We start from the raw sequence: 238041 nt of genomic DNA on the forward strand, positions 1-238041 counted from the left end.
CACAGGGTCTCCGTCCTTCTCTGACTTGCACACGGCCGGAGTCTTGCTGTCGTTGTCATCGCTGAGTCCCGAGTCCGAGTCGTAACTTTTCTGGTCCGTCGGCTCACAAGACTCCCCATCATCTCTCCCAGACCCGCCGTTCATCTCCCCAAATATTTTCCAGCAAGCCGTCTTGGAGAAGCACATGTCCAAATCTGGCAAGTGTCGGCTGTCGTCTTTTTTGTTCAGGATGGCTTGGATTGAGAAAGGCATCAGCGAGTTGCCACGAACGGCCATTTTCAGAAAAGCGAAGTTTGCTCGGTCTTCAAGCTGTGTAATTAACCGGCCCAAGTAGTGGAGCATATGTCAGTTCATCCACATTTTAGGCTACTCCCTCCGTGGAGCACTGCTGTCGCTTAACTTTTCCCCCCAGCAGTTGGTTTCTGGTCGCATCCCAGCGGGAGAAGCCGTGGAAAGTTTCTCCTACATCCACAGGCACGATGCTGCTCCTCCGCATAGCTCTGCCATCAGCCCGGGCTCGCTCCAGTCTCCGGCCCTTTTCACTAAGTTTTTTTTAACCATCCACCCTCACCTGTGACTGACAGGCACTCCTAGTCGCCTCCTATTGGTCGAGAGAGAAGGGAACCCGTCTCAGGATTGGCAACTGTAAACGACGTCATGCTGCTTTCAACCGGGTGGGAAAAAGTTTAAGGGTGAAAGAAAAGTTTGGTGGAAGCTTTTCACAGGAGGTGAAACTGACATTCACGTTGCAACCACACACATTGACTCCAGCAGCAACTCCAGATCCATTTTTGTGCCTTTCTGTTTTTGTGAAATCAAAATTGATGGTTTATTTTGTTTAATTAATTTAGAGGGGATGTATTCTTATCATTATTAAAGTGTAGATGTCTCTGAACTCGTGGTGATCGGAATTTGGGAAGTCAAAATCACGAGGTTCCCGTGCGTAAAACTCTGATATGACAAGAAAAGCTGTAACAACAATACCACTAGAAAATAGAACTGAAGCCTCCTGTGTCCCATTTTCTCCACATGACCTGAATGCAGCATCAGGACAATACATTTGTAGTGTAAGACATTATTTTTAAAGCTTAACCCTTCATCATCCAGGTCTTTTTGGAAGTCCGGTGCGTAAAGTGACTATTTTTTCTTGGGTAATATTTTGGGCACTGAGCACAGTGTGTCAGGATGTTGCCGACGCACACTGTCTTCTTTTTATTACACCTTGAAGCCTCTGAGATTCTCGTTTTTGTCATTTCCTTGGCAGGCCTGCATCATGAATCGCCATGACCAGGTAGGCCTCGAACCAAAAATCTTGCATTCAGAAACATAAAGCAAAAATTAGTAGTTGACCCACTGTTGGCTTTAAAACTGTCTCCTTAAAAAGAGACAAAATATCTGATAACAGGACAATTGTGATGCTTTTATACGATGGTGCTCTTATTTTTTAGCTTTTTATAAATGTGGTGTATTTTGTGACAGTGATGTATACTTCTATAAATACTTAAGTGACACCTAAAACAATTGAAATGATTGCCTGAATATTTCACTCGTTAAAAAAGCAGATTTTTATTTATGGATTCTCAGACTGCCAGTTTTTGCAGCGTAAAAAGGAAATGTTTATTTTCTTCTACTTGCGGCGGATTTCTTTAATACCGTACATCAGCAAAACTCGTAGAAATGACTGACTGGAGGATTATTAAGTGTGAGCAGAATGAAGACACATGAATGTGGCTCTCAGCTGCAGTCTTGTGACTGTAAATCGACAAACATCTGTCGCTGCAGATCCGGATCTTGACCTCTGCCGTTCTTCAGGTCGCCTGCTGCTGCTTTCATTCACCAGCCAGTAAAAATTCACATCATCTCTCACAAAATAATATTTTGTTCAAAGGCGTGAATATATATATTTTTTTAGATATGTTTTATGAAGCGGTACAATGAACTCATAATAAGCCTTTATATATATATAAAAAAAGAAAAAAGATACAAAGCCACAACTGAAACACGCAGAGTTCAAGGGTGATACTGTACATGTATCCTTAAAGCAATACGCTTAATAAAGGCTCATTAACTTTAATATTTTATTCTTTAAATTTAGATTTATTTGGAGTTATAGCTGATTTATTTAACTTTATTAATTCAACCAGCCTTAATAAAAAACTGAAATCATAAACCTGTAATTAACCAGCCTGTAATAATTTATATGAATTAAAATGGCCTGATGACTCCAGTTCTGCATTAATACACTGTAAATATTGGTTTTTTTTTAAAAACTATATATAATTAACAGCCTAATTTGTTGCTATTATTTTTTGTTTAAATCTTAAAAAGATTAACAAGATTTGTGTGGGGATAACACATGTTCTTATTTTTATGTAGCCTACATCAAAAAGTCAAAAAATGAAAGACTAGCTTTTGTCAGGAAAGAATGAAACAGGTTTTTATTTGGTTATTTTGTTAATTTGCTGCTTTGGTTTTTGTGTATTTTCTGATATCAAAGCTTCAGGCTAATGCGCGCAGAAACAGATTATTTCCAGAGTCTGATGAGAAAATTTCCGCTGACCTGAAATTCGTTTGGAAACAAACCTCTGAAACTTTGTCATTAATCTTTGCTCCCAGAGGTCTCATTAAAACTGCGTCTGCTGGTAAAAGCCTGTGGAGAGGCGAAGTTTATCATTGTGCGTTTTGGATAAATGACACCTTTTCTCCTGCGTGTCTTTGGATGCGCATTAAAGCAACAGAAACAGCTGCATTAAACTTTAATCTCTGCATTAGATTCCGTCATAATCATGAGATTAATAAAGAAAAATTTGGCTGCAAGTAGAGTTATAATATTCATAAATGGAGCTGACTTCACAGCATGGATTGGTCAGGGCTGCAGTCACCTTGTGCAGACCAGTTGCATGCATATATTATACCATCTAGTGGCCACTGAAAATAAGTCCTGACCTTGACTTTTTGGCATCTCGTCCCTTTTGGGGGTTAATTACATATGAGGGGATTTTTATTCTAAATATATTTAAATTCACTTTTTCAGATCTCTAACACTAACTTTCACGTTTCAGGCTGCAAGACTGATAACTAACAGGGTTCATAACAGCATGATTTATGTCCTGTTCTGGAAAAGTCAAGTGAATGTTGGTGAGTAAAATTATGTGGCATTGTCTCAGGCTTGGATGTGACCTTGAGGATAAAAGTCTGCATCACCGCAAGCAAAGAAAACACAACTGGAAAAGGGGAAAAGCAAAAAGAACACTGACACCGTCTGGATATTTTCACACACCCTGCCCTTGTTCTTTTAGAAACTGCTCATTTCACACAAGGCCAATACACAAGTGGTACATCACATCTTTTTTTTTTTACTCTCTTCTATTGTAAAAAAGACCTATTTTTCTTCTCTGCGTCCTTCATGCATTCTTTAAACTGTTGTCTTTTGTCCTAAAACCAGCCTAAGTGACCCCTACGCAGGGTTTTACCCTGGAAAAATGGAAAATAAATACCGTCTGCCAATTCTCCAACAAAGTGAGTCAGTGTGCGCCTATCAATGTGATGTCAAGCAGAGCTCCAGGGGTTACTCTGTGTTTTGGTAACCACACTGGGAGGAAGAGTAATAAGCAGTAAGTAGCTGTAAGTGGCAGGAAATGTAAACAGCAGCAGCAACAGCAGCTTGGTTTTCATTCAGACAACTGTAAAAATACACAGCTGCTTTGTTGTGATTCATATTTACAGTCAAGATGATCATCTGGGCAGCTGAAGATGCATTCAGAACATTAAATATGGCTGTGAAAGTCATCTTAAAATATTTGTCAAGGAAACAAATTCTGATCATATGTAAACTTCTATATAACAACTCTAAATGAAGAATCTAGAATGTCTTTGTACCCAATGTTTCACATATTGTGTGGCATTTGGTTCAGTCTTTCAGGCAGTCATCACTGATGGGAAACATTTTAAAACGTAAAGATTAGCGTCACATTTAACTTCTGTAATAAAGTCAATTCAGATGTGATGAGTTCATATCACATGAGCCTGAAAAGTAAAATCTATTCAAGGAGTCACTGCTGACTTTGGTGAATTGGAGAAATATAATAACAGCTGCAGCAGTCTGGATATAGCACATTCATTATTATTATAAGAAGTAGTATTATTGTTGTTGTTAGTCATAGTAGTGGTAGTATTTTAAAAGTAGGAAATGGTTATGGTTGCTGCAAAACTCCAATTTTTAGTCCTGTGATCTATGATTTCTGGGTGTCTCTGTGAAATCACATTTAGTTCAAATTAAACAATATACTGTACATGTATATCTATATATATACATCAATGGAACATTCATAAAGTCTAGGGCTGCGAGTACATATTATTTTCATTATTAATTAATCTGTTGAACATTTTTGTGATTTAACTCTTTAAAATCTAATTTAGTCTTTCAAAACACTTGTAATAGATTATAGAAATATTTATATATATATTTCTATTTCTTCTGGCTAGTTTTGCCTGATCAACAATTTAAAATCCCAGTGATACAATACATTTTCAGTCAACATTTTGATAAACTTGAATGAGAAAACGTTTGGCATTTTTGTTTGATAAATGACTTAATTAATACCAAAAATCAGATAAATGGTTTCAATCAACATGAACAAATAAACTTTGCTGTTAATTTAAAACGTTTGTGCTCTGAATCTGAGGCTGGTTCTTCTGGACAGGAGGGCTCCATCTGCTGGTGTGAAAAAAAACCTGCTGTTACAGAAAAAAAAGGAGTGATATTGAAAGATGAGACGTTCACTACATAATGTCTGTGCCGGGAAAAGGTGTATTTGGTCTTCTTCTACAACAACACGATTCCCTAATATCTCCAGACTCTTTGTCTGCTCTCCTGCGTGCACATTCCCCTCTGTGTAACACGAGGGTGAAATCCCCACCACCACCTTTCCAGTAAAGAAATAAACTTTAATGGCACAGCCCCCCACCACCACCTTTTTTTTCCTCCCCTGCCTCTTCTTGTAACTTTAATCTCGCATTTTAAACAGAAATCTCGCCTGATGCAGTAACATGCCGGTTGCCATGGTAACCGGCGTCTCTGTTTCCCCTCCTCTCCAGGGTGTGTGTTTATGACAGGTCTTGAATTTTTTCTCTTGCGTGCTGGTATGAAGAAGGAGGCTCACAGCATGCCATACCCTCCCCTCTTAACCCACCCAGCCCACCCCACCATCACCCCTCACACACACACACACACACACACACACACACACACACACACACACACACACACACACACACACACACACACACACACACACACACACACACACACACACACACACACACACACACAAACACACTTCTTATGTGAGAATAGCTGCCAAATTGTGTTCAGATGGAGCAATACGTAAGAGGGCACTGCCAAGAGTCATTTGCAATAAATGCTCCTAAAAACGTCCTCCAAATTTCTCACCAAATATCAGCTCTGCAGTGATAGCACCCTTAATCAACCTCAACATTGGAAAGTGGAAGGTGGTGTGTGTGTGTGTGTGTGTGTGTGGGGGGGGGTTACTGCCAGCTTTAAGTGTGCTTTTAGTGGCCCAAGTTACAATTGAACCCTCCAGTTCTTTTTTTTTTCTTTCCAAAAGCCTTGCATGCGATGGAGCACTAAATGTAAGAGCCCTTGGGACTGAACACTTAATACAGTAAATGGAACCAAGAGACAAGCAGAGAGCAGTCATCCTGAGTTCCTCCTTCTCTTGGAAGCTATTCAAAACATCTCGGCAATGGCTACATTACTGGAGACACAGGAGCAGGAGCACTTTCAGTGGGGGGATAACCCACTGTTACAGTCCAATTAATGTGTGTAGATAGTGCAGGCGTGATTTATAGTTTATTTTCAGGTCTGCTGTGCTGACAAACGAGCTTCTATCCGCCTCTGGCACGCTAAAGATAATGCATTCAGCTCAAGCACATCATGAAAGGCTTCTCGAGTCTGAAGGGCCTGGCTGTGACCGACTCTTTCTCCTTTGCTCACGCCTAAATAAAGACGTCCTTCAAAAGCAGCAGACGTCCTTTCACTGGTCTCATGTCAAATGTAAAATACCACTTTTGAGCATGAGAGTTGATGTAGTTATAAAAACTTCAAGGACCATTTAGAAATTCTTGACATATGGGCCATTTCTTTTCAGACAGTGAAGTGGACGTCTGGACTGCAGCTGCACATAATTTACCTGTCCGACAGGTGCAGCCTATCATCTTAGAGTGCAGAAGACTTAAAGGATGAGCCTGGCATCATTCTATATTCTTATCAACAAATGCTATGAAATCATGAAAAAACAACAATGTGTTAGTCCGTCTCTGAACACTTTCTGACTTCTCTGCCTTGTCTGTGGCCCATTTGCATCTAGTAAAGACATAAAACCTTAAAAACTTGATTTTCTCAAACTGTTGGGCACTGTAGTTTTTAGCATAAAGTTACTATAGCCAGACAGATATGCTATTAAGTTTCCTTATACATCCCATAAAATTAATATATGAAGAACAAGGAATGGGGACATATGATTGTTTGCTTTGTTTGTACATGTGTGTTTGAATTCAGTGACCGAAATAAACTAAACTAAACAAAAAAATTCAATAAATGTAATTAAATATTTTTGATAAGATTCCACTGAATTAGATTTCTTAACAAGCGTGGGGCCAGACATCTTATAGGTGAAAAATAAACTTGCTCTCTAATGCAGAAAGAATAGGATGGTCACACTGCGTCAAAACAAATTGTTGGCATTTCTGATAATGATGATTTATCTTCAATGAGCTAATATCAGCAGATATATTGGGGCCTTGCCGGCTCTAAATGTTACAGAAATTGGAGAAACTTGCCTATTTGTTGGGGTTTATTTTCAACTGTGGATTAATACACATTTAATGCAATTGTGAAGGTTTATAGCAACACAATAGTGTAATAAAATACAGTGTGCGTTAGTGTTCATGGTAATGATGGAACAACGATGGACGTCTACAGCACAGAATAATAAGCTATATAAAGTTTTAGATACAGAGACAATACTTGTTAGCTGGGTCACTTCATTCTTGTTTTTGGTCTTTTCATGGGATTTGTTGACAATAAAATTAATATAGAAAATGAGCAGATTTATCCTTTAAATTACACATTGTGACAATGTAGCATCTGCCCTGAAAATAATGTCCAGTGTCAAAAACTTTGCTGACAGAGCTGCAGTATTTGTTATAAGTCTGTTTGTTATGCTGAGTAATGCTGTGTAATGTGGCATTTTAAAAGCTAACTAGGTAATACTAGTAAAAGGCAGTGTTGAGGAAAGTACTTTCAAACTGTAGTTTACCAAACTAATAGCTACTTCATAATGAAAAATAGTTCAACAACATCTTCTCAAAACTACATCACAACATATTATCATAGTCTGAGTCTGGATCTCATATTGTTACACAGAGCTGACACTGAGGAAAGTGTAGATGTGTTTGATTTAGGGATGAGGGCAGGCCATTGGGAGGATATGTTGTAAGGAGAGGAGGTGGAACCTAAATTTCTAAGAAAATTCATAGTATTCGATCTCAGACATCTTGCTCACAAACCACAGGTGATTTTAATCAAATAGCAGGTGATTGTTATTAAATGACTGTGGTCACTGTGGTCAATGAGCTGTGGCATTGTGCCATATTGTATGGCAAAAAACATCACAAGAATACTATGAATATGTAGTTTGTAATGAACCACATACACTGCATCACTCAAAGTATAACTATTGAAAAAGCTACTGAGATTTTGATGTAATTAAACTACGACTCACCTACTGCAAATTGTAGTTAAACTAGTAATTGAACTACATGTAATTAACTACTCCCCAACACTGGTTATAGATGATTGTAATTCCATACAAAGCTGAATGCTACAGTAAGTACAAAATGAAATAACCTACATGCTGTGTGTACTTTACATACTCTAAAGCTGAAAATCAAGGTTGAAAAGATTATATAAAATTTTGTATTTCGCAAGAACAGCACTATTTTTTTTTATTTTTATAGAATGTTGAAATATAACCAACCAATCAGTTTTGTTGGTCAGCACACACAGTATTGCTGCACTCTGGTGTATTTGTTGCAGCTTCAGATGCCAGAAGTTGATCCAGATCTCGACTGAACTGCCGAAGTATTTCAATACTGCAAAAGTCAAAAAAAAAAAACAGCTTAAAGACTGTAAGCCATCACCCCTCCCTGCTGCCTGTCACTGGCTATTTCTATGACTCTTATATGAAACGCTTCTGACGTTAAACACCTGTTAACTTTTATGTCTTGTGAGAGGAGTGGCTGAATGGGAGAGCATTATATTCAGTGCCATTCGGCCCTGCCAAATCCCCAGAAGAGGAAAGACCACTCCCAGTGCAGAGAGGCAGCAGCAGGGGGGAGTGAGCCCCCTTATCCCCGCAGCCTGCAAGGATCCCCTCCGCTCAAAGACAACAGTTAACTCTATTCCAGCTGACAGCTGTGTGAAACCACCATCTTTCCACAGCTCTCTGCGGGATAAACTTACACAACTACTAACCAGCAGACATGCTAAAAGATGTGTGTAAAATACTCTGCCACAAAAATGGTTAAATGATCTTGTTAAAATCCCTAAAATTACATTTACTCCTCCTCCTTCATTAAAAACTCCTGAATCTGTAAATATACAAATATTTTTCATCTCATACTTTTAACTGCTGGACACAAGATGTCTCTTACTTCACTGTTAAGTCAATTATCAGTGTTTGTGAACTGGAGGCTTCAAGTTTCCACATCACAAACCTTCCTCATCCACATCCAAACCAGTTGTGATGTCACAAAACCAGCTTGTTGACCGACCCCTTAAAATTGAAAGTGTCAAACTCTGCACGTACCTCAATCTGCACAGTGAAGCTCAAACATCCAACTGTGGGAACAAGAAGAAAAACATACTTTTGAGTGGAGGGAGACTTTAAAAGGGACAGGAGGCAGATCTGAGGCAGTTTACATTGTTGGTCTCTTGTATCACTTCTAGATGTCAAAGCTGAATATAGAGCACCAAACTGAAGTTTAAGATCAATAATGCAAATGTATCATCTTTGTACTTCATCAAGTTGTAACAAGAATGAAGTCAAAATAAATATAAATGACTGTAAATATAAAAATGTGGCATCTTACAATCAACTTTAAGAAATATTCTTCACCAAAATGTTCAATCTTAACATATCATTTGGTAAAAAGGTTAAATGTCCACCTTTCAATACTGAGTGGCAAATTCAGCACTTTTCAACCTAATTTTCAATATTTTCCAAACTTCAAAACAATTTACTACATTTCTTTATTATCATTATTGTGTCAGTCGATATCCATTACTGGATCAGCAAAGTTAAGCTTCCTGCACGTCTGTATCAGATTTCATAGCAATCCATCCAATAGCTGTGAAGACGTTTTAACTCAGAACCACCGATATCGACCTTGGGGTGGCGCTAGAGAAGTCGGGGGATCTGCAAACATTAGGATTCATCCTCTGAAGATCATGAGCGTCTGCACAACATTTCATGGCAGTCCATCCAATAGCTGCTGAGTAACTAAGGAAGGCTGCTGAGGAACTAAGGATTGAGGAACTAAGGATTAAGATGATTAAGATTAAGATTGTATTTGGTAAAAAAAAAAATAGAATAGAAAAGTTGTAAGTAAGTTGTAAAAATTGTAATTTGTTTTGTTTTTATGGTCATACGTTATTTCTCTTAAAAACCTTTGTATCAAGTAAAAACTATTGAAGAAAATTGTGATAATATGTTTTGTAAAGTACGGAGTCTGAGGCGAGACAGCTGAAACCATCTGGAGTGAAACCTGGTGCACAGGAGCAGAGTTTTATTTTTGATGGACTCAGTCTGGTCTGCATGCCACTGTTTGTCTTCTCGAGGCATGAAGTGTCTCTGTCACATTTTAGTAAGAAATTAGGGAATAGTGTGAAATCTTGACTCCTTTTCCAACAATAGGAGTAAAATAGTTCCAGGTAGACCAGAAAGTACCTAAAGCAAGTCAGTATTTTCCGAGATTTTTGCAGTATAAGTCATTTTTAGATCATCTGCTTTCTCTACCTTTTCAAAGTCTTGTTCCTGATGTGAAGTCCCTGCTGAGCTGAGTGCAGTTCACCAAGTGGGCCCTCCTCCACCTCATACATAAAACCTGCTGCCTATAAATCAGTCTAATGTGCCTCATACTGCTGATGCTCAGCAGTAGAAACCTGCTTGGCAAAATTCAAAAAATCATTTTAGGACTACAATGCAAACGACTATAATAAAATGACGACTCAAGTCCCTCCAATGGCATCAGAGACTGAAAGGAGTGCTGTTAGTCTGCCAGGCCTGGTGCCTAAATGAGGGCCGCTTCAAACCTTTAAATTAGAGTTGTTGGGCTAATATTTTAAGACTTGGATTCCAGCACCAGGAAATACCTGAGAGTTACACCTTTAAAGGATTCAAATTTAGAAATCCACAGGAATGGTTGGAAAACTTCAACCAGCCCCTTTTAGAAAACTCGGGCTCTCTGTAAGCTCTCCATGCTTTTTTGGATCCTGTAAGTTCAGGTGCAGCGATTAAGGCCTCCTAACGTGTTAATGATGGAGGAATATTTCATTCTGAGTTTGTCAGTTTTATCCCCCATTAGCAGACAGGAATGTCCTCTCCTCTTCTCCGAGGTGATTGGTTAATGTCTTTGGCTATTTACACATTACAGACAGCACATCCATTTAGAAAGTGGAGATAACGTTTGAGACATAATGAGGCTGAATTAATACTCTTTATCATAAAGAAAACAGTTCAGCTTCTCAAAGTTTTGAAAAACAAGCAACATGAGCTAGGTTTCCTTCAGCAGTTGCACAGCTGGTAAAAATATTTTAAACTAGTCATTTCTGGTCATAAACATTTTTATGTTTTAATCTCTCTTCTGGATTGCAATTAGAAATGAGAGGAATAAGTGAAATCTGCTTCTAGTGCTGTGACTACATTTGTGTAAAAATAGAAATGATTATTTTTGGCCACAACTTATGATTTATACTTGCCTGAAACGATGAAAAAAAAGAAGCAATATTCAGTAATTTTACATTTATGAAACAAACATCTTTACATTGAGAAGTATGCAAGATATCTAACACCATTCAATTTATATACTGTAAAGCAATACAAATAACTACATTACCTCCATTTTAATAAAACATTACTACAGTAAACAGCAGCAGGCATTGTTGCAAATACATCATGAGGAAGATTCAGTTTATAGAGACAAACTATCATGTTTTCCCTGTCAGTGACTAATACTGCTCTGCTGTTTTAACAGACGCATTACAAAACTTCCCTTAACTTTTAAGTATTTTGTATAAAAAAAACCTTTAAAAAGTGGGGAGGAAAACTCCTCCTGTCATTCACAGAATGAATATTCAATAATAAAAATTCACAGTGAAAGGCACTTCACTGGGATTTCTATGTACAAGTGTGTAGATTTAAATCCAGTCAGATAACATTTCATGTGTTACAGTGACGTCTGTGGAGGTGCAACAGTCTCTGCACACACCGAGACACAATCAGGTTTCTTGACTGACAGCTCATTTCAATTCACCCTCTTTATCTCAAAGCACGACTCGACTACAACATTAGGCCTTTGATTGGCCTGAAACACTCTGGTTCAGTGGGCATTACTAAATAAACGAAGGAATGATGAAGTCTGATCCAAACCATATGGGCGTAGTGCAGTAGAAGGTATTCTGAGGGATTCCTGCACAGATCCTCAGGTTTAGACTCAACCACGAGAGGAAAGTGTATAATACTATCCAGAGCTTTTCAATATCTCCAGCCTATGAAGCAGAAACAGATCTATGTGCTAACTTGACTGCAGAGACTCTCTGACCCTCGACAACAAAACTGCGGTGTTCTCACTTGAATATGGAGTGAATAAAAAAAACACTGTTGGGGCGAACTCTCAAAGATTTTAGCGTTTGGCTCTCTTGGAAGGGGGCTCCTCTGATTTCTGTCCTCCCCGCGTTCGCACCGCAGGGGGGCTGGCCTCCCGTTTACGGCCCCCCTTCGCTGCCGCTGCCTGGCCCCTCGACCCGCTGCAAGAGGGAAACAGGGAGCAAGTGTCAGTCCATTTGTAAGAGTGTCATGTTTGCATGCTGCATACATTTGTCTTTGTTAATGTGAGAGTTAGTCACAAAAATGATGTTTGATAATCACGACTCCTGAATCACATTTAAAAACAGGAAGTGAAACTGATTTAGGACTTTAGTAACTAGAATTTAATTTGAGACCAGTTCATGGTGGCCAAAACATGCTGAAATTACCAATAAGCAGAAATATGGGATAAATAAGGCAGAAAAATAAGACTGCTCTTATTAATGTGGTAAATCAAGATTATTTACTTTAATTTTATGTATTTGACTCTTTCAGACCATTAAAAATGACCCAATGTCTACCCTGAATTTGCATGGAAATTGCAATGTTTAGCTTCTGTCAATAATGTGTATTTTTGTACATAATAAAGATTCTTTCCAGACCTCCCAAGATAAATAACAATTATTCTATCATAAAATCAAATTATTCATAAGACTCAACTAATATTTACTGATAGTAGTCCTGTACCTGTAGTGTTATTCCACAAGTTACTACTTTCATTTCAAACCATTTAGACGACGTTAAGATTTTATTTTTTTTAAATTAATAACTCAAAAACATTTCGAAATTCCGGGAAACTTTGGTAAAATGTTCTCTTTGACAGAACAGGGACCTAGAAGTCAGTTTTGGTTGAATTCCCCTTTAAGCTCGTTGGTTCTGTTGAACTCACCGCGTGCCAGCTGCGGTCTCCTCTTTACCGTTCTGTCGACTTGCCCGGGTGGAGGGTTTGCTTGGCTTGTTTCTGAGGACCAATAAAAACAAATATGAAACAACAGTTGTTGCTTTAGTGCTGAATCTGCCCTGCCTCAGGTTAATAGGATGTGACAGCGATGATGCCTGCTGGGTACTTTAGAGCGTAAACATTCAGCACTAAAACCATCAGGGGCTCATTGGTCATCGCTGCGTTTCAATGAGGGTGAAGCAGAGTCTCAAAACTGTTTATTGTGCTGTGAGTGAGTTAGATTTGACTGCTCAATATCAAATATGAAACTGCTGTCTTATCTGCAGATGTTCCAGCAGTTTGTTGTATTTCCCATCATGTTTTTGAGATTTCATTTGCGTTATTAGCGTAATATTATGGCAATTTTTAAATTAAAATTCTTTCATAAACAAGCCTGAAACTGCAGCCATGACACCAGCAGCTTATTACTGTTGTTGATTCATTTTTGTCCACCGTGAGCTGCTAAATTACCTTTCAGCCTCCAGGCGAGAAGCTGACCGCGTGGTAGCTCTGGGCGCAGGTCCTTTTCCTTCCTCATCGTCATCTTCCTCCTCTTCCTCATTCTGCTCGCCTTCTTTTTCTTCTGGCTTCTTGTCATTTTTATCTGTGTGAAAGACGAAACAACAAATAAGATACATTTGATATAAAAGAGTATGACACGTAATTCAATCTCAAAATGATTATATCTATGTATCTATCTAGCTATGGAACATTTTGCCAACATTTAGATAAACTTTTAAATTTCCTTACCTAAATCATCTGCGGGCACTGCTGCCTTTGAGGGCCGTCCCCTTCGAGCAGGTCTCTTTGGAGTTGTCTCTTGGTCCTCTTGCTGTTGCTCCTCCTCATCCTGGAGAAATAACAATAACTGTGTTTATTCCACTCAAGTCAAACTAGAGATTAAAAAAAGGTGAGAAATGCAAATAACATAGCAGTGAGTAAAAGAAGGAAGTAAAGATTTAAAAAATGTTTGAAGTTCTTCACACAGAGAGTAAAGATGACAAAGAAAAGGGATGAGTGCACAAAATGTATACCTTACAGAACCACATTTGTACATAAAAATATGAAAATTGTTAATTTTACTGCTAACATACATCATTCGGTTTCTTCTCACTGCAACTCTCCTCTTTCACCTCTTCTAGTCCATCTGACTGGCTCACTGACGGGGAAGAACCTGGGAAAAGATACCTGTCAGACTACAGAAGGCTTGTCTCCACAATAATAAGTATCCAGATTACCCAAGGTTAAATACTTGACATATACAAGAACTTCTGTGGTAACTGCACATTTTCATACATAATCATTTATTATGTACAAGTGTTTCTAGTGTGTGGTTTTCCTCACCGCTGTCTTTGTCAGGTTGTTGCTCGCTTTGTTCTTGCTCACTGGTGTCTTTCTTCGCCTCCTCTTCAGACTGGGTTTCCTAAAGAATACATTTGGACCAGACATCAAGACATATTAATAACGCTTTAGATAAAAGAAATGTGGTAATCTTCCTCCACAGAGGGATGAAGAAAAGTGGACACAGTCAAGAGAGATACAGAGAACACAAGATGACAAATCTCACCTCCATAGATTCCGCCACTTCCTCTGACCTCGTCTTCTTCATCACTGGTTCACCTGAAAGTAAAATATTATAGGTCAAAACTGATGGAAAATATGCAACATCATTTATTATATATAATAATGAACAACCAGAAAATGTTAAGTAAAGTTTTAACTCAAAGCAAAGCTGACAGCCTTCCTATAATTTCTTAATAAGTTATTCATACTATTATTCAGTAAAGACAGCAAAATGAAACTTGCCTAACTCAACTTTATACAATGAAATGCACAAATTAGCTGCTGAGATTTGGCTCACTCATTTTTTCTTTCACTAAAAGGTGCTCTAACTGACACGTGTCCCTGCCTGACCAAATTTGTGTTTAATTTGTGTATGTGCACGAGCTTTCTCTTTGCAGTCGGAGCTTCCAGCACCTTCTCTGTCCTCTGCAGCTGGAGACGGCAGACTGGTCTGACTTCCTCGCCGACCACTTTTCTTTGGCCCACTTTCCTCTTCAGTTCCCTGCAGATTTTGGAAAAATAAAATGATAAAAAGCAAAATACAGTCACAGTGAAATGAACTCAATGCAAGTGCTACACAAAATATTATTGTCTGCCGAAATGTTTCAATCAACGTGTGACTGAAGTAAAAAACTTGACAATTAGCCAACAATGTCACATGAACAGAAACATGCACTGTGCTTATAAAAATAAACTGATAATGTTAAACGTATAATATTTGTTTCTTAACATACCTCTTCTTTCTCAGACAAGGATTTGGCCTTCTCCTCGTCTTTATTCTCATCTTTCTTATGATCATCTGAGGTAAAAATAAATTAGCACATCAAATTAAACACTCAAGGTTCTTGTAGGAAGTTTACACTCTACAGCACTGGCAACAGGTTCAACTCTGTGTTCAATATAATGTAATATAAAGCTGAGTTCAATAGAAAAGATCCACCACTTCTACATTAGATGGTTAGTCACAAATATTTAGGACTGCTAGCTCTTCAGATTATTACTATTTCAGGCCACGGCATGAGCTGTGTTTCCAATCTAAAGTGACCGTCTTTTACCAGCAGGGTTTTCTTTTGCTGTTGCTCCTGAACGTCTTCCTCTGCGGCTCGGAGTCTCCTCCAGCTTCTCAGGTTGTTGAGGTTGGTCCTTCTCCACCTCTTCTGTGCATCTGGATGATCGTCCTCTGCGCGGCGTTTTGACTTCTGCAACCTGCTCTTGATCGGTTTCCTGAAAACAAATTATCCATTTATCAAAACAATGTGAAGCCAAAATATGTCAAATAAAACATATAGTACTATATGTTTCTAGTATGGATGGTTCTACTATATGTTAAACAGGTTTCTAAAAACACTTCACATTCAAACATACATGGTAAATGGTTCACACAGAAACATCATGAAAATGCCTTATTTACCTCAGTAGATGGTTGATCTTGACTTTCCTTTTCATCTTTATCTTCACCTGATAAAGTAAATGATTGTATTATTTTAATAGAATTGCTACAAACATCTGTCAAAACACAGGTGACTACAGTAACTCTTTAGTTGCTGAACAGGTAAATGACCACTAATCAAAATTTTATAAGTCTAGGCGTCAAACCTGGACAAATCAAATTCTTATGATCCCTGAATCTTTGTACTGGTAGTGAAAATAAATCTCAGCTGTAATACCAGATTCTTTCACTGCTGCAACTTTCTGACTGGACAGTTTTCGTTTACGTCCTCCTCTTCCCTCCGTCTTCTCTTCCTGCAAAAGTTTTAATAGAGACGGTAACACATCAGTACCTAATACACTGCTTATGTAAAAGCTGAATTTCAAAACAGGCCATTTGACAGACAGTATACAGTTACCTTTTCTGACACATCTGATCCCATCTCATCTTCCTGGCTGTCTGCGCTGGACACGTAACCTGAAAAATACAAACAAACAGCAATAAGACAGAGATTGATTTGAAAAATGATCAATTCGTATAGTGGAAGAATAAGAAAAAACATCAATGTTCAGTTCCTGTATCCGTTTCCTAAAGGTGGAGACAAATTAATACAAATACAATACATACACACACTTGTGTCCTCCAAGACAGGTTCACACTTTTCAACCTTTCACTCTTTAGACTTTCAGACGGGAACAATCCACGTAGCAGCAGAGGAACAAATAAAATGACTCACTGATTTGTTTAACCAGTTTGGACTCAGTCTGTGGCTCTTTTTCTCTGACCTCCTCTGTCTTCTCTGGAGTGCTGGCTTCCATCTAAACATCATTGATAAAGGATACACAGATCAACAAAGGAAGATAAAAAAAACGTACACAGCAGACGGGTTAAAGGACAGCAGGTGTCAGTGCTACATGTCGCTTACATGTGAACAAAGTATCAGCATATACCTAAATGTAAACACTTACAGTTTGTGGATCACTCTTCTCCTCTGCAACATTTTCTACCTCCTGAGCTTTAATCTCAACTTCACCTGGTGATGAAAAGAAAGTAGGGGTTCAAATATACCTAAAATATCCGACTCATACAATTATTTACAAATGTTATACAGAAAAATAATGATTTTTAATGTTCAAAATAGAAATCAGAAGAAGACGTACTGTTGTCTATGTCTGTCTTGGCCTGGTTGTCCTCAGCTGCTGCCTCGTCTGCCTGTTGTTGAAGAGACTTTTCATTTTATTCATACATGAAAATGTAATAAACAATTAAAATTTGCAACGTTTTGACTGGTATCTCACCTTGGGACACGTCTTTGCGTCTGAAACATCTGGCTCAGTTTGCTCTAAAATAATAACAAGATGTTGTGTTAATACTCCAGAAAAAAAAGTTTGTTCTGTTCAACAAGAGTGTTTTCAAATCCTGACCTTGTTTACTGGATGTTTCTGAAATTTGTTCAGCATCATGTGCGTTAGAAGCAACAATCTCTGTGCTTTCCTCTGTGTTTCCATCGAAAACAGCGTCAGCGACTGAAACATTGTAGAAAGAAAAACAGAAAATGAGCGCTATGAGGTTGATGTTTGTTGCTGAATTACACTCTGGAAATCATACACAAAAAAAATCTCAACACAAGAAATAAGACCAGTTTACCATCTTTGTCAGCAGGTGGTGCCAACGCCTCATCTGGCTGTGTTTCAGGAGTGATCTCTGCTCCTTTAGCTTCTTCCTCATGTGAAGGAGATTGTTGTTCATTTGAGGTAGTGTCAGCCTCCTGCGAGGAACATAGAACAATGATTTTCCCCTGCAGAATATCAGGTTAGAAGATGGTATTTGCAATAAATGTGATTGATGATTTTGAATTTGTTTTCTCTACAAGAAGCTTTTATGGAGTGGTGATGGCCATTTCCTTTAACAGGACAAAGGCATTATTAATTTTACCTGTGGAGCAAGCACACCAGAGGTCTCCACCTTTGACTCATCCATTTCTCTCTTCATGGTTTCAGAATTGTCTATAAAGAAATCCAAAGTTATTATTTAATTTATGGAAACATTATGACACTTTATGTAGCAAATAAAACATACATTTGTTTTTCCATTTACCTGCAGTGTTTTGTTTTTCATCAGCAAGCTCAACAGTTTCTTGAGGCACAGTGGGCGACGGCTGAGCGGCTGTCTGCACATTCGTGGGAGGATTCTGCTCCTTCTCTTCAGCTGTAGAGGTTTCCAGCGGTTGTGGAGCAGGTGGAGTTACCTCTGGTTCTTCCTTTGTGTCTTGCCCGATAAAGCTGGAAGACACTGCGCTGTCAGGGTCCATGGAGAGCAGAGTCAGAGCTGCTTCTTTCATCTTCATATCAGCCTCCTGAAGCGTCATCTCGGGAGGTGCGTCCGGTGGAAGTCTAGCGTCCGCCGATGTGCAAACGTCCATTAGAGTCAGCAGAGCATCAGCCTCGACCGGCACAGCTGGCAGCTCTCGCGATTCTGTCTCGCCTTCAGATGGTTCAGGCGTGATGTCACTCAGTGCATCGCAGGTATCGTCAGAAAACGAGGTGGTGACAGTGGTGGTGACAGGTTCAGAGTCTGTGCTAGTGTCTTGGATTAGAGATGGTTTCTTTGGCTGCTCCTCAGTTTCGAGACTCGGAGAGGAAACCGAAGACTTGGAAGACTTATCAGACTTTTCCACTTTGTCTTCTCTGGATGCTTTCTTCTCCTCTTGGGTGTCATCTTTCTTTTCTGGGACTTTATCCTTCTTGTCCAGTTTTTTCTTTGCACTCTTACTCTCAGATTTCTCTTGGAGAGCTTCTTCAGAGACTTTTTGCTGTTCCTTCACAGTTCCCTCTTTTTTCTTCTCCTTCGCTGTCTCAGGTTTGCTGACAGGTGCTCCTCCTGTACTTTTGACTTCTAAACTCTGAACTTTCTTGTCTGTCTTTGATAACAGTGGAGTCTTTGTCTCTTCTTTAGATTTGGATTTGGATTTTTCCACGATTTTTCCTTTTTCTGTTGGCTTGACTTTCTTTGGATCTTTGTCAGTTTCAGAGCTGGATTTACTCGTTTTCTGGCTATCCTGGTCAGCTTTAGTCTTCTCTTTCTCAATGTCTTTACTTTCTTGTTTGGATTTGGGTTTGTCTCCTTGCCTGTCTTCAGTGTGGCTCTTTGACCTCTTCAGGACTTCCTTGGCGTGTTTATCTTTCTTCTTGCTGCCGTCTGAGCCGGGCTCCATGTCAGAACGATCCTCAGAGGAGCCAGCTGAATCAGGGCGGAGCAGCTGCTTGAAATCACTTTTGGCTGAAGTTTTCTCTCCCTTGGCCTTTTCCTTTTCTTTGACCTTATCTTTCTCTTTGTCCTTCTCTCTAATTTTGTCTTTTTCTTTCTCCTTGTCCTTCTCTGCTTTGGCAGCCTCCACTGACGGAGCTTTCATCTTCTTGGCTGTAACATCTTTAGGACCCTCTTCAACAACACCTTCAGACACAGATGGTTTTCCTTCTCTTGAACTTCCTGTCATTTTCTTCTCACTTTTGACCTTAGGCTTCTTCTCACCTTTCTCTTCAGAGGACACTTTACCTGTGGCACTTTCCTTCTGCTGAGATTCGTCTGCCTGATGTTCAGATTTTTTCTCCGGCTTTAGTTTGAGTTTGGCACGTTCATCTGACAAACTGCGCTCTTTCTCTTTTCTTTCTTTAGAATGAAGTTCTTTGCGGGATGACCGGTCGAATTTTCCAACCGAACGTTGCCTGAGAGCTTCTTGGGAACCTTGCTCCAACTCCAAGATGAAGGAGTGTGTCCGACCTTTGTCAGACAGCTTTTTGGTGTCACTGGAATCCTCTGAGACGCCGCCGCTCATCCTTCGATGCCTTTCGTCAGACGATACTGATTCTGACAGATTTCTCATCAGCTTCTGTTGGGGGTTCTTCGATGCTGTGGATTTCACTTCCTAGTGTTGAAAAAGCAAAACAATTGTAAACCAGTGACCTTTGATAAAATCAGTTTCCCTCATAATTAATTGTACTTACTGCCTTTCTATATCCTTCTCCTGTATCTCCTTTCTTCTTGCTTGAAACATCTCCCTCTTTCCTGAAGGATGAAAATGGTTCATGCATTTACACAGCATACATCGCAAAAGCGCCAAAGTATCACATTATTATTCTGCCGCATCTACATGCATCTTAACTTTTGTTGACATACCTTGAGTAAAGCTTCCTCTTCCTGTTGAGAGCCATTTTCTTCTCCAGAACTTTCTTTTCCTTGCGAGCCTCTTTGGCCCTGGGACCCTCCAGCCCAGTGGAGTCTCCACTCCTTTGTTTTTTCTGATCTGTGTGGGAAATTATGACCTTTAACTTATGTAACAAAGTGTACAAAAAGATATTTTCAGGACATGATCCATGTTTATGCTGCGGACAAGCAGAGTGACAAAACAAACTAGACATCAAACACTAACTAACTAACTTTTTTATGAACAGAGAAGTTTTAGACACAATTACATAAATAGAGTTATCACATAATGCTTTATGTCTTCTACATTCTATGTAACATAACATTGAAATGTTATGGAAACTCCAGATCTCAGTACATTACATACAATCAAACATAAAAGGTGGAACAACTTGCAGCCTATTTTTTAACTTTTTATTTCTGTTCACACACAGCATGTCGAAATTACAAGAACCAGAGGCCTCAAGTCAAATTCAAACCTGCAACAGTATTGGGGACAGGTTACGGTGTATGTCTGCTGAGTCATCGGGATGACCACTAGTTTATCTTCAAATATATAAGAGAAGGAAAAGTAGAGGAAACAAAGTTGTGCTTCTCTCTCTTATGCTTCCTCTCTCTCCTCTCTACCCCAACCGGTCGAGGCAGATGGCCGCCCACTTCGAGGTTTCTTCCCGTTAAAAGGGAGTTTCTTCTTGCCAATGTCGCCAAGTGCTTGCTCATGTGGAAATGTTGGGTCTCTTTAAAATTAAACTTGAAGAGTATGGTTTAGACCTGTTCTATGTGTAAATTGCCTTGAGATGACTTTTGTTGTGATTTGGCACTATATAAATAAAGATTGATTGATTGATAGACAAAGTGGCAAACACATGACAGACAGGAATACCTTGTTCTTCAGCCTGTGCTGCTTTCTGCTTGCGCTTCTCTTCCATTCGTTCTCTGTTCTGCTGTCTCTTGTGCAGCCTTTCCTCTTTGTCCTTTGCCTAAAAAGCACAAATGAGGTGAGTGACATCATGAATCAACATATGTGTTCACAATCTGTACCATTTCAAAATGCAAGATAAACATATTTGCTATGTAAAACCTGACAACCAGATTTAAAGTATGCATCTATAAAACTCACAGCAGATCTACGACGCTCCTCCACAGTGATTTCATCATCTGAGTCACTATAGTAACGGGAGTAGAGGAAGGGCTTGTGAACGTAGGCCTTGCGCCGGGGTTTACGCTCTTTGTCTTCTTCTCCTTGGTCTCCGCTGGCTTCTCTCTGTTCTGATCCCTCACCTTGATGTAGAGAAAGAAAACATAGACACAAAGAAAAACATCAGAATCCAATTCTGTTGTAGTTACCTTGTTTAATATTTTATTGTAAAAAATGCGCTTAAAAATCGCGCAGGAATTAAAAGGTGAGACCGTCTGGTGGAAGCTCTCCCTCTTCAGAAGAATCAGACAGCAGCTCGTCATCTTCACTTTCCTCCTCAAATGACGACAGGTCGCTGGTGTGGACAGAGCTCACTGTAATGTCACTCAGGCCTTCCAGGTCAGAGTCCTCCAGAGAGTATTCTGCAGAGAAATGACACCTCGATGATGAAAATTTATTTTCTCTATTCAAAATTCACTGTTATTAAAAAAAGGAACAAGCATCTGAAAGACAGCTTAAAAAAATGTCACATATTCTCAGAAAAATATTCATATAATAATAAGCTAAGAGGAGGACTGAGGAAAACCTGGACATGCATTAAATGTTTTTCTTATTAATCACTTAATTATTTAATCAATAAAATCCTGAAAAATGCCACTCACCAACTCCCAGAGCCTGAGGTTACATATTGATATCACTTGTTTAGTCCAAAACACAAGCTACAATTTAGCACTTTTGCTTAATAAATGACTTAAATCATGAGTGACAGCAATTTGCTGGTGATCACATGACAATTATCATTTCAGCACAAAATATTAGGCATAGTTTTTGTCAAAAAATAGTTTTACATGTATATTACCTGCTCTAAACCTGAAAACACAGACAAAAGTACAGCAGCTCACCTTCCTTTATCCTCTCTCTGGCTTTCTGCTTGGCCTGAGTGGTAGATTTGAGTAAATCATCATCCTGCTTCTCCTCTGACGGTTTCCCAGTTGTTTTGTTGGCAGCTTTGTCTTTCTCCTCCTCTGTGCGTTCTTGAGCTCCTGACTCTTCCTCTTCCGTCTTTACATCCTCTGTGAATCTATCTTTTCCCACTTCCATCTGATCCTGCGTGTCTTCGGTCTTCACATCTAATGCCTGGACCTCTGATGCCAGCTTTGCTTCCTCTGCCTCTTCCATTGACCTCCCGTCATGGTGGTTGTCTCCTTCCTCATCAAGACTCATGTCCTGCTCGCCGTCCTCAACTAGCTGCATGGGCTCGTCTGAAGCTTGGCCTCTGCGTCCTTTCTCTGTGCCTGAGCTTGCTCTGACGCTAGCCTCCTGGTTGAGAGAGGTTATGGTGTCAAGGATGGACATGGCGTCGTTGGCTGAGGTGGTCGCTGGAGCAGACGACGAGGCTGTGAAAATATGAATATGTAATTAACTACGTTCATGAAAGCCATTCTGTTAATCTTAACATTTTGGAGAAATGTAGCATTCTGTTTGTACCTCCTTCACAAGAAACCCATGGTGGAAGGATACAGATACAGAGCAGCTCATGGTTAGTTCAGCAAGGCAGAACAAGTTTCACGTACTTTATAAACTGCAGGAGCTGCAAGCTGCCCTAGATTCTCTTGTTGTGCTTGGAGAGTTTAAATTTGTATTATTTGATGTTTGAAATGACACATGTAAATGTTTTTCTTTTGCCACTTTAGTTTTATCTCTATTGTTCTTGTATGCTCGTTCTGTGGTTATTTGTCTGTGAATGATAAAGAGATTCTGATCTAAATGAGACTAACTTCATTAAATACAGCTGCTACATGCTTACTGCTAAGTATGATTTCAGCAGTGTATGAATATGAAACCTTATTGCCTTTTGAGAGGCAGCCTCCATGTGATATGTAATGTACATCATAAGAAGGGAAAATAGGAATGAGCTCTATGATGCACGCCAACTTGATTTTAGGTAGTAATTCAGGAAATCCAAAATGGATGATACCAGCCATCAGTGGACACCTCTGTGCTGATCACCCCATGAAAGATGCCAAAAAGGGAAATAATTCTCCTCTAAAGCAAACAACCACACATAAATCATGCTGTGTACCTTGCTCTGGAATGCTGCTGTCTGGTTTGGTCTCTATTAAAGGCTTCGGGGCCGGTGGCTCTTCAGCACAGCTGCCAGGTGACAGAAATTCACGGACCACCCTCTCCACCTGTGGCCTGAAGATGTGGTTGATTTTGGGATCCACCACCTGGGCCACGATCCTGTCCACTCCCTGCTCCAGCATCCCAGATCTATGAAAGACAGTTTGCTTTAACTTTACGGAACTTGCACATAAAATTAAGTATAAAAAAGAGGGGATGAGAAGACTTACTGCAGCACAAGCTGTCTGATGTTGTTTCTTAGCTGGTTTTTGTTCAGATGAGGGCTCCATGTGTGGTTAGAAAGGTGATTAGAGACGAAGTTGTCCACTCTTTGTTTCAGGTTCAAGTAAGCTGGCTGCAAGAGATGTTGAACAATTAACAGTTAAAGTACATTATGAATAACCAAACACAACAAAACAATCCTACACATGTGACGTAACCCTCAGTGCTAAAAACAACATGTTAAAAGGACTGTGCTGTTGTAAGGGCAACAACTAACAATCACAAACACCCTACAATTTTTGGGGTTTGATAACTATTTGTTATTACACTTGTGACAAAGATATGTAATGGAAACATACTATAACTATAAATAACAAAACAGAACAAATACATATGTATGTATATATTGCACTCGATTTAAGAAAAATGATCAAATATACATAGAATGCTGTTTATATAACTTTAATTTTTTTATCAGCACATATCAGATAACATGTATACATCAATACCTGTGTATCTGTGATAGGCCAATATTAGCCAATACAGTACAGGGGTGTCAAACTCATTTTAGTTCAAGGGCCACATACAGTCCAATTTGATCACATGTGGGCCACACCATTAAAACCATCTCATCTGTTTACTTGTATTTATTCATTGTTTTGTTTTATTTTATGTTTCCTAATATTTTATTTTATTTATTTATTTTATTTTTATTTATTTTACCTAATATTGTTTTGCACTTTGTGTGGTGTTGTGTTGCTGTTGTTGTTTCTCGTCACCATTGTAAATGAGGATTCCTCCTCAATGGTCTTTCCAGGTAAAATAAAGGTTAATAAATGTTCAGTGTGATGGATTATTCTGACATGCCATTCATTAGCCACACTGTTTAACACTTTTAACAGACGTGAACTGAAAAATAAGGCAGAATATCATATAAATGAGGCTTATATATTCATCCAAAGTGTGTGAAGGAGCGATATTGCAGGTCCTTCCTCCCTGCAGCTGTGAGACTTTACAATCAACACTGCTCCCAGTAAACCTCAAACCCCCAACCTGGACAATTTGACACATTGCACATCTATTATGTCCCACACTTTGCAATATTAGTATTTCATGTATACCACAAATTATACATTATACTACTAATTTCAATTGTGTGCAATATACATATATATTTATTTCACTTTAATCTGTGCAATAACAATATCATCTCTGGTATATTACCACTCAATACCAATATTACTCTAGTAAATAATGTAAATAATATAAATAATGTCACAATCATTTTTATTATATATTTTACCATTATTGTTCTTATTCCTTTCCGTACTTATTATTTATTGTTCTTTATTCTTTTCTTTTTGCTGCTCTTCTTTCCTGCTGCTGTAATAATGCAAATTTCCCAACTGTGGGACTAATAAAGGAATGTCTTATTAACCATAATTTCCCCACAAAAAATATGTGTAAAACCTGTGGTAACAGGTTGTAATGAAGTTGGCTAAAAAGGTCTAATAATTTATACCTTATGCTTTATAGTCAAACCAGTTAGTTTGCACAGTCGACAGGAAGACAACAGGAGGGTTACAAATGAATGGAAATGAATGAGAACCACTGGTTGTATAAGTAAGGTAGGATAATACGGACTCTTTCATTTAAAAAAATACAAATATTACATATTTCCTCCTCACAAATGGAGCTTAGTTTAAAGACAAATTATAAAATAATGATAATAACTGCATTAACTTAGGCTGACTGATGTATTTCCAGTTGGGTTATAGCTAACTTTGGCAGCCTAATACTTTAAACAATATAATATACATCTAATGTGGACTCTTAGCTATTCTATAAATGTTAAATTAGCAGCTATGTGAACAACCATGAAACCTCAGCCTTTAGTTACCTTCGTGTCGACGTCTGCCAGACAGTCCCTCCTGAACTGGTCGAAGAGACCCTGAGTCTTTAAATGGTTGACGATCATGGACACCAGCTGAGGGTCTCCCGGAGGTAACCCAGCCATGTCTGCACCTAGTACACCTGGATTCAATGAGGTTAACAAAGAAGAGACATCAGAATATATCCGACTCAGTGTATCTCCCTTTCTGTTGTGTTTGGTGAAGTTGGAGGCGGGTTAGAGCCGGAAGTACACCAAAAAAAGTCCTCCGCTGAACCGGAAGAGCTCTACTCAAAGACAGTGGTTCCCCTTCTGCTGGGGACCTCCTGGGAATTATTTATTTTTACTATAATATGACTGTTTTGCACATGAGTTTCATACACTTTCTGTAATAAAACATCTAAAAGCAAAAATCTTGTGGTCAGTTAATGGTCCTTAATTGACATGAAAAAGTTTAAGAACCACTGTTTTAATTAAATTATCCTGTTAAAATCCTTAAAATTACATCTGCTTCTTCTCTCTTATTAACAAATCCAGGAAGATGTGCAAATATAGTTAATCTCTAAAGTTTCTGGACACAGGACGTCTCCTCCTTCACTGAAAGGTCTCAGTGTTTGTGCACCGCACGATCAACAATCCTGTTGTCCTCTGGTCAAATTTGACCCGTTTTAAAAATGTTTTCATATCAGAAATATGGATTTATTCCAGATTACATTATTTGCAAGTATAATCATCACTACTTTTATTGAACTGGGTGATCATTTGTACAATATGCTTTATAAATCAGTCAAACCAGACTGGGGTCAATTTTTACCCCCGAGGACAATAGGTGTGATTAAGTACAGTCATTCAAATATTTGAAATGGTTTTAAAACTGTATCCTGACTAAACTTTGGAATATGAAAGTTTGTGATAATCAATCAGCATATTTTGCTCTGATCTTACATTTATTTAAAATCATTAATAATTCCTGCTTTTTAACTCAAAAATGAGCTACAATTTCATTTAAATGAGGCCTATTGACCATAATTTCCGAAAACAGGTGTAAAATGTGTGGTAATTAGTTGGAATGAAGTTGGATAAAAAGGTCTAACAAATTGGGTGATAACTTACGCTTAGACTTTATTAGCAGTCAAACCAGTCAAAATTGACCTGGGAGGATAAAAGTTGCATGGTCGACAGGAAGATTAAAGTTTCCACATCACACGTGTACAAGTTAAATATTGGACCAGGATTGGCCTCTAAACTAGTTGTGATGTCACAAATCTTGCTCACAGGACCACCTCTTAAAATAAAGTTTTCAATGAGCTCAGAGAAACTTTCCATCAGCAGATAAATGTGAAAACAGCGTTGAGTGTCAAACTCTGCAAATTTGTCATCCGGCATAGTGAATCTCAAACATCCAACTGAGGGAACAAGAAGCAAGACACATGTTTAAATGGAGGCAGCCTTAAATAATCAACCATTTAACACATGTATTGTATGTCAGAAAATCATCAACAGTGAACACCACAACGTCACAAATTCATGTTGTTATATCTTATAGTTCAGCTGGACTAAAATCTCCCATCCCTCTTTTAATCCCCATGCTAGTAACTTTCATATGTTCCATAAAACTTTAGCATTCAACCCCCACAGGTACAGGATTTCATTATTTTTTGCATTATGTCACATTTAATTTTTGACCTTGTCACCATTTCTAGCACAGTCCATATTTCCTTTGTACAAGTCAATATCTATTTTCAAGTTTCTTATCCCTTTTCAGAACTAGTATTGCACATTCTGTAAATAAATTGTATTTTTTAAATTTGATTTTATTACTACTTCGTTTATTTTATTATTTCAACATTATCATTATTAACTTATTCTTGGCAAGGTAATACTTGGCAAATAAACTGATTTTGATCAAAAGTGTTGTAAATATGGATGACGCTCAAAGATTGAGTTGGCTGTCCATATATGAAACATGTAAATCAGCGAGTTATTTGGAGAAAGCTGGAGAGAAAAGGGGGAAAAAAAGGTTATCAGGAGATATGTTACATTACATTTCATTTGGGATTTTCGTTTTGTTTCTTTTTTTCCCCCAAATGCTTCCATACATGCTTCGTATATGTATTACCAGAAAAGATGTGCTTTGTAAAATATTGGTCTTTTAATCACATGTGGGCTAAATGTTTTGCAGGATACAGAAATAAAAAAAAAAAAATAAAATAAAACCACTGACTGACACAACATAACACTGTCACAGAAAGACACTGGGAGCAAGAAATATTCACATATAAATAAGCTCTTTAACAGGCCCAAAGAATACAGCTATTTTACTTTAAACAAGTAAGTAAGAAGTGGTGGAAGGTAGTACTTAGGTACAATTTTGGGGCACTTGTACCTGAATGTGTCTTTCCATGTGATGCTACTTTATACCTCCACTCACTACATTTCAATGGAAATAGTGTACTTTCTGCTCCACTACATTTATTTAACAGTGTTAATGAAGATTTGACATAATGGATAATATAATAAGCATTCATGCATCATATTGTTAAAAATGAAACCAGTGATTTCCAACCTCTTTGTATTTGATGTCCTACAAAAAGCAGTGTGTAGTCAGGATCACATTGAAGAGGTTTGAGTTGTTAACAGCTCGACCAAATAGTGATTTTTTCCCTCTAAACTTCTCACATGTGATATTTCACCAAAAATCAAAGATTAGAGAAACAGTCCAAAAACTGTAAACAGATTAATGTATCAGAACTTTGTTTTTCCTTCTTTCCTCTCCCGTTAATCATCTCACAGCACCTCAGATTTATTTGGTGACCCTTTGGAGGAGCCTGACCCCTAGGTTGGGAACCACTGGACTAATAGCTAACTGTATATAACGTATTGTAAACTAGCTCAACCTTCGGCAGCTACAACAGTAACATGCTGCTCTAACACTGATGCTTCACTATTAATAATAGATTATGTCATATATAATAATATATCAGTCAGAGGGACCAAACCACTACTTTTACTGTAATACTTTAACTACAGTTTGATGCCCATACTTATTACTTTTACCTGTAATCGAGTATTTTAACATTGCTGTATTGGTACTTATATTAATGTAAAGGCTCTGAATACTTCTTTCAACACTAGGTTACATCTAGCTATAAGTATTTTTCATGCAGGCTGTAGTGGTGTAAAATATCTAACAGGCAACCAGGTTAGTCGTTAATTTGGCGACCTCTAGCGGTGCATGTGCAGCAAGGAGAAACATCCACATTTCATTGACTTTTCAGTATATTATTCGGTGTAATTCGTGTTTTTTATTGACTAGAATGCTTAGATACATTTACATAGTTGTAAATGGTTAAAATACAACATTACTTATGGTTTCCTTGCAGTGACTGTGTTATGCCATTTTTTCTCCTAGGAAGGCGAAGTCATGACCCGCCCTATTCTGGGTAATGACTTCGCAATCCTGGAAAAAAATACATACACGTATTTCAATGTTGAAAGTTTCACGGGCAACGGAAACTTTCATTTTGCCTTTGACGGCAAACACGTTTTAATAGGAAATGTTTTGAATCTTACAAAAAGTGATGGCAGCGGTGGGATTCGAACCCACGCCCCCGAAGAGACTGGAGCCTTAATCCAGCGCCTTAGACCGCTCGGCCACGCTACCGTGCTCACCCATGAACGTCAAATAGCTTTCTGAAGATGAGACTAGTCTTTAACTTGTTAACTCAACAATTACACCAATACATTTATCAGTAGCTGCACTTTATGTTATACTGGATATAAACTCATATATGAGTAAATTGATGGTCATAACTCATGAAAAGACTTCAATCTGATGTGACAATCCTGCAATAAATCCATACTTCATGAATGTTGGAATGGAAACTTCTGGTTGAATCAACATATTTAGTCCGGTCATGGCCGGGTCTACCATACAGGCAATCCTGGCAAGTTCCCAGGGGCTCTTGTGCAGAAAGGGGCCCTCCAGGATGGGAGAAAATAAGTGCTCCACAGAAATATGACACAGGGCGTTATTCTTTTGATAAGTATCGTTGCTTTTGGAAACCTAATATGTCCAAAACAAAATACTGTATGGAGTTACAAGGTTTCCACAGCGTTATTCAATTGTAATAAACTCATTTGTATTGAGTGTATGGCAAGGATTATCAATCAGGTGCCCCTGGGGATATTAATCCAGTTTTGAGTCTAGTTACCCTCATTAATCTATAAATGACATGGTGGATAACACATTAGCAAAATCTCACACAGATAGGCTGTACATTTAAACAACTAAATCTTTAGACTGCACTCCAAAGATCTCCTAAAACACAGGGCCATGTTGGGATAAAGTTGTTTGCATGTTCATGAAATTCAGTGACATCATCATTCAGTCAGTCAAGTAGACCATTTTGGATCTTTTGTGTCAATGTTCATCTTACAAACACATGTTTGAGGCCTTCAAGATGCATAAAACTCATAAAACTTTGCACCCATGTTCGATCTGATAATTATTTTGCTTCATATCATGGCACAAGGGCTCTGTAGCGCCCCCTGATTTATTCTGAAAATGTCTTTGGTGCTGATGTGCATGAAACCCAACGAAACAGTGCACATGCAGTGGCAAAACTTGATATCTCATATGATCTTGTAGATATCATAGTTATATCCTACATGAAATATCCAACATTAATGAAAATGTACATCCATGTCAGTTGTTGCATTAATATTTCACTTATAGTATTTCCTACAGGCAACAGGAAGTGAAGCCTAGATGACACATAATTCATTTAAAATGTATACACAATTGACAATTCAGAGCCGTGTCACTCGACCTCTAGTAGCGGTAAAACTGTTGCTGCTCCTTCTGACTCGCATGAGGGTCTGTTCATTGCTGCTTAATCTTATTTCCTAAATTTTTCTTGGTTTTGTTTTATCATAAATCCTGATTCTCTTCTTTTATATCAAGCTATTTATGTTGTATTCTATGCATGACTTGTGCTATATAAATAAAGTTTACCATTATTTGCAGAACTGCAAACTATAGCCTCCAAATTAGGGATGTTGTATTACACTGTTGTACCTAATCTGAACCTTGGTTGAATTTATTATTCAATTTGACATCAACAAAATTATTTTATAGTATTTATTAGAATTTAAAGTGTAGCTCGAGAGAAAATAAAACATGCTTTCCAAACCCAACCCTCAAAAACCTCATCTTAAGCTATTTCAGAATATACGTAGCCTGAGTAACTCTAACAGTAGTACTTTGGTGTCAACACCGGCAGATACAGAAATCAAAAAGAGCTGTGTACATTTTTTTTTAAAAAGAAAAGGTTTCAGAAAAGAAATTACAATAAAAAAAAACACACAAAGACGTATAGGTAAGATTCTGGACACGGATAATGACATCACACTGTACAATATAAAAAGTGGGCACATCATACCCAACATAAAATGTGCCAGAATAATGGCAGTGAAACCGGAATATGCTGGCCCTGGAGTCTCTTGGAGGACAGATAAAACACCTTTTAGAAGGAGATACGCAAAATGGGCAACTGGACTCAGGATTTCTTGGTGGGGCAGATGGGAGGTAAGACTCGGCGGGAGTTGGCTTTCACCCATGGGTGATCAATGACGCTCTGTAGTGACAGACGATCGGTGGGGTTGTGACGAAGCAGCTTGGAGATCAGGTCCCGAGCGCCCTCTGAGATGTTCTTGGGGAACTTCAAATCCACCTGAAAACAGCAAGTTAATTTAATGTTTAATGTTATAACCATACATAGTCCAAAGTACAGTGATGTTACTACAGAGGGTATGCACGCTCCAAGATGTCCTCAGAATCAACACAAATCAGTGAATAACAGGAGAGCTCTTGTATTATCACAACTAACTCACTATGGATACATAACCCGGATGTTTCTAATCAGACTTTACTTCAGTATTTGTGGGTTGCTTGATTGATGTTATACATATATCATGTCCCAAATACTGACGCTATATTTCTAAAGCATTATTGCACACCACTAGTGGCAGGATGACACAGGCACTTCATGGTTTGTCTGAACACAATGAGGATACAACAGAAGAGTAAAAACTACAAATCCAAAGTTATCATTAAGGTAAAGGGCAAATGTCTGTACTTGTGCTCTCAGGATAGATATTTGTTATGTTTGTTACCACTGGTGCAGAACAGAAATAATCTCTCTATGGTGACCCTGATGAAAGCCCTGAACCAAAACACATTAGTCTCTTAATGAAGTTGTTCTTCATGCTATAAGTGTTGCTAGACTTTGAGATCTTTGAATTTGGAATCTGGAAACAGCTAAACACTCAAAATAGGGCTGTTAATCTAACACCACCTGACCACCTACGCTAACCTATTTCCAGGAGGAAACCTGACCATTATACTAACTGTTGAGATCTGGGAACACAGCAAGATCTTTCAGGACAGGTAACACAAACAATTTTGCAAAGTTGTAAACAGGTAAACAGTTTGGACATTTTTATCTAAAACAATTTATTAAGACTGAGGTAAAGCACTACAGTAAGTAAGGTTGGACAAAGTTGAGACAGACATGTGTTGTGTGTTCAGTATATTATGTTGATGTTTAAAGCAGTCTCAACTTTTTTTATCTCCCAAATTAGTTAGCTAACCCTGAGTTGTTAAAGGCCAGTTTCACAATTTTTCAAGTTTATCTCATAACTACTGATATGGCCATATGAAGATGGATGTTCTTTTTGTTCAATTGTTCCTCCTGTTTAACTTGGCTGTGATGGGATCCCTTATTAAAACAAGTTCAGTGTAAGTGATGATGAGGGACAAAATCCACAATCCTGAGTCCGTGCAAAACTACACTCTAAAAGCACATCTGAAGCTGCACCCTCCAGTAATCTGAATGAGCAGACATTCAGACTGAAATCAGCCCCCTGGCAGTAACTATTTTATATTTCCAAGTGCCGATCACCAGGTGGAAGTCTCACGCCAGGCTAGACCCGGTCTGAGCACGGCCATTTTGGAAAAGTCAGGTGTGTATTTTCCAAAGCTACTCTTTTTAAAAACAGATTTCCCCCTTGATACTTCTTCGGTGTGATGCTGGAGAATTAAATTGACTTCATATTTCTAACTAAGACTGTGGAAGCCTCACATCATCTTCAGCTCAACTTTAGGAGGCATTTTCCCCAACGTCTCTCATACTTGATCACTTTACGGCCAGTATGGACAGGAGGGACAATCATAGCGACTAATAATCATTTCACTATATACAGATTATGGGCATGTACGTATTTCAAGGCAGACCTCCAGCGCTGGTAAAGCCCATCTTTAACTATCCCAATTGTTGTAAAAGATTTAAGCAACCTGAAATGTTCCTCTCACACACTGCAGACTGAAAAGTGGGTACAGTCACTTAAGATAACATACATTTGTCCAATTAGCTGGACTAGACGTCCATAAAAAAACCACCAACCTTCATAATTCTTTTGTATGTGTCTGAATGGCTGGCAGTTTCAAAAGGTGGGTTGCCGATCAAACATTCGTAGCAGAGGACCCCGATGCACCACAGGTCCACCTTCTCACTGTGTGTGTGGCCCTCAATCATCTCTGGGGGAAGGTAATCCAGTGTCCCGCACATTGTACGACGCCTGGAAAGGTTTAAAAACAAGAGGTTTGACTTGTGTGGCAGGATATAGCAGTCAAGAGCAGTTTTGACCATGGTGGCTTAACGACATTATGGAACCATAATGGCACTTCTCACCTCAGAGACGGAGCATGGACAGACCAACCGAAATCAGCAATTTTCAGCTCTCCGCGATAGCCGAGAAGCAGATTCTCTGGCTTGATGTCACGATGAATCACTTTCCTCTCGTGGCAATACAGTAGTGCATCAGATATCTCCTCCATGTACTGGAAATTTAAAGAGGTTAGCATTAGATCACAACATCAGGGTTTCTATACTGTAAAAGCAGAGCTATTTTGATAATTGTTTCAGTGGTTTTTCCGACAAAAATACAGAACATTTATTCCAGTTTCTCAAGTTTGCTCATTCTCACTCAATTATAGTAAACTTTGGGCAGATAAAACAAGGCATTTGAAGATGTCACTGTGACAATTGTGATGAATGTTTACTAGCTAAACAGTTAATTGAGAAAATAATGAACTCGTACTGTTGCAGTGCGTTGGTCATCAAATCTCCCACATCTCTGTAGCTCCTTGTACATTTCACCACGTGGGGCGTACTCAAGCACCAAGAACACTCTCTTTCGGTCATGGAAGTAATTGTAGAAGCGCAAGATGTTGGGGTGCCTGAGGAGAAAACAGTACATTTTTATAACAATGCATTGCCCACTGTCAAATTAAATTAAACCAGCTTTTATTTAATAGCCTTAATATTAGGTAGATACATAAGAACAGTTGATTTATGTTCCTGTATAAGTCAGCGGGTGGTAGCAAACATCCTGCTAGAAAATATTTGTACTGAGGGACATTTTGCTCTGAATTAAGCCAATCAGGCCAGCTTTACTCCTGGTCAGCCTTTATATTGTTGATGGGTTAGGGACGATCTGAGTTAGAAAATGAGTTACTCCATATCATGGTTGGTTAGATTTACCATCACTCTTACAATATAAAGATTTTCACAAAAATTGAGAGAAATGGACAAGACTGCAAAGTATCACAATTAATGTGGGTATAAGTTTAATTTTTGTCAGTCACTATGATCATTGGATACTGGAAAGACTGCTCATGGAGCATATCTGAAATAAAGTAGAGCATTTGTGACAATTATAGCTCAATATCAATACACAAGTGATGACGAAACATGTTTGCAGTATACTAACTTGAGATGGGCCTGAATCTCAATCTCTCTCCTGAGCTGATGCTCCACACCCTCCTTCTCCATCTGTGACTTGAACAGCACCTTCAGCGCCACGATGGCCTGCAGCTTCTTCACCCTCGCAAGGTAGACGTTACCAAACTTGCCTTTTCCAAGCGGTCGACCAATATCAAAGTCATCAATAGTGACTTTACTGAGGAAAAGTGGAAGGATGGACATTCTCATGATCATTGTGAAAACAAATTTATAAACTATAACGCAACTGGGGACACTGTAGTGAATATACTTACTTTGAAACTGCGCTGGAGGATGAGCCAACACACTCTCTTCCAGGGCCTAAAAGTGACAAAACAATCAATACATGCACATCCCCTGTGGTCTCTGAATGACATCTGTATGTGAGGATGGTGGCATTACCTGTGACGGCACTTTTGTCTGTCTTCACCTGAACACGCTGTGGGCCTGCAGCCATGCTGGCGGGTGTAAACTGAAATTCAGAAGCAAACACAAAAATGCATTAAATACTTTATCGGTAATCGATTGACAACACCACGATACAATGTTACAAAAGATAAGAACTACACATATCGTTTTCATTTAGTTAACACTAGTTTCCAGTATTTTCACATATGGGCATTTATATTAGTGCAGCTTGTTTGTTACAGTAAAATAGCTGATAATAAAATGCTGACTGAACACAGTGGCCTGAGTTACACATAATTTTACAAGTATTACATCTTACCAGTCTTTGATAACTTTTGGGCTCATAGTTTTCCTTATTCTGTAAAGAAATATAGACATACAGATCATATTATATTTTTGCTACCATGTTCTTTGATTTTTCAAAACACAGCCACTTTAAACCATTAAGACGATATAAAATATAGTCAGTGGTATTTATGTTCATCTGGCTTCTTGTGATTTTCACCTAAATGTGTAACTGCTTGTAATGACATGATGTTTTTCAATAAAGCCATTTTGGATTTCTTTGAATTTTCCCCACATATTTCTTTCTTAAATATATGTTGCCCATTGCATAGAAAAATATATATGACATGGACTAAATTATGTGTACCAAACAGCTGATTGATTAATTCAGAAAATAACACACAGATGACCTAACAATGAAAGTAATGACTTAGTTGCAGCCCTTATCTGGACTGTTGTGTTGTGGAGTGTAAAAGTGTTTCTTCTGGTCTGGTACATTTTCAACATCATACTATAAAAGGATATGCTATGTGTGGCATTAATTATACAGACAGGGTACACTTTAACGTTAGAACCTTGTTTTATTACCTTATAATACGATACTGAAAGTTCATTTATATCTTGAATAAAAGAATAAGGTGCATGTGTTTCTGTACGTGCAGTAAGCAGAATCTGCTAAAGGCCTGTTGCATGTTTAAACTAATAACTCATTTTAAACAATGATGAAGGAGCAGTAGGCCTCATTTTACGGACCATTTAACGATACAGCCTCATGGGATAATTAACTTTAGGTAAAACATGATAAAGTGTATCTTTGCAGTGTTCTTACAGGACATATTGCCTATTGTTATTACAGTAAATATATATACATGGTGTCGTTATGATATTTTAGCTCAGGAGAATAGCCAACCCAACGTTAGCCGGCTAGCTCAAGTCTATTTCAACCTTAGCAACACTTTTTAAGCAGACAGACGTTGTTTTGTGTTATCAACTGTTGCCCAGTCCAACCTCGCCATCTAAACATAAAGAAAATAAAAACCTTACCTGCATCGTCGTGAAGTAATGTAGCGAGTATTGACGGTAAAGCAGTCTTTCTATATTTTGAACTTCCTCGGCCGCCAACGTTTTCAAAAGCCCCTCTCCTCGAACCTGATTGGTCGGCAGGCTACAGATAATGGGCTCTCATTGGTTGGAAATGTTGCGAGAGGAGGCGCATGATTGGAGGATAACGACGCCACTCAGACGTCGACCCGCCCTCCTCCCCCTCTCATTAAAAAGTGTGTTCAAACTGTGGTTTTAGTTCATTACATTACTCGTTCATTACTTTTGTCACATTAAATTGAAAGTGTATTTATGGCCGTGATGTCCTTTACAAATCTTTCTTAAATATCAATTCCTGCTGACTGTATGCCCAACAGACTCTTAAACCCTGTTGTTGTATCATGTTTTATATATTTGTTGCACTAGTACTTAACAGGGGTATCATGCAGTATTATTTGTTATAGAGCAGTTTTTATAATAAGAGGGTTGTACATTGGTCAATCCCAAGTGGAAAGTTTCCGACTTTAACTGAGTTATGCTCTTATAACTACACAACTGAATTTTTGTAATGTGTGTCTCTTGTGCTTTCCTCATTTATTGTGGCCCAATTTAGCAGGATTGAGGGGGTATGTGTAACATAGTTGAAAGAGTTCAGGTAAAGTCCAGTCAAATAGGACAACTATGCCACCTGCTGTTGTAAATTTATATATCTGCATTGATTAGTAATATTTTATGGGTAAACCTCGAAGCAAAGGAGGTTTTCCCACTGAGTAACTTGTTGTGTGAATGTTAGTGGACAAAATAATGTTAACTAACTTGAAAAGCACATACAAGTTGATCTGGCTTCATTTGGTAGGATTATTTGTCTTAGATTAAATTTGCCATTGTTTTAAGTAAACAATTATTTTTTTATGTTTTATTGCCAGTAAAAATCTGTACAGTATAGCCATGGGTGTATTATAAGCTCTTATAATAATCCATGATTTATAAAGCGTGATGCCCTCTGTCCATACAGAGAATGCACTGTTGTCCCCAACAGATGACCATGCTACTCTATTGTTCTCTGTCATAAATGCAAATGTGGAATAAACCCGCTGTTACCACAAGCCTAATGTGTTTTTGTTTTTGGGGTGTGATGTTTCCAGTGGTAGAGGAACTATTGTCAAACATTCAATTTCTGAAAGTAAACCAAAAAACATTTTAAATCATCATAAAGCCTGACACTTGAAAAGCTGAAACAAGAGAATATTTGATGTTTCTGCTTAAATACTTAAATATTTAATCCATTATCCAAAGTGATAGCAATAGATTTTCTACTAATCAACTAATCTATTCGTAAATTAATTGTTTCAGCGTTACTTACGTCCTGATTATTACACAAAACAAGTACCATATATCTGTATTCCCCATACAGAAGCAGCATGTACTGTTTTCAAGGTTTTTCACAGTGTTTTTGTTGGGATGCTATATGAACACTTGATTATCAATCATTGAATTCAATGACAATTCATTCAGTTAAAACACAAATCTTTAATGTCTTTAAATATCTATCAATCAAATTAAGTTACAAGAAAAACAATACTTGAGGATTTATTCATCAAGATGTATTCAAAACTGTTTAATATCCCACCTTCTCAATTTTCTTAACACACTTTATGTCAAAGACACTATCTCCTATATTTTCCCTCATGTATACAATAAACAAACAATAACAAGTAACATTTCTTATTTCACAATTTCTAAAAAATTCACATATGGAAAAAGAAGACAGAATTTGGACTTGATAAAGATGAATTCAAATGTGTTGCGTTGTTCTTCTGTAACACAAAAAACAAAAATCACACACCTGCTTCTAACAGATCATTTTGTTAATGTACACATTGTTGAAAAGCGGTGAAGAAACAGGAAACAGGTGCATCATTTCAAACAGTGCGCTTCATTTTTCTGCCTTTGCAGGCTACACCTCCTGTCGCACAGTCAGTGACAGTGACATACATTTTATATTGCAACTGAGTTAAAAGAGTATGATAAAAAACTTCTAAATCATTTTTTATGATGTTTGCATTGATGTTATGAAGTACTTTGATTTGTCAGCTATTTCGTGTGCTGGATTAGCCAACAACTGGTTACTTTATCCATAAAAAGTTTCTTATTGATTACCCGGAAAAAGTACCACATCACAATATACTGGATGACTCCATTAAAAATCAAGTTTCTATGAAGATTGTGAAATTGAGAATCAGTTTTCTTTACTTTTAGGTTTTTCGTAGTACAGTTTGAACATGTATATGCAGCATTGTGGCTTCTATTAAAGTATGGTGTCTTGTGAGCATGACACGATAAAAAACATAATTCATTCATTGATTATAACGCTATCACTATATAAAATTACATGTCTTTGTAATAGAGGATCCATATCGGCCACTCATTCACAGCAGCAGTGGGTACTTTGTTTTATTTAATCTGAATTTATCTGAACAGAGCAGTTGGTGAAAACTAGTGAGCAGCGTGGCAGCAGGACAGCCAGTGAGCGGCGCAGACTTGGAATAGGATCGTTTGTGTCGAGTTTGTTCTCATCATTGTTGTTGTCTCCACCTACAGCTTCCTCACTGTCCTGCTCTTCTTCACCATCACCCTCTCCCTCCACCACTGGTGGACACTGCCGAGGCTGGAAGATCACGTCCAAAAACTCCAGTCTTCGGAGCCCACGGAGCGTCCTGCAACTCCGTACTATCTGCATCTCGCTGAGCGTGCAGGACCAAAGGCACAGACACTTCAGATCCTTCGGACGGCTGGCACAGAGCAAGCCTGGCCCCACCTCTTTACCACCCAGACTCAGCTCCTCTAGTCCAAGCCATCCTGCCCCTAGCCCCAGGGAGGCCATCTGTAACTGGTAGCCCTGCCGCCCGGTGATGCCTATTTCCAGAAACTTGAGCCTGAATAGCCCTTCCACACCGCAGACGCCATCCTTTGCAGCACAGCTCCTGAGCCCATTAGCTGTAACACGAAAGGTGTCACGTAGCTCCAGTCGACTGAGCCTCTCCCATGATGTCAGACTTTGCAGGTGCTGGTCCGTGAAAGACGGAACGTTGTTAAGGACTAACCTCTCAATAGAAATCCCTGATGGAGAGCTATGCCCTTTTCCTTTCTGATCCCGTCCTTTCTGTTGAGCACCAACACTGGATGTGGCTTCTGCTCTTTCTTGGGGACCAGCAGGGGAAGTGGGAAGGCTCTGATCAAAAAAGCCCTGAGGCAGCTCACAGCCACGCAGCTCTAGCACCTGCAAAGATTTAGGCAGGAGCTGGCAACTGGGGAGGCTTCTCAGGTCTGCATGCAGCAGGTAGAGCTTACTCAGGCGAGGACACTTTGTGGACAAAGCTTTGAGCCAAGACTCAGAGAGAAAGGTGCCCCCTCGGGCAGAAAGCAGCAAACCACGCAACCGTAGGCACCGTAGTCCACAACCCAGGAACTGACGCAGCAGAACCCAAAGTATGCGGGATGTCACCTAACACACAAAGGACAGTCCATATTTAATGGACTGCCAATATTTGCAAAGACACAACCGATGTATAATAGCATTTATGTCAACGGAGGCTTAAGGCAAGGCAGGTTTATTTGTAGAGCACAAAGGCAATTAAAGGTATTTTACATAAAGCATGGAAAACTTTAAAAGGAAGGACAGCATCAAACATTAAAAATACATTTAAAACAATAGAAAACATTTAGAAAAGAAGATAAGTAAATACTAGAGATGTAAAAGCATAGCTGAGAGGGGGATGATTGCGAGTGCTTAAGGTTCAGTGAAATGTGATGGTTTTTAAATTGGATTTATCAGTAGTTCAAGTCAGAGTATGTCATATTTCTTTGCAGGTTTGCTCCAGCTCGATAGGACACCGTAACTACTTTACAAACTGCATCTGCATGTGTGAGAGGAACGAGATGTTCATTCAGATTAACAGGAACATTTCACCTTACTATGTAAATCCCAGGAACATTGCACACGTTTATAATCTCAGGAATTTATTGTACATGTATGTATGTATGTATGTATGTATGTATGTATGTATGTATGTATGTATGTATGTATGTATGTATGTATGTATTGCAGATTTATTTACACAGAGATTATTTTATTTTATTTATTTTGTAATTTTAATTACACCACTACATTGTTTCCACTATCCTGCTGTGTCAATTTGAATTTCTCCCGAGGGGGATCAATAAAGATACATCTTATCTTATTTTAGACTCTCTTCAGTCCAGTGAGGAGACCTGTGAGCTGGCATGATGTGTTTAGTTTTCTTCATCTTTAATAAGGAGTCAGCAGCATTTGAATCAGAAAAGTTACCAAAGCCCTAACCTGCTTTAAGTGGCACTTTTTTTGTCTGTTTCTTGACATGTTTTTAAGATGTAAGCATTGATTTGATGTGGCTATTGAATCCAGGATTTCTGCCATGATAGTTATTGTTATTGGTGCATTTATAATCAGATCTGCATGCATTAGTAAATTAAATGTGGTACGGCTACATTACCAGTCAGCACCACTGTGTCCTTTATGTGCTGTCGTCTGATGAAATGAAGACTACATTGATTTAAAGAGAAAAAAACAGGTGAAGCCATGTTATTAAACGCTTCCTCACCCCTTTCCATGCTGTCAGGTCGACAACTCTCCACAATCTTTGGTCTTTCACAAGGCGTCTCCACCTCCTACAGACTCTGAAACCACAACCGTGAAACACAACAGATAATCATGTGACAACAAAAAAACACAGGTAACAAAAACAACAAAAAAACACTGACAGCAAAGTTTAAAGTAGCTTACCTTCCGGCTCGCACTAGCTCTCGTACGCTCAGATATGACAGCACGTCAATTAAAATGTTTTCTGGAAAGTAGTCTAGATTACAGGATTTAAATTCATCCATTTTTGTAAACAAAACTGTTAAAACCTCGTAGACGGACTGATATTCAGACGCACATTGGTTGCGCCCAAATCAGGAATCCGCAGGAAAAAGCAGCCCGGTGACTGTAGGACCTAGCAGCAGATAAAATATCTTTAAAATAATCACACATACTCCTTCATAGACAACACATCGTGTGTCAGAGGAAACCCATCCTTGCTTTATCGTAATGTTTGGCAAATATCTGAGCCTAAATGAGCAGTAAAAAGCACGTTTTAAAGCGTTTGTAATACAGCCACATCGCCACCTAAAGCCCGCTATGTGAACGCCCAGTGCGCATGCGCGGTTCACCGGAGAAGATGGCGACCAGCAATGGTGGAGGAATGGAAGTGGACGGGGCAGGCGAGTATTTCTCTTTTATGTATTAATATCTGTGTTATATCAGCGTTGGAGCTATGTGTAGTCGGTAGCAAGTGTTTTATATTGGTGTTAGTAGAGGCTTCAGGGTGGTGGATATGTGGGTTTTAGAGCCAGCTTGTTGACATGAGCGGGTTTAAGTGAACGTAACATTACACGGCAACAAATGAGCACATATTCTCATCTGAGGTTTCACATAAACGTGTCTGTGTCAGCACATGTATGCACAGGACTAACTTATAATAACAAATATGGGCTGGGGTTGTCCTGGGCGCCCACTGGCCATGATATGTGAGACATGCCGGCCTAAAGCTGTCTGTTTCTGCTCTTTTCTTATGCTGGAAATGAGCTTTGTGCTCAGTTTCTTTTACCAATCAATCAAACTGTATTTGTAAAGCAGCTTTCATACAGCTTAGGGCTAATTAAAAGTGCTTCACAGATGACTGACAAGCCGATAATATCACAGAACAAGTGTGAACATTAATACTATTTGAGACTAATGCACATGAGAAATACAAACATATGAAAATGTAACAGTAAGAATAAATGTAGAAGCTGTAGCTTTAGTAATCATGCTAATAGTCATAAGTATATAATCATACTGATAATTTGTGAAATAAAAATAGATAGATTTGTTTTTATAAAACAAATACAGATAAACTTTATCTACTGTCTAAATTATCTACAAACCAGAGTATACTGATGGGGAAATGAAGCTTTCTGAAGCCCTGAATTAATATGAAGTGTTGAAAATGCTTCACTGTTTGGAAACATTTGATACAGTCGACACTGTGACATCTGCTGGACAAGTATTAGTATTACTTGTATGGCTGAATAAATCAGTTTTTACTACTTTTTTTTATTGTTATTTTGTTCAATCAAGTCTATACAAGGGCAGGACATTTTGCAGTTGAAATATAAACTTGTCAGCGTGTCTCCTGGACAAGCTATGATACTGTTTTAAAAAATACTCCAATATATTTTTCACCATTCACTTTAATTATTTGCCCAGATATATATGCTGATATTTAAATGACATGTTCACAATTTTTAAGTCTGTTTTAAAACAATAGGTGCCCAAATGAACACTGAAACAGGTTTTCCTTGCTGTAATTATTCCTGCTGTTCATACTGACATAATGTAAGTGATTGGAGACAAAATCCACAGTGCTCCTTCTGTGCAAAATGTTTAAAGGCTTATCTGAAGCTAATATGAAGCTTCGGCCATCAAATTAGTCAAATCAAGTAGATATCTTTCAACATTACAGTCTTTTTATGGCCAAAGTCCCTCTTTTTGTTACTTTACCTCTACAGCTCAGCTGGGAAACACAAAGAGGGAATTTGATGCTAAAGAGACTGTAAATGTGGTGGATATCCATTTAATTTGACTAACTCAGACTGCTAAAGCCTCATAAGCTTCAGATAAACCTTTAAATGACTGTGTGGACACTGTGGATTTTGAACAGGAGGAATGATTATAGCGAGGAAAACGTCTTCCATTGTTGATACGATGACCTGACTGTTGTTTTAGACAATATTGAAAGATTTGTGAACATAATCCTTTAAGCTAATGTGGTCTGGTTTATATGTCTGTCTAAATTATTTCTCCAGTTTTACTTTTCATATGGAAAAATGTTTGTGATTCAGGGCAGCAAGTAACTATTTATTTTGCAATTTCCCCAAAGTCACATTTTTAAATAGATTTTTTTTCCCCGACTCACTTTCTCAAAACACAAATTTGTTGAATTTACAACTGCATAAAACAGAAAAGCAGCAAATCCTCACACCTGAGACGTTAAGGTTGCTGATCAATGTTCTGTTGATCAACTAATTATTATTATAGTAGTTAAAGCATGACTTGTTTGTGTCTCTCTGTGACTGCAGCCAGCCCCAGTGTCATGGCCTCGGGCGTCACCGGGAGCGTTTCTGTGGCCTTACACCCTCTGGTTATCCTCAACATATCTGACCACTGGATACGCATCCGCTCACAGGAAGGAAGACCAATGCAGGGTACGTATGATAATCCTATACCAGAAAGATGGCATGTAAGCATTAAAGTAATGTTCAACTCGTCTTATGTTAATTACAGTAGATGTGATTCATTGTGTTTGTTCTGCTGCTCAGTGATTGGAGCTCTGATCGGGAAGCAGGAGGGTCGAAACATCGAGGTGATGAACTCCTTTGAACTAATGTCTCATACCATCGATGACAGAGTACATATTGACAAGGAGTACTACTACACCAAGGAGGAGCAATGTAAGTGATGTTTATGGATGAGAATACGCCTCTAATTCAATTCCATATTGTTTTAGGACTCATTATTAGGGCTGCAGCTACTGATTATTGTCATTATTGATTAATCGATTAGTTGTTTGGTCTATAAAATGTCAGAAAAATGTTGATTACTATTTCCCAAAGGCCCAGATGACATTCTCAAATTCTTGTTTTGTCCGGACCAACTATCATAGAAAAATCTGAAAATATCCACATTTGAGAAAGTGGAATTAGAAAATTTGGATATTTTTTCTTAAAAAATTATCTTAAGCAAAAGATAGTTGTCGGGGGGGCTGAAGCAATGTCCAAGCATGAACATGTTTAAACAGCGGTATAAGCACATGGTTTACACTAGGTACAGGGAGGAAGGAGGGTGGGACGAGCACTAGGGTTTGCACATATTATTCTCTTTATTTATTTGTTTATCTGTTTTATTTATTTTATTTCTTTTGAGTCTGTATCAGACAAATATGTTTGATTATTTAGATATGGTAATAAGTAAATATAAATAACAATTAGGATTAAAATACATACATAAATAAGATATAAACACACAGGAAATAAATAAATAATAAATAGTTGAATTATAAATTGGAGAAGGGGTAGGATTCAATAAGCGAATGCTTCTTCCTACTCCTTTTCAAACATGTTTAATCAATTTTGTTTTCCTTGTTTTGTGCGTTTGACTGTTGTTTTTTGTTATGTAAGATACATATATTTATATTTTTTCTGTGTTTTTGTTTTTCTACATGTTTGAAATAAAGCCTTCATTCATTCATTCATTCATTCATTCATTCATAGTTCTGCATTTTGGGTTCATCTCACGCTGGGCCCAGGTGGCTGTGGGGGCTCGGGGGTCCTGACTCTTTTCTCTCTTCTCTTTCCTCCCCTCTGCTCTCTTTGCTCCGTATTCCTTGCACACAAACACACCAAACGCCTACCCACACACACACACACACACCATGTGCATCTAGTATTAAGCCAAAATTGTATTTATTTGTTTAAATTATTTGTTATTTTCTTGGGGTTACTGTCGGTTATACTGTCCTGTGTCATATGTGTTTTCATGCCAGCCACTTATACTGCATTAGATCACTGTGTACAATCACATATCTTACACTAAATTAAAGGGAAAAAAATCAGGTTGATCTGCTCCTTACTACTGAATTTGTTTTAGATTGTATCACAAAGGAATAATGGCATTAGATCCAGTTATTGATTCGTTATGATCCATAAGTTTGGCAGTTTTTAGAGGTTCTGTGTGAAAGCTGGTTGCTGAACAAAGCCAGGTCCTTGCTGTAGATCTTCTCTAATATTTCCTGTCGTCTCTCAGTCAAACAGGTCTTCAAAGAAATGGAGTTCTTGGGTTGGTACACCACGGGCGGCCCTCCTGATCAATCAGATATCCACATTCACAAGCAGGTAGGCACAAAGTGAAAGATGCATAATGTTAAGTAAGTTTTATTGAAAGCAAAAGATGCAACATTAGCTTCCTCGTCCCTCGCCCACTTAGGTCAGTGGTAACAGCGCACGTCTCCTTTATTGTTCAGATTACTGATCTACAATATTTATTTTGATAGCAAAGAGCCTGACATGTTTTGTTAATCATTCATAGAATTCAGAGATCATTTTTTGTGACTTTCGACAAATGTCATCTTAAAAAATATCGTACGGTGGCAACTTTGACATTACAAGGGAATAGTTAAGACATGTTTACCATGTGAGGCAGCTGGATTTGCAAAAACGCAGAGAGATCACAATATCACAGGAGAATCCATCTTGTCAGGCTTCAAGTTATGCACTTGTGTTCCAACCAATCAGCATAGTGAATCAAGCTGACTCGCAACGTAAGACGGTGACAGACAGATGGTTCATCCAGTCACCTGCCAAGTATTTGTCCGGTGACGGTGCCGGGCCTTTTCTAAACAGTTTCCATGGACGACATTTAAATGGTTCTGTGTAAGAAACCATCTGGCTTATCAGACTTTAATTTGTTGTGGGCTTTAAAAGTAAAATTAGCTCATAGTCTGATAGTTATTTTAGACTGTGGTCAGTTCATAACTGTCATTTCTCTTTCCTGCTAGGTGTGTGAGATCATTGAGAGTCCTCTCTTCCTCAAGTTGAACCCAATGACCAAACATACTGATGTGAGTACTTCTGATTCTTTTATTTTATTTCTCTTATTTCCAGAATTAGATATTAGCAGTAGATTAGACATTTGTTCTAAACAATGTGTCCTCTTCTCCTTCAGCTTCCTGTTAGCGTATATGAATCTGTGATTGACATCATCAGTGGCGAGGTAATATTAATGTGAAACATACACATAACATTTACAATCAAAGAGTCTGCTGCTTTTTAATCAGTTAATATTTCAGATTTGTTGTTGATTGTTCATGTTTTGTCTGTTCCAGGCTACCATGTTGTTTGCTGAGCTGACATACACTCTGGCCACAGAGGAAGCAGAGAGAATTGGCGTTGATCACGTAGCTCGAATGACCGCCACCGGAACTGGAGAAAACTCAACAGGTAAGATGAACCATTTCCACTCAAATGTTGTTTTTACGAACACTGTTTTTTTTGTTTTTGTTTTTTTACAGCAACCTATAAAAGCTCTTATCTCAGGAATTATCTTTGACTATGATAACCTCCAATAAAATGCCTTTCCCAGCTAGCACTGCCCAGGTTACTGCTGTTGTTTCTAGTTTTAATAAACTCAGTTTCAAGAGTAATGCTCTGAGCATTTTGTATGAATATGAAAATATGCAGCAACACATCAGTCCTAAAACAGCAGCTTTGGACTGTAATGGATCTGGTTTTCAAAGAGTTCTTCCTTACACAGAAGGGATTCATCTCTGCAGAGTGTTTAAGATACAGATGTTATTGAATTTCTGTCTGTAGGAGTCATACAGGAGATTCTGGTGTCTTTTATATGTGGTTATCTGAAAATTTTGCCAGCATGCTGTGACTTATTTTACATTGTAAATTTACTTGGTAGACCTACACCCAAATCAGCAGGCAGGTTGTCCTATGCTTTAGATGTTTACTGAATGCTTTAGTGCACGATTTTGAAACTTTTAACCGGACTAATATAAGACTGTCATCAAAAATGAATGAAGTTTCAACTCTGATACTTTCTGTGTTTCGGACAGTTGCTGAACACCTTATAGCCCAGCACAGTGCGATAAAGATGCTCCACAGCCGGGTGAAGATCATTTTAGAGTACGTCAAAGCCGTGGAAACAGGTGAGTGGACCAGCGGGCCATTAACAGGGCAGTGAGTGCAAAGAATGTGAAAATAAGTCTGGAAAACAGCTGTTCATAAATTAGATGTCTCCTTTCCTCACTTCTACACCATTAAGAGAGGCCCTCAGACACACCTCCATGATTACAAGCCTTGTTTTATGGTTTCTGGTTAGGATTCTTCCTTTTTACTTCACAATTTTAATATACTGTGATGTACTTTTTTGTTTTTCTCTTTCTCATCTGACTTCGTGCACCGCAGGAGAGGTGCCGTTTAACCACGAGATCCTTCGAGAAGCGAACGCCCTCTGCCACAGACTGCCTGTCCTCAGCACCATAAAATTCAAAACCGACTTCTATGATGTAAGCAAGCTTTATTTAGTTTCACACCCAAAATGGTTTATGTCCCTAATACATGATGCAGTTCTCTCTCTGTCATGTCAGTTATGGAAAGGATCAAGGCTGGCATCGTTCTACATTTTTCTTTATTATCAACAATCCCATGGCAAAGCCAACGAATGAGGCTTTGTATAAAGAAGCAATACGGATCAATTCATTGTCATTCCTGGTCTTTTCATGGGATTTGTTGACATTAAGAAAAATATATGATGTCTCTTTTAAGTCTGAGTTTTCCTTTGTTCACAATGTTGCCTTTTGTTGGTTTACTGACTAGCTTAATACATCTAGTTAAAGTCTAGCTAAAGTGAATTCAAATTTCAACCAATGAAACCTTCATGAATCTTTGAACGTCCTCTCCCGTCCACCTATCCTTTAAAGTCAAATTGTGTTTCTCTCCAAAACTGATATCTTATTGGTTTACACTTGTGAATGATCCCTCCCTGAACTATGTCCCGCCCCAACATCCTGTTTCAAAAGGGAAATACATAAAATCAAGGAAGTACAAGTGTCCGTTCATGAGGCCTTTTAAATAGGAAATAAATAAACTTAGTCTGCAGTTTTTCACCCAGGATTTTTAGCAAAGCTCAGACAGTATCACTCTGTGTTGCACTTCCAAGCTTTCTGAACCTGTGTCTGTTTCCCTGCAGCAATGTAATGATGTGGGCCTCATGGCCTACTTAGGCACCATCACCAAGACCTGCAACAGTATGAACCAGTTCATCAACAAGTTCAACGTCCTGTACGACAGACAGGGCATCGGCCGGAGGATGAGAGGACTCTTCTTTTGAGCTGGTAGTTGTTATTATTGTTATTATTAGCTGAAGTAGAGAGACAAACGAGCACTGCAGTTTCTTCTTTCTTCTATCTTTTTGTTTTGTTTTGTTTGTATTTTGGTCAGCTGAGAAACATCCTTAAACCAACAGTAGCTTTTCAAACCAGTTTCAGTTTCAACCACAAGTGTGTCCAGAAGCACTTAATTTACACCGATTGGTTATATAAACAGAAAAAAAAGAGGTGTACAAATTTAGGCTCTTTCTTGCGTATGCAGAGCAACAAATCCACTGTACATGAACGTTATATTATTTTACCAGTTTGTTTTATTGTTTGATGTTTCTGTATGTAATAAATGATCTGCTGATTTTTTTTCATGGGACTTTGAATTGTCTTCTTTCTAAAGCCTGAACGATTATAAGTGTAAATTATAACAGGATAGACATCATCAGTTTGTTTTTTTCTACAACACAAAACTCATAAAAATCTTAGACCTGAACTTTTTAAATGAGCCCATGAAAGTCAGCTATGTGACACTGGTGTACCTGCAGGTTTATTGTTTGGAGCTGAGAGTGTTGTCTTTTGAAGTCGTGTTCCTGCTGTTTGAGAGCCTCTGGAGGTTTGGACAAACAGGCGCACACAGCAGGAGAAAAGGGGGCGCAGAGCGACTTATAGGTATATACGTATTGTTTGGATTACCTTCAGTTGTGGAGACAGTTTATGAACTAGCCCCAGAAAAAAGATTTTGAATGAAATAACGGAGCACCCAATAAATAATATCTTGAAAGCAATATCTACAAGAAATATTCTTTGTTACAAATTCAGATTAAATATTACATTTGACACTTTTACTCAATACAAGAACTATACGACGGAAACTGTGGAAGTCATTAAAGTGGTTGGGAAGTACTACTAGATTCAAAATCAAATTGTACAATTTAAGCCTCAACATTAATGGTCAAGTCTCATCAGACAGAAAAGAGGTTGCTGACAGTCTGAATAATTATTTTCATTATTGTCAGGACCCTGGTTAATAAACTTCCTGTCCACTTGTGCAGCAGTTTTATTTCCACAAGGGGGTCAAACCAAATTCCTTCTCATTTAAGAAAGTCCAAAACAAGATATGTGGGCTTGGTTATTCCAAAGCAAAAAGTTTGGACAATGTTGCATCAAGATTTTTGTAGGATGCTGCTGAATTTGTAACACCATATCTCACAAACATCATCAGCCTATCTCTGGTACATTTCCAAATGAAATGAAGACTGCTGGGGTCAAGAAACACAATACATTATATCACAATGACTGCAAACCCATTTCCATTTTTATGTTTGAGAAAACTGATCTACATCTCCTTCACTATGAGTTTCAGTCTGGATTTAGGAAATCTTTACTGATTCCTGTTTGCTCTATCTGACTGATTACATTAAAGGAAAAAGAAACAATGTAGGCAAACTGGATGCTGATGTTAGACCTTCAAAAGGCATTTGACACTGTTGATCTGTCTTTATTACTGATGAAAATGAAATAATTGGGGTTTAGTGAGTTAAATGGGTAGGTTATTATTTCAAAGACAGTTAAAATGGTGTATGGTGGATTACTATCCAGTCCCATAAGACTACAGCGTGGAATGCTATAAGGAAGTTTAACTATTTTTGCTGGGGTTGGGACACTCATAGTTTTGCCACTAGGAGGAGCTCAACTAACTTTGTTCCCTACAGATTTAAAGCAGTTGCTAGCAAAACAACCTTTTTATACAGAACGTGCAGTATGAAGTCACTCTGAACCACTAACAGCTGTAAAGTGATAGAAGTAAAAATTAACTCAGAATTTGAGATGCAGGTAAAAGCTGATTATGTGTGTCCATCTTCCACCACCGCCCTGATAAGACATCACAACATAGTGTTCATGTGAATACAAGACTGCAGCTTGCTTCTTAAAGATGCAGTGATATTTAAAGCTCATTTATCAGCAGCCAAATTCATCAGTAACTTTACAGTGCTACCCGCCACAGTACATTTTTTACCACATTTGGCTGGTTGGTGGGTGTTAATTTCAAGCCCTGGTGATCAGCTGTCATGGTTATCTGCTCTAAGCTCAATACACACTGTGCACTAAAATACCCAAAGTGAGTTTCAAGATCAAGAAGATACCAAACAAGCAATGTGCCGCTCGCACTCCACGAAAACAACGCCCATATTAAATTTAATCACCTGTTAAAATGGTGAATGCTCTGTGCTTGTGCTGAACTGACAAGTGTGACATTTCTGGGGATGCATGAGCTAAATTCTTTTCCATTTCAATACCGCAAATCATGATATCCAAGTTATCTTCTTTTCGTCTTTTTCCCTAATTCAGAATCTGTATGTATAGCTTGAGTCAAATCCCTTCTACTTCTTTTCTAACTCCAAAAGTGACATATGAAAGAGGGTCCTCAGTGTGTATTATGCTAATTGAAAAATTTGTAGGAGTTTGTTGACCAATTTAAAAGTGATCATATGCCTGAAAGTAAGATTAAAACTAATCTGCCTACACGTGTTGCCTATGGTAGTTTTGAATATTGTTTCTATGCACTCATAAATGTTCGAGTCAAGTCAGTTTTATTTATATCGCACTAAATAACAGCAGACACACACTTAGACATACTCTTTATGACTACTAAGTTCTTACACTGGAGCCTGCGCACAGGTTATGTTGTAGTTGTTCAATTTAGGACCCAAATGCAAACACAGACCAGGAGATAAAGGAATGATTAAAAGGGAAGTTTATTGTAGCTTGAATTGTGGAAAGATGGCTTAGCTGAGTTCTTGGATTTGGACATGGCAAAAGGGGGCTGGGAGCAGGCAGGGCTTAGGGGCTTCATACAGGGCAGAGCAAACAGGAGATCCACGATCCAAACTGGCAGACGAGGACAAGGCTCACATGGCGGGTATATTGGAAGCTGGGGTGGTGAACCTGAGGCACAGACAGAGATCAGGATTAGCAAAGATCAGAGAAACGAATTAATGGGTTATAAGTAACGTGGTGGTAGTGACTTGCAGAGTTTGAAGAGATTACCTGGATTTTAACCTGGATTTTATACTGCTGTGGCTTGTAGAGTTGATAAGTACACCAGCTGCAGGTCCTCAGGGTTGAATGATGGGAGAGGAAAACCAGGAGGCCACACACACACACACACACACACACAGACACACACACACACACACACACACACACACACACACACACACACACACACACACACACACACACACACACACACACACACACACACACACACGCACAGGAGACAAACATAAAACACTAGGAAGGGGAAACAACGAGAAGAAAACACAGGGAAGAGGGGAAGTATAGCTAACTTCCTTACAGTACAAGGATGAATGTGTCACCAGTATCTCTGCAAATGGAGACAGAGATATGGGAGATATGTAAAGTGAACTAGGGGGACTGTAGGTGGGGACCGGGACTGGATCAGTGAAACAATCTCAGCCTTCAGTTGTACATTTATCTTTTACGCAGTGATCTGTAGCATTGCAGCAGGCCTGACTGACAGACCATGATAACATAATGAATCTGAAATGATCTCTGATAACAGAAGTTCATAAAGGCTGAAAGACAATGAGTGTACTCTGTAATAAAGACTGCTGTAGTTTTGGTTATTTAGTGGAGGAGTGCTATAGATGAAAAGCAATGGGGTCACCAAAGGTAGCTGGATTCCCCCCAGTGGGACAATGAACACCTGGACCAAGTTTCATGGCGATCCTTCTAAGTCTAAGTAGTTATCGAGCTATTTCACTGAAAGCGTCTTTGAGCACCGCATAAAGCGCTATATAAATGTGATTTATTATTATTATTATATGTGAAAACTTGACTGACAAACTGCTATCCATAGAGCCGCTAGCATGGTTTAATATATTGAAACACGAGTTAGTCTTCAATTTTCTAATTGTATGTCATGGAGGATGTGGTGTAAGTTTCTTTTTTTCACCTCAGTGTGAGTGACATGGAGTTTGAAATTAAACTTTTTTAATAACTACATTGTATTTGAATTTAAAGTAAGGAGTAATAGTTATATAAATGACTGAACATGAATTATACAAAGAGAAGGATGAGAAGACAAAAAGTCCCAACAATGTAATGCATCTTCACAGTTTATTTGACACATTCACAGGTGCTAAAATGCAGATAATGATGATAAATTGTGGGGAAATTCCCTTTCTTCTGTTGACTAAAGGATGTTCCAAACCAGCTTGAAGAAATCTGAAAAAATCTGCTAAACTGCAACGCTACCACATGCCTTTTGTTTGTCCCTCTCACAAGGCCAATACTTCACAGCACAAACCTGCGAAGCAAGCTGTACTCATTCAGTGGTCTTTCATGAAATGTGATTATATTTAAGATTGTGTTGCTGTTGCTGCAAACATTATGGTTGGATAAAAGCTGCTGTTGCCATTTAACGCCTAAAAGACTAGAAAGGGAAAAGATGCCCTAAAGTTGGTAGTGTTACTTTATGCTGACACCATCAATACTGCTATCGAGGCAAAGACTCAACATACACATATTCCTGAACCTAGAAAGTTTGCAGTTGAAACACAAATTGCACATTTCACCATATATTCTACTTCCTGATTAATTACACCACAACCAGGTAGAAAAAGGGTTAGGGTATATTTGTCTGATGTTTCCGAATAATTTTGTATGATTGCTGTTTAACTGAACAAAACTGGGATTTTGTGTTTTGCCTATTCAGAACAATAATTTAACAAATTGAGGGCTCAAAGCAGGACCTCTGCCATTTTCTACAACAATAGAAGCATTTTTCTATTAACAAGAGTGTATACCATCAGGGAACCCCATCTCCTTAAAAATATGTTTATAAACTAATAAAAATTCTTTGTCAAATATGCTTTGAGGCAAATCGGAGATCTAAGAGGTGTTACATCCTCAAAATGTTCAGAAATCAGGTAGGTTCAGACAGTTAAAACAGCTGGATGAAGGTGTGAAATTGTGGTTTATGTACATGCATGTATGTTCAGTATGTTCAAAATAAAGGCAGCTATTAAAGATGACCTCATAAAACAGAAACGGAAGCCTGTTAAAAGGCAAAAACGCTGACAAATGTTTGATCAAGTCCATTGGAAAAAGCCTGAGATGAAAACATCGCCAACTAAACAAAATAAAACCCCAGCCTTACACATTACATGTGATTAAATTTTAGGAAAATATAAACCTACAATTAAGAGCACAAATCAAAATTATACCAACATTAAACTTGAGGATACTGATTGGGCAATCCTGGGATATGTGGAGCAAATTCAGCATATAGCAATCACATGCATTACCGATGAAAATCTGCACAAAGTAATAACAATAAATCTAATACAAATTTACATTATTTCTTGTGTGTGCAGACCAACAAATCCACTGCACATAAATCTTGGGACTTTGAATCTTTTTTCTAAGCCTGAACGATTATAGTGTAAATTATAACAGGATAGACATTATAGTACTTTACACAACACACAGCTCATAAAAATCTCAGACCTGCACTTTTAAATGAGCCCATGAAAGTCAGCTATGTGGAGCTGGTGTAGTTACAGGTTTATTGTTTGGAGCCGTGAGTGTTTGCGGTTAACTCGTCTTTTGAAGTCGTGTTCCTGCTGTTCAAGAACCTCTGGAGGTTTTGAGAGACAGGCACACACAGCAGGAGAAACGAGGGAAGGATGACGGCTTACAGGTCTCGAGGTGGAGGTCTAACAGGAATCAGCATTTATATGGGTATTAAATATATAGCAGAACTCAGACATAATGACCCTCAGCCCACATGCTGGCACTTCTGCTTTACTAGTCTGCCTTTACCTGCCATGTGGCACTGTTCTTTTCTGTCTTCTTGCACCTTTTCAAACAGAATATTCAAAGCCAAAATACAACTTATTCACTGGTGGAAAATTGTTTTGTGACATTTTTTTATTCCATTATTCAAAATCATTTGCATTACATGCTTGTGTTAACTGAAACCTGCCTTTTTACACGCTGAAAGGAAACTGCACAGTGATTAAAATACATTTACAGTCAATTTATTAAGATTCAAACAAACTCTGCAGCTTGTTCATGCTTTAGTACAGGCGGTACAATTGATCAATGACTCCCCAAAATATGCAATTGTGCAACTTGGATGTTTTCAATCAAAGTCTGTTTGGTTTAAAGAGAAACTCTTTCCCTCCCACACGTCCTCAATGTCCTACTGATCGTCCTGTGCAGGCTCATCGGCAGCAGCGTCAGGCTGAGGGTACTGGAAGCGGATGGGGTCGTACAGATCATCCCTGGGGTTGTAGGGGACAGGGTAGTAGTAAGGGTAGGGGAGGACTTTCTTCTCGATAGGAGCAGGGGGTGCTGGCTCCTCCACAGGTTCCTCCTCTTCCTCCACAGGAGCAGGAGGAGGTGGTGCGACGGCTACAACCTTCCCCTTGATTGCCCTGGGTGGGTGGTCAATCAGGCAGTCGGGGTCCCAGTAAGGGTCACAGTCATACTCCATGGCCTTGAAGGTGCGGATGGGGGCTGGGGGAGACTTCTTGATGAGGACCATTGGAGGTGGAGGTGGGGCTGACTTCTTTGGTGGAGGTGGAGGAGGTTGGGGCACTGCAACAGGGGCTGGGGGCATCTTCTGGGGGCTGCAGTGGGGGTGGTAGCGGGGATCGCAGAGGACGGGCACGGCGCCACTGGGTAGGTAGACGATGTGGGGCTTGCAGAGGGGGTCCTTCTTGTTGCACAGGTAGAGCACATCAGCCTGGGAGATACCTGGACCCAGAGGGAGAAGAGGGAGAGGTGCAGGGGTCGCTTCAGGCTCTTTGGGCTTTGGGACACCTTTCATAGGAGGTGGAGGAGGAGGACGAGGAGGAGGAGCCACTTTGCATTTCTTGTCTGTGGCCGGGTCGCACATGATCATCGGCACTCCCAGTTTGCTCTGGAAATAAGCAGCATCGGGACCATAGGTTTGCTCCAGGTACCTCATCTGCTGGTAGAGCATCCGCAGCTTGTCGATCTCGTACAGCTGAGAGAAGGAACACACGAAGAACAGCTTGAGACAGACTTACAAAAAACACAATGAATATCAATCCAAAAAAACCTTTAATAAAGAGAAATAAGTGAAGAATTACATGTTATTTCTATATTTTACAGATCAGAATCCATAAAACCAGAAGCACGCTACATGATTTAAAGACAAACTGTATTCCCAGTTTGATAACTGAAGCTCAACATCAGTGTTGCCGACCTTTTGGACTTGTGACTGTTTAAAATAAAGCTACGTGTACTTGCATCTGGTTGCAATGTTTTCAGACCAGTTTAACCAGTGATCTTTTTTCTTTGAATTCATTTTAAAAATACAACTATCCAGTTATTCAAAATGGGGAGGAAACAGAGATTAAACTAACATGTAAAAAACTACACATCATTTAGTTTCAGTTCCCCTGTAGAGGTAATTGTTTTGTGGCAGCATGGAGTAATCTCATGACTCCTTGTTTTAGACAGTGGGGTCTCCACCAGACAGAGTAAAATCACATAATCCCATAATCTGTGACATTTCAAAAACCCTTTAGGGTATATATGAATATGAATAGACACAGTTTGTGTGTACTATATGTTGGCTTTACAATCTAATATCACTGGATTCATGTGTAAATCCTGTTTTTGGATCAAATTCTCCTTTTTACATTAATTATGGCAGTTATGCAACCAGAGTAAAAAGTTTGAGTCATCCAGAATAAGAATATGTGTACTTGCACTAAGCATGTTGTCTTGGCATGAAACAGATTATTACAGGAGACCAGAGTCTGCATCTCACCCCCTCAGTGTGTCCAATGCTGCTGTAGTATCGGTAATAAGACTGGAAGTCTGGGTTGCCTCTGTACCATCTGGGATCCACAGCATTTCGCTTTGGTCTGGAGTGAGTCAGAAAGCCATTTGCCCTCTCAGAGTCAATATTCACCTCACTGACAGGGACCATCTCTGTTAAACCAGTGAGGAAGAAGATGCTCATTCCCTTGAAAAATATTAACTGCTGGTCATGTTTTAAATTTTTGTTCTGAAAAGTGATTTAATATCTGCTCTTACCTTCCTGCTTGATGGTGTTCAATAATGATTTGGCGTCCAGAAAGCCTGAAAGAGGATACAGATTATTTGTTGGATGTTAATCTAGCATACACGTGAGAAGTTTGTCTTTTAGAAGTTGTACATCAAAGGATCAGAGCTGACCTGGGAGCCACGTCAAACAGCACAGCGTCCCTGCCAACCATAATGTAGAAGTCATCTTGAAACCCTGCAGACCAGAGAGGTAGTATTTTGAGAAGAAAGAAAAGAAAGAAAGAAAGTCAGTTATCATAAAATAATACAATCATCCCTGATTGATCACTTCTACTGTTCTCTACCCACAAAGGAACACAATATATTTAAAGGTATGCAGGTAACTTTCTGGTCATATGTTCGGACTTTTCTTAAGGATATGAACATGTAACAGATTTACAAACAAATGTGTCAAAGGCAGTAAAGTAAACTTTTCTCCAGGTGAATTTATTCTCCTATTACAGTTTTAAATCCACTTTGATCACTATGAAACTCAAGAGACGAGTTTACACCAGTTAACTGCATAAAAAGCTGTTTGCAGATAATCGTGTTGTGAGCACCTCATCACAGAAATCCTCACACCACATTTTACTCACCTGTCTCTGGACGCTGTCTTCACTGCACTAACAGGGCCAAGTGGGTTAAATACAGATGTGTGCATCAGTCACCCCGAAACATTATCTCCTGTCCAATAGGAGCTCTACAACTTTGAGACCGATTCTTGTTTCTCCACCTCCCTTTTAATACCGTTTAATATGGGGCCTTTGGCGCCAATTAGGAATAATAAAGCCCCCGGACTTCAGCAGCAAAGCCATAAAGAGCACAGACTTCAAATGGAAACTCCCCATTAAGTCTGGGAGGAAAGCATCACCTGCTGAGACAACTGGAGAAAATGCTGCCTACTAACAAAATATCTCAGCTAAAAAAAACTGTAAAAATCAAAGATGACAACTTGCGTTGCTTTTTATGATGACTAGTTAGAGATTCGTGCTCCAAAAGGTGATTATTTTTACCCAGAAAACACCTGCTTTTTTTAACAGTTGTGTGACTGGGAGATGACTATCTACTCTGAGCATTAAAGAAGCTGCTGTCTTTCGTCTTGGCATGTTCACTTTTAAGTGTTAAAAATGAGTCTAAAGCTGCATTCTTATAGGATGCTGTCACACGAAACACACTACATGTCATAAACTTAATGCATGTTTGAGAGTTGACTATTCAGATGTTTCGGTGCTGTAGCTCCTAACTTCTAACACTTTTTTTCATCATGGTTATCACACGTTATAAATTAAGTGGCTGATGAAAATGAAGCCAGTTGATCCTCAGAAAATTAATCAAAGTTCAATTTCTCCCAGAACAAACTTTTCATCAGGTTGTGTTAAATGTGAGATTTTCCAGTTGACAGTAAACTAAATGTTATAAAAAGACAGAAGTCACAGCTGTTTGAAGATGTGACCTCGAGCTTTTAGATAGCTGTGATGAGCATTTTCCAGACTCCAAAAGATAGTGGAAATAATCATTAGTTGCAACCCTATATGTTGGCATGTTTTACAACGGAGACATTTACAAGGTTTTACCCAAAGCAGCAATTATGTCAACAAGGCTGCTGCTCCAGTGGCAAACCAGCGTTGATGGATGACTTTTTTCATCCTTTTTGTGTTTTACTGGGCGTCTTTCTTAGGAGGGAGGTGGACAGACTGTTTTTATTTGCCTGAAGTAACATGAGATTAGAACAATAAAGAAATAAATGGAGCATACTAATATCTGCACATACAGGTACAGATATTACATTAAAACTGCATGAAATAAGTTTGCTTTAGACTACATCCAGATTTAATAAATAGATACTGGTAAAAGTTACCATTTTCTTCATTATTTTGGTGTCCACAACTTGGCTTACTAGCAGTCAGGCACTCTGCTACTGTCTGGTCAGATCAACTTATTTTACCATGTCCATACACAACTTCTCACAAATTGTATTGATAGCCATCGTTTGTTAGAGAGTAAATTAGTTTTCCATCTACAGACTCATTTTTTCAGATATAATACAAGATAATTGAATTTGCTTCTTGGCATGGGGCACTTAAGCAATGAATCATCATTTTACAACAGGATGTCTGGAGAAGGGAAATGCATATAAAAATCTAACTTTTTTCATCTTATCCAACATGCACACGAGTCAAAAAGGAAACCAACACAGCACAGTATTGAACCATCAATTTATTATAACTATCTGTCACAATACAAGGCTCAAAGTTTCTGCCCTGCTTTGCATTACAATTTATAAAATGTACAGAAATGCTCAGTATCAAAGAGACTGCAAGCTTTAAGTTCTAAACTGCAGATAGCACTACAACACAACATCTGACATACATATTTACAAAACAATTGGTGAACATCTTAAACATAAAAAAAGCATAGCTGTGAAATCTCCAACTGCAGGAATTCTTGCAAAAATGGTTATGCTTGAAAAATGTCCGGGTTCTGCTCGACCTGTGTTACAAAATGCTGGCGGAGGAAAAATAAAGAGCCCCAATATAAGTCTGTAGAAAGCCTACAATAAAGAGTTTTCCCTCAGGTGGCTGAGACGCAGTGTGCATCAAGGGCGTCCGGTTGTTCACACAAACGTGACGCGGGTGCGCGCCTGGTTGACCTGCCACACGTTTAGCTCCTCGTACTCCTCCAAGGCCTCCTGGAACTGGGCGGGGGTGAAACCACGCGAGACGCAGCGCTGCTCCGCCTCAGACATGCGAACCACTCCGCCGGCTCCACCGCGGCCTGCCACGCCCTCTGTGGCGAGCTCACGCACCAGAGAGAAGATGACGTCTGAGGGCCGCTGAGTCCTGTACGGAAGGAAGAGAAGTGATTAGTTATAGATGCTAGAAAATGTCTAGTTTATCTTTTGTTGTACAGATTACAAGATGAAGGGTCAAACAAATGCCTAACATAGAGCAAACATGAAGAGTGTAAATGAAACATTACTGGCTTCATATTTTAAAGTTACCGGTATGCCAATTCGAAACACTTGATGTAGGAAAATGGCTCCTCCTTGCCTCCCATTGTTATAAAGAAGCATCCGATTTACTGTAAAGCACCGAGTAGATGAAAAAAAAAGAGTTCACACTTCACCAGCTCTAATACTGCTGAAGTGAACATGCTGCCGTGTGAACAGAGCTCTATAAAACCCCTGAAGTTTTACAGCTTCCTCCAGGATATGCAGCCACTGTTACGGGCATAAGAGAAGCTCATAAAGGGGATTTAGGTCACAAAAGACATCCGGTCACTCATGTTGTGTGGAGTGTGAGCTCACCAACTCCTCTCATTAAAAACAAGTTTGAGTTTAAAAGGTGCTAACACCAACCTTGTGGTGCCGGACTTGTCAGCTTGTAGCGAATCCTTTGACATCTCCATCAGTCTCATCCCCTCGTTGACGTCTTCCTTCTCCACAGAGTCCATCATGCGAAGGCGAGCCTGCAGGAGGGAAACATAACAGCGGGTACAGATTGTGAGTTGGACGGAAGAAATATCAAGTTAATTATATTAGTAAAATGTAGCTTCACAGGAGATCTGTCTTGATTATGTAGGCTGCGCTGTGCCGGCACTGTCAGACCGAGACAAGTGCAATGCCCTCTGGGATGGCCGGCAATTGCCCAAGTCTCCGCCTCTCAACACCAGCTAGTCTCTCTACAGGTTGAAATCAGAACACTGGACAAAGAAAAATGCTATCAATAAAAAGAAAGTTAGAAACTGGAGGCTTTACACATCAAGTTGCTACAGAACACACACTGTTGACTTTTCTGGCCATGGTCAGTTTTGCATGGGTTTGCACAGCTGCGCTTAACGCACACAGGCTGACTGCCCACCCTGCAAAGCTGGCCAGGACCAGACAAACCTTTCACTGCATCTCAACTTGACTGGCTGTGAAGATGAAACAACTCAAATCATCAGAAATGCAGAGTTCACAGCTGATGGGCAGCTGTGGAACACATTCTTGATGCAGCCTCAACAACTCCAGCAGGCCCCCCCCCTCCCCCCCAGGCTTTGTTGTGGCAGCCATTTGCCCTCTTGTGGACATCTGTGTGCAGCACATTGCCTACCTGTCTGCCTGAAGTGCTGGTTTTGCAGTAGGTGGATGACTGCTACCTGCACAAACAGCACTTTTGACACCCAGAGGCCGAGACGATGCCAGACCATAAAACTCTCATTCAAGATATATTAACTTTTTCAATTAAGCTGTAATACAAAATACATTTTCCCTTCATTATTTGCTACTGCTGAGTCACTGAAATTGATGACCACATCCTCGGAGTTTGCAGACTGGAGATCTTTTGTCCAGCGTGGGAAAGAAGTGCTCACATTGCAGTAGGCCAGGTTATCATCACTACCTGCACTGTAAGCACTTTAGCTCACACTGGACTAATAATGACCATGCTCATGGATAAAAACAATTTAATATTGATTTAGAGACTCCACCAAAACTACAACCCATCATAAACACATTTTGGTACCTTCAAATGTGGTGGTATCAGTAAGAGCTCAAAATGAATCACTTGAAATTGTGTATAATTAATGCAAATGCAAGAAAATCAATTTGATGTAATCACTTATAAAAACGTATCTGAAAGGTTTTTCGAGCTGCTGTTCAAAGTGGCCTCTAAATGTTTCCAGTTTAAACCTCACAGCTGAACAGGGATGAAGTGTTATTCTCACCAGTGCTGTGGACAGACGGAGGATGGAGAGGAGGGTACGAGCGGAGGTGAAGGTGGTGTCCTTGCTGACTCGTGCCTCTTTCCTCATCTCCACGTAAGCGGCGGTGATGTAATCAGCCAGCGACTCTGGGACCACGGGCTGCTTTTTCTTACACACAGCGATGTAACGCCTGGAGGGAATAATATTACATAACAGTTAAGTACAGACAGTACTTGAATGTCTAATATTATATAAGCAGCGCTCAATAATAACCTGAACTCTGTCTGGAACAATATGAGCTCTCCAGGCTAAAAATGTGTTAAGAGTTAGCAGTAAATCTGCTACATGTTTACACAAGCTTTTCTGCTACACACCTCATCAGCTTCATGTCAATAGGGGTGAAGTGAGTGGGTGGCTGGCGGCAGTGCTGGTGGACGTAGGTGATGTGTTGGGCCAGACGCAGGTCAGCATCAGCATCCGGCTTGTCCTGGATCAGCCACAGTACGTCGAAACGGGAGAGCAGAGCAGCCGGCAGCTGGATGTTCTGCTCAATGCTCTTCCGGGGATTGTAGCGGCCGTAGGCAGGGTTGGCCGCTGCTAGAATGGAGCAACGGGCGTTGAGGGAGGTCATGATGCCGGCCTGGGGAGATTAAAATTATGTTGGTTTGGATGTTTACCACCAGTATTAAATTAGAACTGCAACAAACTTTCCTTGTGGTTGTTAATGATCAATGCTAATTACCTTTGCAATGGAGATGGTTTGCTGTTCCATCACCTCATGGATTGCTGTGCGGTCAGCATCAGCCATCTTGTCAAACTCATCAATGCAGCAGATGCCCTGGTCAGCCAGCACCAAGGCTCCACCTTCCAGGGTCATCTCTCCAGTCAGGGGGTCACGCATCACTGCTGCTGTCAGACCAACGCCAGATGACCCACGACCTGTTGTATACTGGCCTGAAGGCGAGATACGGGATAGAAGAAAATGATTAAATTAAACCTGCATGAAATAGAAGTTTGCACAGACTCTGCTTTAAACTACGTCCAGACTTATTGAACAAAGTCTATCAGAATCTGGTAGAAGTTATTATCCCTATTTTCCCATGATAGCGTCCACAACTTGGTTTACAAGCAGGTAGGAACTCTGCGAATGACTAGTCAGATCAAAAGTTAATATTTGACCACAGATGCCCTAATGGAAAGAAAATGCCTCACTGGATAAAAGATTAAACCAGATACGGGACTTTTCCTCCTACAAACAGGACAGTACTCACTTCGAGGAGCCAGACGGTCAATGTAGGACAACAGCTGGGACTTGGCGACTCCAGGGTCTCCCATCAGGCAGATGTTTATGTTGCCTTAAGGGAGGAGAGCCAAAACAGGAAGAGTGTAGCAGTTATTAAAAGCTTTCATAAGAGCAGATAATACAGTTTGAGATATACTGAAATGATTAAAAAACAAACTTAATTTGCTTCTGTTACAACTTTTATTTCCCTTCTAGATAAACAGATATTTGATAGTCTGTTCAGTGAAAGGCTAAGGGGCTCATGTCAGTGCTTACCTCTGATTTTCATGCCTTTGGGAGCCTGTTCGACTCCTCCAACCAGCAGCAGCAGCAGAGCCTTCTTTACATCTTCATGTCCGTAGATCTCTGGTGCTATCGAGCCAGCTAGTTTCTCATAAAATCCTTCATCTGCAATAGAGAATAATATCAGTACAGCTTGCAGTTCGGTATCCATGTGAGTTAATGGCAACTCATTTTGTTCAAATCTAGCCGTCATCCACACAGACTCCTACCCGTGATGCTGCGCAGCTCCTCTTCGGTCAGCTCCTCGTTGCCAAGCTCGTCGTCCTCCGTCTTGTTCATCAGTGTGATGCTGTGAGCTTCCATGTAAGTTTCTGACAGAAGACCCTAAAAGTACAAAAAACAAAATCAAAACATGTGATGGGGTAAAACTACAGTAAAGTCTTCATAGTGAGATATAGCTCAGCATCCTAAAAATATCAAGTCGCTGTCACTTACCTGAGTCGCCTGTTTGAAACCTGTGCGCAGAAGAGGGAGGAAGACTCCTGTGATGGCGACATGGTCTCCCGGTTGGGCGAGACGTGTGTTTTCACCTCGTGCAAACACAGACATACTCCTTGGAATATTACCGACAGGCACCTGGTCGCTCTGTGGGATGACAGAAGTTTGTTAATGATACAACGGAAACTTGCTCTCTCACAACAGTTCAGTAAAATATCTGGAACGGTGTGTGAGTGAGTTATTGTGAAGCTCCTCACATGTTCCTGAATACGCAGCTCCTGGAATTTGACAAATTTGGAGCCTCTGGTCTGCAGGTAGAGGCGACCTCCGGATTTGTTGGTGACGCACTCTTGGCTGGGACACATGATGATGGGCATGAAGGAGGGAGACTGGATCTGAAAGACAGGATGAAGACATTATGAAGGATGCCCAACATACAACCACTGTCACAGGAATCAAATGATAACAAGACTGAATCCAGTCTTACTGGTTGGTAGGTCTCCGCTCCGCACTGGTCACATGTGTACGTAGCTACGACCATCATGGGTTTGACCTCAGTGGCACGGGTCACGATGCCTCGAACGTTCACGAGATGCCCGATGCTGTCAGCTCGCACGTCACGCACCACTTTGGGTTTCGAAGTGCTGGGACATTTGAAGTATATCTCACTGTGGATGGAAGATAAAATTCATAACAATCAGTATTCAATTACACGAATCAGATTTACGACGGCTAAACAATTTTATGAAACCCTTTAAAAATAGTCTAAATTTAATTTGATAGAGATTTGATTTACTACTATTAACAAAAGGTTTACAGTTATTGTGGAATAGTAGCAGCATCAAGTTTTAAAAAAGAGAAATTTGATTAACTCTTTAAATCTTGTTTAAAACTTACAATCGCCGCATGAGTTCAGGCGGGTATTGGTTACGTGGGTCACGCGTGTCTGCAGGGTCACGACCCCTCTGTTCCATCATCAGCCTGTGTTCAATGTACACGTCCAGAGAATCCTTGGCAACGATCTGATACGGAAACAACCGTTTTTCATTAATGCAGGGAAATCTGAAAAATCTTAATTTCAATAATATGGGGACCTTTATTACGTATTATTGGAAAACTGACAAAAGACAAAAGTGAAACTGATAATTAGTGATGAAATGACTATAGTTGTACAGTTTATTCACAACAGTTGATGTTCTAAAAACGCTTTGACTTTTACTTCTCTACGTACATCTCTTTCTTTGTACTCTGGCAGCAGCTCCTGCACTGCGTCAGCAAACAGGCCCGTGTAGCGCTTGGCATTCTCACAGATGCTCTCAACCAGCTCAGGGTCCTCCTCTGCCACGTCGTCCAGGTCCACAAAGACAGACACCTGCTCCCTGTGGGCCAGCGCCACCTGTGCACACAGGCGAGTGATTAGATGAGCCACTTAACAATTACACGACCTTGTCTGCACAGATGTTGCATGATAATATGACGGTGACGCCGCTACACTCTCACAAAATTAGGCAAGATGTAAAAGTGCATTTTCCATTTTACTGAAGGGAAATTCTTTCTTAGTAATTACTTTTAAGCATGTAGAGCTACAACAATTTGGATTAATTACCAATATCAAATTGTTTAATAATCCATTTATTAGCTGGAGTCACTCTTAAGGAGGAAATAAAAGAAATAAGGTCCAAACTCTGATTCCAGCGTCTCAAATTACAATATTTTCTGGTTTCTTTTTTTTGTCTATGATAACAAACTCAATATCTTTGGGTTATGGGCTGTTGGTTAGCACAAAACAAGACATGTAATTAATAACTATTTTATGGACCAAACAACTAATCGAATCATCAAGAAAATAGCAAATCGATCAATTGATTATGAAAATAATCTTAAATTGCTATTCTAAAGTACTTTTGAGTTACAATAATATTAACAAATCTAAATGACATACCTGAAGTCTCAATCAATAATGTTACTGCTGATGGTTTTTTTTATTTAACAAAGGATTATTTTATCTTAAAAAGGTGAGCAGTTAACACTTGGTGTTCAACCGCTTTGTTTTTAGCAACAATTAGCTGAAATTTCATAACAATATCCAAAAGAACAATGAGCAAATGAATTAATTTAGCATAAAAAGGGAGTAGATTAGACAATAGATTTGTCTATTTTAGAGGACCATCTGAAATTTGCTTTCATCAGCAGTTCATTTTTTTTTAATCGTATGTATTTGCGTCAGAGTGATAGTCAAAACAATATTTCATCAACAAACATCCTCATCAGGCCTACAACAAAACAGTCAACTCTAGAAAGACAAGATCACTAAATATTTGTTTCCTATACTTACAAGTTGAGCTCCATATTTGAACACCTTCTTCCCATTGTCATCCTCTGAGTAAAACTCCTGCAGGAACCTTTTGCATTTGTCTGTTAAATAAAAAAACAAAAAACAAACATTCAGCCTCATTTTCAGAAGAGAAAAACACAGGCCTAGCAGACACTAGGTGGGGATTGTTTATTAGCTCCATATAACACAAAGAAATCATTGTGCACTGATGTTACCTTTTCATTTGTTGAAATTACAGTCAAGCTGCTTCCTCTCAAGTTTAAAAGCTATTGAAATGGTGATTAACAAGTGGGCCTACGAGACTGGGAGCTAATTTGTTGTCCTGCGACGACCCCCTTTGTTGAGTAACATGGCATCCTGTAATCTCGATGAGTCACTATTACCTACTGTACGGCACACACTGCCACTGCCGCTCTCCAACAACCAAATACCGCTCCAATTTTGCCTACTATTACGTTTTTTTTTGGGAGTGAAATTACTGACGCTACGCAGCAAAATAGCTCCAGGTTGAGAATGTAAATACAACAACAGGCGCGCTCAGCTCAGTGTCCATTTTTTTTTAAGGGAAAAATATCCCCCACTTCTCGAAAGAGCTGCAACTACAAACAATATTTAATTCCGCGCTATAAGAAATGAAACTAAACCGAGCACGGTAATCAAAGTACTCCACTTACTTTGACGACGTAGCTGATAATCCGCAGCTCTGCTTTATTATTTCACTGTTCGAGGATGTTATTGTAAACAAAGCAGCACATGGCTTTTTGTGCCGCCTCACTTCGAGATCCCTCCGCGATGCCTGCGCTCTTTAAGAAATAGTCCATGGCTGTTGTTTTCACAAACCCACAGCCAGCCATCTTCTAACATTAGCTTGGGTTAGTTAGCCGAGAAATGTTAGAGACAGTAGCACCAAAACGATAGATTCGTTTTAAAAAGATAACCACTAAGCGGTAAGAGGGGCTGAGGTTGGGTTTTTTGGGGTGTTTAAGCTTAAGGTTGATGCACTTAGTTTGATTCTATTAAATTCACGGACAATGACACAGGTCGTTGTAAAGTTTAGGTTTTAAGTGGGAAGCAAAATAATAAACATAAATTGTTACACAGAGCCTTTTTAGTGGTGGTAATTGAACTTAGAGGCTAATGTGTGGCCACCCATGGTTACCAGTTACAGATATGAAATTTAACATCAAATTAAAAGGTTACAGATTACTAGTTACCCTATTTAAAATATAAGTAATGCAACTATTTCAATTACTTAATCAAAATAATGTAACTTATTATATACGATTACTCTTCAATTACTTTTCTAACTAATGTCTTCAGCTGTTAGTGTACCAATTAAACCCACCAAGATCTACATTGAGGTGTTTAATGGATACTGACATTATATGTAAAGGATATCATTTCTTATGAAACAAGATTATCCTTCATTTGAAACTGTATTTATTATTTAATGTAGATTTTGTAATATAAAAATATATTTTATGAAAAAACTCCAAAGTGTGGCATGGGCTTAATTGGTACTGTGACATAATTTAAACCAACGTTAAGATTTATTTACAGAATATAAAAAAATATTGATTTCAAAGAATTAAAAACAGCAATATATGTATTCAGTAACATGTTAAATATTACCACAATATATGTGAAGGTATGACTTTAGACCAAAAAACCGTGTTCATCTTGACTTGATCTTGAAATTAGTTTTAATCCATATAAAAAATGACTATGAATTATCTTTAATGTCCCTTTTCTCAACAGTAACGTTTGATGATAGTCAGACTTTGAACGATTATATTTCAATTAATATGTGGTGTAGAAAAATTATATTGGTATTGGCATAAAGATGATACTCTGATCATTATCGTTACAGATATAAATGTGTTTCTGGGTCAAAGTGACTCTAAATGATGAGTAGAAGAAGAAAGAAAATGAGGAAGACAAAACCCTCCTCCTCCTGAGCCATATCTTAAAAACAGGTCTGACTTCAGGTGTAAGCCCCTTTGTAATCAACATTTTCGTCAGTAACTTTAATTTAATTACACAGTTACATTTATGTAACTAGTTATTGCCCAACACTAGTGACCAAACCATAATCCAGCCTATCGGAGTGCCATTGAGCAAGATACAAGTCGACTTACCTGCTGTTATTTTATTAAAAAACAGTCTGAAAGTTACATTTTAAAGCGCCACTAAATGTTAACCTGTGTCACTGAGCCTGTTAGCTACGATGCTAACGTTACGTTCACTTTGTATGGGGGCAGCTAGTAGCAGCGTCCCTTAGGTAGCTGATGGCAGAGAGATAGTTTAGTGGAAGAAAGTGAAATGTTTTCAGGACTTTTAAAGCGCCTGTACCTCTCCAGAAGTTTACATATAGCACTGAACATCATAGGTTATAATGTTTTGACGTTGTATGTGTTTAACACACAGGAGCATTTTAATGCATAATGTTAGTATTAAAGCTATTCTCAGACAACGATGAAGTTACATGCATCGTGTCGGTGTAACTAACTAACTAACATATCAATGGTTAACATTATCTAAGTGACTTATGGTGAACATACATAACGTTACAAGTACTGTTCTACTTCTACTCTAAATGCTTGTTGCATGACTTGAAATATTGTACCCAAATATTAAAAAGGAACAAAAACGATCATCAGCTTTCTAGAGAGGTACTATCGTGTTACTAGACAAGTCTGTTCACTCTTCTGTAACTTACTAAAGATAATGTTGGACATGTGCTTTCATAGAGGCGCCTGCTCCTTTGTTTAAGCTGATCCATCCGGGTCACCGTGTAGTCACACAGCCTCACACACAATGCGGACTTACTTTAAAGAGTTAACTTAACGCTCAAGAAAACTTTGAGCAACTCAAGGGTGAACACCAATCCAATCTGATTTATTGATCCGTACATTAATCTTTACACATGCACGCTCATATGCAGGATTTCCCGGGTTGTGGTTTAAGGAGAGTAAGCTAAGAAGAAAAAACGAGGCAACTTTATCAGATGAGTGACTGGATTGCACTATTTACTCATTCATTAAGATTGTTTAGACAGGCTGATATATATCAATGCATTCCATGTTATACACTTAATACGTTTCCAGAGAGCACTTTAAGGTGCATATTTAGTTGTAAGTTTAGTACTTTAGGCCAACCTGTTGCTGCCATGCCGTTATTATGTAAGTTAACGCGTTACCTTTCTCTGCCGCGTAATCCTTACGAGCCATGGCTGCAGACGTTGACCCTCAGGTGAGAAAACTTGATCACAAAAAGCTGCGGAGCAAACTGACCGAAAAAAATCCGTTTAAGTTCCCAGTTTAGTCACTTCACTATCACCGGAGAGCAGCGTTTCATTCACTCGCAGTTTGTTCTCCCCGGTCACGGTGCAAGAAGTGGCGCGAGTCTGACGTCGCCTGCAGCCAATCAGGACGCTCCTTTCAGCGCGGGGGGGGCGGGCCTTCGTGGTGGCGCGAAAGCTGCGGGCGATTGCGAGTCATGTGACTCGACTAACTTCCGCCCTGTTTGTCAGTAATGGCGCGAAAGGCGATGATTGGATTTCATACGACTGATTGACCCTGTAGTGAACTCAGGTACTGCAGCACACACTGTATAAACACATAGATACTGCAGTACAGATTGTACCAGGAGCATTGCACACATGTATGTAATCTCTGTATATATTTTATTTTATTAATTTTGAACACTTTCACCCTTACACTGCTACTCCCCCCCACCCCCCACTATACTGCTTGTGTTTCAATTTGAATTTCTCCCAAGGGGGATCAATGAAGATATGTCTTATCTTATCTCATAAACATCAGATATGAAACATGGCCCAAAATAATCAACCCATTAAACTCTCAGCTATTAAAGTGTGACTAAAAATACTTTATGAAAATATACAATATTTTTTTGACTGGAAGGCGCTTTACTCCTCTTAAATATATATATATTTTTGTGGCTCTTTTATGTGTGTTTTTTAAAATTAGTTTTTAGACAACAATGTATCTTTTTAACACAGAAGAATAAGATATATCAGACTTTGATAAACAGACCATACTTGCTGAATATTCATTCTTGGTTTAGACCTTTTATATACAGTCTATGGTTTAGACCTTTTTCATGGAATGATATGTAAAAAAAGAAAAAAGAAAAAAGAAAGGTAATCAGACAATAAGATACAGAAATACGGAGTATTTACCACAAATCAGACATTACTTGTTAATTGATAATACTATATTTATAGGCTACTGGGATTCTCAATTTTAAGCACCAATATAATATTTCAACTAAATAACAGTAAAAATGAATAATGAACTATTTGAGTTACATGGTGTATAATGATCTTCTGTTGTCATTGAAACACAACCAGCTGAAAACAATCTTTAGTACTTATAAACACAATTCTTACACTAAAATTAGGCAGTTTTGCAGATTAGCCAAATTTCTGAATGTCAAATGTCTCTCTTAACAACAACAAGACAACACAATTACACAATGTGTTTTAAATTAAAGAGAGGTGACCAGTTCACTTCTGGTTGTTCATGTCATGTGACTCCCGCCCTCTTTGCTGCAGTCAGACTCCCTTTGGCCTACTCTTCTTAAATACATCATTACAGATAAGAGGTGTAATAATAATGATGATGATAATAATAATAACAATAACAACAACAATAGTAATAATAATAATAATAATATTACATACATACCCCTTTGCATTGCACTTCCATAAGCTGTTAAATCTTTTTGGTACTGTGACTATAGTAAAAGCTTCCGGCAAGATGTTTTTTTTTAACTTATTACTGGTGATTTAATAGCTGACTTAACTTTATTATTTTTGAATGTACATGACGGTGAAATATTAGTATTTCAGGTATACTACTACTTCAGTTCAACTGTGCAATATGTATATATATATAATTTTTTCACTTTAAATCTGTGCAATTACAATATAAAACTCATAATATTACCTTACTATATTTTTACTACTATTGTTTTATTGCTTTTGTACTTATTTACTCTTCTTTATTGACACTCTTCTATTGTGCAGTAATGTAAATTTCCCCACCGTGAGACTATTAAAGGAATATCTTATCTTAATATGGTGAGGATCTTTAATCATAACAAAAATGTATATACCAGTATATTTAGTATTTATTTTTATTTTAACATTATTTTCCTTATCTCTTAAACTTTGTCCTCAATACATTTCATTTAATAGTGTTGGAGGAGGGAAAATGTGTGGTTATGTCCTCCAGTCATGAGACTACAATGTATGCACTAGAGAAGTAAAACACTATTAGTGATGATCTGAAGATGGATGTGTACAAGTTAAACCCCAGATTCATTTATAGTTGTGTTATGTGATATATGTCTTGACAAATAAGTCCCTAAAGTGCCCGTCCCGATGATATTGTCATGTCTTTTCTTGAATCTGCACTGCTGTTACGTTTCTGTGTTTATTTTAGTTCATGTCCATCAGACTTTGAGACACTTTCAGACTTACTTCGCACAATTAAGCATCTTTTATTCAAAATGAAATGAACAAGTCCTTCAAAAACAACATGGAACACAACAAGGAACACCGGAAGAGACACTCGGCTTACATCCAGACCACAAGGATCTAACTAACTAAACGTTGACGCATTTCTTTTGAACTTTTGGCATTTTTAACATTCCTCCAAAAACTTGTAACAACTTTTGTCTCCAGACTTCATGAACATTATTTTGTCTTTCTCTCTACCTCTCCAACAAAATGAATAACTGAAATAGATCTAGTAGGGTGGAGTCGATAAGGGGTCAACAGACGGCCCTGATATTTATTCCTCTCAAATAAACTGAAAACAGTGAATAACGCAGCAGTGTTGAAGAGATGTACTCGAGCCTGTAATCTGGTTCCCAGGACAGTCCGGGTCTCTGTGTCCTCAGTCAAAGAGCTCATCAAGGACACTCGCTGAGGTGTGACGTGTGGACGGCTGTGAAGCAAAAACAGGACAAAGAAAGTCTGAGCTGTGCAGGAATGTAGTCGTTAATTTGTTGATGTCATGCCAAGCAAAAAAAAAGCTAAAAATCCTCCAGTCATTTATTTACTACTCGTAGCTTTGGCTCAATCTCATCTGTCACATTAGAAACAGGGGCCGCCTCCGAAAAATCTCAATGATTTAAAATATCATTCTCTAGTGCTGCATTTAGATATAAAAGTCAACTCTACAAATTAAAAGTATAATGAATCATCACAGGCAGCTGAGATGAAGTTGGCCTGATACAAAATAGTGGAATAGAAATTCAAGTATACTGATTTTTATTATAAATGGTTATTTTTACATTTTTAATAATTTCCTTCATACAAATATAAAATCTAAAGCACAAATTGTTTATTAATTGTAAGTACAGTAAACCTGATGGTTAATTTCTGCTTTTAACTACATTATATATTATCTTATTTTAACGTTTGACTAAGACTGTTTTACTCACCAGTGTGTACGCAGATTCGTTGTCAGAACCACTTTCATAATTCTCAATCTCAGCTTCCTCTCTCTCTTCGATCTCGTCCTCAATCAGAGAAAGTCTGAAAAGCAAACGCAGATCATTCACATTGTAATTAATCAGCCGTCACTTAATGAGAATTTTTAAATGTTATAAATATTAAAAAAGTAATCTGTGATGACACGGTTTGTGTCCTCGTCTTACAGGGTGAGGTGGGAGTTCAGGTCCGAGGTGGGGAAATGCTGGCTGGAGGAGGAGTGGCGATGTCTGGTGGGTTTCACCTTTCGCATCTGAAACCTGGAGAGAAGCAGCAGGTAGTAAACACTGGTAGCCCTGGAAACGTTTTTTGGGTCGGCATTGTCGAACAGGTTGTCCTCCACTTCGGTCCAGACTGAAATATCTCAACAATTATTGGATGGATTGACATGAAATGCTGACTTGACTTTTGCCTGAGTGCCATTGGCAGGTAGAAGTTTTCGGTTATCCTGTGTTAAATCTCAACAACTACTGATTGAGTCCCAGACGATGAATCGTCATGACTTTGCGTTTTCTCTTGACACGTTGGCATGTGGAAACGTCTCAATTTCATCTGAAACTAACAATTATATTCACTCTCAATCAATCTGTTGCTTGTCTTCTCAATCGATCAGTTTTTTGTTCAACAAAATGTCATAAAGTGGGGAAAAATGTTGATCACTGCTCCTCAAAATGTTTTATTTGTCCCGACCAAAATTCAAAAGACACTCAGTTCACTGTCACAGAAGACTAAAGAAACCAGAAAATATTCACATTTGAGAAGTTTGAATCAGAGACCTTTAGATAAAAAAAACTGCTTCAGAAAGTGATCATCCCTTAACTCGGTGATGGACTGAAACCACTTTGTCTATTTCAAACCTCTGATGTGTAGATAGTCGATACTGCAGACACACTGATGATAAAATGCAGCGTACCCTGAGGAAAACTCCTCCTCAGACTCCGGCTCAGTTAAGCCACTGCCCACATCAGACTCTTTGGCTCTTGGTTTCCTGGAGGTCTTCTGCTCTGCCGTCTGTTTCAGCATGGTGGAGGTGAGGGCTGGGGTTGGCAGGCTGCTATGGACACTACTGCTGTCCAACCAGGATCCTCTGGACACCGAACCTGGAGACAGAGGAGAGGAGGAGGTAGAAGTCACTACAGAAGGTCTCTGTGACATTTTGTGTTTTACTAATTATGCCAACAGAAGAAATTGTCATAATTTCAAATGTTCTTGCACAGTTCAGTGGATTTTAAAAGATTTTCACATTGACAAGGATTTCCATACCGAGCATGTGCTGAAAACAGACTCAGGCAACATGCGTTCTGAAACAACTAGCTGTGAGTAATCATCAATTAGTTGACAAAAGATTAGAGAGTCTAAGTTAACAAAGCAAAACACTAATTATCTCCTGTTTCAGCCACTTAAATGTGAGGATTTGCTGCTTTTCTGTTTATATAATTGTAAATTAATCATTTTTGAATTTGGACTGTTAGGTGAGAAAAACAAGCAATTTGATTAATATTAAAAATGATCATTAGTTGCAGCCTAGTTTGGGAAAACCTTCCTTCTTTAACATATTCGTAATTCCAACAGCACTGTTCTTTAGTCAACCCTCATCTCTGATCCTCCCACAAAATCCCTTTCCTGTACTGAGTGTATTCATACACACTGCTGTGTCCCCCTCACCCGGAGTGGTGGTCCTCTTGCGTTTAGCTACAGGAGTATCGAGTGAGGAGGTGGCGTCTCCTCCCACCTCATGGTCTTTGGCTTTGGAAGCAGAGCGTCCCTCCAAAGAACGCTGATAATGTCTCACAGCCGTCCAGGAGAGGGCAGTGCTGGGACACACTGATTTAAGGAACGCTGCACTGGGAGGGGATGAGAGAGTGACAGAGGGATGAGGACAAAGACCCTGCAAACCTTTGTTAACGTGCAGCAGTTCAGCTTCAGGTTTCACTAAATTATAATGAATCAAATCCAATCCAGGACCGTAATTAATACACAATCTAAAGTAACATTTCAGGAACGAGTACATAAGCATTAATGTCTGTGTTTAGTTTTTGTTTGTGTGGATGTGGTTTTTGTTCTTGTGGCTCACAGTTGGGTGCGGTCCTGCTGCAGCAGCTTGAAACTGAACTCGCTGAGGATCTCCAAGAAGGCCAAGTTTGGGTGCTGCTCTTCTCCCTCATAAGGGTCCAGGAAAGCAAAGCGTATCCCGTCTCTGAGAGGAAAAACAACAATACAAACACATCAAAGACAGATTTACATCATGGATTGAGCAAAATACTTTAATGTTTAACTTAATTTGTTATATTTTATCACCAATTCTGAGATGATTTTCAGGTAAGAGGATTTTCTTTTTTTAACATTCAGGCTGCCTGCACCTGAGAGCTGAAAACTGCCCTCACAGCCATGACGTCAAATTTGAATAAACAGAGTGTGAACCAGACAGCTCTGGTCTGTTTGTGTTTGTCAGTGACTTGTGTGTTACTGACGTGTGCAGGGCCACCAGTGGTTTGCGAACTCGATGAAGATCGATGCCAAAGCTCATGGCAAGCTTCTTGGCCAGATCTCTAATCTCACCGAGATCCTGCATGCTGAGGTCCTCTGTAAGCATCTCTGAGAACAGCTGAACACACACAAACATGTTGTGTAAAAGTCAAGCTATTCACACACCACTATAGATATGGAAAGATTGTTCCACTTGCTGGCTTGTCAGATGCGGTTAAAACTTTCTGTCAAACACTTAAAAGCAGAGGTTGTAGTTAGCTTGGAAAATCAAATAATTGCCAGAAGTTAGAAATAAAGCAACACAACACAATAATTCACATTCATGTTTTGTTACATTTATTATTGAGTGCACACCTGCTTCAGAGTCAGACAAACAGTCTTGGCGCTGTGTACGGGATTGATGAGCTTGCTCTTGCTTAAGGTCTCTTTAATGATGTCACCAAAGTCTTTAAAGAACTGGAGAAACCCAAAAAGAAAAAAACAACACTTTAGTTATGATCATTACTTGATTTAATTAGCATTGATTTAATTAGCGTTGCTGACTAAATGTCTAAAGGTAAAAATAATCCACTCTGTAGTCATCTGTGCTTCTTTTAACCATCTGTGACTCATTCTTAGCACATCGCTGCTACTAAAAAGATTTTATCACACTCCTCCGCTCTCTTGCGCATCTTCTACATTCATTTCTTCCTCTTGACAAATTGTTTCCAGTAATTCACCTGATGAACTTTCCCACTCAACCAAGTGTTCATTTAAACATTTTAATTAACACTTTTTGCTTTGACAGAGATCCAGCAGGTGAATATATGTTCCCTTTGATGTATAAAATGAAATATGTTTAAATTTAACAGCAATCCTGAACTGTGTTAAATTGAGCACACAGACACAATTAGATGGGTATCATTGTAAAGTAAGTTGTAGTAATACTACTATTAGTACTTATAAGTAGTAATAGTATTATAAAATGAACTAGACTGGAAGTAAACTATCCCCTAAAGCTTGTATCTCCATCGCTACCTTGTTGTAGTGTTTGAGGATGTCCGTGGCGGCAGCGAGGTCCAGCACTCCGTAGATGACCAACTTACAGTAGCCAGCCAGCTGGTTGCGCTTCTTCTGGAGAACAGTTATCTTCAACTCCTCATCTTCACCTGGAGAGGTCAGAGCCGCAGGTGAGGAGTGAGGACGGAAAGGAGAAGAGGAGACGGGGAAGTAACAGACTAACAAGTAACATAAGAGTTAGAGTGGCAGGCACAACGCTTTGAGATGTTGATAAAACAGAAGCAGAACAAAACGTGATGAAAGATGTAAAGCTTCTGAGAGAAATGGTATTTGGCAGCACTAAGAAAAAAAAGATTTGTTACAGAAGCAGATTCGCAAAACAGGACATCAAAAAGTGTGTCTGCAGGCATAAATGAGAGTAAAGTCCGCTGGGAGAGCTTTGGCAGAGTTAAAAATGAGCATTTCATTTCCAAAACACTACATACCACTACACATCATCACATGAAAATAAATCAGTAATTCAAAAATGTCACTTCTGCCGTCATTTAGGGGTTATTTATTCATTTTGATACCATCGAGCTCGACATCCTCGGGATCAGTGAAGACGTAGTCCAGGAGGAAAGTAGCCAGCTCAGCACGCAGGGAGTCAGAGGGCAGGTGGATGAGAGTTTTGAGAGCGGGCTCAGAGCGGACCGAATTCTCATTGTACAACACCATCAAATCGCACAAAAGCTCAAATGCCTGAAGATGAGAGGAAACACAAACTTCAGTGGAATCTCTACAATCAAAATTCAGATTTCAGATCTGTAATCTTGTAAGTTTTTGAGCATGAATAGGCTGACAGTAGATTGGTCAGTTTGTCTGAGACATATTTTCTATACACTCAGATAAAAAAGTTAACAGGTCTCAAGGATAACATTTCTCACTGTTATTCAATGAATGTGGTAAAAAATAAACTTTTACAAACTAAAAATAACCTTTTCATTTGTAATAAACCACTAACATACTCAAATCATGCCTGTTAATTCACATATGAGATGATGCTAATTGTAATAAGGCTCTTACCTTATCTCTGATCTCAGTCTGGTTCAGAGACAAACATCTTTGACAGACTCTGCAGAACGACTGGACCTCCTTCTTCAGACGCTTCAGCTCCGCCTGGAACAGATGATGATGATGAAGGAACAAAGACCAGAGGGAGACAGATATGTCACCTCATTAGTGTGTACACACGTGGACAAAATTGTTGGTACCCCTCTGTTAATGAAAGAAAAACCCACAATGGTCACTGAAATAACTTGAAACTGACAAAAGTAATAATAAATAAAGATTTACTGAAAATTAACCAATGAAAATCAGACATTGCTTTTGAATTGTGATTGAACAGAATAATAATAAAAAAAAACTAATTAAACAGGCCTGGACAAAAATGATGGTACCCTTAACTTAATATTTTGTTGCACAACCTTTTGAGGCAATCACTGCAATCAAACGATTTCTGTAACTGTCAATGAGACTTCTGCACATGTCAACAGGTATTTTGGCCCACTCCTCATGAGCAAACTGCTCCAGTTGTCTCAGGTTTGAAGGGTGCCTTCTCCAGACGGCATGTTTCAGCTCCTTCCACAGATGTGGGACCGAGGATTTAGATCAGGGCTCATAGGCCACTTCAGAATAGTCCAATGTCTTGCTCTTAGCCATTCTTGGGTGTTTTTAGCTGTGTGTTTTGGGTCATTATCCTGTTGGAAGACCCATGACCTGCGACTGAGACCAAGCTTTCTGACACTAGGCAGCACATTTCTCTCCAAAATGCCTTGATAGTCTTGAGATTTCATTGTATCCTGCACAGATTCAAGACACCCTGTGCCAGATGCAGCAAAGCAGCCCCAGAACATAACCGAGCCTCCTCCATGTTTCAAAGTAGGGACAAAGTAGTGTTCTTTTCTTGGTATGCTTCATTTTTGCGTCTGTGAACATAGAGCTGATGTGCCTTGCCAAAAAGCTCCAGTTTTGTCTCATATGTCCAAAGGACATTCTCCCAGAAGCTTTGTGGCTTGGCAATATGCATTGTGGCAAATTCCAGTCTCGCTTTTTTATGATTTGCTTTCAACAGTGGTGTCCTCCTTGGTCGTCTCCCATGAAGTCCACTTTGGCTCAAACAATGATGGATGGTGCGATCTGACACTGATGTACCTTGACCTTGGAGTTCACCTTTAATTTCTTTGGAGGTTGTTCTGGGCTCTTTGGTTACCATTCGTATTATCTGTCTCTTCAATTTGTCATCAATTTTCCTCCTGCGGCCACGTCCAGGGAGGTTGGCTACAGTCCCGTGGACCTTAAACTTTAGAATAATATGTGCAACTGTAGTCACAGGAACATCAAGCTTCTTGGAGATGGTCTTATAGCCTTTACCTTTAACATGCTTGTCTATAATTTTTATTTCTAATCTCCTGAGACAACTCTGTCCTTCGCTTCCTGTGGTCCATGTTCAGTGTGGTACACACCATGTCACCAAACAGCACAGTGACTACTTGTCACCCTTTAAATAGGCAGACTGACTGATTACAAGTTTGAAGGCACCTGTAATGCTAATTAGAGGGCACACCTTAGTTTAACATTTCCCTATGGTCAAATTATTTTCAATATTTTCTAGGGGCGTCATCATTTTTGTCCAGGCCTGTTTAATTAGTTGTTTTTTTTTTATTATTCTGTTCAATCACAATTCAAAAGCCATGTCTGATTTTCATTGGTTAATTTTCAGTAAATTTTTATTTATTATTACTTTTGTCAGTTTCAAGTTATTTCAGTGACCATTGTGGGTTTTTCTTTCATTAACGGAGGGGTACCAACAATTTTGTCCATGTGTGTATACATGTGAGTGTAGGACAGAAGTGGGGTGCATATTATGTTTCCACTGGACTATCATTTGAATTCACCTCTTTCTGAACAGCTACGAAAGCATTATAATGATTATTTTCATGATCAATTAATGTGTTGATTATTTTCTTGATTAACCAATTAGTCGTTTGGTCTATAAAATGCCAGAAAGTGGTGAAAAATGTCCAAGAGCCTAAGGTGACATCTTCAACGGTCCATTATGAAATACAACTTTCACCACTGTGACAAAAAACTGGATGTCTGTCCATTCAACAGGTGATTTAGTATGGAGTTAGTGTAGCAGCAGCCTCCCAGTTTTGATGATGGATTCTGATGTTTCCCATTAGATGACTCTCTTTCTGTAAACTACACATTCCAACCTGCTGCTAAAGTTGTTGGTAGCAAAGACAAAAATAATCTGCCACAGATAAAATTAATCTGCGTGTTTGTTAATTCTGTTTAAACGGCATGTGGGTGTTTCTATACGTGTGCTTGGCAGGCACAGAAAGTCGTCAATTTCAGTGTTGAAAATACAAAACATGAAAACAAACAAGTGATGGAAATAACTAAACATGAGGGAGGGATTTGTGCGTGCTTCCTCTGGAACGCTGTTTAGATAAAAACACAAATGGTGGCCTGAGTAATGATGACGTCTTGTGTGTGTGTGTGAAGTTGAGAGAGAGAGAAACGCAGCAGAAAAACTGGAAATGAGCATTGGGGGTTAAAGAGTGAAGAAAGGAAGAATCAAACAGAACAAACAGTGAAGTGAAACAGCAATAAAAAGTGTGAAGCAGTGGGATATAAATGTCACTAGGGGCTCGGATGCTCACTAACAGATTGTTGTGTTAATTGCCTGCTGTCTGTGCAGCTGGTGAACTGGGGAACAATTCAGACGAGTAGAGCTCCACAAACACACAGGAAGGCCACCAACGAGGCCGTCGTGGGGTGAGCTGTGATGGTGACGGTTATCATGAAAGTTTGGTTTGGCTCATGCAGGCAGACTGGCACTCTCCGCAGTGTGTGAGCTAGTGACAGCTCTGTGTGCCAAAGAGAAGGTCAAACTAAACTGAACTAAACTACTTTTAAACATCGAATATGTTACAGATGTTATTGAAGATTACAAAAAGCTGTTTTTTTTTAGATGTCACATCAGCACCTCGGTTGGTGTGGAGTTGACCACGTTCACTTTGGCCCACATCAGGTGGAAGGCTGCACACCTCAGAGCCGACACCATGAGCTGGAATTACACAAGGATAAGTAAAGATTAACCTCCGTTTCATTTTGGTGAAAAATATCACAGCAGGTTCTTATCAACATAAAATTACTTAAAAATATAACAGATGTCTAGATGTGAATGCCTCCATTAAGAAAGGAGCAAAGTTCTGAACATGGTTGAACGAGTTTGCCTTATTTAACCCAAACTCCCACAGTTATACAACAAATTCAGACATAACCTGAATGCATAAAAAGTGAAAGACACCATCAAATCATGTCTTCTTTGAAAGGCAAGTAATAAAATTTGCATTACACAGAAAAGCAGTTTCTAAAGTGAGTTGTATCATTCCCAAATCATGGCTCCTTAATAATATAATATCTACACAGATCACTCAGACATTTGAACCACCCGATGTTATGGCCTCTCTTACCGCTGCACAACTCAGCACGCAAATATCAAACTTTGTGCGTTTATTACAAACCTCCTTCTCGAGGTCTCTGGACTCCACCCTGCTCTTTAGAAGCTCGAGACAGGAGTCAAACAGCTTCCAGCCTGTTGGGTCTTTGGCACTGAAAAATTTGCACGAACACACACTCTGTTCAGTACAGAGAACAGACTGTATTACTGATATATTATAACACACACACACACACACACACCTGCTCAATGCTGCAATCCTTTTCAAGGCAATGGCTGCACTGTATGTGTCATCGTCATCTGCAGTACCCTGGACACACAAAAACAGGCACACTCTTAAGAGAGAAAAAGCTACACAATGTGGGGTTTTACACCAGAAATAACGTCAACTAAAATCAACTCATTAATTAAAAATGCTTTTTTACATTAAAGACACTGGAAGCTGAGATTCATCACTCCTCAACTCTTCTACAAGTCTTTGAACAGTTTCTAACATTTGTTTTGTTTTTGTGTTCTGGACCACAATCTTCATCAACTTTAACTGCTTACTTTATGCTTTTAAAGACAACTGAAACCAAAATAAGATACTTAATTCTGTGCCACAATGTACTGTAACTAAACATTTAAAAATGACTTGTTTATATAACTAATGTAAGATAGATGCATGAATTGTTACTTCACTGTACGAGCACATATGCAAACATTATATATGCTCACCCACCTGCAGCAGGTCACTTAGGTAGGTGCTGAAGCACTCAGTCAGGCCGTCCAACAGCTGGCTGAATGCCAGGTGTGCGCGGGAGGAGAAGGTGTAGCGGTCAGAGCTAAGAGTGTTGGCCAGTTGGGCACAAGCCTCCAAGACAGTGGCCTCTGTGTGCTTCTCCACAATCCCACATATCTGAGACAGCAGCAGGTCCAGATGCTGGAGGGGACACGGGAGAGAGGAGAATGGAGGAGGAATATATGTTTATTTTGTTGAGTGTATTTTTCCTTTAAAGAGGAAGCCTGTTGATTTTACAGGTCTTAAAAGAGAACGACGGCATATGAGAAAAAGCTGTATTGTATAAAGCTTTTGTGTGAAGCTGAACTGTCTCTAGTGATGTAACCTGAGGCAGCAACATTCGTCGAAGGATCAGGTGGGGAGTACCAGTCCTCAAAGCCTGTTCCTCATCTCTGCTTGATGCCAGGGCTCGAGGTTACATTAGCTGCAACTAGCATAATACACCCAAATCTCAACCCAACTCAGTTCAGTTGTAAATGGTAAAATGGCCTGTACTTATATAGCGCCTTTCTAGTCTTTTCGACCACTCAAAGCGCTTTACAATACATTTCATTCACCCCATTCACACACATTCATACACTGATGGCAGGAGCTACCACGCAGGGTGCCAACCTGCACATCAGGGGAAGCTAATCATTCATACACATTCATACACCGTTGGCACAGCAACGGGAACAAGTTGTCTTGTGGGTAATGTAGGCAGCAGCTTTACACAAGGAGGATGAATGCTTAGAATAAAAAATATAACAACTATTTTGTTCTGCATCGATTTCAATCCTTCGGTTGAAAAAAAGGTCTCATCATGAGTCCGACGACGTTATATAAGTGAAATGCTAAATATTTGATTTAAACAAAACAAACAAACAAAACATTTCATCTGTTTTATTTCATTTTGCATTATACATTTGAAGCTTCGGGTCATCATACAAGAGTAACTGTGAAGCCCTAATAGACCAGAAACCATTAAAAATATCTAAATATGAGTCCTTTCTATTTCCCTCTTAATTTCTCTAATTTCTTTGTCTAACATATTAGGCCTCTAACCCAGAAATACACTCACAATGTAGATGTAATGATTCACAGGGGCCGTGACATAATTTCTGAAGAGATTTTAATTATTTATTCAGTTTAATTCTATTAGTCCTCCACATTTGTAGCCCTCCTACCTTCTCCAGCCACTGAGCGCTGTTGTACATCTCCAGGTCGAAGTAAAGCGGAGCTTTGACAAGGAGGGTCACCATCTTTGCATCTGCTGAATACTGCAGTTCAGTGAGGAGAGGACAGGAAAACACAATGTTTTTCCCAATTCTTAGTGAAATATTAAATAACAAAACAGGAGATGTGTTCAGCATATACTTCAGCATATGATATCTGCCAGTTAAATTATAATTCTCATAATAGTCGAAGCTGACCAAAGAACAGATCATGATGTACGTGACAGTAATACAGTGTTACTTAAATGTATTCAAACTAAGTGGAATGAATGAACTAATTCAGGAATGAATGAGGAAATGCTGCTGTATGTTTAGCAGGTTTAAGCCACAATATTAGATATAGGATTATGAAATATCCATGTTTACCTTGGCCAGTAGTTGTGGCAGTAAGGGGATGAAATGGGTAGTGATGCGTCTCCGGTCTTGCTCCTGGATCTTTTTATCCTTCATACTCAGGATCTAATTTCACAGAAACAGTCAGTGAAACAGTCGCAGGACAGTAGTGTTCAAACATGTACTCATGCAAGTGTGGCTACAGACAAATACATGACCACTGCTGCTCAAGAAAATATTAAAATACTTGGAATGTTTAGAGTTATAATATAAAACGTTTACTCCAAACACAAAGCACCTGTCAATCACTGCAAAACTATCTGTCTTGAAATGTGATGCAAACAAATGTATGGAGGCTCTGGATGGATATACTGATATTCAAACACATGAATGTATCCTTGCAGAGTTATCCAGTATATTAAATGTATTCAATTCACTGCTGCAAAGCTAGTTGTTGCATCTTGAAACCTAAAGCTAAGAGTACCTGTGATACATGAATTTAAAAGGAAAATCAAAAAATGACATTTCTTTCGCCCCCACAAGCCTTCACTGCTCCATATATTAGTGTCACCACCTTCTTTCCCTGAGTTCTCCCAACAGGTGGGGTTGCCTGTGCTGCCTGTCTGATGGCACACATCATCAGCTCTATGAGAGCCCCCTCCTCCTCATACATCAAACCTGACAACACAGGGGTAGAGACAGGTGCACAGCTAAGTGGGTGATGGCATGTGTTGAAAACAGGAACATATATACCTGATGAAACACAAGAATTATCTATATTATATGATGACATGTCAGCTTAACACCGTATCCTTTCAGCAAGCAGGCGTCCGACTATCACATCACATCATGTAACATCAGACGCTTTCTGTCCACACAGAATCTGTTAAATATGCAGTTCTGTTACATCACGTAAACAAGCCACGTACCACGGATCAGCTGTGCAATCCAGATCAGACTGGAGACATCTCTACTAAAGATGGGAGAGTATTTGCTGCATTTGTACTTTTTAAACAGATAGTTTAAAAAGCACAAATGTACAAACTTTTTAAACAATACTTTTACGTTTGTTTGCAGGAAATGACAAACAATTTAGCCAACAGCACCTAAACCAGAAACTTCCAGCTCCCTGTTGATCTCCATCCAGCCAGCTGCTACTTTATTTAGGTTTTTTGAGTGAAATGAGGTGTCATAGAGATAACTCTTAATTTCAACTGCGTCACTTGCAGCCAGTTAGGACCCTCCAATAGAAAACTAAGCGATCAAACTGATTCTGTCGCTGATGCTTGCTCACATTCAGTCAGGACCCGGTGTCAAGTTGAACTCTCAGCACTGAATCTGTCTCAGCTGCGAGTGCGGTCTTGACTGCTTGTCGTGTAATAACAGTCTTTTCTTGTTCCTCACCAGATTCCTGAAGCAAGAATGACGTCATAGTCTCCCAGTCTCTCAGCTCCGCGCCTGCCACACGCCACAGACTGTCCACCAGGTACACCCCATGCTCATGAAACTGTCAAAAGAGGGAATGAGGTGTTTCAAACTACCTATAGGTGATAAACAGCTCTACTAAGACAACTTTATTAATCCCTTGGAGGGCAATTCATTTGACAGCTCGCACCACAACATACTCGTACACATAAATAACAATATAAAACACAGAAGAAAGAAGAGATGGCAGCTGTGTTCAAAAAGTGCAAAATCAGTGTGCAAAGTCTGCAGGCCCTAGTCCAATAAATAGTTCATTAAGAGGTAGCCTATACAAGCTCTAAATGATAAACAAATGCATGAGAGTATCCAACTGCACAGTGCAGTTGATGCTCTACACTGACCATCACTTATTTTACCCATGACAAGTTTGCTTTATTATTGAATTTCTACACTGACGCTGGGAAAATAAATGTTCAATTTCTTTTTTCTTTTTTTTTTACATAAATGACTCAGAAAGTATACATAGTTTAAGATTTTACTGTACACGAAACAAACAGCTTGTTCTGGAGACAAAAAAAAAACTTTTATCGGGTTTATGTGCAGATGATTTAGTATAAAAATTTAACCTCCTGCTCATCCTTGGGCTAGATCAGCATTTTATGAGGAATTCAGAATGAAACATGATTTGAACAGTAGTTTACAATTCATCATGAAAATAAAATGGCAGATCATCAAACTTCTGCTACGAACGCAAACTCAGTCAGTGCTCCGTCAGACCACACTGCCAGTTCAAATGTGCCCAGATATAACCTGTAACCTTTTCAAATTCCACATTATTGAATTCCAGGTTAAAATTCACAATATGAAAATAAAATATATATATATATATATATATACATTTCTTTATAGTATTCGTCAATATATTCACATTTTAGAACAAAGTGAGAGTGACAGATTGACTCAGGGATACAGAGGCAGAAAGAAAAGAAAGGTTACCTCACTCTGGATGTAGAAGGAGATGAGGATTTGAAAAAAGGCGGCATTGTCACATTTATCGTTCTCCTGGTGGTCACCGGCGATCACAGTTTTCAGCCTGACACACACACACAAAAATTCACTTTACATTAACCCAAAATAAAGAAATGAGTAATTAGATATAATGTGATGATAAGGTTAGTTGAATATTGATGACACATGGAGGCGGCCACCTAAACTCTTGAAAGTAATAAATATTATACACACAATTTAAACTGCATGTAAATGTGAAAAAGTATCACTTGTGTCATCCATGCTGGCTTTCATGTGCATTATAATGACCTGCATTATAAAGACTAAACTATTTCAAGATATTTTCTATAAAATCTTAAGTGTCAGTTAAATATGTTAAATACCATATGAGCAACACAAAAAAGTTGTGCCTTAACAACTTGAGTGACAAGGTCAATCCACACCAAGAACGATAACTATAACCATAACTATTAATATATCAATATTTAAAAATAATTTTAACTCAAGTGGGTGGTGGAGTCCAAACCACAAATTATAATGACGTCCTTTTGGGCTTCAGACCGGTTTCCCTGCCTCAATGCAGTTTGTGCACTTAGGTGCATCACCCTTCAGTGCCTGGTACCGTCAGTCGGTGCAGTTTGGTCTGTAAACACTGGAACGTCACAGTAACTATGGGGAACTGAAATATTTCGGGACACATTGAATCACCACCCACCTGTGAAAACAGTTTGTTTTCTTCTGTCTCTGCACACGTACAGCAGTAACATGTCATCAACATCCATTTTCCTAAGCTGTCAACACAGCTGGAGTGCACAGCGCATGTGTGCCATTGCTGTTTACAGACTGTTATTGTTGTGGATACTCACATACTTATCATTATAGTTAACGTTATAGTTATTGTTCTAGGTGTGGAAAACCTTTAGTGACTCTGCCCATTAGTCTGCCTGAGTGTGTGGAAAAGAAGGATGAAGGTGTACTTGTTGTAGAGGAAAACACTGGCTGCAGACGCCAGGCCCCGGTGTGAAGCGTAAACCAGAGGGTAGATGTGAGAGCATTCTTCCTCTCTCAGGGCTTCCTCTGTCCCCCTGCATATGTGCACACATACACACAGCTGTTACAGGAGATATTCAAACATTATTTAATTTACTACTGTCAAGTAATTTGTATTTATACATGAAAGGACTTGTGTGTAGAATTTAGCGGCATCTAGCATGTTTTAATTAGTGTATAATCACTTGAAAATTAGAATTGTTGTGTTTTTGATTATCTTAGAATGAGCACTTTATTTATTTTAAGGTACAGTGAAATTCAGGAGATAAGGTAAGGGTGGTAAGGAGTGAATACCCCTCTCTCCTTACCACCCTTACCTTATCTCCTGAATTTGCTGGTTGCAACCTCACTGCTAAATGCTACACACTGGTCCATTAAAAAACTTTCAACAGCTTTTATCTACTGGTAATATCGCAGACTTGGATGCAGTATTTTGTAGGATTTTTAAATTATTTTTATAACAGTTGATATAATTAAACAGATATTTATTAATCTTGTTTATTAACCTCATAACTTTTAAATCTCCCTTCCTACTCAATCCTTACAACCTCTGAATTATTCGTGATTTGAGTCAGTGGTGTGAGATTTTGGCCAATGTGAGAACTCACGACTCACACTGTGAATCATCAGCATTCATAACAAAGAGAATCACAGTTATGAGTAAGCAATTTTGTAGACTACCGATATACGCAGTATTTGGTTGTTTTCACCCTAAAAAAATATATAATGTGGCTAAGTGTGCAATACTTTTTTAGATGATAAACTTTTAGTCAGGGGTCTTGAAGAGTTTCTTATAAAAAGGATAGGTTCACAATGTTTAAAGTCAGTGTTAAAACAATAGTCAGGTAAAAATCTGAGCATATATTTGTAACATCTTACAGTCTTAAGTAAAAAATTCCCATTTTGTGTCTTGACAGACTGTTTTCCTGTTGTGCTGCAGTGGAAGCATTGTAACAAGAAGAGGGAATTTGGCTCTTTTGGATGACATACATTTTTGCCAGAACAAGGGCTGTGGATTTTGTCCCCCATCACTTACACTTAAAGTGCATTATGAAGGGATCTCTTAATCTCATTATGAACAGAAGGAATGATTACAGCAAGAAAAACATTGCGTCAGTGTTCATTTAGAAACCTGTCAGTTATTTTAAGACAGACTTTCAGGGATTTCATAAACTGACCCCTGACCTCTAAACTGACACTGACCATGTGAAGCAATAAAGTACAATGAACAAAAACTTGCTCTGAATATAATATGACAGCATTATTACAAGGACAAGAAATGAGTCTGAGTTTGTATAGGAACAATGTAATATACAGTAGGATCCAAGGGACTGCACTATATTTGTATGTTTTAATATCCTAAAATTAAATTCCTGTACTGTATGATGCAGATGGTTTCACTGAGAAACCACCAGACAGAGAAACCCCTCACTGTTGGATCAGCAGCAACAGATTGACCACTTCCACTGCCACGTCTGGGTCCTTGTCCAGCACCATGCTGAGCATCCTCTCCTACACACACACACACACACACACACATTCAGTTATGTGGTACCACAAACACAGACATGCACAATCATGCATGCAGACAAACAGGAACAATACACAGACACACAAACCCACTGATTAGGAGCTAAGCTGTGGCATAAAAACCATTTATCTGCTGCAACACATGTGGCTTAGGATGGTTTTAATGTGTTTGAGAAGAGCTTATTAAGCACCAGTAATTGGCAGCAATTAAAACACCCAGACACACGTCCAGACAAAGGAAGAGACCATAACAGCAAACATGAATGTTAAAAAAAACATCCAAAAAAGGCACAGAAATGAGGGGAGGGGTCACAAAAATATAGACAACAAAACAGAAACAATACAATACACTGAAACAATAGATTAAAGACAAATGCTGAGACAGGCAGACAGGCCGAAAGACAGGGGGAAAAGGAGGGAGAAAAGAGGCATTAAATGAGGGTTGATTCCAATCCAGAGGGATGCCTCACTTTAAATCTGCTAGTGAAAAGCTCCAGGCGGCCAATGAATTCCTTCTCTTGGAACAGACCCTGCAGGGCGCGCACACACTGCAGACGCACTGGACTTTGCTGAGGGAAAGAAGATAAAGAACAGTAACCCACACTTGATAACCTGCATGCAGACTCCTGCTCAAGTCTGTTCATAGTGGACATTTCGTTGTGGGAGTGTGTTTATGTGATCCTGCATCTGTTTACAGATATTCTAATGTTGTGTCTCATGTGAGAGACTGTTGCAGCCTATGAAGCATGAATATTAAATAAAAAGCTGCTAAATTTGGAATGCTCAATTCCCGATGCACTGCAGTCCTTGTCACTGTTATCTCCACTGTTGGCTTGGAGAGCACTGCAGGCAGATGTGCTACTTCTATGACACTGAATGTCACCAGCTGAAGGTGGAAAGCCAGATAAAGGAATGACATCATAGTGACGCATCATGTTTTAGTCTGTTGTCTCGGCCTGTGTGTGATCCACCTTATCATGAAGGGTCCATCCGAGGTATTTAAGACATCCGTCATTGAGGAAGTCTTCAGGATCCATTTTCAACCACATGCCCATTTCCTCAATACATGCTGCCCGGATCTCAGGCAGCCGGTCACGGTAACGGTGTACAAACACACCACGGAAGGTGGCGTTCATCATGGAGGACAGCTCTTCTCTGTTTTCCTGCAGCTACAGCGCAAACATAAAAACATATGCACGCAAACAATGACTAACTTGGTCAACCAGGACTCCTGTCCATGCATTCGACCAAATGCATATACAGTCTATGGTTCATCTGACCGACCACCTTTCATTCCATTTAAGGGAACAGTGGGCAATCAAACCTCATAGCTAAAAATATTCCTCATTTCCAACTCTTCCAAGGTTTTTTAACCAAGGATTAAATTTTACAATTTCCGTATCAGTCTATATCATTCTAGTGATCCCTGTCTATAAGCAAAGGTAGGGAAGCAGGAGATATGATATGATGATGATTATGATAACAATATCATCATAGACACAAAACACAATGAACAAGCATCCTTTGTTTAACTCCTAGAGAGCTTACTTACTTTATATTGACTTAAAAATCTCTTTAAGGTGTTTAAAAAAAAATATGATCAGCAAATAAACAAGCTGTGTCCAACACACCTGAACTTTGTAAAATGTTAGCGTTTTGGAGAATTGTTCCATTGACATGTTAAAGTCTGTTTAAAAAGGGCTTACATGCAAAGAAATATCTGAAATATGTGTATTTGAGTTTTATTGCTTTGATCCCTTAGGAGATATTGCATCATCCCTTATACCACCTACCACGAAAACAGCAAGATATCAACACCTTTAATACCGTGATCTACAGGTGTATGAGTGGGTGTTTGTGCGTATGTCACCTCATTGATGGTGGCCTGCAGCTCTTCCAGCCTGTCAGAGGCTCTGTCATGCTCCCCCTTGCTATTCTCCATGTTGTGTCGCCGCTGGGTGGTCTGCAGCTGTACAGACACTATCACAGCTACTTCCACCAGCCCAGTCATCAGCCTCATGGCTAGTAGAGAAATACATGCACACACACAGAGCTACCTGTAAGCAGGGACGTACAGTCTGCCTCTTCAAAATGTCATTGTTTCTTACTAATATTATAAGTTACGCAGGATGAACCACAGAGTCATATAGCTTCATTAAGTGACCAAAACAATATATCCCTTTTGAGAGAGAAATTCCCTGCCAGCACTTTACTTAACAGCTTAATGGCATTATGGATAGGCTGTGTAGTTTGATTGAAAACAGGAAGAAGTCACATGAATGAGCAGAGGATACAAAAGAAACTACAAAAGCAAGCTAGATAGGACTGAATTCTGAAAAACAAAGGAGCTCCTCAAGCAACTAAAGCAGATGTCAGCTGAAATGAGCAGTTTGTTCTGCCTCCCGGAGAAGCAGGAGCAAAACCTTTGCTATCACAAATGTGGAGTGCAGGTTTCCTTCACTACCAAAAACTACAGCAAGTGATTTCAATAATTAGCATACAAGAATGACTACTATTCAAAAAATGTAGCCCTATTACTCTCAAAACTCCTTTGTGAATTAGTTTTCAGTATGTTTATGCTTTTCCTTTTTTCATGTAAGGGTTGAAGCAATATGCTTACCAAGCAGGGTGCTGGTGTGTCTGAAGGCTCTGACTTGGGAGTCAGACAGCCCGGTGAGCATGGCCAGCAGGGAGGGGAAGAGGTACTCGTCATAAATGAGACTATTCCGACAGGAGCGCACCAGAACCCGAGCAAACTCACACAGGCCGGCTTTGAAACGCTTCAGCTGAGGGCCTGGAGTGCACAGAGGGTAGTTCCCTGAATCCTGGAGGAGGAAAGGAAACAAAAGCAATGAAATATCCCACACCATGCTTTGTACAAATAACTGAAGCAGAAATCTGTGGTTTGCTCTGCTAATCAGTCAGGAACATCAGCGCCAAACCTGTGATTAAGTCATTAATGAGTCCATTTATCAGCATTAGTGTAATTAGCATGTTCCATCAAGCTGTACTCCAGGGATATGGAGGTCATTCACTTTTTCAACCAATTCCAGCAGGATTATTGTTTGTGAGAAGGGACAATTAAAGCTATGAACTAAATTCAGATTGGTAAGAACAATCAGTTTATCTTTTAATGCACTGGGTGACAGTAGATAAATATAATGTCCAATGTTTAAAATGTACTCCTGTTTGAGAAACATTTTAGCTATACTACAACAACTGCCCGGTTGTTTTAGGAACTTATTTTGCTTTTAAAAAATGTAACTATGTATTCATGACCAGTTATTGATTATTTATTTCTACAGTAGGAATGAATGGACCTGGAGCTAAATGCCTTAGGCTCAGATAGAAGTATTAGTCTTCTTATAGACTTTATTGACAGTTACAAAATACAGAATAATACCAGCCTCATCCCTTAAACTATTATCAAGTAATGTTTTCCTTGAGCTTTCTCACCTCATTGAACTCTTTGGTTAATGTGCTGATGATTTCGGCATTGTCCATGCTGTCAAGCATCTCTCTGCTAACCACTCCTGGAAAAAAAGACATAACATTCCACGCTAGTATAATAAATATAATAAACCCTGAAAATAGATAACACACTTCTGTTTGTTCTTCTTGATCCAAAAAATAAAAATAAAATTAGACGTTTCTGATTTTTTTTCATTTTTAATCCACACTAAAAAAATATTGATATGTTGTTGTCGTCAATCAGCAGGATTAACACAGCCTCTAGATATTGCATCGTTAGCATACTGGGAGATCAATAGTTGACTGCTGATCATTTCCTGTGCTGAAATTGGAAAGATAATCTGTTGAACTTTGACCCACAGCCCCCGCCTCCCAGCCTTCCTCTCGACCTCTGACCTTTGCATCCGCAGGACCGAACAATGAAGTTGATGAGCACCAGCAGCCCCGCCTCTCGGCTTCGTTTGTAGGTGTCCAGCCACTCGTCAACCACCGTCTTAAGAGTGACAGGCACATAGCAGCCAATGAGAGCTGCACTCAGGTCAAAGGACTAGAAGATTATTTATACAAAAAACACTCTTTTTTTCCCATAATCAGTTTAGCTAACCGTGGCAGTGTAACACATACAAAGACACTCCTCTTCAGAGCATCTGTTGTCCTGCTAATAATAGGAGAACCTCTAAGAAGATACAGTATATAAATGGTCAAATTTGAAAAGACAAAATATGTGCGAAGATGTTTAGATTTCATTAACAGTTCAGCCGATTTTCTGAATGCGTTAAATAAAAGTGGCCCTTCATTCAGGATCATTATCTGCATTGTGATGTTGCTCTTTACTGTAGTAGCAGACTTTTTAAACTACTCACAACATTTTCCATCCTCTATTGTTATGCAAATAGTCCTTTCTTTCTTGTTCTTAGCAAGAAGAGACTGAGCTTGCACAGCACAACAATGGTTGGGATGGACGCATGCTGCCAATCACTGATTTCGTGACCCAATGAAAGCACTCCTTCCCCTTCGCATATCAAAGGCAATTCTGTAGGGTTACATCAGTCAGCCGCTGACAGCAACATGATAATCTCTCTTATTGTCTGCTCTAACAGGCTTGTTTATCTTCTTTTTAGACATGTCTCCATCTGTACCTCCCTCTCTTCATGCATTTATCTCTATACCCCCCACCCCCTTCCTTCCATGCTTTTCAGTTGAGGGTTTGCTCACCACCATAGCACTCTTTCCAGAACGGACAGCATCATAGATATCCTCTGCACTGATACCCTGGTTCCCCTCATTCACTCTCGTCACAGGCCTAGGAGAGGCCCGCCTGGAAGTCCCTCGGGGATTCTGCTGCCTCTGCAGGGAGGGGTCTGGAGGAGTGGGGATGGGACTGCTACTGGGGCTGGACGTCGTCCTCAATGCAGTTTTACGCCTGGGTCTCTTGGGTGGCTTGGGATGAAAGAAAGACAGAAGGGCAGCTCAGCAGGGGATTCAGAGTGAATTGATGTAGTCAACAGAATTAGTGGTAGCCATGACAAGATAAGGTGTAAGCTTGAATCACACATCTACCACACTGTTGCTGTTTAGATCTGTAGATTTCATTTCTGTGGCTGCTAAGCCCTTTCTTTTAAAATAACGGAAAGATGTTTCAACAATGATAATCTCCAAGGGATAAATTGATTCAACACCATAAAACCAACAATAATTGGACGAGATAATAGGCCTGATCTGCTCCCTGGTGAATAACCTGCATCTAAATAAGAGTGAATAATTTCAGGAGAGAATAAAATAATTTACCCGAGGTTTGGGCAATGCCTGTTTTTTCCGCTTTGTGGCATTCATCGTGACCTCAAAGTCACTGCCAGAGTCTGAGCAGTCATCCAATGACTCGAGGCTAAAGGAGAGGGAGGAAAATTGACGTAAGATAAAGGTTGACATCAACAAATCATTATTACTAAGACTAACAAAATGACAGAGCTCATTAGTTAGCAGGGTTAAATTCTTTTCGGATCATTTGTGCATGAGTCAGTAATATGAGTCAGTAATTCCTGCCCTTATGTTTCTTCATTATAGTGACAAATTATTGTGGCAAAAATAACACATTATAGTTATCATGACATTACCTAATAAATCCCTTTAAATTAATATTATTGTTGTCTTTCCATTTCCTTTAGAGATGCAACAATTAGTAAATTAGTTGCCATAGTAAGTAAGTAAGTAATAGTAATTGCCAACTATTTTGATAATTAAGCCATTTAAGAAAAGAAATGCCAAAATTCTCAGATTCCAGCTTCTCACATGTTATTATGTTATGTTTTTTATACTCCTTTTATGACAGTAAAAATTTTTGGGTATTTGGGTTGTGGTTTGTTGGTCAAGACAAACCTAGAAATTTGAGGACATCAGCTTGGACTTTGGGGAAGTAGTGGTCAACATTTTACAGAACAAACAGCTAATCACCTTGTAAAGAAAACAATAAACAGATTGATCTATGATTAAAAGTAGTAACAACCCTTGTTTCCTTCATTCCTCTTTCCTAAAATAGTTATAATGCTACAGAGGAGATGGTTTCAGCACTTCTTCATTCTTTATTGGACAGTTTGGGCACTATACAGTATGTTGCTCTAACCATGTACATCATACACATTGACAGTGTCTCAGTTATTTTGATTTTGGAGATATGACAATATACTGACGATATTGGCCTGTCACATATGTTACCTGACATTTTTGTTTGTTTGTTTGTTGTGCAGGCAGCATTTAATGTATAGTTAATCCTTTTTCTTAATACAAGTTAAATATATATGTATAAATATGTTCTTTCTTGTTATTTTGTTAGTTATAGTTATTTAGTGACGTTTGCTGTTTCAGTGCATTGATGTCCTTCTATATTATAAAGTTTATTGTCAAACTTTAAAATATCCACCCAGTCTCTGTCAAAAGTTTGATAATTACATTTAAGAGTTCATTGCAAAAAATATGTGTTTGTTTGTATATATAAAATTATTGACTGACATATCTATTTCAGAATTTTTTTCCCCTTAATATCGGTATCCGCCCGAAAATCCAGTATCAATTGGGCCCTAATATACACACAATAATAATATACATACAAATGAATGATTACCGAAAATTTACAATATATTAAACAACTATATATTTACATTTACTTTGACTTTTGATGGGTGTCTCCTCATGTTAAATGCATATATGAAACATTTACTAGGCATGGCTGAATTTACCTGTCCAAATTTGAGTCTTCACTTGGCATGTTTGGTGAGGCGCCAGAGATTGAAAGGTAATGCTGAATGGTTGGTTGGCTGGTCTTTGCAGGTACTTAATCTTGCGTGAGGAAAATAACCTGCTGTGTGGGAGAAAAGACCGGGTTAGTTAAACTAGCATCCCCTACCTAATGACATAGCCTCCTCCATAATATTCACAACCCTCTTGCGTTTTAAAACAGTAAGTTAGCTAACGATAATTTACATCATGAGTTTAGTTATAGGTTAACATAGCTATATGTTTTTTTCTCACTTCAAATTTTGATAAATTTGATAGATATTTAGTAGCTAATTGGCGTTTTTTGTTTTATGGGTCGCCAACAGACAAGCTAACATCCCTACAGAGGCAACTTTAGCTTCAAAGATATTAGCTAGCTGACTCCTACAACAAAAACCATATCATTTCACAAACTAATAACGCAATTGTAGCATCTGATAATATGATTGCTGATCAATACTTTACTTTCTTTTGAGGTTTTATGGGATTTTCTTTTTCTCTTTCTGTCGTCGACCAAAAGTCAGTCGAAGGAGGCGCTAAACTATGCCAAGCGATTCTAGATGCTGATTGGCCAGAGCTCCATCACACGAGAAGATGATTGGTTGTTCAAAACGCTCTCTTGATTGTCATTGGTCAATCCCGCCGACATACGTCATGGTAGTTTCGTAGTTTTTAGGCTGAAGCTGTCCGTTACATTTTAAAGTGTTGAGTTTTAAAAGTAATACATCCTAAAATATTTGTTCTTTTTTGGATTTTTTTTCCTACACTGACTCACTCTATTAATATTTAAGTTGATATATTAACTGCCATATACTGTATTATACTGTATATGTGGAGACATTTCTAGCTGTATGCTCGTCCAGTGTATTGGGACCCTGAGGTGGTTGGCTCAGCTGCTCCTCGCCCCGCCACCGCAGGCTTCTCACCCCTCTCCCCCTTTTTTCGCCTCTGCACGGTCCATTGTTCTGTGTTTGATAGGCTGGGACCACAGTAAGGCTAGTCAGGGTAAAACACATAACTTCTGGTAAAACACTTCACAATAAAATGTCTGTTCCCAAGCCAAAAAAAAAATAAAAAATCACTGAAATGAACATTATTGTCTTTCTATTTCTCGTCAGCCATAAAGTCTGTTCTTCTCAATTTCAAATATGTCTAAACAGGAGCATCTTCATTGTAAATATCAATTTCAGATTGAACAATAAAAACAATTGTGGACTCACATTATGTGTTTATCGCTATATCACCAGTTTTACCCATCAAATGTGGAGTGAAAATATTACAATATCTAATATTATTTTGATTTTGAACTGAGGATATACTTTTATACAGGTTTGTCTTTATTAAACATGTAATATTTGACATATTAAATGGTTTTAGGGTATAGCATATTGTTTTTTTATCTTACCAGATATTTACAGTGTGCACAACACATTTAAAGTTTACTTGACTTGTGATGGGTGCTTAGAGCTGAAATGCACAAGTGGCACATTTGCATTAGTTAGGCTTAGCTAAATTTCCTTGTCCAAATCTGAGTCTCCACTTGCAGACTTCCAGAAATATAAATTCTAGTTATGTCAATTAAACACTTGTTTTGTGAAAAGGATTTGGTGTGCACTACAACATCCCAGCATGAGAAATAAAAGTGCCAAAAAAAACCCAAAAAAGGATTCTGTAATGAGACGAGTCAAATAAGTTATTGCATTGATATTTTATAATCTTTTTCTATAGCAGTAGTTCTCAAATCTTTTCACATCCAGGACCCCTAAACTGACACAAATTAGACCACAGACCCCCACCTGGTGAGATTTTGTCGCCCAGTCCACCTGATAAGATTTCTGCTTTTAGATGTTTTAAAGCCATGTCCACAACAGTCATACAGTCTATCATTGTGTTACATTATGGACGTACTTACAGTGAATTAAAATTACCCCCTGAAACCCCAACAAGGACACCACTCTCTGGATCCTACTTTAAAAACCATTGCTCTGCAGATTACTAGGCTCATGCATTTACTTTGAAGGTAAATCTCACTGGGTTTCCGGTGTGACTCCTGCGAGCTTTACACGGTTTCAGTGTTTGATGATGCTGAGAGGGACGGGAGTGCCCCATTCACTCTCCCTTTACATCCACAACAGCGGATCTCACAGAAAGGACAAATTAACTGGACACGGTCGATGGAAACATATGTGTGATGTTGAAAAACTAGATGCATCTGTGCATTGAACTTATCGGGGAATACTATGACTTTTAAACGACTGACGATTTGGGAGACTGTTACTCTTTTTACTTTTGCTTGCATCTAAACCGGCCAGTCATTCATTCATTTATTTATAAGCTGCTGCACCCATAGTCTGTTTGTATATAAACCGGCACCCTCCTGCTCTCTGGTGAAGCCCTGCGGTGAAGATGGATACCCGGCTATCTTTCTCCAGGTACCCGCTGCTGGTGTTGCTCTGCTCGGTTGCTGCCCTGTCGGGGACCAGGAGCCCCGTGGCTGCTGCGGGGAGGAGCTGCTCCGACACCCGGCAGGTGTACTCGGAGAAAGGGTACAGCACAGGCACTGCTCCGCTGACTCAAATCTCCGGTAAGACTGTGTGTTTAGCCTGCTGGAGGGAGAATTACATCCCCGGACGGTTTTTGGGACTCATGTAGGAAAATCCCTCTGTTATCTTTTTAAAAACATGGGCTTAATTTAAATAACATTTCATATACTGTACAGGTAAGCATGCTCTAGTTGTCTCAACTGGGATAAAAAAAAATATCATGATGCACATTAAGGTCACTATAAACTCACAGCTCAGCCTCAGAGACTCAATCCAAAACCATTATGGGAGCACTATATCCTTTAAATAGCTTACCACAGATGCACTAATCAAAAGAAAGTAATACGTAAAAGTACAAGATGACTCAAAACTCACTAATAAGCACCAGAGGCACAATGTAGGAATATCATGGTGAGTTTTCCCTCAAGAGAAACAATGCACGGTGGTTTAAAACAAATTACACCCGCCCCCTCCTCCCCTCTGTGCTGTTTAAATAGGATGATTAAGGGGATGAGCAAATTGCCAACACCGGTGCAACAAAGAACCTCGCCCCTAATTAGTCTTTGCCTACTGGCCCACTGCTAAATCCCTGCATATACCCATAGGCTCTGTTCGCTGGTGATAATCTAATCTGCTTGAATAAAAAGATATAATATGGATTACAAACAGTTGGATTTTGGGTCATTTGAAGTTTTGGTGAAGGGGGGTTTGGATGGTGGAGAAGAGGTAGGGGTGGAGGGGCTGCTTAGATTTTTAGTGGAAATTTGTGGAAAGTGAGGGGCTAAATGATGGAGCACTTGAGTGTCTGAAGATGTAGCCTACTTCTTCAGAGGAGATTCAGCTTTGCATGTAAAGCAGTGAGAGTGTGATGGTGTGTGTGTGTGTGTGTGTGTGTGTGTGTGTGTGTGTGTGTGTGTGTGTGTGTGTGTGTGTGTGTGTGTGTGTGTGTGTGTGTGTGTGTGTGTGTGTGTGTGTGTGTGTGTGTGTGTGTGAGAGAGAGAGAGAGTTACCCTCAGACAGACCGAAACATACATGTAAAATGTATATATACAAAAAAAATGCAGACTTTGCAGAGCTCCGCTGTGTTTGGATTTATTTTGTGGCAATTTGGCTGTGTGTGTGAGTCACTCAGACAACTGAAATATTGATTGATTTAGAGTGTGTGTGTATGTGTATGTGTCTGTGTGTTGGGCTATCACTGCCTGAGTCTTGGCTCACTGTCCCGTGGGCCAGGGGAGCAGATGGCCGGGAGAGTGAAGGATGAAGAGAGGCAGTTTAGAAATGGAAATAGAGGGATGAGAGAAGGCTAATAGTGAGACACACACAGAGAGAACAAAAGAGGCAGAGAGGAACATCAGTGAGGGTGGAGTTGGAAGTGAGACTTTTTACTGTATTGACAGCAATAATATTTGTACCAGGTGTAAAATTGACTTAAAAGAAAGAAATCAAGCTTATGCACATTTAGAGTCCTGTCCTGAACCCCCGCCCCATAACCCCCCCCCCCCCTTGTCGTTTGCATATCATTACCTCTGACATATCAAAGACTAAACCTGAGCTGACAAAGACAGACAGAGACTGAATAATTCATGCAGGGAAATTACAATTTTCTATCACACCCTTATCTTTGATAAGATTTCCCCACAGTAACAGAACAGACTAATGAGTGGAGGAATTGACCGTCTCACAAAAAGTGTCTGTTTTAACCTGATAACAGACCCACCTGCGTTATTATAATAACGCAGGTGGGTCTTTGTTGAGGTTGAATAAGAAACATCACCACATGATTATGTGATATTACAAGCTGCTGTGTTATGATAAAGCTTAATCCACATATGTTTCTATGCATGTGTAATCAGTGCTAACCTTTCATTCTCTTCTGGCCTGCTTTTAACTTGGTCCAGGTGAGCACCTGCGGCTCTGTCCTCAGGACTACACCTGCTGCTCCAGTCAGATGGAGGAAACGCTGGCTCACCAGAGCGAGAGGGACTTCCTTAAAACTGTCGAGGACAACAGCCAGTTCCTTTTGACCACCTTTACCCAGAGACACCGCAGGTTTGATGGTGAGAGTCAGAACTCGCACATTTAATAACCATTTAAACAATCATCTTTAACTCATTTTAAAAGATTTGTTCTCCTTAGCTGGTACAAAAGTGCACTCATCTTCTCCTCGTCTCACACTTATCAACCAGGTCAATGGTGATGAGTGACAGCTCATTAAAAACTTATGAAGGATGTCCGACTGCACAGTTCCTCTGAGATGGTCAGATGTCTGAGCCACAGAATTGACTGTAGAAGCTAAAAAGCAAAGTGATGCATATATATTGCAGAGATTCTAGCAGTGTTCTTATTTATGTTTAATCAACACGAGAAAGGTCCTGAAATTAAAGGTTACTCCACTGATTTAGTATCGCACTTTTATAAAGACATATAAAGAATGGTCAAAATCAAAGCATCAGAATCCAAAAACACTGGACACAACTTTAATCAGACCTGTCATGTCTGGTAAATGCCCATGGTTTTAAACTTCACACCCCCACTGCAGACACCCTGTTAATAGTTTGTAGCCTTCAAGCTTAGATAACCGCGTCGACATCACTATGAGTGTAAAGCTCACTCAGAGCCACAGAAGATATGATACATTTTATTTTATTTCAGGCTGAGTAGGACGGATCATGGCCAATAAACTGACCTTCATTTGTAAATTAAGTGAAGTGCCCCTTTAAACAATTGGTCAGTGTAGAAAACCTGCCCCAACAGCTTGAGTCACTGTCTGTATTTGAGAGAATGTAGCCCACGTTGTCTGAAACTCTGTATGTATGCTTGCTGGTTTGTAGCAGTCGCAGCTCAGAGCTGAATTTACACTTTCTCCTCCTACCTGCTGTGGACTGCTATCACCTTTTTTTTCCCTCATCGTCCTTTTATATAATGTCCATGATGAATCATTTAAAGACACTGAAGCAGTGGGAGACTGCATATGAGTGTTAAAAAGATTATTTTAAATAGAGTACATGTTGTTACACTCATTTACCAGTGTGCAGGATCTGATGTAACCGTCCCTGTTAGCTGTTAGTCTGGGAGGTGGAGGAGGAGGAGGAGGAGGAGGTGAATGGGTGCAGACATGGAGACCTGGCTAAGATATCTGAAGAATAGAGGTGGGTGACAGATTCTCTCTCATCTCTGTCCTTCCTGTCTTTCTGCAGAGTTCTTCAGAGAGCTTATAGACTTATCAGAGAAGTCAATGAACCAGATGTTTACCAAGACCTACGGGCGGCTCTTCACCCAGAATGCACACGTCTTCCAGGAGCTGTTTGTGGAGCTTCGCAGATATTATTCTGGTCAGTTCAATGAGTTTATCCTCTTCAGCTGCTGTTGACACAAGTGGAGATTTGGAACATACACTGTATATTAAGATAGTCAATTGGGCAATTTCAATGAAAATGGGAAGATGTTGCCACGGCATAACAATAAAAATAAGCATTGGTCACTTTAGACAGTCAAAGGAACACATCCGAAACCAGATTTCCTTTGACTATCAACACAATAAAAAAAAACACATTTTATAAGATGCTTATATGGTCTACATGAGTTTAATGAATACATAAATACTAAAGACATTGTCTGGTTAATGATTGAGCTGTGACAAATCCTTGTTTTACTGGCAGTTTAGTTTAGTTTTTATCCATCTACATCCTTCTGGGTGTTGGTAAATCTACAGTGACTCTGGACAGCACTGAAGCAGCAGTATTGTCTTTTGAGGAGTATTGAAATGCCAAGAAGAATTTAAGGGGAAAAAAGAGATAGAGAGAACTGGAATCCCATGGATGCCAGACTGTTTCTATTTCTGTTCCGAGTTGCTCTGTTTTGGCATTACAGCCGCTAGCTGGCAAGTCTCCCTGCAGGCTGTTGCTGCTTAGTCAACCTGTCTTTGTCTGCCAAACAGCATGTATAGCTAATTTCAGGCTGCATAGTAGACTACAGATTGTAGAGTCGCATATTCAGAATTTGTCTGCCAGTTGCCTAATGAACAGACACTGACAAGCACCAATGCAGAATTAGTGGAATAAACCAGGAAATAGAGCAGTGTGCACAACATATTTATTACATTTCCTAAAATGTGTATTTCATTTGATTCTAATATTCGGCACCAACTTGCACCTAAGAGTCACTGTGTGGAAGTGTCTTTGACCCAAAAGGGAAAATTCACCAGTAATCTGAACCTTCTTGTGTAGGACTAGTTTGTAGGAGGGCTAAATGTGGCGAGTTCCCATAGTTACCATCATATCAGCCTTTTCTTTTCTGAAGGTGATCTTTTCAAAGCCTCAGCATGGCATTTAAATATCTAAAGCAGTGTCCATCAAATTTCTCCAAACAGCTTGTGCTGCGTTTTGTGTTGCCAAACAATTACACTGTATGATAAAAATCAGATAAATTTGTCAAAATATTGTCTGTATTTTCTTTCTTGACAAACCTTGAATGGAGCACATCATAGTTTCTCTTTTCCAAATGCGGTATTCCTTCAAGCACCAGGCTTCAATACAAAAACAGATGTTATTTGACAGTTGCCCTTTTGTCCACAGGGGGAAGTGTGAGTCTGACAGAGGTTTTCTCAGACTTCTGGTCCAGACTGGTGGAGCGGGTCTTCTCTCTGGTCAACCCTCAGTATCAGTTCAGTGAGGACTACCTGGAGTGTGTCAGCAAACACGCCGAACAGCTGCAGCCGTTTGGAGATGTGCCCCGCAAGCTGCGCGTACAAGTGTGTGACTTGTGATAAAACATGTTAACAGCAACAAAACAAATGGCTCTGACACTCTATAACCATACGTCTAGGTATGCAGAATGATTATAAGTACTTATCTGATTGTGCTCTCTTGCTTTTTCAATTCAGGTGTCCAGGGCTTTTATTGCAGCCAGAGCACTATCTCAAGGCTTGGCTACCGGCCGAGATATTGTCAACAAAGCAACAAAGGTGAGTTCCTCTCGTGTCTAAAAGTAGAAAATCTAAAGTGAGGACTTAAAAAAGAAGAGTTTCCTTTTATAATAAGATTCATATTTATTGGTATAGCCCAAAGTTGCAGACGGCTTTACAATTAGGTGACATAAAAGTTAGTTGAGAGACTGAACGTTCACTGTATTTGGCCGGTTGACAGTATTAAGTTGTTAAATAGAAGACAAATCAAACCTTGAAAATAGAAACTCTTATCATCAGCAGTAACTGATTGCTTTCTGCAGAAAAGGCTGGACTCAGTAATATGAGCCAGGTAAGCTCAATGGATCACAGGGCGGGTTACTAAAATAAGACTACTTGTTTTGCGTGCAAGGTTTGAATTCTTCAACATCTCTGGCAGTGTTTTATTTGTTCATTCTGGCCCAGTTCTTCCATCCGCTGCTTTGTTTTTCAGTTGACTGCAGATTCAGAGTGTGTGCGAGGCCTGATGCGTCAGTGGTACTGCCCGCTGTGTCGAGGCATGCCTTCCCTGCGGCCCTGCCACTCCCTGTGCCTTAATGTCATGAAGGGATGCTTAGCCAATCAGGCCGACCTGGACACTGAATGGAACAATTTCATTGGTGGGTGATGGGAGTAGGAGGGCTTTTTTGGAGGATGAATAATACATACTGACTTGTTATTGATGTTGAAGTGGGTTTGGGGTCAGGTGGATGACGTATTTATGTTTTAGTTGTTTATATTATGTATTTCCAGAGAAGCACAGTACTTCATATGGTGCATTTGTTCATGCTATTGGAGCCTTGACAAACCTGGTCAGCTCAAATGACATTTAACTACTTTCTGAATTATTATGATTATTAAGTTGAACATACCTAAAAGTAGAATCCTTTTATTTCTCTCTGTCACTCATTTACCTTTCACTTCCTTTCCCTCTAATTAATTCCTCCTCCATTAATCATTCATGTTTCTCTGCTCCTCCACAATTGATCTGTCTTCCTATGTTTCCTTTCCCCTTTCATCAAACCCATAGATATCCTCTATTTTTTCTTTTCATGTGCAGTGCTTCCTTTCACCTTTCATCACTCTACCCATGTCTACTGCACCCAAACCTATTCCACCCTCACTTTTCAGCCACTGTTCTTGTCTCTTTATCCTGCTTCTCCTAATTTTACAGTAACCTTTTTTTTCTACACTGACAAGAAGAGCTAGGTTGAATGTAGTCATAGAAAACTTTATCACCCTGCCATCTTTATTTCTGTCTCTCCCTGCGTCCTCTATCAGATGCACTGTACCAGGTTTCAGAGAAGTTAGAGGGACCGTTCAACATGGAGCTCGCGGCCGACTCCATCTCGGTGAAAGTGTCTGAAGCCATCATGCACATGCAGGAAAACAGTGTCAGCATCTCCACTAAGGCAAGAAGGCAGATGACAGACTTTAACAGAAGAACACCCTTTCGACATACATAAACCTCTCACTATTTTTTAGGAATCTCTTATTCCAGTGGTTAATGTTTTTCTTGAATTCAGCTCTATAATTTGACAGTTGGACTTCCATAAAAAACAGTGAGCTGTCTTGTATTTGTTGAACCTTTGTGAATCCTCTATCATCTTCAAAAAAAATCACTCTTACAAGCTTTAATCTTGATTGTTGTTTAATTAAAATTTTAATCTTCTTAATAAGACAACATGCAGAAAATTGACAGGATTTATACACAGCGAGCATGACAGGCTCACAGCATGATTAAAACATGGCAGCCTTCCCAGGAGTTAATCCACCAGAGAGACGCCCACATCTCGTTAGAAACAGCTTCTGGTTTGTGGTACAGTAGCAGTGCTTTACAGAGCAGAAGTTCTTTCCTTTACTGCTCAGGTTTTTGTGTTTGCTGCATTTCACTAATAGTCTGATTATGGAGGTTATGGAGAATGTGTCTATGGAGGGTATGTTGCAAGCAAAACTCCATCAAATTACATCGTTTAAGTTGATCCACTGTCGCTGGGGGAGGGGGAAAAAAAGAAGAAACGTACACTTATTGCCTCACTTCTTTAATTTGACTCAATAACACTAAAGTTAGCTTAAAGCTCCTGATGATAAATGTTGCATTTCTGGGCTTTTTTTTGTCTTCTGAAGACAGAGATTATCTGTGTAGGAATTTAAGATTTCCTGAAATGAGCACATTATGTTGGATTATAATAATGCTTCTGTGACACCGGTTGTTAATGCCATGGTGTTAATTTGGTTTTGTCTTGCTCAGGTGTTCCAGGGCTGTGGAAACCCCAGGCCAGTTCGTTCCAAACGCTCACCCAAAGATTCAGGAGGCAACAGGAGGCCTTTTCGCACCTACAGCCCCGAGGAAAAACCCACCACTGCTGCAGGCACTAACCTGGACCGACTGGTAAGGAGGACTGGGTGAAGCAGAATAATGAATTTAAAACAGTTTAAACCTGCATTAACAGATTTTTGGCACAATCTCTGGCAAATGTGCAACACCTGTCAAAAGTCTGGACACACATTCCCCTTCTCTTGAATAAGAAAGTGTTTTTTGCTAAAAAAATAAAAAATAAAAAAAAGTTTCCTGCTGCATCTTGAAATGATGCAGACGAGAGTGGTGATACTGAAATTAAACAGAAAACTTGCTGGAAAAACCAAAACAAATCAACTGAAAGATACGAAAGTGCTCCATAAAGCTGAGGGGAACTTCACAGTTAGTGATAATATTCTTAATCACTTTCACTTTATTTATTAGAGTCTTTATGTAAAATTAATTTCCCATGGGAAACTGCAATTAAGCATATTCAAATATTTACATTACGCTTGTATCAGAACACCGCAAAAGAGAAAAAGGCAAAGGTACGACAAACAGGGAAGCAATCAAGCAAGCAGCAGTAGAATAAGAACAAACTTAGTACGAGCAACTAAAAATAGAGAGTGCAGCAGTCAGAGCCCAGACAGTATTCCTCTGACCAAAGAGTGGACACACTAGATGGAAATGCTGGAGAATAAATGAAACCAAGAGCAAAACCAAGTGTTCATATCTATTTTTAAATCAGAAAAGAAATCTTGTTGATAAACTGACACTAAAGCAGTCAGGTTTTGACTTTGCTCTGCGTCAAGCACATTAGCTTCCATATGCTTCCTCCAGCCAGCCATACCAAACAAGGATACTTTAATACCAGCCCTGAGTCATAGCCATTTTCTTTCCGCCTCCATACAGGTTACTGAGCTAAAGGAGCGACTTCGGCCCATGCGGAGCTTCTGGGTGTCCCTCCCACACACCATCTGCAATGATGAGAAGATAGCTGCCGACGTCACTAATGAGGACCGCTGCTGGAACGGGCAGACCCGGGGGAGGTGAGCAAGATCAGAGCGAAGGGATGGAGGGAGGGGTTTGGTATAGGCGGAGGAGTGAGTGAGTGATGCTGCAGAGGTGGAAGGACGCAACAGATGGAAGAGAGTTTGTTTAATTTTGCCACCACCAGTCACCCACATGCTGTCTGCGTGGGTCTGCTTGCACAGATACAGCCCAACACCGTGTATCTGGGCTGATTTAGAGGCAGTGTGTGGTCTGCAGTCGTGTGTGTGTGTGTGTGTGTGTGTGTGTGTTTTAGGAGGGATACAGAGAAGAAAAACAAGTCTACATAATGGATGATCTTCATGATGCTTGCAGTTCAAGCTTTATTAGGCACAGGGCTGAAACAACTATTATTGTTTAATTATGGACAATTTAATTATTTGACAATTATTTTCTTGACCTATTGATTTTTTAAGTCTTTTGGTCTATATAAAATGTCAAAAAGTGGTGAAAAATGTTGTTCGCTGTCTCACAAAGCCAGATATGCAACATAAGATGTCTTGTTTTTTCCCATCCAAGAGTCCACAATCCAAAGAAATTCAGTTTACTGTCATAGAGGACCAAAGTAACCAGAAAATATTCACATTTGAGAAGCTAGAATGAATTTGTCAATCAAAAAGAAAAGACTCAAATGATAGATGAATCATTATTGATTAGTTGACCAATCGTTGCAGCTCAAAAACATTCAAGTATTCATTCATTCGTTTTCTTTACCACATATCCTCTAGACAGTTGGGGGGTAGTTGGGGCAAATCTCAGCTGAAATTGGGCAAGAGGTGGGATACACCTTCGACAGAGTTAATTTATAGAGACAGACAACCATTCACACCTACAGGCAATTTAGAGTCACCAATTACCTGCATGTTTTTGATCTGTGGGAGTAAGCTGGGGTATCCGGAGAGAACACACGCAAGCCTGGGGAAAACATGCTAACTCCATACAGTAAGGCTCCAGCCAGTTGGTGGGTTTGAACCCTCTTGCTGTGGGTCAACAGTGTGAACCACTGCACAAACCATGCCACTACTATAATTTGGCAAAAAAAGTATCGTATACATTACTAAACATTATTAAAGATAGCTTGTTAATGTATCAAAACATGTGTTCTGTAAATATGATACAGCATGTAAACCACAAATGGGGACCACAAATGTAAAGTCAATCACACTTGTTCGCGTATCAGAAAAATAACATGCAGTTAAAGAAATCCAGATCTAGAGTGAGGACGCCAAACTTTGCTTTGAAAAGATCAGTTTTTTGTGCATCCATGACTTTTTTTTCATACATGGACGCCTCTGTGTGTACACTTCCAGGTATCTCCCAGATGTAACAGGAGACGGGCTGGTGAGCCAGATCAACAACCCTGAGGTGGAGGTGGACATTGCCAGGCCGGACGTGAGGACCCGACAGCTGATCATGGAGCTGAGGGTGGTGACCAACAAACTAAGACACGCTCAGAGTGGACAGGACATGGACTTCATGGACAGTGAGTGTTCTTGACAGTCAGTCTGTATTTGTGTAGTATAACCGTAAAGGAGTATTACTTATAAATAAATAGTGGTAAATTTAGAATTTAAATCTTGCATGTGGATGTTGTTTATGGACTTTCACTTCATGCATCAGTCAGAAATCTCTTTTTCTTCGTTCCAGGTGAGGAAGGCAGTGGTTCAGGGGGTGGAGATAATGGTGAAAGGTACAATGATGATTGGCCAGGTTATGGGCCGTACTCACCTCCCTACAACAAGCCACCACGTAACCCTCCTTCCAACCCTGCTAAACCTCCTCGTGTCCGAGAAAGAAACGGGTCCAAGTGGAACAGAAATAACGGCCATGGGAGGATCAAATCAGCAACCAGTTGCCTCACCTTCTCCTTGGTTCCTTTGTTGTCTTTACCTCTCACGGTCACTGTTGCCCTCATGTGGAGATAGCTGCTTATTGCAGCCTGGAAATGAAGGAAAATGTATGTCATCTTGGGTGTCTGAAGCACATTATGAAGAAAAAATATCATTCCATTTGGTTACACCAGCAGAAAAAGACGAAACAGGCTAATTTAGCAATAATTAAGAACCTGTTTACATCACAAAATAGATGGGTTAAAATTAATATTTTTTTTCCTACTGCCCAAGCCACAAAAAAGGCACTATGTTTTATGATTACAAACAGTGCTTAATGAATAATTACAACCATCTTTTAGTGCCATTCTGTAAGATGTTTGACCTATTAGAGTCTTGCGATACGCTGAGCTCGGGTGTTTTAGTCGATGGGAAAAAGGACAAAAAGCAAAAAAGCAAGCAACGAATGAATTAGCATGTCTGGGTGATGGAGCTGATGTTCTCATGGTGGTCTGTGAGATAGAAATTACAGTAGTTGTGCCAGTCATTACTGTGTAGTTTCAGTGAGCAGCTGATTTGATCACCTCCTTTGCTGATCTTTTCACGAAATTCATTTAATTTAACTGTTCTTGGTTTCAGTCCGGTTGTCGTTCATTTTGTCTAATAGAGGTAGTAAGATGTAATTTAATCATTTAAAGCTCCGTATTTAGGCTCTGAAATTAAAAATGAGTCAGCAGGATGACTCTTAAAACCAAACAAGGGGCTTACTTGGAATGTACGTAAAAACTCAAATTCATTACTTGTAATGACAAGAAGTTGTTTAATGTAATATATTGATGCCTTTAATTTATTTGTTATATTATTCAGTTGTTTTTATTGTTATGGTCTTTAAGGAAAAGGATGAGTGTTTTTATCTTCTAAAAGAAGAATTTGTCATTGACTTTCTCTGGTTAAAAAAATCAAGTTGTATTTATTAGACCAGCATATCAAACCAATCACAATGAAACACTTAATCAGTGTCAAATAGTGTTCCAGAAGATATACCAGACCAGCTACAGTCATTTATGGTATTTTCAGTCTTAACCAGGGATAGTTAGCTTTGAGTGTGGATATGTTTGTATGTATGATGTTTTTATATTGTTTGTTGTATGTCCTAGTTTCATGTTACAATGGTCTGAGGTCATGTTGAGAAGGTGTTTGCGTGTTTTCTAATAGTGCGTTTTTCTACTTATTTTTCCTAAAAGCAACAAAAGATGACGAAAACACTGAGTGGGCTCACAATGTGATGTAAAATTGGATTGAACGTTTACGAAAAGACTGTCAAGAACTGAGAGACGATGGCTCTTAATCTTCATATGCTGAATGTGTTATAATGAAGAAGGGATGGAAGAGGAGAATGGACTTGGGGGTGATGAAAGTTGATTGATTTGATCCCAAAAGAAAACAGCAACAAAGGTGGAGAATAGAAAAAAGAATGTATAGATGCTGTGAACAGACACTTTTCTGTAGAATGAAGACTTGTAAAACCCCACTTTGTTGTAACAGAAGCACACTTCACTGTACAATACAAAGAAAGAGAAAATGTTTCATTTTGAAACATATCAAATTGTTCATGTCAAAGATGATCCTCTAAAATGTCTCTCCTTAAGAAATAATCAGTAAAAGGTACAAAATTCACTATTGCTATTAACCAACCATTGATGCCAGCGGTTATATTTGTAGTATTTGTGTCAAACATTTCAAAAGATTGAAATCTCATTTTGAAATTAAACCTTTCAACAAAGTCTTTATAGGGACAATGTATTAGACACAAACACAGTATTATGTTGCACAAATGAAACAAAGTGTTTCACAGTATTTCAAAAGCAACAGTATTGTAATCACATGTGCTTTTGATGATCAGCGTTCAGATTAGTCCGTGGTGGCTGCAATATTTCATGATTCAATTTCAGGTAAATCATTATTTAGTGCAACCTCTCATCCATTCCCACGACTCGCACATTCCATCATGGTGAAAGTATAGCACAACTTTTTTCATGTTGTTGTAACATTTTTTGGTATTAAACAAGTGATATTTTTTGCTTCATTAAAAAACAGAAGAAAATTGTGTTGGCATGTGTTTTTTTTTGTACAAAAGCAGCAAAATAAAAAAAGTATCTACATTTCAATTTGTTTTCATTTACAATGTATTCGTGTAAAGATATGCTACAGTAATAACCTACTTCTGCATCAGAAATGCCCCAACTCCCAACATCACTGGGTCAAAGTTAAGATTGTTCTGCTTTAGTAGCAGATCATTTACTATAGAAGGACACAAGTGTGACAGGAAAGAAGGTAGAGAATTTAATTCTCAATATCGTCTGTCCAGTTCTCCTGTTAGCCTTTCAGAGGAGCAGTCTCTGCCATTGGATCTCCGTCATGTAAAGGAATCTTGTTATGAGTGTGACAGTTGATGCATCCTCTCTGACAAGGACAGAAAATAAAACGAGTCAACATGACATTCACAGACTAGATTTACTGAGGCAGAGCATTAAAAAACATAACTTGATAGACTTGACAGAATTCGGCATTCAGAGTCCATATGTAATACATAAGTACTAAAAATATGTACTTTTGTATTTGTATTTCCGTGCTTTCACATTATGAGGCAATTACAGTATTTCATGATTTATATTGTATATCATTTCTAATTTAGCGATTTTTCTATATCACAGTGAAGTTGGACTTAATGTCAACCAAAGCTGAAAAATTATGCTGTTACCTAAAGAAACACTGTAAAATGCAAAGCAGCAAGTACATGAAACTCAAGTATTTTTGTAAATAAACTGGATGATAATATATGTGATTCCATACAATTCCATACTTCACAGTTTTAGCATGGATGCAACAAATCAGCAAATCATAGTTAAACAGTCTGCACATTTAAATAAACATCAAGAATTGTCTTTGTAATTCTCAGCTATTCAGCTTCACTGAATAAATGAAATGAACTTTTAACACTTGCATGCATGGAATAGCACTTTTAACTTATCAGTCAGTCTTCTGCAGATATGTTATGGGTTGATTTGATTTGTTACCTTCCACAACAAGAATCCAAGCATTGCCAATAACAGGAGTCCTACGATGACTGTCAGGAAGATTATCCACCAGGCGACTTTGGTGAAGTATTTAGTTTTTCTCTCGAGGAACACGGTCAGTTTTACCTGTGGACAGTGATGTCATATGAATGTGTTGTTGTATATTAATAGGCGAGCTATGTAAACACTCCTTATGAAAAGCAGAATGTATCCAAAAGTCAAAGATCTTTGTGTGCAATGTTACATTCAGGTACATCTTTAGCTATAGAAACAGGCATCTACTTATTTGCATAAGTAATTCCACAGAACCTTTGTCCCAGGCTTCTCTGATTTAAGTCTGATATTCTCTGGAGAGTTTGTTAAGTTGAGAGCAGCATCCACAACAATGTCCAGGTAGTTCAAAGAGCTGTAATCCTGAATTGGAGAGGGAAAATAAATGACTGAGTGAAGCTTACATTTATTGTTATAGTTTTGATTTCCACAAAGAAAGCAACAAGACACTATCTTAGCTGAGGAAGTCTGGAATAAACTAAAGTCTCATGGTGTACGTTTTGATTTATGTTATAAATCTGTCATGCATTGTATTATGGAAGATAAATTGCCATTCAAACATACAGAACTAATACAGATCATTATGGATATTGTATGTTTAAAACTGTGGAAAACTTTCGATTATCGATGTGCTACGATAATACAGCAGACTGTAATTGACATTGTAGTTAAACAGATACTTGCTGACCTATGGAGGAGAAGTCTGGATAAATCTCAGTGCCTCCCCCTTGAACATACTGGACTTATGAAGACAGAAATTACTGGACTCTATATGTTCTTTATGGATGTTTTGCACTTTGGCACTATGTACTTTATAAGTAATTCTTATTTGTTTCTAAATTTCAAAGGGGATCATTTTAAAAAGAGTAAGCAAGAAAGCTATAAGTCAGTCTGAATATTTCTTATATCTTAAAACAACAGCACTGATGCATTTCAAACATATGTGAAAAAGTATTTTACATAAATGAAGCACCTCTGTAAAAGTAGAATTCCAGAGGCGAGAATGCAGAATAATCAGTGCGATACTGTCGAGGCCCACCAGAGGGCAGCGTATCTCCACACACTCCAGTCCATCTGAGCAGGTCTGAGGAGGAGAGAATAATAAGCCAGTGGTACATAATAGATTCACAGATAGACAGACTTCAAGCCAATCAAACCACCAAACTCTTTTGGCAAACCTTCTTCTCCATAAATGCTGTCCTAACTAATCACAAAAGTGCAGCAAAGCCAATTGAAGTCCAGAACAAGAAAATAAAGTTAAATTTAGAGTAGTTATCTACATTCTTCATTTTAGAGCTTTATAATAACAACTTAATAACTTCTTACCAAGGTTTTGTATTTTCTTCTTGTCGGCAGAAATGTGAAAACATCACTAGAGAGGGCTTCAAGCTCAGCTTCACGTCTTTTCCTTGAAGGGTCATGCCAGCCCTTGATATCAAAAATTATCAGACTACATGTGTGGTATAAAGGCATTGCTTAAATGTTGAACAATAAAACAAAATATAGAGGTATATTACCTTTACATGTTTAAGTGGATTGATCTCATTTACAGGTGAGCAGGGGACAGACTGCACCCCTTTACTGCTGATCTGAGTCAAGTATAGCAGCCATTTTCCTACAGAATTCTCCTTTGGCCAATAAATATTAAGTGATGCATTGGCAAAAGATTTCAGTGTTCTGCCCAAATTTGTTATCTGTTAAGAGAAATAGAAATTAAAGATTTTTGTTGAATTGAAAAAATGTGGAATATGATGCATATAATATAATATAATATAATATAATATAATATAATATAATATAATATAATATAATATAATATAATATAATATAATATAATATAATATAATATAATATAATATAATATAATATAATGAAAAAAGCATCTCACCTTAAATTCATATTGAACCAGAGCTCCAATTTCATCAACTGTTTCTATGGCACTTTCACCTTGCACATTTTTACCAAGTGATACTTGAGAGGGCCTGGCTTGACTGAAAATAAAGATACACCTTGATGATGTAAAACTCCCTTTACATTTCAATGTAGGGCTGCAAATAACAATTAATATCATTTTTGATTAATCTGAGGATTATTTTCTTGCTTGAACAAGACCATTGTCTTTTATAGACAATGGTCTATACAATGAAATGAAAAAGGTATCAAAGCCCAAGATGCATCCTGTTTTGCCAACAGTCCACAACTCAAAGAATCAGTTTTCTTTTTTTCCCTTCTTTTTTTTCCCTTTTCTTTTTTTTACTCAAACCATTTATCAGAAAACGTTTTACTTTTCTATCATAGAGGACTAAGGAAACCAGTACATTTATGGGCTGGAACCAGAGAATTTTATCATTTTATCTTTAAAAACAATTCACAACAATTAATCAATTATAAAAATAGTAAAAATGCTTGTGCTCTGGTGTAGCACAAGAACAAAAATAACAGTATTCTTTATATCTGTGTCAAAAGGACAATTAAAACATAAAACAATTATTGCATAAAATAACAAAATTATAAAGTCAGTAAAAAAATACAAAGCAGAACTTACCCATATATTTGCAGATTCAGTTCAAAAATCACTTTGGCTAATGCCTCGACTGGTGGTATCGTCTGCACACTTGTTCTGCATCAAGAATAAGAGAAGAATGATCTATAATCATATACACCACACTGATCCACGGCTGCTTTCCACTCTTGTCTGCCTTCTTACGTTTCAAGTTGCAGGGTGACGTTGACCTCTTCTGTACTCAGTGAGATACTGGTCGTTGACATGAGGACATAAAATGTAACCTGAAATGAGCAAAAAAGCCATGATATTACACATACATATGATGATACACACGGAAACTGAAGAATGGCACTCACTTCAGCATCTCTATGGAGTGGGTTTCCCAGTTCACAGTCTACAAATGTTCCTTTTTCATTGGCTGAACATGTCACATGTGTTTCCTATGGATACAAATACACAGACACACACATAAATATACAATTAATACATAATAAATAAGCAAAACTCACCGGACACCATCTCATGATATCATTAATGCATACATCACAATATCTTTTTCTCCTTTCAGGCTGATATTTCATAAATGTTTTTGAGTATTGCTCTTTCAAGTTTTTCTTTTATATATATACTCACTGATGCTGTATTGTAGACAACAGAGGTGTAGCGAAGAGTATCCGGGAGCCTGATGACTGAGTGACTTTGGTGTGCGTCATCTCCGTTCCTGTTAGTCACAGTGATCTCCAAGGCTATGTCTTCATCAGAGGGAGTGATGACTGCAACACCATCCTCACTGAAAACATGACATAACCCCAGATACTGTAAGTAAATGCAGTTTGGGTTTAGATAGTTGGGTTTTGATCACTTGTATTGCTGTTTCTAGTAGGAACCAAAATAGCCACATGATTTAGGGTTATGTTTGTTTTGGTATTCCTTGTTTTTAACTTACCTGGCCAATGATTTGAAAACATCTTGACCATTTTGTGTTTTCCTGGAACAGAACTTGTACTGTAACTCCAGGTTACTTTGGCAAATGTTGTCGCTTCCACAGCCCTTGTTTATTAAGACAATCTGTGAAAAATACAGAAGTGAAAACAGTGTCTTAACGTTTTAAATTCTTAAAACTGAGCGTTTCTTGGTCTCAAACACAAAATACATTTCCACAGCTTTGATGACAGAGATGGACACATACACACTCACACATTTGTACCTCTGAGACAGTTGTTTTCTGCTGGTAGAGGTTAAGGACAGGTGTGAGGTTGGGCAGATTATCACTTGTCCTTGTCGTAGAGTTCCGTAGAGACAAGCTTACAGAAACAAGGATATTGTGCAGTCTGTCTTTAATATCTCGCTGCAACAGAAGAATTAAGTTCTGGTTCAGTGTGACACTAACTAGTATTTGAAGTAAAAGTCTAAAATTCTTCACACACCCATTTTAATTTAATTCCTTTAATTTACAGTAATACAGTAATAGTGACTGTCTAATATTCAATATTTAGTTTTATTAATAACTTTTAATTTTTTGGGACATTTCACAATGACACAGTACCAGGAGGCGGAGCTTGGTATCAGTGCAGACTTTCAACCCCTGGCGAGGTAGCTCCAGTTTTCCTTGAGGTGAACCCATTAAGTCCGCTCTGGGAGGAAGCCTTGATTTTCTCCTCTCAGCATCAATCTCAAATGTGTAATTGAGTACTGTGGAGGTGCATATCAGATTACATCAATACCAACGAGATGTGAAAGATAAAAATGCTACAAAATATCAGCAATAAAAAACCCTTAAATTCAGAAGAAGAAATATGTCAGCGAGGATATTTATGGAACGTACTCAGTTTAGGGTTGAAGGACGTTAGATGTGCTGTGTAGGTAAAGCACGCCTGCACTGTAAAATAACTACAAATGTTTGTGGTAAATACAACATTTATAAGATTTTGTAGCTGTAGTTAGATCATTTTTAACATTTATTTTGTATCTCTTACCACGTGTGTTTATCACATTGTTCCTTTGTGATGTCTTTTTCATTTGGTGTTAGCTTTAGATAGCTGCTGACACTGACCACTGGCCTCGCTCTGTAACAGACACAACAGACAAACTAGCACAGTAAACACACTCAACCCTGAGTCAGAAGATTTCATGCCAAGTTAGGTTAGTTCTTCAGAGATCAAGGTTTCAGCTTTCAATAGGATCCTGAACTCAGTGTTATATTACAGTATGTATGAGTAATCGCCAAGCAGTACAATATGTCAGACTTCATAAATAAAATTTGACTGAAATAGGCAACTCCTGAACTGAAACATTCATAACTATGCTTTTCTTTTTTTTAATCTATCTATATTTTTGTACTATAAACTGTAAATTTACCTGTAAACAAATACAGAATCTGAGAGCGACCCAACGGCCAAATCAGGGTACTGGTTGTCATCCACATCCAAATTGCCAGACAGAGAATATCCAAACAAAGTGATTTTTTCGGATTCTGATGAAAGTACCTTCAGATGTCAAAAAAGTTTCAAGCATCATGTTTTCAACATTTTGCTCATATTGTTGACTCATACAATACAATGTGAAAGGAGCTCAATGAAAATTTAAACTTCACAATGTCTACAGGTTTAAACTGGTCTCCATAACAATCCCCACAACACCTCACCTGTGCTGGCTCTGTGTTGATGCCATCTAATGAGCCATAGTAGAGGTATACTCGACCAGAGCCATCATAAGGGGCTCCCACAGCAATATCTGTCAGCAAAATTGAACATAATGTTAAATATGATGGTGTAGAAAGAGGGTAACACTGTAAATTAGGGACAAAAAATGGTAGATTACAAATATAATTCATATTTCCCTAAAACTGTTTTAAAAAAAAGTTCAAAATCATGTTTTTACTATGCTACAATATTAAGCATAAATACATAATTCATTCCATTCTTTTGTGTATATCAGATCAAGGGGAACAAATCTAAATAGGATGCTGTCAAGTTTTAAAAGTCTCTGCTAGTAAAAGTGAAAATTGAGTTAATACATTTTTCAAATTTTCAAATGTATATTAATTTTCAAAAGTATATGTCATAAAGATACAAAATGCTGTAAAGAAAGAAAGACATCTGTTGAACTTTAAATGTCTCGGCTAGCAGCAGTGAAAGTTGAGTTGCTGAGTCTCACTACTCATTAAAGCATCACAACCTCCATATCCGTCTTGATTGATGTCTCCTATGTTTTCCACTGCGAGGCCAAACATGGAATCTTTATGTCCAAGAAGTTTGATGGGTATAATCTTGTCCCAGTTTTTTCCTTCATTGTTGATATAGATATAGACTGCCCCTCCAACCAAACCGTCTTTAACAAAGAACTCGGGTGCTCCTACGGCAAGGTCCTCCCACCTGGAAACAGAAAAACAGAACAAAAACAACACAGCAAAACTGACAACAGTCTCATAACATGATCAGGGTATGTTTGTTTTGGCAGAATACTGAGGTAGTGATATGTGGTGTTTTTTAAAGGAGCTGCAATGTTTGCTCTGTGTGTGTACAGTTAACAATAGTAGCTAGATTAATCCATGAATAATAATGCAAATAAAGTAAAGTATTATAAAGTAAAGTATATAGTCATGACTATATTTCAGACCAGAAGTGTTAACACTCTGTAAAGATTTACTCAGAAAGGATGTATGTTTATTTTTCTCCACAATATGAAAGAGTTAAATATGGAGACTTACCCGTCACCATTGAAATCCACCACTGCCACAGCGTAGCCAAAGGAGGAGGCCAGGCCCGGGCCAGAGAGGACTAACTCCACAGACAAACTTCTCCGTGCTACTGGATCCGCCTTAATAAATGTCACTTGGCCGCTGTAGCCTCCTCTGGGTGCCCCTGACACAATTGTCAGCTCACCCTTCCTGAGGAGAGCCATTCCTGAGTCAATGGAAAATCCTGGAGGACAGAAAAGGAATGTGTTTATGGAAAATGTTTACCTTATTACCTTATTAAGGAATAAAGGCAGACTTGTTGGGCACCTCACTATCCCAAAGTCTTTGACCAGAGTAGACACTCACCTAGGTAGCTGTCTCTCTGTAGAGGTATGAGTTTTGTGTTGAAATTGTCTATATCCCCAGTTTCACGAGCGTATTCGCTGGAGACGCCCAGGTTATCCAGGGGCTCCATTCGTACGATCCCTTTAAACAGTATCACATAAAAAAATACAGAATAACAAAATTTAGAAATAGTGCATCATCCCGAGAATGGCATTGTAAGGAAGTCATACATTTTTAATATTGGTGACTAGATATCATAGTAAAAAAGTATGTCAAAAAGAAAAGAAATGAAGCCCTGTTATTAATCAGCATACTATATTTTGTCCATTTTTCTAATAAAACACCTGATGTGCTGCTAAATGTTTTATTTTACCTTAGCACAAAAAAGTAAACTAAATGAAATGAATGAAAATGTTTATATTGCAGGAAAAAAAGCACATTTCATATTAAGGGTATTGCAAACATTTAACGTTTTAAAAGTGAAATTCTACATAATACATACATCTGAATTTTGAACCCTAAATTTGTCTATTTTCCTTAAAAATTTCACAGTGAAATGTGAAATTAGCTTGCTGTCATTAGGCACATGCTGTACATATTTGCACATTTTGGCTGATTTATTTTACCTTTCCAAAGGTAAGCGCCTGGTGCTCCAAATAACAAAGATGTGTTGTCTTTTGCAAAAGATGCTCCATGACCCTGCTGGCAGTATGCAAACCACTCGTGGTTCATTGAACGTCTGGTTAAGTGTTCAGAATCACAAACTACCCTTCTCCACGTCCTGTCTTCCTTCCCGACTTGCAGGTCATCTCCTAAGAGGTAGCACTGACCCGTAATAAGGCGAGGGTTGTAAGGGCCTGGGCTCGGGCTCCACTGCTGGTAGCGATGAGCACAGGTCTGCAAGGGAAGAATAACAGAATTATAAAATCAGTTAACTGTTTTTTTTTTCTTTGAACGTGGAGTGTTTCCCTTACCATTACATTTTTACCAGGACCCTGGCTTGTCACTCTAACTCCCATCCACTGGCCATTTATGCCTTTACTCTCAAGGAACTCTGGAAAAATTTGAAGGTTAAGCTTTAGTGAAACATACACAATGACTCATTTAATCTCTATAGATAAAGCAAGCTGTTTGTCTGTCTGTATGCTTATCATTCGTATATCTCTGATAGATTTCCAACTTAGCAGGTGCATTGTTGGGGAAAAAGGGGAGTGTCGTATTGACTTTGGTGCAATGTGTCAGTTAAAAGCCAGTAAAAAGTGCTCTAAAGAGAGAAAAGTAGACAACGTAAACAGAGCTTTTAATCAAGAATGGACACACTAGACAGAAAGTGTAGTAGTAGCAGCCAGTTTAAAAGATCAGCAGTGACTGACTATGCAGGAGGCTTTCAGATACATGGTTGAACAGAAGTTACCCATGATCTAGAGGTGCTGGTAAGATGGTAAGCCAATGAAGAAAATTAAGCTAATACTTCCACTATAGTGCCACTATAGACAAAGCACAATTTTTTGGACTTGAGCGGGCAAACAGGCCCGCTCAAATCCAAACTGAAGGCACAGAAAACAGGAACGATTTAAGAGCCCAATATACTAAATCCGCTTTATCTTGCACATTATTTGATTTTTAAATGCAACCCATATTTTAATTAAAATAAAAAAAGAATATGTATTTACTATTAGAAGACTTTTTTCTTTGCATCAAAGTAGTGGCTGGAGGTCAAGCAATGAACAAGCACGTTTTTGGACAGGCACTGCACTAGTCAGGAAAAATAGGCCAACACACCTTCATTGTTAAACTCAATGGGCTGACAGCGGTCAGATGTTGTAGTAAGATCACATTGATAGACGACACCTGTAACATTCTCTTGGTTCTGATGTTTTGATCGAGGAGCTCCTACCAGTAATCTAAGGAAAAAAGACATACAATGCAGCAAGATTTGACTTAATTAAGTGAAACTTTATCAAATATCTTAATTATGCTCACAGGTTCCTTCTGGTAGGGTTCAGCTGCTGGTGGAAGGCAACAGAAAATCCAAACAGGCTGCCTGGATCTCCATTTTTCTGCGTTACGTTCTGGGTATCCAGGTTGAAAGCTGCAACATTTAAGGTCTGGAAGAGCCAGACAGTCCAAAGATACACCAAATACCAATGCTCTGCCATTATGTTACAGAGTAAAGTAATCTGCTGTTTGTCATACAGTGCCCGTTCTCTGTGAAAGCACAGAGGAAGTGTAAACCCTCATAGAAAAGGGATTGGCCCTGGCAGGTGCTTACTGGCTCACTGTAGACAGACAGACAGGGTGTGGTGGCAATAAATGTATCTCTACAGCAATACAGCTGCAGAGTTCAACTTTTTTATTTGATAACTACAGTTAATATTAACCAGTCTCTGTTTTGATGGAAGTCAAATGTGATACACACCCAAGTCTCTTCTGCTGGGAATGCGCTGACAGTGAATAATGGCTGGTTACTGAGAAAATTAAATGAGGTCATGCTGTGCCTTTCACTGATTCTGTAAAAAGCAGTGCAAAAGAGTGAACATGACCATGGCTGAATATCCAGAGAACTTGTCTTTCTTAATTGCTCTGAAACCCTCTTCTCAGACAGATTAATTGGGCACTCCTAACCTTTTGTTCAGCAACACCCTGCTGTTCATTGTAATCGTTATTATAATCTATTTTAAGTAACATTTCATACTAGAAGGTAATTAATGCCCTTTTTTTGTCATTGCAATGTATACAAACTGAGAATAACACAACTTTGAAGCTCTTGTGTGCACAATTTAATGTTAATCCAAGTCAGATTGACATGAATCAGTAATAGCAATTGTTCACTTTACAGTAAAACTGAGAATTGTCACACAACATATCATATGTCAATATAGAAAACTAAAAGCATAAAATTCCACCAGGTGGCGCCAGAGTGTTTGTCACTAGAGGGTTTGATATATTTCTTTATTCTTTTAATGTTTTAATTTTGATTTTATTTTTTCCTCTGTAAAGCGTCCTTGGGTTTGTGAAAGGCGCTATATAAATTAAACGTATTATTTTTATTATTATTAAAAATCGGACAAAATAATGCCTCTGTTAGGCTGCAACCAATTACTAAGCATCCTTACTATTACTCACCTTTATGTAGTAATAATTGTAACAGAGGTGGTCAAATTTTCTCAAACTCTGAAAAGTAAAAATAAAACTTTAGATAGAAACAAGTTCATGGGACTCAGAAATACTTGTGACACATACTAACATGCTGCTGGTGTGAGTTTGGCTCATACTTTCTGCTGCATCACATCCACTCGCTGTATGGCCTTCTGTCTCTCTTTGATGGATGTTTAACAGAAAAACCAACAGACATGGATTTATGTAACACAACCTCATACAGAGGTGTTCACTGATCTGTAGTGAGAGATTTTATGACCCACATGTCTGTTTGAGCTGAGTTCCTTTGCTGTAAGCTGAAAATTAAGCAATGTACATGAGATGTGTTGGTTGGCGCGTTCCCACACACACACAAACACACAGTGACATAAAACAACGATACATGGAAACTTCAGTGTCAGTGTGGTTGAGCGGTCTGAACGAGGTGCAAATCCCCAGGGGGGAGTTTCAGTTTCAGGGCAGAGACCAGCACTTTTAAAATTGTTTTAAATTATTTAATTAATTAGTTGATTAAGTCATCAAACCAGTTTTTAATAATAATAACTGCTTGCAGGAACACACACACATATACACATGGGTGCGCTGTGATATTACTAGCCATTAGTAACTGAGTTTTTCCATTGCAGGATGTGGTAATCTTCTTGTTATTTAGTTGCTAACAGATGAGAGAGTGCTACTCAGTCACTGATCCCACCTACATCTTTGTGACATATGCAGCGGGCTGAAACTGCTGATCCTCTGCTCACTCGCCTGTTTCTCTGGCCTTTAGGTTCACTCGACCCTCCTCTTTTTCCTGGCAAAAGATCTGTTTTACAGTAACTGTCTTGCAAACCTCACTTTTTTATGTAGCATGTAGTATTTTTTATATAGCATCTAATTTCAAATTTAACAGTAATTATCTCTGTATAACACTACTTTACAAGTTTAGTGTACATTATATTGTGTTACAATCATTATTGCATGGGGCCTAAATGACGTTGACAATATAAGAGCTTAAATTGAAACTGTCTAGTCTAAAACCTTGAGCTTTTAAAGCCATCAATTTTCCATTTTTATGTCCCACAGAATCTTTTCAGATTTACGGTGAACTGGATTAGAGTTCCCTAATTACCTTTTCTTGATCAAAGGTTGTTCAGTTTGTTCAATTTGATTAAAATTGTTTTTTTATTGCCCTCACACCCACCCCTAACAAAACCAGCCAGTATTTAGCCTGGTCAGTCGTTTTGTTGGTTTTCTCCCTTATCTGCTTGACTACACACAAGATGAACCCCCAATGGTCTGAGTAAGATAGTGAATGTTATTTGAACCCTACATTACATGAATTTAATGTTTGCTCTTTCGCAATGTAAAAGTGAAACAGTGATGTCTTTGAATGTTTATAACAAGTAACCCCACAAAGATATCATTCAGACTTTTGATTTCAGGACTTTAATCACATAACATATCATAAAACATCTTGCCAACCTGTTGAAAATTAGGACTTAAAATCTACTATTTAAAACAAACAATTGTGGTTTCAATGTTAAAAAATATACTCCTTAGGAAGTGATTTCAACTAAATGAGGGCATATCCAGGAAGACGAAACTATCATGTTAACAGTTTCTGCTAAATTTAGCCTGTTGAGGCTTCTTGTACCTTAGCTGCATATCCTGTTGATGCCCAGAGTCATGTACATTCTGAGTAAACATGCTTAGCGGTCTGTCAAAAGCAGAGAAATGGCCAGCCACAGCTGACATTTCACAGCATAGTTTCTGCACGTGGCTTTGCTTTTTGTTTCACAGGCAATGGTATGGAATTTTACAGCACTGCACAACCAAAAAAGTAAGACCTCTGTTGATTCAAACAAGCTACTTTTGAGTAGCTACCCCTGAAATATCTGTTTTTCGCATTTCTGAACAGAAATGACCTTGTTGTTAGCACTTCTGACACAAGGAAGAAAATGATTTTATATTCCGGGTTTACATTTTGTGCAGGTTTACACAAAAAAAGTGCACATTTATTTTCAGAGATTTCTTTTTAAAATAACTTCATACTGAAGTGCAGTGTTGTTTGCTTTGTGTTTGCAACCTCACATAAAATTGCATTTAAAAATTCTCTTGAGCCCCACAGTTTGGAAAAATACCTGCAAATGCAAATAGTTTGGGCTATAATTGGCAACTGGGTCACCACCCCAGACCACATTTCACTCAAGTGACAGCATGTTTAAAGTGCTGTCGTCTACAAATATTAAGACCTTAAATTTATGAATCACCAATTACTGTAGATACATGACGGATTAGGTATATTATGAAATTACAGGTTTAAACAGATTGACCTTGCACTGACCATGCAACATATCAAGTTAGTTATCTTTTAATTCATTATTACATGATAGTTAATCATTAATTTATATGTATATATAAAGCTTCCAGGGCACCTGTACACAATAAAAATCACTGGGTTAAATTCTGACATAACTTTACCCAGGAGCAATCTGTTATTTTTACCTATTTTGTAAACTTGGGTAAATATTCCAAATTTAAAAATAACAATAAAACTGGGTCAAAACCATCCCTTGACTTCAGTGGCGTTCTGGGGTAACATTAAGCCATTGTTGTGTTGGTGTTATATTGACCCAAACTGGGTAAACTTTTAACCCAGTGATTTTAGAGTATGTAAGTAATTGTATGTATATGTATGTAAACCAGTCAGTTTAAAAAGACAAAACCAAATAAGATCATACATCCTCTAAGGCACCCATAAGTGCAAGCCAGTCACCCTAACCCTAACCCTAACCCTAACCCTAACCCTAACCCTAACCCTAACCCTAACCCTAATTTATAAACATAATCTGGCAAGCACAGACCTTGAACTCTTCAATTACAGTGAACTGCATACTTCAGGATGGACTTCCTGCTGACAAAACAATGCTGCTGCGGAGCAACCTTTGTATACAAATAAAAACTGTTGCCGTATACCATATATCATAATAGAAAATTTGGCTGAAAAGATCACAGTGACATTGACAAAGAAATAATCCTAATTTGAAATATATGTTAAACAAAATATTATAAAATGAATAAGATTGAGATGAGTTACTTCAGCTCAATCCTGTTTATGTAACATGTAGGCGGTTGTCTTGCGTCTCTCTTCCTTCCTGAGATCAGAAAATAACACGTCCGCCGTGAAGTGGTTAAGCCCACCAACGGCCGCTCAAAGAACAGTGAGATTTTATCATCAAAGGACAATGTTGGCTACCTGATGTGCTTTTAGGTGTGAAAAGGAACTAGTATCATGGGCCTGCGTGTTTCTATTCTCACTCTCTATCTCAAAAGATAGCTTTAACAGAAACACAATCTTATATTTCTTTACGGTCCTCGAAAATCTGATGGACATATTTCTATTTAGATAATGTGTGATGCAGCAGTCTTTTTTAAATCCTACAAATGAATATGAAGATTATCTAGACCTCTTACTAACTCAATTATTTTTTAGGGTATTGACTGATTTCACTAAATTCATGCCTAGAAAGTCAGGAACAAAATAACCTTTTTCTGCCACTTGGGAGAAAAGGCACTTTCCCACCAAACATTCTGTTTTTGGTCATGTGTTGTCCAACTTGGTCGTGTGTCACATTGACATAATTGTTGGTGATTTGATAAGCCATTGAAGGATCCTGTCCTGTTGCTGCACAAGCAACTCCTATATAGTTTTTATTTAATGTGACCTTTTTTTAAAGCTGGGTTATGTAAATTCATAAGGCTAGTATAACCAAAATGTCATCCACTCTGCAACGTTAAGCTGCACAGAGCTATGCATCTGCAACAGTCCTCTTTCTCTTTCAGGACAATCTGTGCATATCTACAGTGGCCTATTTTTACACTTCGTCTTCATTTCTCAACCCCCGTGCAGTGACAAGAATCCCTTCCAAAAAGCTAGGCTGATGTTGTGCTTTCTCTTCAGCTGTGATGAAGGTGATGGTTTGTTTGGGGGGGTTGGGGTTAGGGTTAGGGTTAGCTCTCCAGAGCTCTGTCCAGGTGATCTTACAAGGTTCTGCATGCTTCTGTCTGGTCTAGGCACCTTGTTTGTACATGCCAACCATGTTGCGGCAATGTTCTTCCTCCACCTCTGCTTGTATCTCTTCCTGAACCAGTTGATGTTTCTGCTTTTCATGGGCATAGTGTGGTTTGGGAAAACTGCCCAGCCGTGCCTGCTGCACCACTACAGTGCCCACCAAGATACTGGGCTGCAGCCATGCCTCCACTCTAACCCTAACCCTAATCCTGCCTAACCCAAACAGCTTCCTGTACCTGCCACTTCTTTCCTGTCTTTACAAGGACTACTGCCAAAGCGGCTTTAACATTTGTCAATTTCAGTGAGCCAGGTTGTTAAGTCACTCTAGGTTTGTTGAAGTGTGTCTTGCCCAGACTTTGGGCTGTGTATCTGGTTGGCCACTCTTCCCTTCTTCAAAAACTGATCCTTGCTCATGAGATGAGTAATTCAAGCTTGTAGTAACCATCTGCACCTGCAGCAACAACATTAGGTCGTCCATGAATGCTCTTATGGGACGCTGAGTACCAGATTTAGACATGGGGGCTCTACATTCCACTTCTGCTGACTTGAACAACCTTCTGTACTGAAGTGTCTACTGTATGCAAGTATTCTTAAAAAAAACTTATTTAAATGTTGGGACACAATCCTGAAAATCTTCCTATTGATTCTGAGCAGATGATACAAAACTGATTGATGTTGCTCTTCTTTCAGTAAGCCTCCATTGAGCAAAGTTAAAGTATCAAAAACACTGACTTAAAGTAGAGATACATTAGCAACAAAAGGTACTATTAAAAATAAAACCACTCATTATTCAGTGTTGTTGATTAATTAACAATAAAAAAAAAATTGTAATTTTAATTGCTGGAGCTAATTTTAACCACTTAATATATATTTGGGTAGTTTAATCTAGATTAAATAATCATAATTAATAAATGAAATCTTAATCTGAAAAGTAGCTGTAGCTGTCAAATACATTGATTGGAGTGAAAAGTAAAAAATATATAAAATGAAAAAAATACTCACTGAAATGAATGACAAAAAAGTACAAGTATATCTCAAAATCATACTTATGTACAGAACTTGAGTAAATGTTCTACTTTACTTTTCAGTTTTGGTACTCTCATAATCTTGCATTAATGTATAACAGAGGGAGAGCCGAGTGTCACTCTAAATATGTAAACAAGCATTTCTTTTAGGTGGCTCCTTGCTTGTTTGTCCTATATCCTCTCTCTGCCCCATATCTGTTTGACTGAGAAAAAGTTTGATCTGACTCAAAATGAAACCTCAACACTTGAATAGTATGTCAGTAGATCATACTGTCAACATTATTGTTCATATTATAGTCAAAGGAATTTCTGGGTGAGTACTGTGAATTTGTACTTTTAATTGCTAATGCTTTAATATCAGTCACACTGTAAAGAATGGAACAAATACAGTTTTAACAACTATTTCTGTACAATTTTTACTTAACTGTATAATTGTTTTATATAGTATAGATATGATAATGATGTTAAAATATTGTTTAAGAGACATTAGCTGATATATCAACGAAAAACAATGGAAATATTGTAGATTCACTGAAAATGGGTCACTGGTTTGCAAAATTTAGCAGGAAGTGCATTTTATATGTTTCAGCCAATCACTATGATTTCCACTTTGTAAACCTTGGTCACCTTGTGACTAAATCTTCCATTTGAGGGGGAAGACATCAGTTGTGCAACAGAAGTGTGATGAAACACAATGATCGGAAGACTGGCTGCTTTGATTCTTTTCAGTACATTATGTGAGTGCAATTCTTTTACTATGTAAGATGAGTATTGTATAGTATTATATTATTACTGAGTATTGTAAACCATTGTTTTAAAGTGTAACATTTAGTGTGTACATTTTATTTCAGCATTGATAACAATTTGTATGGACATGCAGTTGGCCTCTGTTTCATAATTTTCATAGTATTTGCCATGTTTAGTGACTCTGTTGTTGTCTCTTTTCTTTAGCTCTGATTCAAACTACAGAGATTCCTCAACAGATCTCTTTGACTGTGGCTGAACTTGGTGATAATCTGACTTTGACATGCCCAATCTTTGAGGAGGAGGCTGGGTTATTTTACTGGTATAAACAGAGTTTTGGATATATGTTCCAGACTATTGCTATGGGATCTTTTGGCAAAATCCCACTTAAAACACCATTTAATGACTCAAGATTCAACGTTACAAAAGGCAATACCCATTATTTTCTTAACATCAGAAATGTAAGCAAAGAAGATGAAGCAACATACTTTTGTCAAGCTGGATCTGCATACGTAATGAACTTTATTAATGGCACACATCTGGCTGTGAAAGGTAAGTATATTAATTTCAGTATCTTTGTTTCCTTTGCCTGCATCAAACCCTAAAACAATCAGTTAATTCTTGTTCATGCCTTTTTTGTGAATCACACAGATCATAGAGAACAGCAGAACTCTTTCTACGTGAAACAAATTCCGAAGTCGGAGTCAGTCCAGTCGGGCAAGTCAATGACTTTGCAGTGTTCACTTCTTTCCAAGAAGAAAGAAAACAGAGCCCAGTGTCCAGACCAACGCAATGTGTACTGGTTCAAAGCTGGATCAGCAGACTCACACCCAGGTGTCATTTACACTGAGAAAACCAGCTGTGATGAACAAGAGGAAAGGAGCTGTGTCTACAGTCTGTCCAAAACTATACAGAACTCCTCTGATACTGGGACTTACTACTGTGCTGTGATCTCATGTGGACAGATCCTGTTTGGAGAGGGAACAAAAGTGGAGATAGGTATGTCTTTAAAGTCTTATTTCAAATATAAACGCATCTTTTTAAGTACATTGTTGAGAAAACTGGTTTAATATTGATAATAGTTATAACTTATAGTTATTATTAGCACTTTGTATTACAATTTAATTGATTTAGTTTATTGTCTCACACCCAGGGGATTGTCGAGGGTACATCAAAGCGATCATGAGATGATCAGCAAATCACACAGGTCTCACTTGTTGCTTTGAAGTGCTCACAGTTCGTAGAAATACATTATAAACAAGCCGCAAAGGTTGGAAACCACTGAATTGGTTAGGTGCATGGGGTGGACCAATGGTAACACTTAGTGCACTTTTAGTGGCCTTGTTGTGGACACAGTTCAGCTGCAGCATTTTACTCTTTGTTCTGTCTCTGTGTGTATTTGCTCCATTTTCTGTCTCATTATCTGATTACCTACTTCTGTGTGTCACGTTATGCCTGAAATTTTCTTAGCTGATTGTAAAGCTATTGTGAACTAAAAGTTTATATAACGGCCATTTTCAAATGATTTATTAAAACTAAACTTGTGTGGATTTTTTTCCGCAAAAAATTGTTTATCTCATTAGATTATTTTATCAACTTGTCTTAAAACAACATAAAACAGGAATAAATAAATAAAAAAAAACCAAAAGCTAAGACAGTTATATTTATCAATTGTGTAACAAATCACTGAGGCTCTGGAGTTGTTAGTTGAAATGTGTCTTTCATTTTCTAAAATATGTGGCAGAGGAAAAATACTGTTACAAAATATGTTTTTTAATCCTGTTGAAGGGGAAGGGAAAATGGTTTAAGTGTAACAATGTCATCATACTTAAAGGATCTATATTTTACTATTACAAAGCTATTCAATTATGTATTGTTTTTTTATTGTCAATGAGGGAATGGGTATTAACGTAACTTAAAAACTGAGATATTACCCGACTGTTGGTATTAACTTGTAGAGTCAGACAGAGTGTCCCAGGCCACGAACTCTGCGAAAATCCAATGGATGTGACGTTTTCTTACTCCTGAGTGCATTGCCACTCTCCTTTTAATGTCAACAAACAACATAAAGGCATAATGATACAAAACAACAAAAACTGTACTATCTGGCTAGAAACATCCTGAAGATATTAGCTCTCCAGCTAATAAGGCTCGCAGTTGCCGTCGACAGTACATTTCAAAGAAAAACACGGCTGCAATGACCGGTCGTCTAATCCCGAGCACACACAGCTAAAACATTAATTCCTCAACAAAGAAGACAAGAGCCAGAGCAAAAGCAGACTTACTTACATAACTTACTGCTTTGGTTTTTCTCCTGGTAGTCCAGAGGTGTTAATAAGCACAAATTTCCCAGCAAAACAGCAGCGTGTTTCTCCAGTCACAGCTCACTAATTGTTTCGCAGCGTGTACGCAGTGTGTTTTTCACTTAAATTAAAATATATGACTTAATAATTTAACATGAACTTATAACTGTTTCTCTGGGGGTTTTTTTCTTTCTGATTCCAGGACAAAAACTGTGTCCATTTCTCATTGTGCTTGGGACACTGCTGGCCTGCTGTGTGATTGTGATTGCTGCTCTGATTGTCTTCAGGAATCGAAGGTCAGCTTGTAAACATTGCAAAGGTGTGTTCATTGTGCACTACATTCATCTTTTGATACATTAATAAAATGTATCATAGTCAATCTGAAAAATTCTCTCACTGTTTCATCTATTTAAATATCATCTGGGTTATATTACTCATTGGCGCCCTTTTGTCAAATGACTTGCTTTTGTGTATAGGAAGATTAACGGCTTCTTATCATGTTGGAAATGAAAGACCAGCAGAGGTCCAACCAAGTACTGAGGTAAATATAATTGTCAATATATTATAATCTATTGCATGAGTGGAACTGTATTATAATATGGTTATTCTGCATTGGATATGTGCCAGAACGTAGCATACTGGGTGGCTCCTATTCATTTTCTATGCAAAACAGAAAGGACCATGATGGGATAGTTGTTGGTGAGGGATGGGAAGGTAGTGCAAAGTTCAAATAAATTACCTCTTACCCAGAAGGGGTTTAAAATTGTGGTGCGGTAACCAATCATCCCTGACATCCCATCATTGATCTGCAAGATTCTAACTGCTGCTTGAACTGACAGCACAGTACATCTGCTCCCAGGCGGCCGAGTGGTGGCTGTTTTCTGTGTGTCAACCCTCTCTTAAACAAAACTCAAGAGTGACTTCTTAAACTTATTTATTCCTGGTTCAGTAATTACATTAGAATGTAAATCAGCAATCTTTAGATTATAAAGCATATTATATACAAAGTCTCAAAAGACTCAGTCCACGAAGAAATTCACACAGCAGAAACTGAAACTGTGCGTTTAAACGAGCCATTTGGACTTATATATAGTCAGCATTTCCCCTGCCATTGCTTTGAAGGGCAGCCTGCCTCTTCAACGAGGACCCCCGCCTTTCCTCATTTCACTTTAGCCCAGTGTGAGAATCTCAGCTGCATTTTGCTGTCATTTATGGTCATGCTTTTTTCTCTCCTCTGCTCTCCGTGCTACAATTCATTACTGTGGTTGGTGTGAGCGTGAGTCACTCAGAAAACAGTCAGCCAATCTGAAGAGAGGGGCTTTGAGCAGACACAAGACAGTCCATTTCACGCTGAGAAAGTACCTTGTACAGCTGTAACTATAAAATGTACAAATGTCTGAATATAAACCAAATATTAAACTCGGGGAAGGGGCATAATATGAACTCTATAACATGTGATGTTAAAATGAATTGGACCAACCTCTAACAATCATAATTATCATTTGCAGGATGGTGATGCAACAGCACTGAATTATGTAGCACTGGATTTCCCCTCAAGAAAAGCTAAAAGATTGAAGAATAAAAGCGAGTTACCACAGGACTGTTTGTACTCTGGCATGAGAGACTGACAGTGAAATCCCCATGATGAAGAAACATCTGATATGTGCATTGTCAGATACAATTCCTGTTTAGGAGAAGTAAGAAATTGTAATCTCAAATATGTTGGAGTATTTTTATTGTTAAGAGCATTGTCAGATAGTTTACGGTAGAGACAACACTTTTCTAATTTTGCTTGGTTGAATGAGGAATGGATATTTACTATTATTTAATTTGTATTATTATTACTATAGCTTGTCATATTGATTATGAATAATCACACAAATTCTGGAAAAAATATGGATAATTGAAGAAAAACTTGTATTGCCATTAAAGAGAAAATCCATGTTCTATGTTATTTTTATTATGATATTAAACATGTTTGTGGATATTTACTCATAATACAGTTTTATTAGGACAATTATATTGAAACAGGTTCTTAGAAGTCCAGGATATGGGAAGCTCCAGGGTATGGATAATGGGTTCGTGCAGGTCCCACATTGTAATAGACCTCTTAGACTTTCATGTACAGAGACTTTGTGTAAGACTATTCTCAGTCGGAGAAGTAGGAGAACTAATAAACCTGATCAGCAGGTCAGAAAAAGTAAGCAACTAAGTAAACATTTTTGCAAATGCACACAAATAACACAAGACTTTTGCTTTGTCAGTATAACAATGACTAAGAACAATACATCATGACCAAAATGATGATTTCATATAGGAAACTGAATTTCCTTAGAATTGCATCACCTATCAGTGGACCACAGAAAGTTTTTCTAAAGCAAGGCTTCAGCCTACTGACAGAAAGGAGGAATAGAGCAATATTTGATTAGGGTTGAACATTTATGTAATTCATCAAACTTAAGGCCAAAATAGATTTTCATGTAAACCAGACCTGAGGTTTGTTACGGTATGAGCATGCTGGAAGGACTGCAGCCTTTGCATAGGCCAATGCTGGAGTGTGAGATCTACTTGACGAGGCTACAAACAGGATGAGGTAAACTGTTGAGTGGGAGGCAGAGCTCCATTCAGACTGTTCTCAGCAGGAAAGAAATGGTGACAGACAGGTTTGCCTGATCCAGACACGATGAGTCTAAATGTGCAGTGATGGTCAAACAGGAATGTCAGTATTTTTTCTGTTGTGGGAATGTTTGACGACATGAAACTGAGTGGGCCATTTCTAAAGCTCCAGAAATGCACACATTTGAGGCACGCACACACACACACACACACACACACACACACACACACACACACACACACACACATACACGCACACACACACACACGCACACACATGCACACACGCACACACACGCACACACACACACACACACACGCACACGCACACACACAAACACACACACACACACACACACACACACACACACACACACACACACACACAGGGGATAGGAGGATTCAGATGATACTCTGCTATTTTATTCAATAGTATTTATGTAATTATATTCTGTATGGTGCCATTTCAAAGTTGTTGTTTTTTAATTTTGGCAAAGTGATTGTGTTTCAGACTCAAAACATAGTCAGTGTTTCACATGGAAAGTATTTGAGCCAGTCAGCTTAAGAATTTTTATTGCAACAATAAGTCATTTCAGACTGAGACATCGAGCATTGGTCAAACACATTTTTGTTGTGACAAAGATAAAAAATAGAAACAATGACACACAAATGCAAAAGCTCAATATTATTAACATTGAACATGAGAGTACACACTGTCCTCTGAAAACTCTCTCTTCTTTCTTCCTCTCTTTGCTTTTCTTTCAGAGAAATTCAGTGCAGCGTAGCTCATTTCATCATCTACTTCTGTCTGTACAGCAAATAAAATGATAATATATTTAACGTGATATATATATAGTGCTTTAAATGGAATATAATACATTCCGTATTGTTTTTTTCACTCACAATATCATGTCTCGGTTGATGCAAGTTCTGTTGTCGTGCTTCTGAAATAGTGCTTTCCATTCCTAAAGATGAATAAAATCATAAGAATAAATATTTCATAGATGAAGGAACTTAATTTACATTTTCTTTAATTATTCAGATAAAATGTAGTACAGTGAATTTAATGATGAACAGGCTCTATGAAGACTTAAATATTTATCTTTTGAATGCATGTTGGTGCTGTTGTTCAACAGTTTATCAATAATATTATTATGCCATTATTTTTACCCTATAGAACCTCTACTGTAAAGATTTGTTCAAACTTGTACATGATATGTATAATTAATAAAAATGTTATACATCAAATGAACATGTTTTTGTGTAACAGAAGCATTAGCTAGTTACAACACTTACCTTTATATTGTTCACGTATTTTGAGACTTTGGTTGCAGATGAGGACGATATTTGTAACAACAGAAACGGCCAAGCAGACTGTTAATATCACTATTCCAATAAATAGTGAATGTGTTGTTTGCACTAAAATATTTAGAAAAAAGAAAGACTTGTCAATGTTTCGCAAAAAGATTTATCAGTCATGATTTTATCAACATAATTTGAGTATTATTTTCATTATTGAACAACAAATCATACCAAGTTCCACTTTTGTTATATTTCCAAATAATATCTTTCCACATGTGGCCACAGCACAGTAATAAGTCCCAGCATCAGAGGAGCTGACGTTTTTAGAGAAGTGATAGTCACAGCTCTTTGGAGACAAATGCATGTCAGATTTCTTTCTACATTCATCAGGGCTACTTCCATCAGTGTAGATGAAGTCTTGATGAGATGCATCTGATCCGGTTCTGAACCAGTAAACACTGTGTCCTCCTGAACACGTCTTGTTCCCAGAGTCAGAGAGGATTGAACACTGGAGAGTCACAGACACTCCTGGATGGACTGGATCAGATACTGTTGACCCCTGAACAACAGTATAGTTTGATGTCTTTTCAGTGTTTCCTGTGTAATGTAAAACTATGTTAAAAATGTAAGACCTCCTTACACATTTTGAAAACTGGTATTTAAGTATATCACAAATATAAATTTAAGTTTTGTAATGAAACTGGGAAAGTTAGTGACACTTTAAAGTTAAGTTAAAATAGATCACATTATTATCTTTTACTAACAAATATGTTCCGCTCCATTCAGTATTAATCCAGTCCATGACTCCACAGTGGTACATTCCCTCGTCTTCTTGGATTGTCCTCAAAATGGTCAGGTTACTTAAATTCCTATCTCTATGTGCCTTCAATCTTGAGGGAGAAAACCCTGGTCCATACTCAGGAGTTGTTGATTTATACACTTGGGCAATTAATTGCAGAGTATCACCGGCACTCTGCTTGTACCAGTAGACATTTTTACTGCTGGGATCATCACTAGAGAAAGCACATGTGAAGTTTGCAGGTTCACCAGGTTGAACTGTGATCACTGGAATCAGCGTATCTGAATTAAATGAAAATATAAAAGATGACATTGTCAATAACAATTATTGCATAATGTAGAAAATATATTACACAAAAAAATGAAATGCGAACCTCCAAACATGTTGTTGACATGCAAATTCTTAACTGTATACAGAATACACAGAATTAGATGGTACTTACATCCTTGATGAAGAACAAGCAGTGTTACCCACAACACGATCATCTTGACTTTGTCGCTTGTTAGAAACCTTGTTGGTTTTTCAGTGAATAAAGGAGGTGATGTAACGTGGCCACGATCTGCATGTCACACTGAGAAATGCATTTGATTGGTTATCACAGACTCTAGATTCAAAGTGCACTTCCTGTCACATTGCTCTCATCCTGATCTTTGTGAAGCATATTTCACCTCTTATTGTTCACTGTTCACACTGTTATTTTAATGATGATTTCTAAGTTCTGTGTCTTTAATGAATTTTATGATCTCTTCCATTACTGCTCTCATCTTGTAGTGCTTTTCATCTTTGGTAGGCATGTCTAGCTTCTTTCCTCACTCTGCATATAGGCGCACCACTCTGCAGTGAGCTAAACACACTTCTAACAATGTTTGAAGACAAAAGTGGGCTGTGAGGATTTTACTGGAACAAAACTGTGCAAAACAGTATCAGAAAAGAACTTTGATGATATTGATTATGAATGAGAAAAAGACAAGATACCATAAACAAGTGTGAGACAAAACATACTTTAAAGACAAACGAGTACAGAAACAAAAAAAATGGATTCATAAAAGTATAATGTAAACTAGTTATGCTGCCCCACAAGAAAGTATCATTAGTGCAGATCAACATTAAAGAGGCTATAATGGATAATGTGTCATATAACAAGGTGTAACATGAGAGGCGTCACTCGTACTGATGAACCATATGTGAGCGTCAGCTTGATTTTCTAAACACTTATCCTAATGTCCATATAGCCAATAATATTTCAGAGCTGGTTTTAGTTACTACATTTCGAGGAATTCATATAACGTTAGTAATACTGTATGGGAAAACACCTTTGAAAGCAATCTCCATGGTATTGTCACTCTTAAAAAATGTTTTATCAGAATTTCCAACAGATTTGCCACATCCACTCCTATGTTCAAATCTCTATGTATGTCACTAACCAAGACCACGCCAACAAGAATATGGATTTGAAAATAGCTTAATTGAGAATAATTAACAAGCTGAGATGTTGAATGATGGATAGGTTTGGGGACTAAAGAAAGGGGCTAAGGATAGAGGGATAAAGGGATGAAGGGCTGAGGGTCGATGGTCGAGGGTCGAGGGATTGAGTAGTGAGGGTCGAGGTACGTGGGATGTTAGTGGTGGGGGTGTTAATGATGGATGTTTGGTAATTTTTCAACGAGATGAGGATGGCTGATGTTGGGAAGGTAGAAGGGGAACTAGGAAAGATTGAGCTTGTGAGTGGGGAAGCTGGCTCACTGGTTCATTGGCTGGATAGTGCTCCCAAAATAATCTAACACATTTGTGGGAGTTTCTGATGTTATCCAGGTCATGAAAGATGTTGGTTTGGTAAATGGGGAAGACCTGCAGCTGAGGATTTTTTATGAGTGATCTGGGACCTCTTGTGTGGAAGCAGTTGAGGCAACTCTGATGTGGAAAGAGTGGACCGAGTGTAGTTCTGGAGAAAATCCCTGATTTATGCAAACTTTGTGGAGATGGTGTAACCAGAAACATGCAGCAGCTCTGCCTGATTCGGTGGTGAAGAGTGGATCTTGTAGAGCAGCATGATGGGCTAGTCTATGGTTTATGTTTTAAAGGGGCCAGATGGAAGAGAATGTGTGGTGAGATCTGCAAAGCTGGATGGGTGTCCGGGAGTGGTGTCAGAACCACGAATGGAAATATTGGATGTTGTTGCATGTTGAGATGAATTGTAGTTGCAGAAAGCTAGAAAATGTTGGTAAGAACGTAGATCTTTGTCGATGTAGGGAGACAGGTATCCATGCAGTGAGTTCTCATGTGATGGGCCAGTAGGTCTTAGTGAGGGGTAAGCACCTATAGTTGATATGTTGAAGCATGAGTTAAGGCTGGATACCGTGCCCCTAACGACAGTTCATTGACAGAGAACTGTATGGGGGGTGATTTAATCATGATAGTGTGTGTGAGGCGTGGTCTTTCTTCCTTTGTTTTTAAACGTCATTTAAGAAATGAACCATATTCTTCTTTCTGGACCAATTAGGTAATGCAACATTATAACCACTCTCACTATCATATTCCAGGCAACAATAAATAGCTTTTTTTGCTTGCTTTTGTTTAGCCTATGCATGTATTTGTCTTAATTTCTTTACTCTTAAGTTTTTATGTTGTGTGTCTCACAAGAGGAAGGCCACCTGACAAGCCCTTATGGGTTTCATTGACTCCTCCTGCATATTTCTCTTTTGTTAGTTATTGTTCTCCTTTCCTAATCTCAATGTTCTGGATGTATTATGTATATATATATATATAACCTTGTATATATATATATATATATATATATATATATATATATATATATATATATATATATATATATATATAACCTTGTGTGCAATACATTAAAACAATTAAAAAATGATGGGTCTTCATAACTAATGGATGGAAAATGGACTGCACTTATATAATGCCTTTTAGCCTTCTAAGCACTTGAAGCATTTCCACAGTACAAGCCACATTCACCCATTTAACACACACTCACACCGATGGTGGTAAACTACCAAGCATGCTGGCGCTTCCACCGGGAGCAATTTGGGGTTAATTTTCTTCTATCAGTGTACAGTATTTAGCTGCAGCAGGTGTCTTTTTTCTGCAAAAAAACACTAAAAACTCACTGTGTAGTACTTACTCAGCACCAAAAATCAAACAGACACAGTTTGTGACTAGCTGGTGAACATAGTGGAGGATTAATTAGCAAAAGAGCCAGGTATTTCCTTCTGGAGTTGGTCAAGATGAAAAATGGAGCTAAAAGAGAGTACATATTTGGACCTACATCTACCAGTTGTCCAGAAGCATGACTCCAACTGAATGATAATTTTGCTGCGTAACTGCTGACTGAGTAAATAAGCAACTAGCTAACAAGTTCACCATATCAACTTTGAGTTACTACAGTTTATTTTGCTTCACCATCGTCATATTACTTTTATCGAACCTACATAGGCATCAATAAGTACATTATCTTATTGCTATGCATTCTGCAAACATAAGTGTTTAAAAAAGAAAACTAACATTATCAACAAGTAGCATCTTTCTTTCATTCGCTATCAAAACAAATGCATATGAAAGCCAAGATTTTACAACACAAGGTGGTGGTGCTGACGGGAAATGCAGTCTTCATTCTGGGAAAAGACTACCCCATGCCTCCACAGAGGTAACTAAAATCAACACAAAACAAAAGTCCATGGTAGCAACTTTAAAAGGTGATGTGTCATTAATATTGTGTTAACAACTTGTTTTCACTGCCTTCAAATTGCCAAATATGGATTGAATGCCGGATGTTTCAACTTGAAAACTGACCAAAAATATAGCAGGTTATCGGTAAATAAAGAAGTTCTTTAACTTTAATTATTCTGTCATTATGTGTGAAAGAACCTACATACATGTCCAGACTATAAGGTGGAGTTTATTCCTTGTTTACCATTAATCCTGCAGTGTATTTTCTTTAGTACAATTAATGTCAGGTTTAGTGACCTCTGACCTCTGGCCACCTGAACTCAAACAAACTGTCTCAAAAATTGTGGTTTCTTTTATCTATATTTAGTTATACTCCATATTTATGTCATATATGATTGTAAACTAACCACTCTGTCTGAAATAAGCCGTTTTAGCTCCTGTCTCTTTAAAGCTCCCCCCTGATGAGGAGTTCACTTCTGATTGCCCCCCCCCCTGATGAGGAGCTCACTTCAGATTGGCCAGCTCTTGAAAGCAGCTCCTTGGTTAATTCTGCTGGCTGGGGAGGCTCAAAAAATCATGGTAGCAGGATTTCACTACTTTTTCTAGTTCTCTATTTAAAATGCAAACTTCTCAAATACATCTGCCAATGTTCGAGACAAAATCTGAATTTTACTAATTCTTTCATCTGTTTCAGACTTAACACACAGTATTACACATCGAAAGCATTTGAACCGTTGGGTTTATTTTTTTATTGCAGCAGAAAGTAATTTCAGATTGAGACAACAAGCATTTGTTAAACAAAATTTCATGTTAATACAATTAAAGATCAAAAATGTAATCTATATGATAAAGATGATTTGTAAGAAAGGCAACCAAAAGATGTTGACTCTAATAAGTCCCAAATGTTTTACCAATAAAGTGATTTGTTTGAACAAGCATTCATATTTAATATTTAGCCAAGATAAGATATACGACAAAAGAATGACACACAGATGCAAAAATTGTGTCAACATTTAACTTGAGAGTACACACTGTCCTCTGAAAACTCTCTCTTCTTTCTTCCTCTCTTTGCTTTTCTTTCAGAGAAATTCAGTGCAGCGTAGTTCATTGTGTCATCAGCTGCAATCTGTGCAGCAAATTAAATGGTTACTTACTTATGAAGAGATATTTATATATGGTTCCTTTAATAGAACAACATTCAGTGTTGGGTGTAACAAGTTTATGTAATCACGTTAGATTTATCTGCAACACAGTAAGATAACGAGTTACTAGTGTGCCCGTGGAGAGGCTCATATTAATTAATTAAAAAGTAACGAGTAATGTTAATGCATTACATTTTTTGAGTAATGACTGCAACACTGATAACAATACATTTCATGTTGTTTTTTTACTCACCATTGTCAAGTTGTCATGTTGAGTTTCTGAAATAGTGCTTTCCTTTCCTAAAGATGAATGAAATCAGAAGAATAATTTTGATAGATACGTTAAGTTAATCTGGCTTTTTAATAAGAGTATACTGTTGTAAAATAAAAAGCCAAAAGCTGGAAATTTTATTTAATTATTTTGATAAAATATAGTTACAGGTTGAATGTAATGATCAAGAAGTTCTATGGAGACTTAAATATTTGTCTTTTGAATGCATGTCGCTGCTATTGTTCAATAGTTCAATAATAATTTACAATATATCGTGATTTAACCCTGGAACCTCTACTGTAAAGATATGTTCAAACGTGTATATGATATGCATAAATTAATCAAAATGTTAATGCATCAAATTAACATGTTTTTATGTAAAAGAAGCATTTAGTTACAACACTTACCTTTATACTGTTCACGTACTCTTTGACTTCGGTTGCAGATGAGGACGATATTTGTAACAACAGAAACAGCCAAGCAGACTGTTAATATCATTATTCCAATAAATAGTGAATGTGAAAAAAAAAGACTTGTCAATGTTTCTCAAATAGATTTATCAGTCATGATTTCATCAACATAAATTGAGTATTATTTTCATTATTGAACACCAAATCATACCAAGTTCCACTTTTGTTATATTTCCAAATAATATCTTTCCACATGTGGCCACAGCACAGTAATAAGTCCCAGCATCAGACGCTTTTAGAGAAGTGATAGTCACAGCTCTTTGGAGACAAATGCATGTCAGATTTCTTTCTACATTCATCAGGGCTACTTCCATCAGTGTAGATGAAGTCTTGATGAGACTGAACACTGGAGAGTCACAGAGTCTCCTGGATGGACTGGATCAGATACTGTTGACCCCTGAACAACAGTATAGTTTGATGTCCTTTCAGTGTTTCCTGTGTAATGTAAAACTATGTTAAAAATGTAAGACCTCCACACACATTTTGAAAACTGGTATTAAAGTATATCTCAAATAAAAAAATATGTTTTGTAATAAATTATGAAATTTAGTGACACTTTAAAGTTAAAGTCAAATAGATCACATTATTACCTTTTACTAACAAATATGTCCCGTTCCATTCAATATTAATCCAGTCAGTGACTCCACAGTGGTACACTCCCTCGTCTTTTTGGGTTGTTCTCAAAATGGTCAGGTTACTAATATTCTTATCTCTATGTGCCTTCAATTTTGAGGAAGAAAATTCTGGTGCATAATCAGCTGTTAAATATTGACTGAGTTTCACAATTAATTTCAGAGTATCACCGGCACTCTGCTTGTACCAGTACCAGAGTTGTTTCTTGCTGAAGTCACAAGACAATGCACATGTCAAGTTTGCGGGTTCACCAAGTTGAACTGTCATCACTGGAATCAGTGTATCTGAATTCAATGAAAAATATAAAACACATGACACTGTAAATAACAATTATTGTATGATGTAGAAAATGTATAATGCAGAAAGATGACATATGAACCTCCAAACATGTTGTTGACATAAAAGTTCTTAAATGTACACAGAATACAAAAGAATTAGACGGTACTTACATCCTTGATGAAGAACAAGCAGTGTTACCCACAACACGATCATCTTGACTTTGTCGCTTGTTAGAAACCTTGTTGGTTTTTCAGTGAATAAAGGAGGGGAAATGACGTGGCCACAATCTGCATGTCACACTGAGAAATGCATGTGATTGGTTATCAAAGAATCTAGACTCAAAGTGCACTTCCTGTCACATTGGTCTCATCCTGATCTTTGTGAAGCATATTTCACCTCTCATTGTTCACTGTTCACACTGTTATTTTAATGATAATCTCAAAGATTTTTGTTTTTAATTAATTGTATGATCTCTTTCATTACTGCTCTCATCTTGTAGTGCTTTTTATCTTTGGTAGGCATGTCTAGCTTCTGCCTTTACTCTACATGTAAGTGTACAGCTCTGCAGCGAGCTAAATACACTTCTAACAGTGTTTGAAGACAAAAGTGGGCTGTGAGGATCTTACTGGAACAAACTGTGAAAAAACAGTAATAGAAAGATTTTTCATGATATTGAATATCAGAAAAATACAAGATACCATAAAAGCACAATGTTAAACTAGTAATGTTGTCCCACATGTATGATGAAAGAAAGTAACATTAGTGCAGTTCAACATTAACAAGGCTAAAATCAATTCCGTGTCAAATAATTTGAGAGGTGTCACTCATACTGATGAACCTTCTTTTAACCTTGACTTAAAAGGGGTTCATACAAGTTTCAAGTCATTGTTTAGCTGTTTGACCCTCTACTTTTCAGTGTTGTTTCACCATTCTTATAGCACCGTTTTCAGCTGCAGCAGGCGTTTGTTTCCTGTAAAAATACACTAAAAATACAATGTGTACTACATGTTCAGCACAAACAGACACAGTTTGCAACTAGCTGGTGGACATAGTGGAGCATTTAGCTGCAAACGAGCCAGGTATTTCCCTCTTGAGTTGGCCGAGATGAAAAACAGAGCTAAAAGAGAGTGAATATTGCACCTACATTTACCAGATGTCCAGAAACATGACTCCAACTGAATGATTATTTTGCTGCCTAGGTGGTCGATGTGTAATTAAGCAAGTATCTAACAAGTTACTGTGAGGTTCTTTTAACTGGTTATGAAACAATCTCATGCTGCCTCTGTATGACCAGCAGAGGGAGGGTAGCGGTGGTCGACCGAACTAGAGAGTGAATGAAAAGAGAGAGTGGTGGTGTATTAAGAACAAAAGAGAGATCTGAGAAATAAAACATTATTTTCTCATTGTTTCACACCAGTTCCTTTGTAAAGCAGAAACAAACACATCCACACCTCTGCACAACCCTGTGGGAAGGTGTTTCAATGCTGGATTTGATGTGAATGCAGCCTTACATGTAACCTAGGTGTATGAGTGGTATTTAAAAGTTTATTTTGCTTCACCACTGTCATATTACAATCATTAATCTCATATAGACACAAATAGATATTTTACCTCATCACTATGCATCCTGAAAATAGGAGTGTTTAAAAAAGAAAAATATTACTTTAAATAAGTATCGCCTTTCTTTCTTTTACTCCCAAGACAAATGCGCATGTAAGCAAATATTATACGACATGAGGTGGTGGTGCTGATGGGAAACGCAGTCTTCTTTTTTGTAAAACATTGCTGCTTTTGTCCACAGGGGGTGCAAAAATCAACACAAAATGAAAGTCCCTGGTAGTAACTTTAAACAGTGTTGTGTTCACAACTTGTTTCCACTGACCTCAAATGTCCAAAAATAGGAATTGGAATCAATGTGAGTTGCAAAAGCTGAAGTAGATACAGTTGGTCAATAAAGTAACAGTTGATCTGAATGTTGTATCCTCACGCAACTAGTTTAATGGCTAGTTTGGTTAAATGATTGTAAAAAAAACAACTAAATAAATGCATAATCACAAAATCACCCCAGAGTGAAAGGAGTACATATAAAATCTTTTTGTTCATATTTGGAAAAATGACAAAATGTCAGATGTAATGGTGTTTTCAGACAGAACAGTTATTACATACAGAGTCAATGCAAAGACATAAGTAGATGTATATGAGCATCCATGAGAGCAACTCCAGTCTGCCTGCTAGCTTAAGCATGAAAAGTTTATTTTAACACCTGTGTAGCAGGAGGGAGTGATGGTTTGTTGGTCGGTGTTAACAGTAACAGTCGTCTCTGTGTCTCAAACAGATAGTGTTCACACAGATAAAACAAGTGCTCCTAGAAACTACAATAAAATAAACTTGATACGGATTTAAAGGGAAAATAGTAGTTTATGTTCTGTTTTGTAAAGTGTTCTTCTTCTGAACAGACATCAGGATCCAGATGATACTCTGCTGTTTCATTCTACAGTATTTATATTATTATATTCTGTATGTTTCCATTTTTCAGTTTATTTATTTCATATTGGCAAAGTGAATGTTTCAAACTCGAATCACAGTTAGTATTTCACAGGGAAAGCATTTAAGCCATTTAGTTGAATATTTTTTATTAGAACAATTTGTCATTTCAGATTAAGACATTGAGCACTTTTCAAACACTAAATTTTGTGTTAAAAAAGATTGAAAAAAATTACATTATAGGCTGTGGTAGTCAGTAATATTGTCAATAATACAGTAACTGAGCAAGCTCTAATATTTCATAATTAGTCAAAAAAATACAACAAAACAATCATACACAGATGCAAGAGCTCAATATGATCAACATTTAACTTGAGAGTACACACTGTCCTCTGAAAACTCTCTCTTCTTTCTTCCTCTCTTTGCTTTTCTTTCAGAGAAATTCAGTGCAGCGTAGTTCATTGTATCATCAGCTTCAATCTGTGCAGTAAAGTAGTAGTTGTGTATTTATACTGTGCCTACGTATAAAGTGATATAAATATACAGTAGATTTAATGGAATAACAGTAAATATCATTTTGTATATTTACTCACAGTATCATGTACTGGTTGGCACAAGTTGTCATGTTGAGCTTCTGAAATAGTGCTTTTCTTTCCTAAAAATGAATGAAGTCATAAGAACAAATATATGGGTAGATACACAGTTAATCTGTCTTTTTAGTATAATGTAAAATTAAAATACAAAATGTGGAAATTTTATTTAATTAATCTGATAAAATATTGTTACCGGCAGAGTTTAATGATCAACAAGCTCTATTGTCTTTTAAATGCATGTTGCTGCTTTTTTAATGATATAGAATATGACATGATTTGACATGATCAAACTTGTACATAATATTCATAAATTAACAAATATTATACATCAACTGAACATGTTTTTATATAAAAGAAGCATTTAGTTAGTTACAAAACTTACCATTATATTGCTCACGTACACTTCGGTGGCAGATGAGGACGATATTTGCAACAATGGAAACGGCCAAGCAGACTATTAATATCACTATTTCAATAAATAGTGAATGTGTTTTTTGCACTAGAAAACAAAACAAAAAAGAAAAACTTGTCACGGTTCCTTAAAGAGACTCATCCGTCATGATTATAGCAACATAATTTGAGTATTATTTTCAATAACACCAAATCATACCAAGTTCAGGATTAATTCCATTTCCAAATAATATCTTTCCACATGTGGCCACAGCGCAGTAATACGTCCCAGCATCAGAGGAGCTGACGTTTTTAGAGAGGTGATAGTCACAGCTCTTTGGAGACAATTTCATGTCAGATTTCTTTCTACATTCATCAGGGCTACTTCCATCAGTGTAGATGAAGTCTGGATGAGATGCATTTGTTCCGGTTCTGAACCAGTAAACACTGTGTCTTCCTGAACACGTCTTGTTCCCAGAGTCAGAGAGGACTGAACACTGGAGAGTCACAGAGTCTCCTGGATGGACTGGATCGGATACTGTTGACCCCTGAACAACAGTATAGTTTGATGTCCTTTCAGTGTTTCCTGTGTAATATAAAACTATGTTAAAAATGTAATACCTTGACATATAATTTGAAAACTGGTTATCTACTATCTCTATTATGAATTTACATTTTATAATTAAATTGGTAAATGCAGTGAGACTTTAAAGTTAAAGTAAAATAGATCACATTATTACCTTTTATTAGCAAATATGTCCCGCTCCATTCAGTATTAATCCAGTCAGTGACTCCACAGTGGTACATTCCCTCGTCTTCTTGGGTTGTCCTCAAAATGGTCAGGTTACTAATATTCTTATCTCTATGTGCCTTCAATTTTGAAGGAGAAAACTCTGGTGCATACTCAGGTTCTTTATACTGACTCAGTTTCACAATTAATTGCAGAGTATCACCGGCACTCTGCTTGTACCAGTGGACATTTTTCCTGCTGATCTCATCAGACAAAGCACATGTGAAGTTTGCAGGTTCATCAAGTTGAACTGTGATCACTGGAATCAGCGTATCTGAATTAAATGAAAATATAAAACACATGACATTGTAAATAACAATTATTGTTTGATGTAGAAAATATATTATACAGAAAGATGACATATGAACCTCCAAACATGTTGTTGACATAAAAGTTCTTAAATGTACACAGAATACACAGAATTAGATGGTACTTACATCCTTGATGAAGAACAAGCAGTGTTACCCACAACACGATCATCTTGACTTTGTCTCTTGTTAGAAACCTTGTTGGTTTTTCAGTGAATAATGGAGGGGATGTGACGTGGCCACAATCTGTATGTCACACTGAGAAATGAGTCTGATTGGTTATCACAGAATCTAGACTCAAAGTGCACTTCCTGTCACATTGGTCTCATCCTGATCTTTGTGAACCATATTTCCCCTCTTATTGTTCACTGTTCACACTGTTATTTTAATGATAATCTCAAAGATTTTTGTTTTTAATGAATTTTGTGATCTCTTCCATTACTGCCCTCGTCTTGTGATGTTTTTCATCTTTGGCAGGCATGTGCAGATTCTGTCCTCACTCTGCATGTAGATGCACAACTCTGCAGCGAGCTAAACACACTTCTAACAGTGTTTGGAACAAACTCTGCAAAACAGTATCAGAAAAGAAATTTTATGATATTGATTATGAATAAGAAAAAGACAAGATACCATAAACAAGTGTCAGACCAAACATACTTTAAAGACAAACTAGTACAGAAACAAAAAAACTGGATTCATAAAAGTATAATGTTAAACTAGTTATGTTGTCCTCATGTATGATGAAAAAAAGTAACATTAGTGCAGATCAACATTAATGAGGCTATAATCAATACTGTGTCAAATAACAACGTGTAATGTGAGAGGCGTCACTCATACTGATAGCGTTCAACCTAAAATATCATACCTTAGGTCACCATGGATCAGGAGATTTGTACCTATTCCCCGACTATCAGCCGATTCCCGCAGACCCGGAGTCATCATTGGAGATCCAGTCTTTTTGGCAACCAAGGTTACTCTAAGCCATCCAAGTTCCCTCAGCCCTCGACCCTCTTCCTCTGATAACGCCACTGTCATCAAGGAATCTCCTTGTGGCAACTCCAGGGGAAGTTCCCGGGCATGGCGTTCAAGGGATGCCGCTCATCCCCTCCACCCTGCTCGAGATCCTGGAGCCCGGACCACCGGTGAAGTTACCGTGGCCAACCGTCACTCCACCACTAACTTCCCCAACAGCTCCGAAAACATCCGACCATCGCCTGTCTGAAGCAACTTTTTTTTTTTTGATATACTTTATTGATCCCAAGCTGGGAAATTACAGTGTAGCGTCAGCTCTCAGGAGCTCTGGCTACAGGCAGCCACCTGGGACGGTGCCAACGGGAGCAACATGTGGACTGGAGAAACTGGGAATCGAACTGCCAATCGGAGGATGACCGCTCTACCTCCTGAACCACAACCGCCCTTTACGTGAACAAAACACCACACGGAGAGTGCCCCTCAGTCACAATGTCATTGCGCAGTGTGGGGCTTAACAAACAGCTCCGACCACAGCTGCTCTCGCAGAGAGCCAGGGTGTTTCACACTCAGTGCCAGCTCACACAGATCCCAAGCTGCTCCCTTCTTTTAGTCATCCCTAAAATTCACTATCGTCCCATACACATGCACCCCTCCATCCCTGTATCCCTTCTTCTTCTCTGGCCCTTTCGTTTACTGTCCCTTCTCCAGTGGCCACCGCAGCTCCCCTCCTATCACATCGCCCTCAGTTGCTCTGACTGCACCATCATCAGTGGCCACCACTGGCCAACTTCTTTCATTTCCTGCTTTTCAGCTTTTCCAGACAGAAGTTGGATGATTGGATGTTGGATGATTACTTATCCACAATCCTTGATCTGGCATTGTGATTCGGAGGCAATGATTTTTATACCTATCATGTTCTTTTCGCGTCCCAAACTGCTGGAAGAGTCCAACAATACAGTCAGGGGATTTACTGGGATACTTGAAACCCCGGAACTGTACTGCCATGTCTTTGCAGCCCACCCTTCACTTAACTGTGAATTGTGCAGTGCCCCATCCCACCCCACCACAGCATGCACACTTGCCACTCCTTTGCCTCGTGCTCCGGCCGTGCTAAGACAAAGTCCTGCTGTGTTCTGCATCTTGCCTCCCACAGTCAGTCCTTATCTCCAACTTCCCCTTGGCTAACCAGTACACTAAAGGCCAGCTGCTTTCTCTGCCAGGCCACCTCATCTATGCCATTCGTATCATCTCTCAAAGCTGAGCCTTCCGAACATATCTCCCTCAATGACCACATCACATTGGACAACACATGCAGGATGGAATTAAAACTAAGGCACCAATTCCTGTCCTCATGGAACAGCATTTCTTTCTTCGACAATGAACACATCTCCAGGCCCAAAGATATTATACTGTACACCGATGCAGCCCCTTCCATCCGCTTTGGTGGCTATTATGGCGCCAGATGGTTCTTTGCTGAATGGCCTCCCAAACTCTCATCTCTAACTCCATCATCCACTATATTCGAAAAAATGTACCCAATAATCATTGCAGCCATTCTTTGGGAGCACGAATGGTCAAACATGAAAATCACCATCTTCTCCGATAACAGTGCAGTAGTAGATACTTCAACAGAGGTCAATCATGTAGCTTGGATATGATGCCATTCATGCAAAAGCTCCCCCTCGTGCCAGCACAGCAACAGTTCACCATTCAAGCACATTACATGCCTGGCTTCAAAAACGCTGTGGCTGACTCACTCTCTTGTCCTGGAAATTGTCTGAAAAAAATCATAATAATACACAAACACTGCTAGGTTGAAAATTAAGCAATTATTATTGTACAATAAGGAGACAGCATACATACAGAATGACATCAGCTCATCTCAACGAAAAAAAAGAGTATGCCTAAACTATTATACTTTCTAAGAGAACAAATAAATCATCTGTGATTGGTCAAACTTATCAGCCTATATGATTTTACCCAATAGAAGATGACCACGGAGCAGAACATGTATGCATATGCGCATCTTACACTGGTCATACAACCCCAAAACAAGGGTCTTAGGTCATAAAATGATTTCTCTCCCACGCCTTCTACCTTATTTGGACATAGGCCAAGATAGAGGAAGAGCAATTGGCCTCCTAAAGATAACGAAACACATTCCATTAGACACATAGGGCCTGATTTACTAAAGGTTTGCGTGTGTAAAAATGTGAGCAAACTTGACATCACCCGCAAAAAATGTGCAAGCTGATCTACTAACGCAGCACTGACGTTTGCGTCTTGCAACTGTGCAAGATAGTACGCGCTGTCCATTTAGTACGTTTGCCATAATGAATATGTAATATGGGGCGTTTCAACCCCAGTGCGCAAAATACAGGGAGGAGAAAATACAAATATGTTATTTAGTACGCGCATTGTAATTTACCAAACCTGAAGGTATTATTTCTGACGCTAACTGCGTCTATAAATAATACCTTTGATGGACAGGTATTAACCGGCTGCGCACTGCACACAGATGACTTTTGTCACTGTGGAGAGGAGGAGACGGAGGCACAATGACAGAATATGCACAGGACGGCGTTTTTCCACCTGTGTTGATAATTTTGGAGTGGAATATTTTTGGTTTTACTAACAGCATTGACATCGTCACAAATACTCTCCCATATGTCGGTTTTTCTGTTAATATTTGTTTTTGTTATAACTCAATATATTTGTTAACCTCTTGCACTAGAACCTGATCACATTTAATTTTGTGCTTGCAGCTTTCTGCTCGTCCAAACTTTCCATAAAGACACACAAAACCCTCATTTAAATACCGCTGTCTCCACCCCGTTGCACTTGTTTTCATTTACGCAATTATTCTTAGTAGATCACCCGCAAAACACACGCAAACGGCACGCGCAATCTATTGCACAGTGCACGCAATTTAGTACCCACTATTTGGGATCTTAGTAAATCAGGCCCATAGTGTATGAGGCAAAAGCAGTGATCTTACATCGACATCTTAGATTAAAATGATCAAGACAATCGTTGATTCTTCTTCACTTTTACACTCTCATTTTTCATTTCAGAAATTCACCTTGTCCTCGCCTCTCAAGATACCATCCTCAACAGCCATGCTCCTTGAACCCTTTCATCTTACTTGACTGGGTGGAACTGCTTTAAGACCTTCCACACATCCTCCCGTTTCCATCACTCAATGTTCTGACCATTTCTAGCTTCATCACTTATGCCCACTCTATCCTTAAGATCAAATCAACCACAATTCAAGTCTGTATCAGTGGAATCAACTTCATCATTAAACTGTCCTCTAGAGCGCCATGTCTGAGCTTGTTTCAAAAACATATCAGCATGTTAATCAAAGGACTTCGTAAAGCCAAACAACATCCCCTGTCAAAACATTCATCAATCACTACAGACCTCCCCCCCGTTGTATCAGAACCCTCTGCACAGGTTACCTATCCACTTTCATCAATAAGGTTTTGGATTCCATGTTTTAACTAGCATTCTTCAGTTTTCTGCACTGCTCTGAGTTCACTACTCCTTCTTCTTCCTACCACGACCCATCACAACACACCACCATGTCCGACATATCTGGCCACCCACCCAACACACTCGTCTTCCAACTCAGAAAAAGCAGGACCAACCAATCCAGCCATCCTCAACCTATCTTCTCATTCCGTTCAAATTCATTGTGGAGTCCTTACGAACCCATTAGCAACTACATCTACTTAGGACAAGCCAACCGCACTTCCCCCCATTGACCCACCTTCATTACGGAGTAAAGTAGTACGTGTTTTTGGTTCCACTATCACCTACGCCAAATAGTTATAAAATCCGGACTACCCCCAGAACCATACTAATTCATATTGCATCAGAGTCGCCTCCTCAGCTTTGAGGCAGGGAATCCTTGACCACATAATCAAAATCCTCGGCCGTTGGTCTTGCATACCTATCATACATCTGCCACAATAGTACCGATATTAAAATGCCTACATGCTCCTCTCCTCTTCAACCTGGATCAGAAGAATAGTCTCACCCCACACCTGTTCCCTCTCCACACCCACACCTCCACCCATCCACCTGGCACCCTGGTTTCAACCTCATTCCTTTATCCTTCACCCTACACCCCCATCCCTTCTAACCCCCTCCCTTTACAGCTCATCCCTCCATCCCTTCATCCCTGACCCTTCGACTCTCATCCCCCATCCTTCTTCTACTATTGTAATAAATCTTTAAACTCATAACTAAATTGGCGTGGTCTCTAGTAGTGAAATTACAATAGTAATCTTACATATATACAAAAAATAATATTAAAACTAAGAAGCGTCTTGCTTTTATTCAAAACAAATGCACACACTAGCCAAGATTATACAGCACAATTAATGAATGAATGAATCAACTATCGCTTTTGTCCACAGGGCCTGCTAAAGTCAACACAAAATGAAAGTCCCTGGTAATAACTTTAAAAGGTGATGAAATGTCAATATTGTGTTCACAATTTGTTTCCACTGACCTCAAATTAATTGTATTTACTTATACTCCATATTGAAATATGTATATGTCATATATGATTGTAAACTAAAGTTACAATTACAGTGAAGACAAACAGGGACATATTATTCACATTTCCAGATATATACTTTCAATCTTAGGCTACACTGCAATATCTTTGCATGATTTACAGTTAAAAACAAAAAAAAAAAACCTAATATTTTCATCTTACAATCAAACTTTCAGCAAAAATAAATGCCAGGTTAGAAACAGACGTCAGCATCATAAGCACATGGCTTATACTAATACAAGGGCTCCACCACAATGAAAACAGCACTGCCACAGCCACAGCATTTTTCGCTATCCACCAGCAGCTCTTTAGTTAGTGTCTTTTTTTTCTGCCTCAACCTTTGTCTGGTGCCCTGATTCGTTTTTTTTTTTCTTCTTTTGAGCTGCTGTAGGCTAAATTTTACGTGTTCAGCAGGCTGGCCCAAAAAAGGACCGGCCAAAATATTTTAGACCGCCGTTGTAAAATGTAAACTGAAATAAACAGTTTTAAATTAAATAATCAAAGGCCAAATTATTTATTTGTTCCTTTTTGATATGATTTGATCCATTCTCAGTCTCATGGCCCTTCAGGCATCGTCTGTCAGATTATTGGTCCGTCACTGGTCTGAAACAGGCCATTTTAGCTCCTGTCTCTTTAAGGCCCCCCTCCTGAGGAGCCCACTCAGTTCTGATTGGCCAGTTCTTGAAATCTGCCCCTTGGTTGACTTACACTGGCTCTGGAGGACACGTCAACAAACAATGTTCGCAGGATTTGACTACTGCCAACTTTTAAAATACATCTGTATGTGTTCGAGACAAAATCTAATTAGAACTATGTGAGAACTAACTCAGGGCTTGAAATGAACTTTTTTGATCACCACGCAATGTGGCTATTAGATTGAAAACTTACCAGCCAATCAGAATTTCCACTAGGCAAAATGCTTCTTAAAAATGTTTAGAATATTAGACTCATTAAGTCAATTTAAATGTAAGTTTTAATAAGATAAGATATACAAAAATATAGAATAATAACACTCAGCTAGCATCCTGAAATTATTTGTCCCAACCACAAAATGGTTTGTCTTGTATTTCCAGACATGTTGATTCTGCAATCCAATTTTTTCTAGAAACCCCTCACAACCTGATCTCCATTTGACATTTAATGTCCTAATTTTCCTTCCTCTTCTGATAATGTGGTTTTTTTTTTGCTCCAGTCAGAAATCTACTCCTCACTAGCTAAGTGACCTGTCAAACTCATAGATGAATCAACATCAAATATAGTGGTGCAGTTTGTTTACTCATGGTCTTGCACAATGAATTCAACCACACACTATGCGCAGGGCAATGGTTGTATTACACGTAAGGCCGTGGTATAAAAAAAAAGAAAAAAAAGCTTAGGTAATCCTGAATACAGTTTGTATTGACTATGGGGCTTCACTGATGAGCTTTTGTAGCCACTTACTTTGCTGTAATTTGTCTGTCAGATTATTTAATGACACAGTTACCAGTTAATGTCATATATCAGCCTCTGAACTCAGGAGCAGGAGTGAGTGATGGTTAGTTGGTCTGTGTTAACAGTAACAGCCGTCTCTGTGTCTCATACAGATACAGTGTTCACACAGATAAAAAAAGCGCTCCTAGAAACTAAAACAAAATGCAACTTGATACATATTTAAAAGGAAAAGAGTAGTTTGTGTTCTGTTTTGTATTTTATTTCATATTGCCAAAGAGAATCTATTTTAAACTCAAACCACAGTTAGTATTTCGCATGGAAAGCATTTGAGCCATTTAATTAACTATTTTTTATTGCAACAATTCATCATTTTAGATTAAGACATCGCACGTCAACACTACATTTTGTGTTAATATGATGGAAAATCTAATGTAATTATATGTAAAGAATGTAACAGAAAAACATTATAGGCTGTGGTAGTCAGTAATATTGTCAATAATACAGTAACTGAGCAAACTCTAATATTTCATTATTAGTTAAGAAAATAAAACAAAAAATCATACACAGATGCAAAAGCATATGATCAACATTTAACTTGAGAGTACACACTGTCCTCTGAAAACTCTCTCTTCTTTCTTCCTCTCTTTGCTTTTCTTTCAGTGAAATTCAGTGCAGCGTAGTTCATTGTGTCATCAGCTTCAATCTGTGCAGTAAAGTAGTAGTTGTGTATTTATACTGTGCATATGTATATAGTGATCTAACACAACCTTCAATGGAATAACAGTAAATGTTTATTTTGTATATTTACTCACAGTATCATGTACTGGTTGGCACAAGTTGTCATGTTGAGCTTCTGAAATAGTGCTTTCCTTCCCTAAAAATGAATGATATCATAAGAAAAAAATTTTTTGGTAGATACACAGTTAATCTTTCTTTTTAGTGTAACATTAAATTAAAATCCAAAATGTGGAAATTGAATTTCATTAATCTGATAAAATATTGTTACCAGCAGAGTTTAATGATCAACAAGAAGACTTTTTTGAACGCATATTGCTCCTATTGTTCAACAGTTCATTAATGATATGCAAAATGACATGATTTAACCCTGGAACCTCTACTGTAAAGATTTGTTCAAACTTGTACATAATATTAATACATTAATAAAAATGTTATACATCAAATGAACATGTTTTTATGTAAAAGAAGCATTTAGTTGTAACAACACGTACCTTTATACTGTTCACAAACTCTTCGGTTGCAAATAAAGATGATATTTGCAACAATAGAAACGGCCAAGCAGACTGTTAATATCATTATTCCAATATATAGTGAATGTGTTTTTTGCACTAGAAAACAAAACAAAAGACTTGTCAAGGTTCCTTAAAAGACTTATCAGTCATCATTTTTTCAACATAATTTGAGTATTATTTTCATTATTGAACACCAAATCATACCAAGTTCCACTTTTGTTATATTTCCAAATAATATCTTTCCACATGTGGCCACAGCACAGTAATAAGTCCCAGCATCAGACGCTTTTAGAGAAGTGATAGTCACAGCTCTTTGGAGACAAATTCATGTCAGATTTCTTTCTACATTCATCAGGGCTACTTCCATCAGTGTAGATGAAGTCTTGGTGAGACCCATCTGATCCAGTTCTGAACCAGTAAACACTGTGACCTCCTGAACACGTCTTGTTCCCAGAGTCAGAGAGGACTGAACACTGGAGAGTCACAGAGTCTCCTGGATGGACTGGATCAGATACTGTTGACCCCTGAACAACAGTATAGTTTGATGTCCTTTCAGTGTTTCCTGTGTAATGTAAAACTATGTTAAAAATGTAAGACCTCCACACACATTTTGAAAACTGGTATTAAAGTATATCTCAAATAAAAAAATGTTTTGTAATCACAGTATGAAATTTAGTGAGACTTTAAAGTAAAATAGATCACATTATTACCTTTTATTAGCAAATATGTCCCGCTCCATTCAGTATTAATCCAGTCAGTGACTCCACAGTGGTACATTCCCTCGTCTTCTTGGGTTGTCCTCAAAATGGTCAGGTTGCTAATATTCTTATCTCTATGTGCCTTCAATTTTGAGGAAGAAAATTCTGGTGCATACTCAGCTGTTATATATTGAGTCAGTTTCACAATGAATTTGAGAGTATCACCGGCACTCTGCTTGTACCAGTAAAGTTCTTTACTGCTGATATCATCAGATAAAGCACATGTCAAGTTTGCCGGTTCACCAAGTTGAACCGTGATCACTGGAATCAGCGTATCTGAATTCAATGAAAAATATAAAACACATGACATTGTAAATAACAATTATTGTATAATGCAGAAAGATGACATATGAACCTCCAAACATGTTGTTGACATAAAAGTTCTTAACTGTATACAGAATACACAGAATTAGATGGTACTTACATCCTTGATGAAGAACAAGCAGTGTTACCCACAACACGATCATCTTGACTTTGTCTCTTGTTAGAAACCTTGTTGGTTTTTCAGTGAATAAAGGAGGGGATGTGACGTGGCCACAATCTGTATGTCACACTGAGAAATGAGTCTGATTGGTTATCACAGAATCTAGACTCAAAGTGCACTTCCTGTCACATTGCTCTCATCCTGATCTTTGTGAAGCATATTTCACCTCTTATTGTTCACTGTTCACACTGTTATTTTAATGATAATCTCAAAGATTTTTGTTTTTAATGAATTTTGTGATCTCTTCCATTCATGCCCTCGTCTTGTAGTGCTTTCCATCTTTGGTAGGCATGTTCAGCTTCTGTCCTCACTCTGCATGTAGGTGCATAGTTCTGCAGTGAGCTAAACACACTTCTAACAGTGTTTGAAGACAAGAGTAGACTGTAAGGATTTTACTGGAACAAACTGCAAAACAGTATCAGAAAATAAATTTGATGATATTGATTATGGAAAAGGAAAAAGACAAGATACCATAAACAAGTGTGAGACCAAACATACTTTAAAGACAAACTAGTACAGAAACAAAAAAACTGGATTCATAAAAGTATAATGTTAAACTAGTTATGTTGTCCCACATGTATGATGAAGGAAAATGTCATTAGGCTATAATCCACACGTCACTCATACTAACCATACAAACCTTCCGTTAACCTCGCCTGGCAAGGCTTTATAATGACTTTCAGGTCATTGTTTAACTTACTTGGCCGCAACTTTTCAGTTTGGTTTTATCATTCTCATAGAGCCACTTTTAGCTGCAACGGACATCCATTTTCTGCAAAATAGCACTAAAAACTCACTGTGCACTATCTGCTCAGCACAAGCAGATACAGTTTGAGACTAGGGGGCAGCCAGACACACACACACGCTCCTTCTCGTGCACACACTACATGATCAATCACACACGCAGTCACTCTCAAGCATGTGCGCTTTTGCTCGCTTGCTCCAGATTCTGGGATATTGTGTCTAATTTCCGGGCGTCAGGGAGCCGCTATCAATAAGCGGGAAACTCCCGGAACTTCCGGGAGATTTGGCATGTCTGTAATGGTTAATGGTCCGGTAATGATTTGCTTAACTGAACTGGACCGATATATTAAATCAGACCGGGCTCGGATTAGGCCATACATTTCAATTAAACCTTTTAAAAGAACACGGTAACCTTATATATTTGGTACAGTGTATTGCTGTATGGTTACCCAAGTCCTAAAAACTCTTCATCAGAGCTGTCGCTGTGCACAAATATTACGCTTGAGTCATTGTAAGGCTCACTGTCCCCGGACTCTGTGTCAGTCCCAGAGTCAAACAAACCATCATCCTCTGTTCCATCCAGTGGAAAAACACCAAAGAACGTCGTTATTTATATATACTGCACATACTTATAAAGTGATATAAATATACAGTACCTTCAGTGGAATTATAGTAAATGTTCATTTTGTATATTTACTCACAATACCATGTACTGGTTGGTGAAAATTGTCATGTTGAGCTTCTGAAATAGTGCTTTCCATTCCTAAAGATGATACACAGTTAATCTGGCTTTTTAGTATAATGTAAAATTAAAATCCAAAATGTGGAAATTTTATTTGATTAATCTGATAAAATATAGTTACATGCAGAGTTTAATGATCAACAAGCTCTATGAAGAGTTTTATTGTCTTTAACGCATTTTGTTCAACAGTTCATTAATAATATACAATATGACATGATTTTACACTAAAACCTATACTATAAAGATTTCTTCAAGCATGTACTTAATGTACATAAATTGATAAAAAAAATGTAATGTAACAAAAGCATTTAGTTAGTTACAAAACTTTACATTGTTCACGTACTCTTCGGTTGCAGGTGAATATTTGCAACAACAGAAACAGCCAAGCAGACTATTAATATCACTATTCCAATAAATAGTGTTGTTTGCACTAAAAAATAAAACAAAGATGAAAGACTTGTCAATGTTTCTTAAAGAGACTTATCAGTCATGGTTTTATCAATATAATTTGAGTATTATTTTCATTATTGAACACCAAATCATACCAAGTTCCAGTTTTGTTCCATTTCCAAATAATATCTTTCCACATGTGGCCACAGCACAGTAATAATTCCCAGCATCAGAGGATATACTATATATTGTCTGTACTTACAGGGTCACCTTTCTGGTAGGTCTGAGTTTGTCTCACTGGGTTGATGCAGTAACCTTTGTGAGTGCAGCCAAAAAGGTCTACTGCAGTGCATAAAATGGGTCTGTACTCACTGCTATGGAGTACTGACAGTTCTGATTTTTGACTGTGTTGTATCTAAATCATTCTGAGTACTTCGTCTTCGGAGAAAGTCAGGAGTTCCAAAAAATACTCAATCAAAAAGTCACCAGGAGCCGTCCAGCTGAAATGCAGTTTTAGAGTTTTTAATGTCGACAGCAAAAACCCGGAGCCAGCATACTCAGACAGAATCTATGCACAAATGACACAAAGGGCTAAAACTCGGGGCCTCTTTTATCCTGTTCTATATTGCTGACCCTTGCAGAAAAGTTTCGACCCCCTCCCTCGGTGGAGTGAGTTTCAACCAATCCGCTTCTTTCTGCCCCCCAACCCGTACTCACGTTCTTCGCACCCTCTTTCACCTCAACTTGAACTCACGTTCTTGGCGCCTTTCCTAAAGACGCCCTAAAACACCTTTTATGGCTCTTCCTTCCGTTTCTATGCTAGCAGGTGTTTTGCTATAGGAGATTTCGGATTACATCATTCTCCGCCTCCAGTTCCTGTACTTTTCCATTTACTAAGTGCTGCCCCCTATCTTCCTCCGCTGGTATTAACTGTGTGGGCAATGTTCATCACAGATTCCTTTGAGTACAATGTTACACAATTACTCTTATTACTGCATTCTTTTCTATAATACTAATGCTACTAATAATAATATAAAAGTATGGTATATATAATCACATATATTGTGGTTTCTCATACTTATTCAATTATAAGGTACTTATTCACTCACTAAATGCAGAATCACATACACCTTCTTCGTTTAACATAATGCCTTCAAATTTGAACATCTTCAGCAAATAATAGTCAACAATCAAGTACCCTTTTAGCAGATACAACATTGCTCATTGTTAGTAATTATCACCAAATTTTACACTACAACTGCAAGTACCCATACATCTTATCTTTTATAGATCTCGGAGTAAACAGACCAGGGTCAATTATACAGTAACAGAATATATGTGTTGAGTTAAATATTAGTTATGTGTTATAATTACACAACATCACTGCAGACCTGACATGCTACTCCTCCAGTCAAGTGGAACATATGAGTGTTACTTTCTGTACCCTCACATTCACTTCTGTTATGTCTCCCGCCTCTACCTTTCCCCCTTTATGTCATTGTACTCCACAGGAGAGGTAAGTGTCTTTTCTGTTTCTTTGTTAGCTTTTAAACTATTTGTGCAGTATGCCAACATGTTTTTTGTTTCATTTGATTTAGGTAGGGGCTCAGTGTCTCGGAGGATTTTGTTGCTTATTTCTGTTGTCTCCAAATATGTCCTGGCCTGAAGCTCTTTATCTAACACAACACTCACAATGTCAAGACACCACCGGTTACATAGAAATGGATTCAGAATGCCAAAAGATGACCTTTACATTCATCCGATCAACTCCACAGTTGATGGGTGTTTGGCTGGCCCGCCGAGTTCGCTGAAACCCCGCTCCCTACCAAGTGTCACCTGTCAATCAAAGTCACCACCTCTACCAGAAACATGGATGCTACGTCTGAGAGCTTTCTGCCGCTAGCTCGGCGGCTAATTCAGCTAACTGGCTAACTGTAGACTGTAGTAGTAGTAGAGTGCACTGAATGTATTTAAACCTCTACAGCAGCAGGGGCCGTGGTGGTGATTTTCAGACCCGCCCACTAAATCCTGAACACAGAAATTTTGAAACAGAGTTTCTGAAGCCTAGCTCCACAATTCAAATCTAAATGGTTGAAATGCTTTTTACACATTTTTTAGAAATACATTTATGACCTATTTAATGTGTTTAGAAGAAACTGTCTGAATTCACTTTACACAGTCTTTAAAAGTTGTATTCGTGATGTAATGATTAATTTGGTGACTGTTGTTGTAATGTATATTTCTTAACTGAGAAGAAAACAACACATCTACACAACCACCAATTCCTTTTAATGGGATACATTGACATGGCACTGAAACATAGATGTGGGTCGTGGGGGAAGTTAATAGACTTAAAACAATACATGATATACACAACATTTCTCTGATAAAAACTCACACAATTAACAAACAATTATAGATATACAATACTTACTTTATTGGTCTATCACTAGAAGCTTATATAATTTATTTTATTTATTTCATGACGACTCATTTCTTTACACATATATACATGCACAGATAGATAAAATGGCAACATAAAATATATCACATTTTGCAGGTTATCAAAAACTAAATATTTTACCAACTCAAGAGCTGAATTGCCAGTGTTCCTTATGCAGGTTATCTCCCCCAGTGCTGAAACATTAAATCAGCATCAAATTCATGTCTAGATTGTTAATTCAACACAAGGGTGCTGACATCAGTGTAAATAGTCTCTTCTTCTGCAGTTTTTTTGTCCCTTGTTCCGGATTTGTAAGATTTCTTGCTTGTGAAGGTTGCTACAGAATAAACCAATGAGTCATCATCTATCTACGGATAAAACAAATAACAGTATATCAAGAAAGTGAAAAAGAAGAAGTAACATTTACATATTTGGATAGAGAAACATACTGCTAAGCTTTCCAGATACATTTTATGTTTGTATACCATACCTGCCTACTTTGCTGAACACCACTGGCTGCAGTATCCATATGAAGATCAACTGTAACTGTATTGTAAAAAAAAAACGGAGCACTGTGTGAATCATTTAGTCCAGTTTTGCAATATATGTTTGACTGATCAGTGTATGAATGACTTTTCTTACCGTTACAACCGTCACAAGATTTTTTCTTCATTTTCTTGATTGAATAAACAAGACCGATGATAACACTCAGACTTAAGGCCAAAGCAGCAGACAGCAGAGAGAGAACTGTATAAGCCTTCTGTACATCACACATGCTGACAGCTGAAACAATATGAAAAGGTGTGAATGATGAATGTTAAGAATGACTGAAAGTGTAATGAAGAGCAATTTATAATTGATGTTATTTGATAAGATGTGACACTACGTTAAGGATAAATAGTAGACACAATAATAATTCCCCCATTAGATAAAAAATTAGAGATGCAGATTCACTTACCGTCATTATCCAATTTTGTTCTATTCCTCCTCAATATCTCCCCACATGTGGTCACAGCACAGTAATAAGTCCCAGCATCAGAGGAGCTGATGTTGTTGCTGGAGATGTTGTAGATACATTTTTGTAAAGACTGAGTATCAAGGCTCTTCTCACTTCGATCAGTACTGTTTCCATGAGTATAAATAAAACTGGGGTGAGATTTATCCAATGTGGCACTGAACCAGTAAACATTGTGTTCTTCTAGACATGTTTTGTTTGCAGAGAGGACTGAACACTGGAGAGTAACAGGGTCTCCTGGCCGAACTGGATCAGATGGAGGGACTGTAGTGATATCTGTAGATGGTCCTGGTCCTTGGAAATAGAAAAAGATAAAAACTTCAATCATTAATTTGTATGTTTAAGTCTGGAAATTATATGAAAATTACAAAGGACACTTTGCTGTATTTACCTTCAACTTTTAGGTTTGTTCCTTTCATGAACATTAACTTTTGTTGTGGTGTTTTCAGACAGATGTAAACTCCAGCATCATTTAGCTTTGCTTTTGTAATACGCAGAACAAATGTTCCAGGTTCTTCGTCAGCTGTAATATGAGTACCATCCTCATAGCCAAATGTTCTTGCTAAGATTTGAGGCACGTTTTCAGGAACAAGTTTAATCCAATACATTGTTCCAGTTAACTGGCGGATACACGTTAGTTTCACATTATCTCCAACACGAACAGTCTTTGTCTCGAAGATCTGATCGTCTGTGCATCCTGAGAAGACATTAAACAAGAATCATATAAGTCGTCCCCTAAATTAATGAAAGAGGATGATGATAATTTAAATATACTGTATATCTGGAGTAAACCTTTTTACATATACTCACGCCCAAATATGTGCATCAGCAGTATATAAAGTATGATGAGCATTTTCTGGTTAATCCACTTGACACTGCAGTTAAATTATACTGAATTAGAGGATGACTTGCCTTAATGTAATTATATCACGGGGGAGGCAACAATGTCAGAGCAACCTGATTGGCCTCTAGCTACGTTGGTGTTTCACCGCACCACAGTGGAAATAATCTCAACAATCTTTCCAAACACATGACACAAAAGCAACAGTGAGCCCCTCTTATCTCATATTTGATTCTTGTTGTGGGTTTCTATAACTGACACTTACAGTAAACAGATCTTTCGTATACAGTCTGCTGTAAATAAAATCTATGAAAACAAGTCTGATCTTGATGTGAAATAATCTCCCACTGTCAGTATTTGGATGGATTCTTCATACTTACGTGAAAATATCATCCAAACTGTTAAAGCCACACACAAATATCTTCAACTTAAACACATATTTTATCTTCTGGGGTCATGTATCAAGTGCATGTGCCCCATCTCCCTTAAAGGGGAACTCCACCAATCAAAATCTGCTTACAGGTGTTAGGGAAAACTGCAGTCTTTTGTGGCTCCACAGGAATCTGCTGCACAGAGTCTCACACTTACCTAATGTATTGTCACTTGAGTCATTGTCAGTTTATGAGGTTTTGTACCCTTTTTGCTAATCAACTTTAATCAGTCATAATGTAATACTAATAAGTTTGCTTATCTCATCAAAAAATGTAGGGTCAGACAGAGTGGTTATTGTGGTTTGAAGTGATGCTGTAAATCACTGACTCTAAAGGTTCACAGCGGGGACTAAGACCTCAAATTCAACCCTAGGATACAGAAGTGAAAGTATGTTTCCCCTTTCTGTAAGTGCAGAAGGGCATGACAGCCGATACTAGGGAGGAAAAAAGTAAAGCAATGCGGGACAGATAGCGGACAGTTATGCATCTCAGCTGTTCCACTGAAGGATTTAGGGTTCCTGTGGGCCAATTAAGAGAAACTGGTCCCAAATTCATTATCTACTTTTGACAGATCATAGACCTGAGTCAACAAGAATCTTAAACCATATGACACGTACACCTATTATATGGAAAATGCCAAAAGTAGGACAAAAGCATCCAATGTGAACCAATGAGGATGTGGCACATAGCATAACCCAAACTGCAAGGTATATAAGGAATTAAAAATGCATATTCAGGGTTTTTTCTACAGAACTTCCAAGTCCACAGCTGTGTATGATTCTTTGCTTTGTCAAATAAAAACTTTAATATTTGAACTCTCAACATCGACCGCATCGCTTTCCTCAGATTTTGAACACAAAAAGTTGCGGCTGAAGACTACAACTTTGCAAAATGAAAAAAGTGTCAGGATGTGCAGTTAGAAAGACCAGTCCTCTGGAGCCTGCTCTTCATCTTTGCTTGAGCCCAGAGGCTAAAGGCTACAGAATGCACCATAATCTGTTAAGTCAAGTTAATAATGTCAAGTTGTATTGTGGGTAATGTAAGCATATGACTTTAATAAGGAAGATGAATGCATGGAATAAAAAAGATGACATTGCATCAGTTTTCATCATTTTTTAAAAACTATCCATTCATTGTCAATCTAAGTGCAATACTAAATCAGTGGATTACTCTTTTTAACACACACACATTATATTGTTTTATACATCTTGTTGTGTCTTGTTGTCATTCACTGTGGAGTTTATAGTGGCCTGGTTTTCAAAATCTCTGAAAAAGATAGTGTGAACTCAGTGTCTTGATTTTGATTCCTTCCATAAACAACCATGATCACAAGATTATGTTCAATGTCAGTGGTTTCAGATGTTCAGTGACATTATTGACAGCACAGTTAAAAAACAGTTAAGGAGAGGAAAAATCATGCTATTATCTATGGAGGGGGAGAACCTGGGAGAAAAATCAAATGAATCCCACAAACACAGAATCAGTCCGGAAATGTGAACTCAGGACCTTGCTGCTGTGGACCTTGCTGCTCTCAAAACTGTTTTATTTCATTAAAAATAAAACTTTTTACTTGAAGTAAAAATACCAACTTAAGTAACATAAAGAAGTCCTCGGCTACCCCACTGGTGAACACCGCGTTAGAACAGGAACACACAATGTTCTCCAGTACAACAACACAAAGTGCTCTGACAGTCAAATTACCTGACAGTCAAATTAAGGTTTCCCTGAATGAAAATACACAATCAGATATACAGAGAGTGAACAGAAGAACAGAGGCACTGTGATAAATACTTTTATGTTCTTTGTGTCCTGCTTTGGACTTTATACTTCCTCTTTTTGCACACACACACACACACACACACACACACACACACACACACACACACACACACACACACACACACACACACACACACATACACTCTCTCTCTCTCTCTCTCTCTCTCTCTCGTTCTCTCTCTCGTTCTCTCTCTTTCTCTTTCTTTCTCACTTATTCACAGTCTGTTTACTGAAACAAATGATGTATGGAAAGTTTAGCATTGTTGTGGTTGGGCTCTTAAAATAAGGTGTGAACTCAAAAGGGGCTGCTCTTCCTGCCTCAGTCTCAGTCTTTAGTCTCAGAAAGCTGCTGTTTTACCAGTTCATCAAGGCAAGTGCAATAACAATACATGATTTTATCATCACAACCATTTACAGGAGTAGGCAGAGGTTTTTGATTTGTATTAATAGTTGCTAAAATAAGTTGGATCTGGGTGAGACCATCATTATTTTGAATGATGGTCACTGGTCATTATGAGTCATATGTTCATAGCATCACGTTACAGAAATTGTTATTGCTTACAAAGTTAAAAATACATTTTCTTTATCATGGGTTGCAAGTATCGTTTTGAGTAGTGAAATGTGTCACAATTAAAGTGAGAGGAAAGTTGCAGCATGTATTTTGCACACTTTGTGAAATGAATCGTATGGTGTCATCCCTCCATTAATTAAAGCAACACGCCCTTACTAGCCCCCTGTATTTTTTCAATGCAAGGCTGTTTCACTATGAATGCCCACTTACTGGCACATTTGCTATATCAAGCAGCTCCACCTCACCTACTCTTCATAAAACTATAGAACCAAAAGGTAAAATACATGGTCATAAAAACAGATCCCTAATTCACATAAAACCTTACATTAACAATAAAAAATGAAGTAAAACTGTGCAAACAAACTACTACACTGTCTTGAGCCTGGTACATTGTATGTGAAGTTTGCCTGGTGTCACTGACGTTATTCTGGTTTCCTCTCATAATCCAGAACCATGTAATATTAAATGACTTAACATAGTTGTACCCCTTTTCGACCAAGGCAGTTTGTGGGCTGGTTTTGAGCTCGTGCCTAATCTCGAACCAGTACCAAAGAGTGTACAATCACACTAAAGTACACTGGTAGTACAGCAAATCTCAATACTCACTTGGTGAGACGGCATGCGGAAAAAGGCGATGAAGAGGCTAGCTCTGCTAGCACAAAGACAGACATACAAGACTTCTTCCAGCCAAAACTAAGCCACAACTCAGCTAGAGCTAAGCTAATAACGGCTTCAATAGCCCGGTTCATTGCTAAAGACTTAAGACCATACTGTGTCGTGGAGAATGAGGGCTTTCGGGACATGATAAAAACTTGTTTAGCTGTTTCTTTGGCTCTAATTTTTGCCAATAGTGAACTTAAATATTGTTTGTTTTTCATTGTCATAGAGGCTTTGTAGAGTTCATACAGTGCAATATGTTACACTAATAAACATGACATGTTTGAATTCACATGTCAAAAGTAACAGATATACTTGTTCTCTAGTCTTTCATAAATCTATTTGAAGGCAAGCAATGCCATATTTATAGTAGTAACTTATGTTAATTCATAATGTAAAATGATTGTCTACTTTAAACAAGGAACTATCAGATTATACCCCATCAAACTGAACCGTACTGTATAGAATCGTATCGTATCGAAATCCTACTGAATCAAATTGAACCGAATCGTTCCCTATTAAAATGTATCGTTTCTGTATCCTATCGTACCCCATGTATCGATATACGTATTGAATCGTCATATATTGGAGAGATGCACCCCTAGTATTTATATATTTAGTTTTAACCCTTAAAACCCTCCCAGCACAAACTAGCACTAGTACTCGGTTCCAGTAGATGCAAGGTGGATAAATGTGAGCTCAAGTGTGTTTGTCTGAATCTGAAACCCTAATATGAAGATTGTATATTTTTAGATTGTCTGTGGTTTCATCATTAAAAACATATTGTATCAGACATGAGCACATCAACAAGAAACTTCAACAGTAATTTAAATTTGTTCTAAACTAAATGTAACATCCTGTTGTAGCTTGTCCTTCCTGGTAACTCAAACCTCACTACACATCCTGTTGTAGCCCACAGTCAGGTTTGTTCTCAGTAAACAGGCTCTGTGGTTGGTCAAAGGGTGGAGAAATGGGCTGTCTCAGTGTTGTCTGTCAGTGCAGCTGTTGTATGTGGCTTTGATCGAGTATTCTAAAGCGAGACTTCACAGTGTGATGTGATACTAATGGCGCTTTTCCACTACACAGTTCCAGCACGACTCGCCTCGACTCGGCTCGCCTCGCCTCATTTTTTTTTTGCATTTCCACTAGGGAAAGTACCTGGTACCTGGTCCTTTTTTAGTACCTGCTCTGGTGAGGTTCCAAGCGAGCCAAGCCGATACTAAATGTGACGTCAACAGACTGCCGGCCACTGATTGGTCAGAAGAGTTGTCGCTGGAAGCGCCATGAGCCGTCCCACATAAGAATAAAACCCAGCATTTTTAAATACTGGTAACAGCGTTACAGCCATACGGCTCAATTTTCTTGCTCTGTGTGTGACAAAAAGCCACATACAGCAGCAAGTACACCACTGCCCCCATGTCCTCCATTGTTTATGTGTTTGTGTCGCGTATAAAACGAAGTCATAGCAGTTTTGCGGAGCCGTGCTATGACGACCCCGCCCACGTTGAGTAGGTACTTTTTTGTAATGGAAAAGGTCTGTTCTGGAACCGTACCGAGGCGAGGCGAGTCGTGCTGAAACTGTGTAGTGGAAAAGCGCCATAAGTAGAGGTGACTGGGACAACCCATGGACATCATAAACACTGGATTTGCAGAAGGGGAAGGGGTCATATAGTTCCAAAAAGCAGGAAAGCAAGAAACTTTCATCTTTCGCAGTGAAGTCAGATAATAGATCATTTTAACAGCAGACAGTTGACTTGTCATAGTAGGAAACTCAAAGGTGCTACTAATAACATTAATGACACCTCTGTTCTGTTCAAGTGAACGGTACTTAATCGGACTAACATTGTCAGACTGCCTGAACACTGACTATCAAGATAATCTTACTATGTTCAAACTATATTGGGTTGATTTGCATATCCATAGCCAGGCAGAGGTACGTTAAAAGTATGTCTTCTTTAATTGACAATGATAATAATAATAATAATAATAATAATAATAATAATAATAATAATAATAATAATAATAATAATAATGATGATGATAACACATTATTTTGTCTTATTATTTATTCATTTTCTCAGTACCTTTCAGGACAAAGCTATATGATGAAACAATATTCGAACATTTCAGGGCTATACATGGAAACAATAAGACAAATGAGAGAAATAAAAGTACAATAATAAAGTGAGCTAATAAACTAATAAAACAGCATAAGCGAGAATACTTTTAAGAGATTACAGATATGTTCATGAAATATACATAACATGTAGTAAGATAACTGAACCTAGTAGGCCTGTTCAAGTCTTGTGAAGCTGTCAATAAATCATTGGCTAGATTGTATTATTTGGCAATTTTCAGGTAAACAAATATTTGTTTTACAAAAAAAGTACAGATCTTATCATTAGCTTTAGAAAAGAGCAGAAACATTTCCTGCCATTTGTCTCTCATATTCGAACAAAGATGGCTGAGTGATGATGAAACAAGTCATCATTTCATTTACTTTTGTTCTCTGTTACTAGAGCACTTTCCCCTTCAGTAAAGACTTATCAGCTGTAAAGATGCATTATCATATTGTAGATGATTTCACATCAAGTAAAATACATTCACTGTAATGTTTAATTACAGTAGATGTGCTATAATGATTAGTATACATTTTGACATGAAAATCAAGCACGCTCAAATGATGGCCTCATTCAAAATAACTGCACCATAGTTGATTCTTCATTAGCTGCATTCTGATTTTTAAAGTACGTATAACTCTTCATTTACAGATATGGATTAAGGCTGGGTGGCCACATTGCAGGTATAATTGATGATTTGACTGACATTGCATTAAGAATTACTTAAGTAATGTGATTATTCCCCACTTACTGCAATAACCTGATCAAAAAAGGTTCACATAATGACATAATGACGTCATTATGGTGGAACTGACAAAAATGCTAATTCAAACCAACAGCCTTGATAACAGCGTTGATCCTTTGTCTTCGTGCTGCTTTTCCATCCTTCATTCCACCACTGCCAGCTTTCATCACGGTAAAGGTGACTGCAGAATACACAAGTGTGTCTTCATCTCTCTGAGGGAATATACTGTATGGCAAAATGTTATTAGATGACAAATGCATACAGTAAAAAGGGCATCCTCACTTTTTAGCAGTAGATAAATCTTACTTTTAAAATCCTTACATGCTGATGCTTCTGTCCACCAGGGTTTGTGGCATCTGTTAACCAACCATTAGGAACCATGTTATAAAAAAATAAAGAAAATGGAAAAAAACAATAATATGTAAAAAATGATTTACCGAGTTTCAATAAACGTTGAATGGGTTGGTAGGTTAACTAACATTCCCTTACCGTTGCAACAATCACAAGACACAAATGAAGAAGATCAGACTTGTAGCCAAAGCAGAACAAATCAGAAACAAAATTGTTTTGGCTCTCAGAGAATCCCACATGTTGACTGCTGAAAAATTATGAAAAGAACAAATAATGAAACTTAATAATTAGTAAAAGATTAATGAAGTGACAATTTTTGTGCTAGTTGATTGATTTTATATTAGATTTATAATTAAACACAAAAATGAGGTAGTTTCACCAATAAGCATATTATGATGCAGTTACCTTCATTGTCCAATTTTGTTCTATTCCTCCTCAATATCTCCCCACATGTGGTCACAGCACAGTAATAAGTCCCAGCATCAGAGGAGCTGATGTTGTTGCTGGAGATGTTGTAGATACATTTTTGTAAAGACTGAGTATCAAGGCTCTTCTCTCTTTGATCACTACTGTTTCCATGAGTATAAATAAAACTGGGGTGAGATTTATCAAATGTGGCACTGAACCAGTAAACATTGTGTTCTTCTAGACATGTTTTGTTTGCAGAGAGGACTGAACACTGGAAAGTAACAGCGTCTCCTGGCCGAACTGGATCAGATGGAGGGACTGTAGTGATATCTGTAGATGGTCCTGGTCCTTGGAAATAGAAAAAGATAAAAACTTCAATCATAAAGTTATATGTTTGAGTCTGGAAATGTTATGAAAATTACAATGGACACTTTGCTGTATTTACCTTCAACTTTTAGGTTTGTTCCTTTCATGAACATTAACTATTGTTGTGGTGTTTTCAGACAGATGTAAACTCCAGTATCATTTAGCTTTGCTTTTGTAATACGCAAAGCAAATGTTCCAGGTTCTTCGTCGGCTGTAATATGAGTATCATCCTCATAGCCAAATGTTCTTGCTAAGATTTGAGGCACGTTTTCAGGAACAAGTTTAATCCAATACATTGTTCCAGTTAACTGGCGGATACACGTTAGTTTCACATTATCTCCAACACGAACAGTCTTTGTCTCGAAGATCTGATCGTCTGTGCATCCTGAGAAGACATTAAACAAGAATCAAATAAGTCGTCCCCTAAATTAATGAAAGAGAATGATGATAATTTAAATATACAGTATATCTGGAGTAAACCTTTTTACATATACTCACGCCCAAATCTGTGCATCAGCAGTATATAAAGGATGATGAGCATTTTCTGGTTAATCCACTCGACACTGCAGTTAAATTATACTGAATTAGAGGATGACTTGCCTTAATGTAATTATATCACGGGGGAGGCAACAATATCAGAGCAACCTGATTGGCCTCCAGCTACGTTGGTGTTTCACCGCACCACAGAGGAAATAATCTCAACAATCTTTCCAAACACATTACACAAAAGCAACAGTGAGCCCCTCTCACCTCATATTTGATTCTTGTTGTGGGTTTCTATGATTGACACTTACAGTAAACATGATATAACTTTAATATAAAATATCTCGGCTGTAAATAAAATCTACAAAAACAAAAAAAGGGGGATTTAAAAAAAATCTGATGGCAGTTATGACAGCTAATCTTGATGTGAAGTCTCCCACTGTCAATATTTGTTTTACTTATCTGAAAAAAAGCAGGAATTAGGGGCAAGTATATGGATCGGGGTGACTTTCTCAAGGGTCAAATTATGATGACCAGATGACTGGGTCAGCGCTGTAGCATAAAATGCTGAAAAAGTGCTATGCTGCTATGATAGGTGTAAGAACATACAGTGCACCACAGTTTGCTGCATAAGGGGTTGCGTAGCTGCAGACCGGTCAGAGTGCCCGTGCTGACCACTTTCCACTGCTGAAAATGCTTACAATGGGCATGTGAGCATCAGAACTGAACCATGGAGCAATGGAAGAAGGTGGCCTGGTCTGATGAATCACATTTTCTTTTGTATCAGATGTGTGTTCATTGTTTACTTGGGTAAGAGATGGCACAAGAAAGCATTATGGGAAAAAGGCAAGTCAGTGGGATGCAGCGTGATTACCTAAACATTTTTGCAGACCAAGTACACCCCTTCATGGCAACAGTATTCCCTGATGGCAGAGGCCTCTTTCAGCAAGATAATGCTGTCTGTTCCATTGTTTTAATGTTTTGGCTGATGAGTGTATGTGACCCATTTCCCTTAAAGCAGAACAACACCAACTTTACGCACCAAAATCTGTTTATGGGTATTGGAGAGAACTTCTATATGTGTGAAAAACGTTTGTATAATTTGATGTATATTAATGTAAATAATTTGGGGATTGAGAGTATGTTGCACAGAGTCTCATACATTACCTGAAGTGATATCACTTGAGTCAGTGTCAGTTGTGGCTGATGGCCACAAGTCTGAGAATGAAAAAACTCTCAGGGTGTGTAGTTAGAAAGACCAGTCATCTGTAGCCCGCTCCTCATCTCTGCTTGAGCCCAGCGGCTAAAGGTTACATTAATCACTACTTACATAACCCAGCCTAATCTGCACAGTCAAGACATGAATCAATACATATTGCATTGTGGGTAACGTAGGCATATGGTATTAACAAGGAAGATGAAAGCATGGAATGTTGATTGTGCCATGTTGATTTTCGTCCTTTTTTAAAAACTATCCATCATCAATCTGTCAATATTCTAATAGTGCAATACTAAATCTAAAGTGGATTACTCTTTTTAACACTATATGGCACATTGTATTGTTTTTACATATTGTTGTGTCTTGTTGTCATTCATTGTGGCACTTATGAAGGAAAGATGGTGCCATATATCCAAAGAAGGGCAGACTATGTGAAATCTGTACAGTAATTCACAACTCGTGAAAGCGCATCTCAGAGTTTGCATTTGTAACTTCTGATCCGCAAAACTGTAAAAAATAAAAAATTGCAAGCGTAAATCACAACTTGTGAAAGCGCATCTCAAAGTTTGCATTATCCTTCCTTCATAGGCACTACCATTGTAGTATATTATTTCTCATTTCTTAATTGCAGGCTTCTTTGTGAGGCTGTAAGACAGCGTGGGCCATGCATTACATTCCAGTCCACTGAGCTAAAGAGCAGTGCTAACCTTTTAAGGTAAACCTATAGCAGTGGGATACATGAGAGGAATAAACAGAACCTTGTAAGGGGTTTTGGGGTTGTATAACATTGAATGGTGGAGGGATACCATATATGATGTTCATGTGTTGTGTAGCTGTTGGATGACATAGATTTCCATAGGAGTATAAAATAACAATTGAAGCCAACACCCAGTTTGAGAGGAAATCAGAAGAGATGATATTGGAAAGGAACCTCTCCGTAGCTTAATTTGACCATTTAGATTCTCCCGCTGTATTTAGACAGTGTATTTGATTTGTTAATAAAGAAAACTAAAAAGGAACAGAGACGTGTGCTTGATGTCATTCTCGTCACCCTGGGTAGTAGTGTTTATTTAATTATATTCACGACACCATATTTATGGGATTTTGTAACCTGGTTTCCAAAATCCCTGAATAGAGTGTAAAATAAATAGTCTGAACTACTGTAAAAAATGGCACTAAATTCTGAGTTTGATCTCAGTGCCATTTTTTACAGTAGGGTTAAGACATGGTTAATGTGAGACAACTACATGTTTTGATTTAAGGGCCAAAATGTGAACTTAAGACCTTGCCAGTGTGAGGCAGCAGTAAACTTTTCACTTGCGGTAAAAATATGGTGAACACACTAGTTAGAACAAGAACAAAAAAACCCACCACACATATATTGAGAGTGGACAGAAGATCAGAAGCCCTGTGATAAATACTTTTATGTTCTTCGTGTCCTGCTCTGCGCACACACACACACACACACACACACACACACACACACACACACACACACACACCCATGCACGCACTCTTTATCTCTATCTCTCTCTCTCTCTCTCTCTCTCTCTCTCTCTCTCTCTCTCTCTCTCTCTCTCTCTCTCTCTTTCTCTCTTTTTCTCTCTCTCTCTCTCTCACTTAGTCATAGTCTGTTCACTGAAACACTGATGTATGGAAAGTTTAGCATTGTTGTGGTTGGGCTCTTAAAATAAGGTGTGAACTCAAACGTGGCTGCTCTTCCTGCCTCAGTCTCAATCTTTAGTCTCAGAAAGCTGCTGTTTTAGCAGTTCATCAAGGCAAGTACAATAACAATATATGATTGTATCATCACAACTATTTACAGGAGTAGGCAGAGGTTTTTTGATTTTTAGAAAGGAAATCCTTCCTCATAGCACCATGTTACAGAAATTCTTGTTGCTTACAAAATTAACAATACAAATTAACTACACCAGTGAAAACAAACTACTAAATTGTAAATTCTCTTTGGGTATCTTTGAGTCTTGAGCCTGGTACATTGTGTTTGACATTTGCCTGGTGTCATTGACTTTATTCTGGGTTTCTCCCATAATCCAGAACCATGTAAGGTTAAATGACCTGACATAGGTGTAACCATAAACTGTATATATAATGGACGTAACATCCATGACGTCACCCATTGGTTTGTGGACTGCTGCTCGGAAGCCAATAGTTTCGGATCTGGGCAGCGCCATCTTGAAAATTTCCGGTGCATGCCGGGAAAAATAAAAACACAGATTCTACTTATATGGGCATAAGGAGGTGCATGAGGCGCCCTCCTGAACCTGTGAACCAATCAACCTGTCAATCACGACGTAGCCACGCCCTAATGCATACCCTGCTTTATCATCAAATATAAAATCAGGGAGGCCAAAATTTCACAAATGAACATCATACTGCATTGAAGAAGGCTTTAAACTAGCGATTGAGACCATAAACACATTTTGAAAACGTTTACTGAGTTTAGAAATCAAGTGAGAAGTTGGTGAATTCTCCATTGACTTGTATAGGGACGGAAGTCCTTTTGACACCAAAACGGTCGCCCCCTGGTGGCCTTTTGATAGAATGCAGTTTGGCATCATTTCAGAGGACCGGAACTCCCAGCCTGGATGTAACCCTAACCCACTTTTTAATCAAGGCAGTTTGTGGGCTGGTTCTAAGCTGGTGCCTAATCTCGAACCAGTTCTCGAACCAGTTGTGTCTCAATAGCTGAGGAACCGCCAGAGCGGTGCAAACACTTTGGTGGTCTAGAAAAAAGAACTGCTTAAATCAGGATCTGCAGGTGGGATTGACCAACCAAAGGTTGCTACAAAGCTAGGTGATTGGGATTCCAGCACTAGTGCGAAGATGAAAGGATAAACCCCCACACGTGCAGTGGGAGAGGTCAAGTGCTGCAATCTTGAATTTGGCAGAAGCAGTAGATTTAAGTTCAATCAGCACTCACAGGACAGAGTCCGCCCCCTGACTCTTGATGGATAAAGTTGACAGGTTTATTAATGTTGCTGCAGCAAGTTCCACTATGGATAAATGAAAAAATATATGAATAAATAATCAAATTATAAATAGATAAATAAATGTGTAAACAAATGTAAATATATATTTAACATTTAAATATTTAATGTCTCATTTATTTAGTGATTTATATATTTATGACAACAGGTCAGCATTGAATTACATAATTTATTTATTGATTTATTGAAGAATATAAATATGATTATAGATTAGTTTCAGCCCTTAAAAACCTTCATACACCTTTGTTGTTTTGCTTGAAATTCATCTTCTTTTTTCCATTTTATGGTTAACCAGCATCAAGGCGCATTACCATCACCTACAATGTGGTGTGTGAAGTGCTTGAAGTTGGCCCATGTAAAAGCAAACTGGTTCTTAGAAGGTGCACTAGTTGAACGAGCTGTGAACCAGCACTCGTACTCGGTTCCAGTAGGTGCAAAGTGGATAAATGTGAGATCAAGTGTGTTTGTCTGAATCTGCACAGTGATAGACCGACAGCCAGTCAAAATTAATGTTGAATTAATTGATACATTTATATTAAAATGAAAAGAAAACATACACTAATATGAAGATTGTATATTTTTAGATTGTCTGTGGTTTCATCATTAAAAACATAATGTATCAGACATGAGCACATCAACAAGCAACTCAAACAGTCATTGAAATTTGTTCTAAACTAAATGTAACATCCTGTTGTAGCTTGTCCCTCCTTATAACTCAAACCTCACTACACATCCTGTTGTAGCCCACAGTCAGGTTGTTCTCAGTAAACACATGCTCTGTGGTTGGTCAAAGGGTGGAGAAATGGGCTGTCTCAGTGTTGTCTATCAGTGCAGCTGTTGTATGTGGCTTTGATCGATGTGATACTAAGTAGAGTGACTGGGACAACCCATGGACAGCATAAACAAAGAATTTGCAGAAGGGGAAGGGGTCATATAGTTCCAAAAAGCAAGAAAGCAAGCAGCTTTCATCTTTTGCAGTGGAGTCAGATAATAGATCATTTTAACAGCAGACAGTTGACTTGTCATAGTAGGAAACTCACAGTTGCTACTAATAACATTAATGACACCTCTGTTCTGTTCAAGTGAACGGTACTTAATCGGACTAACATTGTCAGACTGTCTGAACACTGACAACCAAGATCATTTTATTGTATGTTCAAATAATATTGGTTTGATGAGATTTGCATATCCATAGCCAGGCAGAGGTACATTAACAGTATGTCTTTAATTGACAATGGTAGTAATAATAATAATGATGATAACACATATTATTTTGTATTATTATTTATTTATTTTTTCAGTACCTTTAAGGACAAAGCTATATGACGAATGAATATTCAAACATTTCATTGCTAACATGGAGAAAATAAGACAAATCAATCAAATAAAAATACAAAAATAAAATGAGCCAATAAACTACAGATGCATAAAAAGAGAGCTTACAGATATTTTCACATGAAACATACACAACATGCAGTAAAAGTACTGAATCTTTTAGACCTGTTCATTTCTTGTGAAGCTGTCAATAAATCGCTGCCAATAACTTTTTAAGATTGTATTATTTGGCAATTTTCAGGTAAACAAGTATTTGTTTTACAAAAGCTGACAGATTGTAACATTAGCTTTAGAAAAGAGCAGAAACATTTCCTGCGGTGTTGTCTCTCATCTTAACAAAGACAGCTGCATGATGATCAAACAGGTCTATGACTTACTTTTGTTTTCTGTTACTTGAGCACTTTCCCCTTCAGTAAAGACGCATCAGCTGTAAAGATGTATTATCGGATTGTGGATAATGTCACATCAGGTAAAAGAAATTTGCTGTAACATTTAAATACAGTATGATGTGTATGTGCTACAATGATTAGTATAAATTTTGACCTGAAAATCAAGCAGGCTCAAATTAAGGCCACATTAAAATAACTGCACCATAGTTGATTCTTCATTAGCTGCATTCCGATTTTTAAAGTATGTATAACTCTTCATTTACAGATATGTATTAAAAATAAATAGTTTAGATGTTAGGTGGCCACATTGCAGATAGTATTGATGATTTGACTGACATTGCATTTAGAATTACTTAAGTAATGTGATTATTCCCCACATATTGCAATAACCTGATCAAAAAAGGTTCACATAATGACATAGTGACATTATTATGCTGGAACTGACAAAAATTCTAATTTAATCCAACAGCCTTGATAACAGCGTTGATCCTCTTGCTCTGCTGCTTTTGCATCCTTCATTCCACCACTGCCAGCTTTCATCACGGTAAAGGTGACTGCAGAATAAACACGTGTGTTCTCATCTCTCTGAGGAAATATATGGCAAAATGTTATTAGATAACAAATGCATACAGTAAAAAAGGCATCCTCACTTTTTAGCAGTAGATAAATCTTACTTTTAAAATCCTTACATGCTGATTCTTCTGTCCACCAGGGTTTGTGGCATCTGTTAACCAAACAATAGGAACTATGTTATAATCAAATTAATAAAGAAATTGACAATAAACAAGGATAAGTGAAAAATTATTTACTGGGTTTCAATAAACGTTGAATGGGTTGGTAGGTTAACTAACATTGCCTTACCGTTGCAACAATCACAAAACACTTTCATCAAACAAATGAGGACGGTCAGACTTATAGCCAAAGCAGAACAAATCAGAAATAAATTTGTTTTGGCACTCGCATCATCCAGGTGGACTGCCGAAAAAGTATGAAAAGAACAAAAAATGAAATAATTAGTAAAAGATTAATGAAGAGTAATTAAACTTTAATATTTTTTTGATAAAGTGACACATTTTGTGCTAGTTGATGGATTCAATAACAGATTTATAATTAAACACAAAAATGAGTTAGTTTTACCAGTAAGCATATTATGATGCAGCTACCTTCGTTGTCCATTTTTGTTCTATTCTTTCTCAATATCTCCCCACATGTGGTCACAGCGCAGTAATAAGTCCCAGCATCAGAGGAGCTGACGTTATTGCTGGAGACGTTGTAGATACACTTCTGTAAAGACTGAGCATCAAGGCTCTTATCACTTTGATAGCCACTCGTAAATGCAGTTGAATTATAATGTAGTAGAATATGATTCGCTTTAATATATTCAAGGGGGAGGGAACAATCTCAGAGCAACCTGATTGGCCTCTTGCTACGTTGTTTTTTCACTGTGACACATCTATCTTCTGAAATACGACACAAAACCAACAGTGAGCCCCTTTGACCTAATATTTTCTATAATAGTCCTAATAGTTTCTATTACTGACAGTTACGGTAAACATTTACAATATGTCTATATATATTTTAGACAGCGAGTGAACAGTTACTTCTTGAGGTTGATGTGTTTGAAGCAGGAAAAATGGACATGGATCTGAACGACTTTGACAAGGGCCAGATCTTGATGACTAGTTGACTGGGTTAGTGGTAGGTCTTGTGGGGTATTCCAGGTATGGAATGGTCACTACCTAACATTTCCTTGCTAACGTGGAAAAATAAGACAAATCAATTAAATAAAAATACAAAAATAAAATGAGCTAATAAACTAATGAAACAGATGCATTAAAAGAGAGAATACTTTTAAGAACTTGCAGATATGTTCGCATCAAACATAGACAACATGCAGTAAGAGAACTGATACGTGTAGGCCTGTTCAAGTCTTGTGAAGTTTCAATAAATCATTGGCTATAACTTAAAAAAATTGTATTATTTATGGAGAACCTTGGTAGCCGATTGGTTACTGCGCACGCCACATAATGGCAGTGTCCCTGGTTCAATTCTGGCAAGGGACCTATGCTGCAGGTCATTCCCCTCTCTCTCTCTCTCACTGTTTCCTGGCAGCCTCTCTGCCATGCACATCAAAAATAAAGACAAAAAAGCCAGAAAATAAATATTTAAGAAATAAAGATTTTATTAGTTATCAATGTTCAGGTAAACAAATATTTGTTTTACAAAAATTGACAGATTGTAAAATCAGTTTTAGAAAAGAGCAGAAACATTTCCTGCCATGTTGTCTCTCATCTCCAAACAAAGCTGCATGATGATGAAACAGGTCTATCGCTTTATTTTGTTCTCTGTTACTAGAGCACTTTCCCCTTCAGTAAAGACTTATCAGCTGTAAAGATGCATTATCATATTGTGGATGATGTCACATCAAGTAAAATAAATTGACTGTAATGTTTAAATACAGTAGATGTGCTATAATGATTAGTATACATTTTGATGTGGAAATCAAGCAGGCTCAAATTATGGCCACATTAAAATAACTGCACCATAGCTGATTCCTCATCAGCTGCATTCTAATTTTTAAAGTACGTATAACTCTTCATTTACAGATATGGATTAAAAATAAATAATTTAGAGGTTGCTGCGATGGACTGGCGACTTGTCCAGGCTGTACCCTGCCTCAAGCCCAATGACAGCTGGGATTGGCAGCTCCTTTTTTCCACCAGGTTTTGTGGCATCTGTTAACCAAACATTAGGAACTATGTTGTAAAAAAATATAAATACAGAAAATGATAATAAACAATGATATGTAAAAAATGATTTACTACTTTTTTAACAAATTAATATTTAATATTGCAGTAGTTTGAACAACATTCCCTTACCGTTGCAACAATTACAGTTTTTCCAGATCCAACGAATGAGGAAGATCAGATATATTTCCAAAGCAACACCAATCAGTAACAAAATTAGTTTGCCACTCACATCATCCAACATGTTGACTGCTGAAAAGGAAATAATTAGTAAAAGATTAATTAAGTGTAATTAATGAATTAAAGATTAATTAAGTGTAATTAATCTTTAAATATTTTTTGATAAAGTGACATTTTTTCTGCTAGTTGATGGATTTCAGATCAGATTTCTAATTATTAGAAATAATAATTTATAATTGATGTTATTTGATAAGATGTGACAGTACATTAAAGATAAATAGTAGACACAAATATGGCAAGTCCCCCATTTGATAGACATATTAGAGAAGCAGATGCAGTTACCTCCAGGGTTGAGTTTTGTTCTATTCTTTCTCAATATCCCCCCACATGTGGTCACAACACAGTAATAAGTCCCAGGATCAGAGGAGCCGACGTTGTTCCTGGAGATTCCCGGCAGTTAAATTATATTATATTAGAAGATGATTCACCTCAATATATTCAAAGGGGAGGGAACAATCTCAGAGCAACCTGATTGGCCTCTTGCTACGTGTTTATTCACCGCACCACAGAGGAAATAATCTCAACTATCTTTTGAAACACATGACACAAAACCAACAGTGAGCCCCTCTCACCTCATATTTGAATCTTGTTGTGGGTTTCTATTACTGACACTTACAGTAAACATGATATTGCTTTCGTTTACAATATGGCATTCATGCGCATGTTACTTTGACATGTACAACCTACATGTACCACCTACCTAAATGTTGTTGCAGACCAAGTACACACCTTCACAGCAACAGCAACACCCTGATGGCAGTGGCCTCTTTCAGCAGGATAATGCACCCCGCCAAAATGCAAAATATGTCCAGGAATAGTTTGAGGGACATGACAAAGAGTTCAGTGTGTTGCCTTGGCAACCAGATTCCCCAGATCTCAATCCGAGTATCTGTGGGATGTGCTGTACAAAAAAGTCAGATCCATGGAGGCCCCACCTCAGAGCCTTCAGAGGTTTTTTGGAGTCCATGCATCAACGGGTCAGAGCTGTTTTGATATGAGACACAGGGGGCACAAAGGGGATCTACACAATATCAGGCAGGTGGTTTTAATGTTTTGGCTGATTGGTGTATGTGTCCAATTTCCCTTTAGAGGGGAACAACACCAATTTAACACATAAAACATCTGTTTATTTGTTTTATCTGAGTTTGCTGCACAGAGTCTCATAAATTACCTAAAGTAATGTCACTTGAGTCAGTGTCAGTTGGGGCTGAAGGCCACAAGTTTGAAAATGAAAAAACTCTCAGTGTGTGTAGTTAGAAAGACCAGTCATCTGTAGCTTGCTAACTATCTCTGCTTGAGCCCAGCGGCTAAAGGTTACATTAATACTACTACACTACTAGCATAACCCACCCTAATCTGCACAGTCAAGTGAATCAAGACAGGTTGCATTGTGGGTAATGTAGGCATACGGTTTTAATAAGAAAGATGAAAACATGGAATTAAAAGACGAGATCGCTGGTTGTGCCATGTTGATTTTCATCCTTTTTTTTAACTATCCATCGTCAATCTGTCAATGTTTTAGGAGTACAATAATAACTCAGTGGATTACTCTTTTTAACACTATATGGCACATTGCATTGTTTTGTACATCTTGTTGTGTCTTGTTGTCATTCACTGTGACACTGCCATATTCATGGGATTTTGTAACCTGGTTTCCAAAATTCCTGAATAGAGTATAAAAAAGATAGTTTGAGATTATTGTTTTGATTTTGAGTCCTTCCACAAACTCCCTAGATCATGTTCAATGTCGTTGATTTCAGATGTTCAGTGCCATTTTTTACAGCAGGGTTACAACATGGTTAACGTGAGACAACTGTATGTTTTGATCTATGGACGGGGGAGAACATCCAATTAAATCCCATAAATAAAGAATCAGGGCTGAGTTTAAGGCCTCGCTAGTGTGACATCAGGTTTATCACAAAGAGACTACGGCAAAATATTTTTATTTCATAAAAAAAGGAAACTGAATATGGTGAAAACACTAGTTAGAACAAGAATAGGACCACACAATGTTCTCCAGTACAACAACACAAAGAGCTCTGACAACAAAAATGACCTTAGAGTCAAATTAAGGATTACCTGAATGAGACATATAATACACAGTGAAATATACAGAGAGTGAACAGAAGAATAGAAGCCCTGTGATAAATACTTTCATGTTATTTTTGTCCTGCGCACACACACACACACACACACACACACACACACACACACACACACACACACACACACACACACACACACACACACACACACACACACACACACACACTTTCATTCTCAGTCTGTAGTCTCAGGAAGCTGAGCTTGGGCACAGTTATTTTACGTGTTGATCAAGGCGGGTGCAATAACAATACATGATTGCATCATCACAACAATGAGCAGGAGTAGTATTGACAGTTGCTGAGAGATGTTGGATCTGGCTGATACCAGTGACCATTATTATTTTTAATGGGATCACTTTGAGGGTGCTGATGCAAGTGATCTGGCAAAATAGTTGAACCCGACTCAGCCCCCCTGAGTTCTACAATTCTTCATCTTAGCATTACAAATGATTGCTCCCCGAGAAGACATTAAACAATAAACCTGGTACCCTCTCTGTCTCTCTCACCCTTCATTATAAAAGGATGACAATACTTTAAATATATATCTGGAGTGAATCTGACCTTTCTACATATAGTTAGGCCCAACTTTAAGCATCAGCAGAGCATCAGATTATATATATATATATATATATATATATATATATATATACACACACATTATAATCAGCATTTACTAATCCACTCAAGACTGCAGATAAATTATAACTGTATTAGAAGATCATTCATTATGTAATCAAGCATTCAGGAGCTCCTCTCATCTTGTATTTGATTCTCATCGTGGGTTTCTGACACTTACAGGAAACATGACAGATATTTTGTTTGAATTATCTCTAAACTTGATGTGAACTTATCGCCCATTGTTAATATTTGAATGGACTCTTGTTCTCACAGTCACTCAGATGAACATCTAAGCTTTTGCAAGAACACACAATTTTTTTAAATTTCACTATATTTACTGTACTTACTGCCTCCAAATCTGGTAAAATAAAACAACGTGTAGCATAGCTGAGGCATTTTAAAGCTGAAGTGACGACCTCTGCCTTAATTATTGTCTCTTTGTCATGTTGGATCATATATGCTGTGAATTAATATATGTAATAATGAATGTAATGATGTAAAAAAAAAAATTGTAACAGAGCATTGTAGGCTTAGAAAATCCACAAATATGTACATTTACTCTTTATTAAAACAATTGACATGGAGCAAATATAGAACATGAAAAGGAATGATGTAAGCATGTATACATTTAGATATCTGTATGAATATAAGTATAGTCATCCAAATGGGGATAGGTGCCCATATGCATACATGCATAAAGGCATATGGGCGCTCTCAACAAAGTTAGAGAGAAATCCATCACATTTATTTATGTAGACTCTCAAAGGTCAGTCCTGTAAATTTAACCACAAGTTTTTTATGGGCACATCTGTTGTCAGCATTTAACTTGGGAGTAAATACTTTCATCAGTCATCTCTTTTTTCTTCCAACCTGCTGTTGCTTTCCTCTTAGAGAAATGCAAACCAGCATAGTCCAGATCATCTTCATTCTGTGCAGAAAATTAAAGCTCATTTTAAAGTCAAGTTGTTAAATAGTATAATTAGGAAACATATTAATAAAATAACAAACATGATTCTGTGTCATTACTTACACTCTCATGTCCTGGTTGGCTCAAGTTGGCATTTCTGACTTGCAAAGAGGCGCTTTCTATTCCTAGTGATGATAAAACAAACAGTAATATTATGTCCGTTCTCTGACTTTTTAGTAGTAATCCTCAACTGGTTCAACAACTTCAATTAAAAATAAATCAATAAAAGTGATAACTGTTGGAAAACTTCCTCATTGTTTACTGTAAAGTGAAACATGATCTGTAGATTATTGACTGACTAATTATTGTAGATTATTTACTGCTATATTGATCCATGAATTGACACTATGCAAAATTACAGACTTTACAGACAACATTTACCTTTAAACTGTGCACACACCGCCCTTGGAGTTCGGTAACAGATGAAAATAATATTTCCAGTCATAGAAATGGCCAAACACACTACTGCTATCACCAGTCCAGTAAATTCATAACTTGTTGTTTGCTCTAGGTGAAAAAGAAAGCAATATGTCAGTGACTTTGTAATAAAAGGAGACTTATCAGTCATGATGTTAACATATTTTCGATATATCCTCCAGTATTGAACACAAGGATCATACCGATTTGCAGTTTTGTTCCATTTCCAAATAATATCTTTCCGCATGTGGCCACAGCACAGTAATAAGTCCCAGCATCAGAGGAGCTGATATTTTTAGAGAAGTGATAGTCACAGCTCTTCAGACTGTCAGGTCCTTTGTCACATTCATCAGGGGTACTTCCATCAGTGTAGATGATGTCTTGGTTAGATGCATCTGATCCGGTTCTGAACCAGTAAACACTGTGTCCTCCTGGACACGTCTTGTTCCCAGAGTCAGAGAGGACTGAACACTGGAGAGTCACAGAGTCTCCTGGATGGACGGGATCAGATACTGCCGGCTGCTGAACAACAGTATAGTTTGATGTCCTTTCAGTGTTTCCTATGTAATACAAAACTGTTAAAAGTTTGGGCTCTCTGAGCACATTTTGATATATTAAAAGTAGTTCAAAAGTAATGTAAACATTAAAAAACGTGACACAATAATCTGCTGAAATAATATCAAATGAGGATTTGTAATATTCATTACATGTTTTCCAGAGGTAAGATAAGAACTGGGTGAAACCTCCATGAGGAGTAAAATGACAATTTCATAGTTAAATGTATTTACACTGTATAATGAAATTGAAATTCTCTCAAAAATGATTGGTGACAGCACAATAAGTGGAACTATTTACACAGTGCAGTTTCAAGTAGTTAAAGTGAATCCCAAAACATTGAAAAAAGATCACATAATTACCTTTTATTGACAAATAGGTCCCACTCCAAATATTCTTCAACCAATCCATGACTGCACAGTGATACATTCCCTCGTCTTCTTGAATTGTCCTCAAAATTGTGAGTTTGCTAATATTCCTAGGAATATTTACCTCTCATCTAGAGGCAACAAACTCTGGAGCATATTTAGGTTTTACATGTTTCCTCTCTGACACAATTAATTTCAGATTATCCCCGACATTCTGCTTGTACCAGCAGATTTTTTCAAAATCAAAGTTTTCATCAGGCAAAACACACGTGAATGTCACAGGTTCACCGAGTTGTACTGTGATCACTGGAATCAGCGTATCTAGATTAAAGGAAAACACACAACACATGAAACAGTAAAGGACAAACAGTGTATAATGTAAAAAATCTTGATAATTTGTAATTTGATAGCACTTACATCCTTGATGAAGGAGAAGCAATGTAACGCACAACAGGATCATCTTGACATTGCCTTTTATTAGGAAGCCTGTTGGTATTTAAGTAAACAAAAGAGGTGAGACGGTTGTGATAGGTTAGACTGTCAAATGCATCTGATTGGTTATCACAGAATATCCAGTCAAAGGGCATTTCCTGTCTTATCTTTCATCCACTTAACTTATTGATGTTACTAAAGATTTATGTTGATCTGAATTTCATCAACTTGTCAAAGATTTATTCTCAACTTTGAGTGTTTTTAATTTATTAATTCAACATTATCAATTCTTGGTAAAATATCCACTGACAGATATTTCTGGCTAAAAGAAAACAAGATGTGTCCACAACCATGCTATCTTCTCAGTGAGGCTAATGGAAATGCCATTAACTTTGCAGGAAGTTGAAAAAACTAAAGTATTGGACAAAGTTCAGTTTTGACATGGTAATGGCCACAGAGGAAATGTTAATGAAAGACCAAAGTTATTACACTTCCTGAGTGAGACATGAATGTATGTACCAAATGTCATGGCAGCCCATCCAATAATTGTTAAGACATATCACACGATTAGACATCATCTGGAGAAAATTAATGTTTGTATCTAATTTTACAACAACCCACCTCATAGCTCTTGAGATATTTCAGAGTAAAAGTGATAGACCAACCAACTGACATTTCTACACACACCACAATTTTTTTTTTTTTTGGGGGGGGGGGGGGGGGGGGGGGGGGTGGTGCAGCAAGCAGTACTCAGACAATAACTTCCTGCCCTTGAAATTTGACATTGTGGTATTTTGGTGGTCAGCACAGAGTGTATGGCGCACACATGTGGGAGGAGAGAAATATGGAGGTTGGAGGTTTATTCAAATGAGGCAGTGAATAGCACTTGGAAATGTATTTTTTCAGTTGTGCTGAAAATAGATTAAAAACAAAGTCACTCAAATACTTAATTTTTTAATCAGACATTCTCTACCGGAAGATGTATTTTAACCCACATTAATAAATTATATTTAATGGGATTCAAGTCTTTGCCGCTTAAACTCCATGAGGAAATCATCCCAGAGGTGGTGAGTTGAGGTGAACTAACGATGAAGTGTGACGTTTTGCTATTTGTTGACAAGAGTGACAGGTGACAACTCAAATTAAGACCACGCCCCTTGGACATTGACAGCTAGGAAATAGATGAGCATGTGTGAGAGAGAGAAGGCTGGAAGAGTTAACCGCCAGAATGGTTTATGGAGTACAGTCTTCCTGATTGAACTTTCACTAAGCTTCATATCTGTTTCTGTCACTCAATTTCTTAATGTTTTAATCATACACTCTCCAACAGTAGATGTATTTTAATCCACAATAATAAATTATGTTTAATGGGATTAAAGCTGCAGTCGGTAACTTTGAGGAGAGAGAGGACGTAGCGTCAAATTTGAAGAAGTACAACTTTCAGATCCCTCCCCCTCCCTCTCCGCTGCACTCCTGCTCTGCCTCCAAAGTCCCTCCCCCAGAGGAGGCTACCTCCGCAAACGTCTTCCCTGTCGCCTGGGCAACAACGCTAGTAATAAAACCAATTCTTCCTCGAGATCAAGGAGCTCCAACTCCAAACACGCACGCTCTTCCTCGGTCGCCATTGTTTACTGTGACCAAAGATAAACAAGGATACGGATATGACTCCTCTTTTATAGACCACACACACACACACACATCACACCCCCTAGCGGCATGGCGGTGAATTGCAGAGCAACGCGTTCCCTCGACGCAGGGACTATAAATGGTCAACGACGGCGTCAGGGCACTGGCGTAGCTACTCCGTCGACGTAACGCAGAAGTATAAATCAGGCTTTAAGGCTAAGTTATGCTTCTGCGCCGTAGCTACGCTGTCGGAACTGTCGGAGGAACTGACGTTTTGAGCGGACCAATCAAAGCCCTTGCGGTCCGCGTTGCCGTGACGGAGGTGGAGGTGCTCGTCAGCCTACGGCGAGAGCTCTGCGGTAGCTACGTCGTCGTTCCAATACAGAAGCATACATTAGGCTTTAAGCCTGATTTATACTTCTGCGTTACGTCGACGGAGTGGCTACGCCAGTGCCCTGACGCCGTAGTTGGCCATTTATAGTCCCTGCGTCGAGGGAACGCGTTGCTCTGTTGCTCCTTGTTTATCTTCCGGTCACAGTAGCATGGTTTTTTTGTTTTTTAGAGCATGTAGCATTGTGCTATGTGCGTTATGTGCGCTAATAACAGAAAACACATACCTTTTGTTCATTATTAATAATAATGGCGGTTGTTTAAACTTGAGCTAATTCTACTTGCTAAATCATACGCTATGTGTTAGCTCAGTCTGTGTGTTCGTTAAATGAAAGGATAGGAGAAGATGAGCGGTCTCACAGGCTATTTTATTTAGCAGTAAATGAATAAAACATACAGAGCTCTGGGTCGAGATCTTCCTGTCCCTGATGAACAACAGTGTGTGTCAGTTCATGAAGTCCGACTGCTCTCCTTTCCCTGACCCCTTTTATACAAAAATACAATCAGATATAATGTGTGAGGTGCTGTCGTCTCCTGATTGGCTGTTGATCTGACTCCATCCTCCATCTTCTCACAGTCCAGGATATGTGATCTTCCTGTGACCTCCTTAACTGAAACTACACAATCACCAGACCTCCTGTGGGGGTTTTATGGTTAGTTCTTCTGAAACTACACAATCACCAGACCTCCTGTGGGGGTGTTATGGTTAGTTCTGCATTGTTTAACAAAGGATGGTCAGGGCTCTGACTGAATGTTTGACCCCGCTCTCCTGTTAATAATAAACCTTTAACCTATGCAAGTGGGACGTGTCAACATCCAGAATCTACCTATTTACTTACACTTCAGGGTAAACTGTCTTCATGCATTCTTATTACACAACAAGCTTACTGCTTTCAGATTGTTACACATAGGACCACATATTTATATGAAACAAACAACAAAGTAGTTAATCCCCTTATGTGATATTTTAGCAGTGGCCAATTCATAGCATATATCTACAATTCCCCCTTTTGGTCTCATAAACATGAGACCACGAAACATATTCATATTTCATCCTCATCCTCAAACCGATATCCTTCCCCCGCCACCAACGCCATCACTTCCATCTCCAACTGTGGCATCTGGTAAGGAGGAGGAACCTTTCCTTCAATTGCGGTGACAATCAATCTGTTACACAAAGATCTTAGACAGGGAATACAACAACATCCACATAAAATCAACATTCCCATTACACTTACTAGGGACACTAATACAGACACAATCAATCCCCTCCATTTACCAAACCATGATTCCAAGATGCTTTCCAAAGGGTTATCGATGCCTGAGTGTTCATGCATTTCTGAGGATAAGGTTCTCAATCCTTCCAGAGCTCTGGTTACAGAGCCATCCGGGGCAGTGTTGTTTGGGATGAAAGTACAGCACTGATCTCCAAACATGGAGCAGACCCCTCCCTTTTCTGCTAATAACATGTCCAATGCCATTCTATTCTGTACTGTCATCAATGAGGTGGCTGCCAGCTGTTCTGAGAGACCTGCTACTGCATCCCGGGTCTTATTTGCCAAGCGAAGTACATTGTAATGGATGTAATTTATACGATCAACGTTCTTGTTTGGGGTAACTGGAAATAAGGCACTAATCAGGGGGAGATTCTCAAACCCTGCTGCTATTTGACTAGCCAATTTATATTCATTCGGTACTCCCCTGGGCACGCCAATGGCATCCACGTAGGTGGTTGAGCCTGAGGTGAGGTCAAATGCATCTCTACTCGTCCGTTTTTTGGTGAAACCACTACGACGTGGTCCCAGGAGGAGTAGTGGTAACCCTAAGCGGACCATTGCACAGGTTCCTGACCAGTCTGGTGGCAGGTACGTGTGCAAGGTCCTATCTCCACAATACCAAAACAAGTCTGCCCTGGCCCAAACCATTGTACTGGCATTCTGCCAGCCCGTCATGTTAATCATGGTTTTACACCAATCAGTAGAAATGTCTCCCATCCTGGTGGCGTTAGTCCTGGTGAAACAAGTATAGTTGTTAAGTTGTGGGGTGAATGTGGGTGGGATGGTAGAGTTCTTTACAGGTGGAAAGATAGCACTCAAAGTGGCACAATGAAGCGGGTTTTTCTGCATGGTCAGGGACATCATACACTGAAATCCTACAGGGTCAATTTCAGGATACAGTGGTGCTGGGGTAGTGAATAAGGTTGGTCTGGCCGAGGAACATGCAACACAATTGCTCATGTTCATCGAAGCTGCCGTAGCAGCTATCCAGTCCAACCACATATTCTTTTCCCCATAACCAGTAGCTAATTTAACAATGTCCTGCTTGGTCAATTTGCTATAATCAATTTGTACTACTCCCTTTCTCTGCCTGTGCTCTATTTCAGTGGCACTAGTAGATGTTTTGATTTTGCTTTCAGGTGGAGGAGGGAGAAGATTAACCTTAATTAAACCCACAGAATCTTTTCCTTGTAGGTCTACTCCTAAAACTATGTAAAACCTCTTTGGTGTTATGTAATTTTTAGTCATAAAGGGGTCGTCCCAAAGATTGCTAATGGTCAAAAGCAGTGGGTTTATGGACCTAGAATCACTGTGAAATTGACCTTTAATAAACTTAATCTTACTGACCTTCCCCTTATCTTTAACAGCATACAATGTTGGCACCCAACGTGGCCCTGTAAATTGCCACACTAGATCCCACCCTCCACACCAGCTTCCCCCTGGGGTGAAGCTCTCGACACAGGCCTCATGTACCATATTGCTTCCACAGAGATATAAATCATACATTTTCCATCGTGCTTCATTCTTCCCGCATTCAATTACACTGCATAAATCGAATTGGAACGTCACATTGGTTCCTACCGTATAATCCAATTCTACCCCTCCGTACTTGCTCAGGCACCAATCCCCCGTTTCTTGGGCAGCTCTCTTGTTTCCGGGTTTCCCTTTCCCCTCCGTATTTCGATCCCCCATGGCTGATCCCCATAACAACACCAACATAATAACAATAATGCATGATATGATAGTAAACACTCCTAGCCACCACCACCTGTTGTGGTGTGGCTCCCCTGCTACAATATACATCTTAATACACTCTTCTGATTATTTTTAGCCAGCAAAACTGGCTCAGTTTGCTCAATTGGATTCTAGAAAAACTACTTTTCCGGAAGATTTTCAAACCTTCTCAACCTTATACCAGAATGTTGTCCTCAGGCTGCTGAAAAGAAGAATTCGTTATCAATGCTCCACTATACTCCTCCTTTGTCTTATCTGATCTATAGTCCTGATTGGAGGGTCTGTGGCAGCACACTGGCTCCAGTGATACCAGCTGTCTCCCTTTCCTTGCAGCCTGAGTGCGTGCGATGTCCTTTCCACCACCTTGAATGGTCCTGTCCACCTTGGCTCTGACCACTTCCGCTTGATGACTTTCCGTAGGACCCAGTCTGTTGTAGGCGGGCTCTGCCTCTCGGGGTCCCCCTTTACAGCTCCAACCTGTTTCGAGAAAGCTGAAACCAAAGCTGTTAGTTGATCATAGTATGGCTTATACCTTACATGAACCCTTTCTCTATCTACCATCTGTACCCCTGCTCCAGGTCCGGGAAACTGTTGACCTGTTCTTAGCTCATAAGGGGTGAACCCTGTAATTGAATTAACTGAGCTTCTGATGGACATTAAGGCTAAGGGCAGAGCATCCACCCAGCTTAATTTAGTTTGAGCACACACTTTTCCTATTTTACCTTTAATGGACTGATTCATTCTTTCCACCTTTCCCTGTGATTGCGGATGGTATACTGCTCCAAACGCGTGTTTCAGTCCTAGCGCTGCTTCTACCTCCTGCAAATCTTTATTCTTAAAGTGTGTGCCGTTATCCGACCTGATTCTTTTTGGAAACCCATACGTCGGAATGTAGTGATTTATCAAAAATTTGATCACTGTTTTTGCGTCTTCCTTCTTTGCAGGCATAGCTTCTGGCCAACCAGTGTATGCATCCACTGCGACCAGGAGATACCTGTACCCGTTTACTCTCTCAATCATATCAGTATAGTCAATCACTATCTCTTGCCCTGGCATTTGTGGAAGAGGAAATTTCCCTTCATGCGGCTTCACTGTTGCTCTCACATTGTATTCTGTACACGTTTTACACTCTCTGATATGATTCTCGATCATTGCTGGCAAAAACGGATGCCACCAATGTGTCAGATGTCTCTGCATCTGTGTTTTTCCGCAATGTGTAAGACCATGTGCTTCGTGGAGCGTGGACGCTATCAATCCGGGGGGCAACACTGGTCGACCGTCCGGTGACCTCCAAACCCCCTCGGATTCCTTAGCCCCCCTTTCTTTCCACACTGTTAGCTCCTGAGGGGAGGCTTTCTGCTGCTCTTTTATTAACATGTTTAAATCGCATGCCGGTAACAAATCATACACTGTTTTCTCGGTCTGTATCATCATGTTTTGAGCCGTATACCCTGCTGCTTTTTTAGCTGCTGAGTCTGCTTCCTGATTTCCTTTTGCTACTGTGGTCTCTGCTTTATCATGACCCCTACACTTAATGACTGCTATTTCTGCAGGTTTCATTAAGGCCTCTGCTAACCTTTTAATGTCTTTTTCATGTTTGATGGGCGTTTTGGCTGCAGTAAAAAATCCTGCTCTGATCCATTGACTCAATTCTACCTGTATCGCTCCCACCACATATGCTGAATCGGTATAAATGTTCACTCTCTTCCCTTCTGCCCATTCTAACGCTGCTACCATTGCTTGTAATTCTGCTAGCTGAGCTGATTCTTTCCCTTCCACTGTGCCTGTCAATACTTCCTCAAACCCGTCTTCTGTTTGCCTTATTACTGCATATGCTGCTTTTAATCCTTCTGTGGGGTGTCTGTAGCAACACCCATCTGTGAACAAAGTTTCTTCTGGGTCTGTGATTGGTTTTGCTTGCAAGTCTGCTCTGACCCTGATATCTCTCTGTACCCTTTCCTCACACCTATGTGGCTCTCCCTCCCCCATGTTATCAGCCATGTTGATTCCTTCATGTGTAAACGTGATGTGTGGCGCGTTTAGAATTTTTTCTAATCTGGTCTGTCTTAGTGATGTCATTGTGAAGGCTGTTGAATTCACAAATGCCACTATACTATGTGTTGTTAACACTGTGAGTGGGTATCCCATGACTAGGTGTGCTACTTTTTGGAGAATCTTTGCTACCCCTGCTGCATGTCGTGTGCATGGCGGGTGTCTGTCCTCTGTTGGATCAAGAGTAACACTTATATACATCAGTACCTGCCTACATCCCCCTTTTTTCTGAAAAAGAACACCATTTACTGTGTGTAATTTTTCAGAAACATCTAGGAAGAATGGATCTGTATAGTCAGGAACGGCCAGATCAGCAGCATACGTCAGGGATTGTTTAAGAGAGATAAAACTCTCCTCTGCTGTTGTCGTCCAGTGTAATTTGGCTGACAAATTCCTCATTCCCTGTTCGTTAACCATTGCCCTTAAAGGGGAGGTGAGTTCCCCATAAGAGGCAATGAAGTGTCTACTGTAACCTGTCAAACCCAGGAATGAAAGCATGTCCTTTACTGTACTAGGTTTAACATGATGTAAGATGGAGGATCTATGAGACGGGGACACACCTGTACCTGTGACGGATATGACTCTACCCAAGAAAGAAACCGTTTGCCGACAGCATTGCAATTTAGCTCTTGAAACTTTGAAACCAATGTGGTATAGTCGCATGAGTAAAGATTTTGTGGCCTCCAGACACAACACATGGTCAGGAGCAGCCAAGAGAATGTCATCCATATACTGGATCGACACCACCCCTTTTGGAAGTGTAAAGTCAGCCAATTGTTGTTTCAGTACTTGGTTAAAAATGCCTGGCGATAAGATGAAACCCTGAGGAACCCTTGTATAACGAAGTTTTCTACCTTTGTATGAGAAGGAAAAAATATCTCTGAGGTGTTCTGCTAATGGCAGACAGAAAAATGCATTGGCCAGATCTATGCAGGAGAACCATTTGTGGTCCGGGGTCAGTACAGACATAGCAGTGTATGGATTTGGAACTGGGACTGTTGGGGTGGAGACAATGATGTTAATGCGTCTAAAGGTCATGTGCCATCCTATACTTGCCCGTATTTTGTTTCTCTATTGGCAAAATTGGAGTGTTCCAGGGTGACTGGGAGGGCTCTAACACCCCCGCTGCTAATAATCCTTCGATTGTGTCAGCAATACCAGTTTCAGCCTCTGGTTTGTGTGAATACTGTGTTTGCCAAATAGGAGTGTGATCAGTTATCTCAAATGTGATTGGTGCAATGTGTGAACAATGTCCAACATCTGTAGGTCCTGTTGACCACAGAGAAGTTGGGAGGGCATCAAGTATAGCGGCAGCCTGGGGATGGTCTGTCTTTTTCCTGCCATGACACCTTTCAATTTGCCTATGCTCTAGTAACACCTTATCAGTGGTATTATGCACAATCCGATAAGCCCCTTCTGATGGTGAATACTGCAGACTGGGGAGTTGAGTCCACCCCCAGTCTGTTATCGCCAGTAGGCGTTTGGTCATCGGGCCTAAGTCTTTGGCCTGATGTTTAGCATGCACAGCCAAGGTAATATGAGGCACCGCTTCACTGTGCATCTCATACCATTCCATCTGTTCTTTTGTAAGTTCAACCACAGCAGCCACGCCTTCTTTCCCAACAACAATACTGCTAGAGGAAATGCTCCAGTGTGTCCCTTCTAGCTCTTGATAATATGCTTGTTGATAAAGCTCATTACCTTCTCTATCGTAATACAGGGTTGTGTGGAGGGGGTCTGCGGGGGGAGAGTAGGGGTGTAGCATCTGAACCCAGGGCTTCCATTGTCTGTATAATGATTGTATGCCCGTTCCTTGCCTTCCTTCAGGTTCCAGGAGTCCCCAGTATATGTCGGCCCACTGTCCTTCTGCTGATGGAGATGCGTCTGCTGATAACATCATCTGTGCTCCAGACTGAATTGTTGTCATTGAACAATTCACAGAGTACCCATTTGGAAAAGTCACAACTAGTCCATCTGGCCCACACAGGACCGATGCTCCACATTTTACTAATAGGTCACGACCCATTAGGTTGACAGGACATGTGGGGGAAGAGATATACTGGTGGTGAAATGTTTGCCCTGCTACTGCCGTTTTCAGGGGTGTTGTCAATGGCAGGTTTTCTGTTTTACCCGAGAACCCAACTAGCTGGATACTGGAAGAAGATAAGTTTGACCGGGGCATGCTGCAAGTGATGGTAGAGAATCTGGCTCCCGTGTCTACCAGAAAAGGCAGATTTTTGTCCATTACCTTCATTTGCATGTAGGGGTCTGCCAATCCTACATGTTCCTGAGTCCTCGGGTCCCGTCAGTAGTCATTTTCTTGTTCATTTATCATAGTCTGGGGATACTGCCCTTGTGCAGGGGCTACTGGTGCATACGGGGCCTGGAAGGGTGGTCCTGCTTGCTGAGGTGGGGGTAGGGCTGGTTGAGGATGCGGCCCCCCCCACAGCAGGCATTCCCGTCGCCAGTGCCCAGGTTGGCCACATATAAAACAGTTGCCGGATGGTTGCACTCTGGATCCTCCGCGACCCCTGCCCCTCCCGCGCACCCCTCCCGCTACAAACCTACCCCCCTGGTATGGATATTGTACCCAACTGGGCATTGGATATAATTCTGGGGAACCGGCCGGTGACTGGGGCTGTTGAACCATTTGGTTGCTTGGTTTGTGCGACTTTTTCTTGGCATCATTTACCTTTTTCCTCGCGTCTTCTAATTGTAATTTCAACAGCTGTATGTGAGCTGACTCAGTATTCTGTTTATCTTCATCTAATTTTACCCTATGTCTTTTCATATGGTGTGTCAAGTGTTTTTCCCACTGTTCAGTGGAACAACCTGGGATGTCAGGGTTGCCTTCCATGGCTTCTTTAACGGCCTCTGGCATTCCTGTCATGATGGCTTTTCTAAACAATGTTGTCTGTAATTGGCCTGACCCTGGATGACTCCCTGCTGTGTCAGTCCACGCACCTTTACACCTCATCAGAAAAGCAGACATGTCCTCACCCTCTTTAAAATGGAAAGTGAGTGAGTGCATCGCCCCCTGTGGAATTGGAAATCGTTCCCTCATAGCACCCCCGATGTCTGTGGCATGTGGTGCAAACGCCTCTGAGTCGGGTAGAGTATTTGTCGCAGCAGTACTTTCAATCGGTTTAATTTCCCACAAACTCAACTGTTTCCCCAACAATGCTCTCCAGTCTCCCAGTGCTAGTTTATGGCCTAACGTGTATTGACAAAACTTTGTCATCCATGTCCCCCCCCCCTCAGTGGGGGGAGGCATCTTATCCAGGATGCAATTCATATCAGTGAAGGAGAAGGGTTGATAAACATCACCTAGGTGGGCCCCCTTGTATATTAACGGCATCTGCATTTTATGTGGTGCTCGCGACTTATCTCTTGAGCGCAGCGCATACGGGGAATCTGATTGTGTAGCGTGTGGAAAAGTGTGCTCTGTATGAACTGTAAGTGTCCCTATGAAGGAGGCTGGATAATCCTGGTCCCCCTCCCTATGTTCTTCTTCCTCCTCTTCCTCATCACTTTCCCTCACCACTTGTCCCCTGTTCAATTCCTCTGTCAACTGTCTATGGTGTCTGTCTGCGAACCCCTCCTCTCCGTGCTGACTAGATGGGTGTGGTTCTTTTGTTCCCCACCCTGGTCCCTCAACTGGGGTGGATTGGGCTTTTGGCTGTTCCATAAGTAACGGTCTCCCCTGTCTCTGCCTCTCCCTGCTCTCAATATGTTCCCCTATTACCCTGCTTGTCTCTTCCTTTGCTTCCACTATGCTCTCCTCAATTTGCCTCGTCAGTTCCTTCATGGTGGCAATACCGTCCTGTCCTACTGCTCTCAATCTGTGTCTCACTGCTCTATATTCTTCACCTCCTACCTCAGACATGTCCATTACTCCTTCGTGGACGTACATAAGAGGCATCTGTGTTTGTACTGTCGGATATGGGGGAGGTGTGACGTCCAATTTAGGGTATATTGGAGAATAAGGCCTTGCCTCTATTTTCTCTTCGGGGGGGTCTGCTTTACTGGGGCCGCTTGGTTCCCTCTGTGACATTTCTACGGCTGCACAGGCTAAGGTCATATTATGTATGTGGATTCTTCTCTGTTCCTTTTCTTCTTTTTCCTTTCTCCATCTCCTGTTTATCAATATTGAACCTCTTCCCCCCTTCGCCTGCCCTTCTACTTCTAACTTTGCTTGCTCTTCTAGTCTCATTAAATATGGTAATAACTTCTTTCTTTCCTCATCCTGGGGTATCTTGCCCTGCTGTTGCAATCCCTGCCAAACTTTGTCATACTTCTCCATCATTACTTTTTGTTTCCTGGCTGTAATTCCACTACTCAATTGACTCCTCACCTTCCCCCACTGTGTCTCTATTGTTAACGTCAGGCTCAGAGGACACCCTCCGTGCTCTGCACCCTCCCTTTCCATATTAGATCCTTTTACTCAGAATAAGTTTTAAGAATTCCTAAATCCATATAATGTGAACACTATGGCAAAAAGTATCTACCTAACGTTAACCACCGCTTGTATTGTGTACTCTGTATTTTCCTACTTCACACATACAACAGAGTCTTCCTAAAACCAAAAATGTGTCAGCTCTTCCCACCAAAAGATACTCACTATTCAAAACCTTCCAATTCTTTAAACAACACAAAATTTCATAAACAAACAACAAGAAACTTTCACACACCACTGGTTTCAAACATAGGTTGTCTCAAGAACAAAAAAACAATAAGAACACCAAGTGGTCTCTCTCTTCCACATACAACCCCTAACACTCAGGATATCAGACACACACCCAGATCAGGAAAAAAGAGGGGGGCACAAGCACTCCTGCATCACACACACATGTGAACTGCCTTATCTCACACACACTTCCAGCAGTACAAAAACTTTTAACAACAACCCACAACCTACAAGAAACAAAAAGAGTGAGTTCTCCACTCACTAAGCGCTTTTATCGGTCTATACCGAACGGACCCGGAATTAATCTTTACTCCCTTTTAGAACTTGATCAGAGTTAACCCTCAGTGGCCAGTCAGTTTGTATGGAGTTCACCCGAGCAACTGACCTTTCAGCGAGTTTTTCAGCCACTGCTGGCTTATCTGCTCACTGAGACACCCCCGAGTGTCCTCTCTGAGACACTACTCAATTTCTATCTCCCTATACTGAACAATTATTGTACAAAACAGTACCAAACCTTATCGTCAGCTTAAACACATATAACAGTCATTTTCATACAACTGAAAATGATAAATAGAGAGCGCTGCTTTTATGAGGAAAATAACCCCCAACGGTCTTTAAACCCCTCTCTTTAATTTCCGTACGTGTATGCCCTGCTTTTGTTTAGGATATTTCACCTAAAAGGGTGTTTAAACCCACACGTGGCCAATGTGTTAGAATTTATGGACTCTAAGTCCAAGGGACTCAAACCCATCAACGCACCTGCCCTGCTTTCATGGGTCTTCTAAAAAACCCATAGGTGTTTAAACCTGTGCGTTGTATACCTATTAACCTACCCTTTTTATTCTGTTTTACTCATTCACTTTTACTAAGACACTTGCAGTATAATGACAACACTCAATTTGGTATATCCAATTGCAGAACTTTTGATGAAACAGGCGTCTGCTTACCTTTTTATTTGCGGCCGCTGATTGATGTCACCACACGTCAGTTGTCTGTTGTCGTTCAATTTCCTGCTGTGGTCCGTCACTTCTCCTCAAATCATCACGTCAGGGTCACCATTTGTTTAAACTTGAGCTAATTCTACTTGCTAAATCATACGCTATGTGTTAGCTCAGTCTGTGTGTTCGTTAAATGAAAGGATAGGAGAAGATGAGCGGTCTCACAGGCTATTTTATTTAGCAGTAAATGAATAAAACATACAGAGCTCTGGGTCGAGATCTTCCTGTCCCTGATGAACAACAGTGTGTGTCAGTTCATGAAGTCCGACTGCTCTCCTTTCCCTGACCCCTTTTATACAAAAATACAATCAGATATAATGTGTGAGGTGCTGTCGTCTCCTGATTGGCTGTTGATCTGACTCCATCCTCCATCTTCTCACAGTCCAGGATATGTGATCTTCCTGTGACCTCCTTAACTGAAACTACACAATCACCAGACCTCCTGTGGGGGTTTTATGGTTAGTTCTTCTGAAACTACACAATCACCAGATCTCCTGTGGGGGTGTTATGGTTAGTTCTGCATTGTTTAACAAAGGATGGTCAGGGCTCTGACTGAATGTTTGACCCCGCTCTCCTGTTAATAATAAACCTTTAACCTATGCAAGTGGGACGTGTCAACATCCAGAATCTACCTATTTACTTACACTTCAGGGTAAACTGTCTTCATGCATTCTTATTACACAACAAGCTTACTGCTTTCAGATTGTTACACATAGGACCACATATTTATATGAAACAAACAACAAAGTAATTAATCCCCTTATGTGATATTTTAGCAGTGGCCAATTCATAGCATATATCTACACGGTGTTGCAGGAAGAAAGACCGGAAAAAGCAACTGCCGGAGGAACTGACGTTTTGAGTGGACCAATCACAACCCTTGCGGTCCGCGTTGCCGTGACGCGTAGTTAGGATTTTTTGGAGGTGCACGTAAGGCTACAGCGTAGGGGTCCGCTTCGATGCAGAGAGCTCTGCGTTAGAGATGGCCCGTTCGCGAATGAATCAGTTCAAACGAACGACTCTTTAAAACGAACGAACTGACCTGATTCCCCGTTTCACTACTCTCTCGTTCTTTCGTTCGCTATGTTCACTGTTAAGTTATCAGAGTGGGGAAGAGGGACTGAGAAAGCCAGCCAATCGTAGGTTGTCTGTTGAGTCACTCGCTCTCAAGTCGCGTTCACAGACACTCATGAAGGATACTGTTCTGTTGAAGTACCCTATTTCGGGGTGTTAGCGAATGTTAAGCTAAATGCTAGCTTTCCTGAGTGTCTTTGAACGCATCTTGAGAGCGAATCACTGACTGAACGAGACCGACTGAGATGATTGAACGGAGCGACTGACTGAACGAGACTGGGCATAATCTCTCTTTTTTAATAACACACATAACAGTAACGTGGCCCAGTTCGTTACAATATATCTGCCAAGCTTTTAAACATGTTTGTCAGCATATTGGGTCTTTATTTCTTTATTTAGTAGCCCTTGCTAAAAGTGAACAAAAAATGAAGACAATAAATTAGCTGATTTAGCCGGAGTCTACTCTCTATTTACCTTCAATACATGTACATTTAATGTGAAGGTGTAAACACATTAGCCACTGTTGTATTGTACATAATCATGAAGTTGCAGCTATGTCTTTACTTTGAACTACTGTGTTGTGTTGACCGTTAGCACGATCGTTTGAGAACGAGGAGCTGAGAACCGTGCATTATGATTCACCGTTAAACAACGTTGTACCGGAAATACGACTGAACGAACTAATGAACGAACTATATGAACCGATTCTTCCAGCTGAACTGACCGACGGGAACTGAATCTCGACAACGAATCATGAAATCCATCTCTACTCTGCGTAGCTACGCTTCGACGTAACGCAGAAGTATAAATCAGACTTTACAGACACTCCATCATACACCATCCTAGATCTGATTGGTTCTTGTTGTCCGGTCGCGTTGGATTCTGGCAATTTGCCAATTTGCAGTAGGAGCAATAGGTGGGGCTAAATGAGCCTGTTTTTTTTTATTTTTTATTTTTTTACAGATTACTAGTTTCATGTAATGCTGTCTTTACATAGTGACAGTCTTAGCAAATATGACAAAAAGTTACTTTTATAAGACTTACCAACTGCAGCTTTAAAGCAGGAAAGCAGCCTGTGCTTATTTATACAATAAAAGAATATGGGTGATTTTTACATTTTTCACCTTCTTGCATGAAAATCTTCTTTAATTCATTTAAACTCTGCAGGCAGCAAGACAGATATGTTGATAAATCTGCAGCTTCGGGTTTAAAAAGTGATGTAGGAGTGCAGCGACTCTCACTCAAGGCTGTGTTTACCTTGATTAAATCACCTGACATTGACACCAAGGCTACATACACTTTACGAGATCAAGAAGTGTTTTGCTTTACTTGTTGTGATAATTGTTTTGTGTGTATTATTTATTTCCAGTAAATGAAAATAAATCTACTAACTTAATTTACATTAACCTGCAAAATTAAGAATAATGCTAACAGGCACTAAAATACTCAACATGGCGCAACTTTACTTGGATGAAAACTGCCAGGCCTTTTTATAGACCTTTTTATACCCAGAGAGTTCACAGCAGTGTTGTTTCACTGCTTTCTCCCCCCACACACAGACACCGCTCGAGCACTGGTGAACTTATCATTAGTAGTAGTGATAATACTTATCCAGCAGCAGGAATCTCTACAGCCAAAAGGCAATACAGAAAAATCTCTTCACGCTTCTGCCTCCTGGCAAGCAGAACACAACACACACACACACACACACACACACACAGATTTTCTACAGTTAATGATGTTGCATTGTTGCAAGTATATGACGATAAACTTGAAACTTTCTTCCTCTCCATCTTATCAACCTGTAATTCCTCTCACAAAGGATCATATTACTAACCAGAGGTCATTTACTATGAAATCTCTACTCAGTACAACTCAATATTACACAGAGACCTTCAAAGTTAGGACATATTGCCTGAAGTTACAGGTTGGTACAGGTTGGTATGGGAAGCACATAATTGATCTAATTACTGTTTTGACTACTTTTTGATTAGCTAAAAATGAGATCTAATCATTTACAACTTAGCATGAGTATACTTGATGTAGGGTGTAATTACGCTTGGTGGCATATTTGTTTTTATTTGCACCGAATAAAATATGATAAATGATCAAATCTAATGTTTAGATCTCAAGTTTATTCAGGGTTTTGTTATACAGTACACCATAGTGTATTTTTCCTGCAGGCAATATTATTGCTAACGTATTAAGCTCCCATGAGAGTTTGATTTTTTATTTGTTTTCTTGCATTACAGTATACCAGATGAATCCTGTGGATTTCTTTATTTGTGCAAATTGTATTTGCAAAGTAGTACATGTTTTTTTTCCCCCATTAGCAAATGTGAGTACAATGCAAGATACATTTACAAAGTTTAATTTGTAGCATGCATCTTTCTTACAGCTGTCAGAGTTTATGAGACAAAAGAGACATGCAGAAAACCTTCTTCAAATTCCCCTTATGAAGACAGTTTGGGTGGATGCATTGTAAGACTTTAATTTTTTTTTAATGCACAAAAATTACACAAATATCAATTGACATGAGATGCTTAATACTATAAACTATCACCAAAATCCGTTAGTGGCAATAAATGTGTGTTTTGTTGTTGTTGTTGTTGTTGTTGTTGTTGCTGTTGTTTTTGTTTTTGTTTTTTTTGCATTATGTAACAGCATACAATGATTGAAACAGTTTGAAACTAAATGTCACGTTAAAATGATACATAAAACATCTTTATGATTATCTATTATAAAATATGTTACCGACATTAGATGTGAAATGAAAGTTCTGCTGAAGCAATATATATTAAATGAGAATCATTATTTAGCAAATCCTGTGTTTAGACTGTTAATCTGCCACAAAAGCTCTGACATCGTTGTAGATCGTCTCTCCCTCTGATGCCTTTACGTTCCTTCTCCCCGCTTTGCCAACTTTCCTGCTGGTAAAAGTTGCTACAGAATACACCAACGAGTCTTCATTTCTCTGAGGAAATTTGAATACAATTGTTATGAGATGTTAATGTTTCCAAATGAAAAGACCAACTTCTTCTTATATATCTTACCTGCTGACTTTGCTGATCATTACTGGCTGTGGTAAGATTTGTTTGCAAAGCAGCTGTATTAAAAAAATAAAACCAGAGACTTTTATAACAGTCAGTGAAAGATGTTGTTGGTTAATTTAAACAAAGCAATGTAAATCCCAAGAAGTTAGCTTTTGCCAAATATTAAAAATCCGTAACATTCATCACCATTGCAACAATCGCAAGATTTTTTCTTGCTAGAATAAATCAGGAGGCCAATGACAATCAGACTTGCAGCCAAAGCTGCACACAACAGGGGCAGAACTATGTTGGCCTTCTGCAAATCCCACAAGTTGACCACTGAAGCAATATGAAAAAGAGAAAATAATGAAAGTTAACAATTAGTAAAAGAGTACTGATATTTGATGAGATATTAGAGTAACAAATGTGGAATATATACCTTCAATGTCCAGTCTTGTTCCATTTCCAAATAAAACCTCTCCACATGTGGCCACAGCACAGTAATAAGTCCCAGCATCAGAGGAGCTGACCGTCTTAGAGAAGCTGTAGACACATTTCTGTGGAGAACGAGCCTCAGGACTCCTTCCACATTCATCAGCAACATTTCCATGAACGTAAATAAAACTGGGATGAGATTCATCTGATCCAGCTCTGAACCAGTACACGTTGTGTTCTTCGGGACATCTTTTACTCTTCGAGTCAGAGAGCACTGAACACTGGAGAGTCACAGAGTCTCCTGGATGGACTGGATCTGATGGAAAGTCTTGAGTGACAGCAATGATATCAGATTCTGGTTCTGGGGAATTGAAAATACAAAAATTCAATATATGTTACACACTTTAATTAATGAAAATATTTACTGCCGAAATAATTTAGAAATTCATTCATATACAAAAACAGTTATGGAAACATTACGGAATGTGCTTGCTTGCCAACTTTTATTTACCTTCAATCCTCAGAAATGTTCCTTTCAACAATGTCATGTTAAGTCCGTCCACTTTTATACAGTAGTAAAGTCCAGTATCACTTAGCTCAGCTTTATTAATATGCAGGACAAATTTCCCAGGCTGTTGTTTAGTTGTAATGCGGGGAGTCTTATTAACACCATCGTAATCAAAGGAAAATGTTCCTCCCATGAATTCAGGCAAGTTTCCACCAATAAGCCTGATCCAATACAGGTTTGCTTCATACTCAGATTTCTGGCGGGTACATGTCAGAGTCACATAATGTCCAACACCAACAGTCTCTGTCACAAAAATCTGATCGTCTGCACATCCTGAAAAAAAGATTGAGATAAACACAGAGCAAACTGCTTAAAAAAGATGAAAATATACTTAAACATTTATCTGGAGTAAAGCTGACTTTTCATACTTACGTGCAACTCTGAACATGAGCAGAATATAAAATCCAAACAGCATTTTCTTGTTAATTCATGTAAGACAGCAGTTAAATTAAACAGAATCAGAAGATGATCCGCCTTAATGTAATCATATGAAATGGGAGGGAACAATTTCAGATCAATCTGATTGGCTGCTCGTTATGTTGGCGGTTCAGTGTACTACCCCAGTGGAAATAATATCAACCATCTTTCCAACCTATACAACAACACCAACAGCAAGCTTTTGTTTCATGTTTCATGGTGAGTTTCTATTACTGACACTGAGAGTAAACACAAGAGATCAATCTTGATGTGAACTTCAATAATCTCAAACACTCTTGTTCCTAAGATTTTCTTTAGATTGTTATAATATTTGGAATTCCAAGCTGTTAAGGACACAAAAATCACAGAAAAATTAAATGTAATTTTATGTTGTTGGGGTCATCAATCAAGAAATGTAAGGATAATTTTAATTTGTGGGAAGAGGAGGTGACATTTTCAGAGCGTTGTTGTAATTACTACCATATTTATTGGCCAGTAGCTTGTCTTCCAGAATCCCTAAAAGAAAACACTCCTATTTTTACATCAATTGTCCATTTCCAACACAATTTTCAAATGTCTTTCCAACCAAAACCTTGATGTTGAGAAATTCTTCAAAACTCAAGATTATGTTTAATAGTCAAATTTTACTTTATGAATAGCACACTACTTCCTGCACTGGAAATTAACATTAACACTGAATGTTCATTTCAGTCTCAAAAAGTCTACTTAATACTTCTATTTCCATGTGTAAGATATTCATTTTAGAATTAAAATGTCAAATAAAAAATGACAATATTTGGCAATACAACATAAAACAGTGATGTCTTTTGGTGATAAAAAGTTTTGTGCTATAGCATGACAGATTGAATTTGATTTAAGAATTTCCTCTTTCTCTGAATCACTGCAGTTTTTTGTGAGATGACTCAGCAAGTCGAAGATAACGCTTAGAATAAACTTTTCACTCGATAAATGTTCATTTTAAAGGTGGTAGTGATGCCGCTAGCCTTTACATATAAACATTACACATATCTGTAAATATAGAGGCCTGTATCTCCTAGTCTGATGTAAAAATCTGCTATAATGTCTGTCGCACTCAGTTAAATATGACTTTTAATGATCTGTTTGTATACAATTTGAAAAATGACATTCAGTCACTTGCCACGATGATGGACAAAGTCAGATCAGCCATCTTGAATATTGTGGGAGCCAGCCAATCCAGATGTTCCATATCATCAATGATGACCCGCCCACTGTGCCTGTCAGTCACATCAACAGGAAGAGCTGACGACTGCAGCTGGTGAAAGGAGAGCAGAGCACAATTGTATCGCAGCACCGTCAAAGAAACTAGTTCAGCTGCAGGCAGTTTAAAATGTGTGACTCAACTAACCTGCATGTTTTAATCTGAGGGAGGGGACTTGGTTGAAAAGCTTCGAACATCACAAATAAAATAACCAAGCTGAGATTTGGACCCAAGACCTTGTTGTGATGAGGCAGCATGTTAATAACTGACAGACTATCCCAAAAGGTTTTTTTGTAAGAAAATTAGGTTTTTCACTTGCAGTAAAACAGTGAATATGCCACCCGACACGATAATACAGTCAACTGCAACACCACAGGCTGTGGTATATATAAAAAGTAGAAGTTTCTGATGCATCTCTACTTTCCTCACTTACTTGCAGGATGTGTAGATGTGTATAATTGTGGCAACACTGTGTTGTAGTGTTGGCAACCGACACACACAAATAAACCCACATTCACAGTCAACATTGTCCATCCGATGACAAGTGGAAAGTTAGGTATTATTGTGGTTGGGCTTTCAATATAAGGTGTGAATTCAAAGAGGCTTTTCTTCCGCTCTGTTTTAGCCACAAGAAGCTGGGCTTTCACTGCTGTTTAATCTCTTTTTAAAGAGTAGTTGAATACATTAAATTGTTTTCATGATTATTATCAACATCACACCATCTTACTGTAATATGGTGAAAATGGGCCTGCTGAAACCTCTTGCAGCTTTTTTCACTCAGTACACATCCTGTTGAAGCCCTCAGTCAGGTTTGTTCTGAGTCAACAGCCTCAGTGGTTGGTCAAAGGGGCGGAGAAATGGCCCACCACAGCTCTTCTCTGTCAGTGTAGCTGTTGCATGTGGCTTTGCTCGATTGTTCTAAAGACTGATATGCAGCATGTATCTACAAAGTGCTGTGAGATGAGAAAGATGGAGGTGTTTATTAATTTGAGTAGCTGTATCCTCACAGTTTTATACTGCTTATTTGTCCTAAAGCAAATCATTATTTTATGCTCTATTCTAGTCTACTTTTTATTTTATTTTTCTCTCTTTCCATTTTTTCTGTACTTTGTGTTTATTTTTTATTATTGGTTTTTTTTGTTTTTAATTGTATGTTTTTATGTTTCCAACTTTTACTATTATTGGGTTTTATTTAAATATTTTTAAATGTTGTGTTTTTATGTTTTTCGTTTCCTATTCTTACTGTTAAATGTTTTGTTTTTATGTAAAGCACATTGAGTTGCCCCTGGGTATGAAATGCGCTATATAAATAAAGCTGCCTTGCCTTATTTTTAGTAAACATGTTCTCAACTTACCTGTCAGTTCTTCACATCTCTTGACTTTCTGTGTGGTTTTGGCCACATTTCCTCTGGTTTTCCCCTGCAACTGTCCCTCAAACCCGCAGGCTACCACCTACACTGTAGTTAATGTAATTTCAAATGTGTTTCCTCCTCTTAGGTTGCTGTCCTAGTGAAGTTATAATTAGGGTATTATTGTTATTTGTGGAGTTTACACAAACAAAATAACACAAACTACAGGTCCAGGATGACTCTTAGCACAAATACAGAAAGCAAAACCGTATACACAGAAAGACAATAAATACAGCCTTCAGCTCCAACAGTGTCCGGTTTACAGTGTCTTGCTAGCAGCAAACAATATGCCAGTGTTTCCAAAAACATCATTGGGGTTTTGTCTTTACTGTGAGGACAGGATGTTTATGTTGCCCATTGCCATCAGGCCCAGTTGTTATGGGTCAGTAAATAGCTCCAATGTGTGAGGTTACTTCCTATTATAAGCCCTGCACACCCATTGTACAGCCACACAGATGATTTCCCTTATTCTGGCTGATTCTCAGGTCTGACTCTATTGTTAGCTTTGTTGCATCTGTTACATTTTTATCATCAATCCTCTGGTGATCTCATGTACACCTCAGTATAGTTTTGCCCACATTCAACCTGAGCATATGTGTAATCAGCCAAATAGATTAAAAAAAACACCTGTGTGCCTGTGAGTTACGTTTTCATTGTTTTTTTGCTAGAACTTCCTTAAGGGATACTGTAAATCTTTCATCAAAATCATTTGAAAAAGACATTTACTTAGTACTTTGCATTGCTTATAGCCACATTTGCTAGACATCAGTTATCTTCTTTGTGTAGCAATGCTACATCTCTTGCTCAACGGAAAGTGCATCACTGGTTTCTTGAATGTAAGGGGAAGTTCGTGTTCTGCATCTCAGCCAATCACTGTAATTTCCACTTTATAAAACTTGAACACCTTGTGACCAAAACTTCCATCTGGTGGGAAGACATCAGTCGTTTAAAACAAGGGTGCTGTACCACAATGATCGTACAACTGACTGCTTTGATACTTCTTACTGCAGTGTGTAAGTACAATTCTTATTACGTACAAGAAACCTTTATCTAGTCTGAACAGTCTGTGATAGTAATGCATATGAGACAAAGACCTGTAGATTCACATTTTTTAGTAAATTTATTTTGTTTTTTCTCAGCTCTAAATCAAGCTGCAGAGGTTCCTCAACTGATCTCTTTGACTGTGGTTGAAGTTGGTGACAATGTTACTTTTCACTGTCCAGTCTCTGAGAATGAAAAATTCTTTCACTGGTATAAACAACCTTTTGGACAAATGCCCCAAACAGTCGCTTCTGGACTCAACAGAAAAATAACAGTCAGTGAACAATTTAAGTCACGTTTGACAGTCACAAGCGAGGGCGTTCACTTTTCTCTCACTATCAGAAATGTAAGCAAAGAGGATGAAGCAACATATTTCTGTCTAAATGGAACAACACATTTACAGACTTTCAGCAATGGGAGTTTCTTGTCTGTGAACGGTAAACATAATTTGTTTCAATGATCTTTTATGTCTTAAAATTATTCAGATAATTTGTATTGTGAATTCCTTGTGTTGTATTTTTAATCTTATTTTACTGAATCACACAGACAACAATCAGCAGAAATCAGTCTATGTGACACAAAGTCCGGAGACAGCATCAGTCCAGCTGGGAGAAGCGCTGACTTTTCAGTGATCACTGCTCTCCAAGAACAAAGCAGAAAACACAGATCAGTGTCCAGATGAATGCAGTGTGTACTGCTTCAGAGCTGGATCAGGAGGATTTCATCCAGGTGCAGTTTACACTCACGGGAATAGGAGTGATGAACGAGAGGAAAGGAGCTGTCTCTACAGTCTGTCCAAGACTATACGGGACTCCTCTGATACTGGGACTTACTACTGTGCTGTGATCACATGTGGACAGATTTTGTTTGGAGAAGGAACTAAAGTGGAGATAAGTATGTATTTACAGTTTCATTTAAATCACGAATACATTTTGCATATGTATCAAACATATAGGTAAAATATATAAGATTTGCATATTTTTTATTAATCTGTTCTTTCATCCAAGTTTAGTAACTTGGTATTGATACAAACACGATGCCAATAGTTATCACCAAAATGTAATGTTTATCCCATTGTGTAAATTTTCCTTTGATACCTTAAACATTTGACATGCAGAAATATTTAAAAAGGAATCAATTAATTCATAATAAATACTTTATGCAAACATTTTTTTTTTTGGAGATACGTACTTGTGTCTCACTCCATTTATGTGGAGTATTTCACCTAAACATATGTAAACATTATAAATACTCTAGAAAACATACATGGAGAAAGTAAAAATAAAAGAGTAAAATACTCAACAGTTAGGCTATCCCAACACAGTTACCGTATTTAAGTTGCATCAGGAAACACATGAGCTGCCTATATTCAGTTTTATGCTACTCAGCCGTGAGCAAAAAATCAGGATTTGCGACATTCACTAATCATTGTCATTTGTTGTCATCAACATCTAACTTGCAACAACAGTAATTTTACATTTATAAAATGGGAAGCATTGATTTGTGGGATTGTTTGCAGAAAATAGCGTAAAAGTCATTGGCGCTATGTTTTTTTCTTATACTTTTTTTCAGGGCTTACACCGATATTTGCAATGCTCTGTCTCATTCATTATTACCTAACCCAACATAAAAACATCAACAATGCACCACATATCTGAATTCAACAGGCTGATTCGTCTGTGTGTGTGACAATAGGAGAGACCAAAGAGAGTGTCAGTCTGTTCTAAAGAGCTCCACAATGCTTACTTCTTACTTTAAGTACCAGGCAACAAAAATACTGTATTTTGCTCAAAATGCAAGGGTTCACAGTGCAAAGATATAAACAATATAAAAGATCATATTAAGACAGCCAAACATAAGCATTCTTTTCACTGAGAGCTCCAGAAAAGAAACTCTAACTAAGAAGAAAAATTGCAAAGCATAAGGCATTCAACAAACTTCTTAAAGGTAACTTTCTATAAGGGCTCTTTTTGCTAATAACAAGGTGTAATTGTGACTGTTTTGACATTTTAATTGTTGTAAATTCGGGACCAGCACGTGGCATAGTATTGTGAAGGCGTTTTAGAGAGTGTGTCACAGTCAGCTATTTAGCCAGCAGCCAATGCTCATGCACACTGACATATGAAGGAAACAATGATTTTTACTCTGCTGAGGTGCTGTCCATGGTGCTGAAAGATACACCCAATTGGTAGCTAAAATGATTGTCTCTCATCCTGATGAAAATGGCTATGGTGTGGTGCGTGATACACATAAGGGTCCCAGTTTGGGGGATTGAAAATATGGTCACTTTGCCAAATGTTGCTGAGAAAAATACAAAAAACAGCTTGAATCTGTACCTTCAGAGCTGTGTGAAAGTTAACCAGGGAGTCTTTCTAAGAAATTCATCAAAACCAGCTTCATCAGACAGGCTGGAAATAAACCGGCTAATGTTAGCTCGCCCGATTCACTCAACAGTTCATAAACACATAAAAAAAATGTTTCATCATGTTTATGTGAGCAGTCTGCTTTCAGAAAAAGTTCAGCAGCTTGCTGTCCTATCACGGTATCATTGATGCAGACTCGTCATGAAACAACATAACGTTGGTTACTTTTTAACATTTGCACAAGCTAATGGACTGATTTGTCACCTGAAAACTTTAGTAGCGATAATGTTGATATTAAAGTTTATTGTGAACGTCACATGTGCAGCCATAACCTAACAGCGTTTTCAGTGACAGGTCTTACCTTCAACATCATGGATGTAAGCTTCTGTCCAGTTTTATCCTGTACTTTTTGGATTTTGTTATGATTCCAGGATCAAAGTTGGATCCAGTTGTTCTTGTACTTGGAGCATTGTTGGCCTGCAGTTTGACTGTGAATGCTGTCCTCATGTTTTGCATTAAGAGAGTTTGTGAGAATTGGTAGGTAAGTTCCCCATATTGTACTTTTTCTTCCAGTCCGTCCCCCGCCACTCAATGTAATGTTACTTCACCTGGATGTTGGACCTTTGCTGTGCAGAATGATGTAATGGATGTGCAGATTTGACCCTCAAACATTGTTTTCATATTCATGTGCAGAGTCAAACCAACCATGAATTGATCGTACTTTTTATTTCCAAAGTCTCATACAACCTACTCCTCTGCGTTGTAGACCCCCATAGTTATCCACAAACTATTACAAACATGTCATTGAGCCTTACCATTGTACTGGGTGTCATGTTTATTCATTATGAAGAGTATGGGTAGTTTGTTCAGAAATGGCTCCACAGACTAATAATAGCAACCACTTTTTTAAGTGAGCACTTAGATGGTTTTTCAATGTTGAAAAATATTACAATTAAAAGTGTCAAGAATAAAATAATTCATTGAGTACATTTAATATTGTAAACCTTTAAGGAGTGAACCATCTCATGATGTCACCATACTGTATTTTTATTATAATTATATTACTTTTCCTAAGTAGCAGTAACTTCCACTGGCTGATGAATGATTGTGTCCTTTTTTTGTATAGAACATTTAATTTCAGATGTATGAAAGTATAGTGTACTGCAGGGACAAGTGTCCAACTAAAGTCAAGACTTGATCACTGTCAGTAAAGAACTGCTTTATTTATCTTCTATCGTCTTTTAATGAGACACAAAGCTCACTGATACGACAGCATTAAACACACTGTATGGTTTTTCTTTTATTAACAGGAGCAACAGGAGCTTCTCATTATTTTCGATGTGACAAGTCAACAGTGGATCAATCAAACAACCTGGAAATTATGCTTTTCATTAATATACAGCGATGTGTTGCCCTATTGTCACTGTCTAGGTGTAGTGGTCTTTATGTAGGTGTGAGATGAATAGGTTAACTTTTCCCCTTTGCCTTTGTCAGATCCAGAAGGTACAAAGTAAAATAAAATAAATTCACTGATAAGTAATATAATGTTGTTAATGTATAATGAGCATTGATGTATGGATACACATCACTAAGAAATATCATGGGAATATATTAATTGCAGTGACATTAGAAATGACAACAATGTTAAGTTTGTTTTTTAATGCAGTTCTGTTCAATAATATAACACATCTGCTGCTTTCATTACATTTCAGATTTCATCTAATGACACTGATTAAATAAGCCATTTATGTAACATTATAGTTTAGTTAATTATGTTGCAGTCCTAATCTGTAATTTACCTAAAAACATACAAACATATTTTTGCAGGATGGTGAAGCAGAGGCAGTGAACTATGCAGCACTGGATTTCTCCAAAAGAAAAGTGAAGAGAGGGAATGAAAACAGGAGAAAGTACAAACAGGACTGTGTGTACTCTGTTGTTAGGTCAGATTACCACAGCCAGTAAAACCCCTCTTGGCCGAGAAGGACCTTTACAATGCTCCCCAACTCTCTACAGAGGTCTGTAGCTAAGCTTGTTTTACAGTGTACAATATATTATGTGCATAGACTGCAAAAAAGGAAGAAGTCAACCATCAGTCAAAATGTGTATTTTGTAAGAAAAAGAGAGGAAAATAAAAAAATCCAGCATTCATGCATACAGCAGATTTCCAGACAGAGAGCTTTAAAAAGTTGAGAAAGATTCAGTTCTTGAGATAAACTAATAATTAATTTCAAACTCTTTTGAGATTAATATTGAAATATTTAAAAATATTTAAAATATATTGCATGCTAAAGGCTATTTGAAATGTCTAACTATTAAATAATTGGTAATTTCAACATCATAATGATGAATTATGATGTGATAATATTCAAAGATATTACACAGTGATACAAACAGAATGATGCACAAAATGTCTTTTATATCATCCAGGATTTAAAAAATCATTATGTTACAGAGTTCACAGGTGAAATTCATGTGCTGGAGCAGCTTAAAGCAGTTATTTTTACACATCATGTGGCAGAAAAAAATAATGAACAATTCTGGTGTGTGAATTAATTCTAAATCCTGACATCACTGTAGACACAATTTTCCTCCGCTGCTTTTACATTCCTTCTCCCCGATTTACCAGCTGTCTTTGTAAAGGTTGCTGTAGAATAAACCAACGAGTCCTCATTTCTCTGAGGAAATAAATCCCAAAATATTGTGAGATGGGAAGTTAATGTATGGACATGCAAATAGATAAAACATACTTTTTAAGTTAAATATTGTCTTTAATTTCCTTACCTGCTGACTTTGCTGACCACCTCTGGCTGTTCCATCATTTGTTCGCAGAGCAACAGCAGCTGTATAATAATAAAAATAATGACATTTAAGTAATATGACTTACACACATAAATGATGTGAATCTAAAGATATAGCTGTTACTGAATACCGTTTGATATATTAACATTTGAGTAATTTCTCTTACCGTTATAACAATCACAAGATTTTCTCTTGATGCAATATATGAGGAAGGTTGTTACAACCAGACTTATGGCCAAAGCAGCACACAGCAGGTAGATAATTGTGTTGGCCCTCTGTAAATCACACCCGCTAACGACTGAAGCTTTATGAAAAAATATGAAATAAAATAAATAATTTAAGGTTAAGAAAATGGCAATAAGTAATTTATGGTATTTGAAAAGATAATATGAAGTAGAACAAAATATTTCTCTGACAGTTGATCTAAATGGATTGTACTTGAAACACATATAGTATAATACAGAAATAACAATATAGAAATATAGAAATTAATTTACCTTCAATGTCCAGTTTTGTTCCATTTCCAAATAATATCTCCCCACATGTGGCCACAGCACAGTAATAAGTCCCAGCATCAGAGGAGCTGACGTTCTTAGAGAAGCTGTAGACACATTTCTGTGGAGAACGAGCCTCATGACTCTTTTCACATTCATCAGCACTGTTCCCATGAGCATAAATAAAACTGGGATGAGATTCATCTGATCCAGCTCTGAACCAGTGCACTCTGGGTTCTTCTAGACAAGTCTTACTCTCAGAGAGGACTGAACACTGGAGATTCACAGAGTCTCCTGGACGGACTGGATCAGATGGAAAGTCTTGAATGATGGCTGTGATGTCAGGTTTTGGTCCTGAGGGATTGAAAGCACAAATGATGAACATATTTTACAGTTACACACATTCATATGCAAAAACACTTTTTCTATAAACTATGGAAATGTTAAAATGTAACCATATAAAAAGGATAAGCTGATCATAACATTTAGGGCAGGTGGAACCTTTGATTGCAGACATTTATTTACCTTTAATCCTCAGAAATGTCCCTTTCAATAATGCCATGTTTAGTCGGTCTACATTCATACAGTAGTAAAGTCCAGTATCGTTTAACTCAGCTTTATTAATATGCAGGACAAATGTCCCAGGCTGTTGTTTAGTTATAATGTGAGGAGTCTTATTAACACCATCATAATCAAAACTATGTGTTCCTCCCAAGAATTCAGGCAAGTTTCCACCAACAAGCCTGATCCAGAACAAGGTGGTTGTTTTGTATGCAGATGTCTGTCGGGTACATGTCAGAGTCACATCATCTCCAACACCAACAGTCTTTGTCACAAAAATCTGATCGTCTGCACATCCTGAAAAAAAAGATTAAAATAAACACAGAGAAATAATAAAACAACATAGATTCATTTATGCGTTCTGCTAAATTGTTGAAAGAAGATGAAAATATTCTTAAACATTTATCTGGAGTAAAGCTGACTTAATATACTTACGTGCAACTCTGAACATGAGCAGAATATAAAATCCAAACAGCATTTTCTTGTTAATTCATGTAAGACAGCAGTTAAATTAAACAGAATCAGAAGATGATCCGCCTTAATGTAATCATATGAAATGGGAGGGAACAATTTCAGATCAATCTGATTGGCTGCTCATTATGTTGGCGGATCAGTGTACTACCCCAGTGGAAATAATATCAACCATCTTTCCAACCTATACAACAACACCAACAGCAAGCTTTTGTTTCATGTTTCATGGTGAGTTTCTATTACTGACACTGAGAGTAAACACAAGAGATGATTTCATTCAATCTTGAGGTAAACTTCAATAATCTCAAAAACTCTTGTTCCTAAGGTTTTGTTTAGATTTTTTCAAAATTTGAACTTTTCAGGTAATAATTATGGTCAAGCTGTTCATGACTCACACAAATCACCATAAATCAGATGTCATTTTATAGTTGCGGTCATCAAGAAATGTAAGGATGATTTGTCAGATTTTAATTTGTGGGAAGAGGAAGTCACATTTTTAGAGCGTTGTTATGATTACTACTATATTTCTTGGACAGTCGCTTGGTTTCCAGAAGAATTATCAGACTTAAAATTAAACCAAAGGATGTTCAGAAAATATCTCTCCAAACAAAACCTTGATGTTGATGTCTTTATTTTATTCTTGTTCCTTCAGTTTGATGTCTGAGCTTCACTGTGCAGAATAATGTGTAGAGTTTGACACTAAAAGACTTCACTTTCATCTAAAGGAAAGCAAGCGTGTTGAAAATCTGAGTTTTAGGGGTTGACCTACAAGCATGATCTGTGACATCCCAACTAGTTTTTAAGCTAATGTTGTCCAACTTACACGTATGATGTGGAAATGTAAAACCTAGAGTGCTCATACACTGAGAATAAACTTGCCTGTGAAGAAGTTTCCTGCAGGTAAACATTTGAAATGAACAATTATATTAATGGATTCTGTATTTTTCAAGGAGAAGAAAAGATGAGATGTTATATTAATGATTTTAATGAGATCATTGGATTTGTTTTGTTGAAAAACCAACTAAATAAACATTGTTGTTCCGAGCTGAGTATTATCGTACATGTCTGGAGGGGATAATTAGGTAAAATGACTTGGTTAAGTTAAGGGAAAGATCATTGTAACTGCAAATAAACTACGGTATGATAACAGCCATATCAAACCGGTCAAGGCAGCTCACCAGCCACCTAGCCCAGTTCTGCTTAAGGTTTCTTACCAAAAAAGGGGAGTTTCTCCTTACCGCTGAACCAAGTGCTTACTCATGGAGGAATTTTGGGTCTCTTTAGAGTATGGCCTAGACCTGCTCTGTGTGAAAAGTACCTTGAGATAACTCTTGTTGTGATTTAGCACTAAATAAATCAAAAAAAGTAAATATAGAGGCCTGTGTTTCTTGATCTGATGTGAAATTCTGTAACATCTGTAGCACACAGTGAGATACAATTTATTGATCTCTTATTTGAATACAATTTAAATAATGCATTCAGCCATTTGCCGTGCTGACAGCCAAAGATAGATCGACAATCTTGAATATTGTGGGAGCCAACCAATCCAGATGTTCCACATCATCAATGATGACCCGCCCACTGTGCCTGTCAGTCACATCAAGAGGAAGAGCTGAACGCTGTAGACAGGGGCTGGTGAAAGGAGAGCAGAGTACAACAGTATCGCAGCATTGTCAAAGAAACTAATTCAGCTGCAGGCAGTTTGCAATTTCTGACTCAACTAACCTGCATGCTTTGATCTGAGGGAGGAGACTTGTGTGAAAAGGATAGAACATCACAAATAAAATAAGTAAGCCGAGATTTGAACCCAAGAACTTGTTGTTATAAGGCAGCATGTTAATCACTGACAGACTATCCCAAAAAGGGTTTTTTTGTAATAAAAGGAGCTTTTCACTTGTAGTAAAACAGTGAAAATACCACCTTCAAGCCCCATGAACAGTGGTGGACACATTCACAATGACAAGACACTCACATTATAACGTAGTCAAGTTCAACATCACAAAGTGTCAAACATATACACTTATATACGCTTTACTTCCTTCACCTATTTGTATGTAGGCATATCGAAAATGAAACTGCATAGATTGATAATGTAAAGGCTCAAAAGATGCATTTCTGTTTGTAGTTGATTCTGACCAAAAAAATTTTCTTCCTACCACAAGTATTAAAATTGCCATACTGTACATTTAAACCAGCTGTTCCCTGACATGATGCTGTGTCCAGGAAAGTGGATACAGGAACTGTAAAATGTAATTTTAAAAAGTCCTGCAGTAAATACTTTCATGTACTTTGTGTCATGCTTTGTATTTTCTGCTTTTTCTTTTTGTGCACACTACTGCTGGACACAAATAAACACACATTCACTGTCAACACTGGCTTACAAATGACGAGTGGAAAGTTAGACCTCATTGTGGTTGGGTTTTCAGTTTAAGGTGTTGTTTTCATTGGTAGCTGCTGTGAGAGAGAGGAGTGCTACTCATTCACAGGTCCCACCCCGTTTGGTTTGAAACATTATCTTAAATTTGTCTGTTTATTATTTGACCACTGCTAAAGTCTGTTTGTGTGGTTGCTCCTTTAAAAACACAATTTACAGACATTATGTGTAGTTTAAATAAACATTTCCAGCAATTACTTTAATTTGTTCAATAAAAAATGGCCTGCTGAAACCTTTTGCAGCTTTTCTCTCCTGTTTTAAACTCAGTACACATCCTGTTGAAGCCCTCAGTCAGGTCTGTTCTGAGTAAACAGCCTCAGTGGTTGGTCAAAGGGGCGGAGAAATGGCCCACCACAGCTCTTCTCTGTCAGTGTAGCTGTTGCATGTGGCTTTGCTCGATTGTTCTCAACACAGATATGCACATGTATCTACAAAGTGCTGTGAGATGAGAAAGATGGAGGTGTTTATTAATTTGAGTAGCTGTCTCCTCACAGTCTTGCACTACTTATTTTTAGTAAACATGTTCTAAACTTACCCGTGGGTTCTCCACATCTGTGTGGTTTTGGCCACATTTCCTCTGGTTTTCCCCTGCAACTGTCCTTCAAACCCGCAGGCTACCAACTACACTGTAGTTATGTAGATTACAAAGATAACAAAACAACACAAACTAGAGACTCAGGATGAGATTTGCCTAACTTAATACAAACATTGAAAGTAAAACCACTAGCTTAGACTGAAAAAAAAAAAATTCCACATTCAACTCCAACAGTGTCTGTGTTGTGTCCCATGAGCCATCAAGCGATCTACCAGTCCACCTAAAAACATCATTGGGGTTGTATCTTTAATGTGATCACGGAAAGTTTTGTTGCATGCATGCATCAGGCCCAGTTGTTTTGGGTCAGTAAATAGTTCCAATTATTAAACTAACTTAAGAGCTCTGCACATCCATGGTACACCCACACAGATAATTTCACTTATACTGCCTGATTCTCAGATCTGTGTGGGCGTCTACAGGCTGTTTGATTGATGTCTTCATGACTCTATAGTTAGTTTTGTTGTATCTCTTACACCTTTGTCTTTGTAATTAGATCAAGTAATCCAGTGACCTCATGTACACTACGGCATAGTTTTAACCTTGCTGGGGTGAACCTGAGCAGAAGCCTAATCAGCCAAAATAACTGAAAACACCTGTGTGCATGTGAATAACTTTCTAAGCTACAGTTACATGTTTGCTATTTCTAGCTTTATTTGAGGCACAACTATATATTTGTGTTGCCTATTTCCCGCTATTCTATGCTCTGTGGTAATGTAGCTAGAAAGACAGCATTGCTACAGGAAGATCACTGCTAGCTAACAAACATGGCTGAAAGCAATGCATGGTAGAAATTATAGTATTAAGTAAATGTTTTGTCAAATGTTTTATGAGGAAAGAGTAACAGTACGTCTCAAGGAAGCATGAAATGTGTTCTGAGTAATAAGCAATGAAAATAAGATTCTTTATTTTTTAGAAAATTACAAAGGTCATCCTCGTGCCTGTCTTGTGTGTATTTATAGGTGGAGATATACAAACTAATACTAAAAGATTACTTCATAGCTCTCTCTTCAAAAACATGCACATTTGTAAGATAAAAGCGTCTGTGTTTGTGCTAGTCTAAGATAAACACAAAAACTGTAATTATACAAAGATATTAAACTTTATTATAGTTCAAGTGGTCAGAATAAAGAAAATGCTTTGAAAACAACACAAAAACACAACAATTATGTAAATATACATCTCTTATCAAGAAAATAGATCACCGGTTTGTCTAAGGGGAAGTTCGTGTTCTGCATCTCAGCCAATCACCGTGATTTCCACTTTATAAACCTTGAACAACTTGTGACAAAACTTCCATCTGGTGGGAAGACATCAGTTGTGCAAGACAAGAGTGCTGTACCACAATGATCGTACAACTGACTGCTTTGATTCTTCTTACTGCAGTGTGTAAGTACAATTCTTATCAGACATAGGAACCCTTTTGCTTGTTCGAACATATGACGTGTAAAAATTCACATTTTTCCTTGTTTTTTGTGCTGTTGTCTAGTAAGTTTCTTTTATTCTTCTTCAGCTCTGATTCAAGCTGCAGAGGTTCCTCATCTGATCTCTTTGACTGTGGTTGAAGTTGGTGACAATGTTACTTTTCACTGTCCAGTCTCTGAGAAGGATAAATTATTCCACTGGTATAAACAGCCTTTTGGACAAATGGGTCAAACAATCGCTGCTGTAATCTTTGGCAAGATAACAGTCAGTGAACAATTTAACGAGTCACGTTTTACAGTCGCAAAAAAGGATGCTCACTTTTCTCTCACCATCAGAAATGTAAGCAAAGAGGATGAAGCAACATACTTTTGTCTAAATGGACCAGTGTTTTCACAAACATTCACCTACAGCAGATTATTGACTGTAAACAGTAAGAAATAATTTGCGCTCTATGTCAATGATCAATTACTTCTTTAAAACATTCAGATAATTTAGATTGTGAATTCTTTTTGTTGCGTTTCTCATCTTATTTTACTGAATCACACAGACAACAATCAGCAGAAATCAGTCTATGTGACACAAAGTCCGGAGACAGCATCAGTCCAGCTGGGAGACGCACTGACTTTTCAGTGTTCACTGCTCTCCAAGAACAAAGCAGAAAACACAGATCAGTGTCCAGATGAATGCAGTGTGTACTGGTTCAGAGCTGGATCAGGAGGATTTCATCCAGGTGTCGTTTACACTCCAGGGAACAGGAGTGATGAACGAGAGGAAAGGAGCTGTGTCTACAGTCTGTCCAAAACTATACGGGACTCCTCTGATACTGGGACTTACTACTGTGCTGTGATCACATGTGGACAGATTTTGTTTGGTGAAGGAACAAAAGTGGACATAGGTAGGTGTTATAAAAATTAGATAAGGGTGAATTCCATGTGTCAAGAGTTCATGTAGAGTATGAGTACATTTCTATATTTATGTGAACTGTTTGATACTTCCTGTTTCAACAAGTTGCTGAGGCTGGCAGAAAGAGATTTCAACTCTATATGTATCGTAGGGTTAGAGACGGGTCAACGAGTGGAACTTCTGCATGTTTACTCAAAAAGGGAACTGAAGAACCGTTATGATGCTATCTATGGAATAAGACTGCTAAGGTGTTGAGTAACTGTTATGACTATCTATGGAATAGACCTGCCTGCTATGGGAGGGGGCTGAACAACGCAAGTAAAGAACAGTATAAAACCTTTCTGACAACGCTCCTCTGAGAGCCTTTTCGCCTGTAACCGTTGTTGTTGCATTTGTAAAACGCTCCGCTTGTACAAGCTAATAAATTCAACTTATGTTCTACTATTCTGAGTGATATAGAAATTCTCATAACATTTGGCGCCCAACGTGGGGCTCCAATACCTGTTTTTCTCTGTAAGCAACGGAACTGAAATACCTGCAGGTGTAAAATCAAAAGACCCCCGCCACGAGGTTCTTAAAACCTCGTTTTGGCAGGAGGCCAGAACCAGCTAAAAGAGAAAAACAGTGACGGAAGCCAACAGAAGAGACAAACCAAGAGATTCGGGAAGCAGAGAATAGGTTGAATTTCGATTGCGGGCCAGACGAACCTGAGCCAAGGGCTTAGAAGTGAAACGGACCTAGGTTGAAGAACTTAGAAGCTAATGTCTTTGGAAGGACAATTGGAAAAACTAATCCCTCAGGCCTGAGTAAACAAAAAGACGTCTCGAGAAGTCAGGGACTTCGAAGGTATAGTATTATTTTGTAAAGTCCGGGACTTACAAGTGATACTGGGAGTCTAGGACTCCGATAAAAAAGCATGCCTAGTGTTTGTCTATATGTATAAGTGTTATATGTAATTTGTACTCTATACCGTAAATATTGTGACTAAGAGAGTTTTATTATATTTGAAAGCTATCAACGGTATCTCAGTGACCTCTAAGAATGGGTAGTCGTCACAGTCGTAAAAAAGATAGAAAACAATATAGTGAGGATGTCAAGCATATGGAAACATTAGATCCTGATAATGTTAAATATCTCAAGAGATGAAAGAAAAGGTGACTTCTTAGGGAAGTTAGAGTTAGTTATTAGGTGGCGGTGGCTCAGGAGGTAGAGCGGTCATCCTCCAATTGGAAGATTGGTGGTTCGATTCCCGGCTTCTCCAGTCTACATGTCGATGTGTCCTTGGGCAAGACACTTAACCCCAAATTGCTCTCGTCGCTGCGCCAACGGTGTATGAATGATTAGCTTTCTCTGATGAGCAGGTTGGCCCCCTGCCATCAGTGTATGAATGTGTGTGAATGGGTGAGTGAGTTGTAGTGTAAAGTGCTTTGAGTGGTTGAAAGGCGCTATATAAGTACAGTCCATTTACCATTTAGATGTTGAAAGTTGCGAATGGTTAGTGAGAGAGCAGATAAAAAGGGAAAGAAAAAGAAAGAGTTGCTAAAAGATAGGCAGATAAACGACAGGAAGCTCAACAGGATAGAAAAAAAAAAAACAATGTTACATATATCCTGTCTTTTATTCTGCCCGAGATCGACAGAATGATGATAACTATGTGCCATATGGGCTCCGTCCGGATCCTCCACCCTATCCTGCACTTCAGCCTCCACCTGCCGCTCTTCTCACGTCTCTGCCAACTGCTCCGCCGCCTCCCATCTCCTCACCTCACAACCCCTTCGTGAAAGTCAACATCACCCCACGGAGTGTAGAGAAGCCTCCACCTGCCACTCCGTCTCCTCGGAAGACACAAAGCGGTACAGTATATGAATACACTCCCGCACCACAGGAGAGACAGGCCAATTTTGATCACATAGACGGTGATGAGACTCTCATTGCACCTTTGATTGAGTTACCAAACCCTGGGGCAGGTGTAAATGTGGGGGGAGAGATACAGCCACCCACAGTGAAGGTGTTTCGAGCATGGACAGACCAAGACGTTAGAAAAGCTACAAAAACCATAGTCCGTCAGTCAGAGGATGGCGAAGCCTTTGCTGAAGAAATGAATCAACTTTTCAAAAGTTTTGGACTAAACACTATAGAGGTAGAGAGAGCAGTCAGGACGATAGTACCAAAATTATGGTGTCAAATTAAGGGAAATTGGAACCCCTTCAATAATGATCGGGAGCCGATCCCATTTGGTGATGTAAATTATGCTGCACAGGTAGATGCATTACTGGGCAGAGTAGTTACACAATACAAAGGACAGGCAAATTATGCAAGAGTATCTGAATGTAAGCAGGAACCAACAGAGACAGTGCTACTTTTTGTTGAGAGAATGAAAAAAGTGTTCTGTGTACACAGTGGAATTCCTAAAGATGATGGCGATAAAAGCCCATACAGCATGCAGCTAAAAAAATGCACTCATGATTGGATTCAAACCAGAAATCAGCCAATTCATAATCAAACAATTGATTGGGTGGAAAAATGCAGGGTTACAGAAGACCATTGCTTATGCAGTTCATGCCGAAGAAAAAATTTAGACAAAGAAAAAGAAAAAGAGTACTAATGCATTTTTGTGTGATGATGACACTGATGAAACTTTATTCCGAGGAAACTATGGAGGAGGACGGGCAGGAAAAGGAGGAAGGGGAGGGGGAGACGGTGAGAGCGGGAGGAGAGACAACCGGTCCGACGTCTGCTACAATTGTGGAAAATTCGGGCAGTATTCGAGGAGCTGCAGAGCCCCAAAAAGGGGCAGGTGGAGAGAGGAGCGAGGAGCGGGATGAGGCGGAGGAGCGGAGCCCCGGCAAGGAGGACAAGGATGGCAGGGAAGGCAGGAAAGGAATCACACACACACACACACACACACACACGAGGAAATAGAAGCAGACGAGGGCACAGACACAGACACACCAACAGATGACGAGACAAAAATAGAAGAAATTCTATCGCTACAAACAGCTGAAATTTACTATCACAGGAGGGGACTAAACTTTAAGGGGTATTGAAAGTACAGGGGAAATCAATAACCTTTTTGTGTGACTCTGGAGCCTGCAGAACAGTCTTACGACATGATGAAACAGGAACAGAATTTCCCTTATAACAAAATAGCGATTTTAAAGTTAGGTCAGCTTCAGGACATGTAACTGTTGAAGCAGTTAAAATAAGTCCAAAAGGCTCTTACAGGCCGTACCGTAGACAATATCCACTTAAACCAGAAGCTGAAGAAGGTATAGCACCTATAATACACAAATTACTCAATGCAGGAGTTATCAGAGAGTGTCGATTTTCAGCATGCAACAGTCCTTTGTTTCCTGTAAAGAAAGCCGCTCCATCAACAGGGTGGAGAATAGTACAAGATTTATAAGCAGTAAATATTTTTACAGTAATAGATTTAGCTAATGCATTTTTCTCTGTACCACTAAACAAAGAAGATCAATTTTGGTTTGCATTTCAATACAAAAAAAAAAAAAAAAAAAAAAGTTTTTACAACTTATGTTCTACTATTCTGAATCCAGTCTCCTTCCTTGAGAGTGATATAGAAATTCTCATAACAGTAGGTATTTACACTTTTATCTAAATCCTGAATAGATTTTGCATACGTATTAAACCCAGTTAAAATATATAAGATTTGCATTGCAATTTTTGACATGCAGAAAGATTGAAAAATTAATCAATTCATTCACAATACTTTGTGCGAACATTATTATTTTTTGAGATATGTAATAATGTATGTGACTGACTACGTCTTTCACCCAAAACTTAACTAAACATTATAAATACTATAGAAAACATACATGGTGAAAGTAAAAGTAAAAGAGTAAAATACTCAACAGTAATTTAACAGTTACCGTATTTATGTTGCATTTGGAAAAATATGGGCTGCCTATATTCACTTTTCTCTGTATGATAGACACTGCTCAACCGTCAACAGAAAATCAAGACAAGAGACATTCACTATTCAATGTCATTTGTCATCAGATGTAATTTGCAGCAACAGTAATTTTCACATCTATAAAATGTGGAGTATTGATTTGTGAGACTGTTGGCTGAAAGTAGTGTACATGTTTCTGGACGCTACCTTTTTCATTTCATTGGGGAATTTTTAAAGTCACTACACAGTGGATATATTTACACGTTCAGCATCTCGACACTAAAATAAAATGTGTCAAGTTAAATATAGCGCACTATATAATAAGCAGGCAGTGATTTTGGATGCATTCATTAGCACCATGGTGCTAGGAAAGTGGCTAGCTTGGTTGGCAGTAAGCTGAAGACACTGCTCCAAGAATAGTATTTATGAGATTAAAGATGTATAAAAGTCTGAATGTACATACACTATATTCATCTCCCGATGACATCACGCTCAGCGGGGGAAGCTGTCAAAAAGCCTGTGTGAGAATGAAGAAATTATCATGTGATACTTTATATGTAAATGCACTTTATAATAAGCAGGCAGTGATTTTGGATGCAGTCATTAGCACCATGTTGCTAGGAAAGTGGCTAGCTAGGCTAGCAGTAAGTTGAAGACACTACTCCAACAAGAGTATTTAGGAGAATAAAAAAAGTCTAAAGGTCTGAATGTACATACACTATATTCAAATGGTGCCATTTCCCGATGACATCACGCTCAGTGGGGGAAGCTGTCAAAAAGCCTGTATGAGAATGAAGAAATGATCATGTGAACTTCATTTTATATGTAAAATGTACATGCTAAAATTTAAACAGGCACACTTTAAGTTTTCTCAGGATGGTTAGCAACTCCTTCAACCAGACTGCTGCTAATGCAGTGCCACTGACATTGTTAGCTTATCCTGCTAGTACTGCCAATGATATGGTGACCAGACGTCCCTGTTTGTCTGGAATTGTTAATAGCTGGGAGTCCTGTAAAGCACCGAAATTGTCCCAGTTTTCAGTGCTTCTGTAGACATTTATAATGTTCTGTCCCACTCATTATTATCTAACACAATATAAAAACAAAAACAAGGCACCGCATTTCTGAATTCAACACTGATTTGTCTGCATGTGTGTCAATAAATCAATGTATCATTTTCAAAGATGTTGCTAGCCTTTGACATTTTTGTCTCTTTCTGACTGAACCTGTCAGCATGCTAACAGTTAGTTGTCATAATGGAAAGAGAGAGTCGATCTTATCTAGAAAAAAAAGGTCTGGAAAGCTCACGGCTTCTTTTGTTGAGTACCCGGCAACGCAAACTCTGTTTCTGCTCACACTGCAAGAGTACATTTTCCATTGCGCATGGTGGAAATGCTATATATATATATATATATAGCATTTCCACCTATATAACCATATTAATAGCTCCAGTGAAGAAACTAAGAAATACAACTGCCAATCATAAAGTACCCAGCAGTCTTCTTAAAGGCTCTTTCGCAATCTGTTCATTTTGAATACATTTTTATTAGCTGAGGCGCTGTCCATGGTGCGGAAAGGTGCATTGGGGAAGTGTGAAGGTTAAAATAAATAATCCCCCATCCTGATGAAAACAGCTCTTAGTTTTTGTGGTTTTGAAATATGGTCACCTTAGCCAATGTTGCTGTGAAAAATACATAAAACAACTCACAAGCTAATTAAATCTGTATTTACAGAGCTGTGTTAAACCAGCTCCGTAGACAGGCTGAAAATAAAGATGCTAACGTTAACTAACCATATCCACTCAACAGTTCAAGATGTCATAAAAACTCTGATTTTAATCCTGCTGCTTTGGTTGTTAAACTGTCACATATACATCGATATGAAGAGTCCGTCTGTCAAACACACAGGTTTTATCATGTTTTATGTGAGCAGCACATTTTCAGAAAGAGACAGCAATATTAAAACTCAACATTTTTGAATAGATTCTGTTATGCAACCCAATTTGTAACTTGGTTGGGATTTTAGCTGTAGTTTTTCAAATGTGTTTGTACAGTAGTAGCTAATGTTGACTCCTGACAGTGTATTATTTTTTTTCTGATTCCAGGATTAAAGTTGGATCCAGCTGTCGTTGTACTTGGAGCACTGTTGGCTTGCTGTGTGACTGTGATTGCCGTCCTCATGTTCTACATTAATGGGAGGACAGCTTGTGTGAATTGCAATGGTAAGTTCACCATATTTTACTTTTTTTCAGTCAGTGCGGAGCCAAACCAACCATATATTGATCCTTCTTGTGTGTAATCAAAGTCTAATACATCCTATCCTCCTGTGGTGTAGACCTCAAAAGTTATCCACAAACCATTAAAATCATATCAATAAGTCTTACACAGCAAACTCACAGAAGTTGGTCACATCTTTTAGTGATAAAATATTGTAAGTTCACTGAACTGTATTTTTTTCTTTGGATTGTGTCCTTTTTCTATATAGAATATTTCATTGTAGTATGAATGTTATATGAAATTACAAACTATATTTTCTCATTAGCAAAGCACTTCGCTTCTGACTGATCAGTTCTCTGGTAGACTTGGTCTGAGGCAGATAAAGGACTGAAGTGAACTGCAGTGTGCAACTAAGACCAAGATCTGATCACTGTGAACAAACACATGCTTTATCTATTTCTGTCTTTTAATGAGACATAAAGCTCACTGATATGACAGTATTAAACACACTGAAGGTTTTTCTTTTATTAACAGGAGCAAGAGAAGCTTCTCATAATGTTGGACGTGACAAGTCAACAGTGGATCAATCAAACAATCTGGTAATTATGCTTATAGTTAATATACAGCGATGTGTTGCCATGTTTGCACTGGTTAGCTGTAGTGATCTTTATGTAGGTGTGTAATGAATGTTTTACCAATTTTTCCCCATTTTCTTTGACAGATCCAGAAGGTACAAAGTAAAATAAAATAAATTCACTGTTGAGTTACATAATTTGTGTTACTTTATATTAAGGTATATATATATATATCCAATAAAGTTGGAATAAAATATTTGTTACCTCTTCCCATGAAATGATTGTGACAATGTGATGTATTCTTGATAGATAAGGTGTATATATTCTCAAAATTGTATTGACCAATCTCATTATATATGGTCAAAGATGTGTATAAATAGAAAATAAAAAGGAATGTGTCTGAAAACAAAATTATTCCAACTTCATGGGCGACCATGTATATATATATATATTAAATTAGGATAAAAACAAGATGTATGAATACAAAACAAATCACTGAGAAATATCATAGGACTATTCTAATTACAGTGACATAAAAAAAGACAGAAAACAATGTTACATTTGCTTTTTAATGCAGTTCTGTTCAATAATATAACACATCTGCTGCTCTCATGATACAAAGATGAATAATCAAGTACAAATTTCACATTTAGGCTAATGCCACTGATTAAAAAAGCCACCTAAGAAGGTAACATTATAGTTAAGTTAATAACGTTACAGTCCTAATCTCAAAAAAATTTTAATAACACACAAATATATTTTTTGCAGGATGGTAAAGCAGAGGCAGTTCACTATGCAGTGCTGGATTTCTCCACAAGAAAAGTTAGAAGAGGAAGTTTTATGAGAGAGTACACTGAGTGTGTGTACTTTGTTGTTAGGTCAGATTACCACCGCCAATAAAACCCCTCTCTATAGGCAGAGCAGGATCTTCACACTGCTCCCCAATGCTATGCAGAGGTCTGTAGCTAAGTTCACTAACAAAGACCACGCCAACTGAGATATGAGTTTAAGTATTTATTGTGTGAATTAGAAAAAAGGTTGAGGGATAGGGAAGGAAGGATGGGGGGTGAGGGTTGAGGGGTAGGGATGAGGGGTGAGGGTCGAAGGGTAGGGATGGGGGGTGAGGGTAGGTGGGTAGGGATGAGGGGATAAGGGTCGAAAGGGATGAAGGTCGAAAGGTTGAAGAGGTGGGATGAGGGGTGAGGGTCGGTTGGATGTATTGGGGTTAGGGTTGTGGGGATGTAGGGGTTAAGCCTGATTTATACTTCCGCGTTACGTCGAAGCGTAGCTACGCAGAGCTCTCTGCGTTGAAGCGGACCCCTACGCTGTAGCCTGACGTGCACCTCCAAAAAATCCTAACTACGCGTCACGGCAACGCGGACCGCAAGTGTTGTGATTGGTCCGCTCAAATAGTCAGGTCCTCCGGCAGTTGCTTTTTCCGGTCTTTCTTCCTGCAACACCGCCATTATTATTAATAATGAACAAAAGGTATGTGTTTTCTGTTATTAGCGCACATAACGCACATAGCACAATGCTACATGCTACTGTGACCAACAAAAAACAAAAAAACCATGCTACTGTGACCGGAAGATAAACAAGGATACGGATATGACTCCTCTGAAACCACACACACCCCCTAGCGGCATGGCGGTGAATTGCAGAGCAACGCGTTCCCTCGACGCAGGGACTATAAATGGCCAACGGCACTGGCGTAGCTACTCCGTCGACGTAACGCAGAAGTATAAATCAGGCTTTAGGGTCGAGGGGTCGTAGGGTATGGAGGGAGAAGTGAGGGTCGTGGGGATGGGGGAAGGGATGGGATGTAGGGGAGGGGGAGAAGAAAAGAATAGAGGTTTAGGATGTAGTGTGGGTGCGAGTTGGAGCCGGGTGCCAGGTTGATGAGGAGGCGCCGGATGCTGTACCCCGTCTCCTAGGTGAGTGTAGGAAGGGAACCGGGGAAGGATGAGACTCTGGGTGGGGGATCTGTCTCTGCGTCTGGTCCGTGTTGCAGATCCCCAAAGAGACTCCCAGAGGACAAGAGCAGATGTGCGTTTCTAATATCAGTTGTGCTGTGGCGGATATATGTTCGGTACGCAGGTGATGACCAACGTCCGAGAATTTTGATGATATGATCCGGGATACCTTGACGTGAAGCGGAGGAGGCTGCGCCGATGCGGAATGAATGACCTGAGTATGATTCTGGGGGTATGCCAGATTTTATTAGGATTTGTCGCAGGTGGAAGTGGAACCAAAACCGTGTGGTTACTGTACCTGTTTCAGTAATGAATAGTGGATCGAGTGGGGAGGAACGGCTGGTCTGTCTTAATTGAATGTAGGCATGGATGGTTCGTATGGGCTCAGGAATGAATGAGAACGAAAAAGAAACACGGGTTGAGGCTGGCCGGATTGATTATTTTTGCTTTTTCTAAGGTGGAAGAAAAGTGTGTCGGGAGAGTGGATTGATATGTCGGATATGGTGGCGTGTTGTGATGGGTCGTAGTGAGAAGAGGAAGTGGTGAATTCTGAACAGCAGAGAAAACCGAAGAATGCTAATAGGAACATGGGCTCTAAAACCTATCTATATACGGGGATATGTAGCCGGTACGGAGGGTTCTGATACAGCGGTTGAGAAGGTCTGAGGTGAGAGGTGAACGTTTTGCTGTGGGATGAGGTTCGGCTTTACGGAGTCCTTTAATTAACGTACGGATGTGAGAGTGGGAAAAGCTGGGACATGGAGCTCCGGATGACAGTTTAATAATAAAGTTGATTCCGCTGAGGTATGCTTGGATAGTGGTTGTTTTTATCTTGAGAATGGAGTGGGCGTACGAAATGAAACTGGAAATGGTAAGGACGTCGAGTGATGGAAACAGGAGACGGTGTGCAGTGTAAAAGGTTTTAAAACAATTCCACCCTGTCAGGTAGGATGACAGGGTTCGGGGTACAAGGCTGTCGAGGATGGCGTCCTGTGATGTCCGTATAAGGTGTTCCAGTCGAGGATTTATGGGAAGATGGTGGCTGAAAACGGTAGGACCTGCGTCGGGAGTTGATTGACTGCTGGTGATAAGAGTCTGAATTTCTGGAACGAAAAACGAAAGTGAATCAACGATAGTGTTTTTGTAGCCGGGTATGTGGTGTGCTTGCATAGTGAACTGGTGTTGAGCTGACACGAGGGTGAGTTTACGCATGAAGGGAATGACGTATTGGGTATGTGAACGTCCTTTATTAATGATGTCTACAACTGCAGTGTTATCAGTATGTATGGCTATATTCAGTGTTGACCACTCGTGCCCCCAAAGGATAGCAGCGACGATGATCGGGTACATTTCATAAAGGAGGGATGGAAAGCGGAGGGGCTACGGAAGGCAAGCTGAAAGTGGCGGGCTTTGGTCTCTGAACTGTCGGAGGTCTAGGCAAAGGGGCGGCGAGTGTGCATGCCGTGGCCGGGTGGGATGGGGCGCCGCATATTTCACAGTTGAGGGAAGAGCGGGCCGCGAAGACACGGCAGTACAACTCGCTATCCAGTGTACCCCAGTATGTCCCCTGATTAAACTGGCTAAGTCTGCCTGCTGCTTGGGATGCAAAGAGGAGGTGGTAGGTGTAAAACCTGTTACCTCCGAACCGCAGTGAAAGCTCAAGGAAGGACGACAAATATTCGTCCAGCTCTGACCTGCGGTCAGGGAAAGATGTGCAGAGAACGTCACGATATAGTGAAAAAGTGAATGCAAATTCTATAGGAGTGAGCTCCTTAGAGCGGGAAGGAGGTTGCTTTATTTCTACGGGGCCTATGGAAGTTTGCAGCTCCCTGGGGAGGTGGGAAGTGCTCGTGGAGGGGAGAAGGAGAAGTGCAATGTCAACATAATTACCCGCCAAGATCTGTTGCCTAAGTGCGGTGGGAACGGGGGAAGGTTGGGTGGGTGTGGCTGCGCGGGCTGGAGGCAAGGCAGTGGCGAGAGTATAGCTATGAGGTGGAAGAATGTAACCAGGAACTGTACCGTAACCTGCTGTAGAGGGAAGAAGTGGGTTAGTGGCAACCTGAGAAAAATAAGGCACTTGTGGGATATGGGGAAGGGGGGGGGGGGTAAGGGTAGGGGTGGGGAAAGGAAGAAAGAGCAGGAAATACGGGTGGTTGACCAGAAACACCCCCGGGGCCGTGAGCCGCCAGTGTGGGAGCCGTCGGGGCTGCGGAGGTGGAAGCCGTCGGGGGTGGAGCCGTGGAGGCCGCTGGAGGAGGGACAGAAAATGTAGGAACCTGAGGAGAAAAGAGAGGGGGATGAAGGGATGCATGTGCACGGGATGGCAGTGAATATTGCTGGTGAGTCGAGGAACGAAACGGCTCTGGTTCGGTGAGAGCAGGCATGGGTTGCGAAGTGCACAGGCTCAGAAGGGGAGCAGCTGTGGCAGGCTGCCGTGCGTCGTTGACGTCACCGCGTACGTGACGCCGGGATCCCGGAAGTGGCTGGGGATTGCGGTGAGTGAGGCCGGTGTGCTGCTGCGAGTCGGTGAAAAGTTTGAAAAGTGCCGACTTGCGGTCCGAGTTGCTGAAACGGATGTTCAGACGTTTGAGTTCCTGCTTCAAGCGGACGACTGTCCAGGCCAAAGCAGTAGGAGCCGGGAGACGGTCGGGAAGCTGGCGGTGGAGTGGTGGCTGGCCGCAGTGACTTCTCCGACGGCCCGGGCTCCGGGACCTCGAGCGGGGTGGAGAGGGGCGGCGGTGGGAAACGGCGTCTCTAGAACACCGTCGGCGGGATCGTCCCCTGGAGTCGCTGCTAGGTGTATCCCATATGACAGAAGCGGTGGTCGTGGAAGAGGGACTTGAGCCCCTGGGACGGTTTGAGCCCCGGGGACCTGGGACCTCTGCACCTCGCCGAGGTCGCCGAAATGACTGGACTCCAGGTGATGGGATCCGGACCGGAAGAGCCGACTGGGCGGCGAGTAAGTCGTCGTCGTCGGAGGCATGCAGGCTGATCTCTGAATCCATTATTCGGAGTGAGACGAAGGGGGATAGGGCTTGACTTAAGTACTGCTTGAGAGGAAATTGAGAGGGTATGAGGTGTGGTCTCTGTTCCTGAACTTTGTTATAAAAATCCATTTTGTTTTACAATGTACAGTATATAATGTGCACAGACAGCGATAGGAGGAAGTTTTGCATCAGTCTTCTCAAAATTATTCACTAAATATTAATGTCATAATGCATATTCATTACAAAAAAAGCAGAAAATATATACAAACACTGATGTATTTTACTATAATTCCTTGAAATGGCATTGATAATACATGTGGGTAAAGGGGGATCATTCAAACTGTAGTGTAAAATTTGGTGATAATTACTAACAATGAGCAATGTTGTATCTGCTAAAAGGGTACTTGATTGTTGACTATTATTTGCTGAAGATGTTCAAATTTGAAGGCATTATGTTAGACGAAGGTGTATGTGATTCTGCATTTAGTGAGTGAATAAGTACCTTATAATTGAATAAGTATGAGAAACCACAATATATGTGATTATATATACCACAATTTTATATTATTATTATTAGTAGTACTATAGAAAAGAATGCAGTAATAACAGTATTTGGGTAATATTGAACTTGAAGACATCTGTGATAAACATTGCCCACACAGCTAATACCAGCTAAGAAAGATAGGTGGAAGCACTTAGTAAATGGAAAACTACTGAACTTGAAGCTGTGAATGATGTAATCCAGAATCCCCCTATAGCAAAACACCTGCTAGCATAGAAACGGAAGGAAGAGCCATAAAAGGTGTTTTAAGGCGTCTTTAAGATAGGCGCCAAGAACGTGAGTTCAAGTTGAGGTGAAAGAGGGTGCGAAGAACGTGAGTACGAGTTGGGGGGAGAAAGAAGCGGATTGGTTGAAACTCACTCCACCGAGGGAGGGGTCGAAACTTTTCTGCAAGAGTCAGCAATACAGATCAGGATAAAAGAGGCTCCGAGTTTTAGCTCTTTGTGTCATGTATGCATAGATTCTGTCTGTGTATGCTGGCTCCGGGTTTTTCTGTCGACAATAAAACTCTAACTGCATTCAGACTGGACGACTCCTGGTGACTTTTTGATTGAGTATTTTTTGGAACTTCTGACTTTCTCCGAAGACGAAGTACTCAGAATGATTTAGGCTCTACATTTAATGGCACCTCCAGTAAAGGGACCGTTGTGGCTGACAGGTTGTTATCAACGGGAGGACACCTTTCGATCTGCGATCCAGCGTTTTTATGGCCACCAAATTGAAATAAGGTAAGCAGAGCCTATTTTTCTATCTGCAAATTTGAATCGCTGAATGAGCAGGGATGAAAGAAAATCCTCCCAAAAGATACGACCTAATAACAGCCCACGGCATCCGAACCAAATTTATGTTGAAAAAGGAAAATTAATCACTAAAAGAAAACAGTCACAGAAAAAGAGGAGTTACGTGAAGCTGGATGCAGTTGTCCGTGTTGTACGTCTTGTCAAGTCTTTGTGTTAAATGTTTTAACCTTATGTTTGAATGCAAACCGTCGGCTAAGTAGCAAGTACAAAATAATTAAAAACAGTTTATCACCACTGACAAGCAGACATAATAAATAAGACTGCACGATATGGCGGCTTAATGCCGACCATGTGTCTGAGGGGGAGGATTTGACTGGCAGCAGCACAAAACAGTTTATCACCACGGAAGATATATAAGACTGTATGATATAGTGGTGTGCTGCTAGCTTTACATTTGAGGGGGAGATTCGGCTGACAGGAAGAGCGAAAAGAAGATAATCATATAGAGAAGGCAAACAAGAAAAAGATCAGAACAAAGAGTATTTTTGCTGGTAGAATTATGAAGGTAAAAGATAGTAAAGTTAATAGCTGTAGAAGTAGCAACGGGAACGATATTGTAACCAGTTTTAGATATTGAACTATTCTTTTGAGTAACAACATTTGAAGTACTTTGATTTAAGTGTACACGGAGTGAAGTGTGATAATTCTGCCCTGGAAGAAGGAGAGCGGAGGGGTGTGTGTGGTGATAAAACCGTGTTTGGACGGAGTGTGTCCTCCGTCAAGATAAGCTAACATGCTCGGTTGTGAAGTTGAATGATTCAGTTTGTTTAACCCAGAACCGACTAAAGAACACACAAACACATAAGTGAACCATACACACAAACATCGGAGAAAACGTTGCTGTTGTTCTCCCTCTCACGGCATACCCCTCTACAAAAAATCCCCTGCTCTCTTCCCCGTGTACATACACACACTCACACACACATACACATATAGAGACACTATCGGGGACCCCGCCTCACACACACATACACATATAGAGACACTATCGGGGACCCCGCCACACACACACACACACACATATAGAGACACTCTCGGAGACCTTGAACTTTTTTACGTTGTGCCGGCTGTTGAGAGACAAACACACATATACCTTGGCCTAAGACACACACTTAGGTCGGAGAGGGCACAAACACACACACATACCTTGGCCTAAGACACACACTTAGGTTGGAGGAAACACACACACATACCTTGGCCTAAGACACACACTTAGGTTGGAGGAAACACATACACTTACCTTGGCCTAAAACACACACTTAGGTCGGAGAGGACACAAACACACACACATACCTTGGCCTAAGACACACACTTAGGTTGGAGGAAACACATACACTTACCTTGGCCTAAGACACACACTTAGGTTGGAGGAAACACATACACTTACCTTGGCCTAAAACACACACTTAGGTCGGAGAGGACACAAACACACACACATACCTTGGCCTAAGACACACACTTAGGTTGGAGGAAACACATACACTTACCTTGGCCTAAAACACACACTTAGGTCGGAGAGGACACAAACACACACACATACCTTGGCCTAAGACACACACTTAGGTTGGAGGAAACACATACACTTACCTTGGCCTAAAACACACACTTAGGTCGGAGAGGACACAAACACACACACATACCTTGGCCTAAGACACACACTTAGGTTGGAGGAAACACATACACTTACCTTGGCCTAAAACACACACTTAGGTCGGAGAGGACACAAACACACACACATACCTTGGCCTAAGACACACACTTAGGTTGGAGGAAACACATACACTTACCTTGGCCTAAGACACACACTTAGGTTGGAGGAAACACATACACTTACCTTGGCCTAAAACACACACTTAGGTCGGAGAGGACACAAACACACACACATACCTTGGCCTAAGACACACACTTAGGTTGGAGGAAACACATACACTTACCTTGGCCTAAAACACACACTTAGGTCGGAGAGGACACAAACACACACACATACCTTGGCCTAAGACACACACTTAGGTTGGAGGAAACACATACACTTACCTTGGCCTAAAACACACACTTAGGTCGGAGAGGACACAAACACACACACATACCTTGGCCTAAGACACACACTTAGGTTGGAGGAAACACATACACTTACCTTGGCCTAAAACACACACTTAGGTCGGAGAGGACACAAACACACACACATACCTTGGCCTAAGACACACACTTAGGTTGGAGGAAACACATACACTTACCTTGGCCTAAGACACACACTTAGGTCAGAGAAGACACACTTAGGTCGGAGAGGACACATACACATACCTTGGCCTAAAACACACACTTAGGTCAGAGAAGACACAAACACATATATATACCTTGGCACAAAAACATACACTCAGGCCGGAGCACACACACCTCATTGTTACGTCGTGAGGGCTTTTGAGACTCGCAAATCGACGGTGTGTGCGGGCTTTTGAGACGCACACACACACACACACACACACATAAACCAGCCTGAGTAAACACGCATACACACACACATCATATCACATAAAACACAATCTTCAACTCAACTCTTTCACACAAATCTTGCTTAAAGTTGAAAGCATAGACACAAAAAAACATACACTCAGGCCGGAGCACACACACCTCATAGTTACGTCGTAAGAGCTTTTGAGACTCGCAAATCGACGGTGTGTGCGGGCTTTTGAGACGCACACACACACACACACACACACACATAAACCAGCCTGTGTAAACGCGCATACACACACACATCATATCACATAAAACACAATCTTCAACTCAACTCTTTCACACAAATCTTGCTTAAAGTTGAAAGCATAGACACACAAAAACATACACTCAGGCCGGAGCACACACACCTCATAGTTACGTCGTAAGAGCTTTTGAGACTCGCAAATCGACGGTGTGTGCGGGCTTTTGAGACGCACACACACACACACACACACACATAAACCAGCCTGAGTAAACACGCATACACACACACATCATATCACATAAAACACAATCTTCAACTCAACTCTTTCACACAAATCTTGCTTAAAGTTGAAAGCATAGACACACAAAAACATACACTCAGGCCGGAGCACACACACCTCATAGTTACGTCGTAAGAGCTTTTGAGACTCGCAAATCGACGGTGTGTGCGGGCTTTTGAGACGCACACACACACACACACACACATAAACCAGCCTGAGTAAACACGCATACACACACACATCATATCACATAAAACACAATCTTCAACTCAACTCTTTCACACAAATCTTGCTTAAAGTTGAAAGCATAGACACACAAAAACATACACTCAGGCCGGAGCACACACACCTCATAGTTACGTCGTAAGAGCTTTTGAGACTCGCAAATCGACGGTGTGTGCGGGCTTTTGAGACGCACACACACACACACACACATAAACCAGCCTGAGTAAACACGCACACACACACACACATCATACCACATAAGACACAATTGTCAACTCTTTCACACAAATCTTGCTTAAGTTGAAAGCATAGACACACAAAACATAAACTCAGGCCGGAGCACACACACCTCATAGTTACGTCGTGAGGGCTTTTGAGACTCGTAAATCGACGGTGTGTGCGGGCTTTTGAGACGCACACACACACACACACACACACATAGGCCAGCCTGAGTAAACACGCACACACACACACATCACATCACATAAAACACAATCTTCAACTCTTGAACTTCACACGCACACACACACATAAACTTTGAACTTTGTTTGAACCTCAGAAGTACAAATACACACACAAGCCTGAGAGACACACATACACACACACACATCCACACACACCACACACACACATAGACTTTGAATACATACAACACACACACACACTGAATTAAACACACACACATATCCACACACACATACACTCACCAAATTGAACACACACACACATCCACACACACACACATACCGAATTGAACACATATACACCCTGAAACCACACATATACACAAACATTCACATACACAACAAAATAAACCTTGCTTATAAAAAATCTTAGTTTTAACAAATTAAGTGTACAAAAACATCTGCAACGATAAAATAAAATATAAAAATATATACAACACTACGCATGGAAAAAGAAGATAGTAGTGACGATGAGGTTATAACAAAGGATAGTCATAGCATAAAAGAAAGCAACAACACTAAGGGAGTAAGAACACATTTTCGGCTTGAACGCACATATATTAATGAGGAAGGAGCAGAACAATGGCAGACTGAACAAAAAATCTGTCAAATGCTGTGGCATCTGACCAAAATTGTCAATTTATCACAAATTGCGAGAAAATTCCCTGCAGTATCGTGGACCAAAGTTTAGCAACAATATTAGAACAACTCTGTAATAATCCACTGTCTAAAGTTACTATCCCATTGAGTCCTTTTCTAGGATTTCCAGAAGGATTGACCTTGAAAGGACAAACAGAAGGGCAGTAGATGCATGACTGGACATCACTATCATCCCCAGAAAAGTAAAATGGGAAACAGGTAAATTTAGTAGTATTACCAAAACAATTTCAGAAGACGGCACTGAGGATGTAAAGTATAATCCCACACGAGAAAGGAGACTCAAACCAGGAATCACTGCAGGTAAAATAGTTGTGTGGATCAGAACAAAAGAGGAAAGAAAACCAGAAAAGGTTTAGACAAGAAGACAAGCAAGACAAGGACACATGGGGGCTAAAATGATAAAAGGGGAGGGGGTGTTGACTCCATTGGCAGTGGTGATGAGGACGCAGCCAGATCATGAAAAGCAGATTAGACTCTGTATGAAAAAATGGCATAAACGCACATCAGGAACACTACAGTGGCCCATGGAAAGAACATTTGAAGCAGCCCGATGTGATGAAGAAGAAGCCAACAAATGCATGACTAATACGCTAACACAACTGCAACTACAAGAACTAAGTATAAAACAGAAGGAAAATAAAGTGCAGGCACCTATGATAACAATGGAACAAACCCCAGCACAAACCACTGCAACAATGGCACCACAAAGTCCAACAGGACCCCCATCACAGCCTCAGATGCAGACTTCACAAACATTCGAGCAAACGATGCCACCGGCTATGTGGTCACCAGTCCATGTACATATGAACCAGCCTAGACCCAATGTGGAAGCTCACTATAAGGGACAAACAAGGCAAAGAGGAGGTCCAGTTCAAAGAGGTGGTTCATACCACGGAGGGCAAAGATACGCCCAGAATCAAAATGAACACACTCAGCACCAAAGTCAACAAAAGCAAAAAAGATATGCACATACGATTTGTTGGAGGTGTAACAAAAAGGGACACCGTCAAAGAAATTGCCGCACCAATATATGGTTGGGCCCAGCACAGGAGTGGCATTAGGGGTGCCCTGAGAAGCCGGAGGGAAAGTACATGACACCTGTGGTCCCAATGCAACCACAAGATGAGCCAACAATATCAGTGAGGATACAAGATCAAGAAAATTCATTCATGATAGATACAGGGGCAACTTATTCATGCATCGGAAATGCTGGCTCCAAACTCCCCCTGTCAGGATCATCTGTCAAGACTGTAGGCTTCTCCGGGAAAACACAAATAATACCCCTAACTCAACCTGTACCAATAGTCATCGCAGGAAAATCAATAAAAGCGCCCCTGTTATATTCCGACAATACCCCCATCAACCTGTTGGGACGAGACATTTTGTGCCCACTAAAAGCCAACATCTTATGTACAAAAGAGGGACTGAAAGTGGACTTCCCAAGTGATCATACGTACAAGCGGATGCCAGTACGAGTAATGGAAAATTCGACACCTTACACATAAGGATTTCCATGGAACATGACGCTTTGCTTAAACAAGTACCACATGAAGTATGGTCACAACATAAAACAGACGTAGGTTTAGTAAAATCAGCACAGCCTATCCGAATCAAGCTTAAAGCTTGAATAGTGCCACCATTTCAAAGACAGTATCCTCTAAAACAACATGCTATCGATGGCATCAAACATACCATTGAGGGGCTGCTGAAAGCAGGAGTGCTCATTAAGACTCAAAACCCCTGCAACATGCCCATCTTTTCACTTAAAAAGCCACACTCAAATGATTATCGATTGGCGCATGATCTGCAGGCTATCAACACCATTGTGGATGGTGAAGCACCCCTCGTCCCAGACCCACACACATTACTTTCAAACATTCCCCCAACAGCTCAATGGTACATAGTAATTGATCTATGCTCTGCATTTTTTAGTGTACCACTGCACTCAGATTCATGATATTTGTTTGCATTTACCTACCAAAGCCAACAATATACGTACGTTCGACTGCCACAAGGTTATGTGGACAGCCTTTCTATTTTCAACAAAGTGCTAACCAATGACTTGCAGCACTTAAATGTGGCAAGTATAGTGATCTAGTATTTGTTAATATGTCGCCCCACAAAACAAAAATAATGCAAAAAAGACCCAATTGCATAATCAATTGCATTAGCAAAGGGGGGACGTAAAGACAGCAAAGACAAATTACAGTTATACCAGACAAAGGTTCAATGTCTAGGGAGCTGAATAGAAACAAAAAGGAGCATAGCTTCCTCACAGATTGAAGCTATAATCAAAGCTCCCAAACCGCAAATGGTTGGACAAATGTTGTCATTCCTGGGGAGGGCAGGGTATGGTCAATCGTGGATTTGCGTCTATGTAATCAAAGCAGCCCCAACTAGAGGACTAATTAGAACTGCAGGTCCAACAAAATCCTCTACTGACTTATACTGGACAGCAGAGGCAGAAGGTGCTTTTCAAGCCCTAAGAACAGATATGCGGACAGCTCCAATACTCTGTGATGCTGACTATGCTAAACCATGTCAGTTTTATATTACAGGTAGACTTGGCTATGCATATGAGGTTTTGGTGTAAGAAAACTCCAATGGGTAAGCAGCCATTAGCTTACTACAGCACTAAATTGTACTATAGTAAAACAGGTCTGCCACCCTGTTATCAGGGACTGGCAGCAGCATTTTATGTTAACCATTCTGTAAATGTCTCATCGACTACATGCTCTCCTCACCAGCCCCAGATTTGTACTTACGCAGGAATACTTTCTGCACCAGAATTAAGAATTCAGCACTGCAACACTGTTAAACCAGCAACGCGAATGGGGACACCTGTAGAAGGCTCACCACATGATTGCCTTCAAGCCACTGATGTGTTTCTGAACCCACGTGAAGATATGCATAATCAACCGATAACAGCAGATCTTACTAGGTTGGTTGACGGTTCCTGTTTTAGAGACACGACAGGTGACCAAAGCTTTGACTGCCGCATATAAACTAGCGGCAGGTAAGCGTCTCAATGTATATACAGACTCACAGAATGCCTATACAGTCTGTCATGTATATGGTAACATCTGGAAACAAAGAGATTACTTAAGAGCTAATGGCATACCAGTAACTCATGGGGAGCCATTTAAGTACTATTAGAAGCACCATTAATCATTATTAAATGTGCAGCCCATCAAAAAGCAAACTCTTTCATAGCCAAAGGCAACTATTTGGCAGATGAAACCCCCAACTGAAAACAGAAACAGACAAATTAGAAACGGCCCAAGACAAAGAAAAATATAAACAATTAATGTGGTTTGAAAGAGGTGCTATCAAAGTTACTCAGGATGGACCTCAGAAAGACTTATGGCGCAGTGCCCACAGACACTTTGTCTTACTTATTTTGTTATTGTCATTTGTTATTTGTTATGCGCATTGCTTCGACCATTGCGCAAGGGGGGAAGTGATAACATGATCTCAAAGTCTGATAAACACAATTTTTGGCACAAACAGTATGATAAACACAATTTTTGGCACAAACAGTAGATAAAACATTGGCAGAATGCGATGTGTGTGCACACCATAATATAAGAAAAGTATTTTCAGCGCAGCTCACACACATCCCAGCACCTACTGGACCACTTCGCCATCTGACAATGGAATACGTAGAGGTGACAGGGTGAGTTAAAAGGTAAGGGAACATCTTGGTAATGATTGATAAATTCAGTAGCTAAATTTGTTTGGAAAAAGTTTTTACAAGGTTTGGTTTCCCATATACCATCAGGTCAAACAATGGAAAATTATTTGTTGCTGCTTGCGCTTATGTTCATGCGAACAAAAACTAACAAACTAACTCACCTAACAACGCATAGCGCATAAAATAATCACAGGGAGACCAATGCTGGTTTCCTATTTAAAGGGTCCCTATAATGGACCTCCGCTTGAACAGTGAATCAACGAAATTTTCTGCAAACATCTAAGGTTATATGTCAACAGGGGAAAGATGCAACTAAGAACAGGGACGCAAACATCCCAAACACACAGCAGAAGATCAAACCAGGGAACTGGGTCCACGTTAAGGTTTCCAAATGAAAGTGGGACGAACCCCGACAACAAGGTCTATAAAGTCTTTTTAGCAACTCCAACTGCTCTCAAAATCAAAGGTAAGAGAGTTTGGTTTCATTTAAGTCACTGCTGCAGAATCAGAGACCCAAGCGAGACAACAGCAGTACAGCGTGAACCTGAGAAGGTCAACGCCACCCAACTGGAAAATAACATTACTTGGGTGATTGGATGGATATATCCAATTTGGTACCAGAACCTAAAATCAAAATACGAAAAATTGACAGAATGTGCATTAGCAATTGGGGTGTCAGCAGTACAACAAAGGATAATACCAATCGGCAAAGTGACAAAATTCACATACGTAAAATCAGTGTCACATAACCAGGCACTAATGACTGAGCTGAACAACACCAAAATAATTGGCCTACCAATTCACAAACAATGCAATACGGAAGGAGTGGTGAATGTTGTAATGCTAGGCTCAAACCAATTGTGCACCAACCACAGGTACAGTAAAATGTATTATGAATTGTAAAATGAATTATGAATTAAACAACGGATTGAGCATAGGACAACAGTGTACTCCTATGGTATAAGTATTATTTGATAGGAAAAGGCAGATGCGCACCTCCATACACCAAGGGAAAAATAGAAATTTGGTGTTCCTTGGAGAAGAAACACTTTTTAGCGCACATTTGACCTTACAACAAAAAGGGAAGTAAGGAGTAACGACACTGTCAATCATTATGAAGGAAAATACAGAGAATATACAGATGAACCTTACATTGTGATTGGAAACAAGCACCAGTGGTGCAAAAACTAAATATTCTGGTGATCCAGACCAGTGGAGAACTGAAATTACAATGAGAGATAGAGACTTGTTTTTAGGGTTTTGATGGTTGAAAGAAAGGAATGGCACCAGTGATCCCATTGATTGGCATAAATAAGTGAACTCATAATTTCTTTAATATCATCCTGATAGATAAGCATGTGGAAGAACAATCCATACCCAACAGCAGGGCCAAGCCAGGATTTCCAGGCCCAGCAACTATCACCAATGCTTGGGCCACAGGGGGAACCTCATGAACTGGTCCAGGGAAGCTACTACCTGCCATATCCACAGGGACCAGAGACCATGACAATCATGGGAGGCAACCCATCACGAGTCATCACGGGACCATGGCCACCCAGTCCTCCGGTATCAGGAATCGAGGGACCAGGACCATCCGGAAGGGCACACTATCATCAAGCACCACCTGTGCCTTTACCAGCATGGCGTCAGAAGCAGATAAATACAGGAGTGGGTACTGGTGAAAGACCCAGATGTCTCAAACACACTAGAGATAGTACCACAAGGCATGCCAGCAACTGATGAACAGACACGGCAGCTCATTGACCTCGAAAGAGAGAACAGAGAACAAATAAGAGGAAAACTGGCAACAGAAGATGAGCTGTCTCATCGGCCATGAAAATC

General features: G+C 38.9%; 17 protein-coding genes, 1 non-coding gene and 4 pseudogenes across 19 annotated transcripts in view; 4 read left to right on the forward strand and 18 right to left on the reverse strand.

The window, feature by feature from the left end:
- The window catches only part of nkx3-2 (NK3 homeobox 2), a 1551-nt gene extending 1275 nt beyond the window's left edge, over positions 1–276 (reverse strand). Inside the window, exon 1 of the mRNA XM_062425995.1 lies at positions 1–276. This exon is cut by the window's left edge and continues 97 nt beyond it. Coding sequence (XP_062281979.1) covers positions 1–276 — 276 coding nt within the window.
- Positions 277–11135: 10859 nt separating this feature from the next.
- On the reverse strand, positions 11136–25678 carry bod1l1 (biorientation of chromosomes in cell division 1-like 1). The gene is made up of 30 exons (XM_062425411.1): positions 25468–25678; positions 23576–23700; positions 23305–23495; positions 22124–22618; positions 21494–21643; positions 21204–21364; positions 20967–21063; positions 20057–20183; positions 19885–19945; positions 17978–19805; positions 17816–17886; positions 17528–17648; positions 17305–17406; positions 17179–17222; positions 17041–17092; positions 16849–16913; positions 16617–16698; positions 16299–16357; positions 16119–16194; positions 15863–15909; positions 15507–15675; positions 15186–15250; positions 14866–14953; positions 14456–14508; positions 14233–14311; positions 13983–14062; positions 13639–13738; positions 13360–13492; positions 12838–12909; positions 11136–12109 (listed from the first exon to the last, which is right to left on the reverse strand). Exons 1-30 carry the CDS (start codon positions 25582–25584, stop codon positions 11986–11988), a joined length of 5034 nt encoding a protein of 1677 aa, XP_062281395.1. The 5' UTR covers positions 25585–25678; the 3' UTR covers positions 11136–11985.
- A 3362-nt stretch (positions 25679–29040) lies between these two features.
- Positions 29041–29122, reverse strand: trnal-aag (transfer RNA leucine (anticodon AAG)). Its single transcript has one exon. It is a non-coding gene; the product is annotated as a tRNA-Leu (tRNA).
- Positions 29123–30655: 1533 nt separating this feature from the next.
- aurkb (aurora kinase B) lies at positions 30656–36079 on the reverse strand. The gene is made up of 9 exons (XM_062425511.1): positions 36042–36079; positions 35032–35070; positions 34707–34776; positions 34580–34625; positions 34294–34482; positions 33622–33760; positions 33213–33361; positions 32925–33099; positions 30656–31193 (listed from the first exon to the last, which is right to left on the reverse strand). Exons 1-9 carry the CDS (start codon positions 36045–36047, stop codon positions 31020–31022), a joined length of 987 nt encoding a protein of 328 aa, XP_062281495.1. The 5' UTR covers positions 36048–36079; the 3' UTR covers positions 30656–31019.
- A 1475-nt stretch (positions 36080–37554) lies between these two features.
- LOC133986072 (F-box/LRR-repeat protein 12-like) lies at positions 37555–40988 on the reverse strand. The gene is made up of 3 exons (XM_062425848.1): positions 40861–40988; positions 40679–40754; positions 37555–39543 (listed from the first exon to the last, which is right to left on the reverse strand). Exons 1-3 carry the CDS (start codon positions 40959–40961, stop codon positions 38497–38499), a joined length of 1224 nt encoding a protein of 407 aa, XP_062281832.1. The 5' UTR covers positions 40962–40988; the 3' UTR covers positions 37555–38496.
- A 287-nt stretch (positions 40989–41275) lies between these two features.
- Positions 41276–48414, forward strand: cops6 (COP9 signalosome subunit 6). Its single transcript, XM_062425849.1, has 10 exons — positions 41276–41343; positions 43243–43364; positions 43479–43610; positions 44962–45050; positions 45713–45775; positions 45880–45927; positions 46040–46154; positions 46778–46870; positions 47130–47230; positions 47914–48414. The coding sequence occupies exons 1-10, from the start codon at positions 41276–41278 to the stop codon at positions 48052–48054; spliced, it is 972 nt and encodes a 323-aa protein (XP_062281833.1). The 3' UTR covers positions 48055–48414.
- Positions 48415–50786: 2372 nt separating this feature from the next.
- LOC133986400 (uncharacterized) lies at positions 50787–56342 on the reverse strand. The gene is made up of 6 exons (XM_062426218.1): positions 56288–56342; positions 56147–56191; positions 55878–56041; positions 54280–55085; positions 51424–51431; positions 50787–50989 (listed from the first exon to the last, which is right to left on the reverse strand). Exons 1-6 carry the CDS (start codon positions 56340–56342, stop codon positions 50787–50789), a joined length of 1281 nt encoding a protein of 426 aa, XP_062282202.1.
- Positions 56343–58354: 2012 nt separating this feature from the next.
- mcm7 (minichromosome maintenance complex component 7) lies at positions 58355–68565 on the reverse strand. The gene is made up of 15 exons (XM_062425493.1): positions 68399–68565; positions 65200–65279; positions 64096–64260; positions 63762–63886; positions 63352–63532; positions 63122–63259; positions 62862–63011; positions 62636–62750; positions 62400–62531; positions 62113–62196; positions 61584–61795; positions 61216–61481; positions 60863–61031; positions 59514–59623; positions 58355–58995 (listed from the first exon to the last, which is right to left on the reverse strand). Exons 1-15 carry the CDS (start codon positions 68427–68429, stop codon positions 58770–58772), a joined length of 2184 nt encoding a protein of 727 aa, XP_062281477.1. The 5' UTR covers positions 68430–68565; the 3' UTR covers positions 58355–58769.
- A 2221-nt stretch (positions 68566–70786) lies between these two features.
- Positions 70787–94764, reverse strand: LOC133986401 (cohesin subunit SA-3). The gene is made up of 31 exons (XM_062426219.1): positions 94730–94764; positions 92322–92418; positions 91749–91973; positions 90930–91026; positions 90519–90595; positions 89683–89887; positions 88933–89084; positions 88034–88231; positions 87533–87631; positions 86965–87044; positions 85460–85567; positions 84471–84567; positions 83454–83556; positions 82621–82727; positions 82083–82175; positions 81669–81761; positions 80443–80643; positions 79964–80031; positions 79786–79873; positions 79245–79325; positions 76277–76369; positions 75784–75952; positions 75230–75360; positions 74567–74668; positions 74197–74330; positions 73800–73922; positions 73391–73569; positions 72639–72825; positions 71893–71985; positions 71677–71770; positions 70787–71177 (listed from the first exon to the last, which is right to left on the reverse strand). The coding sequence occupies exons 1-31, from the start codon at positions 94762–94764 to the stop codon at positions 71127–71129; spliced, it is 3660 nt and encodes a 1219-aa protein (XP_062282203.1). The 3' UTR covers positions 70787–71126.
- Positions 94765–96209: 1445 nt separating this feature from the next.
- gpc2 (glypican 2) lies at positions 96210–107031 on the forward strand. 2 transcript variants are annotated; one of them, XM_062426251.1, is made up of 11 exons: positions 96210–96387; positions 98248–98406; positions 99547–99681; positions 100924–101099; positions 101232–101312; positions 101746–101911; positions 102573–102703; positions 103543–103683; positions 104503–104639; positions 105951–106129; positions 106288–107031. In XM_062426251.1, the coding sequence occupies exons 1-11, from the start codon at positions 96210–96212 to the stop codon at positions 106563–106565; spliced, it is 1761 nt and encodes a 586-aa protein (XP_062282235.1). In that variant the 3' UTR covers positions 106566–107031. The 2 variants fall into 2 exon arrangements, with proteins under 2 accessions (XP_062282235.1, XP_062282236.1); XM_062426252.1 differs by having other exon boundaries at positions 105951–106123.
- Positions 107032–108637: 1606 nt separating this feature from the next.
- LOC133986402 (integrin alpha-6-like) lies at positions 108638–123445 on the reverse strand. Its single transcript, XM_062426220.1, has 26 exons — positions 123314–123445; positions 118111–118235; positions 117910–118031; positions 117102–117181; positions 116754–117024; positions 116149–116268; positions 115813–116026; positions 115281–115477; positions 114748–114836; positions 114462–114589; positions 114080–114169; positions 113929–113993; positions 113650–113795; positions 113311–113451; positions 113050–113171; positions 112737–112893; positions 112460–112543; positions 112305–112384; positions 112143–112217; positions 111486–111588; positions 111115–111291; positions 110924–111025; positions 110571–110681; positions 109856–109960; positions 109547–109672; positions 108638–108932 (listed from the first exon to the last, which is right to left on the reverse strand). Exons 1-26 carry the CDS (start codon positions 123443–123445, stop codon positions 108846–108848), a joined length of 3249 nt encoding a protein of 1082 aa, XP_062282204.1. The 3' UTR covers positions 108638–108845.
- A 1867-nt stretch (positions 123446–125312) lies between these two features.
- On the forward strand, positions 125313–129114 carry nitr13 (novel immune-type receptor 13; the record flags this gene model as incomplete). The annotated part of the gene is made up of 5 exons (XM_062426230.1): positions 125313–125661; positions 125761–126108; positions 127615–127731; positions 127889–127953; positions 128921–129114. Coding segments are annotated over 5 exons (999 nt in total), but the record flags the coding sequence as incomplete, so codon positions are not given.
- Positions 129115–130620: 1506 nt separating this feature from the next.
- Positions 130621–132614, reverse strand: LOC133986411 (uncharacterized). Its single transcript, XM_062426231.1, has 5 exons — positions 132572–132614; positions 132086–132410; positions 131572–131929; positions 131325–131472; positions 130621–130625 (listed from the first exon to the last, which is right to left on the reverse strand). Exons 1-5 carry the CDS (start codon positions 132612–132614, stop codon positions 130621–130623), a joined length of 879 nt encoding a protein of 292 aa, XP_062282215.1.
- A 4421-nt stretch (positions 132615–137035) lies between these two features.
- Positions 137036–138824, reverse strand: LOC133986412 (uncharacterized; annotated as a pseudogene).
- Positions 138825–141455: 2631 nt separating this feature from the next.
- LOC133986104 (uncharacterized) lies at positions 141456–143348 on the reverse strand. The gene is made up of 6 exons (XM_062425887.1): positions 143306–143348; positions 142819–143142; positions 142299–142664; positions 142071–142187; positions 141689–141750; positions 141456–141575 (listed from the first exon to the last, which is right to left on the reverse strand). The coding sequence occupies exons 1-6, from the start codon at positions 143346–143348 to the stop codon at positions 141456–141458; spliced, it is 1032 nt and encodes a 343-aa protein (XP_062281871.1).
- Positions 143349–151355: 8007 nt separating this feature from the next.
- Positions 151356–152621, reverse strand: LOC133986414 (uncharacterized; annotated as a pseudogene).
- Positions 152622–157190: 4569 nt separating this feature from the next.
- LOC133986415 (uncharacterized) lies at positions 157191–165283 on the reverse strand. Its single transcript, XM_062426232.1, has 6 exons — positions 165205–165283; positions 158511–158669; positions 157916–158266; positions 157600–157740; positions 157448–157503; positions 157191–157325 (listed from the first exon to the last, which is right to left on the reverse strand). Exons 1-6 carry the CDS (start codon positions 165281–165283, stop codon positions 157191–157193), a joined length of 921 nt encoding a protein of 306 aa, XP_062282216.1.
- Positions 165284–179199: 13916 nt separating this feature from the next.
- Positions 179200–181152, reverse strand: LOC133986284 (signal-regulatory protein beta-2-like; annotated as a pseudogene).
- A 5221-nt stretch (positions 181153–186373) lies between these two features.
- LOC133986416 (uncharacterized) lies at positions 186374–192257 on the reverse strand. The gene is given in 3 exon segments (XM_062426233.1): positions 186374–189232; positions 189234–189940; positions 191036–192257. Coding segments are annotated over 3 exon segments (4788 nt in total).
- Positions 192258–197801: 5544 nt separating this feature from the next.
- Positions 197802–199451, reverse strand: LOC133986417 (signal-regulatory protein beta-2-like). The gene is made up of 6 exons (XM_062426235.1): positions 199370–199451; positions 198941–199270; positions 198434–198790; positions 198202–198333; positions 198016–198068; positions 197802–197936 (listed from the first exon to the last, which is right to left on the reverse strand). Exons 1-6 carry the CDS (start codon positions 199410–199412, stop codon positions 197802–197804), a joined length of 1050 nt encoding a protein of 349 aa, XP_062282219.1. The 5' UTR covers positions 199413–199451.
- Positions 199452–202441: 2990 nt separating this feature from the next.
- LOC133986418 (uncharacterized) lies at positions 202442–207316 on the forward strand (annotated as a pseudogene).
- Positions 207317–208137: 821 nt separating this feature from the next.
- Positions 208138–209802, reverse strand: LOC133986419 (signal-regulatory protein beta-2-like). The gene is made up of 5 exons (XM_062426236.1): positions 209760–209802; positions 209289–209621; positions 208767–209117; positions 208436–208573; positions 208138–208145 (listed from the first exon to the last, which is right to left on the reverse strand). The coding sequence occupies exons 1-5, from the start codon at positions 209800–209802 to the stop codon at positions 208138–208140; spliced, it is 873 nt and encodes a 290-aa protein (XP_062282220.1).
- Between the last annotated feature and the right edge of the window lie 28239 nt (positions 209803–238041).

The sequence above is a fragment of the Scomber scombrus genome, chromosome 9 (assembly GCF_963691925.1).
Source record: "Scomber scombrus chromosome 9, fScoSco1.1, whole genome shotgun sequence".
In the NCBI taxonomy this organism is placed as follows: Eukaryota; Metazoa; Chordata; class Actinopteri; order Scombriformes; family Scombridae; genus Scomber; species Scomber scombrus.

Coding starts and splice junctions, on each gene's coding strand:
- bod1l1 (XM_062425411.1), bottom strand. CDS start 25,584: ATGGCTGGGTTACCTCCGGGAGACCCTCAGCTGGTGTCCATGATCGTC. Junction 20,184..20,966: donor AGCACAGGCTGAAGAACAAG/GTATTCCTGTCT, acceptor TTTCCCACACAG/ATCAGAAAAAACAAAGGAGT. Junction 14,312..14,455: donor AAGTGGCGGAATCTATGGAG/GTGAGATTTGTC, acceptor TGTATTCTTTAG/GAAACCCAGTCTGAAGAGGA.
- aurkb (XM_062425511.1), bottom strand. Junction 33,761..34,293: donor GAGATTCAGGCCCATCTCAA/GTTAGTATACTG, acceptor TTTTCTCCTCAG/GCACCCCAACATCTTGCGCT. Junction 33,100..33,212: donor GTCCATGCTCCGTCTCTGAG/GTGAGAAGTGCC, acceptor AAACCTTTCCAG/GCGTCGTACAATGTGCGGGA.
- LOC133986072 (XM_062425848.1), bottom strand. CDS start 40,961: ATGGATGAATTTAAATCCTGTAATCTAGACTACTTTCCAGAAAACATT. Junction 40,755..40,860: donor GAGCTAGTGCGAGCCGGAAG/GTAAGCTACTTT, acceptor TTGTGGTTTCAG/AGTCTGTAGGAGGTGGAGAC. Junction 39,544..40,678: donor ACCTGACAGCATGGAAAGGG/GTGAGGAAGCGT, acceptor TTTGTGTGTTAG/GTGACATCCCGCATACTTTG.
- cops6 (XM_062425849.1), top strand. CDS start 41,276: ATGCGCGGTTCACCGGAGAAGATGGCGACCAGCAATGGTGGAGGAATG. Junction 45,928..46,039: donor TTGACATCATCAGTGGCGAG/GTAATATTAATG, acceptor TGTCTGTTCCAG/GCTACCATGTTGTTTGCTGA. Junction 46,155..46,777: donor AACTGGAGAAAACTCAACAG/GTAAGATGAACC, acceptor TGTTTCGGACAG/TTGCTGAACACCTTATAGCC.
- LOC133986400 (XM_062426218.1), bottom strand. CDS start 56,342: ATGACTTCTACATTATGGTTGGCAGGGACGCTGTGCTGTTTGACGTGG. Junction 56,042..56,146: donor GAACACCATCAAGCAGGAAG/GTAAGAGCAGAT, acceptor CTGGTTTAACAG/AGATGGTCCCTGTCAGTGAG. Junction 55,086..55,877: donor GCATTGGACACACTGAGGGG/GTGAGATGCAGA, acceptor TCCTTCTCTCAG/CTGTACGAGATCGACAAGCT.
- mcm7 (XM_062425493.1), bottom strand. CDS start 68,429: ATGGCTCGTAAGGATTACGCGGCAGAGAAAG. Junction 62,197..62,399: donor CAAAGGCATGAAAATCAGAG/GTAAGCACTGAC, acceptor TCCTCCCTTAAG/GCAACATAAACATCTGCCTG. Junction 61,482..61,583: donor AAACCATCTCCATTGCAAAG/GTAATTAGCATT, acceptor TAATCTCCCCAG/GCCGGCATCATGACCTCCCT.
- LOC133986401 (XM_062426219.1), bottom strand. CDS start 94,764: ATGGACCGTGCAGAGGCGAAAAAAGGGGGAGAGGG. Junction 88,232..88,932: donor TGCAGGCCACCATCAATGAG/GTGACATACGCA, acceptor TTTGCGCTGTAG/CTGCAGGAAAACAGAGAAGA. Junction 74,669..75,229: donor TCCTCAAACACTACAACAAG/GTAGCGATGGAG, acceptor GGGTTTCTCCAG/TTCTTTAAAGACTTTGGTGA.
- gpc2 (XM_062426251.1), top strand. CDS start 96,210: ATGGATACCCGGCTATCTTTCTCCAGGTACCCGCTGCTGGTGTTGCTC. Junction 101,912..102,572: donor TGAATGGAACAATTTCATTG/GTGGGTGATGGG, acceptor GTCCTCTATCAG/ATGCACTGTACCAGGTTTCA. Junction 106,130..106,287: donor GGACTTCATGGACAGTGAGT/GTTCTTGACAGT, acceptor TCTTCGTTCCAG/GTGAGGAAGGCAGTGGTTCA.
- LOC133986402 (XM_062426220.1), bottom strand. CDS start 123,445: ATGCCCATGAAAAGCAGAAACATCAACTGGTTCAGGAAGAGATACAAG. Junction 117,025..117,101: donor GTCCTGGTAAAAATGTAATG/GTAAGGGAAACA, acceptor CTTCCCTTGCAG/ACCTGTGCTCATCGCTACCA. Junction 116,027..116,148: donor ACAGAGAGACAGCTACCTAG/GTGAGTGTCTAC, acceptor TCTGTCCTCCAG/GATTTTCCATTGACTCAGGA.
- LOC133986411 (XM_062426231.1), bottom strand. CDS start 132,614: ATGATCGTGTTGTGGGTAACACTGCTTGTTCTTCATCAAGGAT. Junction 132,411..132,571: donor GCTTGTTCTTCATCAAGGAT/GTAAGTACCATC, acceptor CATTTAATTCAG/ATACGCTGATTCCAGTGATC. Junction 131,473..131,571: donor TATTTGGAAATATAACAAAA/GTGGAACTTGGT, acceptor AACATTGACAAG/TCTTTCTTTTTTCTAAATAT.
- LOC133986104 (XM_062425887.1), bottom strand. CDS start 143,348: ATGATCGTGTTGTGGGTAACACTGCTTGTTCTTCATCAAGGAT. Junction 143,143..143,305: donor GCTTGTTCTTCATCAAGGAT/GTAAGTACCATC, acceptor CATTTAATTCAG/ATACGCTGATTCCAGTGATC. Junction 141,576..141,688: donor GCCAACCAGTACATGATACT/GTGAGTAAATAT, acceptor TTTACTGCACAG/ATTGAAGCTGATGATACAAT.
- LOC133986415 (XM_062426232.1), bottom strand. CDS start 165,283: ATGAAAGCTGGCAGTGGTGGAATGAAGGATGGAAAAGCAGCACGAAGA. Junction 158,267..158,510: donor AACATTTGGCTATGAGGATG/GTACTCATATTA, acceptor TCTATTTCCAAG/GACCAGGACCATCTACAGAT. Junction 157,326..157,447: donor GTGTTCAGCAAAGTAGGCAG/GTATGGTATACA, acceptor TTTTATCCGTAG/ATAGATGATGACTCATTGGT.
- LOC133986417 (XM_062426235.1), bottom strand. CDS start 199,412: ATGCTGTTTGGATTTTATATTCTGCTCATGTTCAGAGTTGCAC. Junction 199,271..199,369: donor GCTCATGTTCAGAGTTGCAC/GTAAGTATGAAA, acceptor TCTTTTTTTCAG/GATGTGCAGACGATCAGATT. Junction 197,937..198,015: donor ATGATCAGCAAAGTCAGCAG/GTAAGATATATA, acceptor AAATTTCCTCAG/AGAAATGAAGACTCGTTGGT.
- LOC133986419 (XM_062426236.1), bottom strand. CDS start 209,802: ATGCTGTTTGGATTTTATATTCTGCTCATGTTCAGAGTTGCAC. Junction 209,622..209,759: donor GCTCATGTTCAGAGTTGCAC/GTAAGTATATTA, acceptor CTTTTTTTTCAG/GATGTGCAGACGATCAGATT. Junction 208,574..208,766: donor AACAAAACTGGACATTGAAG/GTAAATTAATTT, acceptor TTTTTCATAAAG/CTTCAGTCGTTAGCGGGTGT.